General features: G+C 47.1%; 8 protein-coding genes across 18 annotated transcripts; 4 read left to right on the top strand and 4 right to left on the bottom strand.

The window, feature by feature from the left end:
- Positions 1 to 1,456: 1,456 nt before the first annotated feature.
- On the bottom strand, positions 1,457 to 132,443 carry PACS1 (phosphofurin acidic cluster sorting protein 1). Of its 3 annotated transcripts, none has more exons than XM_036860113.1 (24): positions 131,865 to 132,443; positions 39,650 to 39,737; positions 28,712 to 28,801; positions 27,445 to 27,570; positions 24,908 to 25,052; positions 24,579 to 24,670; positions 24,404 to 24,484; positions 21,782 to 21,841; positions 20,821 to 20,981; positions 20,367 to 20,460; positions 15,799 to 15,879; positions 14,012 to 14,127; positions 13,739 to 13,874; positions 12,558 to 12,662; positions 11,767 to 11,873; positions 10,926 to 11,080; positions 10,680 to 10,790; positions 9,928 to 10,030; positions 9,475 to 9,517; positions 7,264 to 7,306; positions 6,877 to 7,012; positions 4,418 to 4,644; positions 3,039 to 3,158; positions 1,457 to 2,920 (listed from the first exon to the last, which is right to left on the bottom strand). In XM_036860113.1, exons 1-24 carry the CDS (start codon positions 132,209 to 132,211, stop codon positions 2,805 to 2,807), a joined length of 2,883 nt encoding a protein of 960 aa, XP_036716008.1. In that variant the 5' UTR covers positions 132,212 to 132,443; the 3' UTR covers positions 1,457 to 2,804. The 3 variants fall into 3 exon arrangements, with proteins under 3 accessions (XP_036716008.1, XP_036716009.1, XP_036716010.1); XM_036860114.1 differs by lacking the exon at positions 131,865 to 132,443 and adding an exon at positions 95,180 to 95,241 and having other exon boundaries at positions 1,458 to 2,920; XM_036860115.1 differs by lacking the exons at positions 1,457 to 2,920; positions 3,039 to 3,158; positions 4,418 to 4,644; positions 6,877 to 7,012; positions 7,264 to 7,306 and adding an exon at positions 7,317 to 7,769 and having other exon boundaries at positions 131,865 to 132,211.
- Positions 132,444 to 133,935: 1,492 nt separating this feature from the next.
- Positions 133,936 to 147,517, bottom strand: SF3B2 (splicing factor 3b subunit 2). Of its 3 annotated transcripts, none has more exons than XM_036861541.1 (22): positions 147,340 to 147,517; positions 147,131 to 147,180; positions 146,774 to 146,851; positions 145,739 to 145,987; positions 145,476 to 145,526; positions 144,239 to 144,356; positions 143,423 to 143,523; positions 142,965 to 143,061; positions 142,708 to 142,799; positions 142,108 to 142,323; positions 141,817 to 141,954; positions 141,416 to 141,496; positions 140,981 to 141,208; positions 140,013 to 140,162; positions 139,250 to 139,339; positions 139,030 to 139,137; positions 138,160 to 138,267; positions 137,730 to 137,872; positions 137,537 to 137,638; positions 134,811 to 134,910; positions 134,521 to 134,706; positions 133,936 to 134,184 (listed from the first exon to the last, which is right to left on the bottom strand). In XM_036861541.1, the coding sequence occupies exons 1-22, from the start codon at positions 147,470 to 147,472 to the stop codon at positions 134,113 to 134,115; spliced, it is 2,691 nt and encodes an 896-aa protein (XP_036717436.1). In that variant the 5' UTR covers positions 147,473 to 147,517; the 3' UTR covers positions 133,936 to 134,112. The 3 variants fall into 3 exon arrangements, with proteins under 3 accessions (XP_036717436.1, XP_036717438.1, XP_036717437.1); XM_036861543.1 differs by having other exon boundaries at positions 145,476 to 145,523; XM_036861542.1 differs by having other exon boundaries at positions 147,131 to 147,177.
- A 3,030-nt stretch (positions 147,518 to 150,547) lies between these two features.
- On the top strand, positions 150,548 to 158,427 carry GAL3ST3 (galactose-3-O-sulfotransferase 3). Of its 2 annotated transcripts, none has more exons than XM_036859420.1 (3): positions 150,548 to 150,745; positions 154,152 to 154,385; positions 156,710 to 158,427. In XM_036859420.1, exons 2-3 carry the CDS (start codon positions 154,264 to 154,266, stop codon positions 157,869 to 157,871), a joined length of 1,284 nt encoding a protein of 427 aa, XP_036715315.1. In that variant the 5' UTR covers positions 150,548 to 150,745; positions 154,152 to 154,263; the 3' UTR covers positions 157,872 to 158,427. The 2 variants fall into 2 exon arrangements, with proteins under 2 accessions (XP_036715315.1, XP_036715314.1); XM_036859419.1 differs by lacking the exon at positions 150,548 to 150,745 and adding an exon at positions 152,746 to 152,749 and having other exon boundaries at positions 154,232 to 154,385; positions 156,710 to 158,381.
- Positions 158,428 to 175,816: 17,389 nt separating this feature from the next.
- Positions 175,817 to 184,657, top strand: CATSPER1 (cation channel sperm associated 1). Its single transcript, XM_036861376.1, is given in 16 exon segments — positions 175,817 to 175,835; positions 175,879 to 175,952; positions 176,066 to 176,186; positions 176,293 to 176,874; positions 176,877 to 177,008; positions 177,924 to 178,136; positions 178,863 to 178,976; positions 179,143 to 179,299; positions 179,543 to 179,634; positions 179,782 to 179,925; positions 180,090 to 180,153; positions 180,308 to 180,380; positions 180,521 to 180,578; positions 182,015 to 182,090; positions 184,238 to 184,352; positions 184,500 to 184,657. Coding segments are annotated over 16 exon segments (2,061 nt in total). The 3' UTR covers positions 184,527 to 184,657.
- Positions 184,658 to 187,397: 2,740 nt separating this feature from the next.
- Positions 187,398 to 188,903, bottom strand: CST6 (cystatin E/M). The gene is made up of 3 exons (XM_036859884.1): positions 188,621 to 188,903; positions 187,966 to 188,091; positions 187,398 to 187,614 (listed from the first exon to the last, which is right to left on the bottom strand). Exons 1-3 carry the CDS (start codon positions 188,858 to 188,860, stop codon positions 187,531 to 187,533), a joined length of 450 nt encoding a protein of 149 aa, XP_036715779.1. The 5' UTR covers positions 188,861 to 188,903; the 3' UTR covers positions 187,398 to 187,530.
- Positions 188,904 to 194,705: 5,802 nt separating this feature from the next.
- BANF1 (BAF nuclear assembly factor 1) lies at positions 194,706 to 196,425 on the bottom strand. Of its 2 annotated transcripts, none has more exons than XM_036859885.1 (3): positions 196,314 to 196,425; positions 195,487 to 195,634; positions 194,706 to 195,236 (listed from the first exon to the last, which is right to left on the bottom strand). In XM_036859885.1, exons 2-3 carry the CDS (start codon positions 195,607 to 195,609, stop codon positions 195,090 to 195,092), a joined length of 270 nt encoding a protein of 89 aa, XP_036715780.1. In that variant the 5' UTR covers positions 195,610 to 195,634; positions 196,314 to 196,425; the 3' UTR covers positions 194,706 to 195,089. The 2 variants fall into 2 exon arrangements, with proteins under 2 accessions (XP_036715780.1, XP_036715781.1); XM_036859886.1 differs by lacking the exon at positions 196,314 to 196,425 and adding an exon at positions 195,974 to 196,133.
- A 51-nt stretch (positions 196,426 to 196,476) lies between these two features.
- EIF1AD (eukaryotic translation initiation factor 1A domain containing) lies at positions 196,477 to 199,363 on the top strand. 3 transcript variants are annotated; one of them, XM_036859881.1, is made up of 7 exons: positions 196,477 to 196,998; positions 197,486 to 197,551; positions 197,651 to 197,825; positions 197,973 to 198,079; positions 198,180 to 198,290; positions 198,463 to 198,510; positions 199,046 to 199,363. In XM_036859881.1, exons 3-7 carry the CDS (start codon positions 197,739 to 197,741, stop codon positions 199,188 to 199,190), a joined length of 498 nt encoding a protein of 165 aa, XP_036715776.1. In that variant the 5' UTR covers positions 196,477 to 196,998; positions 197,486 to 197,551; positions 197,651 to 197,738; the 3' UTR covers positions 199,191 to 199,363. The 3 variants fall into 3 exon arrangements, with proteins under 3 accessions (XP_036715776.1, XP_036715777.1, XP_036715778.1); XM_036859882.1 differs by having other exon boundaries at positions 197,629 to 197,825; XM_036859883.1 differs by lacking the exon at positions 197,486 to 197,551.
- A 13,650-nt stretch (positions 199,364 to 213,013) lies between these two features.
- Positions 213,014 to 215,927, top strand: LOC118898995 (probable RNA-binding protein EIF1AD). Of its 3 annotated transcripts, none has more exons than XM_036859879.1 (7): positions 213,014 to 213,556; positions 214,045 to 214,110; positions 214,211 to 214,385; positions 214,533 to 214,639; positions 214,741 to 214,851; positions 215,024 to 215,071; positions 215,610 to 215,927. In XM_036859879.1, the coding sequence occupies exons 3-7, from the start codon at positions 214,299 to 214,301 to the stop codon at positions 215,752 to 215,754; spliced, it is 498 nt and encodes a 165-aa protein (XP_036715774.1). In that variant the 5' UTR covers positions 213,014 to 213,556; positions 214,045 to 214,110; positions 214,211 to 214,298; the 3' UTR covers positions 215,755 to 215,927. The 3 variants fall into 3 exon arrangements, with proteins under 3 accessions (XP_036715774.1, XP_036715775.1, XP_036715772.1); XM_036859877.1 differs by having other exon boundaries at positions 213,015 to 213,556; positions 214,188 to 214,385; XM_036859880.1 differs by lacking the exon at positions 214,045 to 214,110.
- Positions 215,928 to 227,309: the final 11,382 nt, after the last annotated feature.

The raw sequence follows: 227,309 nt of genomic DNA, 5'->3' as shown, positions 1-227,309 counted from the left end.
CACGCCCGTCCCGCTCGGGCCCCCCACCAGCGCCCAGGTCCCCAGGCCCCTGCCCTGCCGGAGCCTCCGTGGGCGCCTTGGCTCTGTACCCCCTCTAGCCCACCTCAGCCTCACCCTCTCCTGGCGTTTCCTCTCACTGGCTGGCTTGTACCCCTCATCCGGGAACTAATGCGCAGACTGCGTTTCTGGGACAACTTCCGGTACCTGACTGGACTCTGACCCTTGGGAGACGGGCACTGGTTCCATCTTCCAGGCCCAGAGAGCCTGGGTGGCCGCGCTGCTGGGTCCCAGAGCCTCCCTCTGTTAGGTGACCTGGCCGCAGGACCTGGGGAGCCAGGGACAACCTGCCCCACCTGGCCGTCCGCTCCTCCGGGGCTGCGTCCTGCAGGCGGCGGGGGGGATGCAAGCTCCCACTTCTGGGCACGTATTCGCCGGAGGAGGCCTGGCGTGCAGGCCTCTGTCCCGGGAGTGCGTGAAGAGCCAGGCTTCCAGGGAGCAGGAGCTCTGACCGTCACCTCTAAGGTTAGGGGCGGGCAGGAAAGCGAACCTGATGATGGACCCCAGCTCACCCCCTCCACCTGGGCCTCAGACTTCGCCTTTCAGAAACTGTGGCAGGACATCAGCCTAGTAGCGGGAGAGAAGTCGAGTTCTAATCTCCAGTCGGAAGAGTGGAAGCTGCCGACGATGTGTCATTGCCTTGGGAGGTGGGATCTGGGGACGGCAGGTGCCAGAAAAAAATGGGGTTTCGGAGTGGGAATGGTGTGACTTCTGTTCCTGACCTCGGCTTGCCTCATACTGGGCAACACACCTTCACGCCTCTGTTTCTGTCATCAAGCAAATAGGAATCTGCTTCTTTCCAGCCAATTCCCAGTTGATTTTTTTTCCTTTTTGGCTGCACGGCGCGGCTTGCGGGATCCTAGTTCCCTGACAAGGGATCGAACCTGGGGCCCCCGCATGGGAGTGTGGAGTCCTAACCACTGGACCTCCAGGGAAGTCCCCCCAGTTGATTTTTTTTTTTTGGACACTCCTTTTTTTTTTTTTTTTTTTAATTTATTTTTGGCCGTGTTGGGTCTTCGTTTCTGCGCAAGGGCTTTCTCTAGTTGCGGCAAGCGGGGGCCACTCTTCATCGCGGTGCGCGGGCCTCTCACTGTCGAGGCCTCTCTTGTTGCGGAGCACAGGCTCCAGACGCGCAGGCTCAGTAGTTGTGCCTCACGGGCCCAGCTGCTCCGCGGCATGTGGGATCTTCCCAGGCCAGGGCTCGAACCCGTGTCCCCTGCATTGGCAGGCAGACTCTCAACCACTGCGCCACCAGGGAAGGCCCCCCCCCCCCGTTGATTTTGAGTGAAGTGGCCGCGGCATGAAGTGGGGACGAGGCTGGACAGATCTTGTGTCACAATGAGAGGCGCAGAAGCCTAAGGCTTGCTCGTTGGTAAGAAATCACCAGTTTATTGAATGAAAAATCCAACATCCTCTTAGTCCCTCCCACCCCGCCCCTCTCTCCGGCTGAGTGAGCAGCACAGCCCCAGGAACGCTCTGGACAGCAGGGCTGAGCCGGGGGAAGGGCTGCAGGAGTTTGGGGGAGGTATGGAGAATGAGAAAAACGCTTTTCAAAATGAAGTTCTGTGCAAAAACTTCTAGAAAGGGTGAGAGAGCCACGGCAAAGCTCCGGAGGCGCTGGCAGGCTGGGAGGGCTGCAGCTGGAGCTCCACCCACGCGCTCCGCGTCTCCCCAGAAGGCCAAGACCGATGGTGCGGGCTGAGGAGGGGCTCAGGCCCCCCGAGGCCGTGGAGAGAGGGAGGCTTGGCTAGGAGGATGGGGCCTGCCCAGGCCAGGGGTCCAGGTGAGGAGGGGAGGACAGACCGGGGAAAGGAGACGGATGGACACGGGGAGCAGGGAGCCGAAGGGACCGGGGCCACAGACGACACGTTGGATGGGGCTGCCTCCCACCTCTCCGGGTCCAGAGTTGCAGGCAGAGGCGGAGGTGTGCTAGGGGCGTGGGGGAGGAGGCTGGAGAGGAGAGCCATCAACAGGGGGAGGAGACCCAAGGACAGGGACCAGCGACCAGGTGAGTCACACGGAACCACCAAGAGACTGGCTGTGCGGACAACCAAAGAACCGCTCAGGGACATGCGCGGCACCTACAGGGGACCTGGACACGGTGAACCCTTGCACGGGCGAGACCACGGAGCCCTCTCCACCCCAGAAACCCACGCGTGGCCGCAGGAATGCTGTCCTGGGGTGAGTGGGCAGGAGGGGTCGTGCCCCGTCACCCCACAGCAGTGGGAAGTGGCCTTGGCTCTGGGGCCCACTAGAGGGGGGCCGGCTGAGTGGCATCTGGCAGCTGAGCTTTAGAAAACGAGATCCTGGGGGAGATGGGGGAGGCTGGACCCCCTGCTGTGGGCCAGGACCCTGGGTTTCCTGTTTCCGGGAAGGGAACTGGCGCCACGTGGAGAAAGAGGTTGGAAGTCAGGCGAAGGAAGGCCCGGAGGACTCAGTTCCAGACACCAGGGATGGCCGCCAAAACGCAAAATCAACGTGCCTTGGGACTGGAACAGAGGGAGAGGAGGAAAAGGAGAGAGGGAGGGCGGGGGCTGCCCAGGGATGGGACCCAGAAGGCCAGGGGAGGGGGTGGTGGTGAGGAGCAGCGTCCCCGGCGGCAGTGTCCTTCAGGACCGGGCCAGGGAGATGCAGGCCCCGGGGCCAGGAAAGGGGACGCTGGGCCTGGGCCTGCTGGCCTCCCCCTGCCTGCAGGCGGTGAGGCTGGTGGCAGTGCCAGGAGGGAGAGCAGCCAGGAGACGGTGCCCTCAGGTGGCCTTGCTGCCACTGAACAGTCCCACTGGAAAGTGCTTGACATGGGTGGGCCACTGGGCTGCCAGCTGGAAGAACTTGATGTCACTCCACTCGACTCCGTCGATAGACACTGGGGGTGACAGGGGAGGCGAGGGGGTGACCGGGGCTGCTAAGGCCATCTTCCCAGGGTCGCTGGGGAGGGCCACGGCCCCCCTGCACCCCCCCCACCACCCATGCCCCGCCCGCACCTCTCAGCATGGTCTGCTGCTGCTTGGCAGAGCAGATGAGACGGCTGATGCCTTCGATGACCTGGCTCTTAGAATCCACCTCCTTTTCTCGAGGCTTCTTGCTCAGGAAGATGGTGGGAACTGGAAAGCAAGCAGGAACCGCCTTGTCACAGCCCCTGAAAAGCGGCCACCACTCTCCCCCGTCCACTGCCCTCTCCCCCTAAGGGAAAGGAGGTGAATGGCAGACAGCCAATTCTTCCTCCCCTGCTCCCTGGCTCCAGGCTACATATCAGGATCTGCAAGCTCCTGCCCCCGTCTGGGCACTGGCTAAGCTCCTGCTCCTCTCCCTGGGCCTCGATATATTCACTGAATAACGAGGACCCAGGGCCAGATGGTCTCCGAGTCCCTTCCAGCTCGAATGCTCCGGCAGCCTGTGGGGCAGGGGGTCTGCTGCCCTGTCGGGTGCCTCCTTCCCACCAGCTCGTGCACCTGCACGGGGAGGCCGTGCGGCAGGGTTTGCATGAGCTCAGCCCCGGGACGCCCTAGGCAGGTCTCTGGGTGCCACAGCGGCTTCTGGCTGCGGGTCTGGCAAGGCCCTGCTCGCCCTCCAGGGGAGCTCTTCCAGAGAGGCGTGAACGGAAAGGCCCAGCACTTTCCAGTGGGACTGTTCAGTGGCAGCATCTGCTTTGGATGCGCCCAGAGGAGGAAGGCAGGGCCCGGCAGTGAAGGAAGCCCCTTCGTGACGGCTGGGGGGCTGCGAGCGCCCCAGAGTCACCCCGCCGGCTTCTGCAGGCGCAGAGCCAGCTGTGCGGCTTCCCGACGGGGAATGACAGCAGCGAGTGACATCCCCACGGTGGCCTGGTCGTGGCGGTTCCTGCCTCACTTCCACAGCGCACGGGACCCGCTCCCCCGCCACTGCTGGTGCTGAAGCCACCCTCTCCTCTGGGCGGGGCACTGTTCCCCTGAATTCTTAAAAAGAGCCATGCCCTTTGCTCACGAAGGCTTGGGTGGCCTCCAGGGTCGGGTGCGAGTACCCCGCTCCGTGGGGCTGCGGCAGGGGGACACGTCCTCCCCTGTCACACCATCCATCCCGGAGGGCGGTGGCCAGAAAGGCTCCCTTCTTTACAGCAGCACGAACTGCCTCAGCCCCTAAGGTGCCGATGCTCTGCAGGGAGGGACCAGTGACTCCCTGGGGACCGAGGTCTCCTCTGTGACAGAAGGAACGGCCTCGTCCCACAAGGTGAGGCGGGACCCCCATGGGACCCCAGGCTGGATCACATGATACGTGTGCTGCCTTTGTCCTCGTCCACAATCTCCCAGAAGCACATCCTGTCCCAGCCCCCGAGACGGACGGGGAGGCCTGGTGGCCCTGATGGCCTCTGGCCTCACATGTCACTTACCTTTCTTGTTCTTCTCTTTGGTGACCACGGTCATGGCCATGGTGCCGGAAAGCTGGGCCTCCCCACCGTGGGGCAGGCGGGAAACCTGCACCGAGCGGAAGACGCTCTTGAGGGTGTTCTTGGAGCTGGCGTCCCTCTTGTCACCTTCCCTCCTCCGCTCCCCAGGGTGGCCCAGCCAGTAGTCCACCTGGAGGCCAATCACATCCCCGTACGGGCTGCTGGGGCTCCTGGAGAAGGGGCGACGCGGGAGAGCGGGCTCAGTTCCCGACCACAGGGCAGACGACCGGGTGGAGAGGGCCCCGCCAGGCTCTGGGAGGGGCCGGGGGAGGCGCCCGCTAAGTGGCCCCGGGTTCCCTCCAGCCTCACAGCACTGGCTGGTGTGGGAGTGGAGAACCAGGCTGATCTGAGGACACAGCCAGGAGAGGGTGAAGACCCGAGTCCCCACGAGGGAACCGAATAAACAGTCACACGGGGACGAGGGAAGCAGAGAGGAAGGAAGCTTTACGAAGGGAGAAAGTGTGTGCATGCACACGTGCGCACACACATACACGAGGACACACACACACACGCACACCCCCCACGAGCAGAGCCGGGGCAGAACCCCGCCAAGCGTGGGAGAGGTTAAGTGGGGCAGGGGCGGGAGCACCGTGGCGGCTCCGGAGCAGCGCCGGGAGAGCTGACGGATGCCGACCTGTGGCTTTCTCCCGTTTATGGCACTTCTAGCTCAGGGATAATTTTAGCTCCAAGGGGAAAAAGAGCTGATGTTTTCTTGAAAGGAGGCGTCAGACACAATAGGTACAGGCTACAAAAGTCATCTGACGTTTCTCTTTCTGCCTGGATTCAGTGGTTCCATTAAAAAACAAGCTTAAACTGGATGGGAAAGGAGGTCGGGGTAAGGCAGGCCCCCAGGCACCCAGGAAGCCTGGACCATGAGGTCACGACGTGACCTGTGGTGGGATTTCCTCCTTTTCATGCACTTCGGCAAGTCAGCGGCAGACCCTCGATGGGAAGCGAAGGGGGAAGACAGGGCAAGGGAGGCTGAGGGCTGGGGTCTGGGCTCCCCTCCGAGAACGCTTCGTATTCTGTCACTGGGGATTCTGGAAAAGCCACTGGCCAGGGCCTACCCTCTCGGCTCCACATGGACCATCACCAGAAGACCAGCAAGGTGAGGGTAGAAGAAAGGGAACGGGGAGGGAGAAGGAGCAGGGGCTCCTTTCAGCTCTTTCCCACCTCGAAGGCTGTTCCCTGACCCCCTGTGGGACTGCCCTCCCGCCCACCCCCCACTCTGGTCAGCTCCGGGAGGCCTCCCTGCCCGCCTGATCTAAACTTTGGATATTTTACATCCTAAAGAAATTGCCGTCCCCCTTCATAGCCACCCCCCCCAACTGTTCACAACACTCTCTCTGTGGCTTTGGCCCTGCTGGGGCCCAGGAGCCTGGGCTCTGGAACAGGGTCCTGCCCGTGTCATTGGCCGCGGCAGCCTTTCAGTGATGGACAGACTGAGTGCCTGGAAGGAGGCCGCACCTCCACGGGCCAGGCACTAATGCACGCTCTAATTTCCGCCTCACAGCAAGACTGATGTGGCTATTTCACCTTTACTTTCACGGAGTTGAAAGGAGACTTAGTAACTTGCCCAAGTGACAAAGATTCTTTGCTTGACCAAACTTTAGTCAGGCTCCTGCACCTCTTCCCGGGCCCACCCGTGCGCTTCCTTGGAAAATCCAGTTCTTGCAAGGAGTGCCCGGCCCGCACTTCTGATCACCCTGGATCTGCGAGCAGGTTCCTCATCCTCTACCTTCCCTCAGGAGTGTCGGCAGCAAGGCTCCCGTCAGGTCCGTTTAGCCGGAATCAGACCCCTCCTCACTCCCGATGTGCCTCCTGGTAATTTTCCATCCGCTGCCCCCACGCTGCTCCTGGACTGTAAACCCAGCTGCTCAAGGGTTTGGAGTCAAGTCCCATCCCTCTCTCACTGCAGAATCCCATCGAGGTGGTCCCGACACCTACGGCGACTGTTCCCAGCGTGGAGAAAGCCTCTCTTGCTCTAACAAGTGTCACTGAGTGATCTGTTCTTTAACACAAGCTAACGCAGCGGACCTAACACACACCGTGACTCAAATCCGGGTGTGTGACGCCCACGCCCACACTCCCTCTACCACACTGGGCAGTCCTACAACGGGACACATGCACAGCACTTTACAGGCTACCAAGGGCCTCTCTGCCCTTTGTCTCACTCGACCTTATACCTGTGAGGCAGGCAGGACAGACGGGAGCCTGCACTTGCAGAGCTGTGTGATGACCTGCCTGGCCAGTGACCTAGCTCCACTGCTCTCGTTCCCTCCCCCGCCACCTACCGAGCTCAGTGTCACCGTCCTACACGCTGTGGCAGCAGGGAAATCAGTCGGGCTGCTGCCCCGATGGAGGGACGCGGCAGGAAAGACAGGAACCGGCGACAGGCTTACCCCACGACGGCCAGGGCGCTGCTCATGGACGGGGAGGAAGGAGGGGTGGCCATGGCGTCTCGGCTCAGGCCAGAGCTGGAGGGCGGTGACGTGGAGGGCACAGTAAGGCTGACCACGGGTGAGTCATCACCATCGCCTGCCAGCGGGACAGACAGACACAGTTGGGCAAGGGAAGCCGCCCCGACCCGCTGGTGCCAGGGAGTCGAGGTGCCCCCGTCTCGGCTGCAGCCTGCTCCCCACACCGCCCCGGCCATGGCCTCGCCCCGAGGCTCGAGCTCTGCCTTGGCCTGGGACCCCCTGGGTCTTCGCCCTCTGGCCTGTTCGACTAGGAAGGAGACGGCAAGGCACCACCCTCACCCTGTAGAGGCCAAGGGGCCCCAGGCTCACCTGTAGTGGAAGGAGAGTCTTCAACCAGACCCACCTTCACCACCTGGGAGGGAGAAGAGACGCCGCATTAGATCCTCCTACCAAAGCCAGACGCGCTCTGATCAGCTGGAACCAGCAGCCGCCACTGAACATTGTTTGATCGTAGGCTTTAAAACTCTTTGCCGATCCCGAGCAGCCCGGATAGTTAAGAGATGTGAAAAAACCCAGTTGCAAACAATAAGTCAGGGGCACAGGAGACCTGCAGCTCTTCTCTGGGGATGCAGGCAAGGCCACCTGGAGGGTGGGAAGCACTTTCGTATCCTGATCTCATTTCTTCTAAGACCACTTGGGCAGGAGGCCGTCGTCTCATGTCAGAGAGAGGGGAGGACCGGGAGAAAGCCTCGGCAGACAGGAGCGGGGTGCGGCGGGGGCTTGGGGGGGCGCGTGTGCTGCACCAGGCCCAGCGAACATGCTGGAACACGCTGACATGCTGGGAGCAGGCCCCTCCTTTCCAGACTTCCTGGAATCTGGAGGAACACCAATGAGGAGGGGGTCCCCAGTACCGCCGCTCCCTCCCCGCAAGGCAGTGGTGTCCATTTCAGCTCCCCAGAGAATTTTAGATTCCTCTGAGAGAATTCTGGGAAGGACAGAGGGGGCCCTCCAGTGGCCAGCAAAGGGCACAGCTAGAGACAGACCAGGAAGGTCAGGACTGGGGCCTGAGGTGACAGGTGAATCCCAGCACCCGGCAGAGGCGCAGCAGGGCGGGGAGGTCACGGAAGCTGAGCCCCGGGGATGGCAGGGAGCAGGGGTCACACACAGACCAGAGCACAATGCTGCCATTCACTGAAATTTGTTCCCGATCCTCTACACATCCTGATTTTAATGCCCAGAAAGTAACACATCGATACTCTGAACTTCTGGACATGACTCCTCTCCCCTCGCTCCTCTGGCATTGCACGAGGCTGCCAGCTCCTTTGTTTGTTTGAATTTTTAATTTTTTCTCTCTCTCTGTCTTGCTGCGAGGCTGGAGTGGGCAGTGACCCCCAGCTCCGTGAAGATCCCACAGCTCCACAGAGATGTGGGTCAGACTGCCAGCCCCGGCTACGGGCCATGGCCTGGGCCTCCGACGGGGCTGTGGGAGCAGTCCCAGTGGCTAATGGGGACTGACTGGACCAGGCAGACGGGAGGCTTTACGGAGGATCCCCCCAGGATCAGGCCTCTCCCAAGATCTCTCGAGACGCCCAGGATCTGGGACGAACAGAGAACAGGGACAGTGGGAGCTGGGTCCCTCACCCGCACGTGCCCCATCTCCCCTAGAAGCTGGGAGGATCCTCAGGGAGACTGTAGGAAAAGATACCAGCTGATTTGGAAGAGAAACTCAATCGTCTCGCAAATGGAAATCAGAGTTCTCAACCATGCGTCTGTGTCGTGCTTTGGCCCCGGGAGGGCGTCGGCTCTGTCCCCTCTGGGCTCCCTCTCTTGGTCGGTCTCTGCCTTGTGGCCTAGCTACTGCCAAATGCAGCAAAGGCCGGTACCACCTGACACCAAAGATACCCAAGAGGTTTTCCTTTTATGTTCAAGATCCGTTCGTGTAGAGACTCTGCCTTGACTAAGCAGGAGGAGGAAAGGGCCTCTTCCGCTCGGTGTCCACCTGGCTCTGAAGGCTACCGACTCCTCGGACTTCTACGAATACCATCTATCGTTATCCCTGAGGCAGCTTTCTTTTCCCTGGAGCCTGTAGAACCAATGCCCTGGACATCACTCCCTAGGCCACGGCACCAAGTTCAGCGCCTGGTGTAATAAGCACGAGATACCCGCAGTGAGCTGGGGATGGTCCCTGATCGGGAAAGGACACTGAAAGGAACAGCTCGGCGCCTGTCCCAGCCCGGGGCTCCCTCACCTCGGCGCTGCTGACACTCGGGCCTGGATCACTCTCTGTCGGGGGCCTGTCCTGTGCCCTGCAGGATGGTAAGCACGTCCCTGGGCTCCACCCATGAGATGCCGGTACCACCCCCGTCCCCAGCTGTGACAGCCAAACTTGTCTCCAGACCAGACACTGCCAGATGTCCCCTGGGGGCAAAATCGCCTCCGGATGGGAACCGTTGTCTAGATGAGTCCTGTGTGTGTGTGTGTGTGTGTGTGCGGGCGTGCACGTGTGCACGCGCACGCGCAGGACAGGAAGGCCAGGAGAATGGGTGGGTGGGGAACGGAGAACAGGGGAGTTGTACTCACGCCAATGAAGGGGATAAACTTCTGATACGAGTCTTCATCAGGGCTGTTGGGAGAGACAGGAAAGCTTTACAGTTGGGGGGTGAGACTTCGTGGAGAGATGGGGACACAAGCTTTCCATGTTTTACTGTGGCTTTAAGGGAGTCCAGACACTACATAACATCTTCCCATGGCGCCTCAGGATGGCGCAAGGAGCCACCAAATGGAGGCAAAAGCTCCGATTCTGCACACGCTACCCCTGCCCCCGTGTCTGTACCGAGGGGCGCCCACACGGGTGGGGAGCCCAGGCAAGGAAGGGGACGCCTGGGGGGAGGCAGTAAAAAACACTCTCATATCCTCTTGAGTTCTTACCAAGGGAAATGGGGTGGGGAGAAGGAAAGTATGGAAAAGCAAAGGAGACCTAAGCTTTATCTAGCCCACCCAACCTGTTTTTAAGAAACCCCTCGGTCAACTTACAACTTGTGCCTGCAGGTCAGCATGGCTTCCGCCACGGGCAGCTGGTGCGTCACGCCCGCGCCGCTGATGTACTGCATCACCCGCCCGACCACGTCCAGGTGCTCTGCAGAGAAGCCAAGAGACAAACGCCGGCATTTCAGCAGGCGAGCCCGAAAACCCTCTCCGAGAGCCCCCTTCCTGAGTCCCGCCAGACGACCCCAGGAGCTGAGGCAGAGAAAGGGCTCTAAAGACCCGCTGGCTTGAACCTAAGGAATCATGGAGCAAAGAGCCGTCCTCCCATCCAATCTTCGTGCCGTCCTCCCCAGCCTGCCCCTTCCCAGGCTCGGCTTGCCCCCGCCTCCGTTTCTGCTTGCAGCGACCTTGGGACCACTGCAGCAGCCTGCCCTCCCCGTCCAACGTCTGCCTGGCACTCCCTGCAAGGCCCGTGGGAGCACTGACCACCTCCCGGCCCCGCAGAGCCCAAGCTTGCGCCCATCCCTGCCACCTCTCCTCTGTCTTTCAGGAAAAGACATGGTTGGTGGAGCGTTATTCATATTCCCTGCCCCCCTCACAGCCCCCCTCATTTCCAGCTGTGCAGAGCAAATGGCAGAGACTAAACACATCCAGAGTGGAAGGGCTGCGCTTAATAGGCCTCCTTTTAATAAGTACTGAAAAAAATGAACTCGCCACAGGGAGGAGAAGCATGCCACCCGACCCTGGCTCTCCGGAAATCAGGCCACATTCTGTCTCGGTCCCTTACGAGGGGCCGTTACCTGACACCGGGGGCTCTGAGCGGTTGAACAGATCTCTCCAGCCAGAATCAAGGAATGTACTGCTATACCTACTGTCGACGGAGCCCAAGTACTTGGCCACCGGGTGAGAACCTGGTAGGTGGAAACCAGACAAGGCGAGCTGGTGAGGGGGTGAATGATGGCCCAGCCTTCGGTCTCCCTGCCCGTCACTTCCTGGGACCCAGCGCCACCACCCCGCTTCAGGAGTGGGCCCTGCTGAGCCTTTACCGAGGGGAATGATGAGAAAGCGCATGTAGCCCAGCCAGTCGGAGGTCTTGCTGGCCAGCGACTTGACGAAGAAGCGGAGGATGGAACTCAGGTAGCTCTGGCTGCCCACCGCTGCCACCTTCACCGGCCTCGGCATGGAGGAGTTGCAGTTGCAGCTGGGAAGCAAGGGGAGAGGCACGGCCACGTCAGGCGGGCCTGCGTCCTGCTCAGAGGAAGGCCCCAAGCTCAGACTTCACTTGATCTCAACAGCCCACGGGAAAAAACAAACCAATAAACAAAATAATACAGAGAGAGGCAATAAACCACAGCGCTTTTGCAAAAAGAGAGAAACCCAGGATCAGAGAGGACAGGGAACTGTCTAGAAGGAAGGCAGAACTGGCTGAGGCTCACGGGGAGAAGACTCGGCAGTGCCCTGGGGTTGGCGGTGGGCATGAGCCCAGACACCCGGGAACGCCCGCAGCTCTTTCTCACGGCAGGTCCTGAGGAGGGAAGGCCCTGGCTCGGGGTGGTCGGAGGGACGGGAGTAAAAGGTCTTGTAAAACCCTGGGCTCTCTCTGCCCGGCCTTCTTCGTCATGGGCTTAAGAAGAGGACGAGGCAACTCAAGGTGTGGCAGGGGACCAGGCGGGGAGGCAGGCGGGCAGGAAGGTGACATTTTCACCCCGACCCTCTGGGGCCAGCAGGGGCATCAGAGCACCGCGGTCTGACGCTGCCCAACCGGGCACCAACTGCAAATTCTTGGTCTGGTGAGGCCGGGAGGTCCTCTCACTGCTTAGAAATCAGGGTGGGAGGATGAGGTCAGAGGGAACCCCCCAAGGGGCAGGAGAAGAGCCGAGGCCTTACTAGCGCTGAATACGGGTGAGCAGGGCGGACAGCACGGCCTGGACCTCCACCGTGGAGCACGTGCACACGACGGGCTTCCGCTGGTCCTGGAGCAGCTCTGCCACATACTGTGTGGGGTGGGGGAGGGAAAGGAGCAGGGACACAGGTGAGGCCACGCAGCAGGGGCACTGCCTCCCTGCAGGCCAAGAGGGCAGCGAGGCCCCCGTGCTCTGTCGTTCAGACCACAGCCGGGCAAAGGTCAGGCTTCTGGCAGCCAGTGAGGAGAAGGTGGGGCCGGACCCCGCGTAGATGGGCTCATGCGGAAGTGTGGGAAGACCTAGGGCACACTAGATTCTAACTCGGCCTCTGTCGCCCGCACGCTAGGTGGCGCCGGGATCTAACCGGGTGGACGGCGGGGGCGGGAGGGACAGGGGCTGCTGTTGCTGTGCCCCTTCTGAGCGGCCTTTGTGGAAACCAGGGCGCCTCTGGCGTCTCACAGCACTTGGTGCTCCCTGAGGCACCTCCCTTCCGTTATGCTGCCTGAGACACAGGGCCAGGAAGGCAGGCATGACAGGTGATGCCGCTGTTTGTTTAAAGCTGAGGAAACCGAGGTACAGAAAATTGGTGATTTAAGCCCCACAGGTGGGAAGACGATGGCACTGGGACTAGAGTCCAGAACTGTGGGCTGAGTTCGGCGTAGGGGGGCCTGAGAAAGGGGGGTGATTCCCTATTTCCCCACACCTTGCCTTTCAGATCTGTCTCTCGCTCCCCAGAATCTCTCCTCCACAGCCCTGCGACCTTTGACGCTTTACCTGGCCCTGCCAATCAGTGGTGTTCACAAGGATGACGTTTTCTGGGAGGGCGGCATCCGACACCAGGATCTGATTCAGTTGGTCATATACCACCTTCCTTGGAATCTACAAGGACAAGAGCGTCTGCTGGGCAGTCCCCAGGGAGCTGAGGGTAGGGCTGCGTGGTCTAGCGGGCTGAGAATTTCTCGGGCAGAGGTATTCAGAGAACAGCGACCAGGGACTTGCGCTGGAGACCCGGTACCCACCGGCCAGAGCGTAAGGGGAAGGAGGGGGATCAAGAACTAGCAAAGCGAGGCCTCAGAACACAGGCTGGTGCGCCAGGAGCACAGCTGGCCGTCCTGCCAGAGCAGGAAGGGCCCCGAAGGGTCATGAAGCAGGGCAGCAGGAGAGGAGGAGGAAGATGACAGCAGGCAGGTGCTCACAGGATGGAAAACGAGGGCAACAACAGGGAGAGAACTAATGAGAGCAGCAAGGAGGCTGTGTGGGGAGCCCGCCCGTCACAGGGAACAAAGGTATTTCAGGAACAGTGATTAAGAAGAAGGACAATACCTCGCCCCAGGCACCGGGCTATTCTAGTCCCGGGTTCATTTTCAGCTATAAGAGCGTCAGCTCAGGAAGCCACATGGACACAAACTTCCCTTCCAATGATATGTACCAGGGAAACGAACAGGCCTGCCGTCGACCGCGGGAGAGCAGGAGGTCTGTCGGGGGAGAATCCTTCCCCCGGAGACAGACCTTCAGAGGGAACAGGACTCCCGAGGGCCAGTTCCTTCTGCGCCTGCTCCAGCCACTCTTAGGTCTTTCAATCAAAACATTTTAATACGGTTGACGTGCCAGCTTGAAACCACTGTAATTGGCCCACAGCAGCACTAAGGGTATCAGAGCCCAGAGCAGACGTCCCGTGAGAGCCGATGGTTGCTGTCCCTAGAACCACTGTCCCCGCACAGTCTCCACTAAGGTCTGACGGGGGCAGAAAAAGCCAGTCTCCTGCCCCATCCCCCGCTCCCCACCAATTCCTCAGCAGTAGCAAATAACAAGCATGCTAGACTTCCCCCTTTAGGTGTGTCTTCAAGACTTTATGCAGAGCCGTTCAAAGTACTCCCCCCTCCTCTTCACCCAACCGCCCAAGGAGACAACGGAACAGAGACCAAGGTCCAGGGGCGCCCGACAGGCCGGGGTACCTGCGTGCTGTGGCCCAGGTCCGGGGACCGCTCGCTGTCAGAGCTGTTGGTTCTCTCGCTCAGGGGCTTGGAGAGCTGCCGCTCCTTCAGGGGAGTGCTCCTCTTCTGCCGGGGGGTGTGCACCCCGTCCACTTTGCTGCCACAGACGTGGAAGGAGGCGGTTAAACAGCCCCTGACCCAGAGCCATGGCCTGCCCCCTCTTCCTGAGGCCCCTCCTGCCGGGCCTCCCTCATTCTACCCGACGCTTTAGGAGCTTCTTCCAACCCTGAGTACCTGGGAGAGGCAGAGCCCTGGAGGTCCGTTTTACTGGACTTCATCGGAGTTTTGACTTTCTCTGGCACAACCAGACTTGCGCTCACGTCTCCAAACATGTCCTGGTCAGTGATTTCCTGCCACGGAGGAAAGGAAGCAGTGAGGGTTACTTCCCCTCGGTGACCACAGGAGCCTCGTGGTTCCTGCCGGGGCCCATGACCATCACGAGAAAGTCAGTCCCGCGCTCTCTTTTCCGGGAAGCACGGGGTTCTACAACTCCTACCCTACCCTACGAGGACGCCGTGACTGTTTAATTTAGCTGAGTGCACCCGCTGTGCCGGGCACCATCTCCTGCTATTCAATCTGTACCCTACATTTATGAACTGACAGCCCACAAACCTGGGCTGATGATCTAGCTTCTCTAGGTGGGAAGGAGAGTGTTTCACTCAGGAAGTGACATGACTGGAACTTCATTTAAAAAAAAAAAAAATTAATTAATTAATTTTTGGCTGCGTTGGGTCTTCGTTGCTGCACACGGGCTTTCTCTAGTTGCGGCGAGCGGGGGTTATTCTTCGTTGCGGTGCACGGGCTTCTCACTGCGGTGGCTTCTCTTGTTGTGGAGCACGGGCTCTAGGTGCACGGGCTTCAGTAGTTGTGGCTCGTGGGCTCAGTAGTTGTGGCACACGGGCTCAGCAGTTGTGGCTCGCGGGCTTTGGAGTGCAGGCTCAGTAGTTGTGGCACACGGGCTTAGTTGCTCCGCGGCGTGTGGGATCTTCCTGGACCAGGGCTTGAACCCGTGTCCCTTGCATCGGCAGGCGGATTCCCAACCACTGAGCCACCAGGGAAGCCCCTGGAACTTCATTCTGAAACGACCGCTGTGCAGTATGGGCCAAAGTGGACCGAGAGTGGAAGATGGGCTCCTAGGATTACGGGTGAACTACAGTAATGTCGAATCCAACCTAAGGCTTTGTCAGACACCAGATCCTTAATGCAGCATTACTTACTATAGGAAACATAAGCCTGAAACAATTCCTCCTCGACTCCATTCAGCTAGCAGCTCCCACTGTGAGGCGGATGCGCAGCCCACCCGCAGATGGTATTCGGTCAAGTTCTCTGCTCCCTCCCATCTGCCGGGTCGGCCCCCAGTCCCACCGGCTGAACTGTGGCAGAACCTGCGGGCCCAGGTCAGACGCCCTCCCTCCAGGTGAATGGCTCTGTCCTTCCCGGGCCCCACAGAGCCTCTGCGCCGGGTGTGCCGCGGCTGGCTTTCCTCCCGCAGGTGGATCCACGGTGTTCTCATTTTTGCACCTTCAGTGCTCAACACGTGTATGCGTGTGGAATTTCAACCTGTGCGTAATTAAATTGGGCACCCCAGCCGATCCAGCCCATGCGCCCCTGAGCAGCTCCAACAACTCTTAGCGGAAGGAGCTGACTAGGAATCACTTGGAGACTTAATGCTGCGGGCTGTCTGGCCACTGTAAAAGCAACCTGGAGGAAGGGATGGTTTTTCAGGGGAAGATACTGGTCATCGTCTCTGAGAAGTAAACGAGGGTGACAGATAGTGAGAAATTATCTAAATTAGCACTTGATCAGATCTAACTAAAGGGCAGAATGGGGACACTTCTGGTTTGCTAGTTTGGGGAAGAGCGTTATATTCCACGGGTAAGGATTCTGGGAGGAAGAGCAGGCAGGACATTCACAAGTCCACAGAGTTAGGCCAAAGTTTCAGGGTGGTCATCAGGGTCTTTTTGCCTGTATTTCTAAAGGTACCAAAGACTATTTTAAACAGGAGCCCGAACCATACATACCAGAGTGTCTGTTTCAGTCAAGCTGTCATCTTGATCTTTAATCCAAGCAGATTTGACTTTTTCTAAAGCAGCCAATTCCATCTGTAAAAATTATAATAATTAGTCATCATCAATCCAAATATCCACCACTCTAACTTGTTTTCTAGGTCCCTTGGAAGCTTAAAATACTTTCACTTAATCTGAAGACCTCATAAAATCTTCGGGACTTTCATCTTACAAGGAGCATATTTTTGTGAAAACTGAGCTTCAGAAAGGTCAGTTATTTTGCGATCATTAAATTAATAACACAGTGAGATGTGGAACCCAGAAATTCTGACTCTCACAAGACGTCACCAGGAAAGATAAGCTCAACGTTCAGATGGCATGGCTGCGGGATCCGTCAGTCTTAACCCTGGATTCGGTAAACACCCTTGCCCAGGAGGGGCACACAGGGCCTCTTCTGCTGTCAGAGCTGCTAAGAAGAAAGGGGAATCTCAGAGTTCACGTCTTTGATTTCGAGACTAAAAACATCCATGGTAGCCAAATGCTTTTTGCTTGGTAGAAACGTCTGGAAAACCCTCAAACAGAATATACTAAGCCATTTAAGTGTGAAATAATTCTCCCTTTGTCCCCAACTTTTATTAGCATTTCTCATAATAAAAATGTACTTTGCAAATACAGATACATAACCAGATTTTTCACACTTGCTAATGCTGCTTCTGGCTGTGCAGACACCAGTGTCAAAATCATAAGCAGTTGCGGGTTGTGGGTCTTAGCTATGGGGAAGGTCCTGGCCTCAGTGGGTCTCTGGTTCTTGTGGGGAACCAGGGAATCAGAAAGGATCAAGGATATCCCACCTCCTCCCAATGACCCAAAGCCTTTTCTCTGAGTAAATAACAGAGTACAGAGAAATGGCCCTAATAAGCTCAAGGGGCCACTCAGCAAACTAATGAACAAGGACCACAAAAGTAGGCCCATGTCATACGCTAAACCAGGGTTTCTCCACGTGGGCACCGCTGACATCTGGGGCGGGTCTTTCTTTGCTCAGGGGCATCTTGTGCAGGATTTGAGCTGCATCCCTGCCTCCACCCACTAGATGCCAGGAGCAGCCCCTTATCCCCTATCACCCCTGCTGTGAGAACCAAAAATGTCTCCAGTCCTCGTCAAATGTCCCTTGGGAGGCAAAATCACCCTTGGTTGAGGACCACTGCTCTGAGCCGTCTGCAAAACGAACCTAACACACTTTATCCAGACCCTGTGGCCCCTGAGGGTGAGACGGTTTGGCTCAGAGCCACGCACAGCAGGTTGCCTCCAGATTGCACCGCTAGCTCATTTACACATCGTCTGTATGAATAACCAATGTTAACAGAGTCCACAATCCCAGAGAACTCTTCATCAGACTTATGACTGAAGATGGTTTTACTCAATTTGGGATCTCAGCATGACAAATGAATTAAACACGTTTTAAAGAGGAGGAATCGGGGCGATAACACCATCCTACTGGAAGGCTCTCAGGCAGCAGCCCTGTGGTCCAGCCCTCCGACAGTAGAGCAGTGTTTCATGGCACAGCGCTGTGCTGAGATGTGCCGAGTGCTCTAAGGTGGACTCGGGGTGGGGCACCTGCGGGCTGTGCACTGACTCTTCTGGATGTTTCAGTCAGTCCCACCGGGAGCAAACTCCCGATTCTCCCAGTTCTTCTTCCTGCTTCTATAAATACTTCAGGCTTTTCTCACCCCAGCAGCGCAGTAGCTGTGTTGCCTAACTGTGTGGCTCCGAGGCAGATGTGGCAGTGCAAGGCGCTGTGCCTGGGGGCGACGCTGGCTGCTGCAGGGGGTGCACGTGCTCGTGTGTGTGTGTGTGTGTGTGTGTGCGCGCGCGCGCACGTGGAGGGGGCAGAGTGCGGTGGTACTTTAGACTCTCAGTTTTACGAAGTACTGGTCTCTAGCACCATGAGTTACAGTGCTGTGGAATTAGCAACTTTTAGCAGCAGGCAGTCCTGGCGGAAACTCTCCATCTCTTGGCCGCCCCAGCTGAAGCGCTGTCGGGGCCTACTGTTATCAGCTCCAAGAACCAAATTATGTTGCTACTGTGTGCTCAAGTCTTGGGAAAACTCAACTCTAATAGTTTGTATCAGCAGAAATTCCTTCTGGTTCTAGTGATAAAACTGAATCCTCTGAAATCTGGGGGACAAAAAGGAAGGTTAAGAAAAATGAACGAATAACAATGCTAGGAAATCAGGGAGGAGAGGACAAAAGCTGGGCGGCACGTGCATGCCTGCCTTGGATGCACCATCCCCGAATATTTTCCCTAACACGTTTAGAAGTTCTCTGTGCAAGAGCACAGCCTTGCTCTGTAGTTCCCAAAGTGTCTTTCATACTAAAGGATTCCAAAGTTCCACACCCACATCGAGACATATGGGGCTCTTCAAAATAGAAATATCACAGAGAACCAGCAAAGTCTGAAATCTGGCCAAGGGAACCAGAATTTGAAGAACTCACTAAAAAGACATCTAGAGTCTATCAATTTCAGGAGTCCAGACCGGAATGGCTCTCAGGGTCTATAATAACAATGGCGAAGCAGCTTACACTTACTGATGCTCCCCATGCCGTAAGTCAATCCAACCATCTATCAAGCGCCATGCTGGAGGCTTTAGCTGCATTCTCCCACTGGATCTTCACACTGCCTTGTAAGGCATGTCCTTTGTACATGCAATTTGTAGATGAGGACACGAAGTCTGGGTAACTGCCCAGATCACACTGTCAGTGGAGTGATGGCGTCAAGATTCAAACCCAGAAGTCTGACTCCAGAGCATGTGCTCTCAAACCAGCCCTACCCAGCCCCAAAGAAATGTTTGGCCTGAACAGGGATCCTTAGGCCATCACACTGTAAAGACTGATACTCCATTGACTTTTGAGCTAACTGGGCTCCTGGGCCAACACCCTTACCTCACAAATAAGGCACCTGAGGCCCAGAGCACCAAGGTGATTTTTCTCTTTAAATTTTGTAAGCCATGCAGCTGAGACTAAATGTAGAACCTACAAATTCTATCAACCCAGAAACAGCTTCATTAGTATAGAGTAGTTTCTCTTACTGATTTAGTAACGACGATCCCTAAAATTTATTGAGCGGTCACCATATGTTAGGTGTCATGCTTAGCATTTCTGAGGCATTAATCTCATTGAAAATTTGATTGCGTTGTGTTACAGTAGGGCCCTTGTTCTGCATTCCTAGGACACCGTAAGACAGTCCTCCCCTGGCCAGGTCCCAGGTTTCTCTCTAGAAGAGTCATCCGTTATATTTATACTTGCTATGGAATCTGGCTCCAGTGGCCAATGATCTGTCCACGTGGATAGTGATGATTCAGCAGGGCCATCCAGCAGCCCCCTGTGAGAAAGGGCAGCCCCAAGCCGCATCCTGAGCAGAACTAGTCAGGTAAGGCCTCCTCAGCCCCAGATCATATGAACCTGGGCTGGAAAGGCTGAGAGTGCCCGGTCTGCAAGTGGCGGGCCTGAGGTTTCTCTGTGGAGGGATTCTCGTTGGGGGTTGCCATTTCCCATCCCACATTTACTCGCCAAGGCCACGTGGTGCCGCTGTTCTAGGGCCGGATCACCCTGCTGCGCCTTCAGCAGGGAGAGGGATTAGGTGGACGACAGCGCCACCTGGTGGCAGCAGGCAGTCCAAGAGCTGACGGTCCGCAGACACCTGGGACTGGCGGCAGGCAGCCCTTCCATAGACAGCGCTTTTCAGGGGATGGAGAGCCTCACAGGCCTCAGGTCGTTTCCTCACAATTAATACCTACGTGCAGGGTGAGTTTTGTATTCCCTCTGTTAAAGCGGCAAGAGCAGGAGGACTTAAAGGATTGTTTTTTTGATCTACAGAGAAGACACTGGGCTTTCAAAGCAAACCGAAAACTGCACTAAAATCAGGCACGTCATCCTGCCTTTGGTCATACACAAGGGGGAGGGCAGCTTCCTAGGGCCCGAGGCGGGTAGAGCATCAACCCGGGCTTCTGCCCCTGCTCCACTGCTGGGGAGAGCCTTCCCAAATAGGGACAGAGCGTGGTCCCGGGGTGAGGCGGGGCTCTGGGGTGCTGCAGTAGACAGCTCCTTTTCCCTCTGGCTCGCCAGGCAAAATGGAAACCAGCCCACCGAGTTCTAAATTCTTCGAGGGCACTGCCCACTTTCTGAATAAAGCCCATATAATTTCTCCTGAACAGACCTTGGGGGCTTCCTGCCCCTTTGCATCCACCCTCTCCCCAGCCTGGATGCAGAATCGCCACCACTGGCCGGGTGCCACACTCCCAGCTACCGCATGACGGGCGTTGAGGGAGAGGTCTTGAGGCACTGCGGGTTCCTGCGTTGAGGGAAGGCGCCAGGTCATGGCGGGAACAGACCATAGAGAACACCCGCCTGGCCACAGCAATATCCTCAGCGCACTAAGAGCCCAGCAGGACTGAGATGACAACCGAGGTGGAAATGAGATGAGATGGCCCGTAGGTCCCAAATGAGCCAGGAGCAGAGGGCCCAGTGTTAAGCCCTGACTCTCCCCTGGTCCCGCTCCCGCACCCCACAGCCATTGGTCTTGCTCACAGGGCTGGTGGTGTCTTTGCCGAGGCTGCCCTTGCTGTTGAGGCTGCCGATCTCCGTCTGTGAGCTGGACTGCGACATCCCCTCAAAGAAGGGCCTGTGGCAAAGAAGCACAGCCTGGGTCAGTGGCCGCCAGGGCCCAGAACAGCAGCTCACGGACAGCCGGGCAGAGCTGGTGTTCAAGAAAGATCGACAACCCGGGCTTCGAGGATGCTGGCGAGGAAGGACACAGCAGAGGCTGGACCAGCAGGGACCTGGACCGAAGGACTTCAGGACAGTCCTATCGGGGCTTTTGTCGGTTAGACGCTAAAGCAGTGAGCTTTATCCAGACGGCAGGAGGTTCAGCAGGGGTGAGGAACCAAGATTCCCGGGTAATGGGGGTGGGGGTGAGAGAGGGGATACTAGGAGATTGCCATGGCCTAGAGAGACAATGTGACACAGGGGGTGCGGGCCTCACTTGAGCTTGGGCTTTGGCGTGCTAAGGATGCTCTCTGTCTCCTCCATCTCGGGACCACTGTCGCTGGGATTGTACATCTCCAGACTGTCATACAGCTCGTCCAAGTCTTCTTCCACTTCTCGTATCTGTTCCCGGGATACGTGTTCCAGCCCAAAGCCCACCTGTGGGAGAAAACAAAACCTTGGAGTCTGGGGCTACCCCTATTAACGACATGGCAGACGGGAAACTCCTTCCTCCTGGGCAGGCCCCACTGGCTTCCCTACCCAGTCCCCTTAAGGGACGTGCCATAGTTTCACGCTCATCAGGGTGGTCTTGGTGTCCTTTCTGTGATTTGATCCTGAGAGCAGGGACGTGGTGAGGCCACTGTCCCCTCTCAGAGCCTCCCTAGTGCTCCCCACTAGTACCCGGCGTCAGGAAGAAGAGCGGGGCTGAGACGGTACTTCTCCGGAGGAACAGGCGCAGGGAAACCCAGACGCCTGGGGCCCTGGCGGGCTCATGCTGGCCTCCTCTAGAGCCCGCAGGGGACAATCTCCATCCCTGCCTCAGTCCACTGAGAAGAGAGCCCATGAAAACTGGCTCCAGGCCTGCCGGAGCCCCGGGAAGGCACTGCTTCTCTTAGCGGCCAGTTCCTGACGCCATGGAGGAGGCTCCCACCTCACAGGCTGCTATTCGCGATGCTCCCCTCGGGGCAGGAGGGAAAACTGAACAGTGGCAACTGGATCTGTGCTGGACACCCCACACCCGAAAGCTGGGCAGAAGCATGTGCCCCTGCTCCGAATACCATGGAACCTTGGGTGCTACATGTAAATCTTTCCTTCTCTTTTCAAGTAGCGGAAAGCCCTCCTTTAGCTACCCCCTCACTTGGGGTTCCTGGAATCTTGACTCCAGATTGTGCCCCAGGAACAAGGGTGAAACTCCGGGAATTCTACTCACCATCCAGCTTGGGAGTAAGGGGTCGTACCTCGTCTGAAACTTTAAACCGCTTCAGGAGGGCCACAAACTTCTGTTTGATGTTAGGTTGCTGTAGGGACAAAGCCACAGTGGTCCTCAGCCAGCAGCCCCCTGTGGACGGCGATCACTTCCGGCAGAGTCATCGAGGACCCACTTTGGTAAAGAACCGGGGCCACACCTCCACCCCAGTAACTCCCCATGGTCACCTCCCGCTCATCCCTTTCTCCAGAACTTCAGAACCACGGTGCTGACCGGTGAGCGCCACCTGTATACACACAGGCTCCTCAAACTCGATGTTTCCAAAACGGAGCTCACCCTCTGCTCTGTGCCTTCCCCCTCCTGGTCGCCCAGGCACCGAGGAGTCACCGAATCTGCACCCGGAGCCTCCCCCGACCCCCGGCCCAGGGGTGCTGGCTCCTACCCTCTTGTCCACCCGAAACCCCACCGCTTCCATCCGGCCTCCTTCCTCGCCCCTGTCTGCGGCCACCGACCACCCTCAACGAGCTCCTCTCTCCCACTCCCAGTCTCATGCCCTCCAGAGTCCACTGTGACTGTTCCACATGCAGATCTCACCTCATCACTCCCCAGATGCAAGGCCTTCACCGGCCCCAGAGCCTCAAGAACTTCAGTGTCACCCTGTGTCTGCTGAGCGCTGGCTCTGCCTGACCCTGGCCTCACCCACCACCCAACCCCTCACACCCCACTTAGGTGGGAACTAACTGCTCACGTACGACGTGGCACCCCTCTGGGCCATTTACATGGTAACTTCTGCCTTGACTAAACATCCTCCCCAGATCCACTTGGCGAAGTTCTATTTACTCTTAGAAAACCCATCTCCCGGCATCTTGCCCGCGAAGCTGTCCTGCTCAGAGCCGGTCACTTTCCCCTTAGGGCCATCGCTGACCCTGACGCAGAGCTCGTCTGGCGCCCGCCCTACGGGGTTACGGTCACTTGTGTAGATGTGTCCGTGTCACTGGACACGGTGAGCTCCCTGACGGCATGGACCGGGCCTTCCTTATCTCTACGTGTCCGACCCCAGGCACGGCGACTAGCTTGTGGCCCTCAGCACCCTCCTGACTGGATGACAGACTCACCGCCTGGGGATGGGGGAGACTAACTTGTGGGTGAGACTGAGCTGGGCCTTCAAGAAAGGGCGGGGCTCCCCAAGGTGGAAGGGCACCCACAGCAGAGGAGGAACGGGAGCCACAGCGACCGAGACGCAGAAGGCGGTTCAGAGAACGCCGAGTCAATTAACACGTCTAGAACAAAGTGCTCTTGGTAGGGAGAGAAGGATTCGTGTGCACGGGAGACAGGAGCGAAAGGACAATTACTCTGGAAATCTGATTGGAAAGTGCCTGCAGTTAACACAAAAAATAAAAACACCTTTCAGGGAGTGGGTGTCAAAGGAGCACCGAGCTCTGGTCGTCTAACCTGTGAAGCTACGGAGGCGAGCACAGGAAGAGGCGACTTATAGAGCTCCAGGGGCACCTTTGGCAAGAAAACGGGGCCTCTTTGTGGTTACAGCACAGGAAAAAGAAAAACTTAGCAGGAGGAGCCACAACGGAGAGCGACCTCCAGCCTCTCCCATCCTCAGAGCACAGGGTGGGGCTGGAGGCCAGGATGGGCCTTACCCGGCCTAGGAGCGCCAATCGCGGATTAGAGGCCTGAGGACGATGACACAGTTCACACGCGCTCTAGTCATCGTCCAGTGGGGGAATCAAGGCCTCAGCCTTGAGGGTTTATTATACACTGAAGCCCAGGGATACCCAAGGGTGCCTGGAGGGAGGACAGCGTGTTTCACGGTGGACCAGGCTCAGATACGACACGTTTGGAAGGTCTGGCCTCCACTTATTTCACTCCTGAAGGTGACGGGAATCTCTGCTCTTGGGGTCCCTGGGCTGCTCTGCGCTAGAGAGAATCAGGCTGCCTCTGGGGACAAATGAAACTGTGAACTTCTCTTCCAAAAAGCTCCTGGCACTTTTGACTCCCCCGCACTCTGGCACGGGAACCCCAGAAGAGGTTAAAGTTAACCTAGAAATTCAGGTATTAAGCATCTCAGTCCAGGACTCTAATTTCACCAGAAGTAGTGACTCTTGAGGAGATCGCATGCAGGAGACGCAATCCAAAGGCCTCTGGTCTCTAAGGTTCTGGATCCATTAAGGCAGGCACTGTATCAAGCCCCCAGTTCCAAGCACTAGCCTACTACTTCTGGGTAAGTTCAACAAATGATTCCAAATGGAGATGCTCCTAGAGAGGACTGGACTTATCTATGCAGCGGACAGTACGAAACCCGAAGTAATCACCCGGAGAAGGGAGGGAGGGTGCCCGAGGGGTTCTGCTCCCCGAGGAAGCATCTGTTCCAAAGTCTACAACAAGGTTTCTCAACCTTTCTTCTATCCTAAGATAACCCGAAGAATATAACACACTCCTATCAGGAACGCTGGTTCTCTGCAACAGTGATGCTTAATTAGCTGGTGGTGGAGGTGGAGGCACCGAGGGGTGTATCATAGCCTTGAGGGCATGGCCCTGGGCAGATGTTAAAAAGCCCCCAGGAAGTCTGAATACACCACTCCCATCCTACCCCCAGATTGAAAATCTCTGCTAAAACATTCCCCGGACCCTGGAGGCTCACCCTTGTGATGGCAGACGTTGAGGTTAGTTTCCTCCGGGTCTTCTTTACTTTCCGAAGATCCTCATCTTCATAGAACAGGTCCTAAGTGGGTAGGGGGATGGACTGAGGTTGGGAAACCCTAGGAGGGTCTGTAACTGCTTCTCGGCCGCTTTATTGAGGGGCTGTGGAAAGTTACCTGCCCGTGCAGTGGGTCATCACTGCCTTCCTGTTCCGATGAGAAACTCTCCTCCTCTTCCTCAGAATAGTTGTCAATATCAGGAGAACGGTCTGGAAACAGACACCTTGATAAGATGACCTCGCAAGGGGAAGATCTGGTCTAAGAGGCTTTGGCTGGCTGGAATCATGCTCTCCTCAAGTGGAACTGCAGCTGGGGTGGAGGAGAGGGCCCCGACCCCCTTTCATTTCCAGGGAGCTCTAAGCTCCTCTTTCCTAGGAACGTGTTAGGCTTTCCTGGGATGGAGATCAGGTGATGGGGAGGGCTTCCCAACACCGCACACGTCTTACCGGACAGCTTGGACTTGATTCCTTCATGGTCAATGGGCTGGCTGGACAGGGAGTAGATCTTTATTTCTGCCACAGGCACGGAGACATCCTTCACGTTGCTGTGCAGGCCGAGTACCAGGGCGCCTTCGTTCGGGTGCTGCATCACCTATGAGCACGGGCGGCCACGGACACACCTCACTACGGACAGTGCCGCGGAGCAGCCCGTTTTCACAAAGCCCAACGGACAGGCGAGCCACTGGGAACGGCGTTCTGCTAACACATTCTCTTTTTCACTATCTTCCAGATTCACGCCTACTGTTCTCCTATTGCCTGTCTCGCTTTACCTTTTTTTTTTTTTTTTCCTTTTTGGCCATGCCACGCGGCTTGTGAGATCTTAGTTCCCCCACCAGGGACTGAACCAGGGCCCACGCAGTGAAAGCGCGGAGTCCCAACCACTGGACCGCCAGGGAAGTCCCCAGTCTCACTTTAAAACTACCTCCAGAAGTGTCAGCCACGGGTCGGGCCACGTGCTTAGAGATAAAAATCAAGGCCTGAGATTGAAAATGACTGCTAATCTCTAGGACTGCATTTTAGTTTAAGTCTTTCACAGAGAAACTAGCTCTCCAGGCTGCGTGAGGCCGGCCTGCAGACCGTGGCCACCTGTGCCTGGCAATAAGGGCACCCTTATAAGGGCACACAGCTGGCAAAACGTGCCACCCACATACTTCACTCCCCCCAGGCCCTCGTTCTGATACAAAACATGAAGAGGACAGGAAGATGGGCTGGGACTATCTCACCTTTTACTATGGCCACAAAATTTTTCTTACTTAATGTTCTAAAACACAGAAATAGGTTTTGAAATTGATTTGTGGCCCCTTTCCTCTTCCCCTTGGTCAGGGCTGAGAAGATTCACCAGGCATACAGGGAAGTCGCACAAGTGAGCAAACATACTGAGAAGGGAATTAGAAACATGAAAAGGAGAAAGGCTAGAGGAGCCCCAAAGGTGCTGACTGGAATTGACTGGAATGTGAGCTCATGATCAGATAGATACAGATGTGGAAGCAGATATGATGTGTATGTATATACACGTGCATATGCATATGTATACATGTATTTCCTAGCTCCGTCTGCTGAGAGGGAGGAGAGGCAATGATACCCCAGCTGGGAAAACGAGCACCTCTAGCATCCAGATCTTGGTTTCTAAATACCATTCTCCACTAAAAGGAACCGGGGCTCTTTGGAGGATCAGTTCATTCTGAGGCTGGCTCAGGGAAAGTACATGATGAGCCTGTAATATTTTGTACTAGAAAGTGAAGAAGCATGTAAAGAACGATGAGGCACGTAAAAAAGGATACAGGAATCAGCTTGAAGGGGCTCTACTGGCCAAATGCGAGATAATTTGAGCATCAAAATAAATAATGATAGTAGCAGACTAAACCCCACTGAATTAAACAGGAATCTACAGATCCATAACTGATACAAAGAAATGAATCAATCAGTAAATGGGGAAGAAGGGAAAGCTGTATCTTACAGCAGACGGCCAACTAATAAATAGAGAAGGAACGGTGGGATTGGAAATCCACTGTCTGGCAAACATCAAAGTAATGACTGATTCCAGCAAGAATCATTAATAGAGGCTAAAACTACTTGGTGAAGATATGAGGAGAAAAGAGACTGTTATATAATCTCAAAACATCTCCTCCCTATAAAATGTTTTTTTTCCATTGGTAAGAACAAACTATGTATTAATTAACTTTATACTGGAAATCCTGGCACACACCATCTTAAATTAACCAAGCGATAAGTTAGCCTCACCAGTAAAGGAACAAATCAACACAGAGTGCTGCCTGCATTACTGCTGCAGTAATTCTGCCAAAAACGTAGAAGCTGAATGCAATCATCAGAAAACATCAGACAAACCTGAACTGAGGCACATTCAATAAAGAGCCTGTACTCTTAAAAAATGTCAAGGGCATGAAAGACAAGGAAAATCCGAGGGACTGCAGGTCGAGGGAGACTAATGAGACGAGAGCTAAGTGCAGCCCGTAATCCCAGATGAAACCCTGGGCCTGCAAAGGACATCCCTGAGTCGCTTGGCATGACCTGGGTGGGGACTGCGGGTTAGATGGCAACCCTGTGTCGGTGCTAATGTCCTGATCTTCATGGTAGACACAGTACGTATTAACCATGTGTGATGGGGCACCAGCTTACTCTCGGTGGTTCAGAAAAGAAAACAACATGCATAACGTGTATGTAGGAGAGAATAATAAGGCAGATGTGTTAACACTGAAGAATCTGGGTGAAGGGTAGATGGGGATTCTTTATACTATTCTTACAACTTTTCTCTAAGTTTGACATTTTTTTAAAAGTTAAAGAAAAAACTTTTCATGAGGGAGAAAGTTCTCGATAAAAAGAAGTGCATCCTGAATTTCCAATAAAAGAATTAATTTGTAACACAGAATAAAACACCCAAACAGCAGGCTGGGAAAATCACTGGCTGGGCTGGTGTCTCTCGTAGGCTCCGAAAGGCTGACTGTCCAGAGGCCGCCCTCTCTCACCTCTGCCATGTTGATGAGCCCCACGGCCAGGGTCTTATAGCCCAGGATGGTCCGGTTCTTGTAACGCTTTCTCCTCTGCAACATGATCTGCAGCTTGTTGGCATCTCGCTTCAGGAAATGAGGGTACTGCCGAGCACAAAACAGAGCCGAGCACAGTTAATCAGCAACTGGGTCCTCGGTGGGTCTTGGTGCTGCGAGAGGACGTGCCACCTTCCTGTGCTTCACTGGCTCCCAGCTGCACGAGGGGGTGACAGGGGCGAGGGGAGCGCCTGGCTTCCACTCCGCAGTGGGGTGGTCCACACACGCTCAGAAAACAGCCTCCTTCCTTGCCAGATAATCAGGTGTCCGTGCAATGCAACCTGGGGTATTGGCGTTATGCGGAGAGACAGACATACTAGGACGGATAAGGAGGAGAAGGGAAGGGATGGAGGTTGCAGTATGGGGGCAAAACAAGACTGAAGCATCCGCCTCTGCTGGGGGGCATGGCGTGGATTACTAAGTAGAGGCGACGGGGCCGAGTGTGGTGGGATGGTGGGGTTAACAGCTCTGTCTGAGGAAAAGGGGAAGAAGAATGAGAGGCAAAGCATTACATACAGGATGGATAAACAGCAAGGTCCCACTGTAGAGCACAGGGAACTATATTCAATAGCCTGTGATAAACCATGATGGAAAAGAATATGAATGTATACACACACACATATATATATATGTATAACTGAATCACTTTGCTGTACAGCAGAAATTAACACATTTTATTTTATTTTTTAGTGCTTTTCATTTATTTATTTATTTACTTCACATCTTTATTGGAGTATAAATGCTTTACAATGTTGTGTTAGTTCCTGCTGTACAACATAGTGAATCAGCTATATGTATACATATATCCCCATATCCCCTCCCTCTTGAGCCTCTCCCCCACCCTCCCTATCCCATCCCTCTAGGTCGTCACAAAGCATTGAGATGATCTCCTTGCGCAATGCAGCAGCTTAGCACAACATTTCAAATCAACTATACTGCAATTAAAAAAAAAGACAAAACAAAGAACGATTTGTGGTGTACTTTTCAGCAGCCCATCTGGGCCTCGGCGCCCTTGCTGTGGCTGTCTGAGTGATTGCTCTGGTCCTCCAGGCCGGCCACAGAAGCTCTAGGTGACTTCAAATCATTGGGCTATGGCTGTTCTTGGATAAAACAGTCTCCAGATTAGAGGACTGTTCGGGATTAGGCTGGACATGGCATATTAATGACCTAAGACTGAGCAGGTTCTCACCTGGAGGGAGAAGGTTAACTGGAGCTCTGTTTCCACCAATCCACTGGCTGGAAGGATGATCTCGTTGGAGCGAAGAATCCTTTTTGAACCCTGAAACCAAGAAAAAATAGGTCAAGGCTGTATCACCAAAAATCAGACCAAAAGAAATACTGTTTGCAAACAACATCTAAACTCTACAAAGATTCTTACCAGTTCAAGTATTCCATCAGTCTTTTTGTTGTACTTGATCAAAATCAAGCCACTACCATAGATATGATTTTACATGTATTATGCTGTCCGTTTGCAAAGGGTTTTCACATGAAAATGATTTGTTATTGCATCTGAGTTCTCCTCTCCCACCGCTCCTGAGGGAGAGGCAGTGGTGTTGTACCCCAAGGCGCGGCAGTTCTCCCCATGGCACCTCAGTCGCCCTCCTCCCGTCTAACTGACACTTCGGCCACGCTGTCCTGTCTCTGGGCATTTCCACATGCTGCTTTCTCTTCTTGGATATTCTTTCATGCTTCTGTACACAGCTAACCAACTCACCTTCCCAGTCTCAGCTTCGATATAATTTTTTTCCAGAAACTCTTCCTTTCAGTGCAGCTCCCCCTGCCCCCGCTCCCCCTGCCGTGCCCCCCGGCACCCCCGCTCCGCCAAACCTAATGCTGGGTTAAACACCATAGTGTTTTTAGCTCTTAAAAATAAAGCTGGGCTAAACTGTTCCTCAATGTAAAAAGAGATCAGCAGGAGAGCTTGAGGAACGCCAGTATATTTATAAAAATTACTTTAAAAAAAATTGAGTTTAATTTAACACAGTGAAGTGCCCCTATCTCCAGTATACAGATCGATGAGTTGGTAAATGTATATACCCGTGTAACCCACATCTCTATCAAGATGTAGAGCATTTTTATTACTCTGGAAAAATCCCTTGTGATGCCTCCCAGTCAATCCTGCACTCCTGTCTCAGAGGAAAGCACGGTTCCGAGGTCTTTCACCATAGGTCAGTTTTTCCTGTTCTAAAATTCCATATAAATGGAATCATACAGTGTGTACTATTCTGGTCGGGCTTCTTTTGCCCAACATTTATAATGTGTCTGAGGTTCATACAGGCTGTTGCGTGTATTGAAAGCTTGTTCCTTTTTACTGCTGAGCAGAATTCTGTCCCATGAATGTACCACATGTGGTTTCCGTTCTCCTGTCGCTGAACGTTTCACATTTGTGGTGTTTCTAGTTTGGGACCATTATGGCTAAAGCTGCCATTCTTGTACAAGTCATCCACACAAGTGGATGTGTTTTCTTTTTCTTGGGCCGACACCTAGGAGAGGAATGGCTGGGTCTTAGGGTAGACACATACGTAGCTTCACGAGAAACCGCCAGACTGATTTCCAAAGGGTTAGTACCACTTTCCACCTGCAGCTGCGTCCGGCGTGGTCTGTCCTGGACACGTGGATTCTACTGGCCACGTAGAGAGAGGTTCATCACTGTGGCTGCAATTTGCATCTCCCTGAGGACTCAGCCCGTGCAGCGCCTTCTCAGCTGTTTATTGGTCAGTTGTAAATCTCCATTTATGACGTGCCTGATCAAACTTCTTTGTGCTGTTTATCTTGTTATTCGGGTGTAAGTTTTTTATTTATACAAGAAATTGTCAGATATATGCACCGTAAATATTTTCTTGCCTATTCATTTTCTTTTCTTTTCTTTTTTTTAAAGGTTTTGCATTTTTTAAAAAAATTTATTTATTTATGGCTGTGTTGGGTCTTCGTTTCTGTGCGAGGGCTTTCTCTAGTTGTGGCAAGCGGGGGCCACTCTTCATCGCAGTGTGCGGGCCTCTCACTGTCGTGGCCTCTCTTGTTGCGGAGCACAGGCTCCAGACGCGCAGGCTCAGTAATTATGGCTCACGGGCCCAGTTGCTCCGCGGCATGTGGGATCTTCCCAGACCAGGGCTCGAACCTGTGTCTCCTGCATTGGCAGGCAGACTCTCAACCACTGCGCCACCAAGGAAGAAGCCCTCATTTTCTTAATAGTATCTTTTGATGAAGTATTTAATTTTGATCTGGTCAACTTTATTATTATTTTTTTCTTTTATGGTTAATGCATTCTGGGCCCTAGCTAAGAAATCTTTGCCTACTCCAAGGTAATGAAGTTATTCTGCTGTATTAGAGTAGATATTCCACTCTGTTTTCCTTTAGAAATGAAAAAAATTTAGTTTTAACTTTTAGGTTTCTTATCCATTTCTAATTTTTGCTTTTATAAAATACAGATTTTGTATAATGCAGGAAGGAAAATCTCCTAAATGTAGTATTTCACAATGCTTTTATAATTAGAATAGCATTATATTATGACAATTAAAAATAATAAAGGAAGCTCTGCCTCATGTGTTAGATAATGCTTTTTGTAACCTCTGTTATGAACAAGAGTCTTGGCAAAGTTTTCACCTGAATTTATATAGGCTCTTAGGATTCAAGAAGTCTCTGGACAATGAATCTCAGAAATGCTGAGAATCCAAAATGTGGTTTGTGGTTTATATATAGCAGTGGTTTTCAACCAGGGGTAGGAGACACTTGGCAGTTTAGAGACATTTTTGACTGTTACAGCTGGGGTATGTGCGTGCGTGCGTGGTATTTCTAGAGCGTAGAGGCCGGGGCTGCTGCCGACCGGCCTACGAGGCGCAGCACAGCCCCACAACGCTGCTGAGAAACCCTGCACAGCTGAAACCTGCTCCCCCCTGAAGACACTGCTTCCTGGGCTGACTGCTGGGCTTGGGGGTGGGGCAGGGTCTTCCTTGTTCCTCATCAGCAGCTCCAGAACATTCTCCCTTCCACCTCCCCCAAACTCCCCCTTTGAGTGGACGCCCCTAGTCTAGCCTCTCTTCCTGGCTGTGGCTCTTGTCTGTACCTGCCAGCATCCCTGCTCATTTCTTGACTTTAGCTCCTCACGCACTGTTCCTTCCCCAGCACTACTCCCGCCGTAACTCTTCATGATTTCTTTTTTTTTTTTAACGATAGTATAACTTACTGATGAAAGCATCCTTGTCTAAATTTATTTGTTTATTTATTTTTGGGCTGCATTGGGTCTTCGTTGCTGCGCGTGGGCTTTCTCTAGTTGTGGTGAGCGGGGGTTACTCTTCGTTGCGGTGCGCGGGCTTCTCATTGCAGTGGCTTCTCTTGTTGCAGAGCACGGGCTCTAGGCATGCGGGCTTCAGTAGCTGTGGTACATGGGCTCAGTAGTTGTGACTCGCGGGCTCTAGAGCGCAGGCTCAGTAGTTGTGGCGCACGGGCTTAGTTGCTCCGTGGCATGTGGGATCTTCCCGGACCAGGGCTCGAACCCGTGTCCCCTGCATTGGCAGGTGGATTCTTAACCACTGCGCCACCAGGGAAGTCCCTCTTCGTGATTTCGACACGTGCGCTTTCCAATGTCCTGGCCCCTAAACCCCGTGGTTTCCCTCTCTCAGTGGCCTTGTCCTCACCCTTGTCTGAGCCCCTCACCCACATGGTCACACTCTGGGCCTTATGGTTACCGATAATGACGACCAAAGCCTCATCTCAGTGTCATGCACCCCACTCTCTGATCTCCACTTCCCAACTTTCCAGCTCATTCTCACTTTTTTGAGAATGAGCAATAATCCCTTGAACCCACCAGGCCTACGATCCACTGACCCCCCCCGCCATGTTTCACTCCTCCTCATGCCCGCTGTCCCCTCTTTCCTCCTCACTCGGCTTGAATGCCCCCGTCAGTCTGGACGCGCGGTCCCTGCACACGCCCTAGCGCCTCTGCCCGCTGCTCTCCTCTGCACTCACTTGGTCCATTACAACCCTGTACAAATCCAGCTGCCCCAGCTGAACATGCCTGGAGAGAATCATACAATCTGCCAACTGTTCTGACTTTGACTTCATGACCCCAAACGTGATGTGGGCCTGCAGAGCTGCCCAGCGATCACTGCATTTTCCCCAGTCCGGGCACCTGCCCCTTCACTCCACGAGATGACCTCCCGTTCTTCACACCCCAACGCCTCCTCACCCCTTCCCTCACTCTAAGCGAATAACCTTGATTCCTACCTTGCCGAGAAAGTGGAAGCGACAGGAAAAGACCGCCCACCACACTTAGCGCCTTGCCCAGTCTGTATGGCCACAGCCTCCTCCCCTCCGGTTACACGGACGGGCTCCCGGCCCCCACCCGACGTCAGCCGCTCCATCCCTCCACCCCTGCTCACCAGCCGCTCCATCCCTCCACCCCTGCTCACCGACTCAGGGAGGCTCTTCTAACCATTCTCTCCTCTCCTATACAATCAACTTCCCTCTCTCTTCTGGATCATTTCCATTAGCAAACAGGCTAATGTTTTTTCTCTCATTAAAAAAAATACCCCCTCTCGTCTCCCTACGTGCCCTGCTGGCTACCACCCCACATCTCACCTCCCCTTTATAGCAAACTCTTCAAGAGCTGTCTACTTTTGCTCTTGAAGACTTCTCTCATCGTCTCGTAACTCCGCCACCACTGCCATTGGCAGGGTCTCCGATAACCTCCATGAGGAGGACTCCTCTTCGTTCCCCTCCAGCAACTCTCCCTTCATGTGGCCTCCTGGACACCTCACTCTCCTGGATTTCCTCTCACCCTCAGCTGCTCTTTCCTGGTCTCCGTGTCAGGTCCTTCCTCTCCTCCCTGACATAGTCTTGGGGAGCCTGTGGCCTCACTCCTTAGACCTGTTCTCTTCTCTGTAACGGCTCCCTCCACCCCTGGGCAGCTCATCCACCTTATGGTCTCAGATACGCTGACGATTCCCCAAACTGTTTCTCGCCCCCAGACCTCTCTCCTGAACTCTAAACTCACATATTCAACTGTCTATTCAATATCTCCCCTCGCATGTTTAACAGCCGTCTCAAACACCATGTGATAGGCTGAATTTTGGATCTTTCCCCCCAAACCTGCCTTCCCCACAGTCTTTCCCATCTCACTTAATGGCGTTTCCACCCTTACAGTCCCTGAGGCCAAAGCTCTGGTGCCGCTCTCACCTCCTGCCAGAATCAGTGTCAGAGCCTATTAGCTGGTCTTCTTGATCCCTCTTTCCCACCTACAGTCTATCTTCCATACGACAGCCAGAATGACCCCATCACTTCCCTGTTCAAAACCCTCCAATTCACACAGAATGAAAGCCAGAGGCCTTGCCATTACTGCGCACACCCTTCCCCCCACCTCTCTGACCTCATCTCCTCCTCCTCTCACTCCGCTCCAGCCTCACTGCCGCCCCACCCCCTCTCCGCCCTGCCAGACGTAAACCTGCCAGCAGGTTCCTGCCTCAGGGCCTTGCCTTGGCTTCTCCCTCCGCCTGCAGTGTTCTTCCTCCCGATATTTGCACGGCTTCCTCCCTCATCTCCTTCAAAGTCTTTGCATGAAAGTCATCTTCTCAATGAGGCCACCCCTGACCACCACATACGATTTGTAACTTCCTCCACCCCAGGGCATGGCATGCTCCATCCTCTTCACCGTATTTTATTTATTTGACATGCCCCGCCACCCCCCCCCAATCTCCCCGCCTCCGGGACATATCACCTTCCAACAGCAGCGGCCCTCACTATTTGAACTCTCACTATCCAAATATATGCTATAAATACCTGTAAACATTTCTATCCCAAACGCATTATCTGAATTGCAAACTTGTGAACGTGCAGTTGCGCATGCGGGTAACAGGATGTAGCTGCGGTGCAGCCACAGGGTCACGGCCAGCTCAGGCGCTTTCGAAGCATGGCACAGTACTGTTCTCATTTTTACCAACCTTCTCCAAAGATTTAGCCCTTCATGGGTCCCAGTATTTGCTTCTTCCAGGTGCCAGGCACTACCAACTTGAGTCCAATTTCAAAATTATCTTTTTTTAAAAAAATTAATTAATTAATTAATTTATGTTTATTGTCTCTTTCCTTCCACTACAATGATTAATCTTAAACTTTGCAGTCTCAGGATCTTTTTACACTCTTAAAAATTATTGAGGACCCCAAATAGCTTTTGTTTATGCACATGTATCTTTCAATATTTATCACACTAGGAATTAAAACTGAGATATTAAAAATATGTATTAATTCATTTAAAAATAACTGTAATGAACCTATTATGTGTTTACATAAAAATATTTTTATGAAAAATATCTTTTCCAAAGCAAAAACAATTTATTAAGAAGAGGGCATAGTTTTTTTATGTATATAACAACTTTATTAGAATATAATTCAAATACTACACCATCTGCCCATTTAAAGTGTGCAATTCAATGGCTTTTAGTATATTCAGAGTTGTGCAACCATGAACACAATCAATTTTACAACATTTTCACCACCCCAAAAAGGAACCCCATACTCATAGCTGTCTGTCACCCTGCCAACCTTCCCATCCCTCTACCCCTAGGCAGCCACTAATTTAACTTTCTGACTCTATGGATTTGTCTATACTGGACATTTCATAAAATGGAATCATATAATATGTGGTCTTTTGTGACTGGCTTCTTTCATTTAGTATGTTTTCAAGGTTCATCAATATTGTAGCATGAATGTACTTTATTCTTTCTTTAAAAAAATTAATTAATTAATTAATTAATTAGGTTGCGTTGGGTCTTAGTTGCAGCATGTGAGCTCCTTAGTTGTGGCAGGCAGGCTCCTTAGTTGCGGCTCATGGCCTCCTTAGTTGTGGCATGAGAACTCTTTGTTGCGGCATGCGTGTGGGATCTAGTTCCTGGACTAGGGATTGAACCCAGGCCCCCTGCACTGGGAGCGAGGAGTCTTTTTTTTTTTTTTTAATTATTTTTATTTATTTATGGCTGTGCTGGGTCTTTGTTTCTGTGCGAGGGCCTTCTCCAGTTGCGGCAAGTGGGGGCCACTCTTCATCGCGATGCGCGGGCCTCTCACTATCACGGCCTCTCTTGTTGCGGAGCACAGGCTCCAGACGCGCAGGCTCAGTAATCGTGGCTCACGGGCCCAGCTGCTCTGCGGCATGTGGGATCTTCCCAGACCAGGGCTCGAACCTGTGTCCCCTGCATTGGCAGGCAGACTCTCAACCACTGCGCCACCAGGGAAGCCCGGGAGTGAGGAGTCTTAACCACAGCACCACCAGGGAAGTCCCTGTACTTTATTCTTTTTTCTTGCCAAGTAATACTCCATTGTATGGATATATCACATTTTATTTATTCATTCATCAATTAATGGACTTCGGTTGTTTCCACTTTTCAGCCATTATGCTGCCATGAACATTTGTGTGCAAGGTTTTGTGTGGACATGTTTTCATCTCACTTGGGTAATATTTAGGAGTGGAACTGCTAGGTCATATGGTAATTCTGTGTTTAACCTTCTGAGGAACTGCCAGACTGTTTTCCACAGTGGCTGCACCACCGTACACACCTAACAGCTGTGTATGAGGCAGATGGTATACTTTTACACTTCTGTGAATCTCTTTGACATCTGGCTTAATAAAAGACAATGAGGTTCTCATACCTGTTTCTGTAACCAATCTGTTACAAAATATTGTTTTGGTTGAATATATTAAAAAAATCCAGACTCAGAGAGATACGAAGTTAGAAAAAGGAAGAACATTTTAACAGCCTTTTCAAATAATGGTGGACTATTTTTCTTTGATAGTATACCAAAACTCTACAAGTGGTAGTCTCTTAAAGGTTAGTCGCAAAGTAGAGTCTGAAACCATATCAGTAAGGTTTTATAGTCTGTTATATATTAAAATCCAGTCACTTAACAGAAAAAGGATATCACTGGAAAAACTGGGAAATTTGAATAAAGTCTGTAATTTAGTTAATAATGTTGTTCCAATGATAATTTCTTAGTTTTGATAAATACCATGTTTAAGAAAGATGTTAACACTGGGAGAAGCTGCGTAAGGGGTATATGGGAACTCTACGTACGACTCCTGCACCTCTTCTGTAAATTTAAAATTATTTCTAAACAAAAAGTAAAAAATAAAATCCAATCCATTGACCTGTTTTGTTCTTTGAATGGATCTTTACCCAGCACAATTTTGTGACCTCATGAATTGGTCATTTGGAAAATACTGGTTCACTGAGTTACGCAAGTCTTTCAAATGTTACTCATTACACAATATAAAAAATCACGACAGTTACTATCACTACAGACCTTTTTAGGAAAGTCTTTAAGAACTGGGAAGCTGGGACTTCCCTGGCGGCGCAGTAGTTAAGAATCCGCCTGCCAGTGCAGGGGACACGGGTTCGAGCCCTGGTCCGGGAAGATCCCACATGCCGTGGAGCAACTAAGCCCGTGCGCCACAACTACTGAGCCTCCACTCTAGAGCCCATGAGCCACAACTACTGAGCCTGAGCTCTAGAGCCCATGAACCACAACTACTGAGCCTGCGCTCTACAGCCTGTGACCCACAGCTCCTGAGCCCACGTGCCACAACTACTGAAGCCCACGTGCCTAAAGCCTGTGCTCTGCAACAAGAGAAGCCACCGCAATGAGAAGCCCGCACACTGCAACGAAGAGTAGCCCCCGCTCGCTGCAACTGGAGGAAGCCTGCGCAGCAACGAAGACCCAACGCCGCCATAAATAAATAAGTAAATAATAACTAACTAACTAAATAAAAAGAACTGGGAAGCTTTTAAGCTTACAGTGACAAAGACAAGTTTTCCAAAATTCTGATTTTCACTTGAAAGCTCAAATGTCATTTATTATTGGCCAAAAATATTCTCAGGTGTTTCCCTCAAAGTGGGAAACTGTTCATTTTCTGAATGGGCTTACTCTGTTCATTTTCAAGAAAGTATCTTCCAAATACCTGAGTCTGAATAACCAGTTTGTCTGTAAGCCCCTCTTTCAAGTACAAATGGTGTTCCATGAAAAAGCAGCTACTTCAGTGCACAGCTCAGCTGTATGAGGACTTGTCCTCGAGGCAACGAGGCAACGGTAGCCTCCTCTGTGAAGGAGGAGCCCTGTATGTGCATTTCCGTTTCATCACACAGACTATTAAAAAGACACGTATTCCAAGGCTGAGACAAAATAAATTAACAGTTTTTACTGCTTCTCCAAGGACATTCTTAAGCAAAACTGGCTTTTCCCCTCTTCCTTCTAGTTTGCCATGGTGGGCAATACAATGACTACTGACATTCTGGTGCAGCTGCCCTGATTTGCACTAAGGGCCAGCCAGCCATTTTACCAGCCATTGCTCTTGCAACTTCAATGCAAATGTCAACGTGGTGGAAAGGGCAAGTAAAGCCACAGTATTATCATGAAAACAGTTTGGATCTTACGTATCCCCTGAGAGGGTCTTAGGGAGCCCAGGCTCTGCAGACCTCATTTTGAGAACTGCTGCTCTATCAGCACGTAAAGGGCCTTAAAGGCAGGGGTTTGGGTGTGTTTTGTTCGCTGCTGAATCCCCTGTGCCTAGAACAACACTTGGCCTATAACAGGTGCTCAATAAATATTTATTAGATAAATGTGTAAATGAATAAATAAGTGACTGGATAAAGGAATGTGATAACATCTGTAATTACTTTCAGCTGCTTGGAAGTCAAGCAATAAAAAATTTAGGATATTTGTAGCTTTTGGGTATAATTTAAAATTTTACAGAATGTTAAATATTTAATCAGGAAATAAAAGACATTATTTCTTTTGGCAAAGGCATTTAACAGCGGGAATGCAAAAGCAGCAAGGAACTTTCAAAACTGTACCAACAGTGTTTGCACTGGAAAGCAACTGCTTTTAGCTATGCAAATAACTCCTGAAAACTGGAACCCTGCCCGTGACCTAGAAACAGGTGCGAAATCGGGAAAGGAGGAAAAGACACCGCAAGTTTCCACTCGCCCATCATGGTCCCACACTTGTTTTTTCAACCCACAGTGTCTGGAAACGTTTCACAGAATCGAGAGGAATTATGCACAAAGATGAACAGGGAGTCTGAATATAAGGGACACACAGGAAATCATAAGGAGTAATTAAAGTGTTTCAAGTTTTGAGGACTAAATTAACATAATGTATTTATCTCAGAAAGAGAACTGAGGACCTCAGCGTATGGTTCACAGACTGCGAAAATGCTACAGACGTGGGTTGTAGTGAAGCCAAGAAACTGCTGCACAACAAACAGGTGAGCCAGTAATCAAATGTTCTGGTTAGTAATGAGTTTCCTTACAGCTCACTATTTTTCCATGAAATAGAACTCAGTAAATACACCATTCTTAAGCTGAAGGATTCCATCGTTTAACGGTTCCAGAGGCACTTCAGACGCTCAGTAAGCTTTAGGGATCGTCATTAAAAGGGACTGATTGGTTAAGGAAGCCCTGGTGTCGGAGTTTAATGTCTACATACGTTACTGGCTCTCTGGTTTCTAGTCCCACTTCTGCCACCTGGTATCACCTGGCAACAGGTAAATTCCCTGACCTTTCTGGAGTTCAGTTTCTCCTGAAACTGAAATTCCGAATGCTTAGAATATGAATGTTTGTGAAATACTTTGGGTCCCTTGGAGATACTGAGGTAATTTCAAGGAATTAAATGTGGGGATGACTCAGAAGACAAAATGCCCCAGTAAATTTTAAACTGTCAAGTCTGAAATAATAACCTACAAGTTTCTTCCACCCTATAGAAAACTGCCAAAGCTGCTTCCCCAACCCATACATCTCCTTATACCCAGAAATCCCAGGAATAAGACTGAAACCTACACAAGCCACCTTAGTAACTTCTGAATTTCCTGATCTTCATGCTAATCCTGTTAGACAGGCAGGGCAGGAAGAGCCACTTTTATCCTTCAGACAAAGAAACTAAGGTTTAAAGCGACTGAGTGCTTTAACTAAGATGCAGAACTGGGAGCCAGTAGGTCGCATGAGCTCAATCGTCTTCCCACTATTGCACCTGCTTTGCTGAGTGAAGGACGGGAGAGCTGATCCCCTACAAGCATCTCTGAAGCCCCGACAGTGGGCACAAGGTTATCTAGCTTCCTTGGGTCCTGAACAAACAATCCTGTTCAACTCACCTGCAGCTTCACAGCGATGACCACTGAGTTAAGGTCTTTGTCCATTTCTTTTAGCATGACAAGTTTCTTCAGGGTCAAGCTGAACAGCCTAGAAAAATTTAGAGAAAGAAGATCGAGTCAAATGTAAGGAACTTATGAGAAAAGTGACAATCTGTTGAGGAAATGCTGCTTTACCTAAAGGAAGAATGTTAAAATGCTGTTTACTGTGTCCACCATCAGTAAAACAGCATCCCTCTTATTTAACTTTTGTACTTGGTAAGTGTCAAAAAGGTACATTATTCCATGAACGTCTGTGGATGCCCCTTTATCGCCAGCCAAAACCAAGATGCCTTTTCACTCCTAATATGTGGGAGCAGTTTCTGGGAGTGGGGAGTAGACCAGGGAAGGGCATCAGTGTTTATTTTGCTTGCCCAGTTCCACTTCCACCTTATGTCTAATCACACCTGAAACATTTACAGACGTAAATCTGTAGCAACGAAGAGAAAATCCACACAAACAAAACAGAAACCATTTGGCAGGAAATGCTTTAAATGACCACAAATTCGATTTCAGCCAAACTTTGCTTCAAACATGCAGAAAATCTTCAGTGCCACAATGAGGAAATTCCCCTTAATTAAAAGCAATGGGACTGTCCCTCACTCTGGAGTCTTGGCATCTCTAATGTGACTCGAACTTGGCCTCCCAAGGCAGGGCTACCCTGGGCTTCCAGGAGGAGCTGGGAGGGAAACTGCAGATGCTGCCTTTCTGCTTCTGGTTTGAGTGGTTCAAGTCCTTAAAACATCCTTTTCCCCGGTGAGGTTCTGGAGGATGGAAAGCTGTAGGTGGGATGCTGCCGACCTGAGTCAGGTCCTGAGACCCCGACTCGGTCTGGTGCTCATTTCCCCCGTTTCCCATCGGTCTCACCTCTGGGCCTCCTCCTTACTCTCTAAGCTCCAGTCGCCCTGAATTCATTTCTGTTCCTCGCGTGCCCACTCTCTCACCTCTGGGCCTTCTTCCAAAGGGCAGGGCCCAGTACAGCTGCTCAGCAAATATTTGTTAATGAAGTTTAACACTTTCTTAAAACGGCCTCTAGCTAAAACCAGGTGAACAAGAATACATGTTGAAGAAATTCATGTAATTCATGAAAAAAGGGGGACAAATCCAGATCAACAGAACTGAATTCTAATTTTGAATTCACTCTCACCCCAAACACTTGCTAAGATCTGCTAACATGAAGCAAATAAAACTCTTTCTTTCCTTTTGCTTTAAGTCACAATCAAAATCAACTAAAAGAAAGCCTATCAAGTCTTTTCATATATATTATTTCATCCAGACCTCAAAAACATGACTCTGTGTGTGTGTGTGTGTGTGTGTGTGTGTGTAGGTGGCGGGGTGGGGTGGGGCAGGGGTCACTGCTCTACCCATATAACAGAAGAGGAAACAGATTCTTTTTTAAAAAATTTTATTTATTTTTGGCTGCGTTGGGTCTTTGTTGCTGCACATGGACTTTTCTCTTGTTGCGGTGAGCAGGGGCTACTCTTTGTTGCGGTGCACGGGCTTCTCATTGCGGTGGCTTCTCTTGTTGCGGAGCACTGGCTCTAGGCCCACGGGCTTCAGTAGTTGCCGCATATGGGCTCAGTAGCTGTGGCTCGCGGGCTCTAGAGCGCAGGCTCAGTAGTTGTGGCGCATGGGCTTAGTTGCTCCGTGGCATGTAAGATCTTCCTGGACCAGGGATCGAACCCGTGTCCCCTGCACTGGCAGGTGGATTCTTAACCACTGCGCCACCAGGGAAGTCCTGGGAAACACATTCTAAACCGAGTAGTGACTCAGCTAAATTCCCACAGCTAGTAAGTGACAGAGCTGGATTCTAACTCCAATCTCCTTGTGGTAGGCAAATAATATCTCCTAATCCTCAGAACCTGTAAACTTTTTACATGGCAAAAGAGACTCCACAGATGTGATTAAATTAAGGTGGGGAGATGATCCTGGATTATCTGGATGGGTCCACTACAATCACAAGTCTTTATAAGAAGGAGGTAGGAGGGCCCAAGTCAGAGAATGAGATGTGACCACGGAAGCAGAAGTCGGAGTGATGTGTGGCTGGCTCTGAAGATGGAAGAACCCCAGGGTCAGGGGCCAAGGAATACAGGCAGCCTCTAGAAGCTGGAAAAGGCAAGAAAACCGATGCTCCCTGGAGCCTCCAGAAGAAACGCAGCCTTGCCACCACCTTTATTTTGGTCCAGTGAAACCCATTTTGGACTTCTGATCTCCAGAACTGTGAAAATAAATGTGTGTTTTGTTTTAAGCCACGAAGTCCGTGGTCATTTGTTACAGCAGCTGTAGGAGCTAATACGCTTCTCCTCTTAAGACCTGAGGCCTCCACTACACAGCTGCCTCCTCAGCCAATGACTGGAGCTCCCGCATCTGTGCTCCTAAAACATGCTCAGGTTTGTTAAACTGGAGTCACCATGGTTCATGCTCGCCGCACCCTCTCCCCGCCCATCAACAGCTACCCACAGCATCACTTGTCTCTCCTTTCCCTTCAGAGTAGAAACGTGCTGGCCCAAAAGGAACTCTGGTTCTGCCAACACCCAAGGGATTATTACATTTCACATAGTTGACTACTGAGAAATGTCACTAACTACATTGTTCAGCTGATTTTCAAGCCTTGTTGGAAAGGAAGGGGAAGGAACACGACTGGGGTGAGCAAATGGAAAAGACTGGATATGCCCAATTTTGTTCCTCATCTAAGGCTGCTGATTACAAATGCTTCTGATAAGTTAGGTTTTTGTTTGTTTCCAAAGCACCTACAGACGGATGCGCCGGTGCTGAATAAACTCACTGCAAGAAAAAAAGAGTCACAGGAATAAACTGGGAACACGAGTGTTTCTTCCCCTCTGCTTGTGATCCTTCACCCTCTCACACATTCCACACGTTGAGAGAGCATCTCCTGTACGCCAGGCACTGGGTTAGTGGGTGTTTAGAGGACATGGTCCATAGCCTCATGGAGATTACACAGTCTGGCGGGGAAGACAAGCAACGACTTATGTGACACTCCTTGGCCTCAGCTCTTCTATGTCCCATGAGGCTCTGGACCATCTTTCCTCTTACATAACATATAAAATATTGTAATAGGTAATACGGTGGAATTTTGTTAGGAAGGAAAAACACATCATATACCAATAAATATTTGGTGAATAAATAAACAAACCTTTATGCCACAGCACCTTATGTCAAGAAGAAAGCCAGGGGCTTCCCTGGTGGCGCAGTGGTTAAGAATCTGCCTGACAATGCAGGGGACACGGGTTCGAGCCCTGGTCTGGGAAGATCCCACATGCCGCGGAGCAACTGGGCCCGTGAGCCACAATTACTGAGCCTGCGCGTCTGGAGCCTGTGCTCCGCAATGCGAGAGGCCGCGACAGTGAGAGGCCCGCACACCGCGATGAAGAGTGGCCCCCGCTCGCCACAGCTGGAGAGAGCCCTTGCACAGAAACGAAGACCCAACACAGCCAAAAATAAATAAATAAATTTATAAAAAAAAATTGTATAAAAGAAGAAAGCCAACAATGATCTAGTACCTTAGGTAACAAAATAATAGCAAGACTGGATGTGTTTAGTGTTCGCTCAGAAACCAGACATGCCACATTGATTTCCATACTATTGGCAATCAGTTCAACAGGTCTTTTTGTTTGTTTTTAATGGTATCACTCAAGGGGATGTGGAGACTTAAATGTATTCTGGTTCTTCAAAGCATAAGAAAATGTGACTCATTAAGCATCTACCATGTACCAGTTGCTTGAGATACATTTCACTATTTCATGTAAGTCTTACAACAATTCTAAGGGGTGGGGTACTCTACATCTTACAGATAAGGATGTTGAGAAGGATTAAGAAACTTGCCCAAGGTCACACAAAAAAGTGGTTGAGCCAAGATGCAAACTTAGGTTTATCTTAGGTCAGAACCCAATTAAAATTAGTACAGGGCATTTATTTGAAGATAAGAAGAAATTATTTTAATTACAAGTAAGTATTTTCAACATATATCTTAATATAATGGAAAAACTCTGAGTAAATAAGACACATTTCTCCTTAAACCCACACTCACTCACACAATACTGATTGAAATGGTCCCAGATATAGTTCTGAGGATGACTGAGTCTGGCAAGATGTTCCGACAGAGGTGTCTCAACAAGTAAGAGGCTGCGTTAGATGCTGATCCTAGGGTTTTTTGTTACCATATGTTTTATTGGTTGGGCACTTCATATGCAGTAAAAATACAGTACCCAAGGCCTGAAAGAAGAGTCCTTCCCTGACCAGACTCCAGCTTTAATCAGTTTTTCTACAGCAGAAAATAACTTTGCACTAAAATCATAAAGACTGGTAATTCCAAGTGCTAGTGAAGATGTGGACTAACCAGAAGTCCCCTACATGGCTGGTAAGAGTGCAAAATCATACAGATATCTGAGAAACTACCTGGTAGTTTATTAGTAGATATTAAATATATGCCTATTCCTCTGCCCAGGTCCCAAGAGAAGCCGAGAAAAATGAGGGCACAGGCCACACAAAGACAGAATGTTCAGAGCAGCCTTAAACTGGAAACAGCCTAAGTGTCCCCTAACAGGATGGACAAACGAATTGTGGCATACAAAGACGACAAGCTACTGATGCATGGGACAACATGGACAAACTTCAAAAACACTGTGCTAAGCTAAAAAAGGCAGACACAAAAGACTATATGATTCCACTCATATGAAGTTCAAGGATAGGTAAGACCAATGCATGGCGATAGGAGCCAGTTCAGTAACTGAGGCAGGTGGAGACATTGACTGGGAAGGGTCATAAGGGAACCCTTTGGGGTGACTGAGACACCCATGACGGTGGCCACATGGATATTCACACTGCAAAAATCCACAGAGCTGCTTTATATTCAAGACCCACGCATCACACTGTACACAAACTACACATCAAAAAAAAAATTTTAAGAGCAGAATGAAGGCTTTCGAGTCAGACATAAGCTGGTCTGAATTACAGTTCTGTCACATTACTCTGTCAGTCATCCATTAGCCTACGCTGAGCCAGGCACTGTTCCAGTCACTTGCGATGCATTAGTAAACAAAGCAGACGAAATTCCTGTCATGGAATTTATGTTCTAGAGAAAAGACAGTCAATAACAATAAACATAATTATTAAATAAATTACATAGTATGTTAGATTGTGTTAGAATAGAGCTAGGTGAGGGGGATTGTGAGTGTGAGGCAGAGGAGGGCAGGGAGCGTTGTAATTTTAAGTAAGGTGGTCAGGGTAGGCCTCACTGAGAAGTTCTAGATTAAGGGAAAGAAGTGCAAAGGAGCACACCTGGTCTGCTTGAGAAATATTAAGGCCAGTGGAGCTGAGGCAGAGGGAGCAAGGGTGACAGTGGTGTGGGACAAGGTCAAAGACATGCTTTGTGGGTAGTGGAGCCATACCAGCCATGCAAAGCCTTGTAAACCACAGTAAGGATTTGGCTCTTACTCTGCAAGAAATGGGGAGCCATTGGCTTTAAGTGAGAGAGACGTGACCTGTTTTACATTTTAATAGGATTCTTTTAGCTGTTCTATTAGGACAGGATGGAGGGAAGCAAAGGGAAAAGGGGAAAAGGTTGAGAGTTAGAAAGCAACTGCAGTAGTGCAAGCAACAGACGGCAGAGGTTTGGAGGGTAGGGGCAGTGGAGGTGGTGAAAAATGGTTTGAATTCTGGATATATTGTTGAAGATACAGGCTTTGGGGCCTGAACATCTGGAAAGATGGGGTTATCATTAACTGAGATGGGGAAACCTCTGGGCAAAGCAGGTTTTGGGAGTTTAAGATCGAGAGTTCAATTTTGGACATTTTAAATTTGAGATGTCTAGTAGAGATGTCGAGCAGAGAGTTAGATACACAAGTCTGCCTGTGGGCTGGGAACATCAAGACGGAAGTGCGGCATAAAGATGGAATTTAAAATCATGAGGACGAGTGAGTATACAGAGAAGAGGACCAGGATTGAGCCCAAGAATATTTCAACATTAAGACAGAGAGATGAAGAGGATGAACTAGCAAAGGATATGAAGAAGAATTAACCAGTGAGGCAGGGGGAATATCAAACGAACGCGATATTCTAGAAGCCAAGAGGGAATGGTCAGCTGTATCACTTGCTGCTGATGGGTCAAGAGGGGCACTGAAAACTGATCACTGAATTTAGCGATATGGAAGCCACTGAGGACCTCAACAAGGGCAGTTTCACTGGAAGAGTGAAAACGAAAGCCTAACCGGAATAAATTTAAAAGAGAATGGGAGGAAAGGAACTGGGAGAGAGCAAATCTGTTTCAATCTTAGCTCTATCCCTGTATCCTGACTGTAAACTTCCTGTCCAACAGAAATATAGTGCAAGCCACATTTGTAATTTAAATTTCTCCTGATAGCCATATTTTTAAAAAAGTAAAAAGGTGAAATTAACTTTAATAATATATTTTATTTAACTCAATATATCCAAAATATTATAAACAATATATTAAAATATCAATATATGTAAAAAGAATAATATACCTCGACCAAGTAGGTTTTATCTCAGGAATGCAGGGCTTCCCTGGTGGCACAGTGGTTAAGACTCCATGCTCCCAATGCAGGGGGCCTGGGTTTGACCCCTGGTCAGGGAACTAGATCCCACGTGCATGCCACAACTAAGAGTTTGCATGCCGCAACTAAGGAGCCCACCTGCTGCAACTAAGACCCAGTGCAACCAAATAAATTAAGAAAAAAAAAAGGTATCTAAGATTGGAATTTATTTTCAGATGATGTGATTATCTATATAGAAAATTTGATGTAATCTTCAAAAAACATTACAATAATAAGTTTAGAAAAGTTGCAGGAAACAAGATCAATATAATCAATATACAAAAATCAATGGTATTTCTATATACTAGCAACAAATAATTAGAAATTGAAACTTGAAAAAATACAATTTACAACTGCATCCAAAAAAATGACATATACAGGGATAAATCTGACAAATAACGTACAAGACCTGCACACTGAAAATTATAAAACGTTGCTGAGAGAAAGTAAAGAAGACCTAAATAGAGAGACATACATTGTTTGAGGTGGATACCCATATTAAAAAAAACAGAATTTCAATTCATACCTTAAATTGTCTACAGAAATTAATGCAAAATGGACTACAAATCTAAATGTAAAACATAAAATTATAAAACTTCTAAGGAAAAAACACAGGAGAAAATATTTGGAACCTTGGGTTAGGCAAAGATTCCTTAGACATGACACCAAAGAACAATCCCTAAAAGAAAAAAATGAGAAAATTGGACTTTGTCAAAATGAATTTGCAAGATGCTATTAAGAGAATGAAAAGACAAGCCATAGAGTGGGATAAAATACTTGCAAATCACCTATTTGATAACAGATTTGCGTCCAGAATATGTAGAGAATTCTCAAGTTTTGATGTTAGGAAAACAAACATCCCAGTGAAAAAAATGGGCAAATGTTTTGATCAAACACTTCACCAAAGAAGGTATACAGAAGGCAAGACATATGAAGAGATGCTCAACCTTACCAGTCATTAGGAAAATGCAAATTACAATCACAATGAGAGACCACTACCTTCCTGTTTGAAAATCTAAATTTAAAAGACTGGTCATTACTCACTGTTGGTGAGGACGTGGAGCAACTGAAACTCACACTGTGGACGGGAATGTAAAATGTACAGTCACTCTGGAAAACAGTTCAGCAGTTCCTTAAAAAGTTATACCGACACCTACCATATGATCCAGTCATTCCACTCCTGTGTATTTACCCAAGAGAAAAGGAAATATATATTCCCATACAAAGAACTGTACCTGAATGTTCACAGCAGCTTTATTTGAAATAGCTCCAAACTAGAAACAACCTAAGTGTCCACCAACAGATGAATGGATAAACAAACTGGTATATCCATACAATGGAATATTACTTAACAATAAAAAAGGATGAACTACTGATGCATATGACATGAATGAACTCAAAATAATTCTGAGTGAAAGAAGCCAAAAAAGAGGTACAAATTATTCTAGAAAATGCAAACCTTTAGTGACAGAAGGCAGACCTGTGGTTACCTTAGGATGGGGACGGGGTGGTGGTGTACAGAAAAGCATTAACTACAAGTCCTGAGAAAAGGCCTGCTTACAAGATGGGCCCTTGCCTGACATCTGGTACTTGGATTTTGGGAGGGCTTCCAGAACTGGTAAGAGTGGCTCTCTGTGCCTAAACTGTTTTTTACAAATGATGTGGTTTATGCTGAATACATGTTGCCCTCTGGGAGTCTGGAATTTTGGTATGTGCTAGGAAGAGGGTACCCAACTGGCCAGCCCCCAGTAAGAATCTGGGCAGTACGTCTCTAAGGAGCTTCCCTGGTAAGAACATTTCATATGCGTTGTCACAATCCAGTGCTGGAGGAATTATGTCCTGTGTGGCTCCAATGGGTAAGGACTCTTGGAATCTTGCACCTGGTTTCCTCTAGACTTTATCCATACACTTTTCCCCCTGACTTGGCTTTTGTATCCTGTAACTGAAATAAATCATAGCTGTGACTACAACTATATTCTGAGTCCTGTGAGTTCTCCTAAGAATCATCAAACCTGGACTTCCCTGGTGGCGCAGTGGTTAAGAATCCGCCTGCCAATGCAGGGGACACGGGTTCAAGCCCTGGTCCGGGAAGATCCCACATGCCGCGGAGCAACTAAGCCCGTGTGCCACAACTACTGAGCCTGCGCTCTACAGCCCACGAGCCACAACTACTGAAGCCCCCGTGCCTAGAGCCCATGCTCCACAACAACAGAAGCCACCACAATGAGAAGCCTGTGCACCGCAATGAAGAGTAACCCCCACTCGCCGCTACTAGAGAAAGCCTGTGCACAGCAACAAAGACCCAATGCAGCCAAAAAAATTAATTAAAAAAAAAAATCAAACCTGGCAGTGATCTTGGGGACCCCCGACATAGAGGGGGCGGGAAGGAGCAATTACAAAGGGTACATTTGGAGTGATGGATATGTTCATTATCTTCATTGTGGTTATGGTTTCACAGTGTATTTGTGTCAAAAGTTGTCAAATTATACACTTTAAATATGTGCAGTTTATTGTATATCAATTATACTTCAATAAAGCTGTTTTTAAAATTTATTTATATTTTATTTATTTATTTTTGCCTGCATTGGGTCTTCGTTGCTGCGCACGGGCTTTCCCTAGTTGCGGTGAGCGGGGGCTACTCTTTATTGTGGTGTGCGGGCTTCTCCTTGCAGTGGCTTCTCTTGTTGCAGAACACGGGCACTAGGTGCACAGGCTTCAGTAGTTGTGGTGCATAGGCTTAGTTGCTCTGCGGCATGTGTGATCTTCCCGGACCAGCGATTGAACCCGTGTCCCCTGCAATGGCAGGAGGATTCTTAACCACTGCACCACCAGGGAAGTCCAAAGCTGTTTTGTTTTAAAAGGAAGGTTCTACCCAGTGTGCTAGAGTCTGCTAATTGCCTACCCAACATCTATCTTCCCGTTCCTACTTAATAACAGAGCACCAGTTTTTAGCTGAGCATGTTGCTTCCTGAAATAAAAGACCACGCTTTCCAGCTTCCTTTGCAGCTAGGTGAGAACACGTGACTGAAATCTGGCCAACGTGTAAGTGGACGTATTAGGTAGGACGTGTGGGAAGATTTTTTTTTAAGGGAGCTCACTCACGTGACAGGACGCTCTCTCGTCCTTTCTCCTTCTTCTGGTCTGTGATGCAGGCTGATGGCCTGAGCTCCGGCAGCTAACTTGGACCATGAGGAAACTGTGATAATTCAATCCATGTGTCAGGAACGTCAATTAGAAAGAGAGGAGCCAGGATCCCTGATGACACCATGGGAGCTGCTCTATCAGCCCTGGACTGTTCACCTCTGGATTTTTTATTTTTTATGTAAGAAAGCAATAAGCCGCTATCTTATATAATCTTTTCTTATTTTTTGTTATATGCAGGTAAACCTATTCTTTTTTTTTTTTTTTTAATTTATTTATTTATTTTGGCTGCGTTGGGTCTTCGTTGCTGCGCGCAGTTTTTCTCTAGTTGCGGCAAGTGGGCTTCTCATCGCGGTGGCTTCTCTTGCTGCGGAGCACGGGCTCTAGGCACACGGGCTTCAGTAGTTGTGGCATGCAGGCTCAGTAGTTGTGGCTCGTAGGCTCTAGAGTGCAGGCTCAGTAGTTGTGGCACACGGGCTTAGCTGCTCCGCGGCATGTGGGACCTTCCCGGACCAGGGCTCGAACACGTGTCCCCTGCATTGGCAGGTGGATTCTTAACCACTGCGCCACCAGGGACGTCCCGGTAAACCTATTATTATTACATGGGAATAGATTCCCAAGATGTTAGGACTTTAGTCATCAGCTCCCAGATACTTTTAAGATAACCAGCTGAATTATTCCTAAAGTCCGTTTTAATGGGTGATGCCCTATGAGGAAATCCCGACTCCCATCCTTATGGAAGGAAAGGAAGATTTCTCAAAAGTTGAAGGAAAAAAAGATTCTTTCCATGATCCCTAAAAGAACCAAAGCCCTAGTCTTCTGCACTTCAGAGAGCTAACTAGGAATCTCCAGGGTACAGAGGGTTGGAAGCAGGTCCCACAGCACCACTTAGAAGTATGGGAGCTGAATGAAGACCCCTCTGTACCCCACCCTCCTACCCACCTCCTCATCTGGGGATGAGGTGGGAGGGCAGTTCTAGCTAAAAGTCCTTAATCAAAGGGGGTTTCAAATAGAAGGTGTGGCTGGGGTTCCCCAGCTAGTCCACCTCCGGAACGTCAGAGAAAAGCCAGACAGAGAAAGGCATGCCTCTAGGTACTAGAACTCAAAGAAATCAATGGTTTAAAGTAAAACAGTATCACAGAGATGGCTGGAATCCAAAGGACTTATAAAGGAGGATCCCAGGTTATTCAGCTCAAAGACAATCTTGCTCTCTGCAAAGGAATTTTGAAAATATATTGATAACAGGACTTGTTTACTGTCATGTTTAAAGACTCCACTTGGAAATCTTAGTTAAGTCCCTTATTAACAAAATGATAAAACATCAAATCAGGGTCCCCTGATTACTCAAAGTGGTCCTTCCTTCCGCATCTTGATCTTTTCCTGATCCCACCCCTTATTTCCTTGTTAGGTAACCCTGGTGACCCCTTTGCCTCAGTTTTCTCACATAAAATGAAGATAACCCTTTCTACTTAATAACACTGTGATCCGGATTAACTGAGAGACTGAAAGGCAGCACAGGGCCTGGCATATGGTGAGATGCAGTAAACGCTACACTTGGACCCATCAGCATTACCATCATCATCATCATCATCATCACTCTTACTTGTTTACTGTTTAAGCCTGTGTTTGGTTTGCTCTTCTATGGGATCAACTTCCTTCCAATAAGAGCAGTGAGGCAACTGCCCTTGTAAAGAGGAGGGAGCTCCTGGTCTCTACACTCATTCCCTGTACTGGGCCGTTTCTCTCCCACTTCACGGGCACTCGAGCCCTGGTGGAGAACATCTTCACCGAGATCATCCACAGGAAGGATGAAGTCAGAGGAACACTGACGGCATCTAGAATTGGGTTAAAGACTTTCTCTTTGCCCAGCAGGATCTCCATCAACCATTTACTGTACATCTTCTCTGAACTTCAGCTCTATGCTAGAAGATGTGAGGTACATAGAAACATGAGGCATAATCTCTGCTTTTGAGCAGTTTTTGAGAAGATGGGAATTAAGTATATTGAAAAATTTGCCAACAAATGTAACAGTGCATACATAATACAAGTACTAAATTACATAAAAGAAGATCACGAGTAATTGAGCTGCGGCTTCAGTGAGGATATATATTATTTGAGCCCAAGTAAATTCTCTCAAGAAATTGTTATCTTTAGATCTTATTAGACTAAATCTGAAAGAATAAAAATAAAGCTTGATAACTAGGTAGAAAATGGAACAAAAATATAATAAGAATCTTTTGAAACCTTCTAAATTATTCTAGTTTGTGCTTTGCTGTAAGATAAAAGAGAAACAGCCTTAAGTGCTGTCTACAGATGATCTCCAATCTGCATTTAACAGCTGTTTCAAACTTATCCCCAAGCAAATCAGAACTAGAGGGAGCTCACCAGGAGAGAAACAGTCTCATACTCCATCCCTGGCCCCCATCCCCATTCTGATAGGGTATCAGTGAACAATGAAGTGGCCATATTTTAGACAGAAAAGGGGAAAGAAAGGAGAAACAAAGATCTGGATGAAATAAAAAACTGAAGAGCTAGTCTCTGAGCCAAACTGACGGTCCTCTTGGGACCAGAGCAGATAAATGCTGGACCAGAAGCCAAGTGACCTGGATCATTCTTTTGTCCCAACAAGAAATGGCTGTGTCACGTGAGCAAGTCTCGCTTTTCTCCCCTGCAGTTCTTTAATCCTAAAATGGGAAGAGTGAGCTCTGCCTTCCCCCTACAACAGCATTTATCAGGATAAAGTGCAAATCAATAGAAAAAAATTATGGGAAAGGTTTTTCTTTGTGAGAGTAACTCCATTTCTAAAACTGTCTCCATTTTAACAGGGCGCCTGTAGAAGTCTGCATGAGCTTCAATAACAATAACGTGAAAGGTAAATTTCTGAGCAGTGTATTTTACTGCTTACGAAGTTAGTTGACTATGTAGATATTGAAATTATTACTTCACGTGAAATAGCATAATTTTCACTGTGAAACAATTAACTAAGGCATTATTATTTTAAAATGAGTAGCCCTAAAGCAGATTTTTAAAGAGTAAAGCGACTAAATTATCATTCGGAAAGGCACAACTTGGAAGAGATGGGCTGAATGAGATGCAGAGGAGGGTGGATTTTCCAGTGAATGGATAAGAGGAAAAAAGATTTCCTGTCTCTAACTGTCTCGCAAGAAATCAGATGGCACTAGGCATCGTTCAAATGGAGAAACACCAGAGAATGAGAAAAACTTAGACCCAAACAAGAAACAGAACCGAGGAAGATGCTTAGACACGTTTTATTCCCCAGCCATCGGATATGACTCTACGAAGCAGAGGAATGTAAGGTTATGAATAAATCCCTAATTTTCAGCTACTCAGCATATGTTTATCTTTGGAGTATAAATGCCAATCACTTGCACATACCAACAAGATTTATAACATTTTCCCCTCTTTCTACAAAGTTCTTGATGATAGTCTTCTGGATAGGAAAACAGGCCTCGAATGTATGGGGAGGTGCGGAGGGGGCTTGCCTATTAAAATCAGACAGGAAAATTCTCAGGTCTGTAGCCCCTTAGTAAGACAGAAGAGACTGAAGTGTACGTTCTCTCATCTATAAAACAGAACTGCCATGTGAACTAGCAAATGGGAAAGTACCTAGCACAGAGCCTGGCACATCAGAAGTGCTCAAAAAGTGTACATGCCGTCAGCATCGGACAAGTCCTAGTCACTTAAATTACTGTCTCTCATTGTGACAACCCCTTAATCCATGTGTTTCAGTGACAGAGGTAGAGGGCATGTGTGGGAAGAACAAAAACAAACAAACAAAACCCTCTAGGGTGCAGCCAAAAATAACAGGGGCAAGAACCAATAAAATATATGAAAAAAATATATATCATATCCAAGGAGACTCCCAAGGCAGGCATGGTTGAATATTAGGGACTTAGTAATACATGTAATCACATTAATAAGCTCGAGAAAAAATACAATTATTTTATTAGATGCTGAAAAGGGATTTGATCAAATTCAACATGCATTCCTAATTTAAAAAGACCCTTGGGAAAAGAACAATAGAAAAATACCTCCTTAACATAAACTTTAAACACATATACTTTCCATATAGTCAGCATCAGGATTGAAGGTGAGAGACCAGAGCATTCCTTCTGAAGACAGGAACAATATATAGGCCTATCTCTGCTACTTATATAAAACTGGTCTTAAAAGCTGGCTGAAGTAATTAGAAATAAATGATATAGAAGCTGAAGGAGGAGACAAAACTATCCCATCTGCAGGTGTGTGACTGTGTACTAGAACTCAAGAGAATCAACCAAAAAGCTAGCAGAGTCATTAAGAAAATATCAAAATAAATATATAAAAATCAGAAGTTTGCTTAATGCGGATGCTAACCAGTAATTAAATATAATTGGAGGGACTTCCCTGGTGGCATAGTAGTTAAGAGTCCGCCTGCCAGTGCAGGGGACATGGGTTCCAGCCCCGATCCGGGAAGATCCCACATGTCGCGGAGCAACTGGGCCCGTGTGCCACAACTATTGAGCCCATGTGCCTAGACCCCGTGCTCTGCAACAAGAAGCCACCGCAATGAGAAGCCTGCGCACTGCAACGAAGAGTAGCCCCCACTAGCTGCAACTAGAGAAAGCCTGGGGCAGCAACGAAGACCCAATGCAGCCAAAAATAAGTTAATTAATCAAAAATAATAATAAATATGATTGGAAAGTAGGTAGAGATGCTTGCTGCAGTATTCAAGGAGGAAATGATTTCCTAATTAACTTCAAAATGCTTCAGAAAAAAATAAATAGGACAAAATTTTAAAAATTGCTCAAGGTAGGAGATTAATATATATGGGGCTGCATTAAAATCTTCTCTCTACTTTTCTGTAGGTTTTAAAAATTTCATAGTAACAAAAAAAAAAAAAAAAGAAAGAAAAGAAAAATGCCAAGAAACTTCTAGGGATAAAGAATAACGAAGAGAGCTTGACCCAATAGGATATTAACCTGTATTCTAAAGCCAAAGTAATTAAAATACCTTGGTATTGAGAAAAGAGTAAACAAAGAGATCAATGGAAGAGAACAGAGTGCAAAATTAGACCCAAGTATAAATAGGAATTTACTGTATGCAAGAAATAGATGAATTACTCAATTAATAAATAGTACTGGAAAACTGGCTAGCTATTTGAACAAAAACAACGATGGATCCCTATCTTATTCCTTATACCAAAGTAAATTTCAGCTGGATTAAAGATTTAAATAGAAAAAAGAAAGCCATAAAAGTAGCAGAAGAAAATATGGACAATTAAAAAAATAATCTTCTGGTGGGGAAAGGCTTTCTAAGCATCACACCAAATCAGAACCCATAAAGGAACTGACTGATACACATAAAAATAGAAAACTTCTATATAGCAAAATCAATAATAAAAAAAGAAATCTAGACGTACCCAAAAAAATTTAAAGACTTTAATAACTACAATGAAAAATATTTGTGATATGATAAAATGTCAAATCCTTAATATGCAAAGAGTTATTACAAATCAACAGAAAAAACAAATACCTCAAAATAAAAATTGGCAAAGAATATTAACAGGCAATTCACAAAGGAAGAAAAAGGAGTGGTGAGAAAAACATAAACAGATATTTAATTTTACTACTAATCAGATAAATACAAATATCAACCATACTGAAAAAATGAGAAAGAGTGACAAGACCCAGGGTTGTGAGAATATGGGAAAAAGGCACTCTAATGTACCGCTGGCAGGAATGAAACCTACTAGCAATTTTCAGTTTTTAGAGAGCAGTTTCATAATAAGTATTAAAATTTTAATATGCATACCTTTTGAAAGTATAATCCCATTTTTAGAAATTTATATAAGAAGATAAATAGAGCAGTACACATAGGGAACTGATTAATAAATATTATATTTATATAAAAAGCAATGTATAGTTACTATAAGGGATGATGTAGATCTATACATATTAAATTGAGAAAACATAATATAATAATTATGGTATAATTCCATTTTTGTTAAATCTCTCACATTCAGTTTTCACACAAATGGAAGATTGTTCAAACAAATTCTGACAGTGGTCATTGCTGGGCAGTGGGATTCCACCTTATTCTTATTTTCTTCTTTAAGTTTTTTGGTATTGTTTACATTTTAAAAATATCTGTTTTTCTTACCAAAAAATATATTTCCATTTTAGGAGAAAGATTTTTTAATAGTGATAATTATTAAAACTAGGTGACAGGTACATGGGGGATTCACCATACTATTTTTTCTAGTTTTGAAAATCCATAAATTAAAAAATAAACAATTTGAGTAAAAGAAACAGGCTGAACAGAAATCAGAGGGCCATACAACAGGCACATGAAAAGATGCTCAACAGCGCTAATCATCAGGGAAATACAAATCAAAACCACAATGAGATATCACCTCACAACTGTCAGAATGACCATCATCAAAAAGAACACAAATAAAAATGGTGAGGATGTGGAGGGAAGTGAACCCCTGTGCACTGCTGGTGGGGATGTAAATTGGTGCAGCCACTGTGGAAAACAGAATGGAAGTTTCTCGGAAAACTAAAAATAGAACTACCATATGACCCAGCAATTCTAGAACTACCATATGACCCAGCAATTCCACTCCTGGGTATATATCCAAAAAACCCCCAAAATACTAATTTGAAAAGATACATGCACCGCAATGTTCATAGCAGCATTATTTACAATTGCCAAGATATGGAAGCAACCTAAGTGTCCATCAACAGATGAATGGATAAAGATGTGGTATATATATATATATATATATATATATATATATATATATATATATACACAATGGAATACTACTCAGCCATAAAAAAGAGTGAAACTTTTGCCATCTGCAGCAACATGGATGGACTTGGAGTGTACTATGCTAAGTGAACTAAGCCAGACAGAGAAAGACAAATACTATATGATATCACTTATATGTGGAATCTAAAATATACGACAAACTAGTGAATATAACAAAAAAGAAGCAGACTCACAGATATAGAGAACAAACTAGTGGTTACCAGTGGGGAGAGGAGAGGGGTGGGGCCAATATAGGGGTAGGGGATTAAGAGGTACAAACAATTAGGTATGAAATAAGCTACAAGCATATATTGTACAACATGGGGAATATAGCCAGTATTTTACAACAACTATACAAGGAGTATAACCTTTAAAAATTGTGAATCACCATATTGTACACCTGTAACTTATATAACATTGTACATTAACTATACTTCAATAAAAAAAGAAATCAGAGGGCTATAATCAATCACTAAAAGGCACTTATTTAAAAAGTATCAGGACTTCCCTGGTGATGCAGTGGTTAAGAATCCACCTGCCAATGCAGGGGACACAGGTTCGAGCCCTGGTCAGGGAAGATCCCACATGCCACGGAGCAGCTAAGCCCATGCGCCACAACTACTGAGCCTGTGCTCTAGAACCCGCGAGCCACAACTACTGAGCCCGCATGCCACAACTACTGAAGCCTGTACACCTAGAGCCCATGCTCCGCAACAAGAGAAGCCACCGCAATAAGAAGCCCATGCACTGCAACGAAGAGTAGCCCCTGCTCGCCACAACTAGAGAAAGCCCACGTGCAGCAACAAAGACCCAACGCAGCCAAAAATAAATAAAATAAAATAAATAATTTTAAAAATAAAAAAATTAAAAGTATCTATGGTTTAAATGAGGAAAAAAAATCCATAAAACTAATTCTAAGCCCACTCATATAAGGGTAAAGATTAAACAAAGTAGATTAGAATCCCAGAATACTGGAACTGAATACACTATTTCCACTTTACAGGCTGAAAGAGATGAGACATAAAAAATAGAAACCTCTTCAGCCAAATACATTCCCTCCAATTAGAATGGGTATAGATGCTAAATGCTGAATATTATAACAAACCAAACCAAACACATGTTCTCCCCTGCAAAAGTGCAACTTAATGGCTACTTAAAGAAATCAAGGAGAAGCCTAAACCAATGCTTTAAATCTCAAATATTTCCCTCACATGTTAAAATTATTGCTCAAATAAAACTATGTAATGAGAATGGTCAATTTGACTCTGTAATGAGTATTTTAACAAAAAACATTTTATCTCACTTTACAAGGAAGAATGAAACTTGACTTACAGCTGAAAAATACTAGATAGGCACTTAACAGGAAAGGAAAGCAGATAGCTAATAAACATAAAAAGATGCCCAAACCAATCAGTAATAAGGAAAATGCAGATCAAACCACAGGGAGATACTATTTCACTTCCACTGGAGGAGCAAAAATTATAAATCTGACAACATCAGGTGATGTGATTACGGTGATGAGAACAATTAAACACTGCTGGTGGGAGGGCAACTTGGTCTATCTACTTTTGCAGAGTTTGGGTTTACAAAGCAAAGGCAAAGGACGCACACACGCTGGGGCTTAGTCTGTGAACAGACCCTAGGGCAGTAGTTCTCTAAGCATGGTCTGGAACACTTGGAATCCTTTCAGGAGGTATGCAAGGTCAAAACTATTTTCAAAATAATTCTAAGGTGTTATTTCCTCTTTCACTCTCACCCTCTCCCAAATATGCAGTGTTTTCCACTCATGTGTGACACTGTAACAAATCGAATGCAGAAGCAGACACGAGAAATCAGTGGTTTTCTATTAAGACAGTAAAAAGATTTGAAAAAAATGTAAAACCATGCCATATTTCTCATTAATTTGTTTTGGAAACCACAGTTTTTCTTTCAGAAAAATGTTAATTTTTAATTTTTATTTTATTATTTTAATTTAAAAATCATTGTTTTTTAAATAAGTTAATAAGTAAACATTTTAAACATTTCTATTCTAATTTGTAGTACAGTGAATATTAATAGATATAACCCACCAGGAGACATGCACAAAAATGTCTTTAGCATGACTATTTGTGACTCCCCCCGCAAAAACCCCAAACAAAAAAAAATCAAACAAAAAACTCATTAACACCACAAATGTCTATCAACATACATGCATATACAGTAATACAATGGAATACCACAAATGTCTATCAACATACATGCATACACAGTAATACAATGGAATACTACTTACACATCCGTGGAAATGAATGAATTACAGACATACACAACAGTAAGAAAACAGAATACACCCAATATGAATCCATGTACATAAAGCTCAAAACACACAACACTAAATAATACACTGTTTAGGAAGACAAATATTCAAGCGAATGATAAAAACAATTATGTATTGAGGATAGCAGTTACCTCTGAGGGGGAGGGAAAAGGATGAGAAAAAAGAGGGATATATAAGGAACTCAATGATTAAATTCTTTTTCTTAAATTGGGTAGTAGGTTCTTGGGTGTTTGTTGTAAAATGATTCTTTATATATTTATATAGTATACCTCTTCTAAATATTCTTAAATATCTACTCAATATTTAGTAAAATACTCAATATCTAATAAGAACAACTAGAGATCACAGTGGTTCAAGACTCTGGAAAAGATGAGGCAGATCTAAAGACTAAAAATGGGGAGTAAATTCACTAAATTTTTCTTAAGCATCCGCCATGTACTACTATGATAATTTTTGAGGGAATACAAAATACACAAAATCCCCACCCTTAAGAAGTTCACAGAAAGAGAGGCTGGACTTCCTCCACTTCATAGAGGAATGGGGAAGCTGCAGCAGATCAGCACTCCTGCCAAGAACAATGGAAAAAGCTGGCTAAAATATAGGAACGGTCTATTTTAAAGTAGTAGAGGGCTCCCCTGGTGGCAGAGTGGTTAAGAATCCGCCTGCCAATGCAGGGCACACGGGTTCCAGCCCTGGTCCGGGAAGATCCCACATGCCGCGGAGCAACTAAGCCCATGTGTCACCGCTACTGAGCCTGCGCTCTAGAACCCGCAAGCCACAGCTACTGAGCCTGAGTGCCACAACTACTGAAGCCCACGTGCCTAGAGCCCATGCTCCTCAACAAGAGAAGCCACCGCTATGAGAAGCCCGCGCACGGCAACAAAGAGTAGCCCCCACTCACCGCAACTAGAGAAAGCCCGCGCGCAGCAATGAAGACCCAATGCAGCCAAAAATAAATAAATAAAATAAACAAATTTATTTTAAAAAAAAAGTAATAGGGAGAAAACCTTTAAAAAAATAAAAAAATAAAGTAGTAGAGAGTTTCTGGAGGGGCCAAGAGAAGAGAATCTTGAGAAGAGAGCTGACTTTTGCAGTAAATAACAGATTCTGAACATGGGCAGGAGGCAGAGAATCTGGGCTTTGTGTCAGATACGAGCAAAATGGTGGCTTTAAGCACACTGCCAGTTTTTCTCTGAGGATGTTTGCTGAATAGTGATGGTGTATGAGGCAGTAAAAACCTAAGCAAAAATCTCCTGAAAAGCAGTTTTGTTAGACTAAGAATGTGGTCTCTATCAGGGAAGAGGGTCCTGAGAACACATGAGGTCTCAGTGGGTAACCCTGGAGGGCTGGGGGGAACCAGAGGTTAGAAAGTCTGAGCCTCACCAGAACTGCAAATTCAACTTCCATCTAGCACAGCCTCTGATTGGATTAAGGTGATCAGCCAAGCAGAGGGAAAAGTGAGCCCTGACTGGAGGAAAATATCATCATCTGGAGCTCCTACAATTATTTTTGTACACAATGCCTGGCATTACTAAACATGGCAAAAGACAGGACCATACAGTTGAAAACTAAGGGGGAAAAAAAAGACTGACAGATACCCAAAGATGACCCAGATGTTAGGAGTTAGCTGGAAAGCACCTAAAAATAACAATAATTAATCTGGTTTAAAAAACAAACAGGAACAACAAAAAAAGAAAAAACAAACAGGAGAAAAGACGAAAAAAGGAGACGAAACGGTGTAGAATTTTACCAGAGAATTGGAGACCTATACATAAGGACCTATACAGAGACAGCTTATCAGTTACATATTTCCTCCAATCATCAGACTTGTATATTCAACTGCTTTCTGGCTGGCAGTTCTACTTGGAAGTATCAATGGCATCTCAAATTCAACATGTTCAAAACCAAACTTTAATGAGTAAACTTCATCCTTTTCACTGTTCACAATCCATTCTATTAAGCAAACAAGAAACCTAGGAGTAACCTACCACAGCTCTCTCTCCCTTGCCTTCATATCCAAACCATTATCAAGTGTTGTCAACGATACCTCCAAAAGGGCTCTCAAATCCATTTCTTTCTATTATCACCAATACCAACCTAGTCTAAGACACCGTAACCTTCTTCTGCAACAGCCTCCTAACCAATCTACCTACACTCGTTTCCCTTCAATTTGTTCTTTACCTTGTGGTTAGAGATCTTTTTGAACCAGCAGTCTGATCATGTCTGGTACCCCTCAGCCTCAATTAATATGTCTCCCAGCTAGGCTCAGTGAGGACAGTGACAACATCTATTTTAGCTATTTTATCTGACCACAGCAAATCCAAGCACCTAACAGGGTGTCCAGAACACAGTAGGCACTCAGTGAAAATACTGTTGAACAAGTAAACGTACTTTCTACAATTTTGCCCTTGAAAAATGAGTGGGAATTTCTATACAGACTACTTGATTATTCATGAACCCATTTCACCAAGCAGTGTCAATTCCAGGCAAACAAGAAAATAGGATAAGTAAAGTCTCTTAGTGGCTGACTTTAGAATAAAGAACACATTAATTGGTCTTAGGTTAAAGGTGCCACAGTCAGACATAAGTATCGGGTTCTTTTGTTCTAGATGAGCTGGTACCAGTGCAAAAAGGGTTAAAAACATTTTTTAGAAAACTGTCAGGTGGAAACTCTATTTTTTTTCCACTCCACTTTAAATTCAGGGAGATTAGGCACTAAATGGGAGCTGACATTTGCCTCTGTTTAGTAATATTCTCTAACAAGCACACACCATGGCCTCTGGCCATTAGAATTGATGGAGAGTTTGTAACATGGAAGACAGATCTGATGAAATTACACAAAATGTTATCAGTGTGACAATGAAATGGTAAATATGAAATAAAAGAAAACAGAAAAGTTAGGTCTGAAATATAATGAACATCTAGGAGAAATAGAGAAATTAGGGGAGGGACATTATTCAAAGAGATAATAGCAAAGAATTCTCCAGAATTTTCCAAAGCCACCCATCCTCAGATTTGGAAAGTCCAACAAATCCGAAGGAGGGTAAATAAAAATGAATCCACACTCAGACATATTACTGTAAATCTGCAGAACACACCAAAGACAAGAAGACTTAAAAGCTCCTGGAGAAAAAAAGACAAATAAGAAACAATCAGACTGACAATTGACTTAAAAAAAAACCCATCAATTTTATTGAGGTTTAATTTACATGTTACATAGTTCACCTATTTTAAGCGCACAACTCAATGATTTTTAGTAAATTTACCAGATGGTGAAGCCACAATACAGTTTTAGAATGTTTCCATCAACAAAATGATCCCTTGCTGCCCATTTACATTCAATCCCTGTTCCCCACCACCCCAAGAAACCAATCCATTCTCAGGCTCTATAGATTTGTCTTTTCTGGACATTTCATATAAATGGAAATACACAATATGTGTCTGGCTTCTATAAAGCTGTCCATAAAGGATATATACCTAGCATAATGATTTTGAGGTTTATCCATTTGTTGCATGTATCAGTATTTTATTTATTCATTTTTTATTACCAAATAGTCATCTATTATAAATATGATATATATATATATTTGGGTTGTTTCCACTTTTTAGTTACTATGAATAACAATGTTACGAACATCCACATACCAGTCTTTGTGTGGACCCATGTTTTCATTTCTCTTGGGTATATACTACCAGTGGAATTGCTGGGTCATATGGTAAATTTATGTTTAGCTTTTTAAGAAACTGCCAAACTATTTTCCAAAGTGGCTATGCCATTATACATTCCCACCAGCAACATATGAGGTTCCTGTTTCTCCACATCCTCACAAACATTCACATTAATTAAATGTTAATTAAAACATTTTCAGATAACAAAACCTGAGTTTATGAGAGTTTATGTGTATTACTTTTATCTACTGCTAAATAACAATACAAATGGCTATAAATAACATACATTTATTATCTCACACTCTCTGTGTGTTAGAAATTCAGAAGCAGCTGAGCTGAGTGGTCCTGGCTCAAGGTCTCTCAGGAGGTTTCAGTCAGGATGTCGGCCAAGGCTGCAATCATCCTGACCAGGACGGCAGGGTCTGCTTTCTTTCCAGGTGGTTCACTCACAAGTACTTGCTGGTGGTTGACAAATGGCCTCAGTTCCTCTCCCAGGGCTGACTGATAACCTCTGGACATGGGAGCTGGCTTCCTCGCAGAGTGAGTGGTCCAAGAAAGAGCAAGGCAAAGGTGCAACGTATTTTATGTCTTAGCCTCAGAAGTCACACTCCATCATTTCCACAATATCCTAATGGTTACACAGGTCAGCCTTGTTCAGTGTGGGAAGTATACTAAGTGTGAATCACAGAGAGGGTGAATCATTGGGGCGCCTTAGAGGCTGGCTTGAGCATTAATGTGCCTTCTTAAGGCTATACTATAAAAATAAGAAAATGGTCCTAGAAGATCAAGGTCAAGGATAGAAAAAGAAATGATGGACAAAGAAAATCGTAAAAATGTGGGTAAATTTAAACAAACTGCTAATATGAAACAAGAATGACTATGTCTAATTTACCCACAGTAAATATTATAGCATGCATGGTAAGAGCAACTGCCTGAAGTCAGAGAATGTTTTTAAGGTCCCTGAATTGTTTCAGAGGAAAACTGAAACTAACTAACGTTAAACTCTTAGGTATTCACTTTCAAACTTTGAGGGTAATCAACAAGAAACTGAAAATCGAATGCCTATCTTTCAAATTGGTAGTTTAAATGGAATGTGAGAGAAAAAAACCCAACTTAACCAATTCAAAAGGAAACAGAGGAAAAGGGTTAAAAAAAGGAAACACAGGAAAAAGAATCATAATAGAAATCAGAAGTATTCAGAAAATATTCAGAACCAAAAATTAACTAAAACATTGTATATCAAAACTTTGTTATGCCACTAAAGAGGTTCTTAGAGGAAATTTTATCTTATTATTGTTTTTTAGAGGAAACAACAGTCTTAAGTGGTTATATCAGAAAAGAAGAAATGTTGAAATAAATGAATTAAGCAGCCAATAAGAAGAAAAAAAAAAACAAAAGCAAAAACAAAGCAAACCAACCAACCAAACAAACAAAAAAAACAGCAAATAAACCCAAAAAAATCTAAAAGTAAGAAAATGATGAGGATAAAGCAAATTTCATAAAATAGAAAATAAATATATATGACTTAGTAGACTAATAAAATTTAGAAACCTGGAATCGTTTTTTAAATGGACATACTCCAGACAAAGCAGAGATTTACTAGAGTATGCCACAAAACACTTTTATGCAAAAAAAGTTGAAAACTTAGATGAAAAAGGCAGATTCCTAAAAAATATAATGTAACAGAAATGACTAAGGAAGCTAGAGAAAAGCTGAATGGCTGTATAACCATTAAAGACACTGAGCAGTAATTTAAACGCTTCTGAAAAAGAAAACACCAGGTCCAGATAATTTTTAGAGGCAAATTCTATCAAATATTCAAGGAAGAGATAATATTAAGCTTACACACATTTTTTCCAGAGGATCAAAAAGAGGGAATACTTTCCAATCCACTTCATAAGATTTACATATGCTTAGTACCCAAGAAAGTAAAATTAAAGGCCAATCTCATTTACGATCATAAATGCAAAATTTCAAAACAAAATATTAGCAAACTAAATCTAACAATGTATTAAAAAATGCATCATGACCCATTTGTACAGGAATGCAAGGATGTCTTAACATTAGAAAACCTAATGCAACTTTCTTCATTAACAGATTCAAAGACAAGATACATGATCATAAAGGACAAAATATATGATTATATCAATATGATCATATCATATTAAGCATTTGGGGAAAGTAAATGTCCATTCGTGATAAATGCCCTTAGCAACCTTGGAATAGAAAAACCTTCCTTGAAATAAAGGGTATATACCAAAAATCCACAGCAAAAATCTTAATGGTGAAGCATCAGAACCTTCTCTTTAAAACCAAGAATAACACACAGTGTCCACCATTCCCACTTCCATTCAAGGCTATACTGTTGTCATGACCCTAGCCAGCCCAGGGAGAAAACCAAAAAACACATAAAATTACAAGGCTTAAAATGGAAGAAACAGGGGCTCTCCTGGTGGTGCAGTGGTTAAGAATCCACCTGCCAATGCAGGGGACACGGGTTCGAGCCCTGGTCTGGGAAGATCCCACATGCCGCGGAGCAACTAAGCCCGTGTGCCACAGCTACTGAGGCTGCTGTCTAGAGCCCGTGAGCCACAACTACTGAACCTGCGTGCCACAACTACTGAAGCCCGCGTGCCTAGAGCCCGTGCTCTGCAACAAGAGAAGCCACTGCAAAGAGAAGCCCATGTACCGCAATGAAGAGTAGCCCCCGCTCGCTGCAACTAGAGAAGGCCCACGCGCAGCGATGAAGACCCAATGCAGCCAAAGATAGATAAATAAATAAATAAATAAATAAATAAATAAATAAATAAATAAATAAATAAAATAAATATTTAAAAAAAATTTTTTTTAAATGGAAGAAACAAAACTCATTATTTGCAGGCTGACATGACAGCCCATTTGGGAAATCCAGAAGATTTCTCATTATTAGGATTGATGAGAGTTTAACCAGGTTGCTAGATTTCTGAAAATCAATTGCATTTCTTTTTTTTTTTTTTTTAATAAATTTATTTATTTATTTATTTATTTCTGGCTGTGTTGGGTCTTCGTTTCTGTGCGAGGGCTTTCTCTAGTTGCGGCAAGTGGGGGCCACTCTTCATCGCGGTGCGCGGGCCTCTCACTATCGCGGCCTCTCTTGTTGCGGAGCACAGGCTCCAGACGCGCAGGCTCAGCAATTGTGGCTCACAGGCCTAGTCGCTCCGCGGCATGTGGGATCTTCCCAGACCAGGGCTCGAACCCGTGTCCCCTGCATTGGCAGGCAGATTCTCAACCACTGCACCACCAGGGAAGCCCCTCGTAGCTTTTTTGTAATTTCTTTATAAATGCTTACATACATGATCATTTCATTGGCAAACAGCAACCATATTATTTCTTTATCTTTTACACATCTTAATTTTTTTCTTCTTTTTCTTGCCTTGTTGCCTTGATTACAACTTCCAGTACAACGTTGAATAGATGTAGTTAAAGTAGACATCCATGCTTTGCTACCAAATCCTAGGAATAATGCACTGAGATGATCATATGGCTTTCTTTCCCTTTATTATATTAACATGGTGAATTACATTGATTGATTTGGGGGTGTCTAACCAACCATGCATTAATGGGATGAACTTGGTCACAATGTATTATACTATTATATTTTAAAATTCTATTTGCTAATATTTTGTTATATATTTTTGTAGCTATGTTCATGAAGGCTATTGGTCTGTGGTTTTCTCTTTTGTACTGTCTTTGCTTGGTTTTGGTATCAAAGTAATACCAGCCTCACAAAATGAGAAGTAAAGTATTCACTTCTCCACTTTTTACTAAAGGAGTCCATGTACAACTGGTATTATGTTCAACAGAATTAAACAATGAATCCATACAGGCCTAGAGTTTCCTTTGTGAAATGTTTTTTAATTACAGATTCAATTTATTTGGTAGATATACAGCCACTCACTATTTGATTTTCTATTTTTGTGTGTGTCACTTTTGGTCATTTGTATCTTTCAATAAATTTTTCCCTTCATTTTAATTGACCATTTATTGACATAAAATTGTTCATAACAGTCCCTTATTATCCTTCTAATGTCCAGAGGATCTGTAGTGGTGCCCCCCCCTTTCATTCCTAATAGTTACAATGTGTGTCCTCTCCCTTTCTTGATCACTCTAATGAGAGGTTTATTGATTTTGTCTTTTTTAATAATCATCTTCTGGTTCAATTGATTTTTTTCTATATATTCATATTCTCTTTCAATGATTTGAGTCTTTTAAACCTTTTTTTCTACTTTTTTTAGGTTTAATTTTCTTTTTCTAGCATTCTAAGGTAAAAGTTTATATAAGTAATTTTATATCTAACTTCTTTTCGAATATAAGTATTTAAACCTGTAAATTTCCCTCCAAGCAGTGCTTTGGCTGCATCTCACACATTTTGATATGTTATGTTTTCATTATTATTCAGTTCAAAATATTTTCTAATTTTCCTTGTGATTTCTTCTTTGATCCCTAGGTTGTTTAAAAATGAGTTAATTTCCAAATAGTTGGAGCTCTTCTAGATGTTTTTATAATTCATGATTTCTAATTTAATTATTTGGGGGTCAGAGAATATGTGGTATAAGATATCACTCTTTTTAATTCTGCTCAGTTTGGTTTTATGGCCCGGCACATAGTTAATGTTTTGGCTGATGTTTCATATGCATGTAAAAATGGAATGTTTTCTGTATAGTGCTCTACAAATGACAATTGGGTCAAGTTGGTTACAGTGTCATTCAGATCTTTTATGTCCTTACTGATTTTTGTTTAGTTTTTCAATCAACTGCCAAGAAAAGAATGTTAAAACCTCCAGTTGTGATTGTGGATTTGATGACATCTCCCTTTAATTACATCAATTTTGCTTCAGAATTTTGAAGCTCTGTTATTATGGGCATATATATTGAAGATTTTTATGTCTCATTGAGGTACTGACCCTTTTATCATCTAAAATGTCCTTCTTTATTTCTTATAATATTCCTTGTCTTGAAGTCTATTTTGTTTGATGTTAATACAGCCACTTCAGCTTTTCTATGCTGTTTACACAGTATTTTTCCACACTTTTAGTTTCAACTTGTGTATCTTTGTAAAGTTTGTCGGTTATAAGCAGGTAAAATACAAGTACCTCACAACAGTAAATTTCCATTTACCACCTCTCTTAGTGCTACTGTAGTTACTGTGCTACATCTCTACATACATTATATATCCAGCAGTACAGTGTTATAATGTTTACTTTAAAGTCATATGTCTTGGGGCTTCCCTGGTGGCGCAGTGGTTAAGAATCCACCTGCCAATGCAGGGGACACGGGTTCGAGCCCTGGTCCGGGAAGATCCCACATGCCTCAGAGTAACTAAGCCCGTGCGCCACAACTACCGAGCCTGCACTCTAGAGCCTGCAAGCCACAACTACTGAGCCCACATGCCAGAACTACTGAGGCCTGTGCACCTAGAGCCCGTGCTCTACAAAGACAAGCCACCGCAATGAGAAGCCCCTGCACCGCAACAAAGAGGAGCCCCCGATCGCCGCAACTAGAGAAAGCCCGCGCGCAGCAACAAAGACCCAACGCAGCCAAAAATAAAACAAATAAAATAAATAAACTTATAAAAAATAAAAAAATAAAGTCATATGTCTTTTAGAGAAATTAGAGAAGAAAAGAATACATAGTCTTTTACATTCACCATATTACTTCCCGTTTCTAGTGCTCTTCATCTCTTCCTGTAGATCTGAGTTACCATCTGCCAGTTCCCTTCGTTCCAAAAACTTCCTTTAGTGTAAGTCTCCTGGCAACAAATTTTGTTTTTGTTTTTCTGGAAATGTATTTACCCCTCATTTTTGAAAGACAGTTTATCTGGATATTGAGGTTTTGGTTAATAGTTTTATTTCCTTCAGTATTTGAATATATTGTTCCAGTGTCTTCTGGCCTCCGTTGTTTCTGATAAGTTAACCATATTTGTAACACTGATCCTTTGTATGTAATGTGTCATTTTTCTCTGTTTTCAAGATTTTCTTTTATCTTTGGTTTCAGCCGTTTGGCTATGATGTACCTACAAGTGCTTTTCTTTGTGTTTATTCTGCTTAAAGTTCATTGAATTTCTTGGATCTGTAAATCAGTGTTTTCTATCAAATTTACAAAGTTTGGGGCTATTAATTTCTTCAGATTTATTTCTGTCATTTTTCCCCTCTCCTTCTGGGGACTTATTACAGCTATATCAGACTACTTCATATTGTCCTACAAGCCTCTGAGGCTCTGTTCCCTTTTCTTAAATATTGTTTCCCCTCTTTTTTGACCTGGGTAATTTCTATTGCTCTGTTTCCAAGTGCAGATTATTTTGTCTGTAATTTCAAAACTGTTGAGCACATCTAGTGAATTTTTATTTCAGTTAGTTTCATTTCAGCCCTAAAATTTCCATTTTTTTCATAGTTTCCATTTCTTTGTTGCAATTCCTCTATCTGTTCACTTATTTTTCCTTTCTCTGATATTTTCTTATAATTCTGTGATCATACGTATAATAACTGGTTTGAATGAAGTCTTTGCCTACAAAATCCAACATGTGTACCCACTAAGACACTCAGAAGCAGTTTCTATTGATTGCTTTTTTTCCTGAGTATGAGTTACACTTTCCTGTTTCTTTACATGTCTAGTAATTGTAGGTTGAAAGCTAGACAATGTATATAAGATGTTGTAGCAATTCTGGACTCTGCTGTGTCCTTCTAAGGATTGTTGGGTTTTTTTTATTCTAGTAGGCAGTTAACTTGCCCAGATTCAAACTACATATTGGTCTTCCCCTGGTATGCAGCAGCTGATAAACCCGCTCAGTTCTTACAGCTTCTAGCTACTACTTTTTCAGACTGGCTCCCTGGGGTCTCCCCTGCACCTGTGTAATTTGGCAGACAGCCAAAGACCTGGGCAACTTATACTCAGATTTGAGGGCTCACACTCTGCGATTTTTGTGTTTTTGTAATTTCCCTCTAATTTTCTAGCTGCTCTGCCAGTCTCAGGGTCTGTCTTCTGACACCCCAAGCCAGTGAGCCTCCAGCTTTCTCCTGCCTGAGCTGTGTAGTTAGGAATTAACTCATCTTAAAAACAAAAAAAAAAGACATCAAACTTACAGATCTCAGCTCGTATAGGTTTGTCTTTCAAGGACTGGTTCCTTCTTGCCTCTACTTGTTTGTTTGTTTTTTGTTTTGCTGGGTCCCTTGGTGTCTCTCCTGCACATTTGGAATTTAACAATTGTAATGGTTAATTTTATGTGTCCACTCGACTGGGTTAGGGGATGTCCAGATAGCTGGTGAAACATTATTTCTGGGTGTGTCTGAGGGTATTTCTGGAACAGATTAGCACTTAAATTGGTGAACTGAGTAAAGCAGGTGGCCCTCCTCAGTGTGGGTGGGTATCATTCAATCCACTGAGGGCCTTAAATAGAACAAAAAGGTGGAAGAAGGGCAAATTTGTTTTCTCTCTCTGCTTGAGCTGAAACATCCATCTTCTCCTGCCCCCGGACATCAGCACTCCTAGCTCTTGGGCTCTTAGACTCAATTCGGGACTTATACCATCAGCCCTCTGAACTCAGACTGAATTACACTGCCAGCTCTCCTGAGTCTCCAACTTGCGGACTGCAGATCGTGGGACTTCTCTGCCTCCATAACCACGTGAGTCAATTCCCATAATAAATCTCCTCCTATATATCTATATATCCTATAGGTTCTGTTTCTCTGGAGAATCCTGACTAATAGAGCAGTCAACAAGGGATTTGGGCAGCGTTTTTACTCAGATGTTGGGCCTCACGCTTTTTGCAGTTCTCTGTTGCTTCCAGGATTTCCCCTTATGTTTCCTCTGCCCTCCATCCCTGACCTCCCTTCTCTGTCACCTCTCACCTGTAAGGCTGCAGTTTTCCACTGTCACTTCCTCCACTGTAGCCACCATAGGGACTGAAGCACACCTTTAGGCAAAAACCCCACAAACTTGCAAGTCTTGCTCCTTCCAATTACAATTTTTTCTCCTCCAGCATCTGTCTGCTTTTGGGTGCTTTTAGTAGTTTCTTTTATTTTGTCCAGATTTTCTAATTATTATCTGTGGGAGGGCTTGAGCAACCGCTTCACTCTACCCCCTCTACTGGAAATTTCCTAATCCAACTGAGAATAATTTACAACTCAGTACACTTTTTAGATTTTTTAAAATAACACCTTACCTTTAAAAAGCATAGCGCTATACAAAATATGTATAAGTAATAAAAGTTTTAAAATAATGAACAACAATCTCACCGGTAAAGACCTAATTGTCTTTAGAAAATTTAAGTCAAGCAGTCCACATGTTGCATGCAATAAAGTCAAAGGCAGAAAAGGCTTGGGGCTGTTCTTCCTATTTTAATGAAGAGGAAACATAAAGTGAAAAAAAAAAAAAAAGAAAGAAAGAAAAAGAAAAGCCCAGGGCCCAAATTAAAGAAGCTAGCAACTAGAATTCTGATTCTAGAAAATGAATCTTTTCCTGCCTAGGAGTCACCACAACTCAGTCTGTTCTACATTTAGCAAATGAAGGACATGGGAAAAATAAAGCTCTTCTTTGTTTTGGTTTTGTTTTGCTTTGTTTTGATAGTCTCAATGGTTATATTGGGGGGAGGAGAAAGAATGTGGGCTGAATAACTGTTCAACAGTTACTGTACTGGATTCCAACTGCTGTATGGGATAATGAGATTTTATATGTCTCAAAGTGTAAATATTTACAGATGGTCTGCTATAAGCAATGCATAAATATAATAGGAACAGAGAAATGGGATGGAACAAAAGTGAATAATGTGAATAAGATCAGTTTTGCTCCCAAAGATTTTTATGATGTACTAAATAGACATGTAAAGAAAAAAAACAAAAACAGAAGAGGAGAAACACAGGAGGTGGAAGGGAGGTAGACAGTTAAGTGCTGCTTATAGACTAAGTACCTGATTTAGTAAATCTCACAACTCCAAATCACAGTTAGTGTTATGCTATGAGTTACTTCTGTCTGTGCGTGTATGTTTACGAAGTATTACCGATACACTGCAGAAAAAATATTTAGTTTATTTTGGAAATATATAGCAAAGTGAAAGAAACATCCCTATAAACCTCCAAGGAGGATCACTGTTAAAAATCCAAGGGAAAAAAAAAAATGTGTGTATGTGTGTCCACCAACCTTTGAGCATATACTTCTGTACTTCTTTTGCTCTCTCTTTTTAACCAAATCCTGTTGTTCGTATTTTACAACTTACATCGATTAAGTGGACACCCTTCCATGTGAGTAATTTTCCTGGACTAAATCTGCAGAATCTGTCTCCTCCGTGATGTGCAGCCATGATGTTTCTACTCAGGTGCTTTCTTTTCTTTCAATTCTTGTTTCTGTTTTTAGACCTGACTTCCTAGGGGTTGCCCCTGTGTCTACACGGTTTAGTGATCAGCCAATGATTGGTTAAAGGTCGTGCTCACACATCTGGAGCCAGCGAGACTTCCAACCTCTGCACGTTGATTTGTGTAGGGTTAAGAACACACAGTTCAGGTCTGCCCCAACTGTGACTTTCTCCCGGGGCCTCCTGCATCTCCTCTGTACATCCATTCAGCTGCCCAGCCGACCAGGGCTGTGTGGTCAGCTTGGGACCCGTCTAGTCTTACACGTGTGCACGGCTTCCAGTCGGTCAGGAACGTGTGGAGAGTTTTTCAAGCCTGTCTGTGGCTGTCATTTCTAGGACCTCTGCTAAGGTTCTGGCTAGTCCACAGTCTGTTGTTCGACCCAAGTGGGGCAGCTAGTTAGGCTACCAGAGCTGCCTGTTTGCTTGCCACCGAGATCATAACTTTTACTGACAATGCCAGTGGGCGTGGGCTTTTCACCTTCTGCTCCAAATCAAGTGCGTTTCCTCTGGCAGCCAGTTGCTAGCTTTTACAGTCTGCCCAACACCCCCCCATGATGGAATTACTACATTAATGGGTTTGGGGTGGCAGGGAGTAGTCCCAGGCTAAGAACATCAAAAACTCCCAATGTCCTTATCTGAAGTTCAGCAGTTTCTTATGGACAAATGCTTCTCAATTTGCTGTTGGCATGTGTGCTCTTTCCTCAGACCTGAAATGGTTGTTTTTGACAACTTTGTCCAGTTTATCATTGTTTTTCGAGGAGAGATTTGCAGACTTCCTCACTCCACTTACCAAAGTCCTGCCTCTGTCCTCAGCTACTTTTAAACCTTCTTTCATCTTCAGTGTACCACTCGGCCACATGACATAACACCACATTATAAGTCAAATACGGGATCATAAAGGAAAGTGAGCATCCTTCATGCCCAGCTGTCTTCCTACGCTATTACAAAGAGGGAGCAAAATATTACGTTTTTAAAGATGGCTCTACAACTCTGCCTGGTCTAAAAGTAAACCAAATGCCTGTGTTTCCCTCAAATCTTATCTAGGTACCAGGAGCAGGTTTCACCTTGATTGACTCTTTTATGGAAGAAAGTTGCTTGGCTACTTTTTGTTCTCCTTCCCCGTAAGTCACACATGCTCTCTATTGGCTGGCATCTCAAGTCACCCGGCTCCTGAGAGCTGGTTACCAGATCTCTAGTGAAGGCAGACTGCCCTGATAGCCTTCTGTGTTTATTTGTACCAGTAACAAACCTGGGATTTATTTTCCCTCACTCTAATAAACCTTGTTTCCTTCCTCAATGTGATACAGTTTCTTTTTGTAATAGAAACGGCTCCTATTGCTGTACCTTACCCTACTGAAACTGCAGACTATCACACGGCTTGATCTGGTCATTTAGCAAACAGGTATTATTGTTACTATCTGTTTGCCTGTCTGTTCTTTTCCTTAGAACCCAACTCAAGAAAAGACTAAATAGGGACTTCCCTGGCAGTCCAGTGGTTGACTCCGTGCTTCCAATGCAGGGGGTGCGGGTTCGACCCCTGGTCAGGGAACTAAGATCCCACATACTGCAGGGCGCGGCCAAATAAATAACTTAATTAATAAAAAAGGAACAGGGCTTCCCTGGTGGTGCAGTGGTTGAGAATCTGCCTGCTAATGCAGGGGACACGGGTTCGAGCCCTGGTCTGGGAAGAGCCCACATGCCGCGGAGCAACTGGGCCCGTGAGCCACAACTACTGAGCCTGCGCGACTGGAGCCTGTGCTCCGCAACAAGAGACGCCGCGATAGTGAGAGGCCCGCGCACCGCGATGAAGAGTGGCCCCCGCTTGCCACAACTAGAGAAAGCCCTCGCACAGAAACGAAGACCCAACACAGCCAAAAATAAATAAATAAATAAAATATTTAAAAATAAATAAATAAATAAAATTTAAAAAAATAAAAAAGGAACAGTTGAATACATTAAAAAAAAGAAAAAGCTAAATATAGTCAGTTATCAGTCAGAGGCAGACAGGAATCAAAGTTCAAGAATTTCTGATTCTTAGTTCTACAGTTACACGCCTCCCAAAACTAAAGCATTCTTCAGTATTGTTGCTACATTGACACTGTGAGTTTGTGAAAGAGCATTTATTCCACATGACCCACCCTCAAGTAACTGCAAATGGCTTTTGAAACTTCTTAAAATGCTTTTTCCTCACAAAAGTCTTCAGCAGTACATGGCTTCCCAGACTGAGCATTATATGTTAAATCAGGGCAAACATAACGGCAAAGGGAATTTCTCACTCACTGCTTCCCTTGGGTTGGTGGTACCACGTGACAGGCCGACGCAAGAGAGAAGAGCAGTCACTGGCCTGACCAGATCCAATCCAGCTGAGGACACACAGTGAGGGCATCGGCGGTGAGATGACCACACGCCCGCTGCCCGTCACGCTCAGCGGCTGCTCCCGGATGCTAGCCTCACCAGCGTGGGAGTGAGGAATACGCCCCCCGAGGAAGGTGGAAGTGCTGCAGATCGTGGCTCCTCCAGACAGCAAGAGGTTTTACGTAATCCACACGGCGTCCCGGAAGTCAGCAGTCCATTACAACCGGAGTTAACTGATAAGGTGGGGTGGATTACAAGAAGGTAATTCAACTGCAAGACTCTTGACAACACCATAATCTAATACTGCTCGGGAGGGAAATCACTCCTTTTGTTCGGCATTTTCATTAACAGAACCACCTGACTGCAGTTTAAAAAGCTGCATCAGGAAGAACAGCCTCTCATATGGTCTTTAAAAAAAAAAGGGGCTTCCCTGGTGGCGCAGTGGTTGAGAATCTGCCTGCCGATGCAGGGGACACGGGTTCGAGCCCTGGTCTGGGAAGATCCCACATGCCGCGGAGCAACTAAGCCCGTGTGCCACAACTACTGAGCTTGCGCGTCTGGAGCCTGTGCTCCGCAACGAGAGGCTGCGATAGTGAGAGGCCCGCGCACCGCGATGAAGAGTAGCCCCCGCTTGCCGCAACTAGAGAAAGCCCTCGCACAGAAACGAAGACCCAACACAGCCAAAAAATAAATAAATAAATAAAGTGAAATTCTTTAAAAAAAAGTAAAAAAAAAAAATTTACTTATTTATTTGGTTGCGCCGGGTCTTAATTGCAGCAGGCGGGCTCCTTAGTTGCGGCTCGCAGGCTCCTTAGTTGTCGCATGCTAACTCTTAGTTGCAGCATGCATGTGGGATCTAGGTCCCTGACCAGGGATCGAACCCGGGCCCCCTGCATTGGGAGCATGGAGTCTTATCCACTGCGCCACCAGGAAAGTCCCTCTCGTACGGTCTTTACTGGATAGAATGACCTGACCCACCTATAAATAACAGAATTTCTAGTCAAGCCATACAGCTGGAGTCAATGTAGGCTAAACTTTGGTTTGTGAGTCATTCTGTTTTCTCAGTGATGGCATTCCAGATACAAATACCATTTACGGATTTGGGGTTTTTCCAGTGAAGGTGGCTAACATGTAAGGGGACAGAATGTAAAAACCCTGGACATCATTCAGATCAACGCAGTCTCAAGGCTGTTCTAACAGGATAAGCAGTGTTAGACGGCAGCTGACTCGAAACTTGCCCTGCTCTTTCTCTTCATGAGTTCCATTCCCATCTGGTTTAAACTAACAGCTCTGAATTATAGAAAGCGTCAGGTTTACATCTGACAGAGATTATCCACTTCCTCTTTTTTCATAAGATGCTGATTCGTAAGAGATGAGCACATTCTACCTGGGTTACAGAAAAACAATCTCTCTCTCTCTCTCTCTCTCTCTCTATATATATATATATGCACACACACATATATACATGTATACGTATACAGTGTTTTATATGTATACACACACACACAGTGTTAATAACATTAGGGATGAGAAAATACTTTCCAAATCCACCAAAAGAGAACTGAAAGGTATAAAAATAATATTGCATTAAATATATAAAAAGTTCAAGATAAATACATTTCAAGGCTTTATAAAATGGAATAACATTGCTGCATAACAGACAACAATATGTATAATGTACATAAAATAATGAATGTGATGAACGTATTCTTTGCAGCATTGTTTATAACAGCAAGAAAGGGGAAACAATTTAAGCTTCTTTCCTTGTTTCCTGAAGTAAAATCCATGAAGAACTTCTCCAGACATTCCTAACCAAAACCCTCTCATACTTTAGAAAGAAGTTAAGAACTTAACTAGAGGTCAGTCAAAATTCTCCCTGTTTTCGTGTTCTGTAGCTGTAGCTTAGAAGCTTCGGCATCACTTCAGAGCCTGTTAAAATGCAGAATCCCAGGCCCTACCCCAGACCCACTAGATCCGAATCTGCATTTTAACAAGACATCCAGGAGATCTGTATACACATTAACGTTTGAGATACACCGGCCGATAGCACATTTTCAATTAAGCTTTTAATACCATATAAGAGCTTGATTTTGAGCTCATGTTACAAGAGTCATCAATACAGAGGTGAAGGTTGGTTTCGTCAAATTCAAGGAGGCTTTTTTCATCTGTGGTTTGGCACCACCTGAGCAACCACTGTCAGTATTTGGGGCTCAGCACATCAGACATGCTAAGGGCAAATGGTTCCATGATGTTCTCAGGTTGTAAGCATTAGTGTCACAACGGGATTTATTTAAGAAATTAATCCTAGAAGTCGGAACTTCTAAATGTCTGTTTCAGTGCTTCTCAAACGTTGGTGCACCTGGGAATCACCGGGGGAACTTGTTTGCAAAGGAAGATAGCAAGGTCTCACCTCTCAGGAGTCCTTTTAGTTCATCAGTAGTGACTCTAACAATTCTAAGAAACATGGCATCAGGGCTGGGATTAGAAGGCACCTAGGGCACAAAATTTAAGGAAGTACTTACTCTCAGGTTTACCCAAGTGCAAGATTGCCACCTGAGCAAACCTGAGAGTAAGTGCCTCCTTAACTGGGGCATCCAGGGCATCTCGCTGGACTCCCCCTGTCCTCCGTCCTGTATAGGGTGAGTCTGTGGCCCAGCAGCACCAGCACGGTCTGGAGCCTTGTTAGAAATACAGAATCTTGGCCCAACTCCAGACCTACTGAATTAGAATCTGCAGATTATCAAGATTATCAGGTTATTCCTACGCATATTAAAGTTTGAGAAACAATGAAAATAAGGGATGCCCAAATAAAGTCTTGCAACAGATAGTAAAATCCTAAGCTCTTTCTAACACATCATGTTGCATCTCTGATATAGGAAAATGAGCAGTGGCTTTCCACTGAAGTTCAAAGGACAGCCGTACACTGACCAATATTTTTGTCACTCTTTTAATCAACGGCCTGGATAATGACAGAAAAGAGAAGCTTATTAACCTGCAGGGGGCACTAAGCAAGAGGCTGCTACTGCAAGAAGTAAGAATCAGGCCATCTTGACAGGCCAGATGACAAGCTGAACTCTGAACTATAATAAATATATAAAAAGTTTGACATTTCAGCTAAAAATTTTAATAACGAAGGTATAAGATGTGTGATGGTTTGCCTGGCAGCAAAACATACGAAAAATCCTGGGAATAAGTCCAAAAGTATATTGTGAATTTAATACAATGGCATTTCAAATCAGTGGGAGAAAAATGAATCATTTAATAAATGGTATTGGAGTAACTGGGTGGCTAACTTGAAAAATAAATAAATTTGAACCTCTAACTCACATCTTATATCAAAATAAATTCCAGAAGGATCAAAGATTTAAACATAAAAACAAATCCATTAAAGTATGAGAAGAAAACATGAGAAAAATATTTTTAAAATAACCTCAAAGTAGGTGAGGTCTTTCTAAGCACGAACAAAATCCGAAGGATATAAAATCCAGGGGCTGTTTTTAAAAAGCTGATACATTTTATTACATTAAGAAAAAAAATCTGCAAGGTAAACACCACTGTAAACAAAACCTGAAGAAAAATGACAACAGGTAGGGGAAATTTTACAACTCATATCAAAGACATAGGGCTATTTTCTTTAATGTACAAAGACTCCCAAAATCATCAAGAAAAAAGCCCAATACGCCAAAGAGAAAGCTCAGCCTGGAGAGACTAAGGAGGCTGAGAGCTGTCCTCCAATAGCTAAAGGGCATTCTTGTGGAAGAGTGAAAACACTGAGTCATGTGTTGCTATAAATGGCTGAATCGGGATTGATGGTGGAAATTCCCATGAGTTAAAATGTCAGCTGAACATACCGAAGAACTTTCTAAGAATTAGGCCAAGGCTAACTGGCCAAATTTTAGGAAATTTTTGGAAGGGAGGACCACGTAAGATGGGAAACTAAGCAACATGATCTCTGAGGTTCCGTCAAACTCTGAAATTATGCAATTCTATCCCAAAGATTACATCACCTCTGGAAAACTTAACAGCACAAAATCAAATAACGTTAGGCTCTCACAACTCCAAAAAGATTGGAAACCATGGTGCTTATCACTTGTAACTCTTCATTATAAGTACAATGTTCTCTGGGGGCAGGGGGACAGCGGGGAGGGTATAAATGATTTGTTGACTCATGACTCCGGTACTCAGGAGTATTCTGAGGTTTTTTTATGGTGGGGGGTTGGGCAAGCCTTCTTCATTCATTGCTCCTGCTCCTTCATTACTAAAAGCAAAAGAAGGGTTTTAAAAGAGAGTGAATTAGGGTTGGAGAGTTAAGTATGAGGTCTCACAAGTGTGGTTCTTTGTCGTATAAAACCCGTAACCCATAACCCATGAGAGATACGTCGACGTCAAGGTCACTTTCACTATAGTCTGATTATGAGCTAAAAAGCACAAACAAATATGATAGAAAAATTCAGCTTACAAACAGGATATAAACCAGCAGTGAGTTTTGCAAGTCAATTGGGTAGAATCTGAAACGGCACTAAAAATGTGGAGAGCTGGAGAGGAGGAAAGCTAAGAGGAGGCGGGTCCCTCGGCCAGCCTGTCAGTGCATGCACGGTGAACCCACAAAGTACCTGAGATATTGAGCATCGGCCCTTTTTCCAAGTAGAAAATACCACTGGAATACTAGCAGTTTATAAGGTAAAATAAAATGGAAGAACTGTTTTATTTACTTTGAATTCTAATACTTAAGACAAAGCAAATTTAGTTGAAGAAGGCTGAGACGGGGAACAAAAATCTGTTAAGGTTCTGAAGGGAGCTCCTAATGTATCTCTCAAGAGCTCCAGAAGTTGGCAACAGTGAGTCTTTATTTACTGTGGCATCTAATTTCACTTCAAAATCTGGTGCTGCTTTTTGCCTTAATAAGGACATGCCACTGAGTGCTTTTTAGCCGTGATGGGGGAAAGTTTTTAGTTCAAAAGTATAATGAAAAGATCCCCACGGCTCCCTGAGAAGCAGGCCCAGTAGTCCTGGCCCACCTGGTTCCCTCTGCTGACGGCTAGTGGTTTTATTTCTGTCCTTCTGTCTAAGGCAGGATACAAGGGCCTCAAGCCCTATCCCTTTCCACCTTTGACATGAGGGTTGAATGCTGTGTATCATAGCTTTTTGTTCATTTTGTTCTGAAATTAAAGTATGCAAAAAAAAAAAAGTATAATGAAAAGAATGAGTGAGGACAAGAAATAAGATGCTTTTGAGGTAAGAGAGCAGTAAATAAGAAGCCCAAAGAAGAGGCAAGAAGGCTTATCTGAAGCATAATTATCTAAAATGCAAGATAGAATAAAAGTGTGTATAGGGGTAGGGAGAGAATCCCCCGCGAAGGTGGGAAAAGAGGAAGATGACACCGTGGCCGAGTTTCTCTACCGGCCATCAGGGGGCGCCATCAGCCAGGACAACTCAGCCGCTCCAGGTGGCAGGGAGACATCTCTAACAGGACTTCCGATAGTTGTAGCATATTCCCAAACTGGAAAGCTATACTAATCTATCAAGCTTTAGAAATGCTTTCATAGCCAGGTAATCGAGAAAAAAATTTAAACAAACAAAACCAGTTATCTGCCATCTGTTTCTGTATTTGCTTATCCAAATCAGAAAGGGCAATGAGAGTGTCATTTGGTATCCAGAAGGAAGGAATGCCAGGGAAAGCTGGAGAAATTTCTTCAAGGAGCTCCTGATACTCTGAACCCTGAACCATCCCGGGGCAGCACACAGCGTGCTGAGGCCCCTCGGACCCAGGCTGCGGTGCAGGGGAATTAAGCGAATAGGGATTTCAGGCGGCGGCAGGGGTGAGAGGCCTGGAGCAGTGACCTCAAGGATAGATATGTTTCACGGATATGTTAAAGCTAGCTTTTCATATCTCTGAGAAAGGTGAATAAACATGGGGTATATTTCACAGGCGGCTGAAAAACTAGGAAGTTAAATGTCTCACTCGGTATCACACTTAACCAGGACAAAGATTACTGGTATACCTGTTTGGTCCAGTTTTTTTTTTTTCCATTAGATGCCAGAGATTCACAATTTTTTTTTAAAAAGGCAGAAAGTATTGCTTTAAGATACATTTAACAAAGAGGTCTGCTAAATATCTGAGCCTGGATAACACATATAAGCAAATCTGTTCCTTCAGAAGCTACTTTGTGTGGTCCTCATCCCTCAAACCTGCTGGCAGGCAAAATCTTTCCAAGACGTCTCTCGACCTATATTACTTTATATTATAAACCATGAGACATACTGGCTGTTCCGATGATCTGTACTGGGGTTGACAGCATCCTTAACCATAAGAGTCAGTCAACAGTGAGGCCTCCAGCAGCCACGAGAGAAGCCAAAGAAGAGGCCGAGAGGAAAGAAGGCTGAGGGTCCATGCAGAGAGGAGAGAAGAGAGTGTAAAAGTGGAGAACATAGAAAACGGACAGAAAGGGCAAAAGCTGGTGTAGTAGTTTAGACTACACGGAGTGCCCCCAAATTGTCTTTAGGTGATGTCCCTGGGTACTGACTGCTTTGCCCTGCTCCCGCAGTAGAATAGGAATAATTATTCATCTGTGCAATTTTAATGATATTGGCTTAAAAGTTATATAACATAACTACATGTTAGAAATATCTTTTTCTTTTTTTTTTCCTTTTAGTTCCCCGACCAGGGATTGAACCTGGGCCCTTGGCAGTGAAAGCCCAGAATCTTAACCACCGGACCGCCAGGGAATTCCTTAGAAATATCGTTTTTACATCAGACGCTTGGTGTTTAGGAGCTGCCCCAGAGAAGGGAATGAGCTTTCAGAATTCAGGAAGGCAGCTTTGCTTTGAGACAGAGGGTAGGGGGCACACACTGCCAGGTGCCTGCTAGGTGTTCTCATGTAATTTCATTTATTCCTCACCAAACACCAATAAGATATGTGTTATCTCCATTCTATAAATGACTGAACACACCTAGGGAAGACAAGTGACTCGCCCAAGGCCTCAAAACCAGTAAGTGGTAGAGCCAGATCCTCATCGAAGGCTCTAAAATGACAGCTGCCTTCCTCTCACTGAGAAGCAAAGAGCAACTCCTCCAGCCGGAAGCGCACGGGCCATTTACGACTTTGCAAGAGACGCTGCCTCGAAAGCCTATTCATTCATTCAAAACAGATGTCCTAACTGCCACCATATCTACAGCACAGCTGCAAATACCAATACAACCGTGAAGGAGAGACTCGGTGCCCTACTCTTGTAAAGCTAGCTGAAAAGCAGGGTGAGGTAGTGATGCAATGAATATATACAACAGACAAATAACACGACATGGGAGAGTAACAATGACTACCAAAAACATGACACAGACAGGAGAGTGGGGCAAGGGTCCTGATTCAGACTGAGTGGTTAAGAAAGGCTACACTGAGGGGGTAACATAAAGCTGAGAACTGAAAGACAAGAACCAGCCACGCAAATAGCTAGCGGCAGAACATTCCAGGTCACACGCAAATGCCCCGAGGAAGAAACAGGCTCAGTATGCAACAAAAAATAGACCTGTTTGGCTGGAGCAGAACAAGAGGTGGGGTTAGATGGATGCACAAGGATAGGTCGTGTTGGTCCTAAGGCTAAGGTAAACAGAGTTTGCATTTTATTCTGTGATTGGAAACGATCAGAGGTTTTTCTAAGCAGCGAAGTGACACCCTCTGACTGGTGTTTGTGAAAGGTTCCTCTGGCTGCTGATGAACTGCGGGGAGGCTACACTGAAAGCAGGGAGGCCGGCGGGAAGGCCACCGCCAGCCTCCAGAGGACAGATGATGGCGATGTGGTTTAGGGCAGCAGTGGGTGGAGCTGAAAAGACAGCGACAGATTTGTGCTCTATTCTGGAGTTAGAATGTTTAGGACTTGCTGATGGATTGGCTGTGGGGGAACATGAAAAAGGAAAGAAGCAAAGAGGCCTCCTAGGTCGCTGGCTTAAGCAAAAGGGTGGATGGTGGTGCCCTTTTACTTAGATGAATAAAGACTGGGAGAGATTTTTTTTTTTAATGGGAAAGGGATAAAATAAAGAGATCTGTTTTAGCAATGTTAAGTCTGAGATATCTATTAGATATTCAGATGGATCTATGAGGTAGGCAGTGGGTATACAAATTTAGAGATGCAACAGTCAAACTGAAGATGCAAATTTAAGAGACACATGTAAACCTAATGTGTTTCTTCTAATTAGAAGAAAATATAGGGTAATTTCTTAGTGACCTGAGGATGGGAAAAGATTTCTTAAGATATCAAAAAGCACAAATCTTTATACTTGGAAAAACCAAAGGAAATGACATACTAAAACATAGGATTTCTCAGGAATTCCCTGGCGGTCCAGTGGTTAGGACTCGGCGCTTCCACTGCAGGGGGCCCGGGTTCAATCCCTGGTCAGGGAACTAAGATCCCGTAAGCCGCGAGGCACGGCCAAAAATAATAATAATAAAATAAAATAAAACATAAAATGTAAGTTTTCTGCTGAATAAAGGACACTATGAGCAAAGTTAACAGATGGGTAAGGCCAGGAGATGACAGCTGCAACATTTATAACTGATTTAGGATTAATATCTAGACCATATATGGAACTTCACTGGAAAACTGGGAAAAGGATATGACCAGGTCATCCATAAAAGGAAAATCCAAAGACTAGTATACACAGAGATTCTCCGTTTCACTAGCAATCAGAGAAACAGGAATTAAAATAACACGCTACGTTCGCCAAACTGACAAAAGTCTGAAAGTCAGATACTGCGTGCTGCACTTTGTGGTGGGAATATAATGAGAGCAGTCATGCCACACTTAGTGAAATTAAATGTGAGTATACTCTGGGACCTAATAATTAGACTTGTTGGTATTTAGCTGGAGAAACTCTTGCTCAAGTCCCTAAGAAGAAACATGTGAGGATTTCCATCAGAACACTTGTTTGTGGTGCAGGGAGCTGGAGAACAAATTAGGCGTCCATCACTAGGGGAAATAAATAATATGCAGTAGATGCTAGTGATAAAATACAATAAAGGAGCTAAACGCAATATAGAAACGCAACAACATGGACAGAACTTAAAAATGTAGTTTTAAATGAAAAAAGGATCAAAATGAGAAATATGACATAATATTATTTAATATAAATTTGCAAAACAAATCATACAAGGATACAAACATATCCAAGGATAAATGCTCAACACATTATAGAAGAAGTTAACGGGAATGGGAGAAGAGATGGAAAATGACAATAATGAGAAATAATAACATGAGAGTGGTCTTGCAATGTCAGTACAATGTCGTATGATAAATTCAGCTCTGCACTTGAGATCTAAAAGGAAAAACAACAAATTTTACAGGGCAAAAGGAATGTTCATCTGTTCCAACTGTCTTTCCCAAACTGCCTGACATTGTGTCAGTTGACTCATCTGACTTAACAGGCGATTAAGGGAGCTGGCAGGGAGGAGGGCAGGCACCAGGGCACAGTGCAAACGGAGCCCCGCTGTATCCTGCACCCACCTTTATCATCATGGCATTCATCACACCGCTGCAACTACATGCATCACGACGAGCTTCCCACCCTGAGCGTTAGATCGCATTCACCCTCATAAACCCAGGACTCAGCACAGTGGCTGCTGCAAAGAATACACTCAGTCAATGCTGACTGGCCGACCGCTTTGTTGCTTGGTAGACTGGATGAAAAATAAACCAAAATTAGAACTCAACTGAACCTTCTTGACTGTTATAACGTAGCTAAATGAATGTTCAATTAATGCTCACTGGCTATGGCTAGATGTCCCTCCCAGCATCATTTATTCTAGCATCAAAAGGCATGTCCATTTGGATGACAGACACATGAACAAACATATCACAGAATTCAAGTCGACTTTATGGCTGCAAGGAAACTCAGAGATGCTACAGCAAAATCAGAAATGCAAATGATAAAAGTTCATTTTAAGTGGGGGAAAAAAAGAGATGCAGCACAAGTCGGATGATTCCTGTTCCTGGCAGTGCTAGGTAGCATTAACCTCTGAAATGACCATTTGACCCTATATGTACAAAACGGGAAAACCCTTCTTATTCATTTTTTTTTTTTTTAAAGAAATTCACGTTCTTTTATTTATTTATTTATGACTGTGTTGAGTCTTCGTTTCTGTGTGAGGGCTTTCTCTAGTTGCGGCAAGTGGGGACCACTCTTCATCGCGGTGCGCGGGCCTCTCACCATCGCGGCCTCTCTTGTTGCGGAGCACAGGCTCCAGACGCGCAGGCTCAGTAATTGTGGCTCACGGGCCCAGTTGCTCCGTGGCATGTGGGATCTTCCCAGACCAGGGCTCGAACCCGTGTCCCCTGCATTGGCAGGCAGATTCTCAACCACTGCGCCACCAGGGAAGCCCCTTATTCATTTTTAATTGATTTTTAAGTCAGCTTGATTACAGTATAATTTATATACAATAAAATGCACCCATTTTATTTATTTTTATTTATTTATTTTTGGCCACGCTTGTGAAATCTTAGTTCCCCAACCAGGGATCGAACCCAGGCCCCCTGCAGTGGAAGTGCTGAGTCCTAACCACTGGACCACCAGGAAATTCCCAAAACACAACCATTTTTTTTTTTTTCAGAGCACCTTTTTATGCTTTTTAAATTTTTTTTAACATCTTTATTGGAGTATAATTGCTTTACAATGGTGTGTTAGTTTCTGCTTTATAAGAAAGTGAATCAGCTATACATATACATATATCCTCATATCTCCTCCCTCTTGCGTCTCCCTCCCACCCTCCCTTACCCCACCCCTCTAGGTGGTCACAAAGCACAGAGCTGATCTCCTTGTGCTATGCGGCTGCTTCCCACTAGCTATCTATTTTACATTTGGTAGTGTATATAAGTCCCTGCCACTCTCTCACTTCATCCCAGCTTACCCTTCCCCCTCCCCGTGTCCTCAAGTTCATTCTCTATGTCTGCATCTTTATTCCTGTCCCACCCCTAGGTTCTTCATAATTTTTTTTTTTTTTTTTAGATTCCATATATATGTGTTAGCATACGGCATTTGTTTTTCTCTTTCTGACTTACTTCACTCTGTATGACAAACTCTAGGTCCATCCACCTCACTACAAATAACTCAATTTCGTTTCTTTTTATGGCTGAGTAATATTCCATTGTATATATGTGCCACATCTTTATCTATTCATCATCGATGGATACTTAGGTTGCTTCCATGTCCTGGCTATTGTAAACAGTGCTGCAATGAACATTGTGGTACATGTCGTTTTTTGAATTATGGTTTTCTCAGGGTACATGTCCAGTAGTAGGATTGCTGGGTCAGATGGTAGTTCTATTTTTAGTTTTTTAAGGAACCTCCATACTGTTCTCCATAGTGGCTGTATCAATTTACATTCCCACCAACAGTGCAAGAGGGTTCCCTTTTCTCCACACCCTCTCCAGCATTTATTGTTTGTAGATTTTTTGATGATGGCCATTCTGACTGGTGTGAGGTGATATCTCATTGTAGTTTTGATTTGCATTTCTCTAATGATTAGTGATGTTGAGCATCTTTTCATGTGTTTGTTGGCAATCTGTATATCTTCTTTGGAGAAATGTCTACCTAGGTCTTCTGCCCATTTTTGGATTGGGTTGTTTGTTTTTCTGATATTGAGTTGCATGAGCTCCTTGTATATAGCAGTTAGAGAAAGAAGAACAAAAAACCCCCAAAGAACCAGCTTTTAGTTTTATTGATCTTTGCTACTGCTTCCTTCATTTCTTTTTCATTTATTTCTGATTTGATCTTTATGATTTCTTTCCTTCTGCTAACTTTGGGGGTTTTTTGTTCTTCTTTCTCTAACTGCTTTAGGTGTAAGTTTAGGTTGTTTGAGATTTTTCTTGTTTCTTGAGGTAGGATTGTATTGCTATAAACTTCCCTCTTAGAACTGCTTTTGCTGCATCCCATAGGTTTTGGGTCATCGTGTTTTCATTGTCATTTGTTTCTAGGTATTTTTTGCCTTCCTCTTTGATTTCTTCAGTGATCTCTTGGTTATTTAGTAGCGTATTGTTTAGCCTCCAAGTGTTTGTATTTTTTACAGTTTTTTTTCCTGTAATTGATATCTAGTCTCATAGCATTGTGGTCGGAAAAGATACTTGATACGACTTCAATTTTCTTAAATTTACCAAGGCTTGATTTGTGACCCAAGATATGGTCTATCTTGGAGAATGTTCCATGAGCACTTGAGAAAAAAGTGTATTCTGTTGTTTTCGGATGGAATGTCCTATAAATACCAATTAAGTCCATCTTGTTTAATGTGTCATTTAAAGCTTGTGTTTCCTTATTTATTTTCATTTTGGATGATCTGTCCATTGGAGAAAGTGGGGTGTTAAAGTCCCCTACTATGATTGTGTTACTGTCAGTTTCCCCTTTTATGGCTATTAGCATTTGCCTTATGTATTGAAGTGCTCCTATGTTGGGTGCATAAGTATTTATAATTGTTATGTCTTCTTCTTGGATTGATTCCTTGATCACTATGTAGTGTCCTTCTTTGTCTCTTTTAATAGTCTTTATTTTAAAGTCTATTTTGTCTGATATGAGAATTGCTACTCCAGCCTTCTTTTGATTTCCATTTGCATGGAATATCTTTTTCCATCCCCTCACTTTCAGTCTGTACGTGTCCTTAGGTCTGAATGAAGTGGGTCTCTTGTAGACAGTGTATATACGGGTCTTGTTTTTGTATCCATTCTGCCAGCCTGTGTCTTTTGGTTGGAGCAATTAATCCATTTACATTTAAGGCAATTATCGATATGTATGTTCCTATTACCATTTTCTCAATTGTTTTGGGTTTGTTATTGCAGGCCTTTTCCTTCTCTTGTGCTTCCTGCCTAGAGAAGTTCCTTTAGCATTTGTTGTAAAGCTGGTTTGGTGGTGCTGAATTCTCTTAACTTTTGCTTATCTGTAAAGGTTTTAATTTCTCCATAGAATCTGAATGAGATCCTTGCTGGGTAGAGTAATCTTGGTTGTAGGTTTTTCCCTTTCATCACTTTAAGTATGTCCTGCCTGCACCCATTTTTAAATGAACAGTTTGATGAGTTTAAATGAATGCAGCTACCACTACAATCGAGATGTAGAACATTTCCATCACCTCAAAAGTTCCCTCATGCTCCTATGCAATCAGTCCGCCCCTCCACCCTGGCTCCAGGCAACCACTGATTGCCCTCTGTCAAGATACCCATCTTTATATTTTTTCTAATATAAAAAAAGGTTCACTTAATATTTGGAAAATTTAAAACACACACACACACACACACACACACACACACACACACACAGTAGAAGAGTATAATGAAAGTGATTTACCCAACACTCAGCTTCAACGATTTTTAATGCATGACCAATCCTGTCTCATCTTTACTCCTGCCCACGCCCCTGCATGGATTATTTTGAAGAAAAGCCCAGACATTATTTCTCTTCACATGTAAATACTTCAGTACATATCTCTGAAGGATATTCTTTTAAAACATATCCATAATACCATTTTCATGCTTAAAATAATTAACAATAAGCTTCTCAATACCATGAAATAATCAATCAGTACCTGCATTTCCCAGATTGCCTCACATTTTTTCCTTCATTATGTTTGTCTGAATCAGCTCCATATATTACTATTGGTTCATTCATCTCTTAAGTCCCTTTTTATCTATAGGTGTCCCCTCCATCATCCCCCCCCTTATAATTTATTTGTTGAAGAAACTAGTTTGTCCTATAAAGCACCTGCAGTTTGGAATTTGCTGACTGCTTCCCTAAAAAAAACATTTACCAAGTTTCTGTCCCTTGTATTCCCTATAAATTTGTAATAAGATCTAGAAGTTGTAACAAATTCAGGTTCTGTTATAGCTGGCAAGGCTACATTATGGGCGGTATCGTGGACCTCTATCAGGAGACACGTATCATGTCCCATATTCTCTTTGTCTCACGTTTTGAAAACCATAGTCTTTTCCTCAACTAATTGAAAAGAAAAGCATTTATGATAGTTTATAAGACTCATATAATCTAGAAAAGTGTAAAAGTATAGGACATCGACCCCCATTTTAACAGATTGATTCTGGACTGTGGTGTTCCTACAAAGGAAAAATAGGCTTTGAGTCACTGTCTCAGATGGTTCCATCCATCATATCCACGTATCACTTACTTGAAGTCACACACCGAACACACGCTGCCACGTCCATCTTCTGCACATGTCTTATCTCCCTGAGAGGAGAGGTGCAGTCTTAGGCCTCGCCTCCACCCTCAACACTGGCTCTGCACACAGGTATCACCCAGGCAAGAGTGACCGCCATACGCTTCTCCGCTGAGGAAAGGCCCTTCTCTATCCCTGATGAGGTCCAGCCTCCTTCATCAGCTCTTTACAACCTTCCTCCAGAGCCAGCGACATCCAGATTTTACCAACCAGAAAACGGAGGTGCAGAGAAGAAATATGAAGAGTGAATCGGTGGAAGGTTACCATGAGAAATCAGAGATCACTGGTCGTTCGGAGAAACCTGCTGAGTTGCATGTGTTTCTACTTTAATGCCTCCTCCTTCCCTTCAGGGAGATGCGTGAGTCTAAACAATCTGAGTGTCTGAGGGAAAGGGCTGTGGATGCTGTTTACACAAGGAACCAGAGGGCCCGGTAAAGTGACCTTCCTGCTCTCTTTGGCAGGGCAAGTCCCTGCTTGACAAGAACTAAATTATCACGAAGGAGAATAAGAATCAGTTAAATTAAAGAGATAACCTAGGACACTTGGGATGGGGAAGAGGAGAGCAAGTGTACATTCCAACCTCACCCAAGTCCAGGGGAGAGGCCCACTGTTACTGAGCCATGCGGAGGAAGCTAGAGTCACTGGCAGGACGACTGGGGCCTCGCCCTTTTTCCCACTCTGATAAACCCTCAGCCACCTGCAGCACGATGCTGCACTAATAGCTACAGGGCCCTCCACTGCCAGCCACCTCCTACTCATCTCCGTGCTTGGCTGGTTCTTACTGCCTCCAGAAGTAAAAGTTAGAATATATGATACTTATTATGCCAGTAACTACTGCCTGGTAACATAAGTTCCAGAAGCACAGGTCTCTGCTTACAAACAGCATAACCTTCAGTACAAAAGGATCGAGCTCTCCCTCATCCTGGCCCCCACCTCTGGACAAGCACAGATTAAATTAAGAATTCTCAAAATTCCCAATGGTGTCAAACACATTTAAAGCTGCCGGGTCAAAGATCCATTTTTGCAGCAGACAACCACAAAGGATTTCAGTGTTACATACAGTGGAAATGATTGCAAGAAATTCTAAATATGGACAGACCAGTAATTTAAATTCTTTTTCTAATGGCTAATACTTCCTTTCCAGTTCAATATCTGATTCTAAGTCAGGCTCCAATTAAGGAAGGCAAGACCCAGTTTTCTGGTTCCACTGGGATTTACTTGTTCAGGGGTTACCTGGCTGCATGTCCTGAGTCTGTTTCCAGTCAGTGCTCTGCTGGGAACCCTGTGGTGACTAACAAACGTGTTTCGGGAGAAGGAAACACCCTGATTACTAGCAGTCCAGGGCAAAGTAATGCCCAAACAAGGCACTCTCACTCCTGGTCTGGTGCTTTCCCCTGCAGGCCACTACTGCTGTGTCAAACCAGCCGGCTGTGTGAAGCTGGTAAATCAACCCACCTAGGTTTTGATTTCCTTTCTTCTAGCAGCTTCACTCATAATAGCCAAAACAACCCAGAAGTCCACCGATAAAGAGACAGACAAGGAAAAACAACGGCCCCTCTTCCTCAGCTGGATATTCTGGTGTCTATCTGTGACACCTGGAATGGCGACAGACCACCTGAGACCACGGGAGCAGCCAGGACAACCCAGTGTTCTGGGGATGGCAGGGCAGGAAGAAAGAAAATGAACGTGGCTCCCCAGCTGCTGAATTAACCAGCTTTGGAGTCACCCCACCTCCAGACTTCTTGTTATCTGAAATACTCTCTGTGTGTTTACGTCACTGAGTTGGCTTTTCTGTTTTTCTTGAAGGTAAAAGCATTCCAACCGATGACACTTATTGACCTAAAAGGTTGGGCACACCATTAGCTGCGTGCAGCAATGAAAGGCAGAACTGGATCTCTTTAATTAAAACAAACAAACAAGAAAGCAAAACGAAATACCCCATTCTTGTCATTAAAACATGAGAAAGGCTTTGGGACAGGTAAAGAGCAAGGTTACGAGGAAAAATACAGTAAGTGAATCCATATGTTTAACAATTCAATGAATAAACTTGGACCTGGAAACTGGCCTGTACGAACTGATTGTGCTTCATTTCAGAAATATTCATTAGAAGATGATGACTTTACATACAGTACTTACGTGTGCAACAATCCTCTGAGAATAGTCACACTATTCCTATTTTACAAATGAGAAAACTGAAGCACAGAGAAGCTAAGTAACTGGCCAAAGTCACCCCATCCATGCACTTTTCTCCACCTGGAACTCTCCCCTTTCTGCCCTTCGCTAACTCCTACACATCTTCCAGGTTCCAACTTGAATAAACATCACTTCCGGGACTTCCCTGGTAGCTCAGTGGTTAAGAATCTGCCTGCCAATGCAGGCGGCATGGGTTCAATCCCTGGTCCGGGAAGATCCCACATGCCACAGAGCAACTAAGCCCGTGCGCCACAACTACTGAGCCCGCATGCCACAACTACTGAAGCCCGCAAGCCTAGAGCCCGCGCTCCGCAACAAAGAGAAGCCACTACAATGAGAAGCCCACGCACCGCAACGAAGAGTAGCCCCCGCTCACCGCAACTAGAGAAAGCCCGCGTGCAGCAACGGAGACCCAATGCAGCCATAAATAAATAAATAAATAAGTTTATTAAAAAAAAAACAAAACAGAAACATCACTTCCTTAGAAAAAGGCTTCTTTGATGTGTCCAGACAAGGTCCAAAGCTCCTGTTACACTCCACTGCATGCAATGCTCTACTGAAGCACTGTGTGTACTCGCGATTATTTAAATATTTGTCTTCCCCAAATGTACAGGATGTACATGCCCTGAGAACAGGTCCTTCTTGTCCACCGCCACACGGCATTTCCAAAGCTGAGCAGAACACCTTGCCCTTAAGAGGCTCACGGCCTGAGAGACTGCAAATGAACAGTCCCTTCCAACACAACGCGGGAGGCGGACAGAGGTGTGCACGGGGCTCTATGGAAGCACAAGACAGTGGGTCGGGGGGAGGCTTCATGGAGGAGAATCCCCCAAACACAGCCCTGAAGGACAAGGAAGTTGGGAGGAAAAGAACTGAGGACAAGGGTGTCCTAGGCGGACAGAGCATTACGTATATCTTTAGAGAAGAAAGCGGCCATGGAATTTTAGGGGAACTACCCCACGAGCTCACTATGGCTGGAGTCTGAGATCAGACAGAGATTAACGAAGCTTGAGAGACAGCAAGATTCAGTTCGATATTCAGAGATAGCAATACGTTGTAAAGATCCCTAAAATAATCCAATAACAATGGATATGATGGAAGCACTCACTGTACATCAGGCACCACGCTAAGTACCTCACATGTATAATTTCATTTCATCTTCACAACCACCCTGAGCATTATTACTCCCACGAGGAGGTAAGATCACACACAGCTAGCAAATGGCAAAGCCAGGCTCTGAACCGCAGCTGTATTACATGACTCCAAAGCCTGTGCTCTTAACCACAGTCTAATCCTTGTCTAGCTCGCTGTGCATTGACATGATCCTATATAGCTGTATGTAGTTCAAATAATTATCTTGATCCTACTAGGAAAACTGGCTATTTAAGGAATCCCATATCTTTTTCATTAAGCGAATCATAAACACAAATATTTCATACATTGAGATTGTTTAATTAGTGTTCAATAGACTTTTTTTTTAATTTATTTTTGGCTGTGTTGGGTCTTCGCTGCTGCACGCGGGCTTTTCTCTAGTTGCGGCAAGCGGGGGTTACTCTTCGCTGCGGTGTGCGGGCTTCTCATTGCGGTGGCTTCTCTTGTTGCGGAGCACGGGCTCTAGGCACGCCGGCTTCAGTAGTTGTGGCACACGGGCCCAAATGCTCCTCAGCATGTGGGATCATCCTGGACCAGGGCTCGAACCTGTGTTCCCTGCATTGGCAGGCAGATTCTTAACCACAGTGCCACCAGGGAAGCCCTTTTCAATAGACTTTTTAAAATGAATATCAAATGAAAATTATTCAGAGACAGAAAATGCAGTGTCTTGACTGATATTCCAATACTGTCTCTAGAATTACGTTACCTCTAAACCATCAAAAATTATGCTAAGCAAACACTAGAACTTCTAAGTCGCCTCATCAAAACTAACCTTCCTAAGGAGAATTAAACTTATGAATTAAACAACTCAATCAATTACTGAGAATGGGTGGAAAGAAAAGAAAGTAGCTAAGACAGAGGAAAGATGATATGACACACGAAATCTCTTTTCCCCACTATCATTTGCTTTAAGCATAGAAATTATCATTGAATGTGTTTACAAGGCAAGATAAACAGTCTATGTGCCAATTCCAGTTAAAACATGAGCAGAAATTTTATCAGTTAGGGAAAGTCCTGGTTCAAAGAACTCAGTTTTTTCGGAAGCCGTTCAGCAAAAATGCAAATGTACTAAGTCACAGTTGATGGGCTATTAATAAATCATTAAAACAAACTGCTGGGAGATCTTTGCTTTTTTAAATGTCTCATAATGTACAGTGAGAGTTCACAGACTGACAACAATTATCATAGTTATACCAGATTAAACGTTTATTAGTGCCAGGAGTTTTAAGAACAAGTGCTCACTTCATTCTGACAGCCCCGCTTTCGGATGAGCTAACTAGGGCACAGAGAGTTTACATCAATTGCTCAAGGTGACCCGGGTAGGAAGTGACAGAGCCAGGATGTACACACAGGTCTGTCTGACGCCGACGTGCATGCTCCTTCCACCAAGCAGCGTCATCTCTACTGGGCTGAAAGGTGCCTAGAGATTATCTGGTTTATTCACCAATCAACCCTATCATTTAAAGAGACCTGTAGGGAGGGTAAAGGACTTTCCTTAAGTCCTTTGGCTAGCTTACAGCACAACTGGGAGTGAACCCCAGATTATCTACTCTGAGGCAAGCACAGTCTGTAATCATTTTGACTCATACCAGATACTTTTTTTTTGGAGAAATATTAATAATTTCCCCATAACAGACAAAACAAGAATGATATATGTAAATGCCTGTCACCGTGCCTTGAGCTATGGATGCATCATGTTTCGGTGGGAGACAGGACAAGAGACGCCTCAAACATTTCCTGTGCACATTACTTGCAACCAGCTAACAGAAGATAACAGGATTTCATGCATTCCTTTTCACCACCATCATTTTTACAGCCTCCTGCCTTTCAGTAGGGCATTAAAAGCTCGTTAGTGAGGGAAAAAAGCAGCCACAGACAATACACGAATGAGCCTGGTGATGTTCCAATAAAGTTTAATATTTGGACTCAAAAATTTGAATTTCATATAATTTGCACATGCCATGAAATATTATTCTTGATTTTTCCCAACTATTTAAAAAGCTACAGCTTTCAGGCTATAGAAAAACAGGTAGTGGGCCAGAGGGCATATGCTGACCCTGCATTAAAACAAACAAGTAAAAGGCAGAAGTGATCAAAGGAAAAGCAGTTTGCAACAAAGCAAGGCTACGGCCTTTTTCTTGACTCAGTTCTGGATTCACTGATTCAGGAGGCCTTCTTGGGCCACCCCCCACTCCCACTTGGGGGAGGTGTCCCACTTTTGTGTTCTTACTGAAACTTGGGTCTATCTCTATCCTAACACTTACCATAATATATTCAATCAATCATTTGTATATGTTTTTGCTTGTTTTTAAATCTGTATTCCTAGCCGATGTGGATGCTCAAAAATAGTGGGGGGAAGCGTGATAAGGAAAATAAAAGAGGAATAAGCTCAGAAACTCTTATCTTTATACAGACACTAGATATCAGCACAAAGTCTTGACAGTGGTTCCATGACATACACCTAAGGAGTTAAATCAGTGGTTCAGCTACTTTTTGCATCTGTTAACAATCTATATTGTTTATGCCCTATAAATATGCACCAACCCCTCCATCTATTCTCTATACTTATACCTCCCTCAAGCCAGGCATCGGACTAACTTGTTTAGACTAATCTGCATGAAAAAGATGCAAGCATAAATTTAAAATGAGTCTCCGGAAAGGCTCGGGGAACCCTGGGGGTCTGCAGAACACAAATGCAAAAGCTACTGTCCTATAACACTAGCCTCAAAAACGAATGATGGGGCTTCCCTGGTGGCGCAGTGGTTGAGGGTCTGCCTGCTAATGCAGGGGACACGGGTTCGAGCCCTGGTCTGGGAAGATCCCACATGCCACGGAGCAGCTAGGCCCGTGAGCCACAACTACTGAGCCTGCGCGTCTGGAGCCTGTGCTCCGCAACAAGAGAGGCCGCGACAGTGAGAGGCCCGCGCACCGCGATGAAGAGTGACCCCCGCTTGCCACAACTAGAGAAAGCCCTCGCACAGAAACGAAGACCCAACACAGCCAAAAATAAAAATAAAATAAATAAATTAAAAAAAAACAACAACAAAAAAAAACAAATGATGGCTTCAAATCGTTTGAAGAAAACCTGAAAAGCCACAATTACCAGATATAACATGAAAATCAACATGGAAAAGTCTACCTCATCATTATCACATAAAGCATAAAAGAGAAATAAACATATGGTCGGGTGGATGACCCTGTACTGCTGGATCATTAACCTTCTCTGTGCCGGGGGTCCCTCTGGCAGTCCGGAGAAGCCAGCAGAGCCCTGCTCAGAACAATGTTTTCGAATACATAAGATAGTATGTGTAGTTTAAAAAAGGAAACCAGTTATAATAATTAGCCCACACTACCTCCCCCGACACTTCCTGTCTCCTTTCCCTGCTTTATTTTTTCTGCTTAGCGTTTGTCACTATCTAACACGCTATGCATATTTCACTTCTGTTCTCTTATTTAGTAGATGTCTTCCCAACTAGAACCTTGTTCCCATGAGGGCAGGGAAGTTTATCTATTTTGTTTACCACTCTATTTCCAAAACCTACAAAATGCCTGGTAGCTAACAGATGCCCAATAAATATATTCTGAATTAGTAAATAAACCTCTTGTCTCCTATGAGCTATTACTCTCGGGGGAATCACAGGCAGTTCTACTAGGATCTCTCATCCTTAAGCAAGATAATACACAAGACTTCAGGTTTACTAACTTCTTAGTAGCACTGGAAACCTTTTATAAAGGCAACTTCATGCCTCCACAATAAACTTAATATCTACTGACTGAGGGCGAAGAAGGGAGGTGAGGTAGAGAAGTCAAATGCCTCCAGGTTAGTCAGTGAACAAAATCCATGGGCCAGGTCTCCTGCTTATTAACTCTCCCTTCACTTTACCCTCTGCCCTCTGAAGCTTTTGTTGCGTTGCCTTCCGTCTCTTTCCCACCGAAGGTATCTAGCTGCACGCTAACGATAAGAGACAACTCATTCACAACAAATAGCCACACTCTCCTTGGCAACAAGGTTCTAGGGTTTCCAGCTTCTTGCCAAGGCAACTCTTAAATAGAGGGAAAAAATTTTTAATTCATCTTATTCACAGTAAATTAAAAGGTTAACAAGAATGTAAACCCTCAGACACGACAGGCTGCCTATGCTGTTTGTCTCACAAAGTCCTAAGAGGAAGGAAGCTCAGAGCCAAGACAACTCGAAGCTCCAGAGAAATGTAATAATTTCTACCAACTGCAACGCCTTCACGCTGTAGTGTGATAACAGATTGGAAAGGCAAACCAGAAACCAGAAAAAGAAAGGTGGGGAGGGAAGGTGAGGTTAACAACAAGGTCAGTTAATACGACAGAAGCAGTGTCCTCAGACTGTTTCATAACTAGGCAGCAGTCAAAACCTCACCGGAAGGCAGTCTGGGCCCTTCTTGGGTGGTCACGCAAACGTCAGCCGGCTCCCCAACCCCAGCGCTGGCCCGAAAGCAGAGCGGAGGAAATGCGCTTGTATCATGAGGGTTTTGAGACACTCAAACCCATCTGCTTAAAATATAACCTCCTAAATCTCCTTAAACATCAGAATTATCCATGTATGTGCATCTTCTTACATACAGGGCAAGAAAACGGGAAGAGACAGGGGTTTTTGTGGGTTTGTTTTTAATATTTCAAGTGCTAACAAGCAAGCAACAGCTGGTCAATGACAGAAAGTTCCACGGCAATGATGTGTGTTAACAGGATTTCAAGTTGGAAAAAAAAGGGAGACAAAAACATTTTTCACGTAGGCTTGACTCCAGCTCAATGGGAAAACACTAACCTAGAGCAACCATTACAACCCACGGCTGACTTCCTGTATCATCCTGGTTCTGATCCTTAGAGATGTATGCTTCTTTTGAACTAGCCAGATAAAAACTGTAATACAATTTTGTAACTACTGTTGCTTTATAAACACACCTTAAAAGAAAGCGCTGAAGACACAATGATAAATAAAACCCACAAGCACAGAGAACTTATATTCAACCTTTTCTTTCAAAGTAAAGGTCTTCAAACAGTGTCGTTCCAACTTTACAACATCAGTGAGGTACCTCTCACCCCAATAAGCTTAGAAAATGTAGTATGGATAATTACATAACTGAATAAGAAAGAAATGAAAAACCCTAAAAACACAAATTATTTACATTAGTCTAAATTCAATTGACTGTTAAAGTGAAAATCAGAAACAAACTAAATATCCACCTAGTGGGATTAGTTAAATAAACTGTGTTTTGTCAATTCATGTACACAGCCATGAAAAAGAATGAGAGAGACGTCCAAGTACGAAATGGAAAAATCTCCAAGGCACCTTTGTTACAGGAAAAGAGCAAACTGAACAACTCATAGTGATTCTGCTTATGTAAAACATTTACGTGAACCTGTACACATATTGTACTTAAATACTTGGGAAAAAGATCTAGAAGAATATATGCCAAATTCTTAATAATTATTTCACCTGGGGAGGGTGAGAGAAGAGGGGGAGTTTGGAGAAATTTTTCACATCATTCACATATCGCTTGTATATTAAAAAAAACTTAATAACAGAAAAGGGACTAGATGATTCTATGAATTAAAGGGAAGAAAGGGAATTCCCTGGCAGTCCAGTGGTTAGGACTCCATGCTTTCACTGCCAAGGGCCTGGGTTCAATCCCTGGTCAGGGAACTAAGATCCCACAAGCCAAGGGGTGTGCCCCCAAAAAAGAAAAAAGAAAAAAGAAATCCAACTAGCCTTGATGGCAAATTCCAACAGCACATCTGAAAATAACCAACAGCACTACAATTAAAAAGATACTTTGCCAACTAGAGATAGAGGACAAGAGACCCAAAGGATGCTGGTACTGATTCATGAACTGGAATGCCAGCATGTCTAGGATGAGTCGGCAGGTGACTAGGGGATCTTGAAATTTAAAAGTCATCTGCCCAAGAAACAGGCAGGTAAACAAGACAAGAGAAATCCAAAGTGCTCTTAAATGCAGGCACCACAAGTTTTTTTCATCAACTTTATTGAGATACAGTCTACATATAATAAAATGGACCCATTTAAATTTTGTTTCAATACATTTTGACAAATCTATACACCCGTGTGATTGCCACCATATTGAAGATATAAAAATTTCCAAAACCCTAAAGGTTTTCTTGTGACCCATTCCAGTCAATCCACTCCCACCCTGGGTTAACTACTTTTCTGTCACTCCAGATTAGATTTTCTTTTCTAGGATTTCGTAGAAATGAAAGGATAAGTAGTGCTCGTTTGTGTCTGGCTTCCTTTCACTCAGCATAATGTTTTCAAGGTTCACCCATGTTGTACCACGTATCAGTACTTCACTCCTTTTTATGGCCAAATAATATTCTACTGTACGGACCACAATTTGTTTATCCACTCATTTGTTGATGGACATTTGGGTTGTTTCCAGTTTCGAATTATTATGACTAAATCTGTGATGAACATGCAAGGCACCAGGAGCTTTTCATTCCTTTCATTTTCTACCTCAGCACTGTCCATATACTCTCAGCTCACCACAAGTCCCATTCTTTTTTTTTTTTTTTAAACATCTTTATTGGAGTATAATTGCTTTACAATGGTGTGTTAGTTTCTGCTTTATAACAAAGTGAATCAGTTATACATATACATATGTTCCCATATCTCTTACAAGTCCCATTCTTACATTGGCCCTATGTGCAATGGGAAAAGCAATCGCTTATTCAACAAACATATATTAAGGGCCTACTGTTTGCCAGGGACTGTTCAGGCACCAGGGACGCAGTAATGAACAAGACAGTATAATCCCTCTTCTGTAAAACTTAGAATCTTTTTTGAGGGGAGGGACTGCAGAAGGGGAGATATACAAAAATAAAAGAAACAATTTCAGAGAGGATACAAAATAGAAAAAGTTAAAAGTAACATATTCAGAAAGTGGCTAGAAGCATGGGTATCTAATTCAGATCCGGCAGCCAGGGAAGGCCTATCTGAGCTGAGATCTGAATGACACCAAGGAGACGGCCGTGTGACTATCTAAGATAAAAGCATCCCAGGCAAAGAGAACTGCAAGTGCAAAGGCCCTAAGGACAGACTGAACTTCTCCTCATCTAGGAGCAGCAGAAAGGCCAGTGTGATAGAAATGTAGTGAATGAGGGACTGACTTCCCTGGCAGTCCAGTGGTAAAAAATCCACTTTCCAATGGACGCGGGTTCAATCCCTGGTTGGGGAACTAAGATCCCACATGCCTCGGGGCAACTAAGCCCGCGCGCCACAACTACTGAGCCCGCGAACCACAACTACTGAGCCCACGTGCCGCAAACTACAGAGCCCACACGCCCTGGAGCCTGCGTGCCACAACTAGAGAGAGAAAAACCCACATGCCACAACTAGAGAGAAGCCCATGTGCCGCCACGAAAGATCCCGTGTGCTGCAACCAAGACCTGACGCAGCCAAATAAATAAATAAATAAATATTTAAAATAATCATAACAATTAAAAAAAAAAAAGAAATGTAGTGAACAAGGGTAAAAGATGAGGCTGGAGAGGCGGGCAGAGGCCAAGCCAAATAATCTTATGGGCCAAGAAGTCTGGGTTTTACTGGAGGCTATTAAGCAGGGGAGTAAAATAATCAGATTTGCATTTTAAAAACATCACCCTGGCTGTGTAGAGAAGAACTGTAAAGGGAAAGAGGAGAAGCAGATTAGTTAGGGAGCTACTGCATGATGCAGGTGGTGATGGCTTGGGCAACAGGGAAAGCAAAGAAAAGAGAAGAGCTGGGGATGATTTCAAGATATCTTACAAGTAGAATCAATAGCTCTTGCTAACGGATTAGATGTAGTAGGAATAAAAAAGAAGAATCTAGGATAATTTCTAAGTGTTTGGCTTGGGCAGCTAGGTGGATGGTAGTACCATTTACTGAGATGGGGAAAATTGGAGGAAAAAGAGGTTTGGACTTCTGGGGAGAATCAAGAGTTCTATTCTAGTCTAGTCTAGTGTATTCTGCACATCTACAAGGTGTTTTCTTTGCTCTCCCTGTAGTCCAAGCCATTGCCAGAAGAATGAAGTTGTGATGCTGATTAAACGTCCAAATGCAGATGTCAAATAGGCACTTGGATATATGAGTTTGAAGTTAAGACGAGAAGTCAGTGCTGGATATATATTGATAGTATTAGAGAATAGTATCTGAAACTGAGAAATAGATTATACAATTGTGCTTCTGAAAATATTCTGACATATACCTCAGTGCACCTGGATCACACCGGATGAATAGGACTCCAAGAACAATTTTACCGCGATTTGCGGGTGAGGGGGTAGGGAGGGATGAATTTTATATTTGAACGCACACATGTAAAGACTAAAATGCTGGATTTACACAACTGTTCATGATTAAACATAAGATTTCAAAGCCATTTTGTGTTTGTGGCTGGCAGTCTTTGGACTATACCACAAGACACGTAGTGATACATCTTCACGTATCTCTTGGAGTATTTCAGGAAAAAAGTTGGACAAGTATCAGAATACACAACAATTAATTAGCAAAAATGTAACATATGGACTAGAGCCCAGGGCCTGAGGCTGTGGGCTCACACGAAGGCAGAGCAGCACAGCTGTTAGGACGTGGACTGCAGAGTCCACGGGCCTCGGTTCACATCCCACCTGTGCTGCTCAGTAACTGTGGAGGCACAGGGTCACTGCAGGGGTTAAATGACAGAATACAGGCAAGGCGCTTAAGCACAGCCCCTGGTTAAACACTAGCCCTAATATTTTCTCTCTACAGGGTCTCACTGTATAATAAGATCTACAAGACATAAGTATCAAAAGAAAATAATATGTTACATATGAAAAACGCTAAATGTGGTTGGTAGGATTGGTCGGGAAAGCACTGAAATCTGGGCGGAAGAAGATTGATACAGGAACCCCACACACCGTTGGTGGGAATGTAAAATGGTGCAGCCAGTATGGAAAACAATATGGGGATTCCTAAAAAAATTAAAACTAGAACTACCATATTATCCAGCAATTCTACTTCTGTGTATATTCCAAAGAATATGAAAACATTAATTCAAAAAGCTACATGTATCCCCATGTCCACTGCAGCATTATTTATAACAGCCAAGATATGGGAACAACTTAAGTGCCCATCAATAGATGAATGGATAAAGAAGTTGTGGTATATATATATATATACAATTCCATATTTGCAATGGAATATTATTCAGCCATAAGAAAAGATGAGGGCTTCCCTGGTGGTGCAGTGGTTAGGAATCCGCCTGCCAATGCAGGGGACGTGGGTTCGAGCCCTGGTCTGGGAAGATCCCACATGCCGTGGAGCAGCTGAGCCCGTGTGCCACAACTGCTGAGCCTGCACTCTAGAGCCCGTGAGCCACAGCTGCTGAGCCCACGTGCCACAACTACTGAGCCTGCGCTCTGGAGCCTGTGCTCTGCAACGGCAGGGACCACTGCGGTGGGAAGCCTGCACACCGCAACGAAGAGTGGCTCCCACTCTCCACAACTGGAGAGGGCCCGCACACAGCAGCGAGGACCCAATGCAGCAAAAAATAAAATAAATAAATAAATAAATAAATAAAAAAGAAGAAAAGATGAAATCTTGCCATTTGCAACAGCATAGATGGACCTTGAGGGAATTATGCTAAGTGAAATAAGTCAGATGGAAAAAGATAAATACCATATGATTTCACTCATATGTGGAATATGCAAAACAAACAAAATAAATGAACAAACCAAATCAAACAAAACAAAATACGTAGATACAGAGAACAAAGTGGTGGTTACCACTGGGGAAGGGGTGGGGATGGGGGAAGGGTGAAATGGGTAAAGGGAGTCAACTGTACAGCGACAGATGGAAACCAAATTTTTGGTGGTGAGCACGCTGTAATGTATACAGAAGTAGAAATATGATGTTGTACACATGAAACTTACACAAAGTTATAAACCAATGTTACCTTAATTAAAAAAAATATTTTTAAGATACAGGAAGACCAGAAGGCTTTCAGCTTTTATTTATTTTTATTTTTATCTCAGGGGGAATAAATAAAGGAAAGAAGGTAAAGCCAATGTGGAGAGGACAAGAACTACCATTTACTGAGAACTTGCTGAGAACTCTTGCCTGTCAGCACTTTTTTAAACAAACTTCGAGATGCAACTCACATGCGCTATACAATTCATCCACTTAGGTGTTCGATTCAGTTGTTGTCACTGCATTCACAGAACTGTGCAACTATCACCACAATCCGTTTTAGTACCCTTTCATCATCCCCAAAAAGAAACCCCATACCCATTAGGAGTCACTCCCCATTTTCTTTCAACCCCACAAGCCCTAGGCAATCACTAATCTGCCTTCTGTCTCTATGGGTTTTCCTATTCTGGACATTTCATGTAAATACAATCATACAGCATGTGATAGGCTTCTTTCCCTTAGCACAATGTTTTCAAAGTTCACCCATGCTGTAGAATGAATCAGTACTTCATACTCTTTTATTGCCAAAAAATACTCTACTGTAAGGATACACCACATTTTATTCATCCACCCATCCCTGACGGACAGGTGGGCTGTTTCTACTGTTTAGCTATTATGAGTAACGCTGCTATGAACTTTCATGTACAAGTTTGTGTATGGACATGTGTTTTCACTTCTTTTAGGTATCTATCTAGGAGTAGAACTGCTGGGTCTTATGGTTAAACTGTTTAATCTTTTGAGGAACTTTTCCAGTCAATACAGTTAGCTCCAAGTATTCAAATGACAGTAACTAACTACCTGACTAACATCTTGGGGCACTTGAAGTTACTACCACTTCTCATACTTTAAAATTGTTTAATGATTTTTAAGTTGGTGGTAAAGAGTCTGTAGGAAAAAGTAAACATGTAGGAGATAGCAGATTAAAAGGCTAGAAAAAGAGAACACTATACCTTTGTTTGCTCCTTGAAAACACTGAAAAGCTTCATGGGACAAACTAGATACAAAAGCCAAAATTATAGTGCTTTATGAGAAATGAGAAAGAGGTGCTTAATATCAAGTAAGTGCATCCATGTATGAGGATGAGTGTGTACGAATGGGAAAGCTTTAGCCCAAGTGAAATCTTTTGCCAACTCTTGCATCCTCTTGGAGTAACGTTGGCAAGACTTTCTTCTGCATCTTACCTCCTCTCTCACTGTCCAACAGCAAATAAACATACTGTCTCTCAACCATGTCAGTCAAATAACTTTGATTCATGTTCCAAAACAGCCTCGTTACCAAACAGTCAGAAAATTTACATTTTCAATAAATATTACAGTTGCCTGAGGCAGTATCATCTTGCAACAAGATTGTCCTTCTAGAGCTCCATGGTCCAATACGGTTACAACCACTGACCACGTGTGGTTGCTGAGCACTTAAAAGGAAGCTAGTTCGACTAAGAAATGACATTTAAATTTTTTATTTAACTTAAATGAATTTAAATTTAAAAACAGAAGCAGTGGAAATTCTTTTACATTGATCACACTTGCTTTAGATACAGTGGGTTAAATAAAATACATAATTAATTTCACCTGTTTCTTTTCCCTTTTTTCATGTGGCTATTAGAAAATTTTAAAGTACAGTCTCTGTGAATATATTAAAAACCAGTGGACTGCACACTTTAAATAAGTGAATTGTATGGTATGTGAATCACATCTCAATAAAGCTGTTTTTTAAAAAAATACATGTGCAGCTCACACTGTATTTCTATTTGACAGTGACAGTTTCTCCATTTATGAAGGTACCATGAGTCAGTTATAGTAATACTGAGAAAGAAAAAAAAAGAGAAAATCACATCTATTTCCTGTTTGTATAATAGCCTTTGTGACAGACCTATTTACAAAACAAGGCCAGTAAAATTCTAAAGCTAATAAAAAAGAGAATCATCTACTGAAGAAATTAACTTCACGAATTACAACCGACAGCTATCAGAGTATCAGAAAATATTCCATGTGAGGATGGAAAAGGAAAATGGGTTACAGAGACCAAAAGAAGTATGTGAAGGCCAGGGCTATGGTCAAGAGGGCCAAGAAAGTTCCACAACAACTATCACCTAGTAAATGTTCAACAAATGTCAGGTAGAGGGACAGAAGAACAGATGGATGAATGAACAAGCAAAATTGGAATAGAAAGATAAAAGGAAAGGATAATAGGAAAGAAGAAAGATTTTTTTAAAAACCTTTTTTAAAAGCCTCTACTACACAATTATAAAAGCTACTGAAAATAAGTTCAACTTGCGTATCAGCACGTCACCTGTCTGGGGAAGTTTACAACCCAAGGACTAGAAACATTATATACAAAGACTTGGGAACAGAACCAACAGAAAAGAGAAGGACCACAAATAATGTCTATTAGACTGAGTATTTTATGGAGTGTGCTATGAGGTAAAGGCATGCCATCAAAATCAGGAGGTGTCTGGTAGGAGCTTTGGTAGTTTATCACAGGGTCATAAAGCAATAAGGCAAGTAGTAAGTGCTTTTTGATTATTTCAAGACCATGAAGCATCAATGAGACGGAGGCAGGAGAAGGCTGCCCCCTCGATGTCCATGCTGTGAGAGAAATCAGTTACGCTCTCATAAACGCGCCTGGGCACAGGCAGGAGAGCCAGCCCAGTTTAAAATGTATGGTGAGCAAAACAACCTTAATTTAATGTTATGTCTATCGTCCTGAGAAGGAAAAAGAAATGTTGGCTTACGACGTGTGGGATTCTCAGGAGTCGTAACTGATCAAATCACTTGTACCATTTATATAGTAAGAACTTCACAAAATGCTGCATCAGTAATTGCAATTTTATGAACAGAGCATTAATGTTGGCTGACAATTTCCTTTAGCATTTATTAATGGCAAACAGTGGGCTCTGATGGGAACAGTTTTCACTTAGCATCAGGAACTGCCTCTGCAGAAAGCTAAGAGATGAGAAGGGAGAACTAAATGTTCAACTCAACTTGTTAAGGAAAAGTAATAAGAAAAAAAAAATCAGTAACTTTCTATAGAGAATGAGAAGAAAAGTCATTGACTGTTAAAATAAAAGGGAAAAATGTTGGGCGGGGGTCAAGGTTGGGGAGAGGGGCTGGAGGACTAAAGCCAGGGGAAGACAAGGAAGAGGGTTTAGGCTAGAGGTGGAAGGAACTGCCTTCCTGTTGCTGTATATGTGTATTATTACCGTATTACTACACTATATGCTATGGTGCTGTAACTATGGATATATTTATTGACAGATCTGCAAGAATATTACACGATCTTCTCAAGTATGCTTCCCCTGACACACAGATGCACCCTCACAGTACTCGTCACCCTTGTCTGTCTCCTCCGCTGAGCCGTGGGCTTCATGACGGCAGGGTACAGGATATCCCCTGCATCCAGCATGCATTTTGGGACATGGTTAGTTCTCAATAAATGCCAGCTAAAATACTAAAGAAGGCCATGCCACCTGTGTGCTATCTCAGCTGAAGCATAATGTTATTTGTTCCAGTAAAAGAGATGACACTTACGGACTGAACTGTGTCTCCTCTCCCCCACTCCCACCCCCAATTCATATGTTGAAGCCCTAACCTCCAATGTGACTGTGTTTTGAGACAGGGCCTTTAGGGAAGTAATTAAGGTTAAATGACGTCATAAGGGTGGGGCTCTAATCCAATAGGACTGGTGTCCTTATAAGAAGAGTAAGAGATACCGAAGATCTCTCTCTCTAAGTGTACACAGAAGAAAGGCCATGTGAAGGTGACTATCTACAAGTCAGGAAGAGAGGTCTTAACTGAAACCAACTCTGACGGCACCTTGATCTTGGACTTCCAGTCTCCAGAACTGCAAGAAAATAAATGTCTGTTGTTTAAGCTACTTGGTCTGTGGTATTTTGTTATGGCAGCCCGAGCTGACTGATACTCAAACTAGAAAATGAATGTTCCGTTGGTCTCACTGATAGTTGTGAAGATGTACGGGGGGGAAGCTCCTCAGTAGCAGATTATGAGATGGAGCCACACGCAAGGACATCAAGGCAAGGTCAGTACTAGTCCTTCGAAGCTAAGATTAGATTTCTCATAAATGGGTAGACTAGGATAGGGCATGCAAGATACCAGAGCCAGCTGGCTAAGGCAGATTCAAGAGTCATACACTATAAGCTAGACTATTACACTTCTTGCATTTTCTGTACTCATTTCTCCATTGTTCTTAACACTCAAAACCTTTCCTTGGGGACATCCCTGGTGGTCCAGCGGGTAAGACTCCACGCTCCCAATGCAGGGGGCCCAGGTTCGATCCCTGGTCAGGGAACTAGATCCCGCATGCATGCCGCAACTAAGACCCGGTGCAGCCAAAAATAAAAATAAATAAGTAGATAAATAAATAAATAAAATGAACACCCCCTAATTAAAACAAAAACAAAAACATTTCCTTGAACTCTCCAGCCTATCTCAGTTATGCCAAAGCAGAACCAAGAGATGTTTTCAACTTTGCTCATTAAAGGGGAACAGAGCATCCCTTTGGTCAAGGGGGTATGGTAGTAACAATCACATAAGTAAGATTCCAAGTGGAAAGTGAAAGTCAGTGTCCCAATCACTGTAAATATTCGACAAATATTTACCAAGCACTTACTATACAGCTGACCCTAATCTAACCACTAGGGATGCAACAGTGAACCAAACCAGCAAAAATCCTTGTCCTCACAGAGCGTCCATTCTAGTTAAGAGCAGGGAGGAGACAGTAAACAACAAACATAATGTATAAGAAAATTATATAGTGTGTTAGAGGTTGACAACTGCTATGGACAAAAAGAAGCAGGAACGACATGGGGGAAGGAGGGCTTGGGGCAGACTTCACTGGGAAGGTGACTCTTGAGTAAACACTTAGAAGAACGAGAATGAACCATGTATCTACCGGCAGAGGCAGTGCAAAGAGGCAGGTCACGTGACATTTTCAAGGAAGCACAAGAGGCCCACGAGAATGGAGTGACCTACAAGGAAGTGGCAGGTGGTCAGATTAGTAAGAGGGGCAGACAGACATATCACATAGGCTCTTGTAGACCACTGGAAGGACTCTGGGTTTTACCTTGAATTAACTAAGATACTTTATCATCTTCCCATTTGCTAAACCTGAGAGGTAATATTCCCTTAAAAAGCAGGCTGAAATTGTGGGATCTTTCTGTATTTTGTTTTGCAGTGCAGAATTCCAGCCCCTGACAAGACACTCAGACGAAGCCTAGAGGCAACGGCTGGAACACCAACTATATACAACCTAGAAACGTAGTTAGGTAGAACAAACACAAACACCTATTTAAATAAAACGGGTATAAACTCACCACATCCTTGGAAGATGTATAGCGAACAACAATTTTGCACATAGAGAAACTGAGGTACAAAGAAAAGACTTATCCATGTTTTTAAAGGCAGCCTAAAAGTGAAATGGGAAGAAAACCACATGACTGCTCCAAATGACTGCATCCCCGAGAAAATGCTGCCTTTCTATGGAAAAAAGAAAAGCCAGGCAGAACGTGCATCTCAGAATAAGAGGAAGGGGGAAGTACTGCTTTGAGAAAACGCAAACATAAGACATTCTCACCCAGACCACTCCTTCCCACCATGCCTGTTCATGTTCCATTTCAAATAAAAGGGCTTTTGTCTAAATGTAAGCTTACATATAAACCCAAATCAGGCTCTAACCAAGAATGCTTACAGGCGTGTCCTGCTGGGAAGTATACTGTAGCAGTTTACGATGGGATAAAGTGAACCATTCATCCATAATGCCCACCAACCTTTCCAATACTAACTCTAATTTCTGATTATTGCGTTATTTGTGACCCAAGCTAAAGGTTATATTTCTGGACACGGTGCAGAGGTACGTGTATGGGGCGGGCGGAGAGGCACAGAAAAGTTATATATTTTTAAAATCATTATTGAAAATATGAGAAAACAACAGTATTAAAGAAAAATCTGGAGAGAAAAACCACCCAAAAAATCCACTATCTTAAAACAATGATTTCATTTTTGCATTATCGTCTACTCTTTGTCCATATTCATATATATTTTAGAGAGGCAGTGTGCATAAGATTTTGACCCATTATAACATGTTCCCACATTTCTACGATCTTCATAATTACTAGTTTCAGTTGCTGCTTAACACTCCATTGTATTGATGAACACTTTTCTAAACTTTGTTGGGGGAAAATTATAATGGATTTACATAATAGCATCATTGTCACCTAAAAATACATCATTCTTATCCCCCAAGAAGCTCCAAATGTGTCTAATGCAGAAGAGGAGCAGAAACACTAATGCATTGACTTGTTTATTCAATAATTGTTTACTGAGTGCCTGCTAAGTGTCTGGCGCTAATCCAGGCGCTGGGGATAGAGTAGTGAACAAAATATGCAAAAATCCCTGACTAGTGGGAGAGAAAGACAATAAATAAGGTAACAGGCAAACAGGCAGAGAAATTCTTAGAGAAACTTGCTTTCTCAGGCTACAGAGTGAATGATCAAGACAGAACAAAGCAAACTCCCAGCCTTCTCACTCTTATACATCACAAACACGGCTGCTCCTCACCAGCACATTCAACACAGCCTTCTGACAGCACTAAACCCAGGACCCAGTTTCCTCTGGATCAGGAGTCAGCAAACTTTTTCTATAAAGGGCTAGACAGTAGATATCTGGGGCTTCACAGGTCATGGGGTGTCTGTTGCAATCACTCACCTCTGCTTCTGCAGGGCGAGAGCAGCTGTAGACAATGTGTGCACAAATGGATGTGGCTGTGTGCCCGAAAACTTTACTTACAAACACTGGCTGACAGTAGGACTCGGTCTGCTGACCCTGTTCTATACGGCTCGAAACGACCACTCAAACACTGCTAACCAGAAACAGAGGGAAGAGACACCTGCTGTCTGCAATGCGACAATTCCATTGACTTTTCCTCCACAATGACTCATATCTGCCATTTCCTTTCCACTTCCACTGCCGCAGCCCTAAACCAGACTTGTAACCCCTGTCACTTACCCACATTTCCCTGCTTTTACACATACTGTTCCCTCAACCTGAATTCTCTTCCTCCCACTATTAAATCTTCTCTCTGTGAAGTCCAGCTCAACTGACTGTAAGTAGTTAATATTAAGGACTTAATTATTTTAGGCGGGAAAAAGGTATCACTGTTATATACTCTTAAAACGTAAATTATTTTAGGAGGGATAAAGGTACTGCTGTTATATACTTTTAAAACGTGTCCTTACCTCTTAGAGATGTATGTTGAAATTGTTATAGAAGAAATCCTACGACATCTGGGATTTGCTTCAATTATCTGGGAGTGAAAGTCGGGGTAGGAGGTAGGGATACAGATGAAACAACCAGCTGATAATGAAGCTGGGTGATGAGGTCACAGGGATTCATTACACATTTTCTCTACTTTGGTATATTTTTGAAATTGGAAAAGGTACTCACAAACATGGAAAAGGGTAGGGCTGGAGAGAACCTTGAGGTATTATATTGGAAATGAAGGTGTTAGATTGAACTCCTGGGTCTTTTACAGTTTAAAAAAAAACATGGTTTCTCTACAGAAATAGAGAGTGTGTGTGTGTTTCTGGCGGGGGGTGGGGGATATGTGCTGTAGATACATACTTACATTTCCAGGCTCTGTTTTCTTTTTTAATAAATTTATTTATTTTATTTATTTATTTTTGGCTGCATTGGGTCTTTGTTGCTGCACGCGGGCTTTCTCTAGTTGCGATGAGCGGGGGCTACTCTTTGGTGCGGTACGCGGGCTTCTCATTGCAGTGGTTTCTCTTGTTGCGGAGCACGGGCTCTAGGCACGCGGGCTTCAGTAGTTTAGCACGCGGGCTCAGTAGTTGTGGCTCACGGGCTCTACAGTGCAGGCTCAGTAGTTGTGGTGCATGGGCTTAGTTGCTCCACGGCACGTGGGATCTTCCCAAACCAGGGCTCTAACCCATGTCCCCTGCATTGGCAGGCGGATTCTTAACCACTGCGTCACCAGGGAAGCCCCAGGCTCTGTTTTCTGAGAGCACCTAGAAGTAATGACATCCTGTAACAATGAGCACAACACACCTCCAATCTTGGCTTCTAAATACCATCCTCCACTAGAAGAACCAGGACTCTTTAGAGAAATGGCTGATTCCAGGGCCAGGGTAGAGAAAACACAAGATAAGCCTGGAACATCTTGTTCTAGAAAATTAGAAGTGTTCAAAGAATGCAAAGAACATATAAAAGGGAAACAGCTTGGAAGAGCTCTCACTGACCAAATCTGGAGTACTTTGAGCATCAAAATAAATAATAACGCTAGTAAATTACAACACAATGAATAAACCATAAATCCGTAAGTCCATACTGAAAGGAAGAAAAGGAGCGAGGGAGGAAGAGAGGAAGGAGATGATAAAGGCTCATCTTTACAAGAGAACAATTTATAAATGTAGAAGGAATAATGGAAACAAAAAAAAATCACCATTTGGCAAACACATAGTGCTTGCTGATTTAGGGAAGACACTAATGCTGGTAAGTTCGAAGTGTGATGAGGAACAGAATATTGGCATAATCTCAAACTGTCTCCACACAAAATACTCATCAGTTACAAAAAGAAAAGCAATGACTTTACACTGCAGAAAAGTAGAGATACGTCGCAGACACGAACATGACCAGATGATCAAGGTGAACATCACCGGTAATGGGACTGGTTAACACCATGTGTTCCTTGATGTGATGTACTGAGAATATCACAGCATCATTTCTGTGATATTTTTGGCAAGAAATCACAACCTGGTCACAAGGAAATATTAATAGATTCAGCTTGCAGATCATCCTACTGAAGATACAACGAGCTGAGGACATGAATGACAGGAAAAGACTAAGAGGTTATCCCAGGTTGGAGGACACGAAAAGACACGACAGGGGACTTCCCTGGTGGCGCAGTGGGTAAGACTCCGCGCTCCTAATGCAGGGGGCCTGGGTTCAATCGCTGGTCAGGGAACTAGATCCCACACGCATGCCGCAACTAAGAGTTCGCATGCCACAACTAAGGAGGCAGCGAGCTGCAACTAAGGAGCCCGCCTGCCACAACTAAGACCCGGAGCAACCAAATAAATAAATAAAATATTAAAAAAGAAAAAAGAAAAGACATGACAACTAAATCCAATGCATGCTCCTTGGTGGGATCCTGGAGCAAAACCAAAAGGAGGTATTGCGGGGCAGCTGGCAAATGTGATTGGGGTCCACGGACTGGAGAAAAGGGTTTTATCAATGCTAATTACCTGACTTAGAGGGTGTGTACTAGTTATTTAGGAGCGCACTTGATTCGGGGGAATATTTGGGGGTGGTAGGGCATCATGTACATAACTTGGTCTCAAATGGCTCAGAAAAACTAATTTAGAGAAAGCTAGCATAGTAGAATAAATGTGGGAAAATGTAAAAAGTTTGGGAACATGGGTGAGGTGAGAGGGATGTGGGAGTTCCTCCCAGTCACAGACTGGAAGAAAATAATATATATCAGAGACACATAGACACACAGACACACAGACACACACGCACACACAGTCACATGCACACACATACATCTGAAAGGACTTATCTGTAATATATAAAGAACTGCTACAAATAAATTATTAAAAGACAAACATACCAATTTATAAAACAGGCAAGACTTGAATAGATACTGCACAAAGGAAGATATCCAAATGGCCAATGAGCAGGTATTCAATGTCATTAGTAATTAGGGAAATGCAAATTAAAAGCACAAGGAGCGAACGTTTCATACACATTCACATAGCTAAAATTAAAAGACTGACAAAATTAAATGTTGGTGGAAATGTGGAGCAACAGGAGCTTTTGTATACTGCTGGTATTAGTTATCTACTGCTGCACAACAATATTACCACAAACTTGGCAGCTTACAACAACACATGTTAATCATCTCCCAGTTTAAGTGGGTTAGAAGCCCTGGCGTGGCTGGGCTGGGTCCTCCACAAGGTTCCAATTAAGGTGTCGGCTGGGGCTGTGGTCTCACGTGCGGCTTGAGTTGGGTAGGATCCGTGTCCAAGCTCACCTTCTTGTTGGCAGCATTCAGTTCTTCGTGGGCTACTGGACCGAGGGCCACGTTTCCTGCTGGCTGTGGACTTGAAGCCGCCCCAGCTCCCTGCCACACGGCCCTCTCCATAGGCAGCTCACGGCATGGTAACTTGTTTCTCCAAAGCCAGCACGGGAGAGAGTCTCCTCACAGGGTGGGCACTACAGTCTGATGCAACATAATCACGTACATCCCATCACCTCTGCCATTTTCTGTTAGGAAGGAGCAAGTCACAGGTCCCGCCCACGCTCAAAGGGAGGGAATTACACTAAAGCATAAATACGAGGGGACAGGGATCATGGGGGCCACCTTAGAATCTGCCACAGGAAGTGAGAATGTAAACTGACACAACCACCTTATAAAGTTAAGCATAGAGACTTCCTGGTGGTCCAGTGGTAAAGAATCCGCCTTGCAATGCGGGGACGCGGGTTTGATCCCTGGTCAGGGAAATAAGATCCCACCTACCCGCGGGGCGACTAAGCCCTCGTGCCACAAACTACAGAGACCACGTGCCCTGGAGCCTGCGCGCCACAACTAGAGAAGAGAAAACCCGCACGCCACAACTAGAGAGAAGCCCGCGCGCCGCAACGAGAAAAGATCCCACATGCCTCAACGAAGATTCCGCATGCTGCAACTAAGAACTGCCGCAGCCAAAAATAAAAATAAATTAAATAAATAAATAAATAGTATAAAAAATAAAGTTAAGCATAAACCTACACTAAGTCCTACCATTCCAATCCTACATATTTACCCCCAAAGAAATGAAAATGTAAGTCCACAAAAGGCTTGTACAAGAGCATTCATAGCAGCCTTATAAAGAAAAGCCCAAAACTGTACACAACCCATATGTCCATCAGCAGGAGAATAGTTAAACAAATTGTAGTATTTGTTGGCAATAAAAAGGAATGAACCACTAACGCACACAACATGGATCAATCTGGCAAAAGAAGGTCAACACAAGAATATATATGATTCCATTTATATGAGGCTCAAGAACAGACAAACATAATCTATGACCATATAAACCAGAAGAGTAACTGCCTATGACAGGTGGGGAATGACTGGAAGTGACAAAAACTTTTTTTTTTTTAATTTATTTATTTATTTATTTATTTTTGGCTGTGCTGGGTCTTCGTTTCTGTGCGAGGGCTTTCTCTAGTTGCGGCAAGCGGGGGCCACTCTTCATCGCGGTGCGCGGGCCTCTCACTATCGCGGCCTCTCCCGTTGCGGAGCACAGGCTCCAGACGCACAGGCTCAGTAGTTGTGGCTCACGGGCCCAGTTGCTCCGTGGCATGTGGGATCTTCCCAGACCAGGGCTCAAACCCGTGTCCCCTGCATTGGCAGGTGGACTCTCAACCACCGCACCACCAGGGAAGCCCGACAAAAACATTCTTGATTAAGGTGTTGGTTACATGAATGTATATGTTTGTTAAAACTCATCCAACTATAACCCCAAGATCTGTGCATTTCACTGCATTCAAATTTTACCTCAATTAAAAAAATGTTTAAGTGCATATTAATAGACAATGAAAAAAGTGTAGCACAGTAGTTAAGAGCATAGATCCTGAGGTCAGACTGCCAGGGTCCGAACTCTGGCAATGCCGCTTTCTTCAGCAAGTTACCTAACCCCTTTGCACACCTCCACCTACCTGATAATTAAATGAATTAACACGTGGACAGCAATTAGAGCAGCACCTAGTACATATTATGCATTCAGTTAACATTAGCTATTAATCAAACAAAACTAAAAAGATGATTATGAATGCTTCGAAAAACTAAAAATTGGCCAGGAAAGGAAAATCATAGTTGGCTACATGGCTCAACAGTGACTTGCCTTTCTACGGTCATAATAATAAAAGTCCTGAATAATAAAATAACCAAAATTACAATTTTATTGGGAGAATGAGGTGATGGTGAAAAAGCCAAACAATCTTCCACATTTGGAATTGACCAGATACTATCCAAAGATTGTTTTTGAAAGAAGCCTTGTAGAACTACTTGACTCTTTAAAATATATGTACAACTGTGACTAGAAATAAATACAACAAGGGGAAGAAAACTATTAAGGGGAAGTGGACTAGTAAAAAAAATAAAACCAGGTTGGAAAATAATCAAATGTTGAAACTTCAAATGAAACCAAAAGGCAGTTAAAACGAGCATCAGTCTGTACGAGAAGGGGCATTCCAGAGGTAACACTAACTACGGAGACTTAGTTATGGGAGGGGGTGAGGAGATCACATTGTAATTCAGTATCATATGAGTATTAAGTATATTCCATATTAAAACTGCAGAGACAGTATCCTTCCTCTCTCACAACTTACATTCCAAAATCTTATCACCTTTTCATCCAGTAAGAGGCCAGGGATTTCTCAATCCACTGGCTGGAAGGCCAGGGTTATAGTGAATTAATATTAATGAGAATTTAATTATAATAATGTAACACCTATATTCACATGGAAACTTTCACTGAGGAACATAAAATTTGCTTAAATTTTACCGGAATCCTCAACGCATTTCTAAGCAGTCAGATGACGAAGGAAATGGAAAGTGAGTGGTTTGCCTACTTTCATGTTGAAAACCAGAATTTGAATTAAGACATAGGAATCCCAACAGAGTAGTGCTCTTGTTGCCTTCCTATAAACACACAGCTTTTAAAAAGCAGACACCACTTTCCATGAATAAGTTATCTCTAAAGTGACCAAACTCAAAGAACCCCAGACTGGGCAGATCCATACCGTTTAGGAGACTTCGTCTTGGTAATTATGCCTACAGCCCCAGCAAAAACTGAACAGTTAGCAAACTCATAGACCGACTCAATGGCTTTTCTACAGTACTCTAAGACTTAGACGGCATCTATAAATTATTTCATCTGTTCTTCCCAACAACCCTGGGTAGTCAGCTGGACAGTCTTTTTTATTTCTTTCCATTCTGATGAGATGGAGGCTCAAAAGGTAACCAACCCCAAATCACAGTTTTTGTTCAAAGAAGGATTTAACTCTTCTGGCTCCAAGGCCAGTGTTCAATCCACTCTACCAGTCTACCTGTGCACACAGAAGTCTGTGAAGATTAATCATTTGCTAGTTTTTAAGGTCTAGATTAGGGATGACAACATTTGAAATTGCTGGCTTACTTTAGGTCTCTTCCTAAAACAAACAAAAAGCCAAACACACTGGAAGATACTCAAGCACACTTACATCATGGACTATCATAACTGGAATATAATGGTGGTGCTAACGCCTCCAGGGGGCTTTCTGGATTGTCACAGTGACTAGAGACTTCACTGACATTCAGTGGTGGAAAAAACAAGAAAGCCAGACCTCCTACAACCCACAATTCCTTTGAGTCCCGCACAATTAAGAAATGACTAGCTTCCTGCACAATTTCCAACATTCACGTAAGTGGAAACGTTCTGACCAGGGGCAGAACCAGGTCTTGTAGGGCCTAAAGCTTTTACAAGCTGGAGGGTCCTCTATTGGAGAAGCATACAAAATTACAGTTACAAAATTAGGTCTAGGATTTTAAAATATCAAATATATAAGAATACATCTAAAGAAAGATTTACAATACTTCTATGCTAAAAGTGCAAAATCAGTGAAAGAAGATCTAAATAAATGGAGGGACATAACACATCCATGGACTGAAAGACCCGATACTTTAAAGATTTCAGTTCTCTCCATATTAATCCACAGAGTCAATGCAATCCTAATAAAATTCTCAAAAAACTTTTATGGAAATTGAAAAATTGATTCTAAAATTTTTAAGGAAATGAAAGAGCAAAGACAAGTCAAGGCAATCATGAAAGCACAATGTTGAAGACTTACACCACCAGGTAATAGGACTATTATAAAGATAAAGGAGTACAGACAGGGGGAACACTGGTACAAGCACGGACAACCTGACCAACAGTACAGACAGAAAGTCTATAAATAGACCCACATGTAAAATGTCACGTGATTTACAATCAAGGTGACGTGCAGAGCAGTGGAAAAAGATGATCTTTTTTTTTTTTTAGTTTTGTTCTGTTTTATTTTCAATTTTAGTCTAATGTATATACAATAAAATTCACCTATTTTGAGAGTACAGTTTTATGCGTTTTGACAAATGGCGTAAGCACCATCACAATCAAAACACAGAACATTTATTTCCATCAAAAAAGATGATCTTTTAAGTAAATGGTACAGGGGTAATGGAAGATCCATGTGGGGGAATGTATCTGAACCCTACATTCCACACACAAATATCAATTCCAGATGGACTACAGATCTAAATGTAAAAGAAAAATAATACAGCTTGAGAAGAAAATATTAGAGAACCTCTTCATGATCTTGAATGGACTAAGATTTCTTAAACAGGACATAAAAGACACTAAACATAAAGTGGGGAAATGGATAAACTGGACAGATTTAAGATTAAGAATTTGTGTTCAACAAACAACACCATTGAAAGAGTAAAAAGGAAGCCCACAGAGTATGAGAAGATATTTGTAAGAAAAAGAACTCCTGCAATTCAATGAAAACAGACAACCCAATAGAAAAACTACCTGAACAGACAATTCATAAAAGAGGATACCGGATGGCTGGTAAGCTTATGAAAAGGTTCCCAACATCATGAGGGAAATGCAGATTAACACCACTGGAGCAGCCATTTTACCTCCACTCAGAATAACTGAAACGCAAAAGACAATCCCAACTGACGGTAGCGATCTGACCCAAGTGGAACTCTCACACAACCCAGCAATTGCACTCCTGGCTGTCCTCTCAAGAGAAACGAAATGAACTGTACGAGAGTGCATATGATCTCCGACAGACGGGTGAGAATGTCCACGGCAGCCCTCTTCACAATATGGGAAATCTCCCATATGACCACCGCCGGCCCAGTGATTAAATAACTTGTGATACATGCGCACATGGAATACCGTACAGCAACAAGAATATATGAGCTGCAACCATATGCAACAACGTGGCTGATTCACACAAACATCATGTTGAGCAAAAGAAGTCAGATACAAGAGTATACACGGTATGAAGTACCAAAGCAGGCAGAGCTAACTTACGCTCTTACACGTTCGGATGCTAGTCATCTTTGGTGGGGGCAGAGGCAGTGATTAGAAGTAGACAAGGTAGGGGCTTCCCTGGTGGCGCAGTGGTTGAGAATCTGCCTGCCAATGCAGGGGACACGGGTTCGAGCCCTGGTCTGGGAAGATCCCACATGCCACGGAGCAACTGGGCCCGTGAGCCACAATTACTGAGCCTGCGCATCTGGAGCCTGTGCTCTGCAACAAGAGAGGCCGCGATGGTGAGAGGTCCGCGCACCGCGATGAAGAGTGGTCCCCACTTGCCGCAACTAGAGAAAGCCCTCGCACAGAAACGAAGACTCAACACAGTCATAAATAAATAAATAAATAAATAAAAGAACGTGAATTTTTTAATTTAAAAAAAAAAAAAAAAGAAGTAGACAAGGTAATGTTTTGGGGTGTTGGTAATGTGTTGTTTCCTGATGTGGATGCTAGTTTTGTTCAGTTTGTAAAAAGTCATCAATTGTACTTATTATATGTGTCCTTTTCTAAGTACTATATATTATACTTTTTGAATAAAGATTTTCAAAACAAAATTAGGTATAGGGCCACGGAAGTAGCCTGAAACTTAAGTTTCATTAGCTTCATAATAAATTTGCCTTGAATTTAAGGCAAATAAAGGACCTTGAGGGGCTTCCCTGGTGGCGCAGTGGTTGAGAATCTGCCTGCCAACGCAGGGGACACAGGTTCGAGCCCTGGTCTGGGAAGATCCCACATGCCGCGGAGCAACTAGGCCTGTGAGCCACAACTGCTGAGCCTGCGCGTCTGGAGCCTGTGCTCCGCAACAAGAGAGGCCACGATAGTGAGAGGCCCGCGCACCGCGATGAAGAGTGGCCCCCGCTTGCCACAACTGGAGAAAGCCCTCGCACAGAAACGAAGAAACTGAACAGCCAAAAATAAATATAAAAATAAATAAATAAATAAATAAAAGATTACTATAAAAAAAAAAGGACCTTGAAACTTAAGTTTCATTAGCTTCCTAATAAATTTGCCTTGGTCTTGCCAGACACAAACGTATGTAAATAAAAAGCAGCTTATAATGTTCTAAGCCTAGATTTAAATAGATTTTATATAGAAACTTAATTGATTTTTTCACCAATCAATATACACTGGATTTTCCAGGAATGTAACTAATGTAACTACAGTAAACAGAGAAAAGACTATATTTTGTTTTGTGTAGAATTTGATGAAGATTTATCCACCATTTTAGAAAACTGTATCACCGATGGCACTGCCACATATCATGAGGCACCCACGCAGTACACCTGTATCAGTCTCTATTTATGGGAGCCATATCCACAGAGATAAGGCGATGTGTACCTGCAAGCACCTGAGAGCTATGGTTTCTAATGTGCTGTGAACACTTACACACGTCTTCTGAGAATTTACATATAGAAATACATATCGTATTACAAACAGCTTTCCTTTTATTTTTCCTTTATATTGCAGTTAAGACATTGTAGACATGCTGGTAAATCTGACTATCCGGGAATTTCATTTCACAATAGAAAAGGGGCCATAAAACCTGATAGTTCTGAGAACCAGTTATAGACCATCAGTCTATCAAATAACTGTAAAGAGAACTCTAATCCTTGAATTTGGTAACTGCTCTTCTATGCTACTCACATTATCCAAATCACAAGTAATATATTTATCTAAAATGTTTTTGATAAAAGGAAAAGAAAAACCCAGCTACCATTTTCAAGAGCAATTACCTAAATATATCTATTATAAATTCTACCTAGACCTGGTGAGCAGGACAAGAGGGAAATTAGAGTTCAAACTACAATATCTAACTGAGCCCTTTTCCTTTTAAGTCGGTAAGATCCAGCTTGGCATTCACAAGCAAAGGGTTCCATTATTTTTCTGTTCTCTTTCAAAAATAGCTCCACCTTCAAGACTACACAAATTAGATCATTCTGCAGCAGGAGTCCTCCTTATAGAGCAGCTCCTAGGCAGCACAGACAGGCTGTCTGCTGTAGCAAACCAGTCATTTAAAAAAAAAACAGATGTTTTTCATTTTTCAGTTCCACTGGGTTAGTGACAAAGGGTAGGTGCTATGGCTGTTAATGGCCCCTGCAATAGAGCTCCCTCACCAAAAGCCATCAAATAGGTAAGGATCACAGAGGAGCTATCAGACCAAGCAAATATGACAGCAGAATAATTAGGGACGTTGAGACTCTGCTGCTCCAACACCTTCACCATGGCCTACAGCATAAAAAAAAGAATTTATCTAGATTTTTAACACAATCAGTTGCCAGCCTATGCATTATTCCATCGCCCAGTAAATCCCCAAGGAAATTTATTCCCAGTTAATCACAAATGGCAAAAATAGAAACAAACAACCTTCCTCAAGAGCTCTGAAGAGTTCTGTTACACAGATCTCATTCTCATATAATGTCACTTATGATAAAGGGATGACAATCACTATCATTTTTTTAGTGAAAAACAGAAAACTGACACAAGGAGGTTAAATGAAGTCTTGAAGTCGTCCCTGAATCCTTTTCTTTTGTCATATCCCAAATGTAACCCATAAGCAAATCCTCTAGGCTTGAAAAGACTATACCCGACTCTGATGACTTCTCACCTTCTCTACCACCCTGGCCGAAGGCAACATCAGCTCCCAGTACATCATCTTCATACTCCTAACTGGACTCCCTGCTTTCACCCTTGCCCTCCTCTATGGGCTATGCTACACGCAGGGGCCAGTGGTTACTTTAATACGTAAGTCATTACCATGCGTCTTCTCCGGCTCGAAATCCCCAATGGCTTCATCTCACTGAAGGTCAAAGCCAGAGCCCTACACCGGCCTACGAGATCGGGTCCCTTCACTTCTCTGACTTTCTCTCCCACTACTCCCCACCGTGTCCACTCGGCCCCGGTCCACTGGCCTCCTGGATGTTCCTGGAACCTGCTAGTACTTACTGTTCCCGCTAATGACTTGCCTAAGTGTGAGCGCCACACCATCACTCACCTTCTCTGGCGTCTTCTAAACTACCTTTTCTAAAACAGTAACACTCTCTGCCTCACGTGTACCCCTTTCCTGCTTTAACTGTCCCCATCTGACATACCCTACCGTTTGCTCACTCATTTGTTTATTGTCTGCTGCCCCCTCTGCCCCTAGAAGGTAACCTCCAGGAGAGCTTGATTTTGCCTGTTTTATTACGCACTCTCTCCTCGGTGTCTAAAATGGTGACTAGGCATACGGTTGCTGCGCGGTGAGCACCTGCCAACTAAATGAAGTTACTATTAGGGAGAGGAGGACGCACAGAGACTTATGCAGACCCGCATGGTGAGGTAAAGCCAAATAAGAAACCAGATTCTAGAGCCAAAGCATTTTTGGCACATGGTTTTAAAGAGATGATAGCAACTTGCTGACTTTTTTCCTCCAGCTATATTATAAGAATAGGAGGAAATACCTGAATGAGCATCAAACAAAACAAAGCAAAACAAAACAAAACCCAAACCCAAATAGAGCCAGCATCACAAACGTTCTATACAACGTTCTCTTAAATGGACTCCAATCAGACGACGCCTCAGCACACGGAGACGTGGCACTCGTTTATCAGTGAGGCTGCCTGAGAACGAGGCCCTCCCGGAACATACGCAAACACATCGCTGGCCTAAGTCCAAAGCACACCAAACTAATCCTACGCCAAATCTTAGTTCAGATCATGTCCCATTTCCAACCCAAGCATTTGTTTCCCCAGTGAGATGACACTTCCCTTTTCCTCCATGGAGAGAAAAGTCAACCAAAAAGATTAATGGGCAATGTTTAATAACATTTTAGCTGCTCCTTTTCATAAGTTTTTTTTAAAAAAAAGGAAAGATAGAGGGGATTATCTACAAGTAATAAAAACAAAGGGATAATGATATCATATGCAGTTAATGAACAATTCTCCCCATTAAAGATAAGGGCATAAACAATTTATTGCACATCTTGGTGGCAGAGTGGAAATACAATTAAATCCATTAATAGCCACAGAGCTTTTATGTTCCCAGAGGACGCTGGTTTCCAGAGTTGCTTATTCATTTCCATCCACAGCAAAAACAGTGCATGGTGTGGATGACCGAATGCTGTAGTCTACTTTCCACATATTTTAATTTTGAGGAGACAATTTTATTAAACAACAGACTTAGGGTAGATTACGCTGCCACATTCTATTGGATACGACCTGAAAGTGCGAAACAAAAACCTACTTGCAGAGACAATGTAAATGATGACTAATGTAAATCAGGCCTACAAATACGATACCATCATATTCATAGTTTCACTGCCATTACCCAAAGATGTTAAGGTAATGATTTCTATGAATACAGATGCTCAAACATTTTACAAATATTTTGTTTCTCTGCATAACAAATCAACAAGGCCAAAAAAGGTATCCCCACTTGTAAAAAAAAATCAGGAGAAAAAGTAACTTGCCCAGAGGTAATCAAAATAGATTTAACTAAGCACGAGATATAGGGCTTTACTTACTAATCCATAATAGTAATAGAAGATTAAACCCTAACCCTCAACTCACCAGCAAGCCTACCTCTAGAGCACAAACTGGACCAAGAGGTGAGCAAAACAGCCCTGCTGTGGATCTCATGCTCTCAGATTACACTGCCCATTACTCTTAGCCTCATATTCAGAGCCCATTCCTTCTTAACATATTTGACTATATGATTCTTCAGCTCATGGAATATTAGAAGCAACAAAGCAGAAAGAAGGCATGTTGATAGCAACAGGGAGAAAAGAAGACAAAAACAGAACTAAAAAAGCAAACATATGACTTTAAAGACAGTTACGCACCACGTACCAGTCCACACTCTTCATTTCAAGCCCTGATGTTCGCCATGAGGGTCCCATTCATCACGACCATCCACACTTGAGAAGAGGTAAATCGGTGTTTTATGTATATATTCTCAAGGAAGAACCAGAAACACATAAATATATTTGCGGGTTTCTAACCAAAATGGGAAGATAAAAAGTCTTGGTGCTTATTAAAGGAGAAAACTGACATGTATGCAAAGATCCAAATGTTTCACAAGAGGCCTTAAATGTATTATCAGGTCCTCCTACAAAAGTAGAATACAGTTTTTCTATAGTTTGAGACATAAAAAGGAAAGCTTAAGGAGAAAAGAGAAAAAAGATCAACTCCGTTTAAATCCTGATTTTCCTAGGAGTCGCTCAGCTTTTACTGGTGATAAATGGCTAGCTGTAAACCGGTTTAGTTGTTCTTCTGGCTGCCAAAGCAGAGCTAAAGAAGTCAGCAGGTAGAATAGGGAAGCTGTCAAGTCAAGTTGGCTCAAAACAAAGTTGTGGTTTGCAGGCCGGGCCTGAACCATCTCTTCCGTTCATATAAGCTGGCAGGATGTAGAAACAGGATCCCGACCCAGCCACTGCTTCAGAGAACCAAAATATTTTCCTTTGACTTTCTAGTCTATTAAGCTTGGGGTTTGGCAGGATCTGTGGCCAAAGTGAACCCAAGACCTTGTAATGGTCCCCCTGAGGAAATCAGAATATAAACAAGGTTGCCCTGATTCTAGACAGAAAGCAGTTTTTCGAGGGGTGTGGGGGAGAGACAGAGAAGCTAGGCTGGCAGTAAAGACAGCAAGAGTAATAGTAACATTTTTAAGTGTTTTCTATGTGCCACATAAGCACTTAACGTGTATTAATCTCATTTAATCCTCATAATAAATGAACAGTAGGGGCAATTATTATGCCCATTTTACAAGATGAGAAAAATTAAGCATTAGAGAGGTTAAGTAATTTGCCCAAGTCACTCAAACAGTAAACAATAGAGTCAGGATTAAAATCCTGGCTAACTGGTTCCAGAACTGACACCTGTAGCCACTGTGCTACGAAGCCTCTCACTGTCTATAATTTGGTAATAAAGCAGCATTCTGTAATCCCAACATTACAAAGTATAAAGCATTAAATATTATTTGTCAACCATGAGAACCAGACAGAGCTCAGGGGACACCAAGTTTGTTTGTTTTTAATTAATTAATTTATTTTATTTTTGGCTGCGTTGGGTCTTCATTGCTGTGCGCAGGCTTTCTCTAGTTGCAGCGAGCAGGGGCTACTCTTCGTTGCAGTGCGCGGGCTTCTCATTGCGGTGGCTTCTCTTGTTGCAAAGCACGGGCTCTAGGTGCACGGGTTTCAGTAGTTGTGGCACGTGGGCTCAGTAGTTGTGGCTCGCGGGCTCTAGAGCGCAGGCTCAGGAGTTGTGGCGCACGGGCTTAGCTGCTCCATGGCACGTGGGATCTTCCCAGACCAGGGCTCAAACCCGTGTCCCCTGCATTGGCAGGCGGATTCTTAACCACTTCGCCACCAGGGAAGCCCTCCACCTACTTCTAAACTGGGGAGCCCTGCAGCACTGCCTTCACCTCCCTGGGCCTTGACTTCCCTTCCTGCGGAGGTGCTGTGCACACAGCAGACGCTCAGCAGTCTGGTTCACCTCACCCAGGCATCAGCCCAAACAGCACCTCACCAGAGGCCTTCTCTGACCACACTACCCAACCCTCTCAAGTCCCCACTGCGCTTTGTCTTTCACCATGGCACTACTCACCACCGGACTATTCACTATAGACCTAATTACGTGTTTATTATCTGTCTCCCTCCACAAGAATGTTCACTCTAGGAGAGAATGGACTTCGTCAACCAGCTGCTGGTTCCCCAGCACCTGGAGCAGTATTTGGCATATAGAAATACTCAAAAAATATTTGTTGTATGAAAGAATTGTGTAGGATAGATTTTCATTCAATAAACTTTACAAATAAACAGGCACTGTTCATTGACAAATGTATCCATTAAGCACCTATAAAGTAACTACTATGTAAAGTAATGAACAGGATTATTTCAGATGATGGTAACTGGTGTGAAGAAGATTTATAAACTCCCAGAATGGAATGGGCAGGTGAGAGAAGATTTCCAAGGCAGCAGGTCAGCTGAGACCTGAATGATACCCAGGAGCCAGCCACACGATGATCTGGGGACACAGCATTCCGGGTAGAGGGAACAGCAAGTGCAAAAGCCCAAAGGCAGGGTGACCGCGCCCAGGCCCAGCTTGCCCAGAGCCAGGTGAGCATGGGGAGAATGGTAGCAATGAGGTGGAAGCCACGGGAAGAGTCCCACCACAAAGTATCTCCGAAGTCATAAAAAGGGTTTTACTCTAAGTGTGATGAAAAGTTATTTGATAGGGTCTCTTATCTTCACCCAACAGAATGTATACTTCATGAGATCAAGGATTTTGTTTGTGGCACATGCCGGCTGGTCTACAAGCATTTGCTAAATGAATGAATTGGGAAGATTATGAACAGGAGAGTGACATGATTTGATTTTCATTTTAACATATCACTCTGAACTGCTACTAGTGGTTACCTTCTGGGAGGAGATCAGGGTCGCAGAGGATGGGTAGAATTACACATGAGGGAGTGCGATGTGCTTTCCAGGCACCGTAAATCACAGACATGGGAGGAAAAAGCTACTATCTAACCCCTGAAGCCATTTGGTGTTTCTAAACAACAGACAGGAAAAGGTCCAGGAGGAGGGACCAAATAAATGACAACTGATGTCCTAAGCCTTTTCTGTTAAAAAAACAGAAACAAAAAAAACACTACAAAGAATCTCTGTCTCGTTTATAAAAAAAGGAACAAAAGGAAGCTCAAAGCCAGACACACACACACACACACACACACACACACACACACACACACACAGTCTTGGAGAAAAACTGTAAAGAAAAAACACCTTCCTACATCTAAGCACAATAACCAGACTAAATTTCCTCAGGGACAATTAACATTCCTCTAACCACATCCAAACTGTTACCTGGGGGGAGTCTTGCTCGGAATACTGCTCTGAGAGGCAGACTGCCATTCGGAGGAGTCTGCAGACTAAGAATACAGGAGCAGGTGCTGTAATAGGAACCAAGTTTTAAAACAACACTCCTTTCACGCCTACCTATACCTGCACCAGGTCACTAAAAAAAACATACGGGGTAAACCACTCACAGTGTAACTGCTAAGAGGTCTGTCACAGTTCTAAAAAATTTTTTTGCCAAAATAGGCTCTGGATATTACCTAGTGCCTCTGTTTACAGAACTGAAAGTGCTGAAAGGATGAATGAAACACAGGTTCATCTGGGAGTCGTGGAGGATCATTACTTCCAAGGAGAAAAGAGGAAGAACAGTACTCGGGGTCAGAAAAATTGGTGAAGCTACTAGAACTAAACTCAGATATTCTGACCTTTAATGTATTTAAAAACTTTACAATCTGAAAGAAGCTACATGGGACTTTCCTGGCGGTCCAGTGGTTAAGACTCAGCGCACCCAATGCAGGGGGCGCAGGTTCGATTCCTGGTCAGGGAACTAAGATCCCGCATGCCGCACGGTGTGGCCAAAAACAAAAAATAAAAATAAAATAAAAGAAGCTACACGGACATCAAATAACTAATGTGCCTCTATCAATGCCCCCTCCTCACCTGTTCCTCACCATCCACACACCACGAGGTGGGCAGCAGGCTAGAGCATTCTCCAGTCACCATTTTTGCTATCAATAAAGATGAACAAGCAACTCTAGAACCAAGAAAGGAAGGTGAGTGGAGTGAAACCTCAGCTCCCCCCAATGTCGTCATCCAGTCAATAAATCCTATTTTTTACATCTTTATCGCGATATAAAATTTGTAAGGTTCCCTCCTTTGAGGTACGTATACAACCGAGAAGAGTTGATATGCATCTTTAAATATATATATATATATATATATATATATATATATATATATACTTTTTTATTTTAATATTTACTCATTTATTTGGTTGCACTGGGTCTTAGTTGCAGCAGGTGGGATGCATGTGAGATCTAGTTCCCTGACCAGGGATTGAACCCAGGCTCCCTGCGTTGGGAGGGTGGAGTCTTAACCACTGCACCACCAGGGAAGTCCCTAAATATATATTTTTAAAACAACATTTACTGGTCTTTTCTGTAATACATGTCTGTTATAGAAAGTCTGGAAATCACCAAAAAATACACAAGGACAAAAATTAGTATCACACATAATCCTACCATCCAAAACCATTTTGGAGTGAACGCCTCCAGACAGTTTTCTCTGTAGATATTGACTAAGACCTAAAATTGTGAGAAACATATGACAGGGAAGCACCAGGAAGCTAATTCCCTCCAGGAGGAAGTGAGCAGACTAGAAGGTAACAACACTTAAAGGGGGAAAACTAACAAAAGAAAACTAATGGGCCCTTGGAATAGCGAAGAAAGGGGACATTTTAAAATAACTTGGAAGAGGACAGACTGAGTACTCAGTCTAATTAAACAAATAAGGAGAAGCCATAAATATTAATACCAGAGATGCCCATACTTAGGCAATATTCTCTCTAAGACAGTGTTATCTAACAGAACTTTCTGTGGTCCTGGAAATGTTCTAGATCTGCCCTGTCCAATATGGCAGCCACCAGCCACACGTGACTGGTGTGAAATGAAATGTGGCCAGTGCAACTAAGGAAGAGAATTTTAAATTTCATTCAATTTTAATTAATATTTAAACAGCCACATGTGGCTAGTGGCTACTGTATTGAACAGCACAGCTTTAAAGATGAAATAGCCTATGATCTTAAGACATAACTGCATGTCAAACAAAATGTTTTAAGTAACTGTTTTCTAGAAGATACAGAAGCTCAGCAACAATACGTCATCTTTTACTGGCCTTCTCTACTGCGCTACCCAAGGTAGAGGCCAGGCACGTGTCTGCCTAAGTGGCTGTGACTACAGCTATTCTCTGGTTTGTAATAACGTAAAAGGGAAAGCAGGTCCAGCAGGCTTTCTCATCAGATAACTGCCCTGTGAATGACTCCAGAGTTGGTGCCCAGGCACACACATTGGTTCCCTAAAGCCCTCTGAAGTTATGCTGGTTATTCCTTTCATTAGGCCTGGAGAAGGGAGGACTGCGTCAGGGCTCGCCAAGCTAGAACCAAACTGCCTTGCTCAATTCCAGCCCAGTGGGCTCTGAAAGACATTTTAAGGCCAACTTCAAACTCTGTCTTTTCTCAAGAGCCCTTAATACCACTCCGAACTCACACTGGAAAAAGACCAACTCTTGCAATCACTCCCACAGCTTCCCTGGATTCCCAAAGTATTCCCAGAATATGACACCACAGGTCCAAGCCAAGCCGACTCCAAATTTCAGAGGACCCACGGAGCCTTCAAGTCCGGGCCAAAACAGGACAAGCCTCCTGGGGTGAAGCAGTGAAAAGACACAGCCCAAACACTTTCTGGCTTGCACCTCCCTGGTGCACACAGAGCCGGCACCAACCGTAATAACAGTGGCAGCTTACTGGCTCAGCTAAGAAATTGGAAATCTAGCTTAAAAGGAAATCACATAACCACTAATGTGTCCAAAAGATCTGTAAATCAATACATGTAAGACAGACTCTGTGAAAGTCATTCTCTTTCTGACTTAAGGAATCTGAGCTTCCACAGGGACGGTGGATTATATTACTCCGATAGAGAGCATATTCTATTACAACACTCACAATGTGAAATTCAAATCTTTTAAGATACAAATAAGCTTCCAAGACTTTTAACGCTAGGGAAATAAAAGAAAGTTCAACAGCTCTCTCTTATTTGATCAATTACATTTACTTTATATCTCATTTAAGAAGTACTTTCTCGGGCTTCCCTGGTGGCGCAGTGGTTGAGAATCTGCCTGCCAATGCAGGGGACACGGGTTCGAGCCCTGGTCTGGGAAGATCCCACATGCCACGGAGCAACTGGGCCCGTGAGCCACAATTGCTGAGCCTGCGCGTCTGGAGCCTGTGCTCCGCAACAAGAGAGGCCGCGATGGTGAGAGGCCCGCGCACCGCGATGAAGAGTGGTCCCCACTTGCCGCAACTGGAGAAAGCCCTCGCACAGAAACGAAGACTCAACACAGTCATAAATAAATAAATAAATAAATAAATAAAAGAACGTGAATTTCTAAAAAAAAAAAAAAAAAAAAAAAAAAAAAAGAAGTACTTTCTCCTGTGGATCTATAGGTGCTATTTTATATTTATTTCACCCACATCTTGGAATGGATAGTAAGTAAAAGTATTCCCAACCAATGGATGAAAACGCTGAGGTGTGGGAGAGTTTGCCCTAGCACACAGGAAGCACAAACAGCAATACATCCTGGCTTGCCCAGTGCTTTCAGGGTTAGAGGGGTAACTGGCCTCAAGTGCCTTCATGAAATTAACACTTCTATTGCAGGACAGTCACACAAACTTAGCCATGGCCACCTCCCTTTTTTTTTCTTTTTTTTTTTTTCCAAATGTGGTCTAAAGGAGAAATGTGACTGATAACCACTGAACTCCTTCCCTAAGCACACACAGAGATAAGGATATGCAAATGTGCTCTGTACTCAAAGACAAACGTGATACAGTTAGTGGGTGATACAGCAGAGCACATTTTGTCTCCTGATAGTCAGTTTTACACCCCTGAGGAAATTTTGTACACTTAGGAAATTGAATAATTTTTCAGTCTCTCCTACTTAAGCAACTCAAAAAGAGAAAAGAACATCAAGGGAAATGTCACCATACAAAGACCAAAGAGAAGGGATCAATGAGACTCTAGAACCCTTCCTTTAACATCAAGCATCTTGCCACCTGGTGCCTACGACAGCGCCACACCACCGTCCATACTCTGGACCACAGACAAGGGAGCACTCCTTAGTGTGGAGAGAAAACAGCGTCAACTTCCAAAGCCGTGAATTTCATAATGGAACTGTAACAGACCTACCTGCTGGTGACAGAATCTCAACAGCCAACTGTATTTCACAATGGTTACCTCTGGGGAGTGAGAAGAGACACAGGGCTGGGGCTTTCCTTTACCATTTCCATCTTTCTGTACTGCTTGAATTTCTAATCATGGACGTGTATTGATCTTTTTATTTTAAGCCATAGGGATGTAATGTACAGCATAAGGAATATGGTCAATAATACTGTAATAACTTGGTGTGGGGACAGATGGTTACTAGACTTATCGTGGTGATCATTTCATAATGTATGCAAATGTCAAATCAAATGCAAATTAAACCAACATAATATTGTATGTCAACTATATTTCAGTTAAATTATATTTCAGTTAAAATTTTGAAATTCCTTGTGAGAATAAAAATCTACTATCAGGACAAAAACCATCTTTTTATTTTAAAAAAATGCTGGTAAAAATGGCAATGAAAAGAACAATTTCATTATTTTAAAGCCAACTATAGGTATGCTCTTCATTCATAAAAAGTAAAAAAAAAAAAAATACTGTGGATTCTGAGAGAATTTAGTAGCTGTTAAGTCAGAGCAGAGTACATACCTGAGAAACAACAACTTTATTTAAACATCTAATAAAGGAGAAAGTTTGGTTTTTTTTTCCCGAAAGTAAATTATATTTCTACAGGGATCAAGAAAAGGAGCATGACCTTCCTAACACTCGACTTTTCAACTCGTTTCTCTGCACTGGGAAGAGGATGACAATTTCACAAGACTGAATCCCAGGACATTTTATACATATCCAACCTTAGATCATACGATCATGCTTGCATTTCTCAAGTGCATATAAATCATACATTTGTGTCTCATTTGAGTTATACAAGACAAGAATGTTAATCCTAGACGATACCCAGCGTGCTGTATACAGAGTGCTCGCTGCCAATACATTCCAAACAACGTGAACAAGCACACCAAGGAGACCTCAAATTAACTGGATGACTCGAATCACTGGAAGGGCCAATAGCAGGCCATTTTCTCCCCACAGGGTGTTATTTTCCATCCTGCAGATAAAACAGCCTGCTCCAAAGAGCACAAGTGTTCCACAAAGAGCTGGGAGGCACAAGGGTGCCGGTTAAAAAAAAAGTCAGAGCAGGACAGCTGACAATCCCAAAGATTGGTTGGTAGACATGACAGAACTGCATGCTCCCTGCAGGTGAAAACAACAAGACAGTCTAAGGCTCTCACACCAAGTCAACATAACAATGACTGATTTGATCAGTATGCCTGGCTGTTTCTTTGGCTAATCATTTATTGTGTGGACCTTTCAGTGACCAATAGGGACAGACTGGAAATCAACAGCCATCAGTGATTTTATTTATCCCCCTCGGTTGCACAGCAGCTTCTTGCCAGTAGGCTCACGCCTTTCTGATCTAACAAGCTAGAGAAGGCAGCTGTCCAAATGTCACCAGTCAAACAGTGATGGATGTGACGGAAGAACAGGCAAGCACGCATTACTAACACTGGACCCACGGAGGAAAGGACCCAGTGCTTTTATGTTTGAAAGAAGTAGATGAGAATATTTCAACTATAGACGGGCCTGTACAGAAAGAGAACGGCAGGCCTGCTTAGGACCATGAGAGGAAAACCACCACATACTAAACTCCCAGTTGCGTCTGGTGCGTGTTAGGGTACTGGCCAAACCTAACTAAACTAAGGTGGCTCCTGATTACCCTGAAGAAAGGACAGAGAAAAAAGAAAGTATAAATCAGTGAAGTGAATGCTGAAACACAAGGGACACGAAGAGTAGAGGGGGGCTTAATGGAAAACAATTCAGCATTATCTAAAAATGTTCCAGACGTATATCCCTCAAACAGCAATTCCACCCCTACGTGTAAAGACATCCTAAAGAAACTTTTGCAAGGAGCACCAAGAGTCCTGGACGAAAATATTTACAGCATTACTGTTTGTATTAACAAACAGGAAACAACCCAAATGTTCATCAAAAGGAGCTTCATGATATATTCATACAGTGAAATTCTACCCATTAGTGAAAATATTTAGAGCCACCATACAACACTGATTCTCACGAACTTAATGTTGAGTTTAAACACACACACACACACACAAATAGGCCACAGAACGCATACAGTATGACAGCATTTATATAAACTTCCAAAAACATCCACAACTCAAAAACATAGCTTAGAGATGCACATATGTCAGTAAAACTAATTTTATAAGACAGGGAAATGATAGACACACTATTCAGAATAATGTTTACCTTTGTAGGGGGAAGAAGGGGATGTGGTCAGGAAGTGGCACCCCGAGGGCTTCAACACAATTGTAATGCTCTTTCTCAAGCTGAGTCAAGTACAGAGATGTACTTCTTGTCATTTTTATTTACAATCCTTTCTAGGACATATATAATTTTGCATGCATGAAACAATTCAAAATAAAGGGGGAGGCATGGAGAAAAATAAAGAGTTGAAGATGTAACCAGACAATGCTCCCCAACCCCACTTACACGTCCATCTGCCCAAGACAGGGCTGACAGACGAAGGAGCCAGCCAGACTCCAAGACAACAGAATCAACTCAGTTTACAGGTGACAAAAAAGACCACCTCCAGGCACTTCTCTGGGCTTCCTGGGTGAAACCAGCTTCACAGTGTCTGTTCAAGGGGTAAACTGTAGGATGTTGCACACTCTCCCCAAAGAGTTTGAGAAAGACTGCCTTGCCAATACAGAAACAGAAAATATCCCAAACTCAGGTATATTTTACCAATGGAAGGAAAGTCCCCAGATGGTTCCAACAGACAGAGGAATGGACTGAATTTAGGAACAGGCAGTAATTTTATGTAGCCCTGCAGGGCTAGAAGTTGTGACCAGTTACTGGGGGGTGGGGAGGGAGGAGAGGATGAAAAATACACTTGAAGACACATTAAATAGGACTTTTACAAGACGTAGAGGCCGGGACAGAATGTGTGTATTCGGAGTACAAATGAACATGTGTGTTGAAGACAAACTAGAGGCGCCAAGGGTTACTATACGGGCTTTACCTGGCAAAAGGTGACAACCGAGTTTGACACATGCCGAGTATACTGGGAAATAATAATGTCTAAAGAGATCCATACCACATCTCTGTAACATATGTACAGCCCACGGGAGCTGGCAAGGCCGGGAAAAGAGTCTGTGACTTTCACGGGGAAACTGACAGGAAGGCCGGATTCGGTCAGATCAACAAGAGAAGGCCCAGGGCTGAGAGTCCAGAAGGCCCAGCTCAGCGAGGGGAAGAGGGTGGCCCCGGCCCCAGACAGAAGGTGGGGATGCCAGGAGAGGGCGGGGTCCCCTCGGGAGGAGTCCCGGGCGGCCAGGCAGGAGCCAGGCCGGGCGGCAAAGCAGCCAAAGGGAATCTAGGGTCGGGGTGCCCCCTTGGGCGATGGGACGGGGAGGAATGGGAAGGCGGGGGCCTGTCACAGACCCGGCTGGGCGACCCCCGAGGGCCCGGTCCCCCCCACCCGCCGCTCACCTGGGCACGCAGCTGGACGAGCTCCGGTCCACCTCCCAGGTGGCGTACAGGTTCATCTGCACGGGGGCGGGGGTGCGGCCTGGCCCCGGGCCGCCGGGAGTCGCAGAGCCCGAGGCCACCGCGACGGCCATGGAGGTGGAGGTGGACGAGGACGAGGAGGAGGCGGCCGCCGCCGAGGTGGACGAGGACGACGAGGTGGCCTGGGCCAGCTTGGGGGGCGTCGGCTGCTGCGGCAGCTGCTGCGGCGGTGGCTGCTGCGGCGGAGACTGGGCGACCCCAGAGCCCCGCTGGCCACTGCCGCCCCCGGCGCCTCCGGGACCACCGCCCGCCCCTCCACGTTCCGCCATGGTCCGGCCGGGGGTAGGGAGGCGGGGGGTTACGGGAATCAGGCGACGCCGAGCGGACGCACAGTCTTCTCCGGCGGCGGCGGCGGCGGCGGCGGCGGCGGCGGCGGCGGCGGCAGCGGCGGCGGCGGGGGCTCGACTCGTCTGCTCAGCCCGCCCGCCAGAGCGCGCGAGCGAGAGACTGCACGCACGCGCGGGGCCTCGCGCCGCGCGGTCCTCGCGCTCGCCCGCCGCTGCCAGTTGCGGCTCGCGCCGCCAAAGCACTGGGTGGGCGTGTCCGGGGAGGGGGCGGGGAGGCCTGGCCCGCTCCCGCCCCACCCAGCGCCGAGGGGCGGGGCCGGGGCTGCGCTCGCGCTCGCGCCCCGGGCGGGCCTGTGGGCGTGCGCGCCCCTCGCTCTTCAGGGGAGGGGTCAGCGGTTGGCGCCGTCGGCCAGATCCTCTCAAGTTTGCGGCCCGGCGGCAGCCCGCTGACCCCCCTCCTCTCCCGCGTCGTCCTTTCCACGGCGGCGGCGGCAGCCGAGCCAGCGGAAACCTCGCTTTTCCGGGGCGCGGCCCCGGACCGGAGGGGGCTATCGCGGGAGCGCGCCTCGGCCCTCTCGGGTCTGTGGACCAGAGGCCCAACCCACTGCCCACCCAAGCCCGCTTTCCGACCGCCGCCCTGGCCACCCCCCCCCCCCGCCCCCGCGGCTCCAGGGCTTCTTCGCCGTCACGACCAGCGAAGGGAGCGATGGAGACCCAGCGGCCGGCTGAGCGCCTGTGGGCCCGGCAGTTTCCGCCCCGCTTCTCCCCAGTGTGGGCAAGGGCTCAAGGACCTAGAGTTCAGAAGGCCTTTGGCACGGGTGAATCTGAAGTTAAGCCCTGACCCACCTGGAGGCAACCACCTATTTTCTGCCCCTAATGTCCCCCTGCCACAAAGAACCATCACAGTCCCAAGCCCCCATCTCTACCCTCAATTTCTTCTACTTGGGATGTTTTTCTGCTTCGTCACTTATTAAATTTCTAAAATCCTATTCCTCCCGAGGCCTTACTCAACTGCCTCACCCTCCCCGGAGTCACCCACACTCCCGGCTCCAGAAACCATCTCGAAGCCTCCTGCGTGCCGGCACCCCAGATGGTGGGCTTGGACCAGCATCAGTGGTACAGCAGCAGCATGTGACTTCCCTCCCCGGTGCTTGGCAAATGCCTGTTGGAACCACTGGTCCAATGTAGTCTAGCCTGTCAGAAAGACCTCCCAGGACAGGGGGACTAGAACCTAGGAAAACAGCCCCCCCCCCCGCCCACCAAAACCTGGAGACTGGTTGATGAAACCACCCAGGGGCTCACACGGACTCAGGACAACCTACAGACTTTGAGCTGTGCTCTCTCCCACGTAAGGACTTGGACTCTTTTGGCCGCAAGGTCTATTAGGAAGGCCTGACCTGGCCTACTTCCCAAGCCCACTGTACTTCCTCAGCCCAGCCAGGGCGCTAAGCTGGCTATTTTTAGTCCCCAAGGACACACCAGTAAGGTCAAACCAGACCTGGAGGTCCTTCCCCCAGAGCCTTCCTACAAAAGCAGGCAGTGGTAAAACACACAGTCTCAGTGTGCTTTAGCTTCATCACCAGTCTCAACTGCAACATCTGATCCAAGTGCCTGCCCCCAGCCACTGGAGCAGCTTCAGGCTGTAGAAAATGGCTGTTTCCGTTCTTTTGCAGGAGGGGACTAAAGACGAAGGAGGATCAGAAGTGTTACATTTCATCTCTTTCCTTGGGAAACAGCTTTATTTACAAAACAGGTCTAAAATAAGAACATGAAATAACAAGCCCCTGGGAAGAGCAGGAGAGCTGGCTCTTGGGGACCCATATGTGAAGAAGCCCAGGTGTCCAGGCAAAGGGCCGAAAGGAGGGCCAGGTGTGTGAGGGGACCTAAAATTTGAACTCCTTGTATTTCTTGCTGCCCCCACGGCTGTCCTGGGGCTGAGCTTTCCGTTTCTTTTGCTGTAGGAGAGAAAGAAACAGGTTACAACAGGTTAAACAACCGGCTGATCCCCAAAACGAAGGGTGGGCAGCCTGACAGAGCCACATACGTCTGTGGAAAAAGTACTGAAACTGGAATTCTCAGACTTGGATGAGCTCCCTCCCCTCCCTGTGCCTGTTTCATCATCCTGAAAGAGGGCAGCCCACTGGAGGATTCCTAAGGTTCCCAACCCCAAGGAAGCTCAGGGCAGCAGGCACCGCGTCCTCCCGCCCTCTCACCACTAGAGGACGCCAGCCCACTGAGAAGGCGGCCCTGCTCCCTGGCTCTCACAGCCAGGCTCCTGAGCGGGCACCCACCTTCTGCTTGGCAGCGTGCTCGGCCACCATGTCGCTGAAGTCTTCTTTCTCCACTTGCGCCTGCTGCTCCCGCACGTGCTCCTCATACTTCTGGGTCATGGCCATGGGGTCCAGCTCCAACTCCTCGGGTGCCAGGGCCACTTCCACACCTTGCAGCTCGGGGGCCGGGCCCTTCCGGCTCATGACCTGCAAGAGGAATCAGAGCCTTGTCATCTCCAAAGGGAAGCTCAGAAGCCCTAGCTCCTGCCCCCCTTCCCAGCCCCCAAAAGCAGTATCCTCCAAGTGCTCACCGTGGACATGTCATAGATGTGGGTTGACCCCATCATGGCCCCCCCAACAGTGGCCGTTCTCTTCTCCGGCAACACGGTGAACAGCTGAGGCGTCTCACTTCTGCAAAGGACGAAGGGGTCAAGCCCAAAAAGGAAAGGATAAAAGGGTCTCCAGGAGGGACAGCAAAAGGAGTAAGGGCAGCAGGCCCACCGAGCTCCCCAGCGAGGTTCCAAGACACCCAGGGGAAAAATTCTGCCCAAGCTGCCTCTGCAGGTCATGGAGACCCATGGGAGGAAGAAGTGCCACCTATTTCAAGAATGCTACTTGAAATACAACAGCAAATCTACCAATACCAACCCAGACCATGACTTCATCCCCACCCCTCCCCCTGGAAGAGGTGAAAATCTATTCTCACAAAGCAGCCAGAAGGAAAAACCGAATTCACATCCTGTCACTCCTTTGCTCAAAACCCTCTGAGGCTTCTGATCATTGTTTGAATAAACCCAAACTCTTTACCATGACCTATAGGGTGCATCGTCTGGTCCCGTACTTAATCCCTGCTCAGTACAGTCTAGCCCCAATACCCTTGTTTCTTTTTCTTCCTCAAAACTTGAGACTTCTGCTTCTGGATAAGGAGTAATAGGGACCAGATTTACCCTCCCACCTGAAACAATCAAAAAATGGGCAAAATATATGAAACAGTGGTTTTCAAGTCACTGGACACGAAGCAACGAAGAACAGTGACTCCTGAGAGACAAGAAACAAATGAGGTGATTCCTTCAATTGTCCATCCTACTGCACTGAGAGTTTCCAGGCTACAGAATAAAGAGGGGAACTCCTGGAGAACACAGAGGACTCTAGGAGTTGAAGGGGTGAAGCTGAAAGTGCAGGGAGACTAAGGCGACTAGAGATCATAGGACAGAGAACTGGAGAAGAGAAAGCAGCACGGAGACTGAAGAACTCAAGAGACCTACAGAGGATCCCCTCAAGTTCTCAGGTGAGTACTGTGTGGGAGGAGACTACCAAGGCCAGGGAAAGAACCACCCGAAAGCATTAGTGGTATCATACATGCCTGCTCTTCACACGGGACTGGGAATAGTGCCTAGTCCCACTAGCCGGACTGAAAAACCTCCTGATTAACAGGGTATTGGATAGAGTATAGGGTCTTGTGCCTCAATAGTGAGGAGGACTGAGCACTGCTTCAGTCCTGCCTAATGAACCTGAAAAGCAAGACCTGAAAGAATCAAACTGTTCCCAAGTACCTTAACTGTAACCTTGAAAAAAACTAAAGATTTTTATAGGACTATCAAAGTATTCTGGACCTGACAAGGTACATTTCACAAAGTCTGGCATCCAATCAAAAATTACCAGACATGCAAAGAAGCATGAAAATACAATCTTCAATGAGGAAAACAATCAATCCACTTAAATCAACCCAGAACTGGCACAGATGTTAGCATTAGCAGGCAAGTACATTAAAATGTTATTATAATTGGATTCCGTATGTTCAAAAGTCAAATAAGAGACACAGGAGATATAAAGACCCAAATCGCACTGCTAGAGATGAAAACTACACTAGATGGGATTAACGTCAGATTAAAAATAGTGGAAAAAATATTAGCAAACTTGAAGACATAGGAATAGAAAACTTCTAAAATGAAATACAAAGAGAAATGAGAAATTTTTTAAATGAACAGAGCATCGGTGAGCTGTAGGTCAACTTCAAGAAATCTAATAGATGTATAATTGGAGTTCCCAAAGGAGAGGAGAAAGAGAAGGGAACAGGAAAAAATATTTGGAGAAATAATGGCCAGAATTTTTCCAAAATTAATAAAAACTATAAAGGCATAGATTCCAGATGCTTAACAAACCCAAGTAAAGAAACACAAAGATGGGACTTCCCTGGGAGTTCAGCGGTGAGGACTTGCCACTTTCACTGCTTTCACTCCTGGCTTTCACCAGGTTGGGGAACTGAGATCCTGCAAGCCATGCAGCATGGCCAGAAAAAGAAGGAAAAAAAACCCCACCAAACCATTTTAAAAAAAAGAAAGAAATACGAAGAAAACTACACTAACATGCTGCACTACACTGCATGTCATAACCTGTTCAAAACAGTGATAAAAAGAGAATCTTAAAAGCAGCCAGAGAAAAATGGCACAAATGCACAGAGGAACAAAGGAAGGATGATGACAGATTTCCTGTCAGAAATGATGCAAGAAAGAAGACACTGAATCAACATCTTTAAAGTAATGAAAGAAAAAAACACTGTCAACCTAGAATCCTGTATCTTTCAAAAAGGAAGGCTACTACGTGGTTATTATTTTTGTTTAAATGGTCAATTATCTTTTAGAGAGATTTAAATAATAAGAATTGTCTATTACCATTTCCAGTGTTCTTTCACTTGCTCTTACAGTTCCTTCTGCCCCAGCTCTCAGCCCAAATACCTCTTCCTCCGTAGGCCTTCCCAAAGGCCTCCCCACCACCCAAGTCCCTCTACATCCTATTACTCAGTTTCCTTTGCTACACGTCTTATCCACATCTGAAATTACCTTGTTCTCTGATCACTTGTTTACCTCGCCTGACTTTTCACTGCAGACGTCCCAGTGCCTAGAGCAGTGCCTGGCACAGAGCTCGTGTTCAATAATTGTTTAAAAAGAAAAAAGGGGGGGGGGGCGGGAGACAAAAGTCAGCCAGTCCACCTAGAGGCTGAAAATCCTCCCCTCTCAGCCCTCCCTGGTTCCCTCACCCATCCATCGCCTCCTCAATCTTCTTCTTCCTCAGTTCAATGAGTTCAGGGGTCTCCATTCCAGCTGGCACTGACGAGAACCCTCCAGGAGTGATGAGGCCACTGTGAAGAGAGGAATAAGCTCTGGAGTAAAGACAAGGCCCCCAAAGACAGACATACCACTTCAGAGAGGCAGACTCTCTGCTTCCCCCACCTGTCTGCAGGGGTAATGAAGCCCGTCTCATCTGGCTTATCTTCATCACTTTCTTCCTCTTCCTCTTCTTCTGAAGACTCTTCATCTGATGGCTCCAGCTCCCCCCAAGGGGTCCGATCAATCTCTTCTTCCTCAGTCTTGGTCTGAAAGACATCACTCATTCATTCAACAAATGTTTACTATATACCTATTATGTGTCAAGCGGTTGTAAACAGAGGGATATGTGAGTAAACAAACAGACGATAATCCCTACCCACAGAGAGCTCATATGCCAGTGGGGAGCTTGCATTACATCTCAGGAAAACATATGTCCCTTTTCCAGACTTTGAAACTTCAGAACACACAGCTCTCTGCTAATGAAGCTATAAACCAACCATCTCTGAACTTCATGACCTTAACTAAGACCAAGCTTGCCAGCCATGGCCCATACCTGAAATTCAGCAGCATTGGTTCCAAACACATCCCCATAGAGGGGTTTCCCGGTCTCATCTACTGGGGGTTTGCCCCAGCCACCAGCATGGTACCCAAAGGAACAGCTCTGCAAAACAGGAAAAGCAAGTCAGTTCCACTCCTATGCTCCAAAAGAAACACTGAAGCCGTGAAGATAAGTCATGCTCCAAAGTACAGAACTAACACCTGGGAACTCTGGAGATTATGATTTCAGAGAAGAATTAAATCTTATAAAGCATTACAAAGCAAAAGTAGTAAACAACAAAAATCTGGAGGTAACAGGATGGGGAGATGGGAGCAGAAAGCATGCTAGTAATTTCAGCCTTTGTGGCAGAGTCCATGCTATCTGAAACTGAAACATACACTTTAAAAAACTTGACTCCAACTTCTTACTGATTTTTCCTAACTTTGGCAAGCTTTTAGAATCTATTACTCTTAAGGGACAGAAATTTTTATCTGAAGTTTAACAATTACTTCTTTTTCACTTTAATAAATCTTTCCTTAAAAAAATTTTAAAAATAAAAATAAGTTCAATGCCATTCCTGAGATAAAATTATATCTGTCTATCCATGTATACATCAGAGAGATTATCTGGAAACACATTCACCAGATATTAAATTTGGTTATTTCTGAGTGGTGAAATGTGGGTGATGTGTTTTCATCTTTGTACTTGTCAATTCTGATTGACCACTTTATGACAAGCATCTCAGGTTTTTTTTAAAACAAAAACCATTACTGCTTTAAAAAAAAAAAAAAAAAGACACATGGTAGGATGAGAAAAGGGCAAAGAAAATCATCCTCTAGTTAAAAAGTAGAGCCAGCGAAGAATGAAAGCAAGGACAGTGCTCACCTCGGGGATAGGCGAGTTCAGCCCAGGGATTTTCAGGTTGGGGTACGACGGGGGTGGTCCATATCGCTGCATGGCAATCAGCCACGGGGGAGGGACCTTGTGGGCATTCTGCAGGAAAAAGAGGACAGGATACCATCTGCCCAACCCTAACCCTTTGTCTCCCTCCTGCCCCAATTCCCAACCCCTTCTCTGCTTTCCCAGTCAGATAACTGGCACTCACTGGTCCTACTGGCATCCCCAAGGAAATCCTCAGCTCATCAGACAGATCTCCTGGCTTCTTCTCCTTCAGTCGTGTCTCAAACTCCTTCCCCTGAGGAAAAAGCCAAGCATGCTGTATTGTGGACACCAGACACACGCTGGGAGGTCAATTGCAAGAGGACATAAGAACAAAGCCGAGATGTCCCAATCCACATCAGACTCAAAGTCCCACTGAGGGCTGCCCAGTTCCCACTCTGATTCTCATCACTTCTTTCCCTGGCTAGAGTAGGGAAAGGAATAAAGGCCAGGAAGGAGGGAGAAAGGCAAGACTCCCAGTGCAGTCACTAACCCACTATGAGAACATGGCCAAATCTAAGGACAGGCTTTCTCATCTGCTAAATGAGGACGTTCGAGAAGATGATCTCCAAGGTCCTTCCACTTCAAAAATTGCATGATATCATGGTGATTAATGATTTCAAGCATCAGAAAAAAAATACTTTTCTCCTACCCTCAATACTAAACGTTTCCTAAAAGCATCTGCCCTTGGCCCCTCTGTTCCTAAACCACCCACAATAAACAATGATCACCTCAAAGACATAGTCTGCATCTCTCTTTCAGAAAACCACCTCATTCCAAATTCCATTCCATCCAAGGGGAGCTGATGGACAATTCTAAGGCTGAGGGGAGGGGCCCCGTACCCGCTTCCAGCTTCCAAACCCCTTATGACCCAGAGTTACACAGCCATGACCAAAGGCCCAGCCTTGCCTCCCCACGCCCTCCCGGACCTCGTAGTACAGGTCCCCGTGGATGGTCAGCTTTGGCTTGGTCTGCCACTTGAAGAAGGCGTCATGCAGTTTCTGGTAGTCAATGTCGATCTTCCCCATCTTGGGCCGAACCTTCTCGCGCATTTTTGACTTCATGGTTTTCTGTTCTTCCTGTGGAGAATGGCCGAAGACACACCATAGAAGGTATTCACCAAGTTCAACTCTTGGTAGGTCTAAATCCCCACTCCCAAAAGAGACAGAGGGAAACCTCATTTGGCTCATTCCAGAAGTCACCAAAATCCTTCCTGCTCAAGCCCCTCAAAATTACATGATCCACGCTGAACAAAATAGATGTAACATATGAAACCAGCCTCAGCTATCTAGGTCAAATATTTTTTAAGCCATCTGATCAAGAGACTGAGCTCATCAGTTGCCTCTGCAGAGAGCTGGGTGACTAGAATCTAACTGGAGGCAGTTTTCACCATGCGCTTTGGTACCTCCTGAATTTCTGCACTACACGCAACTATTACCTAATGAGGGTATTTAATTAAAAATTTTAAATTCTACAAGTTACACAACCACCATACATTTCTAGCCACAAGTGCATCAGGTTCACAAAGGGGGCAGAGAACTACAGACACAGCAACCTGCAGAGGGAGGAGTCACCGTGTGCAAATCAGAGAGCTGGCAAAGTGCAGGCAGGGGGACAGGAGACAAGGGCAAACCGAACCGCACAGAACCGGAAGTCTCAGCGGGGGCAGGAGAGCGAGCTCTGAGCATACAGGTGAGGTCTGCCTTTCGTGAGATGTCCTTCCCTTCCTGCCCTCCCCGCCATGTGTCACATGCAGTGCTGACTTCTAAACTGAAGAATAAATAATCAGACGGTTAACGTGTAGGTGGGTTTTGGGAGCCAGCTGCAATTTTGAAGCCGGCTGCTGCTAAGGCCGTGGATCCCCCAGGGCAGATCTGAACCCCAGCCAGGCCCTCACCTTTTCCTGCAGGGCCTCCCGCATCTCCTGGATGCCTGTGCGTTTGATGAAGTCGGGTAGCTCGAAGGGGGGCTTCTCAATGCCTCGTTTGCCCTGCAGGTACTTGCGCTTAAAACACCAGTGGCGAGGCACGGGCACAGAATTCCGAGTGGCCTTGAGGTGAACCAAGAGCTTGGGGTCCTGCGCAGTCACGTCATGCATCTCCACAACGTCGGGCCGAGCCACAAGCTGGAAAACACAGCAGCACCCCTCTGGAAAGCCTGAACTTCTCAGATCTAAAGCTTGCTTGCTTTCTCTTCCTCAAAGGGCCCGTCCCGGGCCTCCTTCAAAGCCCTCCTCCCCACCCCGATAGCAAACCCCCTGTGAGGTTCCGGGAGCTCCTCGTGTGCTCTCCCAGCTGGGCTCCAGGGCCTGATGGAGCATCTCAGCTCTCACCTGCTTGAGTTCAGCCACAGTGAAGCGATTCATTCGGCGCAGCTTCTTCTTGGACAGCTTGGGGGCTTCTGGCTTCTTTTCCTAGAACAGGACATTTTTTTTTTTTTTTTGGCCTCGCTGCGCGGCTTGCGGGATCTTAGTTCCCCAACCTGGGATCGAACCCATGCCCCCTGCAGTGGAAGTGTGGAGTCCTGACCACTGGACCACCAGGGAAGTCCCAGAACAATCATCTCTTGTGAGCAGGATTCTTAGGTGTGAATCAGACCGCCCAGCTTACCCTGAAACTAAAGCCACCAAAGGACTTCTCCCCTGCAAGAGTTCACCACGGTCCCTCGCTGGATGCATCTCAGCTACTCGTCCCCAGAGTCCCTGTTTCCCCAACAGGAGGGCGAGGGCCTCACCTGTTCGTCATCACTGCTGTCATCATCGCTGTCCTTGTGCTCCTCCTCAAAGCCCTTCTTCTTGGGGGCCGCAGAGTTCTCCAGTTTGTCAAGTTTCTCTGGCTCCTTCTCCTTCTCCTTCTTCACGTCATCAGTGAGCTGAGGAGGCAGACAGCATGGAAACCCCAGCCCTGGGCCCCTCCCCGGTTCCTGCACCTGGCACTGAAGAGATGCCCTCCTCACCCCGTCCTGCCCCATCCCTGCTCCTACTCTGCTCAGCTCTGCCCCTTCCGAGTGCACTCCTCCTTGTACCTTGAAAGCCTCAAAAATCCTCTTGAAGAAGATGAAGTTGGGCTCATAAATTTCAGGCTCTTCAGTCACGTACTCAATTTCCACATCAGCCGCTGGGGAGTCAGAGCCACGGGAGCGGCTTGACTCTTTGTCTCGGTCCCCAGAGCTCTCAGATGATGCCCCCCGCACCCGCTGGGGCTTTTTCTTCTTCTTTCGGTTCCGACGCTTCCGGTTTTTCTGCCAAAACATGGAAAACCAACTGGGTCAGGGAATCCAAGCACCATGCTTGCCTCCCAACCCCTAATCTCACCCAATTTCCCCAAGTGACTGAGAAAAGAGGCCTTGAAGTCAGACCACAAAGTTCTACCCCTCTCAGGCTGTGTGCCTCTGAGAACATTACTGCATCTCTCAGAACCTCAGTTATTTCAGCTCTAAAATGGAGGCATGCATCACAGAACTCAAAGGATTTATGCCAATTGAATAAAAAATACCTGTAAGATGCTTTGGACAAAGAACTGGCACAAGACAGCAGCTACTGCTTATTGAACACTTAGAATAGGAGCTATTTTAGTGCCCAAACCCGCTCTCTGACATCCCTTCGAGATCCAGCTCCATCCATACCTCTTTTTTAGATACGGACACTGTGTCCTCCTCAGTCTCGGACGCCGAGTGGCCCAGGGACGAGCGAGTATCTGTCTCCATTTCCTCTTCCTCTGTAAGGGAGGAAGGAGGCCATCAGTCTCTTCACGGTAACCCCTCTTTACCAAGAGCCAGTTTCTCTCTCAAATCCTCCTCGGGGGAGGGAGGAGGGAAGCAAACTTGGCCTCAGCTCTGCAGGTTCTGTCCCTGCAGCCCTTGGGACAAGGTGACACACTCACCCTGCTGAGAGTTCATCTCTTCCTGGCGGCTCTCCTTTAGCTGCAGGATCTTTTCCAAAGCCTGGGGGATCTTGGGGCCCACAGAGGGGTCATCCATCTGCCAGAGACAACCCAGGCAGAGGGGGTGATCACAGTGCCCTTTTTCCTCCGACTCCTACCTCTTGTACTCAAAAGCCTGCTGGCTAGGTGTTGGGAATAGCAGAGAGGGGACAACACCAACTGAATTCAACCATCCCTCAGCATCCCGCAAAGTGACGCCCAGAACCCTACCCCAGAAACGTCTCCCAGACCCTACTTCCTGCCCTACCTAAGTATGTTTTAAGTAAATATGGCTCCCCCCACCCACCCCCACCCCCAGAAGTTCTCCCATCTTCTCTGGAATCCTTCTCAAAAAATCCAGAAACAGTCCCCTTCTAAAACACACTCTCCTGTCCCTAGGAGGAAATCAGCAATCTCACCTCTCTGTTCTCATCTCCAGGAGGTGGTGGGGGACCACGAGGCCGAGGAACAGGGGCTCCCATAGGCAGCACAGTGGGAGTGGGGCCCACTGGAGCAGCCACTGAGAGGAGACAAAACAAAATCTCAAGTCAGAAAAGACAAATCACACATTTTAAAAATTACCTTCCTCGGGGCTTCTCTGGCGGCTCAGTGGTTGGGAATCCGCCTGCCAATGCAGGGGACACGGGTTCGAGCCCTGGTCCAGGAAGATCCCACATGCCACAGAGCAACCAAGCCTGTGCGCCACAACTACTGAGCCTGTGCTCTAGAGCCCGCGAACCACAACTACTGAGCCCATGTGCCACAACTACTGAAGCCCACGTGCCTAGACCCCATGCTCCACAACAAAGAGAAGCCACCGCAATGAGAAGCCTGTGCACCACAAAGAAGAGTAGCCCCCGCTCGCCGCAACTAGAGAAAGCCCGCGCACAGCAATGAAGGCCCAATGCAGCCAAAAATAAAATAAATAAAATAAATAAATTTTTTAAAAAAGAATGATTTGGAAAAAAAAATAAAAAAATAAAAATTACCTTCCTTGCTTCAAAGTCAGGGTAATGGCTACACTTGGGAGAGGGGGTGGCTAGAAGGATGCAGGGCTTCTAGGGTGCTGGTAGTTTTGGTTCCTGGTCCAAGTGCTAGTTGTATGGATGTATTCAGTTTGTGAAAATTCACTGAACTGTACACTTACAATATGTGCACTCTTTTATGTGATATATACTTACATTAAAAACTGTCATCATCTTCCTTGCCCTTCCCTTCCATTTCCATGGTCTTACCTCGAGGACCCAGAGGAGTGCGAACACCAATTTGGCCCATGTCTTGTGGGGGCCGGGGGACTGGCGTGCCCATCTTGGCAATCTCCTGCTGCCGTTCCTGCTCCAGTAACACAGCTGCCTACGAGAGGGAAGTAGGAGTTGGAGACACCGCTTTGGAAATCCATTGGGCAGGCAGCCCCTGGCAAATGCAGCCTTTCGGCCAGGTAACTGGCCCAAGGAGAACTGACTAATCAGGTACCACCCGTGTTCTGACATCCTCGCCACACCCACACTTCCAGCCTATTGATCCAAGTGAAGGAGCCCTCTCCCCACAAAAGAAAACCCCTGGAAATGACACCAATAAAAACCCTGGGAAACTTCTGGTTCCTAACAGAGAATTTAATATTTAATAAACACTACCTTATGTTTTTTAACAAGATTTTTCTTCCCCAAGAGATTAAGTTATTTCTAAGGAACACTGAATTCTTTTCTTGTACCTACCCCTCAAGATCTAGCACAATCTGGGCAAAGACAGTACTCTGTAAATATTTCCATATTTGTTGCTGTTAATGCCTATTTTCTAATACTTCTGAGCAACCTATGGGGTAACAACTGATACAATGCATCTCTGTGGCTGAATGTCTTATGTATCATTCCCTAACTCAGAGCCATCACGTTTAAACTAAATCTGATACAAATGACTAAATCAGCCCAGAGTTCTCTCCAATGTACCTAAAATGATATCATGTAAGACTAGTAGGGGTCAGGAAACCTTTTCTGTAATGGGCCAGTCAGTAAATATTTTAGCCTTTTCAGACTGTCTGTACAGACTCTGTTGTGTATTCTTCGTTTGTTTTTTGTTCTTTTTTTTTTTAACGATCCTTCAAAAATATAAAAACCATTCTTACATCACAGGCCATACAGAAACAGGCTGTTTACCAACCCTTGGGCTAGATGAAAGAGAGAATTATTTGGGAGATACTGGAACTTAGATGAGGATGAGGTAACTTCCATGGAAAACTTTTTTTTTTTTTTTTTTTTGTGGCCATACCATGCGGCTTGCAGGATCTTAGTTCCCTCACCAGGGATCGAACCCAGGCCCCCAGCAGTGGAAGCGCAGAGTCCTAACCACTGGACCGCCAGGGAATTCCCTCCATGGAAAACTTGAATGGTACTTCTCATTTTAGACACTAAGCACTAGAAGTGACAGACAACGGATTGGACCCTGAGGTCAAAGGTTAGGATGAGGAGGCATTACCCGCTTCTGCTGCTCCAAAAGTTCATGTTCCTTCAGTGAATGATCTCCCTGCTTAAAAAAGAAAACAAGCTCATACCAGCACCAATACCCCACAGGCCAGTCTGCCACAACTCTGCTTCCTGGCGTCCTCTTCCAGCCTAGGGCCCAAGTCTTTGGTTCAGATCTTCCCAGAAGCCTTGGCCCCAGGATCCGGCTCTCTCTGAGGCTCCACTCCCCTTTCGGGACCCTGATGGGACCCAGGCTCAGGCTGCCACCTGCCCTACCTGCTTGGCACGCTCCTCCTGCTGCATCAGCAACGCCGCCTGCTGCTGCGCCAGTTTTAGCCGCTCTTCCTCTGACAGCGCCACAGGCTCGCCCGCCCGGAGAGGAGGAGGGGGCCCCAGGTTTGGTGGGCGGGGTCCAACTGCCATAGGAAAGCCAAGGGCAAGGCCGGGTGGGGGTGGTGGGGGTGGCGGAGGAGGTTGCAGAGGAGGGAGTCCCATGTGGGGGGGTGGCATGGGAATCCCAGAGAGCTGTGGGGAAAATAAGACCGTTAACTAGGCAGCATTCATCTAACTGCAGACATTTGCTGGGGAACTGCTATAAGCCAGGTGCTGGGATGTGAAGTCAAATGACGCATAATTCTTGCACTCAGGAAAAGAATACTCTACAGCAATATCAAGGATATCAAGAATACTCTATAGCAATGTTAACTCTGGGGCACGAACTAATGGAAGCTATCAACTCACTCTCCAGAAAAATATCATGAATATAGACTTTGCATACAATTTCAGGAGATTCAGGGACACCTCAAAAGGCCATCTAAGAACTTCTCATCCCACACATAGACGTCCCTGGACCCCAAGTCAGAGCCACTGCTCTAAAGAAAGAGAGTCAAATCCTGGATCAGAAAAGACATGGCAGTTGAGAGGAGTTGGAGCCAGTGTGCCCCCAAGAGCTCAATAAATATAGAGAGTATGAAATCAAATCAGGGAGTAAGCCCTAGTTTCTCACTGAATAACATGGTAACTGTGTGCTTGGAGGGCAGAGAAGAGGGTGACTACGTTCCACTGGGGGTGGAGTAAATCAGGCTTCCGGATATTTAAGCTGAATCTTAAATGACATGTAGAATTTGGAGGAGCTGACACTGAGGAAAGAGGCAAGGATCAGGATCAAGGGAAAACTGAAGAGTTCCCAATTCTGTCATCACAGTACCTCCCTGCCCAATCGGCTAGTTGCATCCCTCCCGTACAGTCCATGTGAGAGGATGGGCTACTGTGAGTAGAAACGGATCTTATCAAGCCGGACAACCTCCTTACCTGTGCTGACATAGGAGGGGGAGCAGCTTTGTCCCCATCTTCACCTCTCAGAACGGGCCGATTCAGGACGATGCCAGTCTGAGAAAGAGAAGGACTCTGAGTCAGTCCAAAAGGAGCTCTTCCACTGAACAACATTCGCTCTGTTCAACAAAATTTACCCAGCGCCTGTCTGCCAGAGCTCGGACTGGGCTCTCAGAAGGACCGATATATCTGAGCAGGCAAGAAGAGGCAAAAAGAGCAAGACCCCACTTGCTGTACCGAGATACGTTAATAACGAAGACCGAGTTGTGAGGGATCATTAATGCCTCCTCGAAAAGCTCGGCCTACCCTGATGTCCCGCCACTAACACTTACTTACCTGGCGGGTGTAGGTCTGCAGCCGCTCCACCAGCTCCTCGCGACTCCCTGCTGGGCAAAGCACAGGATCAATGGGGTAGGTCAGGCGGAGCAGGCCCAAGTCAGGCCCCCGCGGCCAGCCTCCACCCCCGCCCCCGAGTCTCCGAGGTAACCAGCTCCGCTTCCCAGCAGGCCTGCACTTTCCCGCTCTTGACCTCCCGTGCTCCTCACCCTGGATCGGAGCTCCGATCTCTGCTAATTTGGCCTGAAGCTCCTGGGCAGCCCAGGCACCATAGTGCCCAGGGGGCGGCGGCGGCGGCAGCTGCAACTCTCCTTTAGGGGGCTCGGGATGCTCGGCCGCCATCTTAGCCGCAGGAAGGCGCGCGACCAACCCGGAAGCTCGGGCCAGCCTCCCAGCCCACTTCCCGGAACTTCCGGCAGCGCTCGAGGGTTGTTAGACCTTTCCGATTAGGGCCCACCCCCTGCCGTTCTCCAATGGTCCTGAGCGGCCTGGTCGCGAAGCCTTCTGGGAGTTGTAGTGCGCAGGTCACGGTCTCTGCGGGTCAGAAGCCGGGAGGGGAGGACGGTGGCCGGCCACGGCACCGGGAACAGTGGGGGCCGGAGCCGGGGCGGGGCTGCGGGGAAAGCTGGTCCTGCCTGGAGGGCGTGCTTTCAGCGTTTCACCGGCCGCAGCACTGACCTCCCGCCTTCCGGCCCGACTCCCTGGTCGGGCGTGAGAGGCCCGGACGCTTACGTTCCGGAGGGACTCGTTCCCCCGGCGGCCGCGCGCTGTGGGCGCCAAGCGGGAGGTTGCAGCCGATGCCTGTGATAAAACAGTGTCTGATTGTCTGCCCGCCCACCCCCGGCCCAGGCATGGATGAATGGGCTGAAAGGGGATCGGAGCCGGGAGCGAAGTGGGCCCTCCCGGCTGAGCTCCAGCTGCCGACCTGGGGGAAGGGCCACACTAAAGCCCCTTTTTCCACCTTCCTGGCCGGCTCAAATGTCATCTCCTCTAAGCTGTCTCCCGCCTTTCCTGCCCTGGAGTGCCCATAACACGTCGAAACCTCCACCATTTGTTTTGAATTCTTTCTTGCCCTTTCTCCGCACTTCCAACCCCAAGATAGGAGTTTTTACCGGCTCGCAGTGCCTGGCGTTAAAGAGGCGTTCAATAAATGATTACTAAAAAAAAAAAAAAAAAAGCAAATGTAACAGTCTTTCTGGCCACAGAATTTGGGTCTTTTTTAGTCTTGAAAATAACTCAGGGGATTCCCTGGCGGTCCAGTGGATAGGACTCAGTGCTTTCACTGCGTGGCCAGGGTTCCATCCCTGGTCAGGGAACCCCATAGGCCTCACGGCGCAGCCAAAAAAAATAAATAAAGAAAATAAATTTAGGACCTTTTCTTCCCTCATCCCCACCAGCCTACCACTGCAGCTGACCCTGTCTGCTGCTCCCCTACCCCACCAGCAGCCTGTGCCCCTGAGGGAGGGATGGGCGGGTGCCCCCTGCTTGCCCACCTTCTACTTCTCCCTGTCCTGACCAGTCAATTCAGTTAACCTTCCCCCCTCTGCCACTAGCTGTGAGGTCCCTTTCCCATTCTAGCTCTGCTCTCTCACTGACAGCCAGGCTCCGGTCCTGTGTGAGTGTGTGTGTGTTGGGTGAGAGAGCTGGGAACCTCAGAATGGTCTCCTTTCCCCCTGACACCCACACCCTTCAGATCTTCTCTCTAGCATGCTCTATTTCACCAACCACCCCCAACAGAGGAATAGCTGGGAGCAGGGAAAAAAGAATGGGATGTCAGGTCCAGGGAAGGTGAGATTTAGGAGAGACAAAGAAAAGGACTGGACCATGAAGGTTGCTCACATCCTAACCCAGGCTAGGAAATTCTCTTTGCTCCCACCCAAACCTGGACCCTTCCCCTTTTTTTTTTTTTATAATCCTTCCCCTTTTCATCACTACCACCATCCCAGTCTCCTGACATTCCCAGAGGAGAAGCCAAACCCAGAAAGGACAGAAGAAAGAACAGCAGTGCCCTCCCCTCCAGCTTGTCAGCCCACTCAGGCAGCACCATTCCTGACCCAAAGGAAGTGTCTTTCTGCTCCCTGTAACTGGAGAGCCACTGCAGGTCATCTGAGGCCAGAGGCCCCAAAGCATGTGTATGTGCTAGGGAAGAGGTTGGGGGTCTCTGAGGCAGGATAAACTAAGGGCCAATGGGTGAGGGTGCAATGTAGCCAGGGCCAGAAAAGGACAAGCCAAGTGGGGCCTCATTTTCTCCCAACAGCCCTGGGACCCAGGCAGGACATGACCCTCCTCCAGTTGTGCAGAAGGGAAGACTGGGGGGCAGAGAGACACTAATGCCCCCAAGGGGCCAAACTGGGACCACAAGCAGTTCTCTTGGCTCTGAGAGTCCCCATTCCCTTCTCCTTAACAAGGACCCTCACACGATACCTATCTGTGTGGGTCTAGAATGGAATCCAGTCCCTTCCTTCCCATACCAGGCAAGGTCCCAGCTTCGGGTGGCTACCCCAGCTCCAGGATCCTTGCCATACCAGGCCAAGAAGGCAGGAGAAAGCAGGGGTTCATGAGAACCACACAACTAAATGTGGGGCTGGGGTTCTTGGTGTCTGGTACGACTTTGGGAGCTTCTGCTGCTCGGCTCCCAGGTGGCTGGAGCTAAGGACAAAGAAGGCAGTAGAAAATTCAGGATCCTCACACAGAGTTCTCACAGAGCCTTTACATGTATCATCTCTGCAGCCTGAGAACAGCTCCAAGAACAGCTCCCTATTGTAGAGCTGGAAGCATCCAGGCCCAGGAAGTTGCCTCTTGACTCTGGAACTTAAGTTCAACCCAGGTTGAACTTGGGTTCTCTGATTCCCAGCACACAGTGCCTAGGCAGGGGTCCCAGGCCCACTACAGTTCTGGCCAAGAGTGCGTGGATCTGGACTCCCCGTGCAGAGTAGGAGTGGGTCAGCAGCAGGGGCTGGAAGGGAAAGGGTCCCTAGGGGTGTGAGGACAGATGGGACCAGACCCCTGGCTGGAGGGTATTTCTCTGCTGGAGGTGGAAAGAGAAGAGGGTGGGGGGAAACCATGTAGGTACTTGTACATGTACCTGTGTCTCTAACTCTCCCAGGGCCTACCCCGCCCAAGGGTGACCAGTGGGGCCCAGGAATGCCCAGCAAAGCCGGAGTATCCAGATACCGTCCAGGCCTCAGTTTCCCCTTCTGTAGAGTGAGGGCAAGCAGCTGGCCACCTTGGTGTCCAGACTCTGCAAGGCTGCCCAGGGAAGATGCCCGCATGCGAAGACGCCACTCGGAGAGAGTGTTCTCGGGGAGCCTGTGAGTCAGGGCTGCCCCCTCCCCTTCCCACTCCTCTTCCCCTCCCCCTCCCCTGCTCGCCGGCCCCCGCCCCCGCCCCGCCTCCGCCTCCGGTGTGCGATGGGGGGCGGGCGGCGGGCAGAGCCAAGAGCAGCGGAGCTGAGCCGACGCTGCCACCTGATCCCATCCAGGCGCGGAGAGGCGAGCGACCAGCACTCTGCTCGCAGGGCCCCCAGCGCCCTCGGACCCTCAGCGGATTTCGCGGCCAAGGTTGGGAGGTAGCGGCGACCACCCTCAACCCGGGTCAAAGCAGAGCTCGCTCAGCGTGAGTACTGCAGCGGGACGGCCTGGGGCTGGAAGCGCGGGGGTGGACCGGACCAGGATGGGGGATGCCGGCTGGGCGGGAGGGTGTCGTGGGGGCCAGTCCCCGAAGAGCACGAGGAGGCGGGCTCTTGGCCCCCTGCAGAGCAGGAGAGGACAGGGGTGAGAGAGCGAATCTGGCCTATCCCTTATGGGGACCAGATCCCAGTGACCGATCGCTGGGGGAGGCTGGGATGCAATTGAGGGAATGGGGGCTGGGAGGGTGGGCAGTAGTGATGGAGAGAAGAGGATGAAGGGAATTCAGAGGCAGGGATGACGTGGGGGTGGATGACAGGGAGCGGGGACTGGAGGGGGGGGGCTGACCTGGCGCAGGCCGGGGGGGGGGCGGGAAGAAAGGAAGGAAAAGAGGAAGGAAAAATATTTGATCTCCTGGGCCACTAATTTGCAGCCCGCTCAGCCCTTGGCCCTTTCCTCTTTAGTGCACTGGGCAGTTGCCCTACACAGTGGGCTGTGCCATCCTCAGGTAAGGATAGAGTCTCCAGGTCATCCGACGGTCAGATGCGGGTGGTCCAGGCCAGGGTGCCCCCCGCCTCCTCCAAAGGCACCAATATCAGCCCTAGAGCTTACAGGCAGAGAGCAAAGGGCTCATGTGGGAGTGGGTGCGCATCCAGGCCGGTTTTCAAAGCTTTGGCTAGCTAAACCATTTCTTCTTTGGTTCCCTGGAGAAAGGAAAGCAATTTGCAAAACCAGGCAGCAGCCTGAGGTTGACTGTTCTGACTAAAATTAGCACTGATTTTCTGATGAGGCTGGGCACCCTGACTTGTCTCGGACGACTGAGGGAAACTCTGTCTCCACGGAGAAGGCACAGGGGACGCCAGGGAGTAGTCTGAAACACGTGAGGGGCAGGAGCCAGGGCTGTTGCTCTAAATTCTGGCCCCAGCAGACTGCCGCCCACCCCACACCACCCCGGAGGTTACAGAGAGAAACCCAGCCCCAGGTGGCCCCCTTCCTGGGTGCCAATGGCCTGACTCCATCTCCAGAATAGGCATCGTGGAGTGAACTCGCCAAGGGAAGGGAGGCCTCCTCCAGTGTCCAAGCAGCACCCTCTCTCGGGACCTGGAATGTTTAGCCTGGCCGAGTGCCCACCCAGAGGAGACAGGGTTACTGCTTTGAAATACCTGAAGGTCTTTCATGGAGAAAAAATGGTTCGTGTGGTGTAGCAGGGCAGCACTAGCAACCATGAGCGTGGAAGGTGGAAGGGGACAAGGAGAGGAGGGCGCCACCAGCGGCAGGCTGGTCCCAGCTGTCCCAGAAAGAGCTTTTGAACAGCCAAGGCTGCTCAGAAACGGACCAGGCTGTATCTGAAGGCGGTGAGCATCCAGGCATTGACCGCGAACACGCGGAAGCTCGTGCCCACCTTGCAGGGCTGGTGTCCAGGGAATTCTCGTGGTGATGATACCCTGTACCCAGTGGGCCTCAGACTGGGGTCTGGCTGGCTGCCCAGGGCTAAGCCATGGAGGGGAGTGGGATGGAGGGGGCAACCAAGCACCCCATCACCCTTTTCTATATGGCCGGGTTGAAGCGTCTCCCAGGGAAAGTCCCACTGCAGCTCTCTCCAGGCTTGACCTCTCCTTGGCTGACCCAGAGTCCACTGGAAAATACGGTGGTTTCAGTGAGTTGAGCAAAGATGGGAATAGGCTGGCCCTCCACTTGGCCCCCTTGGGAAACTCCTGCCTGGTCACCAAGTCCTCTAGGCAGGATAAGTGACAGGGAAAGAAGGTGTGCATCCTGAGAGGGCCTCGGCTCTGACTCCCTCCTGCCGGCAGCCTCACGTGGGCAGCGCCAGCCCTCCTCTGCCCTAGCCATCCTTGAAGACAGAGGGACCTTAGCTTGGTTGCCCTCTGTGGCTGGACCTTTCATACCCCTTGGCTCCGGGAGGATTAAGGCTATCTGCAGGGGTGGAGGAAACCAGGTGATGGGAACTGGAGAGAAGGGAAAGGGGTAACCAGTACACCTTTCCACCCAAACAGGTTTAAATGTAATCCAGGATTAATTGGGGGAAGGGGGGGGCTAAAGGAGAAGGATTGGAAGCCAAGTGCAGGGGCCTAGGGGAAGGTCATGGTCAAAAGAGTTTTAACATTACCTCAACCCTCCTGGGACTCAGGTGTCCTAGTTCTGCACACATGCACATGCCCATAAGGTTCCAGGCTCCCCCTCCCCTCTGGAGAGGGGCGTGTGCGAGGAGGAAGCCAAACCTGAACCTGGAGACTGAGGCTGCTGAGACAGAGAGCCCACCCTAACTGGGGGGCAGGCATTGCTACTGAAGCTGACTTTCCCCTGGAGCTGCCCTTGAGCCAAGACATTCATGTGGGGACGGGTGACTGGCCAGAAACCACTGCTGCCTCTCACTGCTGCCGCTCAGCTGGGATAGAGGCCCACCTCTCCTGGAGAGTCTCAGCAGGGCAAGCTCTGTATTCCCCTCCCCCTCCCTTGGCCAGGCACCTCTCACTGCAATCGTCTGATGAGGTGGCCAGGGTTTCAGGTGTCTGGGGATGGAATCCAGATAGGGTTCCAGGATTTCAAGTCCTCCTTTCTTTCCCTCATGGATTTATTGGTCTTGGGCCCTCGGGGCTCAGAAGCATGCAGAATTGTCAGAGTCCAGGGCAGGGATGGGGAAATCAGTTCTCTGTAGAAGCAGCACACATACTGTCTGAGGGCATGGACTTTGGAGCCAGAAGGAACAGATCTGAATCCAGATTCTGCTAATACCAGCTGCATGACTACGGACAAGTGACATCATCTCTTAGAGCCTCAGTTTTCTTGTCTGTGAAATGGGAATACCTATGTTAGCCTTGCAGCGAGGATTAAATGGGATTAAGTGTGTGGTAGTATAATACGTAGAGAAAGCCTCTTCCTCATGTCAGAGACTCAAGAAGGTGAAGACCTGGTCAGTGTTTTTGAGGAGCTCAGTGTCTGGGGAGTCAAGACCAACCGTTGGCTGAAGCAATGAGGCAAGGAATCCTAGAGGAGAGGAAACCCCAAATTGAGACTTCTGTGCCCTGAGTGAAGTGCTGGTGCTAAGGCACATCTACTGGGGAGACAGACACAAATGGCCATGAGACAAAGACAATTAGGGGCAGGCAGAAAAGCAGAGACAGGGTTCAAGGAAGGGAGTGGCTACAGCCTGAAGGGCTGGCCAGACCCCAGAGCATGTAATTCCACCCAAGACTAAGTTATCTGGAGCTGTGTGGAGATAGGGTCATGGTAACAGGAGGTAGGAATCTGATCTTCCCTGGCCTCTCTGCTCACCCCACCCTTTGCAGCTCTCCTTTGCAGCAGTCCTGTTGGGGCTTGGAGCCCATCTCCTCTGCCTGCTACAAACAAACCTGTTTGCCTCCTTCTCCTGCCAGGCCTCACAGGAACACTGGCCCTGCTACCAGAGCCCCAGGAGCCCCCATGAGTGCCGGCGAAGGGAGTCCTGGATAGTGAGGCCCTGGCTGGTCCAGTGGGGGGTACCCCATCATGCCACCCATCCTCCAGCGCCTGCAGCAGGCCACCAAGATGAGCCGCAGGAAAATCCTGCTGCTGGTGCTAGGATGCAGCACCTTAAGCCTCCTCATCCACCAGGGGGCGCAGCTCAGCTGGTAAGGGGGCGGGGCCTCGGTGAGGGGGCGGGGCCCGGGAGTTGGGTTCCTCTAGAAGTCAGCTGCCTGGTTAGCGTTAGTGGACGGGAGCTCTCCTTCTCGTTCCTGAAAGCTGCCAGAAGAGTCCATCTTCTGATGGGCTTTGCTCCTTCCCTCTGTTCTGAAAGCGCTTTGCATACCTTCTCTTTAGATCCACACAACCTCCCTGGGCAGGGACTTCATTGAAAGGGTTGAGTGAGTAATCTGGGATTCCATTCCAGCTCGAGTCTTCCCTCGGCATCTCCTCCTGAGTGCCGCCCTGTCGGAAGGCAGAGATGTTGAATAATATTCTCCGAAGTGAGAAGGAACTTTAAGACCAAAAAATGAAGTGGGCGACTCCATAAACTGCAACTATGAAGTTTGTTGTGGGTAACTTACATACAGGCAGGAAGGAACGATTGGACGGTCGATCCAGAGGCATTCGCCGCGGCACCGAAAGGGGTACAGGGGGATTTAAAGGGGCCAGAGCTAAAAATAGAATCTATTAGGGAGAAGTACATCGCGTGGATGGGAAGGAGGGGGTTCCTCCCCGCCCCCGGGGGGTGGGTCTCATGGCCATTAACCATCTGCATCAGCAAAAGGCACTCTTGCAGTTTTCACATGGGATGAAGGCAAGCATAAAGGCTGACAGGGAACTTATTGGGCTTGGACGCACCCCTTGTGTGCAGGCTAAAGCTCAGTTCCGCAGAAAGGGGAGGGGGTAGGACTGTGGCCCTACGATGGAGCTGACAAGATGGAGACAATGTGCTTCAGCCACACACTCCCAGAGAACTGCAAACAACTTCTCACTACTGTTGTGCTGGCCAAGTCTCCTCACTTCTCTTGAGCCCATTTGCTCATCTATAAAATGGGAATGATGTATGTGTGACCCAGCCAGTCACCCTGATACAGGATACCATGTGATGACTAGTAGGAACCCTGACCCTGCTCCTGGCTCACTGTGTGAACCCAGTGAATCCTTGCACCCCCTTAGGGCCTCAGTTTCCCCATTCGCTACATGGTCTGCCCATGAGAACAGTGTGAATGGGCCCCGTCCCTCTTGCCAGATGATTTGCTGGTCTTCAGGAGCATCCATGTAGACGTTATCCTGAACCCAAACCAGCCAAAGATAGGAAGTCTCAGTGGTATTCTCAAAGCTGCTTATAGAGTTGTCCTTGTTACATGATGCTTAGGATGGTAGAAAAGAAACAGGAGAGTGACTCAAAGTCTGAAGGGAATTCACAGGTCACCTGTAATCCCGAAGGCCCTTGTTTCAGGAATGAGGAAACAGAAATGAAAGCTTCACGAAGGCTAGGATTATTATGTTTTTTATACTATCATATTTCTTGAGCCTAGAACAGTGCCTGGCACATAGTAGATGCTCAAACAAAAATACTACTTGAATAAATGAATGAGGTTCCAGAGAACTTAACAGAATCACATAACAACAGGTTGCTTCAAAGCCCATGCCACTCAGCTACAATGTGAGGAGCCAGTGGAAAGAAGACAGAGAGCAAGAGGATTTGGTGACTTAATCTGAGTCTCCAGACTTATAGAAATGATTTTTCTCCTTCTGTTCCTCAGTTTGTGCATCTGTGAAGTGGAATTCCTCAAGGATCTCCAAGGGCCTTTGTCCTTGTATTATCTTTTATGTGTAACGAAGTTACCTCAAAACTTAGCAGCTGAAAACATCAAACATTTATTATCTCACTCCTGTGGGTCAGGAACCCAGGTGTGCCCTAGCTGCATACCTCTGGCTCAAGGTCTTTCAAGGAGTTGCAATCAAGTTGGCTGCTGGGGATGCAGTCTCATCTGAAGCCTTGATTGGAAGGGCTCCACTTATAAGCCCATTCAAGTGGTTGGTGGGGGAGCCTTCAGCTCTTCAAGCAGGCTGATGGACTGAGGGCCTGGTTCCTTGGGGACCGTTCCCACCTGGTACCTCCTCGTCCCCTGCATGAGCTGCCCTAGAGAGAGTGAGAGAAAGATACCAAGACAGAAAACATAATCTTTTTATAATGTAATCTCACAAGTGACATCCCACTATTTCTGCCTTGTTCTACTCCCTAAGAGGCATCAATGAGTCCCACTCATATTCAAGAGAAGGGAAATACACAAGAGCGTGAATGCCAGGAGGTCAGCAGGGATCACTGGGGGTCATCTTAGAGGCTGCCTACCATAGGCCTCTACTGTTCTGTGGGTAAAGCCCAGGATGAGCCCTGGCCCATCCCCACCATCCTTGGGGAGAGGCAGGGTCAAGCCGCACCCTTCTCACGCCCTCCTCCCTGCACACCCCCTGGACCCTGCAGGTACCCCAAGCTGTTCCCTCTGAGCTGCCCGCCTCTGCAGGACTCTCCGCCGCGCCCCAAGCACATGACCGTAGCCTTTCTGAAGACGCACAAGACTGCGGGCACGACAGTGCAGAACATCCTGTTCCGCTTCGCCGAGCGCCACAACCTGACCGTGGCCCTGCCGCACCCGAGCTGCGAGCACCAGTTCTGCTACCCGCGCAACTTCTCGGCGCACTTCGTGCACCCGGCCACGCGGCCGCCGCACGTGCTGGCCAGCCACCTGCGCTTCGACCGCGCGGAGCTGCAGCGCCTCATGCCCCCGGGCACCGTCTACGTCACCATCCTGCGCGAGCCGGCCGCCATGTTCGAGTCGCTCTTCAGCTACTACAACCAGTACTGCCCCGCCTTCCGGCGCGTGCCCAACTCGTCGCTCGAGGCCTTCCTGAGCGCGCCCGAGGCCTACTACCGCGCGGGCGAGCACTTCGCCATGTTCGCGCACAACACGCTGGCCTACGACCTGGGCGGCGACAACGAGCGCAGCCCGCGCGACGACGCCGCCTACCTGGCGGGCCTCATCCGCCAGGTGGAGGAGGTCTTCTCGCTCGTCATGATCGCCGAGTACTTCGACGAGTCGCTCGTGCTGCTGCGGCGCCTGCTGGCCTGGGACCTGGACGACGTGCTCTACGCCAGGCTCAACGCGCGCGCCGCCAGCTCGCGCCTCGCCGCCATCCCCGCGGCTCTCGCGCGGGCCGCGCGCGCCTGGAACGCGCTCGACGCCGGCCTCTACGACCACTTCAACGCCACCTTCTGGCGCCGCGTGGCGCTCGCCGGCCGCGCCTGCGTGGAGCGCGAGGCGCGCGAGTTGCGCGAGGCCCGAGAGCGCCTGCTGCGGCGCTGCTTTGGTGATGAACCTGTGCTGCGGCCTGCGGCGCAGATCCGCACCAAGCAGCTGCAGCCCTGGCAGCCCAGCCGCAAGGTGGACATCATGGGCTACGATCTGCCCAGCGGCCGCGCAGGCCCAGCCACCGAGGCCTGCCTCAAGCTGGCCATGCCCGAGGTGCAGTACTCGAGCTACCTGCTGCGCAAGCAGAAGCGCCGAGGTGGCGTGCGCCCCCGGCCCGAACCAGTCCTGGACAATCCCCCTCCTCGGCCCATCCGGGCGTTGCCCCGGGGCCACTGAGCTCCGGATGGGAGTCTGGACCCTGCCCCGCCCACCAGGATCTTGCCTAGGGCTGCCTCCAGGTCCCACCCCATCGGGGCCCTTTCTCCCGAGAGGGGCTGCAGCGGTACTTGGGGGCGCATCTCCCTGTCTGAGCCCACCTCCCGAGGGGGAGCTGAACCCCGCCTTCGGGGAGGGTGCTGATAGGCCCGATCGAGCCCCGGGCCACCCTCTTCTCCGTCCTAACTGGTTGGTGGCTTTGCCAAGAGGTCTGAGACCCGTGCAGAACCGCCCACCCTGCCTTTTTATGGGGATTGAGGACCCCCACCTGTCTTCCCCAAGTGGATGAGCCCATGCCACAGAAAGGGGCTGAGCCCTGGGGAAGGCTGCGCTGCCTGTCAGCCTCCCCGGCTCTTGCTCTTCCTGCCAGGGGTCAGAGGCCCCCCCACACTGTCTGTCTTCCAGGTTCCACCCTTCCCGCAGACCTAAGCTGCTCCCAGACCCCCAGAACCCAGAGTTCTTGGGTTGGGCTTTTTGTTTGGTTTTCCTTGTTTTTAATAAAATATTTTAAAATGTACAGATTGTATATCAATCATTAAAAGCCAGATTCCCCACGTTTGAGGATGAGGCAGATGCCCAAGAATAGGTGTGGCTGTTACCATGAGGATGGGGGCCCAGTGAAACCGAGCAGGACCCTGTGGGGCTCCTGGCACAGAAGCCTTCCTGTGTACCCCATTTCTTGTTTGTAGGGGATGCAGACTCCCGCCTCCATGACCTTCCCTGAGTTCCAAAGGGCAGATTCGAACAGTTGCTAATCAGGGAAAGGAGGGGATGCGGAGACAAGGGAGGAGCAGCCAGAACAATAGTGGAGCCTCGGGGCAGGGTCCTGGTTCGCCTCAAGGGACACACATAACAATATCTTTTGAGCTTTATAGAACTAAAACCCCCAATAAATGGAAGATGTCAGCATTCTTCATGCCAGAGAAGACTGCCTGAGGCTAGAAGGAACCAGAGAAGCTCATCAAGAGATTACCTGAGACCAGATTAAAGGAGTGCAGGCCCTGCACGCACACTAATCAGCAACCCCGCCCTTGAATCATTGCTATAAAACTCCTTACCAAATCCTCCCAGGTGGGACACAGTTTTCGAGGGCAGGAGCCTGCTGTGTCCCCCTTTGCCTGGCAAAGCAATAAAGTTATTCTTTTCTACTTCCCCCAAAACTCTGTCTGCAAGATTCGATTAGGCACTGGTGCAGGGAGGCTGAGTTTTCGGCATCACCAGGCTCAATCACTGCCCTTCCCAGAGGCTCACAACACTCATCAAGCCCTTGATTGACTGGGTTCACCAGACTGGCCGCCTCAGCCCCACTCTCTTCTCTTTGAGAAGATCTGAATCCTTCCTTTCCATTCATTTCAGCACCATGTATTGAGCATCTTCCCCCTAACTTAGAGACACAGGGGAACAAGGCAGACAGGACCTTTATCCTCATGGGAAAATACTGACAACCCCTCCTGGGGCAGAGCAGAGGCTGGAAGGAGGATCGTTTCGGGTCAGGAGGGGCTTAACTCGGGACTTTATCTCCCTTTTGAGTCTCTGACTTCACCACTGGTCTTCCTTCCCCACAAGAAGACAACATTGACTCAGATGAGGACCACTCCCTGCCTCCAATGTCCTTTAGCACAGTAATACACCCAGCACTTTCAAATGAAACCTCCGTTAAGACAAGCAGAGAATCAAGACTTTTTCTGTTACTTTCTTCAGTGCTACATTGACACATCTGGACAAGCAATAAAAACAATAGCTAACACGGTATACTATGTGCCAGCTGCTGTTGAAGGGCTTCACATGTATTAATTAATGAGATAGGTACCATTTTATGGATGAGGGAACTGAAACTGGGAGAGGTTAAGTGATGCTCAGGGTCACACAGCTAGAGTTTGAACCCAGACAGATAGTTCCGAAGTGCTCTCACACTGCCACTAGAATAAAGAAGTTCCTGCTCCCCAGGCTAGGCTGATGCCCAGGATCTTCCCCAAAAGAATGATAAGTGAAGAAACCAAGACATTGCTGTCAGCTCCTCTTCATTTTATCTTTCACAGAGACAATCGTTGGCCTGGTTGGGCAATGGAGATTGCAAGGTTTAGTTGGCAGGTTGTATGACTCTCCCTGGGCTTGAAAACACAGCACTTTTTACAGTGGCACTCTGGAAAAGGCAAAAGACAATAATTAGAGACCTGCAAAGACATAATTAGGTTTCTGGTGTTAAGCAGCTTTAAAGAATTGTACTGGACTCAAAGTCATCTATCCAAAAACAAGCAGACAAACATGCCGTGGCCTCAGGCCGAGAAGATGTCTGTCCACTACTGTCCCCCCCCCCCGCTCCCCCCAGCCCTAGCCTCTGGTCATACCTTTGCCAGGAACATCCTTCACCGTGCCCTGGACCCTCCTGGAAAACTCATACATGCCTTTAAGATTTGCCTTGATAGGCCTCTCCTGCCTTCCCTCATCCTCAGGCAGGTGGGCCTCTTTTATAGACCTTGCCCCACTTCAGCCAAGAGCACAACTCTGGACTCAGAAAACTCTGGATTCAGGGACTAACTGGAATCATCTGGAATTATCAGGCCGTAGGAGAGGGTTTCTCTGTTTGAGGTAGGAGCAAGAGCAGACCCTAAGCAGACACTGAATCAAAGATTAGCCTTCAGTGGCTGAGACTCTGGTCTGAACATCTCCAGCTTCAGCCACAACCCAGAGTAACAGGCCCCAGCCCCTGGGACCCCAGTGCCCTGCAGAGAGCCTCCTTCCACCTGTGCCCTTTCTACATGTCTCCTCCTTGAGAAGCTCACACTCAGGTCTGGGACAGATGTGTCAGCAGCAACCTGGGTGACGTGACTTGATGGAAGCAACTACCTCCATCAGTGCTTTGGAATTCCAACCCTGGCTCTGCCACCTACTGGTTACATGACCTTGGTCTTAGCCTTTGAGCCTCACTTTCCTCATCTGTGAAATGAACCCTCCCGAGCTTTGTGAACAGTAGTTGAGATGAGGCACTTAGCACAGTGCCCGACACATGGAAATGTCCCCAAAGTGGCCGCTCTGGCGTCGTCAGGGCTCCTTCGGGACAGACACCCTTCACGCTGTAGATGTTATAGGTTGGCACATCTATTCCAAGAGTTTTCCAGCAGATGGGAGAAAGCACTTTGAGGTAAGGGTGCCTTTTTGCTCAAAGGCACTGTATGGGCGAGCAGCAGCTTGGACTTGTATGATTATAGAAGGATGTGCAAAGCATGTGGGTGATGCCAAAAAGTCGGTCTCTGTGCATCTGTGCCTAATAAAATGTTGGAGACAGAGTTCTGGGTGAAGTAGAAAAGAATAGCTTTATTGCTTTACCAGGCAAAGGGGACACAGCAGGCTCCTGCCTCGAAAAATGTGTGTCCCTTGGGCTTCCCTGGTGGCGCAGTGGTTAAGAATCTGCCTGCCAATGCAGGAGACACGGGCTCAAGTCCTGGTCCAGGAAGATCCCACATGCCTTGGAGCAACTAAGCCCGTGTGGCACAACTACTGAGCCTGCGCTCTAGAACCCGCAAGCCACAGCTACTGAGCCTGCGTGCCACAACTACTGAAGCCCACGTGCCTAGAGCCTGTGCTCTGCAGCAAGAGAAGACACTGCAATGAGAAGTCCGAGCACCACAATGAAAAGTAGCCCCCGCTCGCCACAACTAACAACAAAGAATAGCCCCCACTCGCCACAACTAGAGAAAGCCCGCGTGCAGCAACGAAGACCCAATGCAGCCATAAATAAATAAATAAATAAATAAAATTTATATATTAAAAAAAAAGAAAACTGTGTGTCCCAACCCGGGAGGATTTGGTAAGGAGTTTTATAGCAACGGTTGAAGGGCGGGGTTGCTGATAAGATTAGTGTGTGTGCAGGCCCTGCCCTCCTTTAATCTGGTCTCAAGTAATCGCTCTCTCTCTTTTTTTTTTTTAATAAATTTATTTATTTATTTATTGGCTGTGTTGGGTCTTCCTTGCTGTGTGTGGGCTTTCTCTAGTTGCGGTGAGTGGAGCTACTCTACATTGTGGTGCGAGGGCTTCTTATTGCAGTGGCTTCTCTTGTTGCAGAGCACGGGCTGTAGGCACACAGGCTTCAGTAGTTGCAGCACGTGGGCTCAGTAGTTGTGGCACATGGGCTTAGTTGCTCTGCGGCATGTGGGATCTTCCCGGACCAGGGTTTGAGCTCGGACCAGGGCTTGAGCTCATGTTCCCTGCATTGACAGGCGGATTCTTAACCACTGCACCACCAGGGAAGCCCTCAGATAATCTCTTTTTTTTTTTTTTTTTTAAAGAAGGGAGTCATTATTTTTTTAAGTATTTGTTTATTTATTTATTTATGGCTGTGTTGGGTCTTCGTTTCTGTGCGAGGGCTTTCTCTAGTTGCGGAGAGCGGGGGCCACTCTTCATCGCGGTGCGCGGGCCTCTCACTGTCGCGGCCTCTCTTGTTTCGGAGCACAGGCTCCAGACGTGCAGGCTCAGTAATTGTGGCTCACGGGCCCTGGTGCTCCGCTGCACGTGGGATCTTCCCAGACCAGGGCTCGAACCCGTGTCCCCTGCATTGGCAGGCAGATTCTCAACCACTGTGCCACCAGGGAAGCCCCCTCAGGTAATCTCTTGATGAGCTTCTCTGGTTCCTTTAATCTGGTCTCAGGTGGTCTTCTCTGGAATGAAGAATGCTGACTGCATTTGTTGGGGGTTTTAGTTCTGTAAAGAGCTCAAATAAATTGTTATGTGTGTCCCTTGAGATGGAACCAGGACCCTGCCCCAAGGCTGCACTATTGTTCTTGGCTCCTCCTTCCTTGTCTCTGCCTCCCCTCCCTTCCCTGATTAGCAACTGTTTGAATCTGCCCTTTGGAACTCAGGGAAGGTCATGGAGGCGGGAGCCTGTTCCCTACAACAAGAAATGGGGGACACGGACAGTCTTCTGTGCCAGGAGCCCCACAGGGTCCTGCTTGGTTTCATGGGGAGCAGAGGAGGACAGGAGTGTCTGCCTGAGCCGTCTGGAGAGGCGCCCTGGAGAAGGTGATAGGGATAGAGTGGGATAATCAAATAGTTAGTTTAGAAATCCCACTAGGGGACTGTAGATAGACAGGGAACTTTAGGGGGCTTTGGGAGACCACAGTAAGTTAATGATCACTGAGGAAAGCAATGGGAAAATCCTGAAACAATGTGGGCTTGCTTGACTCACGAAGCAGAGCAAGGTGCTTAGCAACAACACTAAGCAATGGAGGCACAAGTCATGCCTCAAGACAATAAAACAATAGTAGAAAAATAATGCCTACCTCCTGCCCAGTGATGTCAACAAGATAATGACCCCTAGGGCATACTCTCTGCACTCATAAAAAACAATAATTTAGGGAAAGGTGACATTTCAAAGTGAAAGACCCTCATTATACTGAGACCTGAAATAATTTTTCCATAGTGCCATGACAGTCCCAGATGGGCCATATAGGGTCAAAAAAAAAAAACCCACCCGACATGTCGGAGGAGTTAATGATGGAAGACTCAAAGGAGAATGAGGAAGAAGGTGGCCTTCTCCTCCTCCCCTCTTTTCCTTTGATTATAAAAATGTAACGCACTAAGTACTTGGGGCAGTGCAGCGGGATGCTCACCTGCCCGCTTGTAAGCCTCGCAAGCATCCTGTTCTAATTAATCACTTCTTATCTGTCACTTTGCCTCTCACTGAATTCTTTCTGCGCTGAGACATAAGGAACCGGAGCCCCTTGGAGCTCCCTGAGGCATCTCCTGGCAGTTTCAAAGCTGAGAACAGGGACAGGGAAGCGTGCTCCAGGTAGAGAATGCTGGGCTACCTGTGTGGGGAGAAGCATGCCAGTGTCCGGTTAGGAAAGGCCTTGAATCTCACGCTTACAAGTCCGGCTTGTTCTGCACGGGACACTGGAGTAAATGGAATGGCCAGAGATGACCAGCAGGGGGTGCTGGGCTGTCCCCGGAGAGGAGGGAGTCACCGTCTCAGCCCATCTGTAGCCCATTCCTGGCACAGCAGTGCACCAGGTAGGGAGCTCTGTTGTAGATGATGGAGCCACTGAGGGAAGCAGGAGAAAGGCCTTTAATAAACTGCAGATGCTGCAGGGAGAAGGCACGGTAAGGAGGGACATGGCACCAGCGAACATTTATTGAGCACTTGCTACGTGCTGGGCGCTTTTCTCCATGCTTTCTGCTTTTTAACTTACGTGCTTCTTAACAACAACCCCATGAGGTAGATGCTATTCTTATCCTCTTTTCACAGAAGGGGAAACTGAGGTACAAAAAGGTAATGTGCCCAGGCTCACCCACACACTCAGGGAGAGCCTGAGCAAGGACCGAAACAAGAATGCAGGCTCCTTGTTAAAGAGCCTCTTTATAAAAGCCCCCTGAGAGCGGCTCGAGTGGGAGGGAGGGGCAGGGAGACACTTTGGGTGTCGGAGGTGAGGAAGGCAGGGACCTGCCAGCGCAGTTGGCTGGCGGCTTCTGGGGCTGTGCGAGAGGAGTGGAGAGGGTCTGCAGGGCAAGAGGACCTGAGGAGAGGGGACAGCCCCCCAGGCCCTCCAGACAAGGGGATGCAGGGCAGAAGGGGAGGCGATGGGGGAACCTGAGCTGGGCTCTTCTGACCCAGCCAGGCCTCAGGAATCTGGCTGGCCATCGTCTCCTTCCCAGGAGTCCCCCAGCACCCTCCAGCGGGCCGAGGACAGGACAGGAAAAGCGTCCTCCACCCCCCTCTCAACCCGCACCCCGATCTCATGGGATTTTCACAAAAGCCAGGCAACAGGAGCGCAGGAGTCAGACCCTAATCCCCCACTACAAATGGGGAGACTGAGTCCCCGAGAGGGAATGTGACTCAGAGGCGGCCTGGAGCCAGGGCAGAGACAAGAGTGGGGACACTCCCATGAGTGTCCTGCCACCGGAGCCCCAGGAGGCAAGGTCCTGGGTCCTCTTTCCCAACTTTGCCTCCAGCCCAGGGCTCCCCTCCTGAGTGTTCCCGGGATCGTCAGACCCACTATGTTCAAACCGAACACTCATCTTCTGCCAAACCAGCTCCTTCTCCAGCGCTCTCAGTTTCAGGGACCAGTGCCCCAGTTCCTGAGGATGCTCAAGCCCCAGTCCTTGATGTCCCCTTAATGTGTCCCTCGCCCTTTCCCCAACACCACCTATGCGTCGTTGCATCCTGTAGATCCAGACGCCTGAATAACTGGCATCAACCCATCTCTCTTTCCCAACATCTCCTGTAGTCCCAGCCATCAGAGTTTCTCTGCTGGTTATGCCAACATCTTCCTAACTGACCCACCGGCCTCAGGATCCCCACAGCAAAGAGACTCCTCTCTGTGTGCAGCCATCCTTCTTAGAGCCAGCTGATCTGATCTCATCACTGTTTGAAAGGCCACCCCCCTTACCAGCCCACAAGGCCCAGCCTAGTCTGACCCTCCAAACACCTTTCACCTGCATCTCCCATTGCCCCTCTATCCCCACCCCCCCATCTTGCTCCAGTCACTCTGAATCACACACCATTCCCTGAATGCAGTGGTATGCCAGGTCTGGCTCTTACTGGCTCTAGAATGCTGAATTTTGCCAGCTGGTTGTTGAACACAATTAAATTATATTAAAAATTAAATTAAAATTTTAATTAGATTACATAAACTTACTATTAAATAAATTATATTAAGAACAAAGGTAATAAATACTCACAACTCATTACTTCCTAATTCGTTTACTAGATTTTACTATTATTTCTGCTCTTAAGCTTATGTAGGTCTATTGTATCTGCCTGGTGGAAATCCTAGAGAATAGGATGCTCCTTATTGTCCATTTCTTCCAGACAGTGTTCAGCGACGTTACATTGGTAGCGTGAAATCAGCCATGGTGCAAGTAGTTACACTGCAAATCAACAACCACTATAAATCAGATCGATTTATTGTTTTGTTAATCATCTAGAGCAGGGATAAGCAAACTACAAGCCAAATCTGGCCCACCACCTATTTGTGTAAATAAAGTTTTATTGGAACCCAGCCACACCTATTCTTTTCCTTATTGTTCTGTGGCTGTTTCTGCACTACAATATGTAGCAGAGTTGAGTCATTGCAATAGAGACTGTGTGGCCCTGAAAGACTAAAACATTTACCTCTTGGTCCTTCATGGAAAAAGTCTGTTACTCATTAGCAAAACCAAAAAATAGCAACCAAAATTCACATCAGGGCTTCCCTGGTGGCGCAGTGGTTGAGAATCTGCCTGCCAATGCAGGGGATACGGGTTCGAGCCCTGGTCTGGGAAGATCCCATATGCCGCGGAGCAACTGGGCCCGTGAGCCACAATTACTGAGCCTGCGCGTCTGGAGCCTGTGCTCTGCAACAAGAGAGGCCACGATAATGAGAGGCCCGCGCACCGCGATGAAGAATGGCCCCCACTTGCCGCAACTAGAGAAAGCCCTCACACAGAAACGAAGACCCAACACAGCCATAAAAATAAATAAATAAATAAACCCAAAGTTTAAAAAAAAAAAAAAAAATTTACATCAGAACTACATATGGAGAGATAGGTGTCAAATGCTTCCCAGCACACCACTGCCTGAAGGTGCCAGGACAATTCACACCTCCGTTCTTGGCACATGATCTTCTCTTTGCCCATAGTGCCTTTTCTTTTCTGATCCACCTGTAAAGTTCCTCACCATTCTTCAGAATGTCCATTTTCCCATGCTCCTGTATCAGTTAGCAATGTGCTGTGTAACAAACCACCCCAAAATCTAATGGCTTTTAAAAATGCATTCTATGGACTTCCCTGGTGGTACAGTGGTTAAGAATCCACCTGCCAATGCAGGGAACACAGGCTCGAGCCCTGGTCTGGGAAGATCCCACATACCGTGGAGCAACTACTGAGCCTGCGCTCTAGAGCCTGTGAGCCACAACTACTGAAGCCCGCATGCCACAACTACTGAGCCCACATGCCACAACTACTGAAGCCTGTGTGCCTAGAGCCCGTGCTCTGCAACAAGAGAAGCCATCACAGTAAGAAGCCCACGCACTGCAAAGAAGAGTAGCCCCCACTCAATGCAGTTAGAGAAAGCCCGCATGCAGCAACAAAGACCCAAGGCAGCCATTAATTAATTAATTAATTAATTAGTTAGTTATAAAAATAAATTAAAATGCTTTGTTTCTCGTTAGAGTATGGGTCGTCTGGGTGATTCTGCTGATCTGGGCTGGGCTTGACTGATCTCAGCTGTGCTCGCTCTCGGTGCAGGATCAACTGCAGGGCAGGGAGGGGCTAGCTAGTCTGTGATGGCCTCAGCCCATATGACTCAGCTATGCTCCATATGGTCTCTCTTATCTTCAGCAGAGGAGACTGGGCTTGTTCTCATCGCCCAAGTGCGGGTCCAAGAGAACAACGAAAAACGGGCAAGCTCTTTTGAGGCTTTCAAGAGACACTCCATCACTTCTGCCCCATTTCATTAGCCAAACCTGTTCAGATTTAAGGGGTGGGAAAGTCGATGTTTCAAAGTCACATTTCATGGGGCATTATGGATAGAAGCAGGAGAGAACTGGGGTTATTTTTACGTTCAGTCTATCATACTACCGTCCCCTCTTTCTCCAAGCGAAGGAGCTTACTCCTGATTCTGTTTTCATCCAGCACTCCTAAGAGGCAAAACAAAACCCAACCTGTCATAAGCACTTTGTTACAATAAGGAAGATCCTGGAAACATTGATTTATTTACCTTTGTGCACAAAGGGACAAGAGACGAGAGCTGTAAGTTTCTTTAGACACAGAAAATGGCAAGTTGTGTATTTTTTAAGTTACTGAGGAATTCCCTGGTGGTCCAGTGGTTACGACTCTGTGCTTTCACTGCTGAAGATTTTCAATCCCTGGTGGGGGGAACTAAGATCCCACAAGCCACATGGCACAGCCAAAAAAAAAACCAAAAACAAAAACAAAAAAAACCCCACCACCACCACCAACAAAAAAACCATTAAAAAAATAAAGTTACTATATCAGTCAGGATTTAATCAGAGAAACAAAATTACTGGGAGCGATTATAGGCAGTAAAGATGTATCATACGGGGCTTCCCTGGTGGCGCAGTGGTTGAGAATCTGCCTGCCAATGCAGGGGACACGGGTTCGAGCCCTAGTCTGGGAAGATCCCACATGCCGCGGAGCAACTAAGCCCGTGAGCCACAATTACTGAGCCTGCGCGTCTGGAGCCTGTGCTCCGCAACAAGAGAGGCCGCGATAGTGAGAGGCCCGCGCACCGCGATGAAGAGTGCCCCCCACTTGCCGCAACTAGAGAAAGCCCTCGCACAGAAACGAAGACCCAACACGTCATAAATAAATACATAAATTAAAAAAAAATTTTTTTAAATAAAAAAAAAAAGATGTATCATATGGATAAGACCCTATATAATTGTGAGGGCAGATCATATAAGACTGACGTCTTTGTTTCTGGTGCTGGAGCTAAACGATGGCAGGCAGACAGCTGGAATGAATGTGATGTGAGGTGAGGGAGGCAAGAATGAACTCGCACCTGTGAGAATAAGCTAGTACCCACCGGATGGACCAGAACCTGTATCAGTCTCTCACTGCATCTAAGCTTCCAACTTTAATGAAGCGGATGACCCACAGGAGAAGCTGGCACTCCACCAGGGAGCTAAACATGCACCTGAAACAAGAGTAGCAAAAGCTGGAGGAGCTGTGGACCCAGGTACTGCTCGATGCCAAAAAAGGTGAGCTAGCAAATGAGGGTCATTGTGAGGGAGATGCAACTGCTTCTGGTGCCCCTGCATCATCCTTCCTCGTGGAAAAAGGATACAACTCCTGTTTCACTTCTACTTCCCAAATCTTACACAAAATGTCACTCGTGGCCCACACTAAAGAGAACTATGCAGAGAAGAGAATTCTGGGAAGCAGTTCCAGCTTAGCTAAAATGATACTACAAATTCACTGCAGCTTCAGATGTTAATTCGAATATTATTACCCGTGGAGACCAGTTAGCACTAAAGGCCTTTAGAGATGAAAGGTCGCATTCCTGAGGCCCTCAGATTCACGCTGTGGTTAGTTCCCCCATTCCAGAATTGATTGTGAGATTAGTACTCAGTAGCTGGCAGACTCTCACGTTGCTTCCCTTCCCCTGTAGTGTGGACGATTATGGTAAAAGGGCCAAGTGGAAACCTCTGGAATTGTCCCCCCACCCCTGCGAAGTTATAAATCAAGTGATACGACAACCTGAAGAAACTGCAGAGATTAGTGCCACCTTTAGGGATTTGAGAGATGCAAAAGTGGTGATTCCAGGCATATCCCCTACTTATTTGCAGGTGGAAAAGCAAGCTTAGTGATGTGGCAATGCCAATCACAGCTGCAATTCTAGATTTGAGATCTTTATTGGAGAAACTCAGTATAAACCCCAGCAACTGTTATGTGGCTATTGAAATAGTAAATGCTTTCTCTTACATTCCCATGAATATGGGAATTTACACTGTTTGCATTTACATGGCAAGGATAACAGTATACCTTTACTGTCTTGTCCCTGGAGTATGCCATTCTCCAGCAAACTGCAAGGTCCAAAGGGACGTTGATAGTCTTGACAACACAGAGAACACCATCTTGACACACTCAATTGAAGCCACTATGCTAACTGGACACTATGATCAGGAAACAGCAAGCACCTTAGGTGCCTTAAACATATGTGTGCCAGAGAGCTGGAGATGAACCCCGTGGAAGTTCAAATTGCCTGCCACATCAGGAAAGTTTCCAGGGGTCCAGAAGTCTGGGGAATGTTGCACGTTTCTTCCAAAGTGAGAGACAGGGACTTCCCTGGCAGTCCAGTGCTTAAGACTCCTTGCTTCCCATGCAGGGGGCATGTGTTCGATCCCTGGTCAGGGAACTAGGATCCCACATGCCACGTGGCGTGACCAAAATAAATAAATAAATAAAATGTAAAAAATAAAGTGAGAGGCAAGTTGCTGCTGCTTAACACTATATGTCACGAAGAAAGAGGAGCAATGTACGGTGTGCCTTTTGGATTTTGGAGCCAACGTAGGTCCCACTGGGGCAAACTGCTTTGACTCATTTTCTGGGTAACCTATAAATCTGACAATGTTCGATCTGGATCTAAAAAAAGCTCTTCAAAAGCCCAGCCTGTGGTGCAAGCTGCCCTACCACTTGGGCATTATGCCTAGTAGATCCACGTCCCTGACTTAGGTGTCAGCCAAAGATGCCATGTGGCATCTCTAGCAAGCCCCAATAGGAGGATCACAGCTAAGACCCATGGAATTTTTGTCATGCTATCCTCTGCCAACAACTATTCTATCCTCTCAAAAGCAGCCTCTGGCTTGCTACTGGCCCTTGGTGAAGACTGAATGACTGATTTATGGAACACCTAGTGATTATCAGACCCAAATGTTCATCATAAACTGGGTGTTATCTGACCCACAGAATCATGAAATTGGATTTTCACAGTTGCATCCCATTAGAAATTGAAGTAGTATATATGATACTGGGGGGAAGGTATAAATTAGCAGTTTGGGATTAACAAATACACGCTAATACATATAAAAGAGGTAATCGACATGGACCTCCTGTATAGCAAGGGAGGTCTGATCCAGAAGACACAAATGAATTACATGAGCAGGTGCTTCAGCCTACCGTGATGTCTGTTTCTAATGCTTCACCTCCTTTCCCTCTGTTTTACACTCAAAGGCTTCAAGGAGAGGAGGAAAAAGGACAGGCCTGATTTATGGAAGACTTTGCACAATAAACCAGCGACAGCCAGAAGTGGACGGTTGCTGCACGACAGCCCCATTCAGAGTTGGCCCTGAAAGACGGTGGTGAAGAAAAATCCTCCCAGTGGGCAGAACTTTGGGCAATACGTATATTATCCACTTTGTGTGGAAGGAAAGAGGGGCTAAGGTGCAGATTTATGTGGACTCTTGAGCAATATCTGATGGGCTGGCCATGTACAGAGACTTGGAAAGAACACAACTGGGAACTTGATGACATGATGGTCTAGGGAAGAGGTCTGTGGATGATTTCTTAAAATGCTCACAAAATGGGAAGTTATTCATGTCCCATGTAAACGCAATGTAAGCTAATCAGCGCAGGAGTCGTCACTAATTGGATGAGATGACCCATTCTAAAGATTCAGCCAGACTCTTTCCCCAACTACATTGGTGCTTTCTCAATGGACCTACCACAAAGTGGGAAGCCACCAGATTTCTATATGTCTGTATAGGAGACGTCTGTGTTCTTCGTCCAGGTTTTCACACAGTTTTTTTTTTTTTAATTAAGAAAAAATTTATTGTGGTAAAATATTCATTAACATAAAATTTGCCATTTTAACCATTTCTAATGTACAATTCAGGGGCACTGAGTACACTCACACTGTTGTGTAACACTCACCACGGTCCATCTCCAGAACTTTTCATCATCCCAAACTGAAACTCTGCACCCGTTAAACAATAACTTTCCATCATCCCCTTCCCACAGCCTCTGGTAACCACTATTTCACCTTCTGTGACACCTTCTGTGTCTATAAATGTGCCTATTCTGGGGTACCTCATTTAGTGGAAGCATATGATATTTGTTCTTTGTGTCTGGCTTATTTCACTAGCATAGTGTCTTCAGGGTTCATCCATGTTGTAGTATGTTTGTCAGTAGTTCCTTCCTTTTAAGGCTGAATAATATTCCATTTTATCTATGCACCACATTTGGCTTATCTCTCCATCTGTCCATGGACATTTGGGTTGTTTCCACCTCTTGGCTGTTGTGGAGAATGCTGTTACAAACAGGGGTGTATGAATACCCTGTTTGAGTAGTCCCTGCTTTCAATTCTTTGGGTGCATATCCAGAAGTTACTTGCTGGATCATAATCACAGGGGTTATTTTGGTTTGGGGGAGGGTTTGGCCACGCCACGCCATACCACGTGGCTTGCAGGATCTTAGTTCCTCGACCAGGGATTGAAACCCTCACCCTCAGCAGTGAGAGTGTGGAGTCTTAACCACTGGACTGCCAGGGAATTCCCCATAATCACAGTTTTTTGTTTTGTTTTGTTTTGTTTTTTTTTAAATTTTTTTTGGCTGCATTGAGTCTTCGTTGCTGAGCGCGGGCTTTCTCTAGTTGCAGCGAGTGGGGGCTACTCTTCGTTGTGGTGCGCGGGCTTCTCATTGCGGTGGCTTCTCTTGTGCGAAGCACGGGCTCCTAGGAGCAGGCAGGCTCAGTAGTTTTGGCGCATGGGGCTTAGTTGCTCCACGGCATGTGGGATCTTCCCGGACCAGGGCTTGAGCTCGTGTTCCCTGCGTTGACAGGCAGATTCTTAACCACTGCGCCACCAGGGAAGCCCAGTCACAGTTTTTTAAACATGCTCAAGTTAAGTCTTTGTTTCATCAAGTTAACCATTTTGCAGCATCATTCTTTTTTTCATCTCCAAGAGTTTGTGACACCTGTACCTCCCTGTAAGGAAAGTAGTGTGTGTGGCAACAACAGGTTTTTGTTTGTTGGGTTTTGGTTGGTTTTGTGTTTTTTCTTTTTCTTTTTTCTTTTTTTTTTTGGTCATGCCACGGGGCATTCAGGATCTTCCCCGACCAGGGATCGAACCTGAACCCCCGCCTGCAGTAGAAGCATGAAGTCTTAACCACTGGACCGCTGGGGAAGTCCTGGTTTTGTTTTTTTATAACTGCAGTGAAAACTCTTATGGAGCCAACTTTTGATGGAAACACCATCATTTCAAATGCCAAGGCAGTTCTTCCAAGACAGACCTTTTGATTCTAGATATGAAGAAAACATTAATCATATCTTGGCTGTTTGTATGTAAAAGCTGTTTGCTGCAGAAAAAAAAATGTCTTGATTACCAGCATCATTTACAAATCTTAGAAGTGGTATAACATGGCATTTATCAGTGAAATCTGTTGACTCATCAGCCTGGATAAAGAATCTGTTGTTTTTCAGCTAACTACCAAGAAAAAAAAAAAAAAGGTCTTCAACATCATGTGACATCAATACGTTGTGCTGTCACTCTCTCTGAGAGTAGAACACTTTCACTCTTTTGTTGAGCATCTTGCGCTAACACATCACTCATATAATTTTACATGCCAGCATTATTGGGTTATTTTTCTGGACAACTGGTCTGTTACAGATAACTTGCTCTTTGAGCCTTTGTACTAAATGTAGCCTATAAAAGCCTTACCCTGTTTGTTTTGAGATACCATAGGTTAAAAATGAGCACATTTATTTGTCAAATGGCTGTAATTTGTAGTTTAGTTCTCTTCAATTTTCCTGAAGCCATTGCTACACTTGTAAATTGTAATTCTTCATCGCTAACCCTACCAGATTTGTCCACAGTCCTAAGCTCCTCCTCTTTCACTTCACACCTGATGACAAAACAGCATCACGTGGAATCGCTAGACACATTTGTAAAACACAAACGCTAATAAGACATACAATAGAAGGGCATCATAAATAACTAAACAGGAAACTTGCAACAAGATATGAAATCATGCTGAAATTCACTTCTAACCTGCATAATTCATGTTTTACAGTGTTCGCATCAACAGCAAAGTGGCAGGGAGGCCGCTACGTCACGGCAAAAATGATTTCTTTAGAAGAAAAATTTCCTCTGATTTTCTATCACACCAGAAAGAGTGTTTGCGCCCCTAAGTCAGTCATCCGCGCCTAAGGGGAGGTGGGGGGAGGTAACCAGGAGGGTGAGGCTGAGGTCACCGTCTTTACCACCTCCTATCCAGGCAATACCGTGTTCACACATGATCGACAGACTTCCTGATCTCACACTGAAAACTGAGCAAGGCCCCACCCAATGAGCGCTGCAGACGGGGCTGAACAACCTTTCACAAATGGTTCCCGAGGCTGCTCCATTACTGTCCATCACTGAAAGCGCTGGCACCACACAGCACATGAGTTTCAAAAATAATGCTGAGGGTTTTTTTTCTCATCACAAGACAGAATCCGTAAACTAGAAACATCTCAAGGCTAATTCCGTGGTTTTGCAGAACGCAGAAATCTCTGCCCTAGAATATCGATCCTGTCTGCTTGTTGATCCACGCTCTAGCCCATAGGAACGGTGGGAAACAGAGGTTCCCGGCCCAGTGCTTTAAATCCAAAACCTGGAAGTTCTCACATTACTTCTGCTCTCATCCTTTGGCCACGCCTAGATGCAAGGCACACTGGGAAATGTCATCTCTAGCTGGGAGGCCACGTGCCAGGAAGAGGAGGAGAATGGATTTGTGGAACAATTAGTAGTCCTATCACAAACTTTTGCCTTGTCTGCTACTGGCAACAGACACTGAGCCCTTTTGAGGGCTTTCATCACTGGGAACCTGGTACCCAATGCTGCTATGGACCTGGCTGTGACCAAGCACTCAGGAAGCAGCTGTAGTCAAACGAGGGACCTGAAAGCTTCCAGAAGAGCTGCACTGTGCATGAATGAATTCTGGTGGATTTCAGCAGGAAGACAGGACAGCATGGTGGGGAAGAAGTTTGGAGTTCACGCTGATTTTAAGTTCTTATTTATTGAGCAGCTCATTTATACTCTTTGAGCCACAGTACCTTCCTCTGTAAAATGGGGGTAATAATATCCATCCTGTGAGGTTATTGGGAGGATTATATTAAAAGTGCATACAAACCCATAGAATATACAATGCCAAGAGTGAATCCTAATGTAAACTATGGAATCTGGAGGATGGTGCTGTGTCATTGTAGGTTCATCAATTGTAATAAACGTACCACTTTTGTTGGAATGTTAATAATGTGGGAGACTATGCATGTGGTCGGGGCAAAGGGCATATGGGAAATCTCTCTACCTTCCCCTCAATTTTCCTGTGGACCTTACATTGCTTTAAATGAAGCCTTGTGGGCTTCCCTGGTGGCGCAGTGGTTAGGAATCTGCCTGCCAACGCAGGAGACACGGGTTCGAGCCCTGGTCCGGGAAGATTCCACATGCCGTGGAGCAACTAAGCCCGTGCGCCACAACTACTGAGCCTGTGCTCTAGAGCCCACGTGCCACAACTACTGAAGCCCATGTGTCTAGAGCCTGTGCTCCCCAACAAGAGAAGCCACAGCAATGAGAAGCCCACGCACCACAATGAAGAGTAGCCCCCGCTCGCCGCAACTAGACAAAAGCCTGCGCACAGCAACAAAGACTCAATGCAGCCATAAATAAATAAATAGATAAATAAATTTAAAAAGAAAAAAAAGTTCTTAAAGTAAGTCCTCAGTAAATAATGGCTGATGGTTTTATTTTAGTAATAACCCAAGAGAGAGATTTCCTCTTCATCCCTGTCAATGATGAAGGAGAGAATAATGATACTAATTAACATTTATTGTGCTGTAAGTATAAGTTTTACATATCTTAACTTTTTTGATCCTTTGAGGTAGGTGTTATTATCCCCATTTTACAGAGGAAGAAACTGAGGCATAGGAAGATTAAGCAGCTAGCTCAAGGTCACACACCTACTTACAGTGGAGTTGGGCAGTTTGAACCTTAGAGCCAGTTGGTATCTAGGTACAACAGGGGACTGGACCATTTGGCTTCTTAAAGTTTTTTCCAGTACCAGAGCTAAAGCAACTGCTGGGGCCTATGGTGTCACCCCGGAATTCTTTGTCCAGCTTTCCCATTGACCTGCTGGGTCACCTTGGGCCAGTCCCTTCCCCTTTCTTGACCTCAGTTTCGTCCTTTTACATTGAGGAGGTTAGACACACTGATCCTTGATTCTGGACTGTAGCCCAGGAGGAGGCATTTGGGAATTAAGCCTGCTAAGGGGCCTGTTTGTGACATCATAGAGGGGAGAATTCCATGAGAAGTCAGGCTTTCCTAGAAGCCCCAGTGCCACGGCTTAGGTGAGAAAGGCAATCCAGGAAGGGCTCTTAGGCCCACATCTTGAGCTTTCCTCATTCCAGGGTTCACAGCATAGTCATGGATCAACCCTCGATGGCTGAAAAGGCTCAAAGTGAGGCAGACACTGATGACTCGGTTGTGTTCTCTCACCCCAGCTTACCAACCACACACCACAGGCCAGGCCATGGTGGAGTCCACCGCCATCACCAAAGGGTGTCCCGTCCCCATGGTGAGTCCCACCATCATGGCATATCCCCTCATCGTGGTGGATCTCAAGACTTCCATGACAATGCCTTCCCCCGCCATTCCCACCACTCCCACCACTCCCCCGACCACGGTGAGGCCCACCATCATGGTGGAGCCCACCACTCCTCATCCCTCTTCCCGGATACTTCCCGTGGCACTTTCATCTCCCACCATTCCTATGGTGAGGACCACTTTGATGATGAGCACCACCACGGTAGCAGGAGACATCATGGGAGGCCCCACCAACACAGGGAGTCCTACCACCATGGGGGCCTCGACCAACATAGAGAGTCCTACCACCATGGGGCGCCCCACCAACATAGGGAGTCCTACCACCGTGGGGGCCTCAACCAACATAGAGAGTCCTACCACCATGGGGGGCCCCACCAACACAGGGAGTCCTACCACCATGGGGGGCCCCACCAACATAGAGAGTCCTACCACCATGGGGGGCCCCACCAACATAGGGAGTCCCACCACCATGGTGGGTTTCACCACCACAGTGAGGTTTCCCACCATAGTGGGCTTTATCACCAAGGTGAGCCTTACTACCACAGAGACTTCTCCCACTCTGGTAGCCCTGCCCAGCACAGGGAGGCCCATCACCATGGCGGGCACCATCAGCATGAAGCCCATCACCACAGAAGGCCTGCCTCCACGGGTCCTACCCGCCATGACGGGCACCTGCACGGCCCCGTGCCGAGCACCACCACGGAGAGCACCAGCACGGCGCACACCTCGTGATTACCTCCTCCGAGATCACCGCTATGGGGAGCACCGTTGTGGTAGCTCCCAACTCTTTGGCCCATACTCGTCCCACAGCGTGGCCTCAAGCCTCCCTCGCCCCTGCCTATTCTCGTCAAGTAGCCCCCAACCTAGCAAGCCAGACAGACAGAGCTCGGCCTTCAGCTGGCTCGTTCCCTGAACACAGTGCACTCACACCCTGCCCAGACCTCCAGCAAAGTCCATCCTCAGGGCTCCTCCTCTAAAACCTCGGAAAGCTGGCCCAAAGAAGACGAGCAGATTCAGAAGCGCAAAAGTGAGTCTTGGCTCACCCCCCTCCCCACCCCCCAACTCCACCTGCCTGGCCCAGATTCCAGACCTGAGTCAGGCCCTGCACGTCCTTCCGCAGATCATGAGGCTTGCTCTCACCTGCAGGTGTATCCCATTGGCTATTCACTCGCCTGACTGTTCATCATCCAATCTTTTATTCCTGGAATTAGGCACTTCTCCAGACTGTCGGTTGTTGGTTCATGCAGTCACTGCTTTATTCATTCGCATGTTCACTTCTCGAACATTTCCTCTTCTCTAGTATGAAAGCTGGGGGTGATCACTTATACAACCAATCCCAGACTACCCAGTGAGAGGGGTCTATCATCCGTATCAGAACATTTACCACTGTGGATTCTGTTCGTCCATGTTTCCGCCACTGAACTGTGAGCTTCTTGAGGCCAGAGGCTGGAACCAGTGCCTGAATGAGGGCCTGGTTAGAGGGCAGGGAGGGACTTTGGCTGTTAACATATGATCCCCCAAACTTGGCCCCTGGTAGTTCCGTAAACACGGCATCAGCCTCACAAACAAGCAGTGAGGGATGAGTGTCTAATTGTTTGTGGGCAGAAAAGGCAGACAATGGGGGGAGATGTTTCAGCTGCATCTTGGAGGGAGAGGGAGAGTTTACCAAGAGGATGGGGTGGCGAGGAGGATCGGGTCTTCCGTGTGTAAGTTGCCACGTGACTAAAGAAAAGCATGGAGGTGTAGGAGCGTGAGCTCAAGCAGACCCCAAATCCCAAGCAAGCTGGCATCTGTCGGGGAAGGAGTCAAGACTGTGGCTCCTATACCAGCGCAGGACCAGCATGGAGGCACCCGAGTGAGCTCATGGCAGGCAAGCCTGGGAGGGAGACCGGATCCCCGTGTCCCCTTCCCCCATGGGCTTGGCTTTCTGGCCCTTTTACAGCTGGCCGAGCCCCACGAACCCACAAGAAGCTGCACACTGTGGACCTCTTCTATTCGTTGTGGGAAAAATTAAGCCACCTCATTTGGGGCCTTTCGAGAATGCTCAGGAAACTGACTGACTCCCTGGCCTTTGAAGGCTTCATCGTCTTCATCGTCTGCCTCAACACCATCATGCTCGTGGCCCAGACCTTCGCTGAAGTCGAGGTCCGGGGTGGTAAGAGCCAGGGAGCCCTGTTCACGTGGAGAAGGCCACTGATGTTGTCCCAAGCCTCCCGGGGGCCGGACCAAGTGCCGGGTGATTTATTTCATTATCCCATTTGATCCTCACCCTGGGAAGTAAGCGGCATTGCCCAGCAGTAGAGTGAGGCTCAGAGAGTTTTGCTGAAGTCAACCAGCCCGCCAGAGACACAAAAGCCCAATAAATTTGAGGATATGCTGTTTTGGACTATAGCCACCAGGTGGCGCATCAGCTCTAAGTATGCTGCTTTGCCGGAAGGATGCCCAGAACCCAGGTCGGCTGGAACGGCCAGGAGACTGTGCAAGCAGGAGGCCCTGGAGGGATGAGGGTGGGAAACCTGGGAAGATGGTCCCTAAAACCCTGGGGAGCAGAGTGAAGGTAAGGACCTGCCACAGGGCCCATAAACTAAGGAGAGAAGAAGAAGAGTGATGTTTCTTGCAAGCTGTTTCAGGCTCCATTCTAAGCCTTTTACTATGTGAAAAGCATTTAATGCTTGTGAAAATTCTATCAGGCAGACTGTGATTATCACCATTTTATAGGCAAGAAAAGTGAGTCACAGAGCAGTTAAGACACACAGACATTGGGCAGAGTCAGGTTCTCCCTAAATGGCTGAGGGTGAGGTTCCAGTGGGGAGGAGGAAGGAGGGGCTGGGTTGCTGGGGAGACCCCTGAGTGAGACTCCCCTCCCCCGTGTTCCCCACAGAGTGGTACTTCATGGCCTTGGACTCCATCTTCCTCTGCATCTACGTGGTGGAAGCTGTACTCAAAATCATTGCTCTGGGCCTCAAGTATTTTTTGGACCCCTGGAACAACCTGGGTGGGTAGGGATGGGGCGTGTGTGTGTGTGTGTGTCTGTGTGTGTGTCTGTGTGTAGTGGGAGCCCCTGAACTGCCCAGGGGCGACAGGAGCAGGGGGTGTTGGCGCTGGGAGGTCTGTGAGCCTGGGCAGGAGCCCATGACACCCAGGTGCCCCTGTTTCTGTAGATTTCTTCATCATGGTCATGGCTGTGCTGGACTTCATGCTCATGCAGGTCAACTCTTCCTCCACGCGCATGGTCTACAACCAAAGCATCTTCCGCATCTTCAAGGTCTTCAAGAGCCTGCGAGCCTTGCGAGCTATCCGGGTCCTGCGGAGGCTCAGGTCAGCGGACCCACAGCTGCCCACAAGGAGGCTGCAGACTCCAGCCTGCTTTTCCTGCCATCCACTAGGATCAATCTCTTTATTTTTCAGAGAGGGTCTGGGACACCCCCCACCCCAAGTCACTAGCAAATCAGGGACCTCCCACCCCTGTAATCAGCAGTCTGAAATCTGTAATCAGCTCCAGCTGCTAGACACAGATCCCCACCCCACTGACTCAGCCTCTCTCTCAACCTCTGCCCACAGCTTCCTGACCAGTCTCCAGGAAGTGACCGGGACCCTGGCCCGGTCCTTGCCGTCCATCACTGCCATCCTCATCCTCATGTTCACCTGTCTCTGTATCCTGTGCCACAGGGGCTGGGCTGGGAGAGTGAGGTGCTGCAATGGACAGAGCTGGGGGGAGGGACCAGGAACTGGGGGTGGCAGGGAGAGAGGAAGAAGGGGAGAGAGGACCCTGTGAGCCTGGTTTGGTCCTCAACAGTCAGTCCTGTTCTCTGTGGTGCTCCGGGCACTGTTCCGCTACTCTGACCCCAAGCGCTTCCAGAACATCTTCACCACCATCTTCACCCTCTTCACCTTGCTCACCCTGGACGACTGGTCCCTCATCTACCTAGACAGCCGAGCCCAGGGTAGGGCAGGCCTCAGGCTGGGTGGAGGGCAGGGGCTGGCTGGGTGGGCAGACCCTGAGGGCTCAGTTACCCCATCTGCAAAGTGGGGCTTCTGAGGCTTGCTGGCAGGGGTGTGGTGAGGACCGGCAAGGAACTCACAGCTCGAATGACCCCCTCTCTCCCAGGTGCCTGGTACATCATCCCCATTCTCATGATATATATCATCATCCAGTACTTCATCTTCCTCAAGTGAGGCCCCCACGCCTGTGCTCCCCAGCTTCACTCCCCCCAGCCTAACCCCGAGGCATCCCCTCCCCTCCCCTCTCACCATGGTTCTGCCACGGTGAACCCAGAGGAGGCTTCAGGGCCTCCCCTCCAGCCTCCTCCTGTCTCCACCCCCCAGCCTGGTGATTGCCGTCCTGGTGGATAACTTCCAGATGGCCCTGCTCAAAGGCCTGGAGAAAGTGAAGCAGGAGGTAGTGAGGGAGTGGGGCAGGGGGACCAATCAGGAAGGCACAGGGAGGGGGACACAGAAGCTGGAGGGAAGGAAGGAAGGTGCTCCAGGGATGGGCAGACATGGGGCTCTGGCAGAACTGAGGCCTCTTCTTCGCAGAAGGCCTCCCAGATCCATGAGAAGCTACTGGATGACTCACTGATAGAGCTCATCGAAGCAGGTACCAGTACCCCGCTTCTTTCCAGGCAGGCACAGAGCTCCAGGCTCAGCTTATGTATGTATTTATTTATTTATCTATTTATCTATCTATCTATCTATTTATTTATTTTTGGCCACGCTGCGCGGCTAGAGGCATCTTAGTTCCCCAACCAGGGATCGAACTCAGGCCCCGGCAGTGAAAGCGCCAAGTCCTAACCACTGGACCGACTGCCAGGGAATTCCCGAGGCCCAGCTTTAGAGTCTTAGAACCTGACACTCAGGAGAACTTTCAGAGCTTAGAACTTTGGTCCAAAAAGCTCCACGACTAACCGCCAACAACCAATTAAACTGATAGTCAATTCTTGAAAGACCCATTTGCAAAACAACTAATTAGCCAAATTATGATTCACCAAACGTTCGTCTCTGTTAATAACTTACAAAGTTTATAGCAGTTGGTCTTATATGAGGTGGTTTCAACTGCCTTTGAGGCTTTTGTCAAGGTGTTATAGACACTCGTCCAGAGTCACTCAAAGTGTCTATAAGAATTGAGAGTCTATAAAAATGAAGTTTTCTGTACATATTCATCTTTACACACCTGACTTTCTGGGTAAATAGATTTTGAGCCAATTGGTTTGCCTCCTGCTTAAAGACCTTCAGGACTTTAGAATCTGAGCTCCAGAATCCCACTCTTAGGATCATCAACACCAGAGGACTAAGGGCCCTCAGGGGTCACCTGGCCCCTCACCTGCCCTCTCCATCATGAACACTCAGTGCAGAAAAGCTTAAGCAAAAAGAGGAATTAACTGTCTCAAATTATTAGGAACTTGAGAGTGCACGGGCTTTCAGGAACGGCTGGATCCAGGACACAATGATGGTTGAAATTTGGTCTCCTTCCAGCTCTCTGCTCTGTGGCTCTCTGTGTGGTTTTGTGCTTAGGGTGCTCTTCCTTTGTGGTGGGAAAGCGACCACCTGCAACTCTAGTCCCAAATCCTCACAGTTTAAGTATCCCAAGCTCTCCCAGCAGGGGTCCTCTTCTCCCGGCGGTTCAAACAACGTCCCAGAAATGGATCTCCTTGGCTCAGGTTGGTCACCTGCCTATTTCTGAACCAATCGCTATAGCTGAAAGGATAGGCTATTCTGCTTGGCCAGGCTTGAGTCACATGTCCTTAGAGCTGGGGGGTGGGGTCAACCCCAGCTAGGCAACGTGCACCGAAAGGGGTGGGAGTGGTTCCCCAGGAAAATTGGGAGACTTTTACCAGAAGAAGAGGGAATGCCTGCTAGATGGGCAAACAAACAAACAAAGCACACTCCATGCCCGGAGAAGCAATCTCTTTGGGGTCATCCTGGACAAAACTCCCTTTAGCTCCTCTTTGACTATCTCCGTGACACACGGGGTTTCCTCCACCTTCTCTCAATCCAGGCAGCGTCTTGACCTCCCCCTTCTTTCCCTACATCCAGAGCCTAAAGAGGTGATAAGTGGACACACCATACAGAAGCAGCTCATTGAGAAAAAATTCGGAGGCATGACTGAGAAGTAAGGAGATGCAAAGGGAGCAGAGGCCTCAGGTCTAAGGGGAGAGGTCCGGGGGCCAGACCGGTGGGCCGCCGTGGGAAAGGGGCATTGCCCGCCTCTCTGGAAGGGCGGTAGAGCCCTAAGGCTTATGTAGAGCCTGTGGGTGGGATGTGGAGGCCTTGAGTGGCTTCTGCTCACTCAGAGTCACCTGGTACCACCAAGAGAATCCCACCAGCAGCACCTGAAGGGCCACGAGAGCCCCTCTGAGGCCGAGGGCCCAGGGCAGGGCAGCGGCCAGGGGCTGCAGGAGCAGGGGCTCTGCTCATCTTTTTGCTCCAGAAGCATCCCTGATCCTTGCTCTGGGCCAGGTTCTGCGAGGACTCCAGAGGCCCAAAGAGGACACAGACTAGCACCTGCCCGTGAGGGCCCCCCTCTAAAGACCTTCGCGGGGCCACGTAGGGTGGGTGGACTCCAGCTGGCTTCAGGGATGAGGAGGGTGGGTCGGGAAACAGCTTGGTAAAGGCCTGGGAGGCAGGTGTCAACGCGAGTGGCCGGCTGGGCCAGGACAGCTGGGGACTTGTGGCTGTGCTCATGGCCAGGGGTCCTTGACACAGACTCCTGCGCCCTGGCTCTCAGGCCTGGCTCCCCAGAGAGCCTCTCCCCGAAAGCTGGGCCCCGCCCCACCTCATCCAGACCGGCTCACAACCAGCCTGACTGCTGGCACCTTCCAGGCTCTTCTTGGCCACCGACAGAGCTTGAGCGCCAAGCCCTCCGTGATCACGGCAGCCCCGCCCCACACCTCCAGCACATCCTGGCTTTACGTACAGCACAGCACATACTTCTCCACCTTCAGGCCCTTGCCCACACTGTTCTCTCTGCCTGGAATGTTCTCTGGCTGCCAACACCAGGCTCAGGTGATCAAGAGCTGGAAAAGCTGAAATCCAATCCTGCTCGTTTCATCTCCTGGCTGCCCTCCTGGCCGCCCTCCACCCTCCACGTTCCAGATCCTCGTACCTTGGCCTGGGCTGGGCCTTGGCTCCTCTGTGATGCTTTCCCTGGGGGTTTCTAGGCCTCCAAACTCTTCTCCACTGGCCCACCTCCACCTCCACTGAGAGTGGTCGTTGTTTTTGTTGTTTGGTTTGTTTGTTTGAATCTTTTTTTCTTCCTTCCTTTTTCTTTTTAATGATTTAGAGAGTGATCTTTGTTAAAAGTAGTTTTGGCTTTCCCTGCCTTCCCCGAGTTTACAGCCCTACAAGGGCTCCTGTCTCTCTTAGCTTAAGATCCGGGCGCCCTGCTTTGACCTCCCCTGGATGTCTCCACCTTGAATTCATCCGTCCCGAGGCCCACCCCCGGCCCCCAGTACGCTCCCCGCTGCTCACAGACCTTGGCGCACCAGAAACCCGGTCTGAGCTCAGCAAACCCTCAAGTGTCTTTCAAGCTCAGCTCAGTGACACTTCCTCCAGAAGCCTTTCCTGATCCCCAGTACTTGGGTGAGGTTTTCCTCTTCTGGGCCCCTCAATGTCCTCTGTTTATACTTATCACAAGTGTAAAGACCCTTGGTTTGCTTTCCTGGCTCTGCCACAGACTGAGCTTCTTAAGGGCAGGGGCTGTTTCTTATTTGTTTCTTTGTCCTCGGAGCACCGTGCAGTGTTCATTGATTTCAGGGTTATCTGATGCCTGGATTGATGAGACAGGCTGGCAGTGAAGGAGTTAATGAATGGGTAGTGGGTGGGGCTGGGGGGTTAGGTGGATGGCTGACTGTGAAGGGGTAGGGGGCGGGGCCAGGGAAGAGCAGGTGGATGGAGGGATAGGTGAGTCGAGGGAAAGGGTGGGGTGGTCCCATGGGTGAGGCAGTGGCTAGACAGACAGGCGGGTATGCGGGTAGGTGGTTGAGTGGGTGCATGAGTCAGTGTGGGGTAGCTTGGACGGATGGAGGGATGGGTGGTTTGGAGGTAAACAGTTTAATCATCAGAACCCCCTGTGGTACCGGCAGCTGGTGGCAGCAGGGGGCGGATATGTGGAAAAGGAAATGTACCATGGAGGAAATATACACACAGAAAAGTGGTGCCGTGGCTGGAAATGGAGGCATGGGGTGCTGTGAGTGGGGGGGAGAAGGGGGCTCTGGGGGCTGAGATGGCCCAGCCTTGCCTCCCCCCACCCGCCCTCAGGCAGCGGGAGCTCCTGTTCCACTTCCTGCAGTTGGTGTCCGGGGTGGAGCATTTCCAGCAGAAATTCCGCTCCCAGGCAGCTGTCATAGATGAGATTGTGGACACCGCATTTGAGGTGAACCAGGCGGGACCTGGGAGGAGCCAGATGGAGGGGGAGGGCACTGGAAGGCCAGGCCCCGGAGGCTTTGCCTGGAAGCCGCCCTGAGTAACAGCGGTGTGGGCCTCTGGGAAGCAGATCATCACCTCCCACCCCACCCCGCAGGCTGGAGAAGAGGACTTCAGGAAGTGATCCCCAGAGTGGTAGCCCGAGTCCAGACTTCAGCCTCTGGCAAGCTCTCCCCCGGGTCGGGCCAAGTCCCCATCTCTGCTGGAAAGATCACTGGGCCTGCAGGGCTGGGCCCCAACAGTTTTAAAACCCCAGGTGGCTCCATGTCCTTACTGGCTGGGCCGAGGCACAAGGGAACCTGTGGGCCTGCACGCATGTGCGTCCTCGAGCGTGTGTGTGTGCGAGTGTTTCAGGTGAAAGGCTCTGTCCTTGGATCCCTCCCTGCCCCACTGGGGCCTGGCATCCTGGCCTGGCAGGGCCTTAACAGCAGCCAGCGGGGTGACGTGGAAAGTGGGCCAGGCTCAGTGCTGGAGGGAGAGGGAGCGGTCACCCTGCTTTGGGGACGGAGGCCCGTCTGGCCCAGGAGACAGGAGAAAAAGAACAGGCTGGGACGGCCCACGGTTGGGGCCTGAGGGAACAGGATGCTCCAGAAATGAGGTCTCAGAGCCCAGGCCTACCGGCACCGTCAGCATCCAGCACAAGGGTGCCAACTCGATGGCGACAGCCTGAGCTCCGAAGGCAGAGGTCATCGCCATACCCTGCCCTGCCTGGGGTCAGGCTAAAGAGCCTCAGTGAGGGGAGGGCGGGTGGAGGCTGCTCAAGTCCTTGTGGCCTCGGGGTGGGGGGCGGGGTGTCTGTGGAGTGGACAAGCCTCTGTTAGAGGAAAGCAAGGGATGAGCTCCCCTGCTTTCAGCCTGAGCCTGGGCAGGATGCCCAAGATGGCGGCGGGGCACTGAGCACTAAGTCAAGCTGGAGCCCAGCCAGAGGGAGGTCTCCCACCAGATGGGAGACCCACCTCACCTCTAGCAGAGTGAAGCTGGAGGGAATCGGGGACGGAACCCGGGAGTGGGAGCTGAGAGGTGACAGACAGTTTTGCCAGCCACCCCCCTACCTCCAGTGCGGACCAGACAGTGGTGATGTCTCCGGGCCCCCGGACAGAAGCAGCGTTTCTCCTCCCTGGCCTGGCCGAGGATGCGGGCTGGCCCAGGGCCTGGGCATAGACTGTGGGGAGGAAATGCCATCTGGGATTTGGGCACAGATTCCGGGGGTGGAGAGGCCACCCGGCCTCACCCCACCCCACCACCTCACACACTGATTCAACAAGCATTTCCTGTCACTTCTCACCCTGTGGCAGCCACTCAGGAGGCTCCTGCTCGGTGGCACACAGGAGCTCTTGCAGTGGCAGCCCCTCCGCAGGCCCCCGGGCTGTCTGCGCTGCCACATCCAACAGGCTTGAGCCGCCGGGAGGCTGGAAGTTTTCCCTCCATCCCTCACTCCTGTCAGACTCAGCCCCTCAAGCTTCCAGGTGGGAGTCAGTTTATTTGCCATCTCCCCATCCCCACCCCATACGGTCTCCCAGGGCCCTAGAGGGCAGGGCCTGGGAGCTGGGGCTGCCCCTCATTAAGTGCCAGCATCGGCAGGGAGCCAGGCAGGCATGCGCAGGCGCGAGGCCGGGCGGCCGGGCCCCGGGGTGCCCACACCTCGCGCTCCCACAGGAGCTGCTTCCTGCCCGTCCTGTCTCAGGCATGGGTGTGTGTCTGTGCATCTGAGGAACAGCTCCGGCTGGGGCAGGTGTGTCCCTGGGGCTGTGGCTTTTGGGGTGTATTCTCCAGGTTATCCTCGGGATGGGGTTGTTGCTTCTGAGTGTGTGTGTCTGTGTTTCCGGTTTGCTAGGTTATGTGTGTCTTTCTCTGGATATATGTGTGGTGTCTGGGAGCAATCTGAGGGTGCATGGTGGGTTTGTGTGTGTGTCTGTTTGGCGTCTTGAGAAGTTCTGGAGGTGTGTGTGCATGTGTAGTGAGCGTTAATTCCAGCCACAAATTCAGGTGCGCAAAAAATGTTCCATCTCTTCTTTAAATGACATTGAATTGCATCTGTCCCCTTATCCCTCCTACGGACAGCGGATTTGACCTCGGTCCCCTTGGCGCTCCCTGCCAGCCCCTTGCAGGCGTCTTGCTCAGGACAAAGCACTGGGGAGTCCTTCTGGCATGTGGTCCACAGTGTCCAGCCTTCGTGGTCTCTTGGCCTGCGGGGGCTCTGCCATCTCTGGGTCACATGCTGGTGTAAGAATCTCACAGGCTGGGGCTTCCCTGGTGGTGCAGTGGTTGAGAATCTGCCTGCCAATGCAGGGGACACGGGTTCGAGCCCTGGTCTGGGAAGATCCCACATGCCGCGGAGCAACTGGGCCCGTGAGCCACAATTACTGAGCCTGCGCGTCTGGAGCCTGTGCTCCGCAACGGGAGAGGCCACGATAGTGAGAGGCCCGCGCACCGCGATGAAGAGTGGCCCCTGCTTGCCACAACTAGAGAAAGCCCTCGCACAGAAACAAAGACCCAACACAGCCATAAATAAATAAATTAAAAAAAAAAAAGAGAAAGAAACATTTCTTTAAAAAAAAAAAAAAAAAAGAATCTCACAGGCTGAGAGCTCAGTGTCCTGGGGCCAGGCTGGCTAAAACTCCCACGCGCCATTCTGAGTCGTCTTGGCAACTGAGAGGAAGCAGAACTCAGGTGCCACTCAGAGTCTTCACTGGCTCCCGTCCCTTTCCAGTCTTGGGGCGTCATCCCTCTCCTGTGACTTTGTCTCTGAACCCATAACTCTGCCAATATTGGGAGTCTCTGGAGGTTCGTTCCTCTACGTCTGTGATGCTGGGGTGTTCGGGGGACCCCAAATTTGGGAGCTGAACTTTGCACCCTTAGCACCATCTGGGCTGAGACAGCAGAAGCTCAGCTGTGGGTGGTGTGGGCACCCTGTCAGCTGGAGGGGGCTGTTGGGAGCTGCCGAGAGTGGGACTGGGGAATGGGAGAGGGAGGAAGAGTGAGGCACTCATAAGACACCAATGCAAGAAGCAGTGCTAGCAATTTATTGCCACAGATATGGTCTAGGGACCTGACATGCCCTCCACCGATGTGCCCACTCCTGCCCAGACCCGCCCGCTCCCTCCCTCCCCCAAGCCCACAGGGGTCTACTACAGGGTCACACAGTCGTGCTTTAGGAGTTGGGAGGAGTTCTGCCAGGGAACCATAAGGATCTCAAAGTCACAGCGCAGCTTCTGCAAATAGATCATGAGGAAAGAAGGAGGGGTGAGCCCAGGCCCCAGGCCGCCTGCTCCCAACAGTCAGCCCTGTGCCTGCGGTTCTCTGGGATGCAAGAAGGAACATCAAGTTAGATGCCCAGGACCAGAGCCCAGATCTTTCCAGCCCAGCCCCTCACTCCAGGGGAAGCCCCAGTCTGCTCCTCTCTGCACCCTCGCCCTGGTCTCAGGGCTGAGTCATCCAGAAGGCAGGGACAGGTTCAGCCAGACGTCAGCTCGGCCAGCCAGACCAATTCAAGCTGTACAACCTGAGGGCCCGGCTGCTGGCTGCTGGCTGAGCAGATGCCTGGCTGGGGGCAGGGCTGTTACCTCCTGCTGCACCCCTCCGGCCAGCGGGCAGGTGGTGAGGTCTATGTGGTCTCCAGCCACGGCATTCTTCCGGCAGGCCGTGCCCCCCATCTCCACGGTCAGGTAGTACTTGATGCCCGCCACCAGCTGGGGCAGAGGTGGGGGCAGGTCAGGGGTGCCGGGGGACAACCTTTGACCTGGACCTCTCACCTCCCTCCATTTGCTCCCATCTCCCATTACCTTCCCTAGGACATATCCAGCACACTGCCTTTGGGATTCAGGTCTGGGATGGGGGGAGAGGAAGGGCGGGGAGGGGGCGGCAGGCAGTTCTGGTGGGGAGCCCTGGGGAGAGGGGCAGAGCCTGGGCCACGCAGGAGGCTGAGACCCAAGTCCACACAACTGCCCCATCTCCCTCCCCCCCCCCCCTCCCCAACTCGCCCATCCCGGCAGGGACGAGTGTGAGGCTAGTGAGGTAGCCGTGTGAATTCAGGGTTGGATCTTATCCGAAATTTAGATATTCTGTTCCGCAAGAAGTTTTGGAATTAATTGGATTTTGAAAAATATGTTGTATTAAAATGCCAGGCTGATTACTCTTGTGTCGCCCCCTCCATCTGCGGCCCGGCTGGGGCCGCGCTCGCCTCCCACGGCCCCGCCCCGCCCCGCCGGCCGGGCGCACCTGGCTCTGCGCCCGGAGGATGGTGGTGTCGCGGAAGTAGTAGATGCTGTTGCTGCCCATGTTGTAGGTGGCCATGGCCGCCTGCGTCGCCTTCCGCACCTGCGGGTCGTTGGGCGACAGGTCCTGCCGCTCTCCGACCTCGCGATCCCCCGGCCGGGCCCGGGCGTCGCGGGGCAGCGCCAGGAGGTAGAGCGCGAGCAGGGCCAGGCCCAGCGGCAGCAGGAGGCTCGGACGCGCCATGGTTGCCGGCGTCGGTGTTCAGCCGCGGCCTGCGCCGCTTTTACGGGCTCCGCGGCCCCGCCCGGCCCCGCCCCCGCCCCCGCCCCCGCCCGCCGCCCGCCGCCCGCCGCCTGCCTCCACCGACGGGGAGGGATCACCGGGCCTGGGCAAGGCCGCCTTCCGGGCGCCGAGGGGGACAGCGGACAGCCCCAGCACACCTGTGTATCACGACGCTGCGTGCCCTCCAGGCACACCTAGTCCGGTGAGGGAAAGGGCAAGGACAGCCCCCAGCAACAAGTGCCACCAGTGGGACAATTCGCAGAGGCCCATCACGTGTGAAATACCAACAACAGCTACCAGCAAGCTCTTAACTGTCTCCACTGTGTAGCCTTGGAGAAGTTACTTCACTCTCACGGCCTCACTTTCCTCCTCTGTGAAACGGGTTGCTGTGAGGATTCAATAAGTAAAGTGCTTAGGGGAGGCCAGGAGCTGTATAAACAGCAGGTAAGTAGGAGACGTTACTGCGCGGAGCGGGGCACTGTTTAACCCTCACGACCAGCATGATGTGGGGATCAGTAATGTTTCCACTTTACAGAGGAGTAAACAGGACAAAGAGGGAACAACTGATTTTGCCCAAGGACACCGACTGGTAAAGAGTAAACGGTGACACTGGCTTTTGAGCCCCAGCAGTCTAACCCAAATCTGTGCTCTCAAGCCAGACTGAACCCAAAGGATGAGAACTGGCCAGAAGGAGGTGTGGGGGTGGTCCCAGCTCTGCCATTTACTGCCTGGGGGACTTCCAGCAAGTCCCTGGACCTCTGGGAGCCTCAGTGTCCTCATCTGAAGAAATGTGACAACTCTTGTCTTCTAAGGTTGTGCTGACAATAACGGCCCAAGACTGGGTCACCCATAGGTAAACTGGGCCTATGCTGGAGGTACCAGCAATATAGGGCTATGATGTTTTTGGGAATAATCTGACAATTAATCTATAAAAAACAGCATTGAAGTAGTCAACACGGGAAAAGTCTGGCTTTTGTTGGAATTTTTTAGAATTAGTATTTTAGAGTTCAGGGTCGTTTGTACTTTTAATCACTTGTTGCCAGGGGGAGGTGGGGCTTTTTGCTCCTGGGACACAAAGATCTTATTAGTGCTTAGGGCCTCCAAGGATCTTACCTGAGGTTTGGGACAGGCTGTGGTTTTCAGTACCCAACTAAGTGTTGGTGCTTAAAAGTATTGGTGCTTAATGAGTGGTAGCTATGATTGTGATGAATATTATGAGAAAGCATCCAGCATCCCCCCCCCCGCCCCCACCAATTCTCGGCCTCTCAGAATCCCAGGGCCAGGAAAGGCACTGATTTCTCCTAGGGAGACCAGGACCAGTGTGGTCACTGCCCAGTCCAGCTACTACCCCACCCCCTCAGCCCAGCTGTGAAAAACAATCTTTGGATGCCAAGGGACAGTCTCAAGTTTGTTGTGGGCTCAGGTGTCTGCCTTAAAGGGACAGACCCATTTGTGTGAGAGCTGGCAAGAGCCTGGCTTGATGAAGAGGCCAAGAGGCAGGAGCCCAACCTGAGAGAAGCTGGGAGTGGGGGAGTAAGAGGCCCAAGCCCGCAGCCCAGGGAGAGGTGGAGAGGCAGCCCCAAGGGGCCAGGAGTCTCCTCGGGTTCTCCCGGATCTGCTCTCCTGTTACTTGGAACTCAGCTGTGGCCACACTTAAACTCCAACAGCTCCCCGGGAAATAAGCCAAGGCCCAGTCTCTGACTCACCAAGGGCCAGGGGGTCCCCACCTCACTTGCCCCTACTCTACCTGTTATTCCTTTGCGCCGACACCAGCAAATCTTTTGCATGCCAACCTAACAATTTTCAAAGACTTTTCACCCACTGGTCTGTTCTCGTAAGCACCCTGAGTTAGTAACCATCATGCTCATCTTGCAGATGAAGAAAGTTAATCAGAGAGGTCAGGACACTTGTCTAAGGTCACTCACTCAGCTAGAAGTGGTGTCCTGGTGAGAAAAGAGGGATGGGGAAGGGAAATGAACAATTATCAGGCTCCTGATATGAGCCAAGCCTTGCACCAGGGACTCAACATATGTTCTCTCATCCTCATAACAGCGCTGCAGAAGCAGTGATTATTACTTCTTTTTACAAGGAGAAAATGCAGGGTCAAAGGGGAAGGGTCAGGGGTGGGGGCTGGGGGGCAACCATGTGCCAGCATCCTAGTGTGTGACTTCTGGACCGCTCCACAGGGATATGAGGTCTGCTGTGCAGAGGGAGGCTCCCTGGTGGCGCGGGTGCCCCGGGAAGGGTTTTCCCAGGGCTGGGTCTCATCTGGAAAAGAGTCTTAGCCTGGACTCCATTCATGCTTAGTCTGGACCACTCTGGCTTCCAGAAGGAGGCCTGGGCCAGGTTTGAGCTCAGATGGGCCATCCCCACTGGCCACAGGACACAGCTTTCAGTTTTGCTGTGACCCAGACATCCCAACCCAGGTTGCCCACGGCACCCCTCTCTTGTCCCTGGCTGATGGGTCTTGCTGACCAGGGTGGGCCCTCGATATCCCCTTCACCCCGGGATCACGTCACCCCGGGCCTTCACACTGCTCCCAGAACCCTCTTCCTTGAACCTTGAGCTGGGCCGCAGTTATTCCCTGCCCAGGGCTCGTCTCCCCTTTCCTGCTGGATCACGTCCTGGAAAAGGGGCTGTGTGGCAAGGAAAGCTGCGATCCGACCGTGATTAAAGCTGCCCTCTGGGGAGGAGCTCTCCCAAGTGCCCTGGGTTTCGCGTTCATTAGCTGGTTGAATCTTCACAAACCTGCGCCAGCTAACACAGGAGGAGACTGAGGCTCAGAGCAGTGAAGCAACTTGTTCCAGGTCACACGGAAGGAATTGAGCACAGAGCCGGGCCTGGCGGGCTCTTTCAAGCTACCATCCGTCAAGGCCAGAAGTGACAGTAGAGAGAGCCCTGGGTCCCTGCGGGGAGGAGGCAACATGAAAGGGGGTTGCACGTACTTCACATGTACGCGTGTGACGGTCACGAGCACGTACTTCACGCCTTCTGGGCTGCCACTGGGGCAGGTGGCGAGGTGAGTCTTGGGCTTGGGTTTGCCCTGTAGCCTCTCCCTACTTCCTCCCCAGGGGCAGCAGGACCCCTTCAGGACCCCGGAGTGCATGGGTTGGGTCCACCTCAAGCTTTGGGGCAGATCTGGGAACTCATGATAGACTGGCTCAGGGCATTAAGCTCTGGCTTGGGTGCAGCAGGGAGGGGGAGCACCGGGTCAATATTTGCTGACTTCCAGGCCCACCCATGTCTCCGGCCAGGCACATCCTGTCGGGCAATGTGGGCTGACATCTAGATAACCCGCCTCCTACCCACCCCCACCCAGGTCTGCTTTCTCCAATGTTCTAGGCCTTGTTCCCTTTGTCCTGCTGGCTGAGGCGGGGCTGGGCCTCTGAGAGGCCAGTGTCACAAGGAACATTCCAGATGCCGTTGGTCTCCTTCGGCTCCAGGACTGATGCGGAAGTTGGGTGCGACGCACAAAGAAGACCAGATCGAGGGTTCGGGGCCCACCAACCTGTCACAGATACTGCCTGGGCCTGAGGGTGAGGTGAGAAGGCAGGCTTCAGCCCCTTCACAGACAAAGCCTGTGCGTGAGGCAGGGAAGCCCGTCCCACAGGGCTCCACCGGGCGGCCCCCAGCAACCAGCAGGGACAGGAGCCGCAGGAAGGGCATCGTGGAAGATGAGCGAGTCTCCATTACCTCAAAGAGTGCCAGTAACCATGTGGCAGTACCAAGGCTGAGCAGGGAGAGGCCGTGGCCCTGCCCAGCCCCTGCCTAAGCACACCAGGCCTGTGTGACAGCATCACAGCACATGGGTCAAGGCTGAGGGGACTCCAAGGTGACCCTGGACCCAACCAGAGTAACATGAAAAACACAGTATGGCCTGAAACTCCAGGGACAGCCCACATTACCACCTCAGTCTGGTCTTCAGACTGGCACCCTCCCAGGCAGCAGCCTGTTAACACAAGCTGGGCCCAGCTCCGGCCACCTGGTGACCTTCCAGGGGAGCTTCTCACACTTCCCAGACCCAGGCTTGCACTGAACCTTCATCTCTACTAATAACCATCATACTTTCTGAGTAATCACCTAATTGCTCGATCCTCGGGTCTTTATTTTTGGTTTCCCTTTTATCTTTCTTCTACTGTTCTCAGATATAGCTAACGTGCAGAGAAGTACACAGAACGTATCTGATCACCACCACACAGGGCAAAACGTGGAAACTGCCACTCCCAGCCCCAAGCGGTCCCAGGTGTCACACCCGCCTCCCTCCCCCAAAGGCAGTCACTCCCGACTTTTTTCTTTACCATCGACTTTTGCAATAAGCATTTTTTTTTTCCTCTAGTTTTACCACCCATGGAGATCCCTACATAGGGATCCAGCTGGGGGCCCTTATAGACAAAGCTGCTGTGAACAGTCGCTCAAGTGCTGGTGCAGGTGTGCGCATCCTCAGTCACAACCCTGGGAGCGGAATTGCCGGCTCACAGGGTGGGTCTTCGGTTTTACTGGCGAACACCCTTTTCCCCAACTGTTCATACCAATTTACACTCCCACCAGCTGGATATCTGTTCCTGTGGCTCCACTTCCTCATCAGCACTTGGTATCATCTGACTTACAAATTTTTGCCAATTCCGTGAGCGTATAATGGCATCGTGTTTGCATTTCTGACTACGAATGTGACTGAACACCTTCTGACAGGCTTATTCACCACCTGGGTATTCCTCTGTGGCTGCCTTCCACGTCTTCTACCCATTATCCTGTTGTGTTGTCTGCTTTTTCTTGATTGCAGCTCTGAACGTGCTCTAGAGAGTCCTCTGTTGTCTGTGTGTGTTGCGAATATTTCCACCCGTGGGTTAGGCTCCTCACTTGCTTTACGGTATCTTTAGATGACTAAAGTTTCTCTAATGGAGTTGAATTTATCAACTTTTTCTTAATCTTTCCCTACCCTGAGATCGTGGAAATCTTCTCATATTATCCCAATGTTTGTATTTATTATCTGTCATTTCTCTCCTCACCAGACTGTAAGCCCTCTGAGGATAAACAAAGCTGCTGTGAACATTCGCTGAGGTGCCGGTGCAGGTGTGCCAGTGTCCTGAACAACGCCAGCACTGCATCTGATCCTTACAACATCATTTTCCAGGAGGGGAAACTGAGTCTCAGAGAGGCCAAGCGCCATGACCAAGGAACACAGGGCTCTCAGGTTTCCATATTATGTTTTGAGGACCAGTCTTCCTCACCCGTAGAAGAGGAAACAGTCACTTGTTATTGTGAAAGAAAAAAGTGTTTGCAAAGATCTTAGTTCTGGACTTAGTTCATACTAAATCTTCAACGAAATAAAGATGAAAATATACTAGATAAACGTGTAACTCACTCAAGCCCCTACCCCAGTTGCGATGCTCACACTCTGCCTCCCTAAGAGAACAGGGCAGCCTGCAGGAGCCCCGCCCACTCCTCCCAGAGGCCAGGAGAGCACCGGACAGTTGGCAGGTAAACCTTCACCCACATCTCGGCCACCCTTTTCCTAGTAGCTCTGAACGCCACTGACTTTTCCACCAGGTGCTGCCTAGCCCAGCTGCCGACCACATGGACATCTGGATCCCAGGAAGGGATCAACCCAAACTCTCTCCCACGTTACTAAAGGACTGAGACACGCCAAGGCACCTGCCCAAGGCCTGTGTGGCCAGGATGGCTGCCCTCCGGAGTGGGAAGGAAGCTGCCAGTTTCGATCTGCACTGGTAAGGAGGGCGGCAAACCTGGTCACTCCCTGAGGAATAGGCCACTCCCAGCCCGCCTACTTCTCACGTACAAAGCCCAGTCATGAAGGCCACTGACTTTATTGATTTAAAAAACTTTACAAGGACAGTGACCGTTCTGCCAGAAAGAGGGCCAAATGGCATAAAACAGACCAGAGGTGGGGGCAGGGGGGCGGGGACAGGGCCAGGAATCACTCAGAAAAGCTGGTAACTGCTGTCACGAAACTGGCAGAGAAAGGAGAAGGGGGATGCATGCAAGGATAAGAATTCCAAAAAAGTTGAAATGGTGAGGGGAGAGAACTCCCAGAAGACCCTGGAGTACATGGGAGGTGCGCACGACAACAGCAATCGTTTCCTTCATAGAGGACAGGGGAAGAGTCCTCACTTGGCTGCAAACTCTGGAGACTCAGTGCTGGGGCTCGGGGTCGGGGGCTCCCCAGAGAGCATCACAGGAACGCGTCGCACCACTCTCGAAGGCACCCGAAGCAGTCCCGGGACTGCTTGGCGTTCGCGCCGCACGTGTCCTTCAGCCATTCCCGGAAAAGATCTTCATCTTTCTTTAGCACCAGAAACTGACCAAGGACCACATAGGCCTGCAAGACGGGCAAAGCAAAAGGCGGGCTGCTGAGCGCTCTGTGGGACTGAGAACAAGAAGGCCACTTCCGCGCCGCTCCCAGCACAGGAGCCCAGGAGACGGGGCAGGCTCCAGCCAGCGGGCTCTGCAGATCTCACACCACCGCCCATCCCCAACAGGTACACGCACTCTCCTCACTCCCCAGCCGCGGGGAAGCACTGTAGTCGGCCACCCCCGGCCCTCCCCGGCTGCACGCAGCCACCCAACACCTTGTCAAAGCCCCTTTCCTCCAGCTTCTTGCCCAGGACTTCGCCAATCCCGGCCAGGCTTCCCACTGGCTTTTGCCCCATGGGCTCTGCCACGAAGTCTCGGTGCTTTTGGGAGGTTGTCATCTTGATCAGGCTTAATCTGGGAATCCTAAGAAAAGGGAGGTTACGGCTAAAAACCCGGAAACTCTCGAAGGCCCACTGGCAATCTCACAGTAAGAGAGAGCTAGAACATCCGTTAGGGAGGCTTTCTCGATTTCCCCCAGTTTACGGATGAGAACACAGATCCAAGAAGAGTCTTTTCCTCACTGTTCAAGACAAAGGTCTCTGCCACTCCCTGCGGGAGCTGCGTTTTGGTACCGCCCCACAGGAGAAACTATCCTGCCCTACCAGGTGGCGCACGCAGGACAAAAGGCGTCGGTCAGTACCCAGGGCCCATCCTAAAGCTCTCACTGCTCTGTGACCTTGGCTGGGCAAAGGCGGCACTTACCCAGCCTGGAACGACCACCTGGTCCGAAAAGCAAATGAAGGGCTCTCCCACCCGCCCCACAGGCTGCTCACAGAGCGAAGGCGCAGCGGGAGCGCACACACCCGCTCAGCCAGCCCCTCAAGCTGCACGCCGCCGGCCCTCTCCGCGTCCCAAGCCGCCGGGCCCGTCCACAACGCGCCGCGCCCCGCCCCCTCCCCGTGCCGCGGCCAAACCCTCTCAGAGGGCGCGTCCGAGAGCGCATCCTCTGGCCCGTCGCAGCACTTGCGGCCCCTCCCCTCCCCCTCCTCCCCGCGCCTCCTCCGACCTCCAGCCCGGGCCTTGCTCCGCGACTCGCACTCACCCACAGCTCCGGTTCCCGTAACGGCTTCTCCCACCACCCGGCTGCTCCCGCCGATCCCTCAACCCACTAGAACTTTCTTCCACTTCCGCTTCCGGGTCGCCTCAAGGGCCGCCTTAAAAAAAAAAAAAAAACTACATTGGGCACTTCTAGCCGCTTACAGTCACCGAGTTGAGGCACCCCCGGACCTTGAGGGCGCCCTTAGTAGGCGCTCCTTTCCGGTTGCTTCGCGGGAGGCCGGGCTGCCTTCTGTGGTCTCGCTTCTCGGGAAGCATTTCCGGTCTCAGGGAGCAGAGGTCTGTGATAAGAAAACTTTATTTCTCTGCTGCACGGCATCCGGAACTTAAAGGACTTAGCCTTGGCCGACCTGATGGTGGGAAGAGTTAGAGGGACGGACAAGGAGAGAGGCGTGGCCAGGAGACTTCCGGGAGAGCGCCGGAAGTACGGTGTCCGACTCAGGCTGACCCGCGACGTCCTCCTCGCTGTCGGGCTTGCGAGAGTCTGACGGGAACCGGAGGCGCCGGAGACCTGAGTCCAAGACAACTCCACTGTCGTGACCGCAGGCAAGTCCTTTTTCTGGGCTTTCATTGGCTCAGCTGCGAAGTGAGTTGTGGACGAGCCGATCTCAGCGTCCCGCCTGGAGAGCGGGGTCTTTCAGGCAGCGCCCTTGGGATTCGAGGGCCAGAGAGTAAGTATGGGGCTTTCTCTCTGAGCGTTTTTCCTCCGGAATAGGGAGGCAGGAGGGGAGGGGGCGGCAACTAGGGATGACACGTCGGAGTTTCCTTTGGAAGCCATCAGTCTCCTGAGTACGCATTAGTCCTTGTTTTTTCAGTACCCAAGTCAGAAACAGTACATGTCGAAGACCAAGCCAGCCTGCCCTGACCTTTAATTAACTCGTTCCTGACTTGGATTCTCCTAACTTGTCTGTGTCTGTACTGTGTTGAGAGATTGAGCATCTGTGTTGTGTGGTTGTGCTGCACCTGGGATGTACAAGCATGTTGAGGAAGAAATGGTTTATCTCACTCCTTCCCCAAGTGGTTGCCAGAATGATTTATTTTTCTAGAACACGTATTTAGTTTTTGTGGTCATGTCAGTACTTAAGAATAATACGAGTTTTTTTACGTGCCTTACACTGTGCTAAGTGTTTTGCTTACGATTATTTTTTTTAATAACAGTGCTCTGAGTTAGCTACTGCTTTTCTCTGAGGTCTAAAGAAATTGAACAGCCAGGAAGTAACCAAGGTAGGATTTGAATCCAAGCAATTGGATTTCAGAGCTCATGTTCTTAACCAGGACACTGTGTCACTCCTCAGTAAAAGGCTTCTCCCCATCTTCAAACAGTCGTGCATTCTGAGCCTGCCATCCAAGAAACTCAGGAGGAGGAGTTGATAGTCTCTGCATCCCTCACCGCCCTGGGACAGGACCCAACATGTCTCAGGCCACCAAGAGGAAGCATGTGGTGAAGGAGGTGCTGGGGGAGCACATGGTGCCCTCCGACCAGCAGCAGATCGTGAGGGTGAGTGGCATTGGGGACCAGCTGCTCAGCCTCCCCCACCCCTCCACTCCTGTTGGGCCCCTGGGGTGGGGACAGGGTGCACCACAGCTCAGTAGGTGTTGGAACTGGCTGATGAGGCTGACTGGTTCTTGGTCTCTCCTGGACCAGGTACTCAGGACCCCAGGGAACAATCTGCATGAGGTGGAGACAGCCCAGGGGCAGCGCTTCCTGGTGAGCATGCCCTCCAAATACCGCAAGAACATCTGGATCAAGAGGTGAGAGAGGCAGCCCTTTTGGAGACAGAACCGTTTCCTATGGCCTCAGTTTCTGCCACTGCAAGCAGGACTGACTGTGCTTTTTCTCCTCTCTACCTGCAGGGGACTTTCTCATCGTTGACCCTATTGAAGAGGGAGAGAAGGTGAAGGCTGAGATCTCCTTTGTGCTCTGCAAAGACCACGTGCGCTCTCTGCAGAAGGAGGGGCTCTGGTAGGGTGGTCCCCTTGGTCACTGGCTGCCCTACTTCTCTGGAGGATTTACTTCCTAGCTGTGGAATTAGGGGAGGGAAGATCATGGCATCTCAGGCAGGAACAGCTGGAAATAGCTTTTTTGCTGAGGGGTTTGTCTGTCCTTTCTGACTTCGGCTCTTCTCTTGGCACAGGCCTGAGGCCTTCTCCGAAGTGGCTGAGAAACACAACAACCGGAACAGGTGAGGCACAAGTCCTGGGGTAGGGAAGACAGAAAATGGGTCTTCAGGCCTTGGTACCTTGAGGGGAAATAGAACCTTCCTTCATTCCTATATAGGGTCCCTGGTGAGAGCTTCTAAGTTTGTGGTTAAAAGTATGGCTTAAAAGTCAGATCCCCTGGGTTAAAGTTCCGGCTTTTCGAGTTATAACTGAGTGACTTTAAGCAGATTAACCTGTAAAATGGGAGCTTTGTAAGGGTTAAAGAGACTAATGCTTGTAAAATTGCTGAGCATAGTATCTGGTAAGCAATGTGGGTTCATTGAGTATCGGTTATAGTAGAATCATTATTAAAATCAGTAGCTCTAGCAAACTTTTGAGGTGGGGGTGAGGAGGAGGTAGTTTCTTGCCGCTTTCTCTTGGCCAAATTTCCTGCGATTCTCTCTGTGTCTGACTCGCTGAGCCCTGACTGCTTGGCCATATGGTCCTCCTTTTTGTGGGGCTTCTTGGTTTCCCCAGAAGGCATTGGGCTAACTGTCCTTTCTCCCCGCCCCGATGCAGACAGGCTCAGCCAGAACTCCCAGCTGAGCCACAGTCATCAGTAGAAGAGTCCAGCTCTGAAGATGATTCTGACCTTTTTGTTAACACCAACCGCAGACAGTATCATGAGAGTGAGGAGGAGAGTGAAGAAGAGGAGACAGCCTGAGACCCCGGGACCCACTTCTCCTCTTGCTCAGAGACTAGTCCTTGGCTCCTCTGAGCTTGGCCATTCCCAGGAGGCTCTGTGGATCTTTCCCCCTGGATGGGGACAAGGCAGGGCCCTTCTCTGAACTGACTTTCTGACATAGGAGAATTAAACCCCTGGTGGGTGGTGACTTATGCTGGTGTCGGAGTGGCTCTTTGGAGGAAGGAGGGACATGTGGTAAAGTTAAAAACTGCTCCTAGGTGGTGGCCTCATGGGCAGGTGGGCTGAATGGGCAGGAAATGGGAAATGGCTGGAATCTTTCCTAGTTTCTCCCTCTCTCATTGGGCACTTAGTAAGTGCCAGGCCCTGTGTGCTTCCTTGCGTGTAGTTAATAACTTGGAGCATTCCCACTTCATTGCCTGCTTGCAGTTAGTACTGATTCAGGCATTCAGGATCACAGTGGGACTTAGTGCCCATCTGCCTCTAAGAGACCCTCAGGATGAATTTCACAGTGCCTCGTAAGCTGTTCTCCCTGCTCTTCTAGTCACCTGTGACTGCAGGAGCGCCCACCTCCATGCTGCTGTGTACATGCCCTGGTTGGTGGCCTCCTCGTGGCTGCTCAGACCATCACTCCTCAGCCCTCGTGCAAACCACATCATCCCACTTCTCCTTGGAAGCTTTTTACCTCTGACTGTACATTCTCCCTCTTCATTGCTGGCATTCACCTTTTAGTCACTGCTCAGACGTTGAAGTTTACCTCCTGGCTTAGAGTCTTCTACCCTTGCTTCCATCATTGTTTTTCTACATCCCATGGATGGGCCCGTTCAACGCTGTGGCCACCTAGGTGCTTGATGTCCCCATCACTGATGCCCTTGTCTTCTATTTCAGGCCTGTTGCCTATATCCGTAGTCACTCTCTGGACCCCTGACGTCACTAGAAATTGCAACACCATTTGAATTCAAAAACCTGTACAATCACCACCTCCAGGCCTCCTTGCTCAACTACCACCCCTCCCGCCCCCCACAGAAATTCTTTATCTTCATCCTCCAGCCCTGCCACATTCTCACCGTCATCTCCTATCTTCACTTCCTTCCCTGTGCAGCATCAATTCCGTGGTCTACGCCCTGTACTCCCTTTCTTCCTCCATCGTGTTCATCTAGTAAAACCTAACCCTGGTCAACCCAGTCATTTACCTCTGCTTGTACGCAAGTAACTGTTAGAGAAAACAGCCAACCTGGTTCATTAGTTTTACCTTAAATTCGTAATTACAAACCTCAGATGGCCACTCAGCACTGCCTGGCAGATCTACCCTGGGATGTCGTATTAGAAAACTTTTTTTAAAAAATAAATTTATTTATTTATTTATCTTTGACTGTGTTAGGTCTAAGTTTCTGTGCGAGGGCTTTCTCTAGTTGTGGCGAGCGGGGGCCACTCTTCATCGCGGTGCGTGGGCCTCTCACTATCGCGGCCTCTCTTGTTGCGGAGCACAGGCTCCAGACGCGCAGGCTCAAGTTGTGGCTTACGGGCCCAGTTGCTCCGCGGCATGTGGGATCTTCCCAGACCAGGGCTCGAACCCGTGTCCCCTGCATTGGCAGGCAGGCTCTCAACCACTGCGCCACCAGGGAAACCCCAGAAAACTTTTTTTTTTTTTTTTACCAAATCCCTCTTGTCCTGCTAGTTACAGACTGTAGCTCATTCTTCATTAAGAAATAGTAACCATCGGAGGGAACTCTTACCTCTCTGTTACCAACCCTACAACTGTGCTCATGGATCTTCCTGTCATTTTACTGCCCGTTGTAATCCAGTGGGACTTAAGCCTTTCCTCTCGTGCTTCGGAGCCTGTCTCTCTTTACTTAAGGAGTTTTTGTGAGTTTTGGTTTTTGTCATCCTCTGTACTGGGTATGTTAGCATCAAAGGTGCTATACAATCTCCCATCTGAAAAACAACCAGAAAAAAACCTGTCACTGATCCCACATCCTCTCCGGCTACCGCTTCATTTACCTGCTCCTCATTCAATCTCTTTTTACGCTTGCTTAGTGTAGTCTTAAATACATACATACACATGTGTGTGTGCTTATGTGTGTATATACACACGTATAGAAATGTATGTATATACATTCATGTGCAAAAAATTAACCAGGTAAGTTGAAGATGTGAGTGTATTTTTAACTCATCTGAAGTTTATTTTTGTATGGAAGATGGCTAACTTTTTTTCCCTAAAGGGCTAGCCACTTGTCCCTATACCATTTATTGAGTGGTTCATTCTTTGCTCACTGGTTCAAAATACCTTTATTAAAATAAATGAAATTCCTGCATATATATGGATCTCTTTGGAATCTGGCCCACTGATTGTGTGTGCACGCGCCATATTTTATAGCATGATTGATAACTCATTCTCCCTCACCCTTGCCCCATCGTTCCTTGGAATTTTCCTGTTTTCTTTTACATAAAAACTTTAGGATGAACTGGTCATTGCATTTAAAAGTTCTGTTGCAATTTCTATTGGTGTGGTTTTAAATCTCATAGTGTGATTTGGAGAGGAGTGGTACTTAACAGTTGTTTTTGATCTTCCTATACAGAAATGAGTTATGTGTGTTCTTTTATAAGATGTCATCTTCTGGGAATTTCTTGGTGGTCCAGTGGTTAGGACTCCACACTCCCACTGCAGGGGCCACTGGTTTGATCCCTGGTTGGGGAACTAAGATCCTGCAAGCCATGCGGCCAAAAAAAAAAAAAAAATGTTGTCTTCATATGGGTCTAGTTCAATGTAGTCTTAAGAATTTTAGAGCTATTTGTCGTTATGAATGGGTTCTTTTGAAATTACATTTCCAGCCATCACTGGCAGGTAGGAAAGCTGTCCATCTCTGTGTGCCCACCTATTTATCTAACTGAATGCTCATTAGTTCTAAGAGTTCTTCAGTTGATTCTCTTGGCTTTCTGGATAGAGTGTCAAATCGTATTCTACCAGCGGCAGTTTCATCCTGTCCTTTACACTCATTTCTTTTCCTTGTGAATTATGGAGGCCAGGACTTCCAGTATAATGTTGAATGGCACCCTTGTTTGTTCCTCTCTTAGTGAGAATTGTTCTCATGTTTCATCATGAAATATTATTCTTGCTTTGGGTTTCTGGTTGATAAACTTCATTAGGCTGAAGATGTTTTCTTCTGTACCCAACTTACTGTTCTTTTCCTTTATTCAACAGTGATGAATTTTGACATTTATGAGATAGTCAAAAGATTTTTTTTATTATTGTACTGATTTACATGATTAGGTTTCCTGGTGTTGAACCATTCTTAAATTCTGGTGTAAACTCTGCTTAGTTTTATATTTATTTCTTCAGGATTTTTTTTTTTTTAATTATTATTTATTTATTTTTATTTATTTATTTGGCTGTGTTGGGTCTTTGTTTCTGTGCGAGGGCTTCCTCTAGTTGCGGCAAGCGGGGGCCACTCTTCATTGCGGTGCGCGGGCCTCTGACTATCGCGGCCTCTCTTGTTGCAGAGCACAGGCTCCAGACGCGCAGGCTCAGTAGTTGTGGCTCACGGGCCTAGTTGCTCCGCGGCATGTGGGATCTTCCCAGACCAGTGCTTGAACCCGTGTCCCCTGCATTAGCAGGCAGATTCTCAACCACTGCACCACCAGGGAAGCCCTCTTCAGGATTTTTGTATCCTTGGGCCAATTTCATTTTTTATTTTAATGATCTCTGTGTCTCATTTTGACAACAGCATTATGCTAGCCTTGTAGAATGGGTTTGGAGACATTTAATCTTCTTCTTTGGACTGGAGTAATTTATAGAAAAGGAGTTGTTTTGGGACTTCCCTGGTGGCGCAGTGGTTAAGAATCCTCCTGCCAGTGCAGGGGACACAGGTTCGATCCCTGGTCCAGGAAGATCCCACATGCCACGGAGCAACTAAGCCCATGCGCCACGACTACTGAGCCTGGGCTCTAGAGCTCGCGAGCCGCAACTGCTGAGCCCTCGTGCCACAGCTACTGAAGACCGCTGGCCTAGAGCCCGTGCTCCACAACAAGAGAAGCCCCTGCAATGAGAAGCGTGCATACCGCAACGAAGAGTAGCCCTGGCTCGCCACAACTAGAGAAAGCCTGTGTGTAGGAATGAAGACCCAATCTATCCAAAAATAAATAAATAAAAAAAATTTTTTTAATTTTTTTTTAAAGAAAAGGAGTTGTTTCTTCAGGGTTTGATTGAATTTTAATTATAAAATCTGTGCTTGATTCCTTTTTTAAGGGTAGATCTTTGCCTGCCTTGTAATTTTTCTGTGGCATTTTATTCAAGTTTTCTATCCTTGAGTCAATTTCGGTAATTTATATTTTTTTAGAATTGTGCGTTTTATGTATACTTAAGCCTTTTTTGGCAAAACATCATGCGTACTATTTGTATCATTTGGGACTGTCTTACTTAAAAGTGACAAAAGTCTAATTCAAACCAGCAGAAGCAAACAACGGCTCATTGGTCTGCAGTCTCCGGGCAGAGCTTTAGGCAGAGCTGACCTAGGCCAGCATGGTTTCGTCAGGGCTCTCATTTATTTATTGGATAGTCTGCACTCCTCTTGGTTGAGCAATCCCTTTCTCCCTGTAGGTTTTTTCTTCAGGAAGCTCCAGTTTGCACTTGGTCCTGACAGACAAAGAGTTACTTCTTCAGGATCCATGAACTTCAGGGAAGACCGATTGGTCTTGCTCTGGTCACTTGCCCTCTCCTGGTAACCACTCTGGCCAGGGCTGAGTAGGGGGAATAAGGGGAGGCGAGATGAGGCTCCCTGACCCATATGACATGCGTTTCCCAGGGAATAGAGAGGTTCTTTTACCCAAAAGGGGGCAAGGGGTGAGAGCAGATAAAACAACAAACATTTGTCGTTTCTGTTTTGGGAGGTTTTTTTTGGCCATACTATGCAGCTTGTGGGATATTAGTTCCCCAACCAGGGATTGAACCCCGGGGCAGTGAGAGCGCCCCGGAGTCCTAACCACTGGACTGCCAGGGAATTCCCAAAACAACACACGTTGTCCTGAATTCTGTGTATTTTATTTTCTTTGACTAGCTTCGCAAGATACCTGTCTACTTTATTGGCCTTTTCCTTCTGTTTCTTTGGGGTTATTTGCTCATTCTGACTTCTTGGGTTGTATGCTTAATTAATTTCAGACTTGTTTTCTAGTACATTTAGGGCTAAAAATCTTCCTTTAAGTACTCCTTTGTTTCCTGCTTTTTTTCTTTTTTTTTTTTTTTGGCCAAGCCGCATCACTTGCAGGAATTTCATTTCCCCGACAAGGGATTGAACCCAGGCCACGGTAGTGAAAGCACTGAGTCCTAACCACTGGACCACCAGGGAATTCCCTGTTTCCCACTTTATCGGGTGTATTTGTGTGATTTGGGGGGGGGTGCATTGTATCTAAGCTTGGCCTTATGTTTTTCTCCAGCCCTCAGTGATTCTGTGATCTACCTAATAACCTCTTTTTTCTTCCTAAAACCTTTTAATCTCGACTTCTCCCTCTCTCATCAGCCATTTAACTCCTGGGGGTCATACCTAGGAATTCTGATGGAGGTAGAGTCCTTGTATTCTGCATACTGTTCCCCTTTGTCATTCTCCAAAGTTGAATTCCACCTCTATTCTCCTAACTTAGTAGTGGAGTCCAACCATGTATGAATAGATCTCCCCGAATGACTGACGTTTCAGGAGCCCTCTTTCCCCAATGCCCGGCAGTCCATGTGATTTGTTGCCTAATAGTACCGACCCCTGCTGCAGTTAGGTTTGAGACTTGTGGCCCGTCAGACTCCGCACATCTATCACTTTAGGACCAACCTTTACAGCCAGGTCATTTCCATCGGACCCCCCCATGCAGCCCAGCTCACTTTCCTTCCTTGTCATCCAGCCACCCATGTATGTGTGCCAAGGAGCACCCATGGCACTCAGCTAGCCGCGTGGTTTTTCTCCTGTAATATGTAAACGTGGTGAGATATCTTGACACAGTTTCTCATGTTAAGACATCCTTGCATTCCTGGAATAAAATAGCCATGATACATTTTTCAGTGTATTGCTGGGTTTGGTTTTCTGATGTTTGGGAGGATTTGGGCATCCAGGTTCATAAGTGAGATGGTTTAAGCTTTTCCTTTCCTGTGTTGCCCTTGTCTGGGTGGTTTGGTTTTGTTTTATCAAGGTTATGCCAACCTTGTAAAATGAATTGGAGAATGTTCTCTCTCGTTATTAGTGTTTGTGTAAGCCTGGGATTTTACACTTCTAAAATTTTTGGTAAAACTTACTGTAAAACGACCTGTGCCTGGCATTTTTGCAGTAGGTTTTTTTTTTTATAGACACTATCATTTTTTTTAAATTAATTAATTTATTTATTTATTTTTGGCTGTGTTGGGTCTTCGTCTCTGTGCGAGGGCTTTCTCTAGTTGCAGCGAGCGGGGCCCACTCTTCATCGCGGTGCGCGGGCCTCTCACTGCCGCGGCCTCTCTTGTTGCGCAGCACAGGCTCCAGACGCGCAGGCTCAGTACTCGTGGCTCACGGGCCCAGTCACTCCGCGGCATGTGGGATCCTCCCAGACCAAGGCTCGAACCCATGTCCCCTGCATTGGCAGGCAGACTTTCAACCACTGCGCCACCAGGGAAGCCCTACAGTAGGTTTTTAACTCTAGATTTTTATTGAATATAGGATTGCTCAGGTTTCTGTTCTTGAGTCAGTGATATTTTCAAGAAAAAATATTTTCATATTTTCTTATTTTATCTATGGCACAAAGTTATTTGTAGAATTGCCTTATGTTCATAATCTTGACTGTATCCAAAGTTCTATCCCCTTTTTTATATCTAATGTTATTTGTTTGTGCTTTTTCTTTTTTAATCTTGTCGATCTTGGCAGAAGTTCATTTATTGCTCTCTTCAGGGCACTGGCTTTTTTGTTATCATTCCTCATTGTTAGTTTTTTTCTATTTCATTAATTTCTGCTCTTACCATATTTCTCCTTATACTGCCTTTGGGTTTATTCTGTGGTTCTTTTTCTAACCCTTTTGGTTTGGTCCTTAACTCATTGATTTTCAGCTTTACCTCCTCCCTCCCTCCAAAACCAGTTAGGGAATTTTCAAATCTGAAGAAAAAGTAAAATAATTATAAAATAAGTACCTGTGTACCCTTCAACAGGGTCACTAATTTATAACATTTTGTCACATTCTACTTCTCTATACATACAAAACACATAGGTTTTGCATTTAGTTGTTACATCTCTTTAGCCTCTTAATTTAGAATAGACTTCTTAACATTTTTTTGGTTTATTTTTCAAAAAATAGACTTTTTAACAAGTTCAGGCCAGTTTTCTTATAAAAAATGTCCTGGGTTTGGATTTGTGTGGTTATTTTTGTATGCTTAGATTTGAGTTAAACGATTTTAGCAAAAATAACCTAGAGCTGATGTGCTCTGACCACATCACCAGGTACAGAGATGACGTTCATCTATTGCAGATCACAAGGCACGTGATACAGGATGTCCAACTATTGGTGATGCTAATTTTGATCACCTGGGTAAAGGGATGGCTTCTAGGTCATTTTCCTATGAAGGTATTACTTTCCCTTTGTAATTAGGTAATCTGTGGGACACATTTAAGGCTAAAATTTCCCTTAATGCAGCTCTATAAGTATTTGTATTTAGTTGGGTTTTTTTAAAAAAATTGTGTTGAAGTACACATAAAACTTACCATCTTAACCATTTTTAACTGTGCAGTTCAGTAGTGTGAAGTACATTGACATTGTTGTGCAACCAACCTCCAGAATTTTTTCATACCCGTTTACAACTCCCCATTTGCCCTTCCTCCAGTCCCTGACAACCACCATTCTATTGTACTTTCTGTTTCTTTGTTTTTTTATTTTTTTTGGCTGCACCACGCGGCTTGCAGGATCTTAGTTCCCTGACCAGGGATTGAACTCTGCCCCTCGGCAGTGAGAGCACGAAGTCCTAACCACTGGCCCGCCAGGGAATTCCCTACTTTCTGTTTCTATGAGTTTGACTAGATACCTCAGATAAGTGGGCTCATTCAATAGTTGCCTTTTTGTGACTGGCTTATTTGTTTCACTTTGTATAATGTTTTCAAGGTTTATCCATGTCATAGCATATGCCATAATTTCCTTCCTCTTTAAGACTGAATAATATTCCATTGTTTGTATGTGCCACATTTTTTTTATCCAAGAGTCAATGGACTCTTGGATTCTTTCCACCTTTTACCTGTTGTGACTAATGCTCTTATGAACATGGATGTACAGATATCTCTGAAACCTTGCTTTCAGTTCTTTTGGTTATATACCCAGAAGTGGAATTGCTGGATCACATGGCTATTTTTAACTTTTTAAGGACCCACCGCCATACTGTTTTCCATGGTGGCTGACCAGTTTGCATTCCCCACCATCAGTGCACACAGGTTCAGGTTTCTTCACTTCCTTGCCAATGCATTATTTTTTATTTGTTTGTTTGCTAGTAGCCGTCCTGATAGGTGTGAAATATCTAGTATTTTAATTATACTTTAGTTTTGACTGTTTTTAAATTTCCATCATGATGCCTTTTTTTTTTTTAACATCTTTATTGGAGTATAATTGCTTTACAATGGTGTGTTAGTTTCTGCTTTATAACCAAGTGAATCAGTTATACATATACATATGTTCCCATATCTCTTCCCTTTTGCATCTCCCTCCCTCCCACATGATGCCTTTTTTGGTCCATAAATTTTTTTATTATTATTATTATTTTTTTTTTTTTAAATAAATTTATTTATTTATTTTTGGTTGCATTGGGTCTTTGTTGCTGCACACGGGCTTTCTCTAATTGTGGCGAGCGGAGGCTGCTCTTCGTTGCGGTGCGCGGGCTTCTCATTGCGGTGGCTTGTCCTGTTGCGGAGAACGGGCTCTAGGTACGTGGGCTTCACTAGTTGTGGCACGCGGGCTCTGGAGCGCAGGCTCAGTAGTTGTGGCGCACGGGCTTAGTTGCTCTGCGGCATGTGGGATCTTCCCAGAACAGGGCTTGAACCCGTGTCCCCTGCATTGGCAGGTGGATTCTTAACCACTGCGTCACCAGGGAAGCCCTGCATTGGTCCATAAATTATTGTATTTAAATATTTCATTGGTTATTTTTAATGACAGCACCTTCAAATTTACCACCACAAAAGTGAGGACTTGCCAATAACCCAAGCTACCATATAGCTCCACCCTCCCATCCTACTCCTCACCCATCCCATTTTCTGTTCTCCCACCCAAGGTAACTGTCTTTCTCGACTTTTGTTTTTATTTATTTATTTTTGCCATGCCACGCTTCATGCAGGATCTTAGTTCCCCAACCAGGGATCGAACCCGTGCCCCTTGCAGTGGAAGCACAGAATTGTAACCACTGGACTGCCAAGGAAGTCCCCATTGTAAAGTTATTTTTAACTTTAAGAAAAGGATAACACACTGAATGTTATATTTTGGGGCTGATTTCTTTCATTTAATATTACATTAGTATGTTTCTCCTTATTGGTAAATAATTCTGTAGTTCATTTGTTTTGACTGTTTATAATATTTCCTGTGGGACTATATCAAGTTTATCCGTTCACTTTTCTGATGGTTTTTGGGTTTTTCCCATATTTTCGCTGTTGTAAACATTCTTGTGTGTGTGTCTTTGTACGTGTGGGAGGGTTTTTCATGAGACAGTTCCTAAGCGTGGAATTTCTGTGTCACAGCTTTAGGCAGTGCTGCCAAATGCTTCCCAAAGTGGTTGCACTGTTTGACATTCACCAACTGTGGAGCCTTAGAGTGGATTTAATGACCTCTTCCTATAATCTGTTGATTTTTCCTTCAGCCATTTTGAGTTTGTGTTAAGTGCAACATGTTTAAAACTGCTATCTCTTTCTGTGAATGGAACCCTTTTTCATGGAGTGACTCTTTCCATCCCTACAGATGCCTCTTATCTTAGTTTATTTCATCTCATGTTAGTGTAGCTACCCCAGGTTTCTTCTGGTTAGTATTTTTGCCTGATAAATAGTCTTCCTATTTTTTTCCAGTTTTATTGAGAAATAATTGACATACATCACTAAGTTTAAGACGTACAGCATGATGGTTTGATTTACATATATTGTGAAATAATTACCGCAATAGGTTCAGCTATAGGTTCATCTTCTCGTATAAAAACTAAAAAGAAAAGAAAGGGAAAATTTTTTTCCTGGTAATGAGAACTCTTAGGATTTCCTCCTTCGACAGCTTTCCCCTGTATCTATCCTCCAGCAGTTAGCTCTAGTCATCATGTTGTACTTTACATCCCTAGTACTTTTTCTTTTTCAGTTAAAAAAAAATTCTTATTTTTTGGCTGTGTTGATCTTTCTTGCCGCGCGCGGGCTTTCTCTAGTTGTGGCGTGTGGGCTTCTCATTGCGGCGGCTTCTCTTGTGGCAGAGCACAGGCTCTAGGTGTGCGGGCTTCAGTAGTTGTGGCATGCAGCTCAGTAGTTGTGGCTTGCGGGCTACAGAGCACAGGCTCGGTAGTTGTGGCACACAGGCTTAGTTGCTCTGCGGCGTGTGGAATCTTCCCAGACCAGGGATCGAACCCATGTCCCCTGCATTGCCAGGCGGATTCTTAACCACCTAGTACTTTTATAACTGGAAGTTTGTCCCTTTTGACCACCTTCCTCCAATTTCCCCTCCTCTCACCCCCGTCTTACATTCTTTTACTTTGTATCTTTGCGTGTCTTCATGTCCTAGGTGTATCTGGATTCTTAAAAATAGAATCATGATTTTTCTTTTAACTGATGATGTTTATTAACTCATTTTAATAATTGGTATATTGGTCATAAAAACAATCCAGTTAAAAAATGGGCGGAAGACCTAAATAGAATTTTCACCAAGGAAGACATACAGATGGCCAAGAGGCACATGAAAAGATGCTCAACGTCACTAATTATTAGAGAAATGCAAATCAAAACTACAATGAGGTATCATCTCGCGCCGGTCAGAATGGCCATTATCAAAAAATCTAGAAACAATAAATGCTGGAAAGGGTGTGGTGAAAAGGGAACCCTCCTGCACTGTTGGTGGGAAGGTAAATTGATAAAACCACTATGGAAAACAGTATGGAGGTTCCGTAAAAAACTAAAAATAGAACTACCATATGATCCAGCAATCCCACTACTGGGCATATACCCTGAGAAAACCATAATTCAAAAAGAGACATGTACCACAATGTTCATTGCAGCACTATTTACAGTAGCCAGGACATGGAACCAACCTAAATGTCCATAAACAGATGAATGGATAAAGAAGATGTGGCACATATATACAGTGGAATATTACTCAGCCATAAAAAGAAATGAAATTGAGTTATCTGTAGTGAGGTGGATGAACCTAGAGTCTGTCATACAGAGTGAAGTAAGTCAGAAAGAGAAAAACAAATACCGTATGCTAATGCATATATATGGAATCATAAAAAAAAAAAGTGGTACTGATGAACCTAGTTGCAGGGCAGGAATAAAGAGGGAGACATAGGAGAATGGACTGGAGGACATGGGGTGGGATGGGGAAGCTGGGGCAAAGTGAGAGTGGGATGGACATATATACACTACCGAATGTAAAATAGTTGGCTGGTGGGAAGAAGCAGCATAGCACAGGGAGATCAGCTCGGTGCTTTGCGATGACCTAGAGGGGTGGGATAGGGAGGGTGGGAGGGAGGCTCAAGATGGAGGGGACATGGGGACATGTGTATGCATATGGCTGATTCTCTTCGTTGTGCAGCAGAAACTAACACAGTATTGTGAAGCAATTATACGCCAATAAAGATCCATTAAAAAAATAATTTGGGAGCTTCCCTGGTGGCACAGTGGTTGAGAATCCACCTGCCAATGCAGGGGACACGGGTTCGATCCCTGGTCCGGGAAGATCCCACATGCTGCAGAGCAACTAAGCCCGTGAGCCACAACTACTGAGCCTGTGTGCTGCAACTACTGAAGCCCACACGCCTAGAGCCCGTGCTCCATAATGAGAAGCCCGCACACTGCAACAAAGAGTAGCCCCAACTCGCCGCAACTAGAGAAAGCCCACGCGCAGCAACGAAGACCAAACATAGCCAAAAATAAATAAATTAAATAAATAAATTTATTTTAAAAAATAAAATAATTGATATATTGGGACCCATCTGTCTAATTTGAATGACAGTTTGGATAGATATACAATTCTAGATTCTAAATGCTTTTCCTTATACTTAGAAAACACTACTTCATTGTTTTCTTGCAGCCAGTCTTGCCATTGAAAAATCTGATGTCAGTCTGATTCTGCTTCCTTTGTATGTGATACACTTTTTCTCTCTATAAGATTTATCTCTGATATTCTTAAAGTTCTATGTGATATATATATATATGAGTTATTCCTTTTTTTCTCCTTTTGGCACGCTGGGCTTTTTTGGTCCAGTGTGCTTCCATGTTTGTATTATTCCCGGAAATTTGTGTCCATTATTTCTTCAAACATTTTCTCCCTCCGCGTCGCACCACTCTCGAAGGCACCCGAAGCAGTCCCGGGACTGCTTGGCGTTCGCGCCGCACGTGTCCTTCAGCCATTCCCGGAAAAGATCTTCATCTTTCTTTAGCACCAGAAACTGACCAAGGACCACATAGGCCTGCAAGACGGGCAAAGCAAAAGGCGGGCTGCTGAGCGCCTCTGTGGGACTGAGAACAAGAAGGCCACTTCCGCGCCGCTCCCAGCACAGGAGCCCAGGAGACGGGGCAGGCTCCAGCCAGCGGGCTCTGCAGATCTCCACCCACCCGCCCATCCCCAACAGGTAAACGCACTCTCCTCACTCCCCAGCCGCGGGGGAAGCACTGTAGTCGGCCACACCCGGCCCTCCCCGGCTGCACGCAGCCACCCAACACCTTGTCAAAGCCCCTTTCCTCCAGCTTCTTGCCCAGGACTTCGCCAATCCCGGCCAGGCTTCCCACTGGCTTTTGCCCCATGGGCTCTGCCACGAAGTCTCGGTGCTTTTGGGAGGTTGTCATCTTGATCAGGCTTAATCTGGGAATCCTAAGAAAAGGGAGGTTACGGCTAAAAACCCGGAAACTCTCGAAGGCCCACTGGCAATCTCACAGTAAGAGAGAGCTAGAACATCCGTTAGGGAGGCTTTCTCGATTTCCCCAGTTTACGGATGAGAAACACAGATCCAAGAAGAGTCTTTTCCTCACTGTTCAAGACAAAGGTCTCTGCCACTCCCTGCGGAGCTGCGTTTTGGTACCGCCCACAGGAGAAACTATCCTGCCCTACCGGTGGCGCACGCAGGACAAAAGGCGTCGGTCAGTACCCAGGGCCCATCCTTAAAGCTCTCACTGCTCTGTGACCTTGGCTGGGCAAAGGCGGCACTACCCAGCTGGACGACCACCTGGTCCGAAAAGCAAATGAAGGCTCTCCACCCGCCCCACAGGCTGCTCACAGAGCGAAAGGCGCAGCGGGAGGCCGCACACACCCGCTCAGCAGCCCCTCAAGCTGCACGCCGCCGGCCCTTCTCCGCGTCCCAAGACGCCGGGCCCGTCCACAACGCGCCGCGCCACGCCCCCTCCCCGTGCCGCGGCCAAACCCTCTCAGAGGCGCGTCCGAGAGCGCATCCTCTGGCCCGTCGCAAGCACTTGCGGCACATCCCCTACCCCCTCCTCCCCGCGCCTCCTCCGACCTCCAGCCCGGGCCTTGCTCCGCGACTCGCACTCACCCACAGCTCCGGTTCCCGATAACGGCTTTCTCCCACCACCCGGCTGCTCCCGCCGATCCCTCAACCCACTAGAACTTTCTTCCACTTCCGCTTCCGGGTCGCCTCAAGGGCCGCCTTAAAAAAAAAAAAAAAAACTACATTGGGCACTTCTAGCCGCTTACAGTCACCGAGTTGAGGCACCCCCGGACCTTGAGGGCGCCCTTAGTAGGCGCTCCTTTCCGGTTGCTTCGCGGGAGGCCGGGCTGCCTTCTGTGGTCTCGCTTCTCGGGAAGCATTTCCGGTCTCAGGGAGCAGAGGTCTGTGATAAGAAAACTTTATTTCTCTGCTGCACGGCATCCGGAACTTAAAGGACTTAGCCTTGGCCGACCTGATGGTGGGAAGAGTTAGAGGGACGGACAAGGAAAGAGGCGTGGCCAGGAGACTTCCGGGAGAGCGCCGGAAGTACGGTGTCCGACTCAGGCTGACCCGCGCCGTCCTCCTCGCTGTCGGGCTTGCGAGAGTCTGACGGGAACCGGAGGCGCCGGAGACCTGAGTCCAAGACGACTCCACTGTCGTGACCGCAGGCAAGTCCTTTTTCTGGGCTTTCATTGGCTCAGCTGCGAAGTGAGTTGTGGACGAGCCGATCTCAGCGTCCCGCCTGGAGAGCGGGGTCTTTCAGGCAGCGCCCTTGGGATTCGAGGGCCAGAGAGTAAGTATGGGGCTTTCTCTCTGAGCGTTTTTCCTCCGGAATAGGGAGGCAGGAGGGGAGGGGGCGGCAACTAGGGATGACACGTCGGAGTTTCCTTTGGAAGCCATCAGTCTCCTGAGTACGCATTAGTCCTTGTTTTTTCAGTACCCAAGTCAGAAACAGTACATGTCGAAGACCAAGCCAGCCTGCCCTGACCTTTAATTAACTCGTTCCTGACTTGGATTCTCCTAACTTGTCTGTGTCTGTACTGTGTTGAGAGATTGAGCATCTGTGTTGTGTGGTTGTGCTGCACCTGGGATGTACAAGCATGTTGAGGAAGAAATGGTTTATCTCACTCCTTCCCCAAGTGGTTGCCAGAATGATTTATTTTTCTAGAACACGTATTTAGTTTTTGTGGTCATGTCAGTACTTAAGAATAATACGAGTTTTTTTACGTGCCTTACACTGTGCTAAGTGTTTTGCTTACGATTATTTTGTTTTAATAACAGTGCTCTGAGTTAGCTACTGCTTTTCTCTGAGGTCTAAAGAAATTGAACAGCCAGGAAGTAACCAAGGTAGGATTTGAATCCAAGCAATTGGATTTCAGAGCTCATGTTCTTAACCAGGACACTGTGTCACTCCTCAGTAAAAGGCTTCTCCCCATCTTCAAAACAGTCGTGCATTCTGAGCCTGCCATCCAAGAAACTCAGGAGGAGGAGTTGATAGTCTCTGCATCCCTCACCGCCCTGGGACAGGACCCAACATGTCTCAGGCCACCAAGAGGAAGCATGTGGTGAAGGAGGTGCTGGGGGAGCACATGGTGCCCTCCGACCAGCAGCAGATCGTGAGGGTGAGTGGCTTTGGGGACCAGCTGCTCAGCCTCCCCCACCCCTCCACTCCTGTTGGGCCCCTGGGGTGGGGACAGGGTGCACCACAGCTCAGTAGGTGTTGGAACTGGCTGATGAGGCTGACTGGTTCTTGGTCTCTCCTGGACCAGGTACTCAGGACCCCAGGGAACAATCTGCATGAGGTGGAGACAGCCCAGGGGCAGCGCTTCCTGGTGAGCATGCCCTCCAAATACCGCAAGAACATCTGGATCAAGAGGTGAGAGAGGCAGCCCTTTTGGAGACAGAAACCGTTTCCTATGGCCTCAGTTTCTGCCACTGCAAGCAGGACTGACTGTGCTTTTTCTCCTCTCTACCTGCAGGGGACTTTCTCATCGTTGACCCTATTGAAGAGGGAGAGAAGGTGAAGGCTGAGATCTCCTTTGTGCTCTGCAAAGACCACGTGCGCTCTCTGCAGAAGGAGGGGCTCTGGTAGGGTGGTCCCCTTGGTCACTGGCTGCCCTACTTCTCTGGAGGATTTACTTCCTAGCTGTGGAATTAGGGGAGGGAAGATCATGACATCTCAGGCAGGAACAGCTGGAAACAGCTTTTTTGCTGAGGGGTTTGTCTGTCCTTTCTGACTTCGGCTCTTCTCTTGGCACAGGCCTGAGGCCTTCTCCGAAGTGGCTGAGAAACACAACAACCGGAACAGGTGAGGCACAAATCCTGGGGTAGGGAAGACAGAAAATGGGTCTTCAGGCCTTGGTACCTTGAGGGGAAATAGAACCTTCCTTCATTCCTATATAGGGTCCCTGGTGAGAGCTTCTAAGTTTGTGGTTAAAAGTATGGCTTAAAAGTCAGATCCCCTGGGTTAAAGTTCCGGCTTTTCGAGTTATAACTGAGTGACTTTAAGCAGATTAACCTGTAAAATGGGAGCTTTGTAAGGGTTAAAGAGACTAATGCTTGTAAAATTGCTGAGCATAGTATCTGGTAAGCAATGTGGGTTCATTGAGTATCGGTTATAGTAGAATCATTATTATTAAAATCAGTAGCTCTAGCAAACTTTTGAGGTGGGGGTGAGGAGGAGGTAGTTTCTTGCCGCTTTCTCTTGGCCAAATTTCCTGCGATTCTCTCTGTGTCTGACTCGCTGAGCCCTGACTGCTTGGCCATATGGTCCTCCTTTTTGTGGGGCTTCTTGGTTTCCCCAGAAGGCATTGGGCTAACTGTCCTTTCTCCCCGCCCCGATGCAGACAGGCTCAGCCAGAACTCCCAGCTGAGCCACAGTCATCAGTAGAAGAGTCCAGCTCTGAAGATGATTCTGACCTTTTTGTTAACACCAACCGCAGACAGTATCATGAGAGTGAGGAGGAGAGTGAAGAAGAGGAGACAGCCTGAGACCCCGGGACCCACTTCTCCTCTTGCTCAGAGACTAGTCCTTGGCTCCTCTGAGCTTGGCCATTCCCAGGAGGCTCTGTGGATCTTTCCCCCTGGATGGGGACAAGGCAGGGCCCTTCTCTGAACTGACTTTCTGACATAGGAGAATTAAACCCCTGGTGGGTGGTGACTTATGCTGGTGTCGGAGTGGCTCTTTGGAGGAAGGAGGGACATGTGGTAAAGTTAAAAACTGCTCCTAGGTGGTGGCCTCATGGGCAGGTGGGCTGAATGGGCAGGAAATGGGAAATGGCTGGAATCTTTCCTAGTTTCTCCCTCTCTCATTGGGCACTTAGTAAGTGCCAGGCCCTGTGTGCTTCCTTGCGTGTAGTTAATAACTGGGAGCATTCCCACTTCATTGCCTGCTTGCAGTTAGTACTGATTCAGGCATTCAGGATCACAGTGGGACTTAGTGCCCATCTGCCTCTAAGAGACCCTCAGGATGAATTTCACAGTGCCTCGTAAGCTGTTCTCCCTGCTCTTCTAGTCACCTGTGACTGCAGGAGCGCCCACCTCCATGCTGCTGTGTACATGCCCTGGTTGGTGGCCTCCTCGTGGCTGCTCAGACCATCACTCCTCAGCCCTCGTGCAAACCACATCATCCCACTTCTCCTTGGAAGCTTTTTACCTCTGACTGTACATTCTCCCTCTTCATTGCTGGCATTCACCTTTTAGTCACTGCTCAGACGTTGAAGTTTACCTCCTGGCTTAGAGTCTTCTACCCTTGCTTCCATCATTGTTTTTCTACATCCCATGGATGGGCCCGTTCAACGCTGTGGCCACCTAGGTGCTTGATGTCCCCATCACTGATGCCCTTGTCTTCTATTTCAGGCCTGTTGCCTATATCCGTAGTCACTCTCTGGACCCCTGACGTCACTAGAAATTGCAACACCATTTGAATTCAAAAACCTGTACAATCACCACCTCCAGGCCTCCTTGCTCAACTACCACCCCTCCCGCCCCCCACAGAAATTCTTTATCTTCATCCTCCAGCCCTGCCACATTCTCACCGTCATCTCCTATCTTCACTTCCTTCCCTGTGCAGCATCAATTCCGTGGTCTACGCCCTGTACTCCCTTTCTTCCTCCATCGTGTTCATCTAGTAAAACCTAACCCTGGTCAACCCAGTCATTTACCTCTGCCTGTATGCAAGTAACTGTTAGAGAAAACAGCCAACCTGGTTCATTAGTTTTACCTTAAATTCGTAATTACAAACCTCAGATGGCCACTCAGCACTGCCTGGCAGATCTACCCTGGGATGTCGTATTAGAAAACTTTTTTTAAAAAATAAATTTATTTATTTATTTATCTTTGACTGTGTTAGGTCTAAGTTTCTGTGCGAGGGCTTTCTCTAGTTGTGGCGAGCGGGGGCCACTCTTCATCGCGGTGCGTGGGCCTCTCACTATCGCGGCCTCTCTTGTTGCGGAGCACAGGCTCCAGACGCGCAGGCTCAAGTTGTGGCTTACGGGCCCAGTTGCTCCGCGGCATGTGGGATCTTCCCAGACCAGGGCTCGAACCCGTGTCCCCTGCATTGGCAGGCAGGCTCTCAACCACTGCGCCACCAGGGAAACCCCAGAAAACTTTTTTTTTTTTTTTTTACCAAATCCCTCTTGTCCTGCTAGTTACAGACTGTAGCTCATTCTTCATTAAGAAATAGTAACCATCGGAGGGAACTCTTACCTCTCTGTTACCAACCCTACAACTGTGCTCATGGATCTTCCTGTCATTTTACTGCCCGTTGTAATCCAGTGGGACTTAAGCCTTTCCTCTCGTGCTTCGGAGCCTGTCTCTCTTTACTTAAGGAGTTTTTGTGAGTTTTGGTTTTTGTCATCCTCTGTACTGGGTATGTTAGCATCAAAGGTGCTATACAATCTCCCATCTGAAAAACAACCAGAAAAAAACCTGTCACTGATCCCACATCCTCTCCGGCTACCGCTTCATTTACCTGCTCCTCATTCAATCTCTTTTACGCTTGCTTAGTGTAGTCTTAAATACATACATACACATGTGTGTGTGCTTATGTGTGTATATACACACGTATAGAAATGTATGTATATACATTCATGTGCAAAAAATTAACCAGGTAAGTTGAAGATGTGAGTGTATTTTTAACTCATCTGAAGTTTATTTTTGTATGGAAGATGGCTAACTTTTTTTCCCTAAAGGGCTAGCCACTTGTCCCTATACCATTTATTGAGTGGTTCATTCTTTGCTCACTGGTTCAAAATACCTTTATTAAAATAAATGAAATTCCTGCATATATATGGATCTCTTTGGAATCTGGCCCACTGATTGTGTGTGCACGCGCCATATTTTATAGCATGATTGATAACTCATTCTCCCTCACCCTTGCCCCATCGTTCCTTGGAATTTTCCTGTTTTCTTTTACATAAAAACTTTAGGATGAACTGGTCATTGCATTTAAAAGTTCTGTTGCAAACGGGAGAGGCCGCGACAGTGAGAGGCCCGCGCACCGCGATGAAGAGAGGCCCCCGCTCTCCGCAACTGGAGAAAGCCCTCGCACAGAAACGAAGACCCAACACAGCCAAATATAAATAAAAATAAAAATAAAATAAAAAAAAAGTTCTGTTGCAATTTCTATTGGTGTGGTTTTAAATCTCATAGTGTGATTTGGAGAGGAGTGGTACTTAACAGTTGTTTTTGATCTTCCTATACAGAAATGAGTTATGTGTGTTCTTTTATAAGATGTCATCTTCTGGGAATTTCTTGGTGGTCCAGTGGTTAGGACTCCACACTCCCACTGCAGGGGCCACTGGTTTGATCCCTGGTTGGGGAACTAAGATCCTGCAAGCCATGCGGCCAAAAAAAAAAAAAAAATGTTGTCTTCATATGGGTCTAGTTCAATGTAGTCTTAAGAATTTTAGAGCTATTTGTCGTTATGAATGGGTTCTTTTGAAATTACATTTCCAGCCATCACTGGCAGGTAGGAAAGCTGTCCATCTCTGTGTGCCCACCTATTTATCTAACTGAATGCTCATTAGTTCTAAGAGTTCTTCAGTTGATTCTCTTGGCTTTCTGGATAGAGTGTCAAATCGTATTCTACCAGCGGCAGTTTCATCCTGTCCTTTACACTCATTTCTTTTCCTTGTGAATTATGGAGGCCAGGACTTCCAGTATAATGTTGAATGGCACCCTTGTTTGTTCCTCTCTTAGTGAGAATTGTTCTCATGTTTCATCATGAAATATTATTCTTGCTTTGGGTTTCTGGTTGATAAACTTCATTAGGCTGAAGATGTTTTCTTCTGTACCCAACTTACTGTTCTTTTCCTTTATTCAACAGTGATGAATTTTGACATTTATGAGATAGTCAAAAGATTTTTTTTATTATTGTACTGATTTACATGATTAGGTTTCCTGGTGTTGAACCATTCTTAAATTCTGGTGTAAACTCTGCTTAGTTTTATATTTATTTCTTCAGGATTTTTTTTTTTTAATTATTATTTATTTATTTTTATTTATTTATTTGGCTGTGTTGGGTCTTTGTTTCTGTGCGAGGGCTTCCTCTAGTTGCGGCAAGCGGGGGCCACTCTTCATTGCGGTGCGCGGGCCTCTGACTATCGCGGCCTCTCTTGTTGCAGAGCACAGGCTCCAGACGCGCAGGCTCAGTAGTTGTGGCTCACGGGCCTAGTTGCTCCGCGGCATGTGGGATCTTCCCAGACCAGTGCTTGAACCCGTGTCCCCTGCATTAGCAGGCAGATTCTCAACCACTGCACCACCAGGGAAGCCCTCTTCAGGATTTTTGTATCCTTGGGCCAATTTCATTTTTTATTTTAATGATCTCTGTGTCTCATTTTGACAACAGCATTATGCTAGCCTTGTAGAATGGGTTTGGAGACATTTAATCTTCTTCTTTGGACTGGAGTAATTTATAGAAAAGGAGTTGTTTTGGGGCTTCCCTGGTGGCGCAGTGGTTAAGAATCCTCCTGCCAGTGCAGGGGACACAGGTTCGATCCCTGGTCTGAGCCTGCGCTCTAGAGCCCGCGAGCCACAACTACTGAGCCCTCGTGCCACAGCTACTGAAGACCGCGGGCCTAGAGCCCGTGCTCCGCAACAAGAGAAGCCCCTGCAATGAGAAGCGTGCATACCGCAACGAAGAGTAGCTCCGGCTCGCCACAACTAGAGAAAGCCTGTGTGCAGGAATGAAGACCCAATCTATCCAAAAATAAATAAATAAAAAAATTTTTTTAAATTTTTTTTTAAAGAAAAGGAGTTGTTTCTTCAGGGTTTGATTGAATTTTAATTATAAAATCTGTGCTTGATTCCTTTTTTAAGGGTAGATCTTTGACTGCCTTGTAATTTTTCTGTGGCATTTTATTCAAGTTTTCTATCCTTGAGTCAATTTCGGTAATTTATATTTTTTTAGAATTGTGCGTTTTATGTATATTTAAGCCTTTTTTGGCAAAACATCATGCGTACTATTTGTATCATTTGGGACTGTCTTACTTAAAAGTGACAAAAGTCTAATTCAAACCAGCAGAAGCAAACAACGGCTCATTGGTCTGCAGTCTCCGGGCAGAGCTTTAGGCAGAGCTGACCTAGGCCAGCATGGTTTCGTCAGGGCTCTCATTTATTTATTGGATAGTCTGCACTCCTCTTGGTTGAGCAATCCCTTTCTCCCTGTAGGTTTTTTCTTCAGGAAGCTCCAGTTTGCACTTGGTCCTGACAGACAAAGAGTTACTTCTTCAGGATCCATGAACTTCAGGGAAGACCGACTGGTCTTGCTCTGGTCACTTGCCCTCTCCTGGTAACCACTCTGGCCAGGGCTGAGTAGGGGGAATAAGGGGAGGCGAGATGAGGCTCCCTGACCCATATGACATGCGTTTCCCAGGGAATAGAGAGGTTCTTTTACCCAAAAGGGGGGCAAGGGGTGAGAGCAGATAAAACAACAAACATTTGTCGTTTCTGTTTTGGGAGGTTTTTTTTGGCCATACTATGCAGCTTGTGGGATATTAGTTCCCCAACCAGGGATTGAACCCCGGGGCAGTGAGAGCGCCCCGGAGTCCTAACCACTGGACTGCCAGGGAATTCCCAAAACAACACACGTTGTCCTGAATTCTGTGTATTTTATTTTCTTTGACTAGCTTCGCAAGATACCTGTCTACTTTATTGGCCTTTTTCTTCTGTTTCTTTGGGGTTATTTGCTCATTCTGACTTCTTGGGTTGTATGCTTAATTAATTTCAGACTTGTTTTCTAGTACATTTAGGGCTAAAAATCTTCCTTTAAGTACTCCTTTGTTTCCTGCTTTTTTTCTTTTTTTTTTTTTTGGCCAAGCCGCATCACTTGCGGGAATTTCATTTCCCCGACGAGGGATTGAACCCAGGCCACGGTAGTGAAAGCACTGAGTCCTAACCACTGGACCACCAGGGAATTCCCTGTTTCCCACTTTATCGGGTGTATTTGTGTGATTTGGGGGGGGGTGCATTGTATGTAAGCTTGGCCTTATGTTTTTCTCCAGCCCTCAGTGATTCTGTGATCTACCTAATAACCTCTTTTTTCTTCCTAAAACCTTTTAATCTCGACTTCTCCCTCTCTCATCAGCCATTTAACTCCTGGGGGTCATACCTAGGAATTCTGATGGAGGTAGAGTCCTTGTATTCTGCATACTGTTCCCCTTTGTCATTCTCCAAAGTTGAATTCCACCTCTATTCTCCTAACTTAGTAGTGGAGTCCAACCATGTATGAATAGATCTCCCCGAATGAGCTGACGTTCAGGAGCCCTCTTTCCCCAATGCCACGGCCAGTCCATGTGATTTGTTGCCTAATAGTACCGACCCCTGCTGCAGTTAGGTTTGAGACTTGTGGCCCGTCAGACTCCGCACATCTATCACTTTAGGACCAACCTTTACAGCCAGGTCATTTCCATCGGACCCCCCCATGCAGCCCAGCTCACTTTCCTTCCTTGTCATCCAGCCACCCATGTATGTGTGCCAAGGAGCACCCATGGCACTCAGCTAGCCGCGTGGTTTTTCTCCTGTAATATGTAAACGTGGTGAGATATCTTGACACAGTTTCTCATGTTAAGACATCCTTGCATTCCTGGAATAAAATAGCCATGATACATTTTTCAGTGTATTGCTGGGTTTGGTTTTCTGATGTTTGGGAGGATTTGGGCATCCAGGTTCATAAGTGAGATGGTTTAAGCTTTTCCTTTCCTGTGTTGCCCTTGTCTGGGTGGTTTGGTTTTGTTTTATCAAGGTCATGCCAACCTCGTAAAATGAATTGGAGAATGTTCTCTCTCGTTATTAGTGTTTGTGTAAGCCTGGGATTTTACACTTCTAAAATTTTTGGTAAAACTTACTGTAAAACCACCTGTGCCTGGCATTTTTGCAGTAGGTTTTTTTTTATAGACACTATCATTTTTTTAAATTTATTTATTTATTTATTTTTGGCTGTGTTGGGTCTTCGTCTCTGTGCGAGGGCTTTCTCTAGTTGCGGCGAGCGGGGGCCACTCTTCATCACGGTGTGCGGGCCTCTCACTGCCGCGGCCTCTCTTGTTGCGGAGCACAGGCTCCAGACGCGCAGGCTCAGTACTCGTGGCTCACGGGCCCAGTCACTTCGCTGCATGTGGGATCCTCCCAGACCAGGGCTCGAACCCATGTCCCCTGCATTGGCAGGCAGACTTTCAACCACTGCGCCACCAGGGAAGCCCTGCAGTAGGTTTTTAACTCTAGATTTTTATTGAATATAGGATTGCTCAGGTTTCTGTTCTTGAGTCAGTGATATTTTCAAGAAAAAATATTTTCATATTTTATCTATGGCACAAAGTTATTTGTAGAATTGCCTTATGTTCATAATCTTGATTGTATCCAAAGTTCTATCCCCTTTTTTATATCTAATGTTATTTGTTTGTGCTTTTTCTTTTTTAATCTTGTCGATCTTGGCAGAAGTTCATTTATTACTCTCTTCAGGGCACTGGCTTTTTTGTTATCATTCCTCATTGTTAGTTTTTTTCTATTTCATTAATTTCTGCTCTTACCATATTTCTCCTTATACTGCCTTTGGGTTTATTCTGTGGTTCTTTTTCTAACCCTTTTGGTTTGGTCCTTAACTCATTGATTTTCAGCTTTACCTCCTCTCTCCCTCCAAAACTAGTTAGGGAATTTTCAAATCTGAAGAAAAAGTAAAATAATTATAAAATAAGTACCTGTGTACCCTTCAACAGGGTCACTAATTTATAACATTTTGTCACATTCTACTTCTCTATACATACAAAACACATAGGTTTTGCATTTAGTTGTTACATCTCTTTAGCCTCTTAATTTAGAATAGACTTCTTAACATTTTTTTGGTTTATTTTTCAAAAAATAGACTTTTTAACAAGTTCAGGCCAGTTTTCTTATAAAAAATGTCCTGGGTTTGGATTTGTGTGGTTATTTTTGTATGCTTAGATTTGAGTTAAACGATTTTAGCAAAAATAACCTAGAGCTGATGTGCTCTGACCACATCACCAGGTACAGAGATGACGTTCATCTATTGCAGATCACAAGGCACGTGATACAGGATGTCCAACTATTGGTGATGCTAATTTTGATCACCTGGGTAAAGGGATGGCTTCTAGGTCATTTTCTTATGAAGGTATTATTTTCCCTTTGTAATTAGGTAATCTGTGGGACACATTTAAGGCTAAAATTTCCCTTAATGCAGCTCTATAAGTATTTGTATTTAGTTGGGGTTTTTTTAAAAAATTGTGTTGAAATACACATAAAATTTACCATCTTAACCATTTTTAACTGTGCAGTTCAGTAGTGTGAAGTACATTGACATTGTTGTGCAACCAACCTCCAGAATTTTTTCATACCCGTTAACAACTCCCCATTTGCCCTTCCTCCAGTCCCTGACAACCACCATTCTATTGTACTTTCTGTTTTTTTGTTTTTTTATTTTTTTTGGCTGCACCACGCGGCTTGCAGGATCTTAGTTCCCTGACCAGGGATTGAACTCTGCCCCTCGGCAGTGAGAGCACGAAGTCCTAACCACTGGCCCGCCAGGGAATTCCCTACTTTCTGTTTCTATGAGTTTGACTAGATACCTCAGATAAGTGGGCTCATTCAATAGTTGCCTTTTTGTGACTGGCTTATTGTTTCACTTGTATAATGTTTCAAGGTTTATCCATGTCATAGCATATGCCATAATTTCCTTCCTCTTTAAGACTGAATAATATTCCATTGTTTGTATGTGCCACATTTTTTTTTTTTAATTTTTTTTTTTAAGTGCCACATTTTTTTTATCCAAGAGTCGATGGACTCTTGGATTCTTTCCACCTTTTACCTGTTGTGACTAATGCTCTTATGAACATGGATGTACAGATATCTCTGAAACCTTGCTTTCAGTTCTTTTGGTTATATACCCAGAAGTGGAATTGCTGGATCACATGGCTATTTTTAACTTTTTTTTTTTTTTTTAATTTATTTTTATTTATTTATGGCTGTGTTGGGTCTTCGTTTCTGTGCGAGGGCTTCCTCTAGTTGCGGCGAGCGGGGGCCACTCTTCATCGCAGTGCGCGGGCCTCTCACTATCGCGGCCTCTCTTGTTGCAGAGCACAGGCTCCAGACGCGCAGGCTCAGCAGTTGTGGCTCACGGGCCTAGTTGCTCCGCGGCATGTGGGATCTTCCCAGACCAGGGCTCGAACCCGTGTCCCCTGCATTGGCAGGCAGACTCTCAACCACTGCGCCACCAGGGAAGCCCTATTTTTAACTTTTTAAGGACCCACCGCCATACTGTTTTCCATGGTGGCTGACCAGTTTGCATTCCCCACCATCAGTGCACACGGGTTCAGGTTTCTTCACTTCCTTGCCAATGCATTATTTTTTATTTGTTTGTTTGCTAGTAGCCGTCCTGATAGGTGTGAAATATCTAGTATTTTAATTATACTTTAGTTTTGACTGTTTTTAAATTTCCATCATGATGCCTTTTTTTTTTTTTTAACATCTTTATTGGAGTATAATTGCTTTACAATGGTGTGTTAGTTTCTGCTTTATAACCAAGTGAATCAGTTATACATATACATATGTTCCCATATCTCTTCCCTTTTGCATCTCCCTCCCACATGATACCTTTTTTGGTCCATAAATTTTTTTTATTATTATTATTATTTTTTTTTTAAAATAAATTTATTTATTTATTTTTGGTTGCATTGGGTCTTTGTTGCTGCACACGGGCTTTCTCTAATTGTGGCGAGCGGAGGCTGCTCTTCGTTGCGGTGCGCGGGCTTCTCATTGCGGTGGCTTGTCCTGTTGCGGAGAACGGGCTCTAGGTACGTGGGCTTCACTAGTTGTGGCACGCGGGCTCTGGAGCGCAGGCTCAGTAGTTGTGGCGCACGGGCTTAGTTGCTCTGCGGCATGTGGGATCTTCCCAGAACAGGGCTTGAACCCGTGTCCCCTGCATTGGCAGGTGGATTCTTAAACCACTGCGTCACCAGGGAAGCCCTGCATTGGTCCATAAATTATTGTATTTAAATATTTCATTGGTTATTTTTAATGACAGCACCTTCAAATTTACCACCACAAAAGTGAGGACTTGCCAATAACCCAAGCTACCATATGGCTCCACCCTCCCATCCTACTCCTCACCCATCCCATTTTCTGTTCTCCCACCCAAGGTAACTGTCTTTCTCGACTTTTGTTTTTATTTATTTATTTATTTTTGCCATGCCACGCTTCATGCAGGATCTTAGTTCCCCAACCAGGGATCGAACCCGTGCCCCTTGCAGTGGAAGCACAGAATTGTAACCACTGGACTGCCAAGGAAGTCCCCATTGTAAAGTTATTTTTAACTTTAAGAAAAGGATAACACACTGAATGTTATATTTTGGAGCTGATTTCTTTCATTTAATATTACATTAGTATGTTTCTCCTTATTGGTAAATAATTCTGTAGTTCATTTGTTTTGACTGTTTATAATATTTCCTGTGGGACTATATCAAGTTTATCCGTTCACTTTTCTGATGGTTTTTGGGTTTTTCCCATATTTTCGCTGTTGTAAACGTTCTTGTGTGTGTGTCTTTGTACGTGTGGGAGGGTTTTTCATGAGACAGTTCCTAAGCGTGGAATTTCTGTGTCACAGCTTTAGGCAGTGCTGCCAAATGCTTCCCAAAGTGGTTGCACTGTTTGACATTCACCAACTGTGGAGCCTTAGAGTGGATTTAATGACCTCTTCCTATAATCTGTTGATTTTTCCTTCAGCCATTTTGAGTTTGTGTTAAGTACAACATGTTTAAAACTGCTATCTCTTTCTGTGAATGGAACCCTTTTTCATGGAGTGACTCTTTCCATCCCTACAGATGCCTCTTATCTTAGTTTATTTCATCTCATGTTAGTGTAGCTACCCCAGGTTTCTTCTGGTTAGTATTTTTGCCTGATAAATAGTCTTCCTATTTTTTTTCCAGTTTTATTGAGAAATAATTGACATACATCACTAAGTTTAAGACGTACAGCATGATGGTTTGATTTACATATATTGTGAAATAATTACCGCAATAGGTTCAGCTATAGGTTCATCTTCTCGTATAGAAACTAAAAAGAAAAGAAAGGGAAAATTTTTTTCCTGGTAATGAGAACTCTTAGGATTTCCTCCTTCGACAGCTTTCCCCTGTATCTATCCTCCAGCAGTTAGCTCTAGTCATCATGTTGTACTTTACATCCCTAGTACTTTTTCTTTTTCAATTAAAAAAAAAATTCTTATTTTTTGGCCGTGTTGGATCTTTCTTGCCGCGCGCGGGCTTTCTCTAGTTGTGGCGTGTGGGCTTCTCATTGCGGTGGCTTCTCTTGTGGCAGAGCACAGGCTGTAGGCGTGCGGGCTTCAGTAGTTGTGGCATGCAGCTCAGTAGTTGTGGCTTGTGGGCTATAGAGCACAGGCTCGGTAGTTGTGGCACACAGGCTTAGTTGCTCTGCGGCATGTGGAATCTTCCCAGACCAGGGATCGAACCCGTGTCTCCTGCATTGCCAGGCGGATTCTTAACCACCTAGTACTTTTATAACTGGAAGTTTGTCCCTTTTGACCACCTTCCTCCAATTTCCCCTCCTCTCACCCCTGTCTTACATTCTTTTACTTTGTATCTTTGCGTGTCTTCATGTCCTAGGTGTATCTGGATTCTTAAAAATAGAATCATGATTTTTCTTTTAACTGATAATGTTTATTAACTCATTTTAATAATTGGTATATTGGTCATAAAAACAATCCAGTTAAAAAATGGGCGGAGGGCTTCCCTGGTGGCGCAGTGGTTGAGAATCTGTCTGCCAATGCAGGGGACACGGGTTCAAGGCCTGGTCTGGGAAGATCCCACATGCCGCGGAGCAACTAGGCCCGTGAGCCAGAACTACTGAGCCTGCGCGTCTGGAGCCTGTGCTCCGCAACAAGAGAGGCCGCGATAATGAGAGGCCCGCGCACTGCGATGAAGAGTGGCCCCCACTTGCCTCAACTAGAGAAAGCCCTCACACAGAAACGAAGACCCAACACAGCCATAAATAAATAAATAAATTAAGAAAAAAAAAAGGTTAAA

The sequence above is a fragment of the Balaenoptera musculus genome, chromosome 8 (assembly GCF_009873245.2).
Source record: "Balaenoptera musculus isolate JJ_BM4_2016_0621 chromosome 8, mBalMus1.pri.v3, whole genome shotgun sequence".
In the NCBI taxonomy this organism is placed as follows: Eukaryota; Metazoa; Chordata; class Mammalia; order Artiodactyla; family Balaenopteridae; genus Balaenoptera; species Balaenoptera musculus.
The sequence above is the reverse complement of the archived record's forward strand: the minus strand, read 5'-3'. Positions and strand labels throughout refer to the sequence as shown.

Bases quoted from the DNA above. Each gene is read 5' to 3' on its own strand.
- PACS1 (XM_036860113.1), bottom strand. From the start codon at position 132,211: ATGGCGGAACGTGGAGGGGCGGGCGGTGGTCCCGGAGGCGCCGGGGGC. The intron at 24,485-24,578 runs GTAACTTTCCAC...CTACCCACTTAG, and splicing joins ATGACCCACTGCACGGGCAG to GACCTGTTCTATGAAGATGA. The intron at 11,874-12,557 runs GTAAAGCGTCAA...CACCCCACACAG, and splicing joins CCACTGATTGGCAGGGCCAG to TATGTGGCAGAGCTGCTCCA.
- SF3B2 (XM_036861541.1), bottom strand. From the start codon at position 147,472: ATGGCGGCCGAGCATCCCGAGCCCCCTAAAGGAGAGTTGCAGCTGCCG. The intron at 145,988-146,773 runs GTAAGGAGGTTG...TTTTCCCCACAG, and splicing joins CCCCTCCTATGTCAGCACAG to CTCTCTGGGATTCCCATGCC. The intron at 134,185-134,520 runs GTGGGTGCCCGC...TCTCTCCTACAG, and splicing joins AGCACGCTGCCAAGCAGAAG to CAAAAGAAACGGAAAGCTCA.
- GAL3ST3 (XM_036859420.1), top strand. From the start codon at position 154,264: ATGCCACCCATCCTCCAGCGCCTGCAGCAGGCCACCAAGATGAGCCGC. The intron at 154,386-156,709 runs GTAAGGGGGCGG...TGGACCCTGCAG, and splicing joins CAGGGGGCGCAGCTCAGCTG to GTACCCCAAGCTGTTCCCTC.
- CST6 (XM_036859884.1), bottom strand. From the start codon at position 188,860: ATGGCGCGTCCGAGCCTCCTGCTGCCGCTGGGCCTGGCCCTGCTCGCG. The intron at 188,092-188,620 runs GTGCGCCCGGCC...CCTCTGCCCCAG, and splicing joins TCCTCCGGGCGCAGAGCCAG to CTGGTGGCGGGCATCAAGTA. The intron at 187,615-187,965 runs GTAACAGCCCTG...ATCTATTTGCAG, and splicing joins CCGGAGGGGTGCAGCAGGAG to AAGCTGCGCTGTGACTTTGA.
- BANF1 (XM_036859885.1), bottom strand. From the start codon at position 195,609: ATGACAACCTCCCAAAAGCACCGAGACTTCGTGGCAGAGCCCATGGGG. The intron at 195,237-195,486 runs GTGTTGGGTGGC...CCCGTCTTGCAG, and splicing joins AGGAAAGGGGCTTTGACAAG to GCCTATGTGGTCCTTGGTCA.
- EIF1AD (XM_036859883.1), top strand. From the start codon at position 197,739: ATGTCTCAGGCCACCAAGAGGAAGCATGTGGTGAAGGAGGTGCTGGGG. The intron at 197,826-197,972 runs GTGAGTGGCATT...CTCCTGGACCAG, and splicing joins ACCAGCAGCAGATCGTGAGG to GTACTCAGGACCCCAGGGAA. The intron at 198,291-198,462 runs GTAGGGTGGTCC...CTCTTGGCACAG, and splicing joins CTGCAGAAGGAGGGGCTCTG to GCCTGAGGCCTTCTCCGAAG.
- LOC118898995 (XM_036859880.1), top strand. From the start codon at position 214,299: ATGTCTCAGGCCACCAAGAGGAAGCATGTGGTGAAGGAGGTGCTGGGG. The intron at 214,640-214,740 runs GTGAGAGAGGCA...CTCTCTACCTGC, and splicing joins AAGAACATCTGGATCAAGAG to AGGGGACTTTCTCATCGTTG. The intron at 214,852-215,023 runs GTAGGGTGGTCC...CTCTTGGCACAG, and splicing joins CTGCAGAAGGAGGGGCTCTG to GCCTGAGGCCTTCTCCGAAG.